The sequence below is a fragment of the Alexandromys fortis genome, unplaced genomic scaffold (genome assembly GCF_014885135.2).
Source record: "Alexandromys fortis isolate MF-2015 unplaced genomic scaffold, M_Fortis_MF-2015_v1.1 scaffold_250, whole genome shotgun sequence".
NCBI classification, from domain to species: domain Eukaryota; kingdom Metazoa; phylum Chordata; class Mammalia; order Rodentia; family Cricetidae; genus Alexandromys; species Alexandromys fortis.
In genome coordinates this window covers 916,679-1,205,036 of record NW_026068128.1, presented here as the reverse complement: position 1 = coordinate 1,205,036, position 288,358 = coordinate 916,679, and the positions used below count along the sequence as shown (strand labels likewise).

General features: G+C 43.3%; 3 protein-coding genes across 5 annotated transcripts; 2 read left to right on the top strand and 1 right to left on the bottom strand.

Annotated features, from left to right (window-relative positions):
- Nucleotides 1–76,629: 76,629 nt before the first annotated feature.
- On the top strand, nucleotides 76,630–77,721 carry LOC126490744 (nucleophosmin-like). The gene is made up of 2 exons (XM_050125892.1): nucleotides 76,630–76,720; nucleotides 77,216–77,721. Exons 1-2 carry the CDS (start codon nucleotides 76,630–76,632, stop codon nucleotides 77,719–77,721), a joined length of 597 nt encoding a protein of 198 aa, XP_049981849.1.
- A 48,290-nt stretch (nucleotides 77,722–126,011) lies between these two features.
- Usp47 (ubiquitin specific peptidase 47) lies at nucleotides 126,012–222,390 on the top strand. 3 transcript variants are annotated; one of them, XM_050125895.1, is made up of 29 exons: nucleotides 126,012–126,215; nucleotides 148,971–149,030; nucleotides 158,978–159,181; nucleotides 161,123–161,236; nucleotides 163,073–163,211; nucleotides 169,130–169,226; nucleotides 171,741–171,886; nucleotides 173,080–173,159; nucleotides 175,374–175,523; nucleotides 188,823–188,918; nucleotides 189,007–189,159; nucleotides 191,617–191,784; nucleotides 195,040–195,171; nucleotides 195,730–195,806; nucleotides 196,269–196,324; nucleotides 198,898–199,010; nucleotides 199,751–199,855; nucleotides 200,593–200,800; nucleotides 202,997–203,112; nucleotides 205,019–205,138; nucleotides 206,370–207,150; nucleotides 212,488–212,663; nucleotides 213,362–213,442; nucleotides 214,438–214,553; nucleotides 214,821–214,939; nucleotides 217,817–217,947; nucleotides 219,570–219,617; nucleotides 219,707–219,837; nucleotides 220,998–222,390. In XM_050125895.1, exons 1-29 carry the CDS (start codon nucleotides 126,177–126,179, stop codon nucleotides 221,170–221,172), a joined length of 4,131 nt encoding a protein of 1,376 aa, XP_049981852.1. In that variant the 5' UTR covers nucleotides 126,012–126,176; the 3' UTR covers nucleotides 221,173–222,390. The 3 variants fall into 3 exon arrangements, with proteins under 3 accessions (XP_049981852.1, XP_049981853.1, XP_049981854.1); XM_050125896.1 differs by lacking the exon at nucleotides 148,971–149,030 and having other exon boundaries at nucleotides 126,014–126,215; XM_050125897.1 differs by lacking the exons at nucleotides 148,971–149,030; nucleotides 158,978–159,181 and having other exon boundaries at nucleotides 126,014–126,215.
- A 5,442-nt stretch (nucleotides 222,391–227,832) lies between these two features.
- On the bottom strand, nucleotides 227,833–272,265 carry Dkk3 (dickkopf WNT signaling pathway inhibitor 3). Its single transcript, XM_050125893.1, has 7 exons — nucleotides 272,030–272,265; nucleotides 264,966–265,103; nucleotides 262,816–262,899; nucleotides 235,502–235,594; nucleotides 234,088–234,232; nucleotides 232,695–232,851; nucleotides 227,833–231,972 (listed from the first exon to the last, which is right to left on the bottom strand). The coding sequence occupies exons 1-7, from the start codon at nucleotides 272,240–272,242 to the stop codon at nucleotides 231,756–231,758; spliced, it is 1,047 nt and encodes a 348-aa protein (XP_049981850.1). The 5' UTR covers nucleotides 272,243–272,265; the 3' UTR covers nucleotides 227,833–231,755.
- Between the last annotated feature and the right edge of the window lie 16,093 nt (nucleotides 272,266–288,358).

Below are 288,358 nucleotides of genomic sequence, written 5' to 3'. Positions count from 1 at the left end.
CAAGTCAATAAAACAGAGTTGGTTCTTTGGAAAAAATCAACAAGATTGACAAACTCTTAACCAAGATTACTAAAAGATGGAGAGAAAACATCCAAATTAATTAAATTAGAGATGAAATGGGAACATTACAACAGATAGCAAGGAAGTTCAGAGAATATTAATGGTATACTTTAAAAATCTGTACTCTACAAAATTGAAAACCCTAAAGGAAATGAATGAAATTATTGATAACCTACTAAAGTCAAATAAAGATGAAATAAGCCATTTATCAGACTCATAAATACTAGTAAGATAGAAGTAGTAATTGAAATTTTCCCAATCAAAAAAAAGTCCAGGGTCAAATAGATTCAATAAAAAATTAACACCAATATTTCTCAAATGATCCTGCAAAATAGAAACTGAAGAAATATTCCCTAATTCTTTTTATGAAGCTTCTATTACCCTGATAACCAAAACCACACAAAGATCCAACAAAAATAAAAACTATAGACCAAAATCCCTTATGAAAATAGGTGCAAATTTTCTCAGTAAAATACTTTCAAACTAAATCCAAGAACATGTAAAAAAAAAAAAAGTTATCCATCATCAAGTTGTTTTCATCCCAAAGATGCAGGGATGGTTCAACATATGTAAATCAATAAACATAATCCATCACATAAACAGACTGAAAGACAAAAATCATATAATACTCTCATTAATACAGAAAAGGTCTTTCACAAAATTCAACATCCCTTCATGATGAAATTCCTGGAGAGACTAGGGACATAAGAGACCACCTTAGCATAACAAAGGTAAGTTACAGCAAGCTCACAGCCAGCATCAACCTTAAAGGAGAGAAACTAATTTTTCACTAAAATCAGGAACAAGACAACGATGTCCATTCTCTCCATATTTATTCAACATAGTACTTGAAGTCTTAATTAGAGCAGTAAGACACCTCATAAGATCAGGGGGATATAAATAGAAAAGGAAAAAGGCAATGTTTATTTACAGATGATATGGTTTTATATATAAAAGACCCTAAAACCTCTACCAGGAAACTTCTCCAGCTGATAAACACTTTCATCAAAGTCACAAAATATAAAATTAACACAAAGAAATGGCAAACAGACTGGGGAGGGGGAGAAATCAGTGGAATAAATAAATAAATAGAATTAAATATTTTGGGGTAACTCAAACCAGGCAATTAAAAACCTTGTAGAGTAAAACTTTGAGGCCCTAAAGAAAGAAACCGAAGAAGATTTCAGAAGAGGAAAGATCTCCCATGCTCATGCATCGTTAAGATTAATGTCGTGGAATGACCATCCTACCAAAAGCAATTTACAGATTCAATAAAATCTCTATCAAAATTCTAATATCATCCTTTACAAAACTTTTTAAAACTACCTTCACTTTCATATGAAAATACAAAAAACACAGGATACACAAAACAATTCTTGATCATAAAAGAACTGATTAAAAAAGCATCGCTATGTCAGATTTCAAATTGCACTGCAGAACTAATGTAATAAAAACAGCATGGTATTGGCATAAATGCAGGAGTTATAATCAATGGAATCAACATGAAGACCCAGACATAAGTCCACATGCCTACAAATACATAATTTCTTACCAAAAGGCAAAAATACACATTGGAGAAAAGACAGCCTTCAGCAAATGATGCTGGTCAAACTGGACAGCTGCGTGTAGAAGAATGAAAATAGATCCATATCTATCACCCTGCACAAAGCTCAACTCTATATGAATCGAGGACCTCAGCATTAGAGCAGATGCCATGAATCTGATAAAAGAGAAAGTTGGGAATAGGCTTGAACTCTTTGTCAGGAAAGGGCTTTCTGAACAAGATACTGATAGCACAGGCCCTGTGACCAACACCTAATAAATGGAATCTTATGAACTACAAAGCTTCTGTATGACAAAGGAAACCACCACTCTGGAAAAGCAGCTGCCTTCAGAACGGTAAAAGTCTTTACCAATTATACATCTGATAGAGCATCTATATAAATATATATATATAGAGAGAGAGAGAGAGAATATATAAAGAACTAAAAGACCTGAATATGAAGAAAACAAATAATTTAGAAATGAGGCACAAGACTAAGCAAAGAGTTCCCAAAAGATGGAACACGAATGGCTGAGAAACAGAGAAATGTCCAATATCCTTAGTCAGTAGAGAAATGCAAATCAAAGCTACTTTGAGACTTCATCTCACACCTGTCAGAAATGCCAAGATCGATAAAATAAATAACAGCACACGCTGGCAAGAATGAGGGAGAGGAGATCACTTATTCATTGCTGGTGGGGAGTGCGAACTGCTACAGCCACTATGGAGATCAGCGTGATGGCTCCTCAGAAAGCTGGGAATCAGTGTATCTTGAGATTCAGCTATACCACTCTGGGGCATATACCCAAAGGACTCTAAATCTTACTGTAGAGATACATCCTATCCATGTTCATTGCTGCTCTATTCGTCATAGCCAGAAGTTGGGAGAAGCCTATATTCCCATCAACCAAAGAATGGATAATATGTGGTACATTTATACAATGGAACATTATTCTGCTGGTTAAGAAAATGACATTTGTAGGAAAATGGATAGAGCTAGAAAATATCATCCTGAGTAAGGTGGCCCAAACCCAAAAGGACAAATATTGTATGATTTCGCTTATATGTGGATGCTAGCCTTTAGGTTTTCAATATGCGTGCTATAACCTGGCAGAGATTGGGTACTCTGCAAAGGACAAGGGACTGAGAGAAGGGGGAATCTCTCAGGGACGGGAAATGGAATATGATATTGTGGAGAGATAAAGGGGAAACTCTAATGGAAGGATTAAATAGGCAGGGGTGTGGGAGAAGGATTTGAAGGGGGAATGTAGGGCGGGACAGCTAATACCACGGGTTATCGAAAAACTATACGGAAGCTGCCCAAAATATGTGCACATAGGAATCTAAATGGATTCACCAAATAATGGGGGAGACAACCCCCCAAATATACATCCTTTTCCTTTTTTATTTTATTTAAAAAATCTATTTTTCCTCATTTTACTTACCAATCCCAGTTCCCACTCCCTCTCCTCCTCCCATTCCCTCTACTTTCCCTACCCTCACCCCCACCCCCCTTCTCTCCTCAGAGAGGTTAAGACTTTCCAAAGTCTAACCCATTGCTTTGAGGAAGGACCAAGGCCCTCCCTACTATATCTAACCCGAGCAAAGTACCCATACAAAGAGAATGAGTTCTAAAAAAGCAGTACAGATAGTACAGATAAATCCTGGTCCCACTGCCAGTGGCCCCACAGTCTACTCCAGTGTACAGCTGCCACCCACATTCAGAGGGACTAGATTGGTCCTATGCTGGTTCCCTCACTGTCAGGCCAGAGTTGGTGAGCTCCCAATTAGCTCAGGTAAGCTGTTTCAATGGTTGTCCCCATCATGGTCTTAACCTCTTTGCTTGTATTCTCACTCCTCCCACTCTTTGAATGGACTTTGGGGGCACAGCCCAGTGCTCCGCTGTGGGTCTCTGCCTCTGCTTCCATCAATTGCTGGATGAAGGTTCTATGGTGACATTTAAGATAGTCATCTGACTGGCAAGTCCAGTTCAGGCACCCTTTCCTCTATTGTTTAGGGTCTTAGCTGGGGTCATGCTTGTGGGTTCATGGGAATTTCTCTAGTGGGAAGTTTCTTGCTAGTCCCATAATGGCTCCCTCACCAAGATATTTCTTTTCCTTGCTCTCCATCTCTGTCTTTCCCCAATCTCGACCATCCCTTTCCCTCAAGTTTTCCTCCCCCTCCCCTTTTCCCTTCTCCCCTCTTCCTCCCCCTCCACCCTCCCTTCTCCCCCCACCCTCATGCTCCCAATTTTCTAAGGAAATCTTGTCTATTTCCACTTCCCAGGAGGCTCTATATTGGTTTCTCTTAGGGTTCTTCTTGTTACTTAGCTTCTCTAGGGTTGTGGACTATAGGCTCGTTATCCTTTGCTTTATAGCTAGTATCTACTTATGAGTGAGTACATAACCATACTCATCTTTCTGGGTCTGGGATTGTTGTTTCTAGTTCCATCCATTTGCATGCAAATTTCAAGATGTCATTGTTTTTTACTGCTGAACAGTACTCTAATGTGTAAATGTAACACATTTTCTTTATCCATTTTTCAATTGAGGGACATCTAGCCTCCCCTGCCCCCAAAAAAAGCCCAGGACTGAATGGTTTCAGTAAAGAATTCTTTTGTTGTTGTTGTTTGTTTGTTTAACTATATTATTTTGTTTTTTATTTATTTTTGTTGTTTTTATCGAACTATATATTTTTCTCTGCTCCCCTCTCTTCCTACCCCTCCCCTTCTGTCCTCTCCCATGTTCTCCATGAGTAAAAGGAACACTTTTCTGTTGTTGGTGGGAGTGTAAACTTGTACAGACACTCTGGAAATCAGTATAGTGGTTTCTCAGAAAACTGGGAATCAACCTACCTCAAGACCACTCTTGGGTATGTACCCAAAGGATATTCAATCATACCACAAGGACGTTTGTTCAACTATGTTCATACTAAATAGACATCTTAAGCCACCAAGTAAAACCTCCAGTGTCATGAATGGGTTATATCTTGTTGACCTGTTGGCCAAAGGGGTCCTGTGGAACTCCCCAAACATCACAGGGGCTACTGCCAAAATTTTTGGTTGCTCTCACAACTTAATGGTAAGGCCCTGTCGCTGAAAACAACACTTGCTTCTGTACAGTTAACATGGAGAGGTGAAGCCAGTACCTAACTAGAAGCGTCTTCCCTACTGACTAGCATGTACCATACTGGAAGGTACTCTGCCCGCTACTGTAGGAGAAAAGTAATCATCACAGCTACAAAGCCTGTGACCTACAATGGCAACCTGCCCGAAATAAACACTGGAACAATAGTGGCATAAAGGTAATGGAAGTAACCACAACATTTTATTGGATTTAAGGTCCACTCATAAGATGCAACCCATTCCTGACACTTGTAAAAAGTCCCAGAACCTGAGAACAGATAGGTCATGGGTCTAGGGAAAACCTACTACTATTATTCTGCTAAGGGACATAACAATAAAAGGACTCTTAATGACATATCGCTATACGCATAGATCAGCAAACTGCTCAACCCACATCAGAGAAGCATCTTCAGGCAATAGATGGGAACTAATGAAGAGACCTGTAGCTGAACAACGTACCAAGAGTAAAATTTTGGAGCCCTCAATCCTAAACAGTTTCATCAAACCCCTTCCTTCAAGGCTCAGGAAGAGGAGACATATGTAACATGAACAGGGGTCCTGTTTGTTGTTGTTGGAGTTTTTGTCCCACCTGGTACCCCACAACTGTTTAGCCCCAAAGAAAGTCACACATAGGTCTCCATAAATTATAAGCTGATTGGCCCATTAGCTCTAGCTTCTCACTGGCTAACTCTCACATCTTGATTAACCCATTTTTCTGATCTGTGTTAGCCATGTGGCTCAGTACCTTTTTCAGTGAGGCAGATCACATCCTGCTGCTTCAGTGATCTGGGCAGGAATGGAAGGAATCAACTTCCTCCTTCCCAGAATTCTCCTGTTCTCATTACATCATTTCTACTTCCTGTCTGGTTTTCCCGCCTGGCCAATCAGCATTTATTTATAACATGATTGACAGAATACAGACAACTCTCCCGCACCAGGCACACAAATTGTAAGAACCAGAGGTAAGGAAGGACTCCAAGGAAACAGTGTTTCCCAGACACAATAGGACCCATGCACATCTGTACTCAGAAAGACTGTGGCAGCATGCAAGACCTGCACAAGGTCCAGCCAGACAGGGCCCTTGTATCCTTGTGGACCTTTTTCTCTGCTTTGGCTCTTTTGGGAGGCATGGCTATTGGTGTCTTTGCCCGTTTGTTTTTATTTTTGTTTTTGTGTTTCTATGAAGGGTTTGTTTTTATTTGGGGTTTTATGTCTATTTTCTAGGGAACAGAGAGAGAAAGAGATAAATTTGGGTGGGTAGGGAGTTAGGGAGGATTTGGAGGAGATGACGGAGCAGAAATATATGATCAAAATATATGAACAATTAATAAAAATTGACATGCACAAAACCAGCTTCTGTGGTGCCTCACTTTCTCCCTCTTTGAGCAGCTGTCATGTGTCAAGCATTATCTTTGATGTCATAGCAAGTGCTCACCACAGGCGGTAAAAGAGCTGGGAGATAGATGTGTTCTTAGCAAAGATGACTCAGATGTGTGGCACTGAGGTAAGGCTGTAAGCATCAGTCAATCATAAGTCCACTTGGTGATGGGAGGTACTGTGAATCCATGCAGGAACACTATGCTCCTCCGGGCCTTTTGAGGATTGCCTTATGGCAAAGAACTTCCCACCGTGCAGACCCACCTGTTCTCACGTGAGTGCAGCATGAATGGAGTCCTTCATCACATTTTGCTTTTTACCTTCCAGAGCTATTTCTCCTGCAATTATCACACACTTTTGATTGAATAACAACTATTAATACCAATACAGCCTTATGTTTATTATTATAGCTATGTCTGTTTTCATCAGCTTCCAAGGAGTAACTCTATGAAGTACTAAAAATGTACTCTATTAGCATCATCTTGATAGATTCATTAAATTCCCCTGTCACTCCTAATTTTCATTTTACAAGATTCACTTAGATCTTCTCTCACAGTGGCAGGACTTCTGGTCTTGGATTTATGTTTGTCAGTCATCTTCAACCCGAATGCTTCTGTTAGTACATGGCGCAAGGAAGAGATTGTCAATGATGGGGTGGAGGGGCAAAGAGACCGTGAAAAGAGATTGAAGGGACTTGTACCAGGAGTTGGCGGGGGACGCTCCATTTGCAAAGTACTTGCCTTACAAGCATGGGGACCTGAAGCTGATTGACCAGAAACCATGAAGGAAAAGAAAGACAGGCACTGTAGAGCATACTTGAATTACTAGAGTGGAGAGATGAAGACAGGCAGCTCCCTAGGGCTTGCTAGTTACTGGTTGGCCAGCCTTACCTACTTGGCAACTTTCAGGACAGCGAGAGAGACCCTCTCTAAAAAAGGAAGGAAGGAAGGAAGGAAGGAAGGAAGGAAGGAAGGAAGGAGGGAGGGAGGGAGGGAGGGAGGGAGGGAGGGAGGGAGGAAGGAAGGAAGGAAGGAAGGAAGGAAGGAAGGAAGGAAGGAAGGAAGAAACTTGGTGCCTGAGAAACAACTCAGGAGGTTGGCCCATTCCTACACATGCACACATAGGTAGGCACAACACACACACACACACACACACACACTCACACACACACACTTTTCACTTTATCTTGTGGACAAGCAGCAGTATTTAATTTCTTCCTTAGATAAACGGTGGCAGTGCCCATATTCACTCTGCCAGAGGCATGCTAGATTCCATACACTTCCTTACTACCAGCTATAAATCCCCTCTCATTCCCCAACATGAAGCACATCGCCACGCAAGTGATTTAGGGTAATGTTATTACAGAAATAAAATGCATCCAGCATAAGAGTCAAATAAATTATGTGCAATTGTGAGAGCTTTCACCCTTGTTACTAACAAGTTCCTGACAACACGGAGACTTTTGCCTGCTATGCCTCAAACACTCACTAGTAGCTGTCACAGTAGATGGTCAGCAAATGCTCATTGAATGGATGGCTGAATCTGCCTCAGTGTCCATGCGACAAAGCAAGGGGTGTGGCATCGGAAGCTGAGAACCACTGTGATCAGAAGGCACATTGCTGCTGAGGGTTTATCACATAACACACTTCTGCAAGCTCACCCAGCCTGCTGTGCAGAGGAAGCGCCTGGCAGCAGAGGGACCTGATACGAGGCTGGGGCAGTGACGCACATAGACAATGACGAGTTTCTAGACTGTGACCATGGTGAAGGGTCTGAAAAACAGGAAGGAGCAGATTCAAGAAGTAGTTAACAGAACTGATCAGAACTTAATCAAGGATTCTCTTTTCCATGAAAGTTTATAATGGGATCAGTTTCTAGTCTCCGCCGGAGACAGGGCCAGGATGCTCAGCACACTGGAATCAGAGTGGTGAAGTACAGCTGCCATTACAGGTAGGCAGAGCAGAAAGCTGCCCCCACACTATAATGTCAGGAGCATGTGGAGACACGGGGACTGGAAATATCCACGCCACCACTTCCCGGAGTTGCATCATTAAAGCAGCATTTCTTGGTCTGAACCCTTCCCAGATGCCATCAGAATAAGTCAACATGCTTGAGAAGGGAAAGTGTTTATGGGGTGTAAAATTCACTTTGCATATCATTATTGAATCATCACAATAACCTTACATTTTTAATACTGCTAAGGGAAAACTGAAGCCCAGAGAGATACACTTGGAATGGATGGAAAAGCCAGGATTTGAGCCTAGGTCTTTGTGACTTCACTTATCCTGGGCCAATCTAGAATGATACTGCTGGTGTTACCACTCATTTTATATTGTTATTTTTGCAAATATAGGAGAAGTAGGCTTGAGGTAAGAAGAACTGGTAAAGATCCTGTGCATTGGTTGTACAGACAATTATCACAGATATGAGCACATCTAAGGCTACACTTGAGAGTGCTGGCTGTGGTCCTCAGCCCCACAGTCTTGTTCTCATGGGCCATGGGTTATCAGGGCTGAGCACAAACTCCTATAACAGTCTGTGTTCTCAAAAGAACCTGCACCAAGACTAAGAGCTTAACACAAAGTCCAAGAGTAGCTAGTTGCCTCAGTCTTTCTAGAATATGGGAAGGGAGCCAGATATTTCCGGCTCTGAGAGGGAAAGTCCCCACATTTAGAAATTCTCTCTTGCAGGATTCTTGAGGGATGCATTTATCTTGTTCCTCTAGCATTCTTCTGTGAGCAGTTCTGAGTCTCACTTCACAGCTCCCATAATTTTGTTTCCTTCCCTCTTGCTTGGTGGACATCCACCCCTGATGGAGCTGGGCTCTATTGTCATAGTCCACTAGCAAGGATACCATACAGGCCATATGATGCCAAAGCTTAATGTCAATCAATTGATATGAAGATGTTTCCTGGACTGCATGTTCTTAGGATTGAAATCCGTGTGGTGTGCTTATTTTATCAGGGCATTCATAGGAAGAAGGGATTGGTAGAAGTTAAGCTGAGGGAGGAAAGAGCCAAGGTCAAAACTGATGAAAGAATGGACCAGACCAGAAGTGAAGAACATTTGTGAATTAATCAGAGTTCTCTAAAGGAACAGAACTAACAGAATATATATACAAATAGGATTTATTAGAGGGGCTTTCCGGGATGCAGTCTGGATAGTCTAACAATGGCTGTCTCACTGGAGAGGTCAAGAATCTTGTTATTGTTCAATACAAAAGGCTAAATGTCTCAGTAGTCCCAGTCTGGAGCTGAAGGCCTGAAGGATTCTGGAGAGCTGCTGCCTTCAGTCTACACTGGAACCCTGAAGACTTTGTTTCTACTATCAGTGAAGGAATGTTGAAGCAACAGAATCAGTTAAACTTGCCACGAGAGTGAAGGCAAGCAGGCACAATGCAAAATCTTCCTCTTCTGTGTCCTTTTGTCTCAGCTGCCATCAAAAGGTGCTGTTCACATTTGGGGTTGATTTTTCCTGCTTTAAATCATCTGATCAAGAAAAATCCCTTGGCTGGCCCATGGTGACACACACCTTTAATCCCAGCACTCGTGAGGCAGAGGCAGGCAGATCTCTGAGTTGGAGGCCAGGTTGGTCTACAGAGCTAGTTCCAGGACAGCCAGGGCTACACAGAGAAACCCTGTCTCAAAGAAAGAAAGAAGGAAAGAAAGAAAGAAAGGAAGGAAGGAAGGAAGGAAGGAAGGAAGGAAGGAAGGAAGGAAGGAAGAAAGAAAGAGGAAGGGAGACAGGAGGGATAAAGACAGAAAAAAAAGAAAATCCTTCAGCAAAGTGACTATCAGCCTGTGTTTCAGTTGATTCCTAACATGGCCAAGATGATAAAGAAGATTAGCCATCCCCGAGAATGAAGGTACAGTGGATCAGAGACAGTGAGTCAGTCACCAGGCGGAGCGCAGTAAGAGGCCAAGACACAGCAGACCTTCAGTTGATTAGATCTGTCAGCATGCTCAGAATTGATCAGATTCAAGAGCTCGGATTCCTGCTAACCACACTCCCAAGACACGGTTGATGAATCAAAGTCTGAGCAATTTCCAGACAAAAAGTGTCAATTGGCCTGAAGCTCATGCCTTCCCTGAACCATGCTAGAGATAAAGGGACTGTACCTCTCTGTTTCTCCAGACCCTTTGAGCCCTCTCCCCTGTGAGCAATACCAAACACATGCTTCATTCAGGTTTAGCCGGTTATAGTAGAGATCTGTCTAGCAATCACATTCCAGGAAGACCTTCCTGCGGCTACTGTGAGTTCCCTACATCAGTCACATCGCCATTCATCCTTCATTCGATAAACACTTATTCATGCCTGCCACATGCGTTACAATGTGATATCCACTTGGGATGTAATAAACGAGGAAGGTGTGGCCTTAGTTCCTTCCACTAGAGTAGGAAGACAGACTACCAAGCACATTGGAGTGTGAAGGCATAGGATGCCCCAAGGATCAAAAGCAACCTCAGACAAGGTTAAAAGGTGTAGGGGGGGTCTTTTTCTTTTTTTGTGTATGTATGCACGTTTACATGTATGTACATATACATATGTGCAGTGTGTGAGTGTGTGTGTGTGTGTGTGTGTGTGTGTATGTGTAGCCCAAGGCTGATGTCTGGAATCCTCTTGGATTTCTTCCCGTCTTACTCATTGAGGCAGGGTTTCTTAAAAACAAAAAAACAAACAAATAAAAACAAGGCAAAGCTCACCTATAAAACTAGTCTTATTAACCAGCTTGCCTTGCTGTGAGGATCCCAGGTTTCCCTCTGGAAGGCCAAAACCCAACGGGCTTTCATGGGAAACCAAAATAGGATCTTTATATTTGTACTGCAAGTGTTTAAACACTGAGTCATCTCCCTAGCCCTGAATGAGCACCTTCTTCTAAGAATTATTACTTTGAGAATTTGTACGGTGTATTTTATTGTTAAGAAATCCTCCCAGGTCCACCCCCACTTCCCTACACAGCAACCTGTTCTCTCTCTTCTCCCTCCCTCCTCCCACCCCTCCCTCCCCCCTTCTTCCTCCTGCCTTTCTCTCAAAGTCTCTCAAGTTTGTGTTGGCCAACTACTCTTTTTTTTAATATTTATTTATTTATTTATTATGTATACAATGTTCTGTCTGTATGCCTGCAGGCCAGAAGAGGGCACCAGACCTCATTACAGATGGTTGTGAGCCACCATGTGGTTGCTGGGAATTGAACTCAGGACCTTTGGAAGAGCAGGCAATGCTCTTAACCACTGAGCCATCTCTCCAGCCCCCAACTACTCTTTAGTGTGGGGCCTACCCTGGGGTGTGATCCCCCACAAAAAGAAAAATAATGGCAGTTCCCAGCAGTTCTCCAAAGGCAATAGCTCCTCAACTAAGTACTGAACTCACACCCACCTCCCCGCACTTCCCCTTGCTGGGATTTTGTCGGGCTTGATCTCGTGCATGCTGTCAATCACTGTGACTTCATATGAGCATCTCTCTGTTGTGTCCAGAAAACACTGCTTCCCTGAAGTCATCCTCCATCTCTGGTCCTTAGAGTCCTTCTGGCCCTTCTCCTATGAACATCCCTGAGCCTTGAGGAGAGAGGTGATATAGACACTCCCTTGGGGCTGAACCTCTGCTGTGTCTTAGTCTCTGCACACTGAGCAGTTGTGGGTCTCTGTGCTGACCACCATTGCCTATAAAAGGAAGCTTCTCTAACAAGGGTTGAGAAATACCCTGATAAATCATTAGGAATTGTTTTAATGCTGCAACCACTTAGAAGAATCAAAGGTGACTTTTAACATGAGGACTGAAGAAGTCAGCCTCACCATGAGAGCAGGGCTAGGGTATGAGGTCATGGATTCAGGCAGGGGCAAGTCGGCCATGAATGTGTATGGAAGGTGAGCACTGCTGTGAGCAGAGGGGAGTGCCAAGCAGGATGAAACTGGAAGAGACTAGAGACATATGCAGAGCCTTGGGAACTAGAATGATCCCTTTGGAGTTTAGTTAACTGAACTGATGAGCATGGCAGAATCTAGAGAAGCAGGGGGTAGAAGTTTGTAAGGACCACCCTGTCTACTGTGGGGTCTCAGGTGATAGGTACTAGATGGACAGACATAAGATGAACAACCAGACATTTAGAAAGGAGGAACAGTCTCTGCTAGGGTGTGAGAGAGGATTTCAGTAGGTTTCTAACTAGTCACTGAAGGAGAGACAAAGCCCCCTTCTAGGACCTTCTACTTAGGCTAATGTTTCCTTTCTCTGAATCCTAGATGCAGACCTCTCTACATTATTAGGAATGTTTCCAGACAATCCCTAGACCTGTTAACAACTGGAGAGAGCCCTCCAGGACAGTGCGAGCTCAGGACTGCCTAAAGAGACCTCAGTGGGAACAAGGTTAAGGACCAGCTGTCTTCCATGCAGCCTTCTTGGCATGGCAAAACATGGCATATTCCAATTTACAGTTTCAATTAAATAATAATATTAAGGTCACTCTTTAGTTACTCTGACACACGTTATTAAATCCTAGCCACTTATGAATGTTATTGTTGCTGTCGCTATAACTTTATAGATGTCTCTGAAGAGCTTGTGAATGAACAGCGAATCCACAGGAAATTAAATCTTATAAAAGCAAATTTAGCCATCGAAGAAAAATTGGATAAACTAATTAGCCATCAGTAACCACTTACACTAATTTTAATTTTTCTATTATTTATTGATCATCTACTGCATACCAAACACTATTAAAGGCTTGCTGTCAATCAGCGAAGCCGATGTCATCGGTCTCATTTGCAACCTGAGGAAATTGAAACTCACAGAAGGCTCACATGACTGGGCCAAGGTCATCAACAGTTATTGCCATGAGGATCTGTCAGGAACACTGTTCTTCTGGATGTGTTTGTTTTTGTTATTTATTTGAGTTTATACATAGTCTTAGGTGCAAAGACATCAGGGAAAAGGCATCTATTGCCTAGACTGGCAAACTCATACACCTGCTTGCCCAGGAAGGTGCTGCTGAGTAATAAACCCTCCAGTACCACTGAGTAGGAAAAACAGGGCTCATGTAATTCTAGTTCACCTTCATGGGCTACCTCATTAGAAACACCATGGAAACACACATCTGGGTGGGACTATGGGGGTGTTTCCAGAAAGGCTTTTCTTTTTTCCTCCCATTTTTAAGATGCTATGTGCATGGCCTTTTTCCTTCCTACATTCATTTCTGTGTACCAAGTATGTGCCTGATGCCTTATGGACCAGAAAAGGGTGTCATATCCTCTGGGACTAAAGTTACAGGTGGTGGTAAGCCATCGTGTGGGTGCTGGGAATTGAACACGGTCCTCTGAAAGATCAGTCAGTGCTCTTAACCACTGAGTCATCTGTCCAGCCATTTCTAGAAATGTTTGACCGAACAGGGAAAACCTATTATGAATATGGGTGGCTGGGGCAATGGACTGAATAAAATAGAGATACGGAGCCAAGCACTGACATGCATTACTCCGTGGTTGCATATGACCAGCTCCTTCACTCTCGCTGCCATGATTTCCCACCATAATGAGCTGTGTCTCTTAAACTGTGAGCCAAAAGAAAAGGCTCCTCCCTTAAGTTGCTTTATAGGGTATTTTATCATAGTAAGAAGAAGGGTAACTAACACACATGGGGAACAAAGGAGAGAACAGGAACACACGGCCCTTTCAAGGAGGTGTCTCCTGCACAGCCCTACACGGCAGCAGCCGCAGCTGCTGCTGCAACTGCTAGAAATACAGCCCAGGAGACCAGATGTGCTTTCCAACAAAGAAAGAGAAATGGAGATTTGCAGGGCAGCTCAATGTGGTTTTAAACTTTACAACCAAACTCGAATATTCTTTTAGAAAATGAAAACAAAACAAAAACCCAGCATTATGTATGCCAACACCATGTCAGCTAAGCTAAATGAGTATGTGGGCCGAATCCAGCCTCCAGGCCACCAGTTTCCAGCATCCACTACACAGGCCATTGAAGCATTATTTGGGACTTGGAAGAGTTTGACAAACAACCTTAATGGCTGATGATGGGGGCTGGCCCAGATATATGTGATGCAGTTTTCTGATTAAGTTTTCAAAGGCTTTAGTAGTGAGCAGCCTGGAGAGCATGGAGTACCCTAGAAAACTCTTAGGAAACACAGAAGGATAGCAGGCTTCTGAGGTACCATTATATTTAAAAAGCAAGCTACAAAATGATACCCAGGCAAATGTTTGATGTGTTGAGCCGTGGGACAGTTACAGGGATGATTCAGGCACTTCCCAGCTTGAATGTCACACCTCAGTGAAAACAGCACTTGATTACCCTGCCGTGCTGTTCTGTGTGGATGTGGACAGGGACTTCGGGGATGCATGGGCAGTGGAAACAATGTGACTGTCTTGGTTGTAAGATAATGGGAAACTCCTTTTCCCTCTTCCTATATATTGATTTCTATTACTGTCACTGCTACACTGCAGCTCTTGGGGGAGGGGGTTCCTGAAAATATGTAATCTCAGAGGAGCCAGAATGGAATTCCATCTGACTTTTAGAAAAATCAGTATATAATTACCTTCCCATCTGAATGCAAAATAAATGGCCCCAAAGAGCTAGAGAAATGGCTCAGTTGGGAAAGTGCTTGCTGTTCAACGATAAGGGCCTGGGTTTCATTTCTGGCTATGGACACTGTGCACCCATAAAGCCAGGTATGATGGCACATACTTGTCATCTGAGCCCTGAGAAGGTGGACACAGAATTCATTGGCCTGACAGAATAGCTGAATTGGTGAGCTCCAGGTTCAGAGAGAAGCCCTATCTCAAAATGTAACATGGATAAATACGGAAGAAGGGACCTAGTGTTGACCTCTAGCCTACACACATGAACACATACACACACACACAAGTGTGTATGTGTGTGTGCACGTGTGCACGCCCACTCATGTGCACATCCACAGAGCTCCCAAGGAGGAATTTATTAACTTTAATATTTGTTCTGAATCATTTTCTGTTTCTTCTCATCTGAGCCATGCACATGCCTCAGTTCTATGCCCAGATGGTCTCAAGGGACGTTAGCAGTGTTAATGCCCTAAAAGATACCAAACAGACATGATGCTACTGCCTTTGGCCCCTGTTACCTGACAGTCCCCGGCAAGCTGCTGTGACTCTGTGCCCATGAGCTACCTCTGTGCCCTTTAAGTCAATCCCAGTGATTTCTGCTGTAGTTGAAAAACCAAACAACTTTTAAAAACTGAGAAAAGATCATTAAGTCACATGTCCAGTACTCAAGGCAGAAGGCCAACAAGAACCCTGATTATTTTGATATTGACCTATACTGGCTTTCTACATGGTCTTCATCCTCCATCCAGCAGTAAGACAGCCAAGTTCCTAGCTCCCACCCAACAAAGGAGTGATTTTGTTTCCCTCCAGTTCTCTTTGGAGAGGGTTCCCCCTTACCAGAACCCCACAATTAAGCTCCTATTCATGTCTCAGAATAGAACAGAATTTAAAATCTAGTCACTAAAAGATAAGATGACAAAATTACCGTGAACAGCAAGGACTAACCCACCTGGATGGAGGCTGGCATGAGCGCCAACTCTGATGACTTTGGAATCTCACAGCAAACTTCACTCCTACTAAACATCTTAGAGTGTCCACCCCATTGGTTCTAAACTCTTTCTCTCACCTGGGGCACAAGAAAATCCTCCTGACTAATCGATCTGTAAGTCCCTTACTTAGTGGAGCATCCCAGAAGTTAGGTATGCCTACACTGGGAGTAGGTGAGTCAGATAAGAGTCAGAAAGGAAGCCAGGAAGGGAACTGTGTTTCGTTATAGCAAGACTATACTGCATGACGGCTGACTTGACAGACAGTCACAAGGGGATTCTGAGAACTAAATGTAATTAGCAGTCAGCAAATATCCAGGAAATACAAAATTAAAATCTCAGAAAGAACATCCTGCCAAGAATGACACTCGCCCATCCGTTGCGCGTTTTGAGGACTTGATCCCAGGCTGCATGGAACATTGGTGGCAAAGGCTGCACTGCCTCTGCTCAGAGCCCAGCCTCCATCGGGAAATGCGGTCATTAAGTCAACCAATTACAGACTAATTAATTACCATTTTGATAAATGCTGTTGATAGAGAAATACAGAAGCCTAAAATCAGATAATGGTGCAAGGTGGGAGGTGTGAAATCAGAAAATGCTTCCCCAAGGAGGTGACATTTAAACTGAGTGGCATTCTGATTCAGAGAAACGGGAAGTGAAGTTTATATCAGAAAAAAGAAACTGTGTGTACCAAGTCGCCTAGTCAACAAGGAAGACTAAAAGAAAGTCCAATAAGGAGAGCACAGAGCCTAAGGAGCTGTCCTGTGAGGTGTGGGAGGAGGGCAGTTGGCAGCAGAGTCCTGCAGGACCTGTCCTGTTGCAGGGTGTTAAGCATGTGACATGCATGGAAAACCAAAAGACACCACAAGTGACCCTCAAGGCCATCCAAGTGAGCTGCTTCCAGGATTCTCAAAGGGGTGTCCCTGTCAAGGGACTGGGTTCTGATAAAACTGCTCATTGTATTCAACATATCTTTTCACCCAAGTCACACAGCGTCATCATAAAACCACAGACCTCAGGATGACCTACAGCCTAAAGAACTGACACGGTACCTCTGGGGGTTCATGGCGGTCTTGCTGCGGCCCAGCAGTCACCTGCCTTCAACCTCCAGAGTGCGCAAAACGAGCCAGAGGCCTGTCCTTCCTCTAGCCCCAGATAGGCAAGGGTTAATTTGCTTCCTAATTTTCCACATGAGGGAATATGTGTAATGAACACAAACAAGAGGCCGAGCCAGACACTGTCTCCAGCTGAGAAATCAATTCGGGCTTTAAATTACTCTGGGCAACCCAGTCACCACTGAGACGCAAGTACTGTCCATCCTGACTTATAGTACTCCTGGAGTTTGGAGCCCTCAAGCGTGCCCTGGGAGATTTGCCTGCTGAAGCCCAGGAGCCCACTAACGTCTGCAAGGGGAGGAATACCATGACTGAAGTCAGCATATTCCCAGGTCGGGCAAAATGCTCACAATGCACAGTAGCAGGCGTTGATACCTGCTGAGCCCCTGTCCCTGTAGAGCAACTGCATAGCACCCACGTGTGGTATATTCACACCTAGACTCAGAGACCACTCTCCTACTACCCCCAATGTTAGGTAGCTCAACTGAGGAATTGTCTTGAGTCATGTATCAATTTCACAAGGTAACATGCATGTTAGAGCCTCTCTTTGGCCCAGAGGCAACCTGGAGAAGATACCTATGTATCTTAATATAGGAACTTCCAAAGCCTGTGACGCTTCTGGTTCTAACCTTCAGTTCTTCCAAACAACAGACACGTAACCTTAGGCAGTGGTGACCTATCTGTGTCTTGGGTTCCCCGCCTTTGTAATGGATATAGTATTCCCCCAAACTGATCATATGAGTTACACAGAGATAAATAAAATTGCTTCCATGTATCATAACATCACAGAAAGCAGGTCAGCAGTTTCCAGGGCCTGGGGGGGAAAGAGAGGGACTAGGAGAAATTGGCCTAAATAAGTCCAGGGTGTCTAATAAAGGAGGAATAAATGTGTTCTAGAATCAGATCCTGATGGTGGCTGCACAGGTGTGTAAAATATTAAAGACTGGTGAACTGCACACTAGGAAGGGATGATGTGGACAACTGCATGTGTATGCATGGTTGTACGCACTATAAAGCATTATAAAAGTCACTTTGGGTGTCTCAGGAGGAGAGACATGCACTATTAATCAAGATGATGGAGATGATGCAAACATAAGCTCAGAAAAGAAGTTTCCAGAAGAATGAGGGGTGCTGTAGGAAGTCTTACAGCCAGTGGTTACCCATCCACTGGGGCGTAGCCTCTTATACTATGCCAATGTAGAGCATGCGTTCAGCCTCTTTTCTGGCTCTCAGTTGCGGGATTCATTTTCTGATCTTCTTTCAAACAGAAGATTCTGATTTATGAGTCTACCCCTAAATAACCATCTATCTCTCAATTCTGAGCTAGTGTGTGATTTCTCTTAAGCATCCATCCACAGAGGGGTTGCAGGTATTATACCTAATCTTGAATCTATCACATAGTACAGTAGCCACTTGCAGTCAACAGTTGTCTTATTGGACAGGGCAGATCTAGAAGGAAGCTGGTTAAAGACGGGGAGCAAGGGAGGAGAAACCCTCCCACTGACCACAGGCCTCTGCGAGTCAGGCACACTCCGACATGACCTTATTCCACTCACCAACACCTCAGCCAGGGAGAGGGTCTTTCCCGTGTTGGCATCTGGGCAAATTGAGGCACAGAGAGCTTTGCAAAGTTAAGGGAAGGGGCTTTGCTTATGAGCTGAGAGAAACGATATCCGAATAGAAAGATATAGAAACATAGGGATTCATGGGAAAGTTGCCCCGTCATCCAGCTGGGCTCAACTTGAAGTGGGCATCAGCGGAAATGTGTCCCAGGGATTCAGCAGGAGCTGAGCGTCTACCTGTGTAGTGTGGGAAGGTGGCCCAGCGCAGCCTTCACGTTCACGGTATCTCCCAGGCACCTCTTTGCCTGACTTCCTGATACTCCCGCTGCTCTTGGCAGCCACGGATGCCCTGCCTCCTTCTCCCTTCCACCCTCACCAGCCCCTCATTTCTCCTTTCTCTTAGGAGCAGTGGCTTCTACATCTCAGTCAGCCTTTGTCTGGAAGCATCTTTCCTCCTCTACCCGTGAATAAACCAGGAGAGGCACTTTTAGGGGCCTCTCTTTCCTGATGGTGATTAAAGTGGGTCTCCCTGAGGTGAGTCTCCTCCTACATCCTTCACCAGGTCAGAACACAGAGCCTGCATGCAGCCACTCTCCCTTCAGTTTGGACAAAGCAAACTAGTGACTCTGCTCAACGTCTATGTTCATATTTTACCCAGCACATTTGCTAGCTCCATCCGGTCACCCCCTCAGCCAGGCTCCCTGGCCTGCAGGAAGGTAGAGTTCCTCCAATTTCTTCAGATGTGTTGAGAAATCAGAATGATGCATATAGCCCAATGTCACTTTATCTTTCAGGTCACAACAGATGCCAACCAGAGTACAGCTGGTGGCTACAAACAGGACAGAGATGCCGGACGTTCAGATTGGGAGACTCATCGCATCTAGCTATGTCTCTGTACCTGATTTACCTTCTCTCTGACCCTGCACAACCTTATTTTTTTTACATTTAAATTTTCTTGATCTGTATGTGTGAGCATGTGTGTTCACTTGTGCATGGGTAGGGGGGATGGATGAATGTCATGCAGGGTCAGAAGACAATTTGATGGTCAGACCTGCCATGAGAGGTCTCGTTCTGCCTTTACATGGGTTCCAAACACTACACTCGGGCTTTCCCAGCAAGTGCTTCCACCTACAGAGCCAGCTCATCAGAAAGGTAATTTTTTTCCTAAAGAATTGGGAAAGTAAACCTACTAAAAGATGATGTTACTCCTTTTCAAAAGAAGCCTTTAATTTACTGTCATTTTTATAGTTACTCATAAATTGATTGAGTGGTTTTGAATGTATTTTTGAATACTGTTATTATGACTGGAATCAAAATACACTCCCGGGGCGGGGGGGGGGGGGGAGCTCACCCAGTTGCACTAAGAACTAAAACACAGGCACATGAGAGGAGGCCAAGCTGCCCTTCCCTTCACATCCTCCTTTGGTTGGAAGAGCGCAGGGCAAAGCCTGCACTGGTGTAGACAGGAGGGCTGCGTGCTGCCAGCACCCACACGTGCCCAGGAACCTGAGTCTCACTAGCTTGTTCAGAGCAATGACCAAGCTGAGCCAAACAGACTCACCCTTTTTCCTGAGATCACATCTTCTATGCACAAGGCCAAAAGAAGTCCCCCCCCCACACACACACACAAAGCTTCACTATTATCTAATCCTCAGCGTGAGACTGAGCAGCCCCATTGATATGAATAAAGTCTCATTTACTGTGTAGCCCCAGACTAAAATACTGACACATCCCACCTGAGAATCCTGCCTGAGGGCAGGGTCAGGAAGCAGATAGAGAGGAGGAAGTGGGGGCCTATCAATTGTATGTTTGTTCCGTTTGAGCCATTGGCTTCTCCGTGTGCCCTGTATCTAAAGCAAGGGCCAGAGCATGGCTGGATCTCAGAAGCCACAAAAAGAAACTAAATAGAGCATTGCTATTCCAGGAAAATTAGCCTGGAGATGTGAGAGCATTAAAAACAAACAAAAACTGCACCCAGCTCCATTTTGAAGAAATGTAAAGTGTAAAAGGGGGAGTGAGATGTGGGCTGGGCAGCAGGGCCTGTTTACGGGGACCTGCCGAGCCTTGCTGACTTGAAATTTCCTTCTGTAAGCACTAAGAGCTTGCATGCTGACTTTAGAGCAGGGGAATGAAGTGGCCTGATTGGCAATTTAGAAGTATCACTCTGGGAAAAGAAGTATGGAACCAAGGTGTAAAATGATCAGAGATTGGATTTAATCAGCAGTAACGATAGCAGGGATGGAAGAAACAAAAAGAAACACAACAGGCGGTGCCGGCTGTGTGTGAGCTGGAGGGAAGGCTGAGACAGTGTTTAGGCCAACGATGTTGGAAACTTAGAAGGTGAACCAAGAACCAGGTTGTGGAAGAAGGGCTTTGGGGAGCCCTGGGAGAGAACAAGACTATCAGCACTGCCACGGGAGGTGTGCACTCAGAGGCCCGCATCTGCCTTACCAGACAGCAAGGGCACCTAGAGACCATAGAGCCCTAATAGTCTCCCAGCAATTGCTCATCACCCTGTGATTCGTCTGACTTTGCATCAAAATGAATGTAAAAATTAAATTTTATGGGCAAATGATTTGAACTGGCATTCCACAAGAGAAGAGACATAAATGGCTAATAAACATGTGAAAATACGCTCAACACCATTAGTCATCAGGGAAATAAATATTAAAGCCATAATGAGATAGATTTTATGTGTCCAAAGTAGGGTGGGTATAATTCTAGAGGACATATAAGCTAATCAGAGGATGTAGGAAACTGGCATCCTCAGTCTCTGATATGAGACAGTGATGGCTAACGAGGTATTATTAGAACAAGTGTCGTTTAAAACACTGACAAGGTCAAAGACTGAAACAGAGTGTGAACAAAGATGTGGACCCGTTGGAACTCACGTTTGTGCTAATGAGGATGCAGAATGATCCAGCCACTTGTGACACGGTTTGATACCATCTTATGAAGTTAAAGATAATCTTGCTACTATATATAAAGCAGCAAGCTATTCTGAAAAGTGAGAAAGCATGTCATCGCAAGATGTGTACAGCTCTGTTAGTAACCGTCAAGAACGGGGGATACACTGCTGCCGGAGGACATGAGTCATTAAATAAAAATCTTCATACAAGTCACAGGATACCACCCTACGAGTTATTGGTCAGGGAGGCCCCACAAGTCTGCAAAGCAGTATAGCCTACTACCATTGCTCTTGGTTGCTCACTATAAGTAGATGGCAAAATTCTCTCGCTGAAGATATCACATGCTTTGGTTGCAGGTCTTAGAGAAATCAATCCCAAAACCCACCAGGAAATGTCTTCATTGTCCCAGGTTGTGCAAGTCACAAGGGGAAGGACATCTATGGTCTTACCCCCGTGTTAGACTGTGAATGTTATAACATTGGCCTGCCTGGCAAGAAATACACACTGAAGCAGTAGTTGTATGACTTACGGCATAACTGATGACTTTCTCAATGGATCTGAGGCCTGCTCCACAGCCAGGACTTTATGTCTGGTACCGTAAACTTGGTCAATAGCGAGAGTGGTCAGAGCTCCTACCGGGGAAGCTAGCACTGTTATTTTATTTGTACAGAGAAATGCTGTGTCATGTGATCTTTTGGACATCACATGACCACTGCATGCATGAATCACGGCAGCTTTGGTTACCGCATAAGATCTACTACAGCCTAAATCAAACATTTAAAGAAGATTGGGCACAATGCTATATAATTCCTCTGCAAACCAGAATAGGAGAGATGATATCTCATCTCTCTCTTTAAGAGATCACAATTATTCTGCTAACAAACTACATGAAAACACTACAGAAAAGACAATTACAACCGATATTCATTTTTAAAACAGACATGAAGTCTATCAAGAAAATATTAGAAAACAAAATTCACATATATACCTGAATCAAGTAGAGTTCATTCAAGAGATACAAGGCTAGTCAGTATTCAAAAGCTGAGAGCCAGACATGGTGCACACCTTGAATCCCAATACTTCAGAAGCAGAGGCAGGCGGGTCTCTGAGAGTTCAAGGTCAGCCTAATCTATATAGTTTCAAAAAAAGGGGTCAATTTAATCATCATAATAAAAGCCAGAGGAAATGTAATATTTGATTCAGAAAAAGCATTTGATAAAGTTAAATATCTATTTATGATTTTTAGAAATCCTTTAAAAACTAGGAATAGAGGGGACTGCCCACAACTTATGCAGAATAGCTACACAAAACTCATTATACTAAATAGGAAAGGCAAATGGTACTGTTCTAAAGCTATAAAGAAGACAGGATGTCCACTCTCACCATCTTAATAGGAAGACCCGGCCAACCCAATAAGGCAGGAAAAAGCCAAAAATGAAGAAAGTAGAGTGTGCAGGAAAGGAAGAACTGAGCACCCCTCTTCACATGGTATGATGTCTTGTGCAGAAGATCCCCGAAGAAAATCCTTGGATGAATAAATGTGTTTACAAGCTCACAGCATTCAAGATCAACCTACAAAGGTTGATTATACATCTACACATTAGCAATAAAAATGGGGCAAATAAGGGCCAGTCACATTGTTCAGTGGGTAAGTATGCTTGCCTTCAAGGCTGATGACTTGAACCCACATGGTGTGAGAAGAGGAATTATTCCCAAAAGATGTCCTCTGACCTCCACGTTAACGGTGGCACACACATGTATGCACACTCACACACACACACACACACACACACACACACATACACACAGGCATGTAAAAAAAGTTAACATGACAAATAAAATTTTATTTCTAATCACTAAAAAATTCAATAAAATATTTAGGTATAAAACATATATGTGGTGATATTTTGTTTGTGCTATAACAAATAAAACTTGCCTGAGGATCAGAGTGTGGAGCGAGTTACTGGTTAACCACAGAGGCCACAGGCAGTGGTGGCATACATCTTTAATCCCAGTACTCTGGAGGTAGAGACAGATGGGTCTCTGTGAGTTCCAAGCCACACTAGTCTATACAAGATTGATCTAGCCTCAAAGAGAAGCAGAGCCAGGTGTGATGGTTCACACCTTTAATCCAAGTACTTGGAAGTCACATGCCTTTAATCCCAGCACTAGGGAGGTGGAGACAGGAAGTGATATGGCTGGGCTGAGAGAGGAATATAAGGCGGGATGAGACAGGAACTCAAGGCATTCAGTCTGAGGACTTGGAGAGACAGGATGCTCCGTTGGGTCTGAGGGTTTTGTAGAGGTAAGAACTAGTGGCTGGCTGCTCTGCTTCTCTGATCTTTCAGCTTACACCCCATAATATCTGACTCTGGGTTTTTATTATTAAGACCAACTAGAAATTGCACAACACATATACAAGACTTGTATGCTAAAGGCTAGAAACTTGGGAAAGGATAACTGAACAGAAAGTATACTATACTCATGGACTGGAAAATTCTAGTAGTAAAGACAGATTTTCCCAAAGTGGGACATAGGATGAATGCAATTCCTACCAATATCTTTGATTATATTCTCAAACATTCTAAACTTTATATGGAAAGGCAAAGGAATCCCGTGACCTATAAAGAGAGGACCCACTCTAGTCAATAGTCATACTTGTTATGAAACAAATAGGTGCGTGGTTCAGTGGAATAGAACACTGGCTCCAGGAATAGGTCCACAGGAATGTGTCCTCCTGGTTTTGATAAAAGTTCCTCAGCAGAAGAAAGATGGTGTATGACTCAGCTTTCTGTCGCTGTAAGGAAGCACTCAGGATAATCAACTGGCAAAGAGAAAGGTTTGTTTTGCCTCAGTCTTGGAGGTTCCAGTTGCTTTGTCTTATAGTGGGCCACACATCATGATGGGAGCAGAGGGCAGAGCAGAACCATTCAACATGTGACTAGGAAGTAGAGGAGTGGAGGAGGAGGAGGAGACACCCACTTGGGTCTCATCATCTCCTTCAGGAGCACACACCCCAGTGACCTAAAGACCTCCCACTGAGGGTGTTTTTGTTGCTGGTGGGTTTTTTGTTTGTTGCAATCCCCACCCCAGGCTCAACCCCAGCTCTGTAGCAGAGCACCTGCTGTGGTCCCCCTCCTCCCTGACTCCATCCCCAACAGATCACAAAGACCCTCCCCAACCTTCCTTTGTCCTCCTCATGCCATCACCCCAGCCTCCAGCACCAACAGGCTTGCCTATGAACACGACAGCTGAGCAGCGCTGGGAAACAGATGGGTGTTCAGTTGTCATCAGAGAAGCTTCTTCTGGCAGCAGGAGGGAGCAGATGCAGAGACCCACAGCCAAGCATTACGTGGAGAAAGAGTCTAAAGAGGATGTCTCCACCAAACCCCTCCCCTCAGAGCTCAGGGAGGCCTAAGGAAGTGGAGGCAGAAAGAGAGGATGAAGGACACCAGGAGAACAAGCCCCTCTGAGTCAACTGAGCAAAGAGCATAGGAGCTCACGGAGATGGGAGCAGCAGGCATAGGACCACACAGGCCTGCACCAGGTCTTCTGCACATATACTGTGTGTGTGTGTATGTGTGTGTATTAAAACTTATAGCTTATGGGACTCCTGAGTGTGAGACCAAGTGGTTCTCTGACTCTTGTGCTTTTTCATAGGACCCTTTTCCTTCTGTTGGGCCACTTGTCCAACTTCGATATGATGTTTTTGCTTTATCTTATTATGTTTTATTTTTCTATGTTTGGTTGTTATCTCTTAGAAACCTGTTTTTTCCTAATGAGAAAAAGAAAGAGATTGGATCCAGAGGGGAGGGGAGATGGGGAGGAACTGGAAGAGCTAGAGAAAGGAGAAACTGTAATCAAGATATATTGTATGAGAAAAGAATCTATTTTCAATAAAAGGGAAACGATGAAGAAAAAAAAAAAGACTTCAAACTTGGCCCATCCTTAAAATTTTACCACCCGTAAAGCGCAGAGCTGGTGATCAGGCCTTCAGCAGATGGGTGTATGGGGAATACTCCACATCCAGACCACAGCAGAAATTCTCCTGCACACCATGCTGGAGCCACTGGTGTCCAAACACCGAAATGGGCTTTCTAAATCTCACAGCTTGTATAAAAATGGACTTAAACTAGATCACAAATTTAAACCTGAAACTATATAACTCTTTAAATGGATCTGAATGAACTGTTTGTTTAAATGTAAAGATTTCAACAGAAGTCTCCTAGGAAAGAACACAGAGAAAAATCCCCGAGGCATTACGACAGAGTGGCCACACTGGAACAGAAAGCAACACTGAATGTTGGCAGGGAGGGGCCAGGCACATGGCTCTCTTGACAGAGTGCTCGCCTGGTGTGCGTGAAGGCTGGGCTTGATCCCTAGCACCATGTGAACCGGGCATGATGGTTCGTGCCTATACTCCCAGTGCTTAACAAGAAGAAGCAAGAGGATTACAAACTCGAAGTCTTTCTCAGCTACATAGCAAATGTGAGGCCAGCCTGGGTTCCCCCAAACAGGAGGTGGATTAAATAGAACTTTCAGATCCTGCTGCAAGGAGCGCAAATTTGTCCAGTCACTATAGAAAACTGATCGGCAACACTGTTAAAGTTAATTGTGCCCATAACCTCATGACTAAGCAACTTCACTGAAAGAGAAAAAAATCTAAATGTCCACCAGTAATAAAGTATTATACTATATTTTATATAGTACGTTACATAATGTAAATAGAGATCAAATGAACAGCCTGGGGAAATATGCTCAGACAAGAACATGCTTACCACATGAGCCTGAGGACTTGAATCTGGATCCCAAGAACCCATGTGAAAAGCTGGTCTCCATGTGCACCTGTGACCCCTCCCGTGGAGCTTGCTGGACAGTCGGTCTAGCTGAACTGGTGAGTTCCAGGTTGAGTGAGAGATTGTCTTAAAACAGAAGGTGGAAAAGGACTGAGGAAGAGACTCAACACAGCTCCCTGACCTCCACATACACAGGTGTGAGCACATGAACACACAGACACACATGCACACACCAAAAGCAAACAGAATGAATAATTTCTAAACTCAATGTCATGCTTGAATCTCTTAACACTGAAATTACAGCAGCACAAAACTCTGTGGGTGAGTGTATTTCTACAGTGACGATGTTGAAAGCCGTTTAAGTGAATCTATGATATTAAATTCAGGGTTATGATGACCTTTGAGCAGGATAATAGGGATAATGGCAGAGAGGGGAGCGCCAGGTATCTTCAGAGATGCTGTTTTCATCCTGTTTCTTGACCTGGTTAGCATGGGTATGTTCCCTTGCTTAGAATACACTGAGCTCAATTTGTAGTCTATGGACTTTTTAACGCAGGTATTAACTTTCAACAAAATTATTTAAAAGTTGTATTTGAGTTGGTACCAGTCACCACATATAAAAGAAAGCTGAAATTTTGTATGCAGATTACCTTAGAGAGGAGAGACGAAATATCAACTACCCATGGGATCTAGAATTGGGAAACTTAGCAATGTGAGTGTCAGAAACCAAGAGCAGATGGGAGCCAGAAAAGAAAGCCAAACATTGGACTAAGAAAAGGCAGATGAAGTCAGCAGGTCCCTAAATGGTAGTGCAGAAGCTGAACTGCATTGTGAAGGAAGAGGTGCAGCTTGGATGCTCAAAGCACGGCATCCCAGAGCGATGTTCTGAAATCATGGCCCTATATAATCATTTATCCACATCACAGCAGCATGGCCACACAGAGCACTGAGATGCTCTGAAACCATGGATTCATCTTCCCATCTATCCCTGTCACTTCTCTTGCCATGCAGTGTTTCTCATTCCCAACTGCATGGGTCACCTTGCAGTCTTAGCTACAGAACCAAATCTCTATCTGACAATTCCCAGAGGATCTCAGCGGAAGAGGTGGAAGGGGAAATGTCATTATGATTTTACCAAATATTCAAGACCTCCTTTCTTTCCTCACCCTCTCTCCTTGGTCTCTGAAAAAAACCAAGGATGTTTATCATACAATAATGAAATAAAAATAAAGCCATTCATCAAGAACCCTGTATTTATTTTCTTTATGTCTGAAGGTTGTTAAATCCTGATTATCCCGAACTATTTTCACACTGCTGAGCAGCCTCCACTTATGAAGTCAGTAATTAATATTCAATTTGCCTACAGCTTTCAGATTTGCATGTTAATTATTGATTTCTTAATCACCAGTATGGGTGTTTGAGAGCTTTGGAGAACACTGACATTTCAGTAAATGTTACAGAGTGATCATCTCTGCAGATTGGGGTTTTTAAGAAAATATTTTGCAAGCTTTTGTTTTCAGCTTTCTACTCCACCCACAGCCCTGACTTTTCCTGGGGCATCTGCCTAGGCTATGCGTTGCTGTTATTGATAGAATTCTGAGCTCACACCTGGACAGGAGCAAGGTCACCCCTTATGGTGTCTGTCTCTGCCTGGACATCCTTTCTAAGTGTCCTCCCACGGGAGAAGATGAGGGAGAGTGCGGAATCTGAGCCACGGAAAAGCCTGTATTCTGTTGGGTATTGTGATAGAGGCCTGCTGCAGTGGCTGTTCTAATTGAGCTGTCTGGAATAACCAAAGCAAGAACTCTACAGCACTATAGTTAGAGAACTGAGAAAACTGATAGAAGAAATTTCAGATGGCAGGTAATACCTGAAGCCCAGATCGGCAATAATATCAAAGTTGTAGCCAATAAAATTTTTTCACAAGATTGCAGGCAACCATGAGAGGACTCAAAGAGAGGAATCTATTGAATTTCCAGAGAAAAGGAACTGGCATGCACTAAATCAATCTTTCTCTCTCTCTCTCTCTCTCTCTCTCTCTCTCTCTCTCTCTCTCTCTCTCTCTCTCTCTCCCCCTCCATCCCTGTCCCTTTCCTTCCTCTCACCTGTGTGTGTGTGTGTGTGTGTGTGTGTGTATGCACACACACAGGTGAACAAGTAGGGTTTGGAGATCAGAAGTCCACCTTAGGTAATGTTCCTCAAGGTGCTGTTGACTTTATTTTTTGTTTGTTTGTTTGTTTACTAGATTTCTTTGCTTTATTTTATTTGTGAGTGTTTTGACCACATGTATGTCTGTGCAACATGTGTGTGCTTGGTGCCCTTGTAGGTCAGAGGAAGGTATCAGGTCTCCTGGATCTGAAGTTACAAATGGTTGTGAGCCACCATGTGGATGCTGGAAGTGGAACTGGGCCAGTGCTCTTAATGGTTCAGTCACCTTTCCAGCCCTCGATTTATTTTTTTTTCCTGAGAAAGGGTTTTTCATTGGCCTAGAACTCACCAATTCAGCCAAATTGGCTGGTAAGTGAGTTCCAGGGATCTGCCTGTTTCTGCCTCCCAGCACTGGGATTACAGGCACACACCCGACATTTGTATGTGCATTCTGGGAATATAACTTGGGTCCTCAGGTTTGCACAGCAATAACTTTACTGGCTTATCTCTTATCTCTCTGGCATGTACTAAATAAACATTTTATGAATTTAACTACCTGCACAGATGCTCAGAGAGGAGCACAAACTGAGTCAGAATCCTTCCTGCATGACTGAGGGTCCTGGAAGAACAGCTTGAGATGCCAAGTTCACCCAAGCCATGCACAAGGCCGGAAACCAGCTGAGAGCCAGGAGGAGGTACACCTGACCAGACACTGGAATTGACAAAATGGAAGGATAGGATATCACTGTGGTATGAAAGGATGGAGAACAGGCTCAGAGAAATAGAGGCTGTGAAATAGAGGCTCAAGAACGGGTTTTGAAAATGGAACTGCTAAGTCCTGTCTTGTTGTTTGTCCGTCGCTGCTCAGATGGCCAAAAATCGCTCCAAAGGAACGCATTACAGATAAGAGCTGTCATCCTGAAATAGCACAGCAACATCCAGGGTGGGGTCAGTACAGACAAAGCATTCACTGCTTTTGTTGGCTGAGACGGAGGGAGCCTGAGCCCACTGACAGGAGTAGCTGGAAGGAGTTTGCAGGCACAATGTGAGCACAAAGGACTTTTCTTGGGACTACTATGAAATCCCAGGCTCTAGATTTATGCTGACCACTACACTGATTTTATTCAGTGAATTGATCCAGAGAAGCCATTTCCTAGCAAGAAACCTAGCCAACTGACTGCATCTGTCACTAGGTGTGTGTCTTTAAGTACCCCAACGAATTTTAATGTGGCTTTCAATAAGCCAGCTAACCATTTTCTGCCATAGAGAGAAATGGCAATGGGAGGCAGCTGCAGCAGGTACAGTTGGAGTTACCCACGTGGTAGGCAAGGACCCACTGTAGAGGAGACTTTAAGCAGTACTTGCAGACCGGTGTTATCTCAAGGTAATTAGCAATCTAAGAGGAAGCCAACTTCAGCCACGTGGACAGCTGCTATGTCCTTTGCGTTCTGTCCATTCTATTTCTGAAACACCTCTGCCCAGCCAGAACTCTAGACCCGGCATCCGAGTGGTCTGAAATAGCTTTACTGTGCTGTCCAGCCTAAGCTCTTCTGCTGGCCCGCTGTGGTGGATGGTGTCCTGTCCAATCCTTCTCCCTCTTGTTCCTTCCCCTGACTTTGTGAGCCCTGCTGTTCCTCTTACTAAAAAATAAGAAAATGCTCCTGCAGCAAAGCTCATTCTTCCCTAGAAGTTTTCCAGCAGTGTGGGTGCAAGCGTGGGTGAGTGAATCAAGGTGTTTTCATTCACTTGGCTGAGAGGCACCTTCTGGAGCTCACTCCCAGCTCCATCTCGGGAGCTTGAGGAAGCTCAAGCCCTCTCTGTTCCGCTTGAGACAGGAGGTAGTAAATAGTGCAGCTGTTTAAGGTCCTCTCTGCCCTGGCGCCCATGCTGCTCTTGCCTTTCCTGCTCTGCGATGGCTTGTGTGGATTCCCAGTCTGGTTGTGAGATGCTTTCCTCCACCAGGCTGCTTTGCTGGATATTTCATCACAGCCACGAGAAGGATAACTAACACAGACCTTCCCAGGAGTCTACCTCACAGACCCTTCATTCTATGGAAGTTGCAGGCCCCTGTGCATCATGAACTTGGAGCTGTCACTCAGGATCCTTTCTTTGACCCTCACCAGCTCGCAATCTTTTTTAACTCCCAACTCGTATGTTTCCCTAAATCCACAGATTTTTCTTTTTCCTTCATTAGTTCCAAGGAGAAGGATCTGGCTAGCCAAATATTCTTCCAAATTAATTTCTTTTATCAAATAACTTTACTTATTTGTTATTCTTTCCAGCTGCGCTATCCTATCTATTCCCTAAGACAAGGTCTGGTTTGAATGGTGGGAAAACACTAGAACACACAAGAGCTGAGTCAGCAAGAGCCATGGACTGCCCACCATACACCACATACCAAGTGCTTAAGTGCCGAGTCATAGACAAGCCCAGGCAGATAGGGATCTGGTGATCACATGAAATATCAAGCCAAGGACAAGCAGAGATCTATGGAGTAGCAGAGGAGTAGAATACAGGAGAGGTTACTTCAGAGTGGTTCTTCCTGTGCACGTGACCACACCTTGCAATTTCAACATGCCTATGCCTTGATTTGTGCTGTGATCAATAAGGCAGACACATCCATGACAATCCTGAGGAGGATGCACAGAGCCTGCTCCTCTCTCTCACAGTACGAGCCAGCACAAATATCTGCTGCTTTGATGGACTGTTGCATTCCTGTAGATGCTTTGGTCATTTAAGTGTAGGAAAACACACTGCTATCCCACCCACCACCATCATTTATACCGACCCTTCTAGTAGTGACCCGGTCCTTGAACATAGCCACCCTGGATACTTTGAGGGTTCAAATGATTGGCTTTTTCCGTTTCAGAGGACAACTTACTATTTACCAGTTTTAAATCAATGTGGTAAAATACAGAAGCAGAGCCACAGCCAGTCCAACACCTAAGAGGATAAAACATCCTCTCTGTGTCCAGGTCACACTCTTGTACATCGATGTCACTCTCCCTCTTCACCTGCTTCTAAATATGTCCCTGTATCCTTGTGCCAGATTTCCTTTCTTGGTCCTCCCAGTCACCAATTCCCACTCCTGGACTGGGCAAAGTGATCTTTCCTGTGCTGTATGATGTGCTGTGCATTTTTCTGTCACTGTTCTCCCAGCTATTTTTTAAACTCCATTTCTCTAAGCCTCCTTGGATTGGGAACTCCTGTAAGGAGTAGCTAGGTCTTTCAGTCAGTCCGTGCTCTGTCTTATTTGAATTTGGGCACAGAGTGCAACACGGACTAGACCTCAGTAAGTGCAGAGCAATGACCAAAACACACATGAAAAGTCATTGAAGCATCTCTGATCTGGCTCAAAAAAATAAAGATAATTTATTTAGGATCTCCCTGGTATGGTTACCTGAATTCTGGTATTTTTTGCTGTTGGTCTTCACATAAAACCTTAACCAATAACCAAAGCCCCTATGTGCCTGTGATGGTTCACGTTAATTGTCAACTTCATAAAATCTAGAAAAACCTGGAAGATGGGCCTCTGAGCACACATGTGAGGGACTGTTTTGATCCCATTAATTGGATGGAAAGAGCTGTCCACTGTGGGTGGCACCATTCCCTGGCTGGGACCTGGAGACGGAACTGAGCAGCAGCGTTCATCACTGTCTGCTCCTGACTGTGGATGGCATGTGAGCAGCCTCTGCTGCCTTGACTTCCCTGCCACAGTGGACTGTGCACTTGAACTGTGAGCTGAACATTTTCTCCTGTGTGTTCTTATGTCCGAGTATATCATCACAACAACAGAAAAATCTAAGACTAATGACTGGAGTTACAAAATAATACCATACTAGTTCAGAATTATGTATTATAATGGGTTATTTATTTAGGGGAAACTCACAGGTCACTGTTTTACATCACAGTCCTCTGCACGAATGGGAAACAGAAACAGAGTCTAGCAGCCAGAAGCAAGAGAGCAAGTGCAAGCTTAACAGCTGCATTTATGGTATAAGAGACCACACCCAAGTGGGCTGATATCTTAAAGGCTATTGGCTGAAGGAGCAGAATGTGCTCCCACAACACCTCCCCCTTTTGTTTAAATAAGAGAGTTCTAAACCCAATACAAAACTATGTACACTAGGAACAGATATCAAGTATAAAGTTAGAATTACAACCAGCATAAACAATATTAAGCAAAGAACATATCCTAATGTTTTAATAAATATTCTATCCTAAAGAGTGTAAGTCTTGTATTGGAAAAGGCTTGGCTAGATCATAAGAGGATGGTATCTGTGACTATCTAATCTTCAATCCCATCGAAAGCCTGAGAAGGGAGATAATATTACTTGAGGAGGCAGGAAGTACAATCAAGCAGCTTCCAAATTGTGCAGTAGATGACAGAGACAACTGGCTGCCTGAGCAATCACCTAAAATCTCATTTGCAATGTTGCAGCAACCAACTTTGGCTAAGGCCTAGAGTAACTGACAGAACATTTTCAGAGGCAGAAAATTTTTCAAAGAGAGGGTACTCTCTTGGCAAGATTTGTTAGTCTTTTTTCTTGTATCCTGTTTGTTCAGTCCAAACATCATGCACTTTGTCAGTGGTCGAGGCATGGGCAGTTCCTTGTCCAAAGGCCAGTTTTGCAAAGAAGAAAACAAACTCCAGGTGGAATATCTTTTTTGCTCAACACTCTCTCTGGAATAGAACAATGCTGCCAGGAGCAATCATGTCTTACATCAACAGAATCCTAAGTTATTTAAATGCCATGTTCTACAGATTTTTGAAGTGATTGAAGGTTTCCTATCTATGCAGAATACAATCTTTATGTATCTAAAGAACTTAATTAGTCTAACTAAAAGTATAACAAACATGAATGACTATTGACCTATAATACTTAATACCTATATAACTTAAGGACTAAGGCTTTGTATCAGAATATTAAACAGCCTTTAGACAACTGTGGAGCAAAGAAGGAAAATGACCTCAAAATGTAAACAATATATAAATATCTTGATCAGAGGTAAAAATATATAATGCAATATGATAAATATATCCTAAAATTGTATCAACATAAAAATTGTCTTAAACAGAGGTAGAAACATGCATGCATACAATCTAACAAAATAACTTTGCATAGGTGTACAAATATTGTAAACAGAAATAGGCACATATTCAATATAACAAATATCATTTGAACTTGTATCAATATGTAGAAATCTATAGCAATGTAAATTGTCCATAAATAATAGCTCACAAGTATTCACTCTATTACTCACTATTATTATTATTAGTGTAAGTTCACACTAATATACCTATTATTCCATTCAGTTTTTCCTCTTTTTTTTAATTCTCTGAGTTTAAATAATTTCCACTCCAACCTCCAATCCTATGCGAGTAATAATTGAACCCAAAATGGTGTTCCTAGACCTGAGGACAAACTATGTTGGGAGTGGGAACATCATCTTTTAGAATTGCTTCCTGCTGCCTTGGGGATGATATTTTTTTCTATGGGATCCTGTCAAAGTAAAATGGTTAAGTTTCAAGATTGCTATTTCGTATAATTGCAAATGGTCTCTGAGTAGTCAATAGGGTTTTCATTTGTTTGTCTGTTTGTTTTTTTTTTTTTTTTTTTTTTGAAGTTCTTATTTGGAGTTCTGACCAGAACATTGTAAGAAGGTGCAACATTTCCACAACTGGTACCCAAAAACCAGTCTCATAGTAGCGCTATCAGCATTATGATGTCATATCAACCAGGTGGAGTCATTGTTGTGGGGCCCTATCTTCTTCCTGGAAGCTTCAAAGAATACTGCAGGAAAACCTACTGTTCATTGTGGAAAACTTAAACATTATTTATATAGACATATATTCAACAAAGAGACAATAATAGACAGAGTGGGTGTGGAGAAAAGTAAAATATTTCCTTAAAATCTAGCTTCTTTCTATCCCATACCAGATGATTGCTGTCATGAGACAGAAATTCTGAATTTTTCTTTTAACAACATGCTTGGATTTAGAGAAGGATAGCTATTGTCCAACTCCAAAGCCAGCTCTTATTTTTAAGTAGAGATGTATACATGTCCAAGTAATCAAATTTTACCATTCAGATGATACAGCATCATAAGTCAGATATCTCTTTGCTTATTGATTCTTTCTGGACAGCTATGTTTTTATCTTTAGGCATCTAGTGTCCAAGGTCTCTTGACTCTTTGAAGATGAGTATTAGGAACTTGCCCCAACCCTTATGAGGTTTTCTTGCCACCTATTCAAATGTCACCTCTGTAGACGAGCTGTCATTTCTCTTTCTCAAGAGGCTTCTCTTTTTCAAACCAAACCTTTATTAATGTTGATGGTATCCATAGTTTTTCTTCTTCTGTGGAAAAAAGAGCAAAACTGCTTCCCCAACATAGCACATCTCCTGGTTTCCATTGTGAGATCAGCACAACCTTGAAATACACCAGCTGATTTAATTCAGAAGGGTTTTTTTTATAATCCAATGTATCTCTGCTGCTGTTGTTCCTTTCTCATTAGCGTTAAGAAAATTCAAGGTTAAGAAAGCATTACGCAATCTATTTCTGGGGATATTTTCCATCCTTTTTTTGTTTGTTTAGCATATCCTTTATAGTTTGATTTGATCTTTCTATAATTGCCTGACCTATAGGACTGTTTGGTATACCTGTAATATGCTTTATATTATAATAAGCAAAGAAGATGTTTTATTTTCTTAGACATATATGTTGAACCATTGTTTGTCTTTATTTGTGCAGGTATCCCCATGATGGCCATAACTACTAATAAATGCATGATCACTGAATCAGCCTTTTCTGAGGTCAAGGCAGTTAGTTGCCCATTGGAAATCTGAATAAGTATCAATAGTGTGGTGTACATATTTTAATTTTCCAAATTCTGTAAAGTGGAACACATCCATCTGCCAGATAGCATTCCTTTGAGTACTTTTTGGGTACTGCTGTTTGTTTATAGAAAGAGCAAGTAGGCCATCTCTTTATAATCTCCTTATTTTTTCTCTATCCTTTTCTTTTAAATGTATAGTGAAGAAATTATCCTTTAAATTAATAACTATAAGAGGCCATCCTTTTGGTAATAGAGAAGGCAGAGAAATTCCAGATTGTGAAGGGCCCATAGGTTGGATAACCTTGTTGAAAGTTCTTATGTCTGTCACCATTCTCCATTTTCCAGATTTCCTTTTAACAACAAATATGGAAGAATTCCAAGGCTGGTTGATTCTTCAATATGGTGAGCATCTAGTTGCTCCTGTACCAGCTCTTCTAAAGTCTGCAGTTTGTCATCTGTAAAGGCCACTGTTTAACTCATATGGGTTTCTCAGTTAACCATTTTAAAGGCATGGCTGTTAGTACCTCTGAAGGCTTGCTAGTTGCTTTGTGTTCTTGTACAACCTGAATGGTTGGTGACCTTTGTTTATAGCATATTATAATATCCTTCCCAGAAACTTGAGTTTGGGGGACTAAATGAATAATAACCTGTGTATTCCATTGCTGCAATAGGTCATAGCCCCATAAATTCACTGCAATATTAGCCACATATGGCCTCAGCTTTTATTTGTGTCCTTCTGGCCCTATGCATTCAGCCCACCTTGTGCTTTGTTTTACTTGAGATAGGGTTCTAATTCATAGGAATTGAATATCTGCCACTTGAAGAAGCAATCTGGATGCCAAGATTCTTGAGTAATGATAGTCAGGTCTGCACCTGTGTCTAGTAACCCCTCAATTACAGTGTCATTTATACACACTCTTAACTTTGGTCTCTGATCATTTATTAGAAAATATACATTTCCTAATTCATACTGGAGTTTTTGACTCATCCTCTAGGTCTATTCCATCATCCAAAACAGTATGGTATTTTAACTGTAGGCACTGGATTGTTTAATTTTCCTGTGAGACATGGTCTCCACAGTGACTGAGAATGACTGGGCCTAGTTTTACATGGGGGCCTGAGAGAGGCCCCCAGGGAGTTTCCCAGTGATATCAGGTTGCCTTGTCTGTCTCTTGTCAACCTACATTCATTAGTTCAATGTAGGCCTTTGCCACACCTCCTACATATACCAGAAGGCTGAGTCCTCCTATTCTTGCCATTCCTAAAGGAGACATTATTCCTAGGGATTCTTTGTCTACAGTCTCTTCTTAGGTGTTCTATTCTTTCACAATTAAAACATTTGACATTTTGGTGTCTTCTCACACCATTAGAAATTGTTTCTCCTGCCCAAGCTTCAGTACTAGAGTCAAATGTCTCAACATTCATTGTATGCAGGATCCACTCATCTGTGGGTGTTGATCTGACCTCTAAAGGCCCAAGGATCTTCTTACATTTTAAGTTGGCATTTTTGAAAGCCAAGGATTCAATTAGTACACGTCTAACTTCAGGGTCTGTCACTCCTACTTGTACAGCTTTCGTTAATCTTCATAAGAAGTCAGTAAAGGGTTCTCTCTGGCCCTATTTAACCCTAATACATGACACAATTCTCTTTTCTAGCTCCTGAGTCCTGTTTCAAGCATTTAAAGCAGCTGTGCTACATAGGGACATGATGTGTGTTCATTGTAAAGAGCTTAATCCTGAGGATCAGAGTAACATCCCTGGCACAGACTTTGATCTTGGGGAGTCTAAAATCCTTTTGCTTTCCCCTCTTGCTCTAAAATTTTTGCTTCTTCTCTCCAAAAACACTTCGAAAGAAGCTGAGGCCCATTTTCTAGGACTGCTGAGATTAATTGAAGCCAATCATGTGTGGTAGCCTTAATGCTTGAAGCCCACGTTTTCACCATTTCCCTGACAAATGGTGAATGTAGCCCATAAGAAACTATTGCTTGCTTTATTTCCTTTAGATTGCTCATATATATTGTTTCCTAGGCATATTCTTTGACTACCTTAGGGTACTTTGTGTCAGATGGCCTTTCAAAGGAATTACCGGATATGCAGTTGAAACTCTGGCACATACTGATGAGGCTAAATCCTGTCCTGGTACCTTTTGTCTTTGATCAGCAATTTCAGTAAATTCCTCAATCGTTTCAAATCTTTTTACTACCACTTTTTTTAAAGTCTGAATCTCCTGCCCAGTGTTCTATTCTAATGTCCTCACTGAGAATTCCAAGGTATAAAACTTTTCCAGTAAAGATAATGTCTCATCCTTGAACATATCATAACTTTTCAACAGATTTCAATAGTTTGATTCAACAGCACAAATTCTTTCTGATAATTTTGTCAAATTGATGCTATCCCTCTTCATAGTATTGAACCATTTTTAATGAGATAATATTGAAAACAAAGCTAAATCCTAGAAGGGATGTAGAAGGAAAATTGTGTAAGCCTTACAGAATACCTTCCATACTATAAGCAAAATAATTATTGAACTACTGGATGTTATCAGTCATCTTTTGTGATTTTTCAGATTTTACCTGTCGTAAGGAAATGACTGAATTGGAGTAGGTGTAATAATTGTTATTGGCCAGCAGGTGTCACAGTTGCAGCCATGTGGCCCAGAGATGCTAGCAGCAGTGAACTGCAGGTGTTGCTTACTTAGGTAATCAAACTATTATTATTAAGGTGAACAAACTATTCCGAGAGTTGGGGCCCAGGAAAAAGAGAAAATCCAAAGTTTTCCGTCAGTGCAAGTTGTGGACTGTGTGCACCGCGGGGATTGCAGGCAGCAGTGTGTGGGCTGGCACGTAACACACAGAGAGGCAGCGTGTGGATCTCAAGCTGGGGAGCGCTGAGCAGCACCCTGCTGCGTCTGAGGGCCGGCTAGAGCTGTGGATGGGAGACTCAGTGCCCAATGTGCCACGTGGCTGGCAAACTGATCCCAAAAATTGTGATCCCAAAAAGTGGGCTGGTCCCCACATTCGGGCACCAGACGATGAGGGAAGTTACAAAATAAACCCACACTAGTTTAGAATTAAGTATAATAAATGGTTATTTAGGGGGGACTCACAGATCACAGTCCTAGATACCAGTCCTCTGCAGTGAACAGGGAACAGGAACAGAGTCTAGCAGCCAGAAGCAAGAGCTGGAAGCAAGAGAGTGAGCACAAGCTTTACAGCTGCATTTATAATATGAGACCACGCCCAAGTGGGCTGGTATCTTAAAGGTTATTGGCTGAAGGAGCTGAAGGAGCTCCCACAGTGCTAAAACCAATCACTTGATTCTAACATTAGCCTGAGCTTGCTTCTACTCAGCCTGGAGTCTCAGAACCCCAAATAAATCTCTGGAGAAGAGGATCAAAGGCTTGTTTGAGTAATGCCAATCAGAGGAAGGCTTTGGGAGAATGAACTTCCTTCATCTAAAGCAGTGGTTTTCAACCTACCTACGACCCTTTAATACACTCCCTTATCTTGTGGCGACCCCAACCATAAAATTATTTCCTTGCTACTTCATAACTGTAATTTTGCTACTGTTATAATTGTAATATAAATATCTGTGTTTTCAGATGGTCTTGGGCAAATCCTGTGAAAAGGTCATTTGAGCACCGAGGGGGGTGTGACCCATAGGTGGAGAGCCACCTGATATGCAAGGATGGTGTAAAGGATGATGTGCAAACATTCTGTGCCACCTCAGCAGGTGGCCGGCACAAGGTCTGTCTGAGTCAAGGAAGAGCATTGCTTCCAGTGTCCAGACTGCTGCAGATAGGGCTCTTGACTCCAACACCTCTTCCTCTTCTATGAGATCTGTTAAGCCATGAATTTTTGATATCTCACTTTGGGGGAAGGGGGGGGTTACAGAACAGTACTTTCCATTGTCTCCTGAGCCTGTGATGAATGGTAGCTAACAAGCATGTCTGCAGTGGGAAGAAGCTAGGAGGCATTATGGGAGTGGTGAGCGATTCCTACACACAGCGCTTCTGAACGGTAGGCTGAATCCTTTCAAGACGGAAAGCAGTGGGTTTGCCTTCTTCCCACTTTGGCAATTATCCTTCGGCTGTTCTGCTTTGTACAGTGATGGAGTGGTTATTTGGGATTAAAGGAGCAATTGAATCTGTATCGAAAGTAAGTTTGAGATTCCTTGCCTCCCTGACAAACGTGTTATTACTGCCTTCGCAAAAGGGCATTTACCTGTCTGTCAGAAACGTACTCTGTTTTCATTCTGTGTGAAATCCTCTTTGCTTCCGAAAGCACGTCTGTGGAAAAGAATGAATGCCTCTGACAGACATTCCCAAGGGGAAGTGTGAGCCCTCACCATTCCATGACAGGTCCTGGCCTTCAGCAGCTCCGTTTTGTTGATGAAATGCAGTTAGGGCATGTGTGCCTTGCAGCGGAACCTGTGGGCTTCTTCCTTCCCCAGCTCTCTACTGTTGCTCCCGCCCGCAATCCCTTCAATGTCATTTAAGAGATTCTGATTTTCCTGGATGTTCTCTCCAGCTTGTTTATTTGTTTTGGTTTTTTCTGAATTTTGAATTTAAAAGAAGGAAAACTCATTTGGGATCTAACTGTGAAGTCCCTACCTAATGAAGTCTCTGGAACTTGGGCTTCCTTTGGTTTCTTAAATGTGCTAGGTATGGCCGTCCATCATCCTCTGAGGTGACTCAGATGGTTTTTCAGGCTGTCGGGGACAGTATTGGCTTGTATATGTGTGTATACATGTGCATGTTTGTGCACATATGTGTGTGAATGTATTCACCTCTGCAGTTCTGAACCCAGCACCGCACTGGAGAGAACTTGACATTCACGATGCCCATTTCAATGATCTGTCCACCTTGTGATTCACTGAATGTTTGTGCTTAGAGTCCCGGTTGCCTGGCCATGGTGGACTGGACAAAAGGTGGAAAACTAATTCAAATCCAGTCAGCTGGGTCGCTCTCTTTTTGGAAGAGTGACTGCTAGACTCGACAACAGCTGGAGCTGCTCTTCTGAAGAGCAGAGATGGGAGCTGGGAGCAGCCTCTTACACCCATCACTTGAACTGAAAGCAGAAAAAGTCAGCCTTCAAGGAAATGAGAATGCAACAGATGTCAGGCAGAGATGAGGGACTAGCTGAGCATCTTTGAGATACTGCCTGCCATTTTCCTTTCCCGAGGCCCGACTACGTTGGGATTCTGTGAAACCCCATGTCCTTGTGACAAACTCTTCTTCATGTAAGCCGCACACGTTGGGTTTTGATTCTTGTGTGTATAGCTGTGTATTTTTATATGTATATATTTTCCATGGCGTGTATGTGTGTGCATGAGCAAGGAGGCCAAGGGCCAGCCTCAGGGGCCATTCCTCACACTTACCCGGCAAATAATTTATTGACTGAGCTATTTCCCTAGCCCCTGGATTTTTATTCTTACAATCAGAGAAACCTTACCAGTACATGGGTCTGGTACTGAGTAGATATTTATTCATTTTAATTAATTGATTGGTTAATTAACTTACTGGTTGCCAAGAAGAAAAAAAGCATCAGGACTTTTCAAAAGCAGCAGCTGCCACAGCAAGCGCTCTGGCTGCCTGGGGCCAAGTGGAGGTGGAAGAGCCCCACCCAGACAGTACCCAGGCCTGCCTAGAGGTAGAGCCAGCTGCTGGAGGAGAAGAGGGTAGCAGAGCGGGATGCACGGTAATAAAATCCAGGGGCGGGATTCTAATTCATACCCCTGACTTCTGAGTCAGCTCCACCTGGCCTGGAGATTAGTCACCCAGCTGCAGCTACTGCTGCTCCACTGAGTGTCTCCAGGAAGCCCAGCTCACAGTCAGCCTCTGCACAGTGCCCTGGTTTGGGAGGTGGGAGCTCAGAACTTGTGAAGAAACTACCAGTGGTTTACTGATGCTGCAGGAGTGCTGCTGCAAGGGTGATGTTGCAGGGGTGATGCTGCAGGGGTGATACTGCAGGGATGATGCTGCAGGGCTGATTCTGCAGGGATGATGCTGCAGGGCTGATTCTGCAGGGGTGATGCTGTAGGGGTGATGCTGCAGGGGTGATGTTGCAGGGGTGATGCTGCAGGGATGATGCTGCAGGGATGATGCTGTAGGGGTGATGTTGCAGGGGTGATGTTGCAGGGGTGATGCTGCAAGGGTGATACTGCAGGGATGATGCTGTAGGGGTGATACTGCAGAGGTGATGCTGCCGGGGTGATTCTGCAGGGCTGATTCTGCAGGGGTGATGCTGCAGGGCTGATGCCACAGAGGTGATGCTGCAGGGGTGCTACTGCAAGGGTGATACTGCAGGGGTGATGTTGCAGGGGTGATACTGCAGGGATGATGCTGCAGGGGTGATGCTTCAGGGCTGATTCTGCAGGGGTGATGCTGCAGAAGCAGCTGAGTTATGAGCAGGGAGGCTGGTGGAACAAGTCCATATACTTCCTGGCAACAGTGTCCAGAATCCCAGAGCAACCCCAAGGAGAACTGAGGGTCCCTGCAGGACCTGTGTCTGCAGCAGAGAGGTTTCGTCAAAGCTCTTCTGGCTCTCTGGTCACACCAAGATGGAGTTGAGTTCGTAAAGGCACAGGGCAGGTGGTAAGAAGCCCCTGAGAGTGCCATGGGTGAGCAAGCACCACCTCCAGGCAGGCAGGCAGGCGAATAGGCAGGGAGGGCCACTGGCCTTGAGGAGATGAGAAGGCAAGTCTGAGTGAAGGACTGACTGCAGCAGTAAGCAGGAAAGCTCTGGAATGCTAACCAAGTGCTAGTGCGCTCTCAGGTAAGTAAAGTCAAAGCCACGGTGACCAATAATGGCAGCAACATTAAGGCTAAAGAAGATGGTGGCAGATGTTTGTTTATAGATAAGGCTCTGTGTGAGTGACTCAAAGCGTCAGATAACCCTGAGCACAGCTTCAGGCAGGGACTTTGGGGTCTGGCTAACTTCGCTTAGCTGCTACCCTAGGACACTTCCAAGAGATCCGCACAGCATATGCTCTTGTCACTGTGTCCCTCTGTTGAACCATCAGGGTCCTCTGGGAAAGCAGGATTCAGATGACTCAAAGGCCATGCGATCACTCTATGGCCCTTTAGGTGTGAGCTATCTCTGACACCTGAGGGCCACAGTGAAGGAAACAAGGGGATGACAAATACTGACACCGATGATGCTCAGAATCTCTAGGATATAGTGCCAAGGTGGATGCTAACTGACCATTGACGGCTTGAAAATGGCACCTATAGGAAAATGAGAGGCCAGAAAGAAAATGCCTTGACAGTGAGGTGGTCCTCACTGTCAGAGTCAGACCAGTACAAACCACCACCAGGAACCCGTTCAGACACTATGCAGGAGGATCCCCACCATGTTGGCTGGTTGCTCCTCTTGTCAGACTTCACAGGACACGACCACCAAAGCAATGCCTTCCTATGGACTCCAGCATTTTCTAGAGTGGACAGGACCACCAAAGCAACACCTTCCTACGGACTCCAGCATATGGGTCTAGAAACCCGCTTGGAAGTCCATCCTCAGACATGACTTCCTATAATAGAAACTGGGGGTAATGATTCCAATTGCAAGTTTTGAAAGACCCGGATAAATCCAGACCCCTCTAGCAGGAAAAATAGAGCCAAAAATCTAGCAGGAAGAGGAGAGCCAAAAATCTAGGTTAGCCCGGTCAGTGACTCTGTTTCAGGAACTAGCTGAAGATAAAGTTAGATTATAATCTTGAAAAAACAAGGAGTTGCTCCCTTGTGATTATCACTGGTATTTTCAGAATTTTTCAATGATCACTGGTATTTTTGAAATTTTCCAATGACGCCCTCCCTACCCCCTTTGGATTACTGGGTTGTGATTTCTTCCCTTAAATACCCCTTCTCCCAGCTACTTGGGGTCCAGCTCTCTACCCCTGAGTGGGAAATGAGTTTCGGCCCCAGTGCACTGGTTCCTGTTCTGTCAATAAACCTCGTGTGATTGCAGCAAGGACAGTCTCTCATGAGTTCCTAGGGGGGCTGTGTTATCCGGAGACTTGAGTGAGAGTCTCCCCGCTCTGGTGGTCTTTCAGTTTCTGAATCCCTTGAAACAAAATGTGATTTAAAGATCTCATACCACGGGTCTAGAGTGATGGATCAGTGACTAAGAGCACTTGCTGCTCTTCCATGGGACCATGCTCTGTTCCCAGCACCCACACAGCAGCTCACAAGCATTTGTAACTCCAGTTATAACACTTTTTTCTGGTCTCCACATGTCCCTGCATGTACACAGCATACATAAACTCATACAAACACTCACACATATAAAAATGAAATGAATAAATAGAGACATTATAGTAAACCTAGTGATTGAGGCTCAACTAATTGAATGTCATTCCTTCTCTTCTGACTGGCCTACATTAATCCGGTCCCCATATACTCTTCTAGCATACTCTAAATCAGACTAGACTCTATCAGGAGGCATACCTGACCCAAGTCTTAGATTCAGTACTTAGCCAATAGACAGGACCAGGGGTCTTCTGTAGATACAGGGTCTGTGAGTTTCCACTGTTTATCTGTGAAGCCCACTTACATGGGTCAATCACTCAGGAATCATTCAAAGGGTGTAGAACTCTGGTGGGAAAATATTTGAGACAAAGAGATAATGCAAGGAATCCCTAAACCTTTCATAACTTCTTTTTCCCAGAGCTATCTTTCCTCCAACAGCACTGGGACAGCTCTTCAATAAAGAGACAATTAAAAGTTCTTCCCCACACAGAACAAAATGCTAACTTCTCCCGAATGCCCCCTCCCTTTCCGAAGACAGCACTGACGGGTGGATGAACTGCCTGCTGTGTAGCAGTGCCTCCCAGTTTGTTGCAAATTAAGCATGTATGCATTCCAGACAAGCAATAGTTGTCTCTAGAGCAAAATATAGAGCTCTTGGACCCTCATAAAGTCACCAAGAGGAGCTCTGTGCAGTTTACAGCCTCAATACAGTCTTGAGTGAGTTACAGCCTTGTGTGGCATGCTGGGAAGACGTCTTCATTTCAGGGACTTTCCTATCTCCCATTTTGTGGCAAACAAATTTTGGTTGGAATGTGATTAGGTTCTGGTATCAAACTGGTTCCTTCTTGCCTTTCCTCCATGCTTTTTGATTATTATGATACTCTTTTGTATTGTTTTTAAATCCTTCACTCACATATAGCCAGTTGCAGTTTTCTCTCCCTCCACTCATCCAAGTCCCTCCCCAAATTTTCCCCTCTCCCCCAGATTCATTCCTCATTTCCCTTCAGAAAAGAGCAGGCTCACAGGACTATCAACTGAACCCGGCATAACAAGTTACAATAAGTCTAGGCACAAACCTTCATATCAAGGCTGGATGAGGCAACCCAGTAGAAGGGAAAGAATCCCAAGAGTAGGCCAAAGAGTCAGAGAAACCCCCCACCCCCACTGTTAAGGGTCCCACAAGAACATCAAGCTACACAACCATAACTTATATGCAGAAGACCTAGCTGAGACCCATGTAAGTTCTATGATTGTCACTTCAGTCTCTGTGAGCCCCTATGAGCCTTGCTTAGTTGATTCTGTGGGCTGTGCTCTCGTGGTGTTCTTGACCTCTCTCCCCCCTTCCCCCCCCCCGCCTCCTACAGTTCTTCTTCTTCCTCTTCTGCGGGTTTTCTGAGCTCTACCTAACGTTTGGCTGTGAGTCTCTGCAGCTGTGCCCAGCTGTTGCTGGATGAAGCCTCACTGTTCATCAGGCCTCACTGATGAGCTACTCTTTATTGTTAAACTCACCAAACAATTGAATTCTGGGACAGTGACAACTATACTCCCCTCTCACACTATATTTGACTGGGATTTTATGTGGAGAGGCCATGGTCCAGAGAGTTCGTGTATTCAACGTTCAGTAAAACATTTTTATAACCAGGTAAAAACATTTTTACATACACAGAGAAAGAGAGACAGACAGACAGAGAGATCTTCCAGGTGGTATGATTTGGGTTCTAATTCAACTTAATTCTTAATACTCTATATACCCAGCAATAGCACTGGGTCCCAAAGTTAGGGGCTGGATCTCACAAGACTGCCCATGCCAGATGCCAGCCACAAGTAATAAACTGTATTTCAAACCAGCTGGCTGTTAATGCGGAATTCTTTTTAGAATTCTCTCTCCTCCAGTTTGATTAATTCGCTATGACAGCTCCCGGAGCTCCGGGAAAAGTGATTATTGTTTATTATTTGTTTGCTATGTTAATACAGGGCATGATAAAAGTGATAGCTAACTGAATAACCACTTGAAGAGCGGCATGGATACCATGCCCTCGCTGGGAAAGACACTCCTCAGAAACCTCATTGCATTCAGTAAGCTGGAAGCTCTCCAAACCCTATCATACGGCAGAGTTTTAAGCTCAGTCTCCAGTCTCTCTTGCCTGCCCTGAGGAAGGGGTGGGAAATGGAAAGTTTCAGCTTCAAACTTATATAAATGGTGAACAGGATGGTTCAGGAACTGAGCTATCAAGACTCACCTCATTGGAACAAAAGACACTCCCATCTCAAAGGAACTTCTAAAGAGATTCAGAACTCGGTCAGTCAGTGGCATCAGAGATCAAATATTAGACAAAATTAGCACTCTTACCACTTAGGAAGGCTCTAAGGGTTTTAGGAGCTCCTCACCTAACCCCAGACCGGGGACTGAAAGGTCTTCATTACATCCCAGATTCACACTGAGAAACTCACGAGTGAGCAGCAGAGTCAAGATGAGGACCCAGATCTTCTGATTCTCACATCAGAGTTCTTCAAAACCTGCTATGGGCCTTGAGACCCTGACTTCACGTAAAGGGCTTATAAAGTGGTTAACTGTTCAAAACTCATGTGCTGGGTGGAAAATCAGAGAGAGATGTCAAGGGATAGCAATGGGAGACTGAGGCAGAATGTACCAGGACCCAAGTGGGAAAGATGAGGATGGAACTGTGTGCAACCAGTTGCTGGTCCAGAGGGAGAGAAGAGGAGACATGGGCTTGAAGGACAGACACATGCAGAGGAAAGGCAGAAACACCGGGGCTTCTGGAACTAGATCTGGGAGCAAGTTGGCATGGAGCTAGTTTGGCACCATTACTTTGGTAATGATCCCCCTCATAACAACACCCTAGAGCAAATCAATAGAGCTGGGTTCAGCAGGGTAATGCCCACCTCAGAAGACACTGGGGGAATGTCCTCCTGTATAGCTTTCCCTAGTTCTTCAAATAGAGCACCCACAACAAACGCAATAAATGGCTCTACCCAATTCTAGCTGGGCGAGCTAATGAGTTTATGAGGGATACTAACTGGAGCATGGGTGGCAGGCAGACATATGCATCATCAAAGAGCTCACCCCGGCATGAGTGACAAGTAACAAAAGCTGCGCCCCTGGAGCTTCCTGCGCAACTTCCAGGCCGCTCGCTGGGATGACCCTCTTCACCACCATAGTTTGCTGCTTCATTTATAACCTCAAGGCAGGGTCTCGTGGGTCTTGTAACTTTCAGCAGCTTCCTAAACCTAGTAAATTGTGTGAGCCTTCTGAGTTCAGGATGGAATGTTTCAATTGGGGTTGTCTCGGGGTCTCTTTGTATGTTCCATGTGACCCTGGCCAGAGAAATCTCCAACAATGCAGACACTTGGATTTCAGTTATTTCCCTTCCATGTTCAGATGAGGAAACTGAGGCTGGAAAGATAGCATCGCTGCTAAGCAGAAAACAAGCCCCTCCTTTCAGTAACCATGCCATTGCAGACTTTACCCTAAGCGCCTTTCTAAACAACTTTGCTAAACATGGTGGTTTTCTAAAATAATAAACTGTACTCTTTGAGACTGTTGCATGTCATGTTAAAATCTTGTCAGAATGCAAAAGTCTCACTTCTAGGCTTAAGGATTAGCGAGGTTGGGTGGTTTGGCCAATAAAACTTCACCAACTCATTTTCAGAAGAAAATAATTTAAAAAACCAATAATAGAAAACCACTTGCAGCATAATAAGACTAGAACCCTGGTTTTCACCAGTTAGAAAAACAGCTCAAAATAGACTGCAGACTTAAATGTAAGGCCTCAAACTTTCAACCCACCAGAAGAGAAAAATGGCAGAAATATTTATAGCATTGTTCTGGGCAAAGATTGCAGGTTCTGCTGTTGTTTTGGTTTGGTTTTTTTTTTTTATAAGCTCTCAGAAGCATGGAGAACAAAAGAAAAAAAGAGGTATGTGGGATTGTAGCACACTAAAAAAGCTTCTATACAGCAAGGGAATAATCAAGAGAATAAAGAGACAGCCTACAGATGGAAGAAAATATTTATAAATGATACCTCTGTCAAGAGGTCAATATCCAGGATATATGAGAAATTCAATAGCATGTAAACAAATTACAGGAGCTAAGGACTTAATTGGGAGCTTAGTGAATGAAGACACACAAAAGGCCAAGAGCTGTGTGAAAAAGAGCTCAGCATCACTAATCATCAAGGAAATACACACTAATTTCACAATGAGACATCATGACGGTCCTACGGCCTATTATTAAAAGGGGAAAAATAACTAGTACTGCAAGTATGTAGACAGAAGAGAATTCTTGTACAGCAATAAAAATTAGTGTAGCCATTAGAGACTACTGTGTGAAGACTCTTCAAAACACCAAAAATATAGAGACTATACTCTATCTCCGTGTGTGTGTGTGTGTGTGTAAATGTAATCAGTGCAAAGAAATACCTACATACCCATGTTGATTGCAACATCATTCATAACAACCAAGCTGTGGAATCCACCTTCACGCTCATCAACAACTCAACAGTTCAACAGATACTACAGAAATACATAATGGCTGCTTTGCCTCATAAAAAGAAGAAAATAGTAACTCGTAACATCACAGATCAACCTGAAGGGCACTGTACTAAATAAAGTAAGCTAGCACGGTAAACCAAACACAGCAAGATCTCACTTACATGCAGGACTTGGAAAGGTGGAACTTAGAGAAGCAGGCTGTAGAACGGTGGTCCTAGGGCCACCAGGATGGGAGGCTTGTGGCTATGTTGTTAACAGTACCAGTTTCGGTTAAGCAGGAAGAATTCTGGAAATCCATTATTCAAATGGTGACCATAGTTAATAATAATGCATTGCATGCCTTAAAAAAATGCTGAGGGAGTAGATTTCAAATGTCACCATAAAAAATAAGGATGTGAGATGATGGATATGTTAATTAGCCTGCTTTAGCCAGTTCATAACTCACAGATATATTAAAATATCATATGCATACTATAAATACATACAATTTTTATTTGCCAATGAAGTGTCGTAGCTTAGTATAGATGGTATTTAACTTTTAGATAGGAGAGCACAAAAGATCAGGAACAGCCTTGATACTCTCTCTAGGAAGAATGAACACGAAGATACCAGATGACAGTGGCAGGGCTGGAGGAAGCTTCGAGCGTTGTGGTTCCTGCACAGCTGTGGGCTGGCCTGCAGTGGAAGGAAGCGCCACACACAAGATGGGAATGACTTAGCCCAAGCACCATCTGCCTCACTGTAAGACGCTCTGACTCTAGACCCTTCTGAGATAGAGCTGTGCTTTCTGGGGGACTCACTGGGCACAAATATTCTGAGGATGGACTTCCAAGCGGTTTTCTAGACCCATATGCATCCTATTGATTGGAACCTGAGTCTTACATTACAAGGGGCTTTCCGATGCCAAAGGCACTAATTAAAAGCCAATGCTAGACTAGATAAGTTAACAACTAATTGCAAAGAGCAATTGAATTTCTCTGGAAATCATAAAAAATCTTATGAAGAAGTTCTGTTAGCTCCTCGATATTGAAGATTCGGAAAGAATCCATAATTTTTCCCAAGCGATACATTTCTTTATATCAAATGAATGGACTTCCTTTTCCAGTGTTCTTAAAACCCTCACTGAGCTGATCCTAGCCCTTCCCTACAGAGTATACAGTTCACTTACTGACCACCCGGCAAAACCAGAGGCATGTACGTTGCTGCCTGGAGAAACCCCTCCCTGCTGTTCACAGACTTTCAGTGGGGCACCAAGGTCCCCACGAAGATTCAATCAGAGGTCTCACCCACGAAGCTCCTCAGCAATGCCTGTGCACATCTATTAGATGAAAACCATGTTTTGCAAGAGTCACTGACGACATGTTCCTTTAAGCAGCTAGAAGTCTACTAACCCCAGTGTTTTCCACCATGTTTAGGCTCAATTATGAAAGAATCAATTCAAGCTGAAGTAGGAGAATGAAGGAGAGAGAAAGACTGCAGAGACATCGAGATTGACATATCAAGGAAGCCAAAGATAGAGGAGGAAGACTGGAGAATCGTGAGACGGCCTGCTGCGTGTAACGAAAGAGCTTATGCGGAGAAGTGGGGGGGGGGATGGCATTTCTTATCAGTCTCCACATGCTGGAGAGGTGGGCACTGTATGAATGTTAGCATCCTTCGTGGTTCAGGGCCTTCGTGCCTCAAACTGTCCCCGACCTTATGGCTCATTTGCATTCTCAGGAGTGCCTTTCTCTTTCCTAGTAAACTGTCTCTATTTCTATCACTATGTATCCCGGGTCACTTTTCCAGGACATAAGGACCTGTAAAAGTCAAAAGATGGGTTCTAAACTTTGAGCCATACCTATAAGTGTCAATATGCCTTCCTTCAAAGACTCCCGGGATGCTTTGTGGCCAGGAATGGCATCTCTAACCCATCCTGAGGCCGATGGGGACAGAAAAAAAAAAAAAAAACTGGAGGAGTCCCATACCAGAAAGCAAGGTCTGCATGTACCAATCTCTTTGTGTCTATATAGTAACCTCTGCAGATGTATAACTCCTGACCTACACACACACACACACACACACACACACACACACACACGCACGCACACGCACGCACACACGTGTGCGTGCACACACTTGCATCTCTGGTAAGATGAAAGTTTAAAGGACTGGGTGCACTCTGTGGAGTGGGGATTTTAACGACTAAATACAGCGCTGTGTTTATCCCCTGCCTTTTGGCAATAACATTTGACTGCATCTGAAGAAGGGCTTCCTAGTTTTATAAAGAAAGGCAGCTTATAGCATGAAAAGCTTGGAGCTTTTCAGAGTAGAAAGAAAAAATTGATGCCAGGGGTGGTTTAAAAAAACAAAACCTTCTCATGCACCTTAGAAGAACAAGTGCCCACAGCTGGAGATGTGTGGCAGGAAATCTTGGCATTTGATAATTCCATTTCTTCCCAAACTGGCACATCATTTTGGAGGCACAATAAATGCCTTTTTCCCCTGGATGTTTTTCTAGGGTTGTCATTATCCTTGCCATCATTTAGGCACTGATTTTGCCTAAAGCAATAGAACATCAAATATGAAGTCTTCGAGGCTGTCCTTAAGTGAGCAACATGTCCCAATGGGCCTTACATTCGCTTGGCTGCATTTATATTTCCATCAGATTATGAATCTTCCAAGATCTAAACACCCCCTCTGTTGCTGTGAACAGAAAAGCATCCCAAGACTCCATAAATCTCCCCCAGACAAATGGCAACATTATTACCTGGAGAACTGCAGCCCCAGTGCTGCTGTTTCCTGTGCTAACAAGATTTCACCCTGTACTGCTTTTGATCTCACCCCCGGCTATGAAGACTCCCACTTACTAACGGGGCTGTGATGAGCGGTGTGGTGAGATCTGAGCAATGGGGGCCAGCCGAGAGAGAGAGAAGTGCTCAGACCCTGGGAGCCTGGCTGATATTCTCTCTTCAGCGTATATAATGGAGAATCTTTGAACATTTGTGGAATTTCAGACAGGTTTAAGCAAGGGCAGTCAGATAGGTGGCCCACGGTTCAGGGTTTGGCAAGTACAGCTTACTGTACACGACTTAGACAAAGCATGGCCACTTGTCGGGTAGGGGAAGACACAGGTAGTTGATGGGCTACTGAAAATGGAGGAATTTGGTACAGGAGGAAGTGTACAAAGAGGATTACTAGGATCCGTACGTTCCTGGGAAGCAGTGTGAGCCTGAGATGCCACACATTAACACCACCTCCAACTAGGAAGGAAGAAACTGAATAGTTTGTCTCAACTGCACAGCTAGTTTAGGTTGGGGCCTAGTAATAGAGAGGCACTGTCTCACAGGGCACAGTAATTGGGTGGGCATTAGACAAACAACCTGGCAAAGGCTAACACAAGGGCAGGAAGTACCAGGACTTTTCAGTTTGGCTCAAATATGTAAAGTTCATTTTTATCACTCCAAATACCAAACACAACGATGATGTAACTCCAGGGCCCTGGGTGATGGGCAGCAGGCTACATTATAACCTATATCCTGTCCAGGAAAAGCTGAGGCTGGGGATCTACAGTGTGGCCAAGGCTTTCTATTGCAGGCTCAGAAATATGAACATCCAGGTGCAACTGAATCAATAGTTCAGTCTAGCAGGAGAGTTACAAAGTGATTGTCTTGATCTAATAACTCGCTTATTATTTGAAAACAAAAAGGTACAGGGTCTTTTTCTGGGCAGCAAATCAAAGCTTATGGGTCCTCGTGTGCGTGACACAATTTGGGAAGGTTGGTGAGTGACTAGATGCACCTACCTCTGGAGAACCTTCAGGGTCGGCTGTGCAGTGGTGGAACCAGGTGAACTGGCAAGTCTATCAAGACTGTAGAAGCAGGAAGGCTGGATGAAATCAGTAACTCTGTGATTTGGAAAACAGATACAGTCTAACAGCTGGTAAAAAGAGAAAAAAGGGAATTGACCACTTTCGATGGCCATGGTATGAAGAATAGAAGAGATGACAGAGGACATCATGGGAAGAGAAAAGAGACTCTTCCCACAAGATCTCTGGCATCCACAGAATAATAAGGTCCCTTGAGGCCAACTGATGCCTTTAAAAAGGAAACATAGAGCCTTTGCCTTTCCCTCCTATCTGAATTGTCCAATTCAGACGTTTTTTTAAATGTGCTTTGTACAATGTGTCAATCAAAGTGAAGTGAAGTCAGAAAAAGAGAGGCTTGGGACTTTGCAGATAGGAAAGGGATACAGAGATAGAAATTAGTGGCAATGTGAGAAAGGAAGCCTGGAAGGCAAAGAGGCCCTTCATTCTAGGGATCTGGTTTGCCTTCCCTGAATGGCAGAGTCAAGAAATTTCCACCACCATTGAAAAAGCTCAAATTACCTACAGAGACCATGAGCATTTTTCTAGAGACTCTCAAATAGAGACATCAATGAGAATAAACAAACTGTGCTCACGTAGGGAGAAAATGACGTAGATCTGAGATTTCAGCGTTCCACTTACTTTTCTAAATCTAACCAACCCTCCATAAACCCACATTACAACCTTGTTGACAAAAAATACGTTAACCTCTAAGTGTTGTAATTATAGTGATCAGTGTAAGGGGAAGATACACAGACAAAATATTTCAGAGACATCCAGGCACAACTCTTTGAGAAAGACACACACACACACACACACACAGACACAACTTGGGTTGCTTTATTCTTTTCCCTAAGCACCTTTCTGATTTTGATAAATTTCACCTCTGTTTCAAACTGGCTTGTCCTGAAATTCCTTTCTGCATGGAAGCCCCAAACCCTAGTTTTGCTTAGGAAATCTCTGTAAAGACCTTCCTAGGCCTGGGGCAATAGTAAGAACTCTACCTCAGTTCCCATCATTGCTTATCTAAGGAATTAGCCCCTTACATGGCCACTGGAAAGACAGGAGGAACAAAGGCCTAGGCAGCAGCTGGCCTCCGTGAAGGCAAGAAGTGAGCAGAGCAGGGAAGGGCTGACAACAGGCTCTGCCTTCCACTGCTCCAAGCAAGGGACTCCCTGGAGACTTCACAGCAGCCCTGCCCTCTGCAGGGTTAAGGCTGAGCTGTTCTCTCAGCTCCATGCAGCATTAAAGGAGGGTGTGCATGGTGCCTCTCCTGAAAACTCGACGACCCCTCCAGCCCTAGCTTCCCATCCGCTCACAGGCCACAGTACTTCTGTCCCGTCACATTCCAGATTTCGTGGAAGTTTGCAGAAGCTAACCCCACCTCATCCTGGGAGGGAATCTTAGGGAATTACTTGAAGAAATCTGTAATGACGATGTATGGAAGAGGAGGAGGATGTGGAAGAGGGTGGAAAATATTCGGGGTTAACAGCATATACCACTACAAGGCCAACAAGAGGAGACATTCATTTACTATTATGGTTTGTACATAAAGTGACCCAACCATCTGTCTATGATCGGATCATCAGGACTCTGACTTCATCAATGGATTGATCTGATATACATTCATAATTGATGAACTTATTGGGAAGTGATAAAGTTTTAGAGGCAAGTTGATGTGTGGCCCAAGACAATTCTTTGTCCAATATGGCCCAGAGAAACTAAAAGGTTGGACACTCCTGGTCTAAAGGAGGTGGGTCACTAGGGACATGCCTTTGTGAGCTATATCTTAGCCTGGGCTCCTCTCCAACCATCTCTGATTCCTGGCTACCCTGAAGTAAGTGAGCAGCTCCACTATGCCCTCAGTCATGCCCAGTGAACAAGTCACCATGGACTGAAACCTCTGAAAGTCTGAGCCAAAATAAACATTATTTTAGCTGATTATGTGGGGTATTTTGTCACAGTGGTTAAAACACATGAACTTGAAGTCTATTATTGATGCTGAACCGAATGGATCCCCGAAACAAGTGACTGCATCTCACACAGTGGTAGGAGACCCCCAACCCCAACCTGTCCCCTTAGTCTCTGTATACTGACTCAGCTCTTCTACACACTGGGTCCTACTCAGGGACTAGGGATGTACTCATGAACAAACAGACAGAATCTACTACCTTACAGGTCAACACTAACCGAAGAGCCCAGGGCCATAAGGAACAACAACAAAGACAGAGTGGGCTCTTGTTTAAGAGCCTTACTGAGACATTTCACAAGTCCTAAGATTCATCTCGCTTTAAAGATGTAACTCAGAGATGTTTAGAAACTTCACCGAGTGCTATGACAACCACTCCAGTCTTCTTTAGAACACTGTCGCTCTCCTGTAAGGCTCTGCCTGCCCATTCGCATCAACCCCAGATCGCCGTAGCTGACTTTCTGTCTCTAGTAATTTGCTTTTTCTGCAAATTTCAAGGAGCTGGAATCATCCCATGAATTTAAATTTGTGATCAACAGTGAATGAAGTCAATGGGAAATGTGGCGGAGCTACTGGGCCCAGAGGAATCACCACTGTTCCAAATCACCTTGAAAGAGTGGAAGGCTGTGCTGGAAAAGGCTGATGTCTAAAGACCTCATATGTCTAAAGACCTGAAATGCCGGTCTTTAGACACATGAGGCAGATGTTTCAGTGGTGTGAGGTACAGACTGTGGCTCCAGGGAGAGGCACTAAATTGGTTTGGGAATGATGCAACAAGGGTCACATTCCTTCTTACCAGTACACGTATAGCAATAGTCAGACCCAAGGAGTCCGTGCTCTGGAGAGCTGGGGCTCCCACAATACTCAGTCTTCACAGAATGAAGGAAGAGGCTGAGAAGAAAGAGGTATCAGCATCATTCCTGATCAGGAAACACTGTACCAAAGTAAAGCAGGGGACCCTACTGGAATGAAAAGCAACCAGTATCTCCCAAGATTAGATATATGCCTTGGCCTGAAGCACCATAGTCTACAGTGCAATCGAGGGAGATAAATAAGAACCAATAGTTTGAGGGCTTGGATGTAACTTGGGAGTGGAACACTTAGAACACTTAGTTCCCCAGTTCTACTTTGTCTAAATGTGCTTTTATCTTCAGAACCCTGGGCAGGATTTAGTTGTCCAACCTAACTGGTAGTCTCTTCTACTTGTACATCTTTGTACTGTTTGCTGCCTTCTGGTTTTCTGCTGTACATTTCAGAATGTAGATTTTTGCAATTAAAGACCCTGGGGGAAGGAAAGGAGAACACAGTCCTCGACTCCACTGACACAAGAAATCCAGTGCCCACCACAACTCCCAGACAGAAGACCGAGCCAAAGGCCAGCATTTGCTTCAGCCTGGTTCTGCCCAGAAGCTCCCAGGGCACAGCAGACTCCCGGCCCTCAGAGCAGTATGAAGGGGACAGGGGTGGGGGACACTACATGGTTTTCTGAACCTTTCTGTGTGCGTCCAGTTGCTGTTTCCACCTGAAGAATGGAAAATGAAGCTCCGGTCTTGTAGGTCTGTTTTTGAGGGTTAAATATGATGGCCTCCAGAAGCAGTGCTCTGGGCATAGCACCTTAGAAGTAAGTGGCACCATTTCCTTCTCTGAAGGAGCCATAGACTCAGGAAGCAGAGGGGTAACAGAACACAAAATCCCACACACATCTTGCTGGCCTCGTCTAGCCCAGCTGCCATATTTATGTAAAAACGAGGGCAGCAGGGATGATACTTGGCAGGTTAAAGTAAAATGTCTTGTCTCTCAGAAACAGGCAGGGACAGAAGAAAATGAAGCAACTGTGGAAAGCCAAGAGCTTAGAGTGTAAGGTGACCATGAGATGGACAACCTCCACTCTGGAAGTGTGCTGAAATCTTAGAGGATCTAGTGGTTAGCTGCTAAGACGGCTTGGTCCAAGCAGAAGAGCACAGTACTACCTTCCAAGAGCAAAGGATCTTGGGGGCAGGATATCTAACAGACACCAGGGACAGCAGCTCTCCTTACCATCCCCTCCCTGCCCAAGGGGATAGATGAAGAATCTATTCGATAAGAGCCGGGCGGGTATGGAAGCTGACATCTAAGAAGCAGGGCAGGGGAGGCTAATGAGATGGCTTCAGTTGGTAAAACACTTGTCACACAAGCACAAGGGCCTGAGTTCAAGCCCTAGAGCCCAAGTAAACATAAACAAGCCGAGCAATGTGGCAACTGCTCGTGATTCCAGCACTGAGCGGAGGGACAGTCAGCATAGCTGGACTGACAAGTATCCGATTAATGAATGAGACTTCCTGTCTCAAAGACACATGAAAAAAGACAATTGAAATCCACATCTGGCTTCTACACACACAATCACACACACACACACGTACATACATATATGCACACACCACACATACACAACATACAGTTACACACAAAACCACATCGAAAAAGAGAGGCTGAGGGTCCTGGAAAGCTACAGACATGAAGTGGGGATAACCTGTGTCTTGTGGAGTTCTGTGCGTTGGTGCACACTCACTACCATCTCTTGAAACGTCCAATAGGACTTTTTCTAAACACCCTGCAAAAAAATGGTCCACAGCCAGGACCACCCATGAAAAAGAGGAGGAAAAGAGCATCTGCAGTGTCTGAGTGGATCTGCATTGCTCTGAGTTTCCTCCCTCATGCCTGAGATGCTCAGTACACACTTCAAATGAAATAAGGAAATGCCCATCAATTCGCTCCAGAGGACTTCAAAGGGTGGCATCAATTGGTACTGACTAAAGAACGGTGCCCTAATCTGTCTCTGCCATCCCTAGGCTGCTATGTGCCCTTCTTAAAACCTAGAGGTTTTGAGGACAGAAAGTCGGCTATATAAAATGTGCCCACCTGAGCCCAGCTTTACACTAGCCCCGGCCTGCTCGGAAATGCGGATGTTAGAAGATACTATAGGCTGAGTTGATACTGAAGAGCACCCCTTCCAAGAAGCAAAGCCTCAGCCAGTCATCAGCAGAATGAAGAGTTTTTAAATTTCATGCAGGCGGGGGGGTGTGCATATGTACATATTTATGTGTGTGTTCATGTGTACAAATGCACAAATGTACAAATGTACCACCGCCAGGGTTGGCAGTGGGTATCTTTTTGGCTCACTCTCCACCTACTTTCTGAGCACAGTCTTGTCGATTTGCCTAAACTGGCTGGCCAGTGAGCCCCAGGGATCCTCTTCCTGTCTCTGTCCTCCCAGCGCTAGAGGTCCAGACAGGCTGCAGCACCTAGCTTTACGTAGATGCTAGGGATCCGAACTCAGTTCTTCATGATTGCAGGGCAGGCACCTTGCCTACTGAGCCATCTCCCCAGCTCCCAAAACTGGATTTAAATCCACGCTTTGCCACTTATATAAATGACCTCAATGCCTCTGTGGCTCTATTTGCTGCTCTAAAAAAAACGAGACAGGTAGCAGCTCTTCCATCATAGGGTTGTTATGAGAATTAAACAGCGTAACTCCTGCCCGGCGCATTGTTAAATACCTGCCACATTGTAAATGCAGCAGAAATTGGTTCTTCCCATCAGTATTAATGCATGCAGGCATAAATATTTGCCCTGCACTGTGCTGGGAGTTTGGGCTGGGCAACCTGGTGTGATGGGACCAAAGCAATCCGGGGGAGAAGAGACACCTGAATTAGAGTTCTGACTTTGTCCTTCATTTGCTCTTCAAAGTCAGTCAAGCGCCCCAGCCTCCCTGAGCTTCAGTAGCCTCTCCTTAAAAAGGAAAGTGGTACTTTAAAATTGTATTTATTGTTGTGTGTGTGTGTGTGTGTGAGTGAGCCAGGGAGCACACACATCACAGCATATGTGGAGGTCAGAGGATAACTTCTAGCAATCATTTCTCTCCTTCCACCTTTACAGGGGTTCTAAGGATGAAACTCAGGTTGCAGGCATGTCCAGCAAGCACCTTTACCCAGTGAGCCATCTCCTCTGTCAAAGAGCAACATTATGTATCCTGAATACTGCTATGTAAAACAATGCGAACAACATTTTTGAAAAGCACTTCTTTTTCCTTGTGAGAGGGTTTCACTCTACAGCTCTGACTGGCCTAGAATATGTCATTTGGGTCAGACTGGCTTTGAACTCACAGAGATCTTCCTGCCTCTGCCTCCATCTCCAGAGTCCTGGGACTTAAGGCATGTGCAGATGAACAGACAGGAGCTGGAAAAATAGCTCAGCACATAACAACATTTGCCAGGCAAGCCTGATGACCTGAGGTTGATCCCTGGAACCCACAGAAGGAAGAGAGAAGCAACTCCCAAAAGATACCTTTTAACCTCCATTCTCATTCTCTCTCTCTCTCTCTCTCTCTCTCTCTCTCTCTCTCTCTCTCTCTCTCTCACACACACACACACACACACACACACACACACACACCAATCAACCAATTAACTAACTAATTAAAAGAAATACAGCATTTAAAAGAATGCTTTGGAAATTGCGAGGCCGCATTGCTTCTCTCCCGTACTCACGGGCCACTCTTGGGATCTGTTTTCTTTCTTAGTGGCACCAACCAGAAGGAAGTGGTGTGCAGAAAGACCAGCAGACACACCTCAGTCTATTTACTCAGCTGCTATTAGCACCATGCTATTCTTTTGGTGAGAGAAAATCTTAAGATGTGAGTAAATCATAGCATAGACCCTGATGAGATCAACAACTTTCCAGGGTCAATTTATATTAGTATGAAAAAAGTCAGGTTTAGAGCTCAGATTTGTGTTTAAGCTTTTAAAAAATTCTAATCCTTTATGCACATGTAACCACCAATGGATTGATTCCTAACTTCTCTAAGCCTGGGTTTTCTATATTTATAAAATAATCATACATAACACGTAGAGTCAGTAGGGCTGAATGCATAATAGGTCAAATCTGCATGTACTGTGTGTTCAATAGCCTGGACTTATTCTAAACTGAGATATTTTACCCCTCAAGTCCTCTCTGTGCCAATGGTTGTTTTAGTACTGCCAAGGCCTGTTTGTGGCATACGGCAAAGCTGCAGCTGGGGGATATCAGCACAGCTTTTTCATTATTTTGCTCAGACCCATGAGTCTCGCCTTCTAATTCATCGGGTGGCTGTATTGCGCATAGCTCTCTGTGGTGGCTCCAGAGCTCTCGCTTTCAAACTGGCAGCGCAGCCCACTGCAGAAGCAGGGATCTATGGAATGGGGCACTCTCTAGGACCAATGCCCTATGTTGAGTACTAGGACCCAAAAATAAGCAAGTGCAGAACATACCAAATTAGTTCCTTTGTTGTTGCTAAGACAAAATAGCTGACAAAAGGCATCATGAGGAAGGAAAAGATACAGTCCATCACGGCAGGAAGGCCATGGCAGCAGGAGCATCAGACAGCAGGCAGGAAGCAGTGGTGAACACTGCTGCTCATCTTGCTTTCTCCTTTTTGTCCAGCTCACACTTCCACACATGGAATGGTGCTACCCACATTAGGGTAGGTCTTCTCAGCTCAATTAACCTAATCCGGAAACTCCCTTGCAGGCATGCACTGTGATTCTAGATCCTGTCAAGCTGACAATCAACATTAACCATACTTATAAACCCTAATTCTCAAGACAGCCATGCCAAGGGACCTGGGCTCTGATGGCACAGTGCCCAAAGCAGTGAGAGCCAGCATTGCTGCTGAACGGCTAGAGAAGGCCACCTTCAAGCTAGCCTGGGAGGCTAGGTAAGAGTTTGGCAGGCAGTCAAGGGAGGGGAAAGATTCTCAACAAAAGGAAGCCATGGTGGTCAGGAATGCCGAGGGGTGTGTACTGGCAGGAACACAGTGGGATGTAAAAGAAGGACAAAAAGAGTTCAGAGAGCCAGTTCAGGAAAAGATGACCAGAGATGGGAAGCCGAGAGTGAGGGCAGCAAGATCCAACAATGACAGTACAAGTCTTTGTGAAGATGGATGAGAAAAAAGATGGATCTCAGATATATGACTAGAACACCAGGTAGGTGGTGGCCCCATGGGCTGAGGTGGAATCTCAGGGCAGGAAGAACACATGAGTCTGGGAATTTTGAGCTCTCTCTGGGATATGTTGAATTTGACAGGCAAGGGATCCTTATCCAGGATTCATGGTATTATTCCTTTATCCTGGCCCCCCAGGACTGTATTGGCCTATGTGTACATTCCCTTCCTTGCTGAGTGGACATGATCACTTGGCAAATTCAACTTTTGAGCAGTCATAATTACTAGTGCAGTTGCTAAAGTCATGGCATAGGAAAGGCACTCTTTGAATTAAGGAGATGGGGCCATTGGTGAAATACTTACCTTGCAAGAGTAAGGACCTGACAACAAGACAAAATGGCAGCCTACAGAATGGGAAAAGATCTTTGATGTGGGATTCCCCTCTGTATGCTGTGAAAATGTTTTATTACCATTGGTTAATAAAGAAGCTGCTTTGGGCCTATTGCAGTGCAGAATAGAGCAAGGCAGGAATTCCAAGCAGAGATGCAGGAGAAAGTAGGCAGAGTCAGTGAGATGCCATGTAGCTGCCAAAGGAGAAGGACACACAGGAACCTTACCCGGTAGGCCACAGCCTCGTGGCAATACAGAATAATAGAAATGGGTTAATTTAAGATGTAAGAGTTGGCTATAAATATGCATATGCTATTGTCCAAACAGTATTGTAATTATATAATTTCTGTGTAATATTTCAGGTCTGGATGGCTGGGGACAAGCAGTCTCTGCCTACAGATCCTCGCCACATTGGACAGAGAGCTGATCTCTAAAATATACAAAGAACTCAAGAAATTGGTCATCAAAATAACAAATAATCCAATAAAAAATGGGATACAGACCTAAACAGAGAACTCTCAACAGAGGAATCTAAAATGACTGGAAGACACTTAGGGAAATGCTCAACATCCTTAGCCATCAGAGAAATGCAAATCAAAACAACTCTGTGATTCTATCTTACACCTATAAGAATGGCCAAGATCAAAAACACTGATGATAACTTATTCTGGAGAGGATGTAGGGTAAAGGGAAGACTCCTGCATTGCTGGTGAGGGTGCAAACTGGTACAGCCACTTTGAAAATTAGAAAACAACCTACTTCAAGACCCAGCAATACTACTTTTCGGTATATACCCAAAGGATGCTCAATCATACCACAAGGACATGTGCTAACCTATGTTCATAGCAGAATTGTCATAGCCAGAACCTGGAAACAATCTACATGCCTCTCAACTGAAGAATGAATAAAGAAAATGTGGTGCATTTGCACAATGGACTACTACACAGCAGAAAAAATCTTGAAATTTGCAGGCAAATGGGTGGATCTAGAAAACATCATATTGAGTGAGGTAACCCAGACCCAGAAAGACAATTATAATATGTACTCACTCATAAGTGGCCTTTAGACACAAAGCAAAGAAAAAAAACTTACAATTAGCAATCCCAGAGAACTTAGACAACAAAGAGGAGAAACATACATGGATCTGATTTACATGAGAAGTAGAAAAAGACAAGATCTCCTGAGTAAATTGGGAGTGGGGGGGGAAGGGAACAGAGAAATATATATAACTCAATAGAAACAATAGAAAGAAAGAAAGAAAGAAAGAAAGAAAGAAAGAAAGAAAGAAAGAAAGAAAGAAAGAAAGGAAGGAAGGAAGAAAGAAAGAGAACCTGAGTTTCATCCCATGTACCATGTAAGGTAGTGCACTCATAATCCTAGCACTAGATAAGGAGAGACAAGTGGATACCTGGAGCTTGCTCACTAGCAAGCCTAGCCCCAATCAGGAAGTTCCAGGTCAGTGAGAGACCTTGCCTCAAAAAATTATGGTAGACAGCTCCTGAGGAACAATACCCAAAGTTGACCTCTGACCTCCACACACAAGCACATCCATGTACACACACATACACAAGCACATCCATGTGCTTACACAAACAAGTGCATTCATGTAAACACACACACATATACATGTACATACACACAAGCATATCTATATACACAAACAAACACATCAATGCACACATACACACAAATACATCCATATATACACACATGCACATCTGTGTGTACACACACACACAAGTAAATGCTTGTGCATACACACAAGCACATCCATGTACATGCACACAACCTTATCCATGTACATGGATACACATCTTATCCATGTACACACACATACACGCACATCCAGGTACACATGCAAAGAAAAGGGAAAATGGGATTGAGATACATGCATTGCAGTGACACATTCCATAATCTCAGCTACAGAGAAGGTTGAACTATAAGGATTGCAAATTCAAGACCAGCTTGAGCGACATAATACGAGCTCATCTCAAAAAAGGCAGGCTTGTGTAATGGCTCAGCAAGTAGAGTAATCACTATACAATCACAAGCTCAGATCTCCTGCACCCACATTAAAAGCTGGATGTAGTAGACTATGCCTGTACTCCTAGTAGTGGTAGATGGAGACAGGTGGATCACTGGGGATTATTGGTCAGTCAATCTAGCTGAACTGGTGAACTCTAGGTTCGGTGGGGCTCTACTGAGAAAAAATTATCCACCATTGACCTCTGTTTTCCCATGTGTACATTCATGTGAATTACACACACACACACAGAAGCACACAATGAAATGTTTGTGTGCTGTATACTTTGTGTTTGTATGTTTGTGCATTTGTATATCTTTGTATATATTACACATTGTATATCTTTGTAAGTTAGATTTCTCAGCAGAGGGAAGAGCTTGTTCAGTTATAGCTCTTGGGCTAATTGTCCTGGCATGGCTCCCACCCCTCCCCTCCTCATTTTTTCCCAATGCTCACAAAATCTTTCTTCCTTTCATCTCCCGCTTCTCCTCTGCAGCTCCTGGTGAATGCTCAATGAGTCCCGGCTTAGTGAGCAGGCTCAACCCTGCTCTAAGAGGCAGCCTTAGCTTTTATCTTCCTCTGTGGGTTTGGGTTTGCAAGAATCAAAGCAACATTAGCACGATTTGTTTGGATTAGCATGAAGACTTCTAATCCGCTCCTTTGCAATATTCCATATTTTAATAACTTTAATAATTACTGTTTCTTTTTTTCTAATTAAGAGCTTAGAGAAGGAGACCTTGGAGAGGGACCAGAACAGTGGCATTTGGTATCATGGAGAATGGCAAGAAATGTTTGCACAACAGAATCAATATTCAAAGCACTCAGATTTCAATTCTGTAGCACTTATTCTGGCCATGTTACGAGCGAGACCCCGAATGCTGGAGATTACAGAGTGGCAGGAGATTTCTCCATCCTGTTTGGCATCCCAGTTGCATTCCAATAAGAACATAAATCCTGTAACAATATTATCCTGGGGTGTGGTAACCAATCCATGGAGTCTAGGGTCATGTCTCAACCCATCTGAACTTTGATCCAGCCTCAGAGAAAGGCACTGAGAGTTGGGCGGGAGTCCCCTGCAGGGAGCTGCCATCAAACCATAAAGGCTAGCTCAAATCCATGGCTCCCAGAGTAGCTATGCTTAGGCTAAAGCATGTCTTCTGCACTGGACACTGACCTAAAGGTCTAACTGAACCCCAGGGCTGTTGGTTTAACTCTTTTACTGTCCAGCACTGTGTGGGTCCAGCAGCCATGGTGAAGTGCTGTAGTACCCTTTGAGCATGGAGTGAGCCTGAGACATCTTGAGAATAGGTAGGCTATCCATGTTTGCAAACCTGCCAAGCCTGAGCTTGGAACGAAAAGGGACCCTCTGGTTCCAAGTTCAATCAAACCCAACCTGAGTCTTACACAGAGCACTCGGCCTCCACGTCAGCACATCCACAGCCACAGACTCAGCCAGGCATGGACTAAAAATATTCAGGGAACATTTTCATTTCTGTGCTACACATGTACAGGCTTTCCTTTCCTGTCATTATCCCTAACGATACAATAAGGCAGCTACTTACAACGTATTTTATGCTGTTTACATTGCGGTGGGTATTACGTGAAATCTAGAGGAGACTTAACCAATCCACAGGAGAAGCGTGAGGCTCCGTGCAGCTATTCCACTATTTCATATGAGCAGCCGGAGCTTCTGTGGGTTCTGGTATCCAAGGAGAGGTCCTAGAATTGGTCTTTCACACCAAGAGGCAACTGTGTGGAGTCCTGCACAGGAATGAGCTGGTCTGTGTGGGTTCTGAGATCCTTCACTCCTAGAGGCAGGACTTTGCCTTTCTGCATGTCAGTCTCGGGGCATCACTGTGGCTTTCTGAATCTTGTCACTAAAGCACAGAGGAAAATGCATGAACTCCATCTCAAGTGGGCTACCCTCTGGTAGGAACTCTGAATCCCAGAGATCTTTGATTCTATCTCTGCCTCAGAGGAATCCCGATAACACTGGCAGGAGGCAGAGCAAGCTCCCAAATCCCTCATTACTTCTGACAATCTGGGTAGAATTTCACGGAGGAGGTATTCAGTGGGGACTCTGAGGATAAGGAAGATTTAAAAGATGGATATGAGGGAAATGGCATTCTGGCAGAGAAGCCGATCAAACCAGCCAGGTGTTTCAAAATGCAAACTCTATTTAGGAAACAGATTCAGTACCGATAGGTGCAGGGCACACATAGGGCCACACAGCACACGGTCTGTCGGAGGATAGTGATGCCAACCACGGGGCCTTGAATGAGCTGCTGAGGAGCTGGGTCTTTATTCTTCAGGGGATAGAAAACTAGCTCGGTGGGTCTCTGAAGAGAGGAGTGGTCCAGGCCTCCCTCCTATACGTGAGCTGAGAGAAAATCAGTGCTCATCCACATGAAGGATGAAGAAAGTGACAACAGGCCACCAGCGTACAAGCTGATGCTACCACAAAGAAAATGGGGAACAAAATAGGGGTGAATGCCGGAGGGAGCACAAAGAGCAGGGTACAGAAAGAATCAGGAAGTCCCTGCTACTGCCTGGCGGAGGTATCATTATCTGGATGTGTTTGATCCCACTCGGCTATGTCCAATCTCTCAAAAGCAGAAACCATGTCATAGTTGCCTCTGGGCTTTTGATGCTTTACAGTACACCTGTACACACCTTTATAGCACACCTCCATAGAAACCATGTGTGTGTGTGTGTGTGTGTGTGTTCTATGTGTGTGCAAGAACCAAAGGCCATGTGAAAGCCGGGGGGGGGGGGGGACCTCTGCTCTCACTCCTTAGACGCTGTCCATCTTTGTTTTTTGAGACAAGGTCTCTCACTGGCCTGGAGCTCATGAAATGGGCTGGGCTAGGTGGCCAAGGGCCTGGAGTGGCACAGCACACCCGCGTCCACCTTCCCAACACAAGCGCTGTGTCCTGTTCGTTTGAAGTGGATTCTCGGGATTGAATTCAGGTCCCCATGCTTCCAAGGCACGTGTTTTAGCAACTGAGCCATCTCCTCAGAACCAAGAGTAGATGTTTTTATTTGAAAAGAGTGTGTGTGTGTGTGTGTGTGTGTGTGTGTGTGTGTTTGCCCAGAGAGGTCAGAAGAGGGAATCAGATCTACTGGAGCTGGAGTTACAGGCAGCTGAGAGCCATATGATGGTTTCTGGCTCCTCTGGAAGAGCAAGAAGGACTCTTAACTGCTGAGCCACCTCTCCACACCTCCCTCCAGAGTAGGAATCTTAACATGGCAGGCTCAGGCAGGCTTCAAGGGTCTGCAGACTTTCCCACCTGTACCTAGTATTGCTCCTGAGATTACTAACTGTGCAGCTTCCCATCACAGAGGGTCTTCACTTTTTGTCAAGTCCTGCAACGGCCTAAAAATATGGTTAAGGACAATGCCTCTAGAGATGTGCTGTCTTCTTGAATGTTTCTGATTCCTGGCTTCTGTTTTTAATCCTTCTCTAAGTACCAATTTCCCATGTTTAAAAAAAAAAAAAAGGACAGGGTCAACAACATTAAACAGATACTTTGAGTGTTATTGCATTTTATTTGTAGTAAAAACCCAACATATAAATTCAGCTCCAAGTCTGAATTACGCTGAAACACTGAGAGTATTTCCTCTCCCCATCCCTGACCTCGCTGCCTGGTAGCACAGCCCATTTCCAACCCTGTTCTCTAATAGCCCATCATTCTGTGAGGCTGTGAATCAATTTTAATTTGGACGTTAGCTTCTGCAGCGAGTGCCTTTGAAGAAGCACCTTTCTGAGAATGCCAACTTGCACCTTTCAATTACGAGCAGATAATTAGGATGGAGGCTCGCGGGCCACCCTTTCCATCTCCATGAGGATGGGGGAAAGCTAGAGATACAGCATTTCCAAGAAACTAACATGGAAAGGGAGCCTATATCCAAAATGGAAGGAGCATTATGATGCCCCTACTGTATGCCAGAACAATCTGGGGGTATAGCTTGGACGCCATGCTGCTATGCCAGGGCTCTGATATCAGAGCGGTACATATCAGAGTACTTAAAAAAGTGGGCTGTCTCCAAAAAACTGGAGATTTTAGAAGAGCAAAATAGCGTCTGACCTTATAAAGACATGCAGTCCAGCGAGGACAGGCAGAACACAGTTGAGAAAATCTGCCTGCTTAGCAGAGATGAGGCTGTGGGTCCTCAGTGCAAGAGAAATTGCTTAAGGGAAGGGATTAAGGAAAGGGATTGGAGGAGAGTAGCCCTGTGCAGTGCAGTGTTCCAGAAGACCCGCGATGAGAGGCAAAGGCCAGACTCAGCGTACGGTGCCCCTCATGCTCTCAAATTAACTCCTTTTCCCTCTGATGATGAGGAACTACCTAGGATGTGCCAGGCACGAGACCGTGCAGTTTTGCCTCTGTTAGCTCTCGGTCCTAACAGCTATGAGTTAGGGACTGATCCTCTCATTGCATAAAAGAGAACTAAAGATCAGAAGGGGGTAAATAACTGTCTCAGGACACACTGCTAGCGAAGAGTCAAGCCAGATTCAAGTCCAGATTGACTCCGTAGACGACATTTTCCTCATTCAGCACAGTGATACTGAGAAGCTCTGGGGTGGAGCTGGTGAACCTTGGAAACACACCAGGAGAAAGAATTGAGCACAAAAGGCTCTTTGTACGATTCTATTTATATGAACATCCAGAATAGGTAAATCCATAGAGACAAAAAGCAGAGTAGTGGTTGCTAGGGACCAGGGAAGGAAGAAATGAGGAATGACTGCTTAGCTGGTGCAGGTTCCTTTCAGGATGAGGAAAATGTCTTGGAACAAGATGAAGATAGTGGTTTCACCACTAGCAAATGTGTTAAATGTCACTGGATGCTACATTTATCTTAATCATTTGATTTGTGTTATATAAATTTTAACCTTTTTAAATAAAAGCTGTTAGGAGAGAGAATTCAAGGAGATAAAGCCAGGGAATGTAAATACCTACGGCATGTTTGGGGGAACAAAAAGGAGTTAGACGAGCAGAATCATGATGAGCGCATGCTCTCCACTTGCCGCAAGTGAGAAGTGAGGACGAAGGTGTTAATGTCAGTCTTTAGTTCAGGGAAACCTGCTGTCCCTAATCTAATCAGGAGGAACCTCCTTCCATGCTCTGGAATGCCTCTGGTTGTATTCTAGTGTTAAACAGGGTGAATGCGGGCTGGGGACATGGCTCAGGTGAGAAAATATTTGCCAGTTAAGCATGAGGGCCTGAGTTTGATCAGCAGAATCCATATTTAAAAAAAAAAAAAAAGGCACGACGTGGTGTAGACACTTGTTTGTTTCAAGACAGGGTTTCTTTGTTTCCCTGGCTGTCCTGGAACCTGCTCTGTAGACCAGGGTAGCCTTAAACTCAGAGATTTGCCTCCTGAGTGCTGAAATTAGAGTATGGCCCCACTACCTGGCTAAAAACTCAGTTTGTCTATTTTTGGTAATTGCCATTTTTTGCCACTATTTTTATTTTTTGTTTTTTGTAAGATAGGGTTGTCTGTGTAGTCCTGGATATCCTAGAACTTGCTCTGTAGACCAAGCTGGCCTCGAACTCAGAGATCTGTCAGTAGCAGGCACTTGTAATCCCGGTGCTGGGGATGCAGAAACAGGCAATCTATAGGACCTACTGGCCAGCCACCTTAGCCTATTCGACGAGTTCCAAGTAAAAGTGAGAGACACTGTCACAAAAAGCAAGGTGATGAGCGAGCAATAGGGAAGATGTGCAAGGTTGATTCTAACATCCACATTCAGGTGAACACACTTTGCATGTGCAAAAATCCAAAAGTACACACCACACACACACACACACACACACACACACACACACACCACCTTTACTGTGGGGCTCCTAAATTCAAAAGACACTATGTTCAGGTTGATCATTCGAAAGTACTCCCACAGGGCCATGCAATATAATCTCTTTTTTTTCTACATCTCTGAGAATCTTAACCCACGAGAAGATCCAGCAGCCACCTCGCATCTCATTCCCACTAAGCTCTGTGTGGATATCAAAGGAACAGTAATTTCCTGGAAGAGTCTCAGAGGTCGTGTGAGACATTTGCTTTTGCCTCACAGCCTCATATTCAACAAGAGGGCCGTGACAGCAAGCCAGAAAAATGCGGACTCCCCAAGGCTATAGTGCACCCCACAGAAAGCCTGCTAACCTACCATCAGTGAGCCCGGCCACAGACCTAGCTCAGAGATTCGTTTTCCTTTCAGGTTCAGTAGGAAATGCCTATTTTCACTTGGACCTACTCTCAGAAGTGTATGGATTATTCACAGTGGCAGAAGTCACACTAAAGACAGACTCAAGGCCTGCTCATCTTTCTTAGAGAGGATAAGGAAGAGGAAGAGGAGGAAGGGAAGACGAGGGACTTTACTGTTATCCTGACCTCTCAGCCTCTGGCCCCTAGATCCCCTGTGGACCTGTAGCTCGGCTTCTATGGTAACACAGGTCTGCTCCTGGAAAGTCTCTGCTGAGTAGATTTGGGGTGCCAGAATCAAATGCTGGAGCTGCTCACTCGTGCCCCTTTTTTGGTTGGTGTAGGGCTCAGAAAATGTGCTCACCTGAGAGTTAGAATGATTTAACCTTAGGAGCTAAATCACATTCTGAGTAGGACACAATAAGTGCTCTGAAGAGTTCCCAGTGCTGTGGTCTGTGGTGGATTTTACCCATGCCTAACAGCGCATTACATCGCACTATAACATACCGCAGCCTGGACAGAAGCTAGTGAGATGGCCTCAACCATCCCAGATGTAACATCTGACCGAGAATTCTCTACCCTATGGAGCATAATTTCCCCACAATGTGGCACCACCAATAAGAGGTCCAACTCAGTGCTAAGTGTAATACTTATTGCTGGACAAGTGTGCATTTGTTGGCCTACGTAGTGTTTGACAAGTGACCTTCAAATCCGCAAAAGTGGCGTGACTAGAAGGGTCTCCACTCTCCACAGCACAGGTAAGGAGTATTAGGACTGTTCCTAAGGAAGCCCCTCCCCCAGCCTCTGGATGGGCTCCTTCAGACTTTATGAAACATCTTAACATCACTTTATCAAAGCAGCTTGCTCCAGACTACACCAAACTGGGAATGGCCAAAGAAACAGAAAAACCCAAAGAGCAATCAATACAGCTGAACTTCACTCTGAAATTCTTTTTTATACTTTAAAAAATAAGGTACAAGAAATAGTTGTTCTAAAACAAAATAATAAAAGCAAACAAACAGAAATTCTGTTTTGTATAAATTAAAATCCCCTAGTTGCTTTCTTCCCCTCTTCCCATCAGCCCCTCCTTACAGAACTAGCTGTTGTTTATTTGGTCCCTGTCCTTTTAAGTATACACGTTAGTCAAACTTGACACTGCATGCATATGGGTCTGTTTTCTACACATACGAGATAAAAAAGATTGATCTGAAATGTGCAAAGTTTTCTTCATTTGATACATGCTCACACAAATGCACTTGCTTGGGCGTCTTTGGTTAACGCACATCATTCCGTAACGAAAGGCACTATCACTTTCATAAGCAGTCCTCTGCTACTGGCAGTTAGAGCATCTCCACTGTTTCACCGCCATGAACAACACTGCAATTAACATCCTTCCCATTTTTATAATATTGCAAAATTACTCCCTCAACAGATTGTAACAATTTCCATTTCTTCATGACAAACAGCAGAAATCTTCCCCTGGTTTCTGGAAAGCCATCAGTTGACTCCACCTGGAAAGATCCAGGAAGAGAAAGGTTGCCAAGGCAAGCAGAGTACCTGGGCCGAGAATTGGCAAAGCTGAGTGAGCGTGCACGAAGCCCCGGGTTCGACTCCTAGCCCTGCACAAACTGGATGCTGTGGTGTTCTCATGCCTCCCTCTTCTGTTCTAGAATCTCAGAAGCTCGTCATCCTTGAAAGCTGGTCTGCTCAGACTCATCGCAGCCTCCTGGGAAACTCTCGCTTTGCAGAAGAAGCAGCACTAACTGGAAGGCTGTGGTCCCCCAGAAAGAGGGGAAGGAGTTGATCCGAACCCCCTCTCTATCAAACACTGCCGCTCCTGAAAGAAATGCTGAGTGTTGCTAGTTAAGCAATTTACTTGGCAAATTGTTTGAGAGATTTAAGTCATTTGTAAAAAACTGATTTTTTTTTCATCCAAACCAGGCAAATATGTAGCCAACTGACAGGTCCTGAGCTTGGAGTACTGGGGTGACAGCTGGACCCCCACGCTGATCACAGAAACAGCTTCTTAGGTCACCTATTTCTAAGCTAACATTGTGAACAGTGGGAGCTGGGGAGCGCTAATCCGTTCTTGTCACAGAAACTGTCCTGTTAACAAGGAAAGGCACGTTCCATTTCCACGTGCACCCTCCAGATGGCCAATACAGTGCTCCTCTGTAACAGCATCCATCCTCTCTCAGTCAGCAGCTCCGGGGCACAGCCTTGTGAGCTCGGGGACAAATGTCCCCTGTCGTACGGCACAGGCTTGAAGAGCACCATCAAACAAAGTGCTAACAGAACTGAAGCAGTGGGACCAGACTGGAAGCAACAAGTGTGGCTCCGTGAAAAGGCCCAGAAACCTAGTAGACCTGGTCCTGCCTCTTAGGAACAGTACGTGATGGTTGTCTTCATTGCTGACTGGACTAGATTCAGAATGACCTGGAAGACGCAGTCTGCGTGTGTCTGTGAAGGTGCTTCCAGGAAGGTTTAACTGAGGAGGGAAGGCCCAGCGTAAACGTGGACAACGCCATCCCCTGAGTACATAGCTCACAATGAAGAACAGCGTGGTGTGAGCCGAGCATCAGTGCCCTGCCTCGATTCCTGACAGTGGGTGTAATGTGACCACCCTGCTCACAGCTCTGCCTTGCTACCCTGATAGCCTGTGCCCCTTCCTAAGCCAGGACCCAAGACAAACCCTTCATGGTGTAAGTCACTTCTGCCCGCTATTTGGTCACAGCAATGAGAAAACTATACGGTACAAGCGCCTGTGTAAATTTGTTTAGCCTTTTAGACACAATTTCTTCATCTTTAAAGTGGTCTTGTGGGTAAGGAGATGGCTGTTCAAGCATGAGACTCTAAGACTGAACTCCAGCAAACCACCTCCAAAGCCAAGGGTAGCGGTGCATGCTTGGGTCATGCTGGGGGGTGGGGCGGGGTGGAGACTGGAGCTTGGTGGCTGCCGGCTGAGCTCCAGGTTCAGTGAGAGACCCTGCCTCAAGGGAATAGTGTGGTGAGTGTTAGAGCATAATTAATTTAACGAAAGGTTTTCTGCATTACAAGTGAAAGGGTTAGAGAAAAGTGTGGTTGAGAGAGTACACAGTTTAATAGCTAATAAATAATAGGGGGTTATCTTTACTTTTAAACAAAAATGTATGGAAAATACTTTTCCTCCCTCCAAAGCTAAAATGTTGTAATCTGTTTTTCCTTGTTCTGGCAAATATGAGGAAATCTGTGGGTCTTGGTGTCCCAGTAGACCCATCTCTGGTCTCCTGCTGCCACCTGCTGGACGGCTACTGTAAGGGCGTCTGCACTGAAATAACCTGGGCACTTCACTTCCCTGTCCATCCTCCCAACATTCCTTCCTACCTGTACCTTTCAGAATGAATCCAAGGCACTCCCCGCCCAGTCCTACGTCTAACACTGGGTATATGAAAACAGACATGGTCTGTGCAGGAGCTAGAGCCTAAGAGATAAATGCATCCTACGTTGGTTTCTGCCGTGATGGATCAAATTCTTCTAATTGTTCACATCTCATTTCATATATATATATAAAAAAATACATTGAAAAACTCTGCAAACATGTCAACACATGGCCCACATTCCTTTGTGACAACTGTCCAGGCCGAGTGGCCGGTGCCCTTTAATACGAGAGCGGCCAGTTTTCCACTCAAAAGCACTACAGAGAAATCTGTTCAGGAAACCATGCGGGGGGGGGGGGGGGGGGGGGGAGTTTGCAGTCAGCCTCCTCCTCCAAATACCGTAGAGAATCCATATGAGTACAGAGTCTGTGTACACAGGAGGATAGCCAAACACAGTAAACCGCGTGAACCAAGGAGCAGTTGCACGCATTCAAGGGTCTTAAATGCCCGTAAAGCATCCACCTTTATTTTACAGCGTGTGTCTGTAGCTAATATTCACCATGAGTCGGATCTGTTAGTCATTATGTCTTGGGGACACAAAGGACAAAGCAAATTATTAAACTGAAAATGTCAGGACTGCACGCAAAGGGAACAAAAATATATTTGAGGTCAAAATTTATGGTCAAAACACTTTTCTTTGTGCCTGGTACAAGCTAAGTGCTAGGTAATTACTCATTATTGGTATTGTTACTTGAAGAGCTAATTGCCCAAAAATGACCTTTAAAATCCTGTCTTTTAGGCAATATTGAAAATAGCAAAATTGGAACTTTAAAATTTCAGTGCTAAGGACTAGAATCTTCTTCACAAAACCCTGGTCTAATGATCTGACCCTGGAGAATCCAGGGCTGAAAATAACAGTCAAAGTGAAACTCCCAGTAGCAAAGGTCAGGCTAAAAATGCAAAAGTTACTACCCATAGAATCTGTCGAAAATATTCACAGAAAAAATATCAGGCAAAAATACACTTTAGTAATATAAAATTTTTAACTGGAAAAATAAAATCATTTAAACACACTGTATAGAAATTTGTTCAAGAAGTTATATCGGGTTTACTAATCAGCCCTTTCCTCCCAGTATCACAGAACTCTACGTCCCCCGCCGACATGTGTCGTAGGAGATGTTTCTGCACACTTAGTATCCTATCTCACGCACTCATATGCACACTGAGGAAGGCTTTGCACTGTTTGTCTTGTAAATGTCTCACTGGGGGAGGGGGAGGCTGGTCCACAGAGGGCTTGTCTCACACTCATGAGGACCTGAGTTCAATCCCCAGGAACCTACATAAAGAGTCAGGCAGAGTGGCAGGCACCTGGAACCCCAGCAGTGGCAAGACAGGAGACAGATGAGACAGACAGACAGACAGACAGACAGACAGACAGAGCTCTAAAGCTCACTGGCCAGCTGGCTACTTAGCTAACGTTCCATGCCGATGAGGGGAGCTGTCTCACACCAAAGGTGGACGGCACCTGAAGGATGACACCTAAAGTTGTCCTCTGACCTCCAAACACACATGCATACACCACCAAATATACACAGACACACACAGGAAACCAACTGAATCATGTACCGTTCCAGCGGGGCACCTTGTCTTTCGCACGGAACATCTTTTAGAATCTCTGAACAAGAAAGGTTCATTTGCATACCAGAAAGTCCACGAGAGGGGATTGCTGGGTTAAAATAATCTTTCCATGTCATCACGCACCTGTAAAATCCGGGGACATGGGCTCCCAGATTATTTTGGAGTTTATATGTAGTTTTGTATCTATGTTTAATTTGTTTTTGAATGTGTCCTTTTCCCACTGAACTAAACTACTAGTTTTCTCATCTCCAATCTGATACTTAGCTAGAGAAATTCTGATATTTTGTAACATTTGTATTTCTATATATTTTTCCAGACTATCATTTGGGTGCCTAGTAAGTGCATTTTATCAAATCCCAAAGCCAGTGAGACTCTAGTAAGAGCTGTATGAAATTTATATATTAATTTCAAATAACTGTCATTTTTGATATTGAACTCCTACCCGTATAAACTACTTTTCTCGTTGCTGTAACCAAATCCCTAACAGAGTCAACCTAAGGAAAAAAAGGTGGAATTTGAGACATGGTGTTAGGGGGTGCAGTCCCTCGGTGACAAGGAAGCCATGGCAGAGTTTATGGTAGCAGTGCATGTAGCTGGGACTTGTTCCACAGTGTGGACCAGAAGACAGAAAGTTGGGTTGGAATGAGGCTAGCTATAGCCTATGATGCCCACTGTCCTGAAACCTGAGACCTACTTCCTCCAGCTAGGCCCCACTCCCTAAAGGTTCTATAACCTCCCAAAGCAGCACCAGTGGGGACCAAATTCTCAAACACATGGGTAAAGAAATATCTCACATCCAAGTCATAAAATGACCCCAAGATACGGCATTGCAATTCGTTCATGTATTGTTTTTATGTCCTTTTAAAAGACATGTAGGGCTGGAGAGACGGCTTGGTGCTTAAGTGCTTGGTGCCTAAGTGTGCTTGCAGAGAAGCCGGATCTGATTCCCAGAACCCACATGGCAGCTCACAACATCAATAGTTGCAGCTTTCCTGGGAGTCCAGGCATGCAGAGACATGCATGTAAGCAAAACACTCATGCACATAAAATAAAATACATGGTTTTCAGAAGAACGACTTTGTTTTGAAAAGTACATGAACTTTCAATGCATTATTTGTAATTATTGACTTTGTGTAAGTCTTTGCCTCTGTTGTCACAATCTTCTCACTTTGTTTGCCGCTACTAAATGAACACTCATTAATATCTCCATTTGCAGCCATTTGCTTTTCTAATAGATTTTTAAATTGCTAATTTTCAACCATTTATCCTCCATCTAGACACCTAACTAAATTCTCTTACAGTTTTCAAGTTTCAGACACTCTCTCTCCCTCACTCCTTTGTTTCCTCCCTCCCTCCAACCTTGAATTTGTGATTCTCCTGACAATCTTCCCATTGTGGGGACTGATTACCACCATACCCAGCTAGGGGGGGTTGTCTCTGTACCGTGTGTGTGTGTGTGTGTGTGTGTGTGTGTGTGTGTGTGTGTGACTAAATGGTTAGAAATGATTATTTTTCTTCTCTTTTTCAGAATTTTCAATCAGTTTATTTCTTTTAGCTGCAAGACAATATAAATAGCAATGGCAAGAGTCAGCATTCCTGTCTAGTCTTGGTTTAAGCTGAAACAGGTTTACTTCATTACCATTTGAGGTGACATGCGCTGTTCACTGTGTCTTGTTTCATTAGGAATAGTTCCTAAGTTTAATGAAAGTCTTTTTGATTGACATGCTTTCTCCTTTGTGTGTAGATTAATAACACATTCCCTACGATTAGCCTATATGAACATCCACAGGACTGCCATTGTTTGCCTCCTCCCACGATGCACTGCTAGAATCATGTTAGCACTGTGTTTGGAGAGTTTGCGCCATGTTCACGTCTACTGTTTACAACTAGGCTGGTATCTTATGAACACTGGAATTGCCATTCGTAAACACAAATCTGCCTGGCCCTGTTGTCTCTTTAATCACAGCTTTGTGACCACATTTTAATACCCCACGGTGCAACTGGTCCATTTACAGCCTCCACTTCTGCTCATCCTGCTGAGAGGGCTACAGTTTGCTAGGAAACCAACTGTTTCCCCATGTTTTCCCATAGAGGTGTTTGGGATGGTCCTTAACATTGCTTTAGCCTCTATCTATTCTCCTTTATCCTTTAATCGCAGCAGCAGAATCTGAACTTCAGTCTTTCCAGTTCCCAGCCCAGCTTTCACGCTGCTCCCACACCATGACCCTGAGTGATTAAAGCTAAATTTGTCAATTATCTAGCTTGTGTATTTGACTTGATTTCAAAGATGGATCAACTGGGGAGAATTAACTTTATGTAATTAAAACTATTCTAACTTTTATTTTAAAATAGCTGTCTTGGCATAAGTAGGATCGGCAATAATATATTCATGCTGAGCAAATCTTGAGGGAATTTGGGCTGTCTTCATTTCACAGACAGATTCATGGCTCCTCTCATTCTAAATCTGGTTTTTGACCAGCACCAATAACTTCTGAGAGAGAGGAAGAAAATCCTCTTTACTTGAGACTCTGGGTGTTATTTAATTCTTGAAAATGGTATTCAAACTAGCATGAGATTTCGCTGAGTTTAATAAAATACTAGCCAATTAGGAAGAAGCGTTCCTTCTATCTCTAGAGATGTATTAATACCATTAAAAAGAACATATGCTTGAAAGCTGCATGTGCACTTATAATTTTGGTCCCTTCTGAAAGTGAAAGACTGTTTAATTAAGATTATTACTATCTTTAAAGCGTTTTCTCAAAGGAAATGTTCTTCATTTTAAACTACGCATCTTCTCTGGAAAAAAATATTTGAAAAGAAATTTTGAGACTGTACAAGTACATAGGTTCTGATTACAACCTAAGGAAGACTTCCTCCACTTCTTATTATACCTCTATGCTATGATATAACCATGGCAGCTTGTATATATTCCCTCTTCTTTGTGACAATTCTTTAACGATGCTTTTTCACAAGTGACTTGGGCAAATATACCAATTTACAAAAAATTCAGGCAAAATGTTTTTCAAAAAAAAAAAGGAGGTTTTGGGGAGATGGCCCATCTGGTAAAGCACTGGCTATGCAGGCGTGAGGACCGCCAGCCCCCACATAAAAACATGTGGGCAACATGTGTCTGTGACCCCAGCGCTGGAGTAACAGGGGTGGGGGAGAGGACAGAGACAGGAGGATCACACTGGCAAGGAAGCCTAGCTCAGCTGAAGAGTGCCAGGATTAATGAGAAACTCTGTCGCAAAAGCAGAAGGTGGAAAGCAGTTGAGGAAGATACTCAGTGTTGACCTGTGTCCCTTGGCATGTGACCTCATTTAAAAATAGACCATTTCTGTTACAATTACTGAAGATGACGTCATAGTGTATAGGACTGGTGATCTTGTAAAATGGAGAATTAATGCCAACATGTGCATGGGGGAAACGCCAAGTGACTGGCGTCACATGCCAACATGATGCCGCTAGAAGCCAAAGGTTGCCAGAGACGAGCAGCAGACCCTCACGAGAAGAGAATGGCATGGGACAGGTGCTGTCCCCTACAAGGTGAGGGTCATCTTAAACCTAGACTTCTAGCTTCCAGAACTTCAGGATAGTCAATTTTCATTAAAGTCATCCAGCTTGTGGTACGCTGCTATCAGCCCAGCCAGATGATATACTCACATTACAAAGTTAAAGACATCTCACTTTGGGGTGTATACCCAAAGGATGCTCAATCATACCACAAGGACATGTACTCAGCTATGTTCATTGCAGAATTATTTGTCATAGCCTGAACCTGGAAACAACCTACATGCCCCTCGACCAAAGAATGAACGAAGAAAATGTGGTACATTTACACAATGGAGTACTACACAGCAGGAAAAAATGACATCTTGAAATTTGCAAGCAAATGAATGGATCTAGAAAACATCATACTGAGTAAGGTAACCCAGATCAAGAAAGACAAATATATATAATATGTACTCACTCATAAGAGACTTTTAGACATAAAGCAAAGAAAAACCAGCCTACAATTCACAATCCCAGAAAATCAAGACAACAAAGAGGACCCTAAAAGAGTGTCTGGAAGGCAATCTGCTCCTGGGGGTGGCAACAAGGTTCCACAGAGAAAGGTGGAACTTGATGAGGATGATGATGAGGATGATGAGGATGATGAGGATGATGAGGATGATGAGGATGATGAGGATGATGACGACGATGATTTTGATGATGAGGAAGCTGAAGAAAAGGTTCCAGTTAGAAAATCTGTGCGAGATACCCCAGCCAAAGGTGCATGGAAATCAAACCAGGGTGGAGAAGACTTAAAACCATCGATGCCAGGGTGGAAGGGTCAAGAGTCCTTCAAAAAACAGGAAAAAAACCCTGGAACACCAAGGGGACCTAGTTCTGTGGAGGACATTGGGGCAGGAATGCAGGCAAGTACAGAGGGAGGTGGCTCTCTTCCCAAAGTGGAAGCCAAGTTCATTAATTTTGTGAAGAGTTGCTTCCGGATGACGGACCAGGAGGCTGTTCAGGATCTCTGGCAGTGGAGGAGGTCTCTTTGAGAGGATGGTTTGAACAGTTTGAAATATTCCGTCTTACTTAATTTCTGTGGCAGTTGATATATCTGGCTGTCCTTTTTGTAGTGCAGGGTGAGAACTTTCCCTGCTGTGTTTGATGACTGTTGTCCAGGTTCCATTGCCAAGAAAAAGAGAGAGAGAGAGAGAGAGAGAGAGAGAGAGAGAGAGAGAGAGAGAGAGAGAGATACATGGATCTAATCTACGTGGGAAGTAGAAAAAAATAAAAAGATCTCCTGAGTAAATTGGGAGCATGGTGATCATGGGAGAGTGTAGAAGGGAGAAGGGAAGAAGAGAGAGAGGAGATAAATATGTAGATCATTAAAAACAATTTTTAAAAAAAGAAAAGAAAAAACCAAGTTAAAGGTATCTCCTCTGGCCTTGGCCACCTCAGCTTCTTAGGGCAGAAGACACTGGCGCCACCTGGTCCCCACTGCTTTGACACCGCGTTCCTGTAATCTCCACTGCTTCCTCTGGCAGTCCCTCACTCCTCTTCCTCCACTTCCTGAAAAGGTCAGTGCTTCAAAGTTTTTCATTACTAGTGGTAACATTTTGAATAGCAAGTTTTTACGAGGCCTTTATAGGCCTAGCATGCTTTAAATAGCATCTGATTCAGCATTCACAATCCCCTGGAACAAAATGTTATTTTCTACCCCATCTTACAGGTGAGAAAACTGAGGCTTGGTAGGGTTAAGCAACTTGTGAAAAAAAAAAGTCACACACAATAGGTAAATGGCAAAACCAGGAGTCAAACTGGTCTATCAGGTTCCAAGCACCAGCTCCCTTTTGCAGTGCCTCTTACTGTCTCTCCACAGACAGCACACTCCCATCCCCCTACAGAGTCTTACCAAATTCTCTTACTTTTTCTCCTCGGTTTCAAGTGATCCTGTGGACTCTGCCTCACTACCATTTCGTCCCATAGTCCAACTCTGAGCTTCTATCCATACACAATGTGAGCAGCTCTCGCATCTGTCCAAACGGAACCTCTGTGCTCCCAAGTGATTCCTCAGTCTCTCTACGCACCCATGCTTGGAAACTTCACACATCTTTATTCATTTCTGCCCCTTGACTCTTTCGACAATCAACTGTATTAATTCTACTCCAATACATTTCTTTATTTTCTTCTCACCAATCTTCCTGACTAAATGGTACTAATAGACACATAGCATCCTGTCCTCCCTCTCATCCATCCTCCAACTAGCCCTCCCTAAAACACCCATCTGCTCAGGTTGTTGAGTTCGGGTCTAAGGCCGAGGGAGAGAGCTGTCATGAACACCTAAGCTCCAGAGCCCATGTGAAAAAGCAAGGTGCATGCCACATGCTTGTAATCCTAATGCTGGAGAGAAAGAGACAGGCAAATCCCTGGGGCTCGCTGGTAAGCTCCAGACCAGTGAGAGATCCTGGCTCAGTCTCCAAAGTGGATGGCACTTGAGAAACGACACGTGAGGTTCTTCTCCAGTCCCCGCCACACACATGTGCATAGACACCTACCACAGACACAAAGAATCCAGTACAAACTCCTTACACAGGCAAAGATCTGCCCCCAGTCCATATACCAAACAAAACTTCCAGAAGTTCTGCACACACTAAGGCTTTTGCACTAACAGTTCCCAGGCCATACCTCCTGCATCTCTAATCTTTCCAAGTTTTGTTCACATTTCTCCCTGAAACTTGACCTCAGGTATCGAGTAAGGTGTGGGCGTCTCTCCCCCTCTGAACTTACTGCACATGGCGGTCATGTGAGCCAGTGTGGTTCCCTGCACTGACTCAGCTGTTTGTCTGTACAAATCCCCGTTAGTCGGAGAGCCCCTGCTGGACCATGATTCACCGTGGCCTCTACCAAAGCACTTAACCCAGGATCTAGTGAGGACCAGCTACTTCTTAGCTTAACTTTTAAAGACTCTGTTTAATGTATTAGCCAATCTCACTGCCAGACTACTCAAAATTCACAGAGGTCAGAGCAACTAAACCTTTAAAGTAGATTCAAATAGCCAAACCTCACAGGTGACCTGGCTCACCCAGGTCCCTTGATGGGCTAGCAAAGGCTGTCATTATCCGCTGTAACCCTGTGGGGCACACTCAAGGCTAAGCCGTCCCACTGGCACCAGAGCCCATTTCTCATCTTTCCCACCACACCCTGGAAGGTAAGAACATGCCATCACCCTTCATAGTCCAGGCTACACGACACTAGGTGAGGGCCTGAACTTCCCCAGCATGATAAAAAGATAACCGGTGCCAAATTATTCTAAACTTGTCAGATCACATTTTCCTCTGTTGGCCAGACTACTCCTGTGCCCAGAGGCCACCATCAGGAGGCTCCAGTGTGTCCCTGAAATCTTGATTCAGGGAAAGTACAGTGTCATGTAAGAGACTTGGTGGAAATGCCAATGTCTTATAAGAATGCTGGTCAGTCCCCACTGATCCTTCATCCAGAGCCCAGAGGGTGTCTGGGAACAAGTTACTATGTTATCCCTGTAGATTTGAGAGTCCCAGGGTGGGGACAGTACCGTTCTCAAGGCTTCCAGATAGCATAATGAATAAACAAAAACAGAGGGTCAAACCATCAAAAGCTGGACTTTTTAACCAGATCTGCTTACTTCCCATCAAAGAAAGCGAGGCTAGAAACTAGTCTAAAAGCTATCTCCACCATCTTCTACCCAACGATAGTGTCATAGGCATTGAGACTGCCGATAAAGTAGGTAGAATTTGTTAGGGACGGGTATTTACCTGTCTGTATGTATATCATGCTGCCCAGCGATGAATTATGATTATTAGGAAACAAGGGTTCAGAAGAAATAGTAATGTCCCAAGGTCACACCGCTTCTAAATGCTAGTCATTCTAAGACAACAGGGAAAGTAAGAGAATACCCAGTTTCAAAGGAAGTGAGGTATTCATAGAGGCCCATGGGCAGCTGTGCATCCTGGGTAATGAGACAAGACGCCGGTGGAGAAGCAAGCTGAGCTGGGAGTCATATGAGGTGACTGACTTTCTCATAAATGACTGGGAACTTTTATTAATGTTTTAATCAGGGGGTGTCACAGCACACTTGTGTTTTAGAGATGGGATTATGATCTAGAGGGCATAAGACCAAAGGAAAAGAGACAGTCAGAAACCATAGAAGTTATCATGGGAGTGATGATGACGAACCTGTGCCATCTCCATCTCTCTGATGAAAGAGAGAGCTCCTTGGAATACAGAGATACTCAGGAAATACTGAGCAGATGAAATAAATCTCCAGGTCCTATACTGCACAAGGCCTTTGCTGACCGCATCTCCAGTCTCTTCCCCCATTCCTCAGGCTCCAACACACAACCGTCATGTGGCTGATACATGGGTGTTATATCAAATTGTGCAGAAGACACAAGAATGAACAAAGGCCTTCTCGTTTGGAAAAATGGTATCAAATAAAAAAGAAAATGGAAAGATAAGTGTTGTTGACGATTAAGAGAAGGTGATGTAACCAGAGTCTGGGATCTTGTAGAACAGAGTGATCGAGGAAGCTCTCTATGGAGATGCCATTTGAACTGCTGGAGCCACGTGAAAAACAGAGACAGAAGTAGCTTGTTGAATTACGAGAATCCAAAGCTGTCAGGGGTAGCCAGAACAAACGAGCAAGGGAGAAAAGTAGGTTAGGGAGAAGCAGAGGGCAGATCGTTTGTAATTTGTAAAGGTTAGGAATCTAGATTTTTACGCGAAGCTGGTGGAAGAAGGAAGTGACTTCATCAATTGAAGTTGTTAAACAGCCACTAGGCTGCTTCATGGGAAATACAGGCAGAACACGCATGAAAGCTAGGGATTTTTCTGCACATATGCAGAACAAAGAGAAACAGGCCCAGTGCTCGGGACTGCTAGCTGACTTCTAATGGGCATATGTCACACTTGGGACTGCTAGCTGACTTCTCATGGGCATATGTCACTTGTTTGCCAGACCTTATCATCTTTGTCTCATTTCTTCAGAGAAGCAAGCCCATCCCACATCAGTATTTCCTCTTCCAGCCTGCAGATTCCTGCACAGACAAGATTGCTATGGCCATCCCAGGCACTGGAATATTTCCCCTTGCTCCAGTTTCTGGTACATATCCCTTGAGATGAGACACCAAATACATGCTGTGCCCACATATTACAGGGACTATATGACCCACAGCATAAATAAAGTAAGGCTAAGAGATTTCCAGAAGGGGCTGAGGAGATCACTCAGTCAGTAGAGTGCTTACCACTTTGAATGTGATATTCAGTATCCACATAAAACGCCAGGTATGGTGGCACACACTTGTAATTCCAGGGGTAGCAAACACAGAAGGATTCGTAGGAATCTCTAGCCAGCTAGCCTACCTGAACCCAGAGGCCCCTCAGTCCCATTGAGAGACCTATCTAAAAATAAAAATAAATTTAAAAAGACACACAAGGTGGAGCCAGAGGCACATACCTTTAATCCCAGCATATAGAGAGCTGAAGCAACCGGATTTCAATGAAGCTGAAGCCAATTTGGCCTATATAGTGAGTTCTAGGCCAGCCAGGGCCACATAGTGAGATCTTATCTTAAAAATAAATAAATAAAAGACCAGGCAGGCAATTTCTGAGGAAGAATGTCATTTCATCACATTGCCTGGATAAGTCACCATGGAAGCCCTTACAACCCCATTGTGAAATTCAGAGTCTGGCAATCACTAACACCATCGTAGTGGGACGTTAGTCAAATTGAAGAGCATCTGCCCACGGGGGAAAAGCAACACAGATATTAGCGGGTGCCAATATGGGGGGGGGGCTGTACTGTGTGGTAAGACACATACCAGGGTTCATCATTGTGGAAGAAATGCTTTCTGAGATGGGAACACCAGTCCCCTCATCAGGCAGGGACTCCAGAAAGAAAGAATCAAGATACTGCAGCAAGATACAATTACGATGGGTTTTTACAAACATCTCTTTGGAAATAATCCTTGCTAAGTAACAGTCTTACTTTAGTATTGTTATACATGTTTCTCAACATGGTAGAAGAATAACAGTTACATTTAGCATTGTCTTCCCTCCCCCACCCTCATATTGGATCACAATAGCTAGAGGGCTGGTGGGATGTCAGTTGATTCTGGTAGCCATAAATTATTGTCATATCCCCATGCTGGCTCGAGTACCCCATCCACTTAGGCAGTCCTAATGCTGGAGTCAGCTTCAATCACCATGGCCCCTGCCATAGATTGGTTGTTTTCTGGTTTTACACTGAAAGTCCTCACTTTAAGAAGATGTGTGGTCCACTTTCAGAGAGTGGGAGAGTCCAGCCTTAAGATCTACCCTATAGTGGGTGAGTTTGCTTCTGACTTGTCTCAACTCCAACAGAGTAAGTAGTCAACACCTTAATAACAGTTTCTCACCTAAAGTGACCCTAGGACCTTCTGAAAAGTCTTTGTGCTCTGATAAACCTCTCAGCCGATGCAATAATCCAAATCAAACCAAATTAGAAAAAGCACAGGTTTAATGGATACCAACATTCTTGGATGGCCTTCCATGACCCCAGAGAGGAGATGGAGAAGGAAGACCAAAAAACCATGTGTTTGGTCTCTGGGATACAATTTAAATACCCTGTGGGAGTGGCCTTAAGCATCTCTGGGGAGGGGTCATCATTTGATGGGCTTTCTCAGAGGTAGGGGTCTGGACTGAGGCAACTCCCAGGGGAAGGAACTTGATGGAACTTCTGGCCAAACATTCCAGACTCTTTGGGTATATGAATGCCAGGGTCTGGGATGACATTTCCACCCAAACATGCCAGACTTTTTGGGTATAGGGACATGGGCTGAAGTCTGGCTTCTTCCTGCAGGCATGGGGCGAGGTGGGGAAAGGGAGAGTTGGGAGTTGGTGGGCTCATGCTCAGCAGGAGGCATGGCTGAAGAGGCAACTGATGTACTGCCATCGTAGGCATCTGTTCCTTGAGGGAGTTGAAAAGACAAGTTGCCAGGAGAAAAGGTAGATTGCTATTATTGGCCCTATGAATGGGGTTAGCCATAGGAAGGGTGATTAACTGCCTGAAAGAATGGGACAGAGAAGTGCCCTGGTTGTACAGGAGAGGCAATGAATGAGATGAGAACAGATATGTTCTTTAAAACCAGATTTTAGTTGCTGGGTAGCTGACCGTTTGAGCCAGGAGAGGTGGTACCAACGGTGAAGTCCTAGGAGCTGGTGCAGGTACTGATTTAATCTGGAGGGCCCTCTAAGTTGGTCTTGGCCCAGACAGGAGTAACCTGTAAAATATACTTGAAAATGGGCGGGGTAAAATAAGTTATGGAGACTGTTGGTTTTCACCAGATCAGATTTCTTGATAAAGCAGCAGAACTTCTCCCAGGAACCTGCAGGTATCTGTAAGATGGCGGAAACAGATTTACAGCTTGGTGTCATAGCAGTAGGCTATGGCTTTAGGTTAAAAGGCATGAGCATTTTAGAAGACAATGAGGAAATTGGAAACTCTGAACCTCTGAAGATACATCTGAAACCTGTTAATTCTGGACTATGAAGCCTGTGAAAGAGGCACACCTGTCTGTATTTTTAGCAGGAAACTTAACAAATGAAGTAATGAGCTACCAGCACCTTAAGTCATCAAATGCCATCAGACAAATATAAGAGGAATAAGTACATGAGCAGAAGTGATACGGCTTTTTTCAGTTACTCAGGCAATCCCAAGGCTCTCCGTAGTCTTTGGCAAACACCAGTCTCAGAAGCAGTACTTGTCTTTAGCTGACAAGCCCAGGCGGCCTGATGGATTTTCCTGTGGTGGTGGGGTTTGGTCTACCTGTCTTGGTAGGATGAGACGATTGATCTCCCAGTGTAATGCCCAGGAAGTTGATGAGGTGCAAGGCAGCTTTTTGTTGTTTGGGTAGCTTTGTCATATCCAAAGGCAAGCCTCTAGATGGAAGGTCTTCTACAACCATGCATCTTCTTGGAGGAGCTATAGGATGCTGCAGGAGCTATATTTAACACAAGAAGCTCTTTTGTTAAATGCCATACCCTCAGATCTGTAAAGGCACTTGAGAATCAGGGTACCATTACCTGTCATAATATATATATATCAGACATAAGTTAAATTTGGACGTATAATTTACCCAATAAATTACAGTTTACCAATGTCAATAGAGGCAAGATTAGAAGGACTTTTTAGTAAACCAAAGTATAATGGAGACAGAATGTCTCCTTGGTAGGGCCAACACATGAGGGTACTCTTATCAAAGACGGCGTTGAGGTAAAATATGGTGGCTATTCACATGTTTATATTTTTCCAGAGCTGTTGTAATCTGTTACAAGTTTTACAGATCTTAAAACAAGCACACATACACCACAAACACAAGTATACTATGGTCACATTGTTTATACATATATATATTAACAGACAGACAAACAAAACTTTAGGAAACCTTGTCAGTTGACCAACTTAAAATCCTAGAATAGGCTGCTGGATCCAGGCAAGCACACAAGGGGTCCCACTGAGGGTCAGATTAGCAGATGCTGTAAGGAAGAATAGAAACATAAGGACAGAACACATATACAGTTTTAGAGGGAAGAACGGGGCTAATGGATCCATAGTAGGGAGAATCCCAATATGACCAGATCACATGCCAGGAATGCAGAAAACAGCAAACAGTGAAAGGAAGTGGGAGTGAATAGGAGGGGGTTGGGGGGTGGGATCCTAAAATCATGGACAATTGGGGGGAGTGTTTACTTGTTCTCATGCCGGCAAAAATTTTAGGTGTTAAGGACATATGGTGTCAGCCCCAATTTTAAAAAGATTTTTGTAAAAGGCAGCCCAAGGGCATTTGGAGACCAGGCCTCAAATTGCCAGGCCTCGGCAAGTCCATGCCTAGACTCAAAGCCTAGAGCTATGAGTCTACCACTATGGTAGACTTTGGGGGAAAAAAAAGGGATGTGAGAAATTCCTCGAACAAGACATCTCCTGACAATCTGAAAATAGCATCTAAGGCAATGACTTGGAACTTGGAATTAACTCAGATGAAGCCCATCTTAGCCTGGCAGAGAGCAGGTACGAGGGAGGGTGTTTACCCACCTTGTGGCCCTAGGCAGGCGAGAAAAACAGCCCTTTAGTGGGACCTCCAGATGAAAAGTTTTTGTGCCCCGATAAGCCTCTCCACCAACACAATAATCCAAATAAGGCCAAATCAAACCAAATTAAAAATCCCAGGTTTAATGGATACCAATGTTCTTGGGTGGCTTTCCAAGCCCCCAGAGAGGAGATGGGGAAGGAAGACCAGAAAACCACATGTTTGGTCTCTGGGGGTACCATTTAAATACCCTGTGGGAGTGGTCTTGAACATCTCTGGGGAGGGGCCATCACTTGGCAGGCTTTCTCAGAGGTAGGGTCTGGACTGAGGCAACTCCCAGGGGAGGGGGGCTTGGGATGGAACTTCCACCCAAACACCTTCCACGGTCAAGATTAGAAGCCTTTTGGGTTATGTGGGACCATGTGTCCTTTGCCAGAGCCTCCAGCTAAATCCTTCTTAATCAACACGCAGTTCATTCTACAGGATCAATCCTATCAAATGGCCACATGTCTGTATCAATTTCGTTGGATGCAAGCTTCTTCCCAGTCCCATGCTGCTTCCTTCCTACCCAAATTGTTGATGGAGATTCAGCATTTTACCAGTAGTCCAGTAAACCCACAAAATTCTGTATTTTCCTTTACTATGTAGAGAAATGGAGGATCTTGCACCTTGTTATTACCACCTATAGCAGTATTTTTATGTTATTTAAAGTTAGGGTTACTGTTGCTATGATGAAATACCATGATCAAAAGCAACTTGTGGAGGAAACAGTTTATTTTACTCAGAGTTTCATGCAACAGTTCATCATCAAAAGCAGGAATCTGGATGCAGGAGACAATGCAGAGACCATGGTGGAGTGCTGCTTACTGTCTTGCCTGCTTTTTTGGGGAGGGGGGGTTGCTGCAGGGTTTCTAACTAGCTCTTGTAGACCAGGCAGACCTTGAACTCACAGAGATCCACCTGCCTCTGCCTCCCGAGTGCTGGGATTAAAGGCGTACACCACCACCAATCAGCTATCACCCTGCTTTCTTACAGAACCTACTACCACAATGGGTTGGGCCCTACCACATCAATCACTAAGAAAATGTCCTAAAGGTTTACCTACAGCTAGATCTTATAGAGGTGTTTTCTCAATTGAGGTTCCCTCCTTTCTGATGACTCTAACTTGTGTCAAGTTGGCATGAAACTAGTCAACACCACCTAGCCAGAGAACCCAAGAATGTTATCCACAAGACAGAGCCTTGGAACTTGTTTGGATTTATGGCCAATCCCTTCTCCTTCAGGTAAACAGCAATCTTTCTGAGCTAGACTATATCTGGAAGAGAAAGCAAGAATATCATCAATGTAATTGAGTATCTGAACAATTGAGGATTTCGTCCATTGTAATAGATCAGATAACAATATAGTGGGGCTGTTAAATACTCCTGAGTTAAGACAGTAACAGTCCCCTGGGGCCTTCCCAGGTGGAGGGTTTGTTGTTGTTGTTTTTTATTTTGTTTTGTTTTTTAGCTGTTAAATCAATGCTGAATAAAGCATGAGCCAAATCCAGCACACAAAGGTAACAGCCCAGCCATGTTCCTCAGCCTCCCAACACCACAGCTATGTTATACACAGATTTTTCATAAAGGACTCACCTCATTTATTTCCCTATAATCTGCCATCATGCATCAGGTCCCATCGGGTTGGTGGGAAGGCCAAAAAGTGAGTTAAGGGGACTCTACACCAGCTGATGAAGTTTACTTTGCCTAGCTCATGGACTGCTTCAGTGATTTCTGGGTGCCTTTGCCTCAAGACGGGCTGTGGCCACATATCTCCGTTGGGGGTAATAGTGCCTCTTGAGGGTATTTGGCATGACCTCTCAAGATATGTTTCCTGGCTGTAATGTGCTTGGTTCCCTTGTGTCTTAACTGAAGGCTTCCACAGTCATTTCCAGGCGCTTCTCCCACAAAGGTGTCTAGCAGTAAAAGGAGACTGTATTTTTGCTTGCAGCCACCCAGACCCGAATAATCACACAAAAACTATAATAATTACAACACTCTTTTGCCGATGGCTTAGACATATTTCTAGATAGCTCTTACATCTTATTAATCCATTTCTATTATTCTATGCATCACCACAAGGTTGTGGCCTACCAGTAAGGTTCTGGCATCTTTCTCCTTCAGCAGCTACATGGCGTCTGCCTGGCTCCACCTTCTTTCTCCCTGCATTCAGTTTAGTTCCCCCTCCAGCTCTGTTCTGCCCTACATAAGGCCAAAGGATCTTTACTGACATATTGACAACATACAGAGGGGAATCCCACATCATCTAGCCTTATGATATATTGGAGGCATAGGCATACCCAAGGTAGACTTTTGGGGGAAGGTGTCACAGTCCAAAAACTGAGCACTAACCCTCTCATCTGGAAGATTTGTCCACCATGGCCACCTGTTACTATTTAAAGGCCCTAATATGTCTGGGCTCCCATTTATTTTGTATCCTCAGCCTCAGTGTCTACCAGCACAGCAAACAGGTGGATGCTATGGAGAACCATCATATAGCCATCTGAACTTGAGGCCTCTGGTCCAGCAATGTGGCCTTAACCCCAAAATTTTGATCACTTCCCTGTTCCTTGTTTCCCCAAAGCCATGTAACTATCAGACTGTCTATGACTGTCTGAATGGGTGGCTCATGGGAAACATCTTTTCTGTGGCATCCGTCTGGATGCTGGGCCTAGGTTTCTTTACTCAACCAGACCACGTGTCTGTTTCAGACTTCTAATAGCAGGCTTATTCCCTCTTTTCCTTTCCTTGGTGTGTGGTGTCCAAAGTTGCATCCATAAAGAATTTGACTGGCTGATTTTGGGGGTATCTACTCCTGTCTTTACCAACCAGTCCACATCTGCTTTTGGCGGCCTTTCAGCTGACCACTTTTTATTAAATTGAATTCATTTTTGTCTCATTCATTCTTTCTGTCTCCCCCAGTTCTGCTACCATTTGACCTGTTCTTTGTATTTTTGTCCCCCTGCAGGGGACACTGTAGAAGCCAGTGCTCCATGCTGGGGGAGCTCTAGAGGAGCTGTACACAAGACTGTGTCTCTCACACCCACCCCAAAGTCACTATCAGGGCTAGGAAAAGACTGAATGAACAAGCATGTTTCATACCAAGCTCCCTCAAATATGTCAGCAACTCCTCTGTGATGTTCACACTCCCCTAATTATGAGAATCTCTCCAGACCTGGACCAGGTAATCAACCACACTAACAATGACAACTCACTTTTGTCTGCAGTGGCCAAGTACAACTGCTACCATAGTGTATGACAAATTATGATATCTTTGCTTGCTCTACCCCACTATAACGGATTGCCATTGGCCCTGCATTCCACAGTCTACGTTGCTAGGTGGGCACGCTCTCTGCTTCTGCCAGAACTTGAGTCCTATATCCACACACTCTGCAAAGAGGAAGGTACCCTGAAGTATGTCTGGTGCTGCCATATTGTTCTTATCTACCCCCAGGAGCTTTAGCTTTCACACCACAATGGACTGAGTCCAGTGACTTCTTCCTCACCCCTTACCTCAATCTCAGAATCCCTCCAACTCCCACACAGGGTCCTACACCTGGAGAATCCCACTTCCCACTAGAAGACATAGTGCAGATCCTCACACTAGGTGCTCTGTGTCCCTGAAGCCTGGTGTAGTAGCCAGCCTTATCCTTCAGATGCTCATCTACTATATATAGTTCTACCTGAACATCCTTGTTGTCAGCCCATAACAACCTGGTACCCATTTCTGACTTCAGCTCTTGATGTGATCTGTTGGTTCACGAGTTAGAAGCTACTCTCTTGTCTGCACCCTCTCTGAGCCAGCACTATCGGGTCTTGCGACAGTGGCAGCTCAATTTACAGTCCCACCAGGGATTTGCTTGCTATCTTCAATACACATCATAGTCTAGCCTAGGATGCCCTGCAGAACCCACATCCATACGCACTCCACTCACTCCAGTCCCCTCTGGTACCCTGCCCATTGCACTAATCATTACATAAACCCAACACCTCAAAAACCTCAGAGTATCCTTTTGAGCTAAGACCTCAATGGCTAAGAATTGAAGGAAAACTCTGAGGACTGCCTGCAGCAGCGGTTTATACTGATACAGAACAGAGACACACGGGTCTCCGTGCTCAGGGCTGTGCTAACTGCATGCTATGGGTACATTCTGCTCATCTACCTATCTTCTGTCCCTGCGTCACCATCTCCAAAGGGAGGCAATGGACAGGAGCCTCCTCCCACATCAGCACTTACTCTTCCAATCTGCAGACCCCTGCAAGAACAAGATCACTCTGGAATGTTCCCCACACCTGTATGAGGGACTCTACCAACCAAACAGTAAGAATACTTCCAGTGGGAGTCAGAAGTGCACTAAGGATAGAGATGAGCATTTCACAATGTCCAGCCTGTAGGTGGGATTCACAGCCAAAGGACCAGATAAGACTCTCTGTGAATGTGACAGAGCTAAGGACAGAGCTAAGGACACATTGGATAGTCAGGAAGAAGAAGAAGAAGAAGAAGAAGAAGAAGAAGAAGAAGAAGAAGAAGAAGAAGAGGAAGAAGAGGAAGAAGAGGAAGAAGAGGAAGAAGAGGAAGAAGAGGAAGAAGAGGAAGAAGAGGAAGAAGAGGAAGAAGAGGAAGAAGAGGAAGAAGAAGAATTAGAAGAAGAAGAATTAGAAGAAGAAGAAGAAGAAGAAGAAGAAGAAGAAGAAGAAGAAGAAGAAGAAGAAGAAGAAGAAGAAGAAGAAGAAAACAAAAAACAAAACAAAAAAAACAGGAGAAGCTAGAGAAGGAAAAAGGACTTTGACTCAGAGCTGCCATTTAGCTGAAGATATAAGCCTGTGTGGTAAAGAAAATAGCAGGGAAGGTTCATAGAGCAATTGTGACAGATATATCTGACAACTAACATCGTCAGGGGATAGATAATTGGCCACTGGGTTTCACAACATGAAGGGCATTGACACATTTGATCTCAGGGCAACTGAGGGGACAAAGTTTGGTTACAGTAAGTTGAAGAGAGAAGTAAGATAAGGAAATGGCCAGCATTCGGCTTCTATTGCTGACAAAATACAACTTAAACAGCTGAAAGGGAGAAAATATTTTGCTCGATGTTTCAAAGCTTTCTGTTCATGGTCACTTGGTCCTGCTGCTCCTGAGCCTGTAGTAAAGCAGAATACCATGGGGAAAGGACACAGCAGGAGAAAGCTGCTCACTGCTCCTATCACCAGGGAAACAGAGCAAGGAAAGTCCCTTTATACTCTTCAAGGACATGCCCTCCAAATGGCCCACCTTCCCTCTACTAGGCCCCACCTACTTATGCTTCCGCCAGTCCCCAACAGCACCAAGGGACTGTGAGAAAACTTTTAACAGAGGGACTTCTGGGGACACTCCAGATTCAACTATAGTAAGGGTTCAATGTCCATAGGAAGCAAGTTCACGTGCCAAAGATAAGCAGTGGGGGAGTGCACAGCGCCTGAGGAGCGAGAGTGCACAGGGCCTGAGGAGCAGAACGATACTTGGAGTAGGTGACAAGCTCTTGAAGAAGAGCCAAGCAAGGGGAGAAGACACATGCACTTCCCCAGCCAAGCCAAGTCACCAGAGCAGTGGCTCGGGTTTTTGTGACTTGGTCCAGCTGCATTGACACCTCAGAATTGGGGCACAGAGGGCAGAAGCCACAGTTAGTGCTGGAGGGTGGTTCTGAGTCTAGAGAAAAGAAATGTGTAATCTAAGTTCTGAGAAGGATGTTACTCAGGCAATGAAACCAAACCATGCAGATCCTAAGGAAGAACTCCTGTGCCAGTGTGTGAGGACTGGGACAAAAAGACGGTGTGGAAGAACAGGCAGAGGAGCAACAAGGTCATGAGGAGGCAATAAGAAGCTGGTCAGAGCCAGGCAGTGGTGGCGCACACTTTTAATCCCAGTACTCAGAAGGCAGAGGCAGGTGGATCTCTGTGAGTTCAAGGTCAGCCTGGTCTACAAGAGATAGTTCCAAGACAGACTCCAAAGCTACAGAGAAACCCTGTCTCAAAAAAAAGAAGGAGGAGGAGAAGGAGGAGGAGGAGAAGGTCAGAAAGGAAAGCTAAAGATCCTAAGCTGACTGGAAACAGTCCTGTAACCACACTAGTCATGTTCCATCCTTGTCGAAGGCATGTGGATGATGAGACTAGTCACCAGAAGAAGTTGTCCCGGGTACTGCACGTGGAAACTGTCATCAGAAGCCTGGGAAGGTGCTTCTGTGTGTGATGGATACATTGTTTGCTATGTAGCATTGGATTCTTAGCACACACACACAAAATACGTATTGGTAGCAACATTGTGTCTATAAATGCAGAACTGGGAGTAATAAGACAGGCAAGTTCTGAGCTCACTAACCAGTGAATCTAGCTAAAACAATGAGATCCAGGTCCTGTGAAAGACCTTTTCTCAAAAAATAAGGTAAAGAGTGATAGAAGACACCTGACAGACCTCTGGCCTCTACTTTCTCATACTTGTGTACACATACATACGCACACACACACACACACGTACATGCACACATGCAGAGACAAGGGAGAGGGAGATGGAAAGGGATAAAGAGAGGAAGACAGAGACAGACAGACTAGTTTTGGAAAGTGAACTGAGCTTACTGGGTCTTATGCTAGCTTTGTAACAGCCTTACTGTGTGTTCAAGGTAAGAATCTGCCTCCCGAGGCAGAAATGATCAGTCCTCAGAAAACCATCTTGTGACACTCTTTCAAAGCAAAGTCACCTTGTGTTTCCAGTGTTCCCCAGACATTCAAACTTGGGTTGAAAAATAATACAAGAAAAATCTGAGCTCAGAAACCCTCTTTCCTTCTACGGATGTAGTTGGGATTTTTACCCAAATCCTCCCAGTTCAGAAAAGCAGCGTTTCCAATTCCTTAATATAAATGAACAAACCATACACAGGTCTGTATGGAGATATGTGCCCAGACACAACTGGTCCCTAAATGGAAGGAAGCACCATCTCCTTTTCCACACTAGTGAAGAAATATAGATGAGGTGGGCTGTGTCCTTGGACTCTCCTTGGTGCAGTGAGTTCGTGGTTTGCACGTGCCCTGAAGACCCTTATGTGAACTGCTCAGTCCTCAGGGTGGACTTGCAGGGAGGTGGTAGGACATAGGGGTCAAGCAGTTGGTAAGGTGTGTGTCTGACAAGCATTAGGCCCTGAGTTTGACCCTAAATCCTGTGTAAAAAGGCCGAGGTTGTGTTGCACTCTTGGAATCCTAATACCTGAGAGACAGAGATAGTGTAGTCTACTTTCCTGAGATCAGGCCAGGAAGAGAACCTGTCTCAAAAAAATGTATGTATAGCACAAGGAACACTCAATCAAAGTTGACCTCAGGCCTATACACACATGTGCATACCAACACATTCACATACATACATGTATACCTGCATGAGAGTATGCACATGAGCATGTGCGCACACACACATACACACACACACACACACACACACACACACACACACACACACACATGATCCGAGAGGTTTCCTGGTCGTTGGGGATTGTTTGGAGAACCAAACCCAGGGATTCACACATGCTAGATAGGCACTCTAGCCCAGAGCTGTATCTCCCAACCTCTAGGCACAGACCCTTTTGCCCTTCCTTTTTTTTCACAAACCAGTAGTTATATGCAAATTCCCCCAATGAAATACTGGGCTGTCCAGTCTCAAAAGTAATTAGCCAACTGACTATGAACTGAAATCCCCCAAACATAAGCCAAAATTACCCTTTTCTCTTTTTAAATTAAGCTTCTCAGATATCTTGTTACAGTAATGGAAAGACGGCCAGCATAGCAATAAGTACTCAGTATAGAGTTTGTATTAAGATGAATAAGTCAAAGAATACACCTAAGGGAAAAAAAGCACAAAAGAGAAGGAAGAAGAGACATCACGGTTTGTGAAAGGAGCTGCAGAGATTGTTCTAAGAGCACTTTTTGTTCTTCCAACAGGACCTGGGCTCAGGCCCCAACACCCAACTCAGTAGCTCCAATCCCCTATCTGAACTCTGCGGGTACTTGCATACATGGGATGCACATAGGCTCAGGTACATATACATAAAGTAAAATGATTTTTTAAAAAACATTGGGGGGTGGTGGCATGTGCCTTTAATTCTAGCACTTGGAAGGCAGAGATAGGCAGATTTCTGAGTTCAAGGCCACCTTGGTCTACAGAGTGAGTTCCAGGACAACCAGGTCTACACAAAGAAACCCTGTCTCAAAAAAAAAAAAAAAAAAAAAAAAAAAACCCTAAAAAAAAGAAAGAAGGAAAGAAAAAAGAAGAGAAAAGAAAAGGAAAAAAATTAAAATATGGTCACTGTTCTATCTGCCCCAAATATTTCTGTAACATCAATAAGCACCCAGCTGTCTCCTCCCAGAAATACACACATACTGAGGTTGTTTCATTCTTAAAAGACTTTTTTTTTTTCAGAAAAGGTGGGCAGCTAGCATATCTGTTTTATTTTATTCATTTGTTTTTTATTTATTAGAGAGAGTAGGAGAGAAACATCCTATTTCCCCACAGGTCTTGTTAATTTGAAATTAAAAGTAATTTTGTCACTGTTGTTTCAGTGTTGAAGGCTGAACCTAGAGCATCAAGGTCAAGGTGACTTCTTTACCACTGAGCCCCATTACCAGCCTTCCTTTTAGTTTTTATTTTCTGAGGTCAGGTTGGTTTTGACCTCACTGGGTAGCCCAAGATGGTCTCGAACTTGCAGTCCTCCCGCTACCTCAGCTCCCAGAGTGCCTAGACTGCAGGCTCGTGCCATTAGGCCTAGCTTCAAAATAGACTCAAAATAGAGTGCCGATAACTGCATCTTATCCATGTGCTCTGGTAATCCAATGCTAGCATCTCCAGAAATGGCTGTAACATACAAAAATCTAAATATTCATTTATATGAATGGAAGGGGGAAATGTGGTGTGTGTACACAGTGGGATACTATTCGGTCTTAAAATTGAGGAAAACTTGCCAATTGCAACAATGCAAAATAAGTCAGACGGGAAGATAAATACTGTGTGACTTCACTTACGTGTAGAAGCTGAAATAACGAAACTTGAACCAGATACAGTGGACATGGACCTGCAATCCTGAGCTATCTGGGAGACTGAGGCAGGAGAATTATTTGAGCCTGATGTCAAAGGATAGGCTGGGTTTGGTGAGCCCACAGGTGTTATACAGTAAACGTGCAGCTGACAGCTCTGTTGGACTAACCCATGTGAAGTGCGTGCATACACATCCACTCGGACTAACCCGTCTTGGCAGAGCTACGGACACACCTGTCCTTCAGAAAAGCCACTGTCAACTCTGTAGAAATCTTGTGAAATCATGGCATTCCTCCCTTCTGTAGTATCCCAGCAGCATATAAACCTGACTTTTCCTGTAGGGCAACCGGATACCTCCCCCCACACCATGAAGCCACAAAGTTTCAGCTCTGAGAATAGATAAGTTCTATTCCATTCAGAATGTGCTTGTTGCTAACAGTAGCACACTGCAACGTAGACCCCGAGTGCTTATGTTAAACATATTTACATCACCATAAGAATAAAATATGACCATAATACAAGGAGGAGAACAAGCTTAGAAAGTGATGGAGGTGTCTGTGACCTTAATGGTGTTGTTGACTCCAGGTGAGCACTTAGCTCCAACTCATTAAGTCGCATATATTAAACATGTGGAGTATTTCATGTCAATCATTCTTTAATAAAGTGACTTGAAACAAAGAAACTGGTATTTCCCCACCCAATTCCCTCCAATTTCTACCTCAAAAATATACTCTACAATTCAAAATTATTTGTTGTATACGTACACACACATCATGCTAAGGCTTCTTCCTTTCTTAATATACAATGGTATTTTAACAAAAAAAAATTGACAAATTCTGCTTTGAAATTTTGATTTACTGTTATTCCTGAGTCATGTCTATATTTAACACTTCAATTTATGACAATTTTTGTTTTTAAAGACCCTTTATTGTCTTTTTTCTTTAAGTGTAGGATTAACCTTGTATGATTAATACACATTTCCCCCTCTAACTGGTATGACGAAAGAATGGGAAGCATCATGTAAAGTCTCCATTATTGTCCTCTGCAAGACTCACAGTCTCCAAAATACTCCAGGAGTGGCATGAGTTCCATCCACAGCGTCCAGCGCATTTCCAAATACATGCTCAGTCCCTTTTAGCCATGACCTAGTTTTTCCAGGCAAACTTATACCCACAGGCTGATACTCATCCAGGCATTCACAGGCTCTGTGCATGCTCTCTGTCTCTTGTCTGACAGGTGTGTGTGTGTGTGTGTGTGTGTGTGTGTGTGTGTAGGAGGTAAGGAGGTAGCAGCGGCAGCTGGAGAACCAGAGAAATCTCGTCTAGCTTCTTGGGTGCCTGGATGCCTGCATGCTTTCAGACTTTGTTGGAGTATCTAAAGTAGCTCTGAAGGGGATAGCTTTATTCTTGAACCATTTGAGGATCTCTTTTCAGCTTCTGCAAACTTGCAGAAATAGGACTTCTCCACTTTCAACCCTGGTGTGTCTGGAAGTAGCTAGAGAAAGAAAATTGTAGTGACTTCTAAGACGAATGATGGCAAGCCCTGACTTTTTTTTTTTCCTTAAGTCACCTGAATTAGAAAATCTCTTGATTATACTCAACCCACTGCCTACTTTTACAGGCACTCACTGTGTCTGCTTAAGAAGACTTCCCTTTTTTGAGGCTCAACACCCAAAACTCATCTTGTGAGTTACATGCTTTCCATCGGAGCACAGATGGATAGGAAGACAAAGGCGGCTCTATCTATGTGGACAGCTGTTTGTTCCCGGGATGGAAACTCCTCATACAAGGCCAACAATGGTCTCCTTGTGTGTTCTTTCCTGATTCTGCAAGCCTCTGGGATCCCACCACCAGAGCTGTAAGCTGCAGTTTCCAGATCTCTGTTGCAATTATCTCTGGAGACTGGCTACCTGGAGTCTTCATCCATACAGATAAGCATCTAGAAACACAGATATCCTTTGGCTTTATTTGGTTTTTACTTTTCTTGAAGGAAATGGGAAACAGGATTCCTGTGAAACTTTGTGTGTGTGTCAGGGGTGGGGGTAGGTAGTCATTGAGGACCAAAGTCAGGATCTCCTGCAGGCCAGGCAAGTGCTCTAACCAATGAACTCCATCTCCAGTGCCAAGTCTTTTATAATTTTATCTGACAATGAATCTTGATGAAGACTCGATGTGCTTCTCTCTTCTTTCCGTCCTTCTCGTAATGGATAAGAACAAAAATTAAGAAAAGAATGGACCCAGATAAATAAAATCTTTGGTGGTTTTGATTTTTTCTACATTATTTCTGTGGTGTTTAGTATGCTTGATTTTAGAAATTTTATTGCTTCAATAAGACAAGAGGTAGAAAAAAACTTGAGATATGTATAAAAATGTGGGGTTTTCTAAGTATATCATGTCCTCGTGTTTTTTCTGTATAACTACAGCCTATTTATTGATCCACGTGGTTTTCTGGCTTTAGCCTTTTCTTTGATAATGGTTTGCTCATGGTTTTCTTTTGTGGTCATCAAGGTTCTCATAGTGCTCATCTGATTATTAGTCATAATTCTTAAAATAAGACAGACAAAATTTATCTCCACTCATTCATATGATAAATAAGGGATCGCTGCATTCATTACCATATTAGTTGTTACCTAGGGTCAGATCTTAAGAAATTCAGGGGAAAAAAATAGTTATATAGATCCTTGAAAAAAAATAAAGCTTTTACCCACTGAACCATATTGCTGGCCCAAATATTCTTTTCGGTAGGATTACACACACAGGACAATAATTTGGTTGCAGTGCAAGAAGAATGTTCCCCACAACCCTGCATGTGCAAGTTCAGCCGTAATGGCAGTGGCCTGGTGTGCTTTAGGAATGGTTACTCTCTTGAGCTGTGCTCTTCAAAGCACAGACTAAGGTTTTGTCTCTAAATAGAAACAAAATAGTCTTTCTCCAACCTGTCAACTTAGCAACATGTCAAAAAAAAAAAAAAAGATTATTTCTGCTACATAGAGTTGATTAAGGTGGCATGTCATGTTTTCACTAGGAAAACAAAATTCGAAGATGGATCTTCATCTGGGACCATGTACTAAGGAAGAACTGTATCAAAACTACAACTGCAACAAACCACCAAAAACTAGAGGTGCCACTTTACAATGGCAGCTATGGCTGTCTAATTCCCTACCATAACAACCTACAAGCCCAGATCTGCTGGTAACTTCCGGGCAAACAGCTACATAAACTTTCCCTAAGAACTGTGAATTACCCATAGTAACGATTTACATTTGGATAGTTTTGTTTCTGCTTTCAAAATGCTTTTACACCCCCCTCCCACTGCAATAAGCAAAATGGGATGTTATATAGTCTGCCAGATGTGGCTCTAATGTAAATTGAGGCGAGGGAGGGAACGTCTGGCCCATTAGGCTGGGGATGCAGTCAGGACCACTCTATCTTTGGCACATTGCATTCTGTGAAGAGAAAGCCCAGACTATGCAGCAGGACTCCAATCAAAACAAAATCAAATGAAGCCAACAAAAGCAATTAAAGGCAAGGCAGGGGAAACACATCAGGTGTTTGAATCAAACTTTTCTACCCCTGTCCTCAACAGGGAAGAAGTAAAAATAGAACTCCAGTCTGGATTCTACTGGCTAATTTCAACTGCTTTTCATTTTCTCTTCAAATCTGCACTCAAACTCATCACAGCCAGCACTAAATATCCGGACAGGCGGAAAGGACCTAGGAGAAAGAAGAGAGAGAAAAGCTTTTACCAGCACTGAGACAGCTAGGGCCTCTCCTTGCAAAGGTAAACAGAACGAGCCCAGAAAAACAAACAAACCGACTGTGGACCAAGAGATCTGGGAAGTGAAGGCGCTAAGCCAGCCTGCTTTCTGAGGTTCCTCCTTACTGCCTGCTACTTCCTGCTTTAGGTGATTCTTTCTGCTGCAAGATGAGGCCCAGCCTAAGGGAGGAAGGCTTTCTTTTGGCTCCTAGCTACAGAGCTGTCAATCCATCTTGCTGGGAAGGGCATGCTGGAGCAGACAGGAAGCAGAGAAAGAGACAGGGACCTGTGGGCAAAGGGAACAGGACATAAAATTCACAAGCCCTCCTTTAGGTAGGTCTACGCAAACAAATGTACCCATTACAGAGACACAATATCCTAATCACACTCTGGTCCCCCTCGTCCACTCACAATCCCCAGCCCTCATTCCTTGGCTTTAAATGCAGAACTTCAGTGTGACTCTGTTGAGGTCAGATGTTCTTTTCTTTTCTTTTTTTGACAGGATTTCTCTGTGTAACAGCCCTGGCTGTCCTGGAACTATCTCTGTAGACCAGGCTGGCCTCGAACTCAGAGATCTGCCTGTCTCTGCCTCTGCCTCTCAAGTGCTGGGATTAAAGGCGTGCGCCACCACCGCCCAGCAAGGGCAGATGTTCTTAACCAGAATTTAATGCACAGAATTAGATGTCTGGAAGTGACCTTAGAACCTCCCCCCCATTTTTCCACATTCTGCATCAATTATCCTATAATGCCTCCCCCCCCCGCCCCGCTCATATATATCTGCAGGAGATATGAACTCCGACTCAACTCCTCTGCCGATTATAAATCAAGGCCCCCGGGGCAGCTTCCTCCATGTCTGGATTGTTCTAATCACTAAAATGTTCTGTCGCGCTAGCCAAAATTAGCCCCCTGTAGCTTCTCCTCGTGTGCGAAATATCAAACAAGCCTTTCTCCTGGCAGCCTTTCACTTTGTTTGAAGCCAGCTGTCACCTCCCTACAGAGTCCTCTGTCCCTTCACTAAATATGCCCAACTGCTCAGATGACATGATTTATAGGCTCCTCGGCCAGCCCCTCTTGATCACACTGCAGTCCCTCTTCAGAAGTGTCATCTAGACAAATGGGCTGAAATGCGGCAGGAGAGGCCGAAACACGGAACAGAGCCCCTATCTACTGCAGAAAGAGCCAAGGCACCGAGAGCCCCAACCACAAGACAGACAGCCTTGTTATCAGAGTGACGCTTTCCCTGAAGAGGGAGAGAGGAGAGACGCTGCTCACGCTTTCATCCTGTTATTCTGGGTTAAATTTCAAACACACTTGCGAGCGTATGTGCACACACACACACACACACACACACACACCACAGACATACGGCATGGGGGGTTGGCTAAGTGTAGGGCTCTCTGATAAGGAAATTTTTAAAAGACAAACTAATAAGACGTGTCTCTGAAAAAGTCTACACGCAGGCCAGGGAGATAACTTAGTCATAAAGGACTTGCCTCAGCATGAGGACCTGAATTCTATGCTCAGAAACCATGCAAAAGTTGAGTATAGTGTCTCGTGCTTAGGATCCAGGGCTGGGGGAGACAGTAACTAAGCTCACGTGCTATTTTTTAACCCTTTCTTTTACCCCTCTTTCTGTAACTTGAAACTGCACAGGGTTTTTTTTTTTTTTTTTGCATAATAGTTTGATACCAGCCATTCATTTTAAAGGACCCCACTGGGCACAGCCTACTCTTGGGTAAGGGTATTGGCTACTTTTGTTGCTACGATAAAACACAAAACAAAATTGCCTTATGGAGAAAACAGTTTATTTTGACTTCTGGTTCTGGAAGGAGAGTTTATATGGTTGAAAAGGCATGGCTGCTGATGTCCAGAACAGGAAGCTGAGAGGGCACATCTCAACCATACATATGACAGGGAGTGAACTAGAAGTTGAGCAAGGCTCTAAACCCTCAAAATTCACTCTCACTGATATACTTACTCTGGTAAGATCATGCCTCCTAAAGGTTCCATAGCCTCCCCAAACAGCACTGCCAACAGGGGAACAGGAATTCAAATATCTGAACCTATGTGAGACATTTCTTATTTAAACTACCACATTCTACTCCCTGGATCCACCCATTCACTGCCCATGGCCATCTTATGATGCAAAATGCATTTAGTCAACCTTCTAGTCTCCATATTAACAGTCTCAATAGTGTTCACAAAGCCCCAAATCCAAGCTGGGTAGTGGTGGCACACACCTTTAATCCCAGCACTTGGAAAGCAGATGCAGGTGATCTCTGAATTTGAGGCCAGCCTGGTCTACAGAGTGAGTTCCAGGACAGCCAAGGCTACATAGAAAAATGCTATCTTGAGCCAGGCAGTGGTGGTGCAGGCCTTTAATCCCAGCACTTGGGAGGCAGAGGCAGGTGGATGACCTGTTCGAAGTCAATCTGGTCTACAAGAGCTAGTTCCAGGAGAGGCTCCAAAACTAGAGAAACCCTGCCTCTAAAAACCAAAAGAGAAAAAGAAAAGAAAGAAAGAAAAAATGCTATCTCAAAAAAAAAAGTCCTAAGGTCAAAGTCTCAGTCTCTCTCTCTCTCTCTCTCTCTCTCTCTCTCTTTTTCTCTTGTGTTGGTTTGAATAGGAATGGCCTCCATAGACTCATGGGTTTGAATGCTTGGCCCATAGGGAGTGTCACTTTTCAGAGATGCGGCCTGTTAGATGTTAGTACGTCACTGTGAAGGTAGGCTTTGAGGTCTTATATATTCAAGCTACACCCAGCATGGAACAGTCTCCTTCTGCTTGCAGATAAGATGTAAAACTCTCACCTCTTTCTCTAGCACCATATCTGCCTGCATGCTGCCATGTTTCTTGCCACGATTATAATGAACTAAACCTCTGAAACTGTAAGCCAGCCCCAATTAAATGTTTTCCATTATAAGAGTTGCCATGGTCATGGTGTCTCTTCACAGCAATAGAAACCCTAATTAAGACACTATTTTGGTTTTTCAAGACAGGGTTTTTCTGTGTAGCCCTGGCTGTCCTGGAACTTGCTCTGTAGACCAGAACTCAAAGATCTTCTTGCCTCTGCCTCAGGAGTGCTGGGATTAAAGGCTGAGTCACCATCTGCCGAAGACAATCTGTTAAATCTGTCTCCCTAAAAAGTCAAAAGACAGACTGCATACTTCCAACATACAATGACAGAGAATATGCATTCCCATTCCAGAATGGAGGAATGGGACACAGTGAGGAAATACTAGACTGGCCGCTCTCAACCTGTGGGTCAAATCCCCTTTGGGAGTCAAATGAGCCTTTCACAGGGGTCACATATTTACAGTTATGAAGAAGCAGTGAAAATAATTTTAAGGTTGGGGAACACAATAATATGAGGAACTGTTTAGGAAGGTTGAGAACCACTTTACTAGACCAAAGCAAGACTAAAACTCAGCAGGGAAATTCTAAGTCCTGTAGCTCCATGTCCAGGGGCTGGGGTTTTATTTTTAAATACCTTATATGTCTTTGCCCCTCCAGCTTTGTTGTCTGCAACACATATGTCTCTCTTCATCTGACACTACTCCCTGAAAGTAGCTCTCCTTGGCTGGTGCCTCACGACTCTCACCTCCAGTTTCTCCACGACACTCAGGCTTCACTTCCACAACTTTATACAATGGCCTCTCAGGCCTCCTTACAAGGACTCTACTGCCATACACTGCCTGGCTCCAGTGGCTCTCTGAAACCATGGAGGAAGAACCCACAATCCCGTCGCCTTTGTATCTTTCATGTTTCCAAAATGAGTACCACATGGCCAATACTGCCAAGTTAGGCTGCCAACTTGGGGTGACCTTTGCCCTCTGATCACACTACTAGCAGCAGCTGCCTTCTAGAAGCAGGTACCCCTTGGACTTTCTTCAGTCACAGATTAGCTTAGTAGGGTGAGGTCCTGCCCTAAGGGCACCCTTCCCATTGTTCTAGTGCAAAGTGGAAGGCCTCTCCTTAACAGTACTAATCCCCTTAATAATTACAGCCTCTTTCAGCCATAATTTAGCTTCCTGACGCTTCTACTCTTTACAATTCCATTTCTATCACCTTTTTTCACTGTAGAGCTACTCTACTGTCACCAGCAGCAAGCACGCCACAGACTTGACATTATGCTGCCATGAAATTTCATCCATCAAAAAAAAAATTAGTCTTTTACCTTTCAAGTTAGCCTCAGGCAAACTCTTAGGACAGGACCAGAAGGCAGTCTGATTCTTTGTCAAAATACCATACAAATGACCTCAAGCCCAGTCCCTAATATTGTTCTTTTCTGAAACCACTTGAAATGGGTCAACCACAACTGGCATTACTTTCAACACTACTGTTTTCTGAGTTTCTACTAGAATGGCACGTTTAACTCTGTTTATAGCATTCAAGTGCTTTTCTAGTCCAAACTTCAAAAGTTTTCCACACTCCTAAAAAATTATATATAATTTTATTTCTATACAGCAACAAAATTCACCTCACTGATACCAACTTCTGTATTAGTTACTCTTTATTGTAATAAAACACTATGCACAAAAGTGACTTAAAAATAGTTCATTTTGACTTACAGTTCCAGAGGGAGAATCTATGCTGGTGCAGCAGGCATGGCAGCAAGTAGCCAGAGCAGGCAGCTGAGAGATCACAGCTTAACCTCACACAGGAAGCAGAGAGCAAACTGGAAGTGGGGGTGAGCCTTAAAGCCCAGCCTACAAGTGGGCACTTCCTCCAACAAGGCTACATCTCTTAAAAGTTCTACAGGTGTCCCTAGATGATGCTGCCGCCTGGGGACCAAGTGTTCAAATACCTGAGCCTGTGGCGACATTGCTCATTCAAACTACTTTAGAAAGTGAACCTATCCTAGTCCCAAACAGTTCAGCAAGTCTATTCCCTGGGGCCACAGGAATATTTCATACTCCAGCACTTCCTTGTCCAGTGATCCCCAAACATCTCACCATGGTTTCCAAATCCTCACCCCATCTGCCTAGTCTTAAAGTTCTTCCAATTTCTCAGAACTACAGATAACTCCTTTTGTGCCCAGGCATCGACTTTTATGCACACAGAATTCCTTCTTTTGATTTCCTTTTTCCAGCTCCCTGACGGGTCCTAGGCATAGAGACAATCTGGTCTACCAGAGAATCTCCAGTACTGTGCATTCATTTGCATTGCCTCCATAACTCTTTTCTTCTAGATGACCAGCAGGTCTGGAGCCACCAACCTGTGATTGAGGATCTACACACCAAGGTTGAGGGTGTAGCTCAAAGTACCTGCTTAGCATACACAAGGCCCTGTGTTCAATCCCTATCACAAAGATAAGGGGATACTCAAACAGAGGCTGTTCATCTCCACCAGTAAGCCTTTTTTATTCAGTCTCAGAATCCAAGTTCCAGAAATCACTGCTTTTTAGTTGACTGAGTGAGGGACTTCAGGAAGCAGACTGACCCTGAGGTTGTAGAAAAATGTGGTACCAAATGGTGGACCATATGGAGTGCTGGTTCAGTGTCTTTAATCCCAAACTATCTGTGCATGGTTGTATTTGTTAATTTCCTCATCACTGTGACAAAACACATGACAGAAACCACTTAAGGAAGAAAGGAAGGAGTCATTTTATCTCAAAGTTTCAGAGGGTTTGGTCAATGGTATCCTTGCCCTGTTTTGATTAAACAGAACATCATGATGACCAGAGAAATTTTCCTCCATGTCCTGTAGAAGCTGAGAAAAGAGACACAAGAAGGGGTTGGGGCAGGATACAGCCCTCAAGGATATACCTCTAATTACCTACTGTTGTGGAATATTTGTTTACACTTTGTGAAGATGTGTCATTGTGATTGGTTTAAAAAGAGATGAATGCCAATAGCTAGGCAGGAAGAAATAGGTGAAACTTCCAAGGAAAGAGAGAAACTTAAGGAAGAAGCTACACACGCAGGAGACACCAGCAAGATGTGGAGCAATTGGAGGTACAGAATAGGAGAGGGAAAAGCCATATAGCAGAATGTAGAGTAATAGAAACAGGATAATTCAAATTATAAGAACTAGTTAAGAACAAGCCTAAGCTAAAGGCCAAGCTTTCATAATTAATAATAAGTTTCCAAATTACTATTTATGGACTGGTGCTCCAAAGAAAGTCTTAGGAAAAATCCTACTATATTTGGCACCCAATGTGGGCACATAAATCCACATAGGGTTTGAGAAATCTGAAAAAAAGTTCTGAACACAGAGTTGGACACGGCTTCCTGGAGACCGCAGTCTCCTGGGCAGGTATCCTGTTCATGGCATACAGAGAAACAGCTCCTTTAAAAGCTGATTGCACAGTAGAGCCCTTGAGCAGCCAGTACACTACCAGCCAGTACTATATATGTTTAAGTCTGGACTCACACAGTCAGAGAACACTGAAAACACTTAGTAAAGCTAGGTCCAAACCAAAAAGACCTTTATACAAATACATTATTCTTAAAAGTATTCTTAGGTGAGTATAAAGAGTCATAAAAATATATGAATTAATATATAAATAAATAGTTTTAAAATAATAAATGTAGTTATATTTCATTTTTATTTTAATAAATAAAGCTTGCCTAAAGATCAGAGAGTAAAACAACCCACTAGTTAGCCTTATAGTCCAGGCAGGAGTGACACACACCTTTAATCCCAGTAACTACACTAGTTTGGCATAGAAACTGGGCAGTAATGGTGCACACCTTTAATCCCAGCCCTAGAGAGGAATATAAGATGGGAGGAGACCACTCTCACACACAGAATCTCATTCTGAGATTCCTGGAGAGAGGATTACCATGTCAGACCGAGGTAGAGGTAAAAGCCAGTGGCTGGCTACTTTGCTTTTCTGACATTCAGGTTGAACCCCAATATCTGCCTTTGGGTTTTTATTAGTTGTGCTACACATTAAGTGCTACACACTGTGCTACACACTGCAGGAAGAAATTTTAAGAACATGACACTCATATTCTCATGAGGTGGGGTAGATTGGTTTTGGTTGGCCGGTGGATTATGAATATTTATAATCATTTGGTGGGATTGCTGCAAGTTGTTATTGGTCATGATCAGAGAGGAAACTAAGGAAAGGAAATTAGATTCAGGGATCTAAAGAAAAAAAGGGAGAAATGAAGTGATGATTAAAAAAATGTTAGATTATTAAATCTATTCTGAAACTAAAAAAGCAACTACTAGCCTCAAATTTGAAATTGGTATGGATTTTTGTATACTGATACAAATTTAAAGTTATTTTGTTAGAACATAATACATATGTATGTGTTGTGTTTCTACTCTTGTTTAAAGTACTGTACCTATTTAGTTCACTTAAAAATACAATGTAAAATTCTAGTCTTTAAAGGCTATTTAGGAAAATAAAGGAATGCAGGTTAGTAGTTAGTCATCTGTAATAATCAAACTTATAATTATGTTAGGTAGGTTTTCAAGGTTATACAGGATATATTTTAGATAGATAGATGTTCTTCAAATACTTCAGAGACCTACAGAATATGACACTTAAGATGTTTTAATAACATAGAGCTTTTCATGACAGTGAGACACATCTGCTTCTGGCAACGCCAGATGGGTATCGAAGAACCTCTATATGGAGTTTGCTTTCCTTGTGACAAATTTAGCCACTGGACAAGAAACTGCCTTTTGCCTCAACTGCTAACAGTATGCTGCCCAAATAGGACTCAAAATCAAGATGATTGCCATGCTTTGCCAAGACAAGACAAGATAGTCCTTCAAAAACTCCCACTTCACAGAAAAGTCTGTCTGATACTCTAGACTTGTAGGCTAAAGATGGGTGTTCCACCTCCTAAAGGTTCTATAACCTCAAACAATGACATTAGTTGAGAGTCAAGCATTCAAATACAGGAACCTATGGAAGACATATCACATTAAGACCACAACAGTAGCTATTAATAAGACGAATCCAAAAAAGGGATAGTTTGCTCATTTGTGATTTTATAATTTGTAGCTTTCAAATAATTTCCAAAACTCCCTCGATAGCATTTTTTAAATGAAAATACTTTAAAATACTCGTAACAGTAATAGCTCACAGAAGAGTTCATGATACTCTATTCCATACCTGGATCCTTTGAGACAATGGCTTGAGACTTTAGAAGGGGACAGTCATAGGACAGTCACCTTTGCAGGGTAAAGTTTCCAGAGTTAGTTTGCACTCAGATGATGAAGTATGCTGTGCTATTTGGGGAAGCTGATGCACCATGCACACATTCTAGATTTCATGCTCAGGCCTGGTAGACCTGAGTCACGGTGATTGGTGGGAGAGAATGCTGACCTCAAGTTAAGGGCTAGTAGGCTGATTCATAGTTGCTGTGTGAGCTTTGAGTATCTAACAGACACATCATTAGTTCCCAGCAAACATCCAACCTTTTGAGGTCATGGTTATGATTATAGACCAATAAATACACAAACATCATAAAACAGAGCAAAGGGTCTTTTTATGTGCTGGGGATATTTAAAAACTGAGCTGTGTGGTCCATGAATACAGATTCTGCTGGTAGGCTAAGATTTTGCTGAGCTTTCAGAAGCAGTTGCAGAACTGTTAGCTGTGGTGTCTTAGGGTTTCTATTGCTGTGACAGAATACCATGACCTTACAGCAAGTTTATTTGGCTTACACTTTCATATCGCTGTTCATATTCAAGTCAGGACAGGAATTCACACAGGGCAGGATCCTGGAGGCAGGAGTTGATGCAGAGGCCATGGAGGGTGCTGCTTATTGGCTTGCTTTCCCCTGGCTTGCTTGGCCAACCTTCTTATAGAACCTAGGACCACCAGTCTAGTGATGGCACCACCCACCAGATTGGGCCCTCCTCCACTGATTACTAATTGAGAAAATGCCTTATAGCTGGATCTCATGGTAGCATTTCCTTAACTGAAGCTCCTTCCTAGTTGATGACTTTAGCCAGTGTCAAGCTGACACACAAAACCAGACAGTACAAGCAGGACACCTCACCATCAATGTTGCATTAAAATTTAACCACTCAGTCATGTTTAGGAGAAATTTTCATTATAATCTAGTAGTTTCAGGACCTCATAATTTAACTTTGTTCAACATTATCTTTTGGCAACTTAATTATTTTTACTTCAATCTCTTATTCAATGAATATTTTTTAGAAGTCTTTAAAATTATTTAAATGTTAGGAAAGATAAATCTACACTCACAAGGTACTCTTTCTTATTTGGAGAAAACAATCAGTCTTTTATAGGAAGGTAACATTTTAGGACAGTTTCCTGGTTACTAAGTACCATGAGGTCCAGATGGTTAAGTGTGGGCAGGTAAAACAGGCCTCTATGGCTAACTCGTGTAGCTACTGGGATTAAAGGTGTGTGCCACCACTGCCTGGTCTGTACGGCTGATCTGTGTGGCTGCTTTTTATCTGATCTCCAGGCAAGCTTTATTTATTAAAATACAAATATCACTTCACTTCCCCTTTTTTGTCTAAAATAAAAATATAGCTACAATTAATACAAGAAAAAAATATATAAAATAAGTACAATGACTATATATAATATACACAGGCAATAAATATATCAACAATGTCTAATCCATTTGCATTTGACAAATTCAGAGAAAATACTCCATATCTATCCTATCATTGTGAGTCCAAAGTCTTGTACATAATTTACTTTCTATCATAACTTGCTTACTGCATCAAGTAAACAAGGAAAACTATAACTATCTAGTCTTCCACTCCCTCAGAGTCCCAAGAAGGAAATACTATTAACTAAGTAAGCAGGAAGTTCAAACAAGCGACTTCTGAAAATTGTAAGAATTGACAGAAACAGCGCCTGCCTGGACAGTAACCCTAAGTTCCCCTGTAACATTGGGGCATCCATCTTTGGCCTACAGGCCTAGAATATCTGGCAGACTTTTCTATGAAGCAGGGTTTTTGAAGAGCTGTCCCACCTTGTCTGAACAAGGTTTGGCAATGGCTCTGTTTTGCGTCCTGCTTGTTCCTCTAGGACAGCATATTGTCTGCAGTTGAGGCAAGGGCACTTTCTTGCCCAGTAACTTACTTTTACCACAAAGAAAGCAAACTCCATGTGGAGTTTCTTCAATGCCCATCATCTTCTCTGAAGTAGATTGGTGCTGCCAGTGGCAGACATGTTTCACTGTTATAAAAAGAGAAAATAGAATCTATATTATTAAAATGTCTTAAATACCATATTCTGCAGATTGCTGAAGTGTTTGAAGATGATCTAAATATATCTTTGTTTGTCTTTGAAAACATACCTAGTGTGACTATAAGTTCAATTATAATAGGTGATCAACTACTAACCTGCATTTCCTTATTATCATAAACAGTTATTAACAATAATTTTCAAGGACTAGAAATTTGTATTACATTGTTAAATGAGTTGTTTAGGTAAGAAAACTTCAACAAAAGTAGAAATGTATGTACAGTATGTTCTAACAAGATTAATCTCAAATTTGTATCAATATACAAAATTTGTACACAAGTCCACATATTAGCATAGAACACGATTATGTATGTGATAATTCAGCAGGGTATATGATTATTCTAACTTTGGGAAATGGCTCTCATTCTCTCCACTCAGTAATGTAGAGAGGCGGCAGCATGGGAGCATGGAATCCACTGGGGGGTGGGGGTGGCGGTTACTGGTTTGCCTCTCGGATCTACCACTTATTTGCTATGACTAGAGACTTAAGCTCTCCTAAGCCTTAGGTTATCATCTGCTGTAAGACAATGAACTTAAAAACATCCACCTGGGATTAGCTCAGTGAGAAATAGCATAACATGCAATGTTCAGTTCAATCAGTTGGAGCTATTATTTTTAAATACATTCCTAAACATTCTAGACAGAAACATCATCTTGATGAATGCATAGAGATCATGTAAGCTTTCCCATGGTTAGTGAGAAATAGAATTTAGCTAGTTTATCCCTATGGGGTTATTTCAGTTTAAAATGGAAAATAAAGAATAAAAACATGGCTGGAGAGATGATTCAGTGTTTAAGAGCATTGTCTGCCCTTTCAGAGGATCTATGTGCCAATTTCAGCACTCATGATGGGTGGCTCACAACTGTCTGGGCTCCACCTCCAAGGGCTCCAACGGTTCTACACTCAAAAAGACACATGTGATACGTGCAAACAAATAAAAAATAAATTATTCAATAGAAAAAAGAAAACAAAACTTACATAGCTCAGAAGGATATATTTCTTCATCCAGCCTTCTCCTTCTTTTTGTATACTAGCTGTCTCACCAAAATCTTTACAATTTTGCAACACACACCCCAAAAGGGCATCTCCTTTTGACTTCTTACCCTATCCACTTCCATCTCCTTCCACCTTCCTGTACTGAGCACCTAGGGATGCCTTACCAGTTCCCTGCTCCTAGCAGCTTTGCACCTTGCTGACTCCCTGCACAGAATCTATAAAATGGTCAGGAGAGGAGAATAAAGGACATTCAGTGTTAATCAACTGAGAGGGACATCTCTGGATGGCCTGTTAACTCATACAGTAAGTTTTCAAGCCACCTATGCTAACACTTTGAAGCCTTTTCTTTGGTCAAGCATCTTTTCTGTCGTCCATCTTTTCTTGTATGTAAGTGTTCAGACTGTGCAGTAGCAGCAGAATGAGTACTCACTGTCAGACCATTAGGTGGCTCCCAGGTCTGCTGCCCCCAATATGACAGAGAGCTGGTTTTTCTCAAATGTGGATTTGTAACGGTTGTCCATATGCTTTTGTACTGTGTGATCGCTAATATCCTCTAGGCAATCAATCTCAATATATAATAAAAGCTTACAGCATAGCACTAAGTTAACAGATTAACCTTCCATAGAATCATTTGTACTTCCCATAGAATCAGAATAAGCTTTACAAGTCCTACCCCGCCCCGGGTGTAGCACTGTCAATACCAGGAATCTAAGGGTATGAGAAGAGTTTGACCCTAGGCCTTTCCCATCCAACCAACTACTTGGTGAACTACACAGAATTCAAGAAGCATGGCTCATTCCCTGCCTTGATCTATCCCCAAACACCAAACACCACAGCATCCTATGCGTTGTTCTCCTCTGCAGTCCACGGACCCCTCCTCCATGGCACAGTGCTGCCAACCTTGCCTCCAGAAGCTCATCTTTCCTTCATCTATCCCTGTCCCGTGCATGCCCATAGTCTCTTACTCCTCTCTCCCTGACAGGCAACAAGCAAGAAGCCAGTGTTCCTGACTGGGTTGAGGCTGTGTCTTCTTCAGCTGATTGTCAGGCCCCTCAAGTGCTCCAGTTATCTTTTCTAAATCATCTCTGCTTCCTTTCTTTCTGTCGTTGCAGCTGCACATGTCTTCGCCTTTCTGTGAGAAGTCCTAGCTAAACTGTGTGCATGGGCTTCATTTGGGAGCAATGTCTACTCCTGTTTCACAGTATATATTATGTTCCTTTGTATGTTCAACTATTCCTTTTTATGAATTAGTACTTCTTTTCATAACATAATTTTTATTTTAAAATTATTCTTTTTAGATATTTTCCTTAGAAGTTACTGTATAGATGTTTGTATCTATCTGTGTGGTTATGTAGATGTGAGTGCAGTGCCCTTGGAGACCAGAAGAAGGCATCAGATCTCCTGGAGTAACAGACTGTTGTGAGCCATCCAAAATGGATCTTAGGGCCTGAACCATGAAGCCATCTCTTCAGCCCCTAAAAATTAATCTTTGGAACCTGATAAGATTGCTCACTGGGTAAGGAAGCTTGATGCAAGTCAGGTGACCTAAGTTAGATTTCCTGAAGCCTCCCAAACTGTCCCAGTCTGACCTCCACATGTGTACACATGAGTGCAGAAACACACACACACTAAATAAATAAACAAACAAACTTTGTTTTAAATTTTTAAAAAAGCATTCTTTTATTCAATGATTCAACAAGTATTTTTTTTCCTGTTAATGCAGGAACAGAGATGAATAAGGCCTTTCTCGTAGAAATTTCATTCTGTTGGGGCAAACACTGAGCAACAAATAACACAGATATTAGATTACAGTTGTGTTGTGTGCTTAGAAGGAGAAAAACAGGTTCATAAGAGAATATGCAACAAGGCACTCGACCTCGTCTAAAGTGGGAGAAAGGCCTCCTTGAGGACATGCAGACAGAGCTGAGAAGAAATTTGCTGGGAAGATAAGGCCAACAGGTGGGAAGATGATAACGGGCGAGGGGGTGTAGAAGTGGTGGTGAATACAATCAAACTACAGCCTAGGCACTTCTGAAAATGTCCTAATGGAACCATTATTTTATAATTATTGTAATGTAGTTCATGTATACTATTTCAAAATAAAGAAAACCCTGGAAAGGAGCTGGGTGGAGTAGGAACAAGTGCCACAGAAGAAACATGGCAGAAACAGAAACATGTGCAGAAGCCCTGGTGAAGGCAAAAGCTAGCTTGCCTGGAGAACTAAAGATTGTAGCCAAAATGTAAATATGAAGGAGGTGGGTGCCCTCGAGGAAGCTGAGAAGCAGGGAGGGAACCGGTCATGCAGAGACTTGCTGGCCATGCTAGAGGCTTTGGTCTTTACCGGAAGAGGCATAGAACGTTTTGAAAGATGGTCATATGATATGACTGGTTGAAATGTAAAAGGCCCCCTCTGGCTCAAGTGTTCCCACATTTAGTCCCCAAGTGTGGACACTGTTTTGGGAGGTTGTACAACCTTTATGAGAGAGACTGAGAGAAGCTGGTTGTTAGGGGCAAGCCCTGGGGTTGTATAGGTCAGCCCTGCTTCCTGTGCTCTAGCTACTTCCTGACTGTAGATGTGACCAGCTGCCTCACTGTCCGCGGCCATGGCTTCCCCACCATGACAGATTATATTCCTTTAAACTATAAGCCCAAAGAAGTCCTTCCCTTTAAGTATTTATCACAGAATTGAGAAAGGTAACTAATATATAATTTTTCTTTTTATTTGCTTCACTCTTTTATACTTAAAAAATTATGTGCATGTGTCTTTATTAGGATATTGCCTGTGAGTGTGCAAGTGCCTGAAGAGACCAGAGGTGCTGGGTACCCCAGGGGCTGGAGTTACAAGTGATAGTGAACCACCCAGTGTGGGTGCTGGACTCCAAAATCCGGGTTCTCTGCAAGAATAGTACATACTCTGCTCATGTATTGTAATTTTATAGCAATTAAAGCCATATTATCAAGTAGAAAAAAAATAGTGCATATTCTTAGTGCTTGAGCCATATGTCCAGTCCAAAACATTTTTCTTAAAAAAAAAAAAAGGCCTTCTAAACTGTTATGTGGATAGTTATTAGAGGACAGGAAACTACTTCCTAGCCTTTTGCTGGGAGGGGCAAGGCTTTTCTGCGTAGCTTTGGAACCTGTCCTGGAATTCACTCTCTGGACCAGGTTGGCTTCGAAATCACAGAGATCTGCCTCCCTCTATCTCCCGAGTGCTGGGTTTGAAGGTGTGCACCACCGCCGCCCCGCCTACTTTCTAGTCTTAAGGAGAGATGGTAGTTGGTTGGCCTAGTTGTGCTGATAAAATTGAAAACATGGGCTCTTCTAAGGCAAGTTTAGTAGGTCAGATTGCCAAACTAAGACTTCGAAATTCAGTGTTAAATATGGATTTAAGTCTAAAAAGTGGAAATAACTGGGTAAACTCAAGAAATTCTCTATTTTAAATTGGTGACAAGAGTAATTTTGTCTCAAGACAATATTTATGCAGAGACTAGATAGGATTAGGGAAATGCCTGGTTTATACTAAAATGTAACTACAGAATTCTAAGTTCTTGGAGCCTCACACAGCTTTACATAAAATTGAAAGAATATAAATTCACTTCATAAATATTTACATTGAATTTGAAAACATGCCCAACATGTATTTATTGTGATTACTCAAAGCTCGACCTTCAGAACTATGGCACCTGGAAGTGGTAGCAGCCGCTTCTATCTAATTCCAGCTACTTAGGAGGTTGAGGCAAGAGTTAGAGGCTCACAGGGAGCTACAAAGCAAATTTAAGGTCAGTTTGGGCAATCTTAGAGAGATCCTGCCTCAAAGTAAAAATAAATAACAGAGATGGAGCTGTAACTCGGCAGTAGAGTGTACAAGGCAGCAGCACACTGGGGAGAGGGGAAGAGGGAGAGGGAAAGAAAGAAAGACTACGGCAAACTCTGAGATGTTCAGGTCACATTTCTGTTCATTGCTGTGTCTGAGACTGGGCTACTCTCAGGCTGGCTGGTTTGCTTGTGAAGTGAAGGGTTAGAGCTTGTGTTTATATTAAGTAAGTTACGTGGCCCCTGAGGATATAATGCTGCTTTGTTCTTCCTCACTCCAAAGAAAAGGGGGACTCAGAGCAACTGGAACCACTGGTTTCCAGTGAAGCCAAACACAGCACAGACAGCAACCGAACTGAAGAATCGCTAGCTGTCTTCGCTTCCTGCAGCCTTCTGGAGTCGGATTCATTTCTGGCTCTCGGGAAGGTCTGAATATCGAGGATGGACTGTGGCCATCTGGTATTTTTGAGGAGATGCCATCGGATCATGACGCCAGCACTGGGCTCAGAGTCAGGAAACAGGAGTCCTGCTGCACTTCTAGCCTGGATTCCTGACTGCTTCCAGTTGGCTACTTGGTGTCTTGTTTGTTCAGCCCTGGAACTGGCACTAGGTTAAGCTCAGTGTCACCATAATGCTCACTCTGACTCAAAAGGAAAATAGAAAGACTCCCACCTACATTACACATGCAGTCGCTAATCACTCTGCGTTAAGAAATGAGAACTCACTATTTATCAACTATTATTGTAGTCATCAGGCCCATGCAGTAAATAAGAACCCACAAAATCCTCATGGAGCTTTCTGCAGTGCTTCCATTTACATTCATAACATCTTAACAAGACTTCAAGGAAGGCTTCTGCTTATTTAACCTTCCACTAAACAAACAATTTTTCTTTTTAATACTTTTCTCAAGTATTGCCTCCTTCGTCCAGGAAGGCTTTCCTCGGAAGATTTCTATATTTGGAGTAATGCTACTTATTTATGAATTGTATGTATATTTATATGTTTACACATATAAGAATAATTCTGATTGAATGAATTTGTTGGTATTAGTCATTTCTATCAGAACATAAACTCGAACAAATGACCATCCTAAAGCACAGTGCTGGGTAGAGTGGCGGTCAGGAAATACATCCTTGTCGAGTGGATCTCTACTTCTGGAACATACTGTATCTGAAACTCAGGCCCTCACTGACTTTTGTAGGAAGACCCTTCACAGCAAGATTCTGCCTGCAGCTATCTGACTCTTGGGCTCTAGCCAGGTTACCTTTGCTCTGCCTGTCCTTTCCTGTCCCTATGCTTCTCTCTTGCCCAAGGCTCATACAGACTGGAAATTTACCAGATTTCTGAGCACAAGGGGCCTTCAAGTGATCAAGCACGTCCGGCATCTAAGTGTTGTGGCACACATCTTTAACTTCCGCACTAGAAGTCGGAGATAGGTGGATCTCCGCAATAGGTTAGCCAAGAAAGACTACATGGTGAAACTGTGTCACAAAATGAAACCAAAAGTGATTGAGCACATCATAAGAAATACAGAAAATCTAATGAAGGGTAAGAAGATATTAGTGTACTCAGATTCTAATACACACATACACACACACACACATGCAAGTTTGTGCATATACAAAATACATAGATATTCAGGTATATACATGTGTACAAATAAATACATGTGTATATATGCACAGATATATGAAGCATGATCAATAAAAATTCAGATAGAAAAATTGGGGTTCAACCTGAAGATCCAAAAAGCAAAGCAGCCAGCCACTGGCTTTTACCTCGACCTCAGTCCAAAATAGCAATCCTACCTCCAGGTCTCAGAATGAGACTGAGCCTGAAAGCTGTCTCCTCCCATCTTATATTCATCTTTAGTGCTAGGATTAAAGGCATGCACCACTGGGATTAAAGGCACGTGGTTTCTATGGCAACTAGTGTGACTACTGAGATTAAAGGTGTGTGTTACTACTGCCTGGTCTGAAAGGCTGACCAGAAGGGCTGTTTTACTCTCTGATCTTCAGGCAAGCTTTATTTATTAAAATATAAATAAAATGCTGCTACATATATATATGCATATACACACCTAGATTTATTAAAATCTATGTTTGTACATACACTTAGACAAATGGGTGTATATGCAAGAATATATGCTTGTGTGCCTATAAATGCATGTACATGTTCATATGTATGTACCTACATATGCATGCATATTTATATGTACAAACACACATATAATATGCTCATATACTTATATGTGCATGTATACATGTGCATATATCTGCACACACATATGTTTACTTTTTATAAAAAAGAAGAAACATTAAGATTTGCTGACATGGATTCACATCAGCACACTCAGTTGGCACACTTGTGGCCTCATGGCATGCACTGTACTTAGGTTCCTTGAGGGAAGTAGAGAATGACTCTTCAGCAAAAGAGTCACTGAGAGTTCAATGAGGTAGATTTACAGATTACATTAGCTGGTTTTAACTAGTTTGCCCTCACAAATAAGAAAGCAACTTTTAAAGATTCTTACCTAGAGAACCAATATGGACACAATTTCATCAGTGTCAAGGACCTGTGTGGTGCTTAGTGGATACTAGGCACTGCCTAAGTGCCTGTCTCTGTCCCCCCAGCTTACCATCGAGAACACCACACTTTCACTCCCGCTGAGCCATGAGAAAAATGAACGGCAATTTAAGTCAGTGGCAGAGCAGAGGCCACACTGGGACGGTCTGTCCTCACTCAGTGCCTGTCACCACAACACTCTGCTGCCTGTGAACAAAAAGAAACCAAAAGATAATAAGCAAATGCTTCTCTTTCTTGGTTCACTGTGTCCCTCAGACATCTTAGGAAGCCAAAGCTTAGAACACACACTGCATTTACAAACAAACAAATGTATGTGGACACTTTCCCAAATACTCAATAGGTCAAATAGATTTGGAGACTGATGCCAAGACACGAACAGATAATTAGCTGACTTTCTGTGAGGGTTTGGCAATCTTAAGCTCTAAAGTCTTGGTTGCCATTTCTTCCTGGGAAATGAGAGTCTGTGTGGTCAACAGTTTTATGATAAAATTGCCACTTCTTACTTTATAGATAATGCTAGAATTAAACTACTACTATGAAACTTTTTATTTGTTTTGTTTTGTTCTTTGAAACAGAGTTTCTCTGTGTAACAGTCTTGGCTGTCCTGGAACTCACTTTGTAGATTTTTTTTTAATTACTCAAATAACATTAATGACCCCAAAGTGCCTAAGACCTCAAGACAGCAGTGAAGACTTTGGGTAACATTTATGATCTTGTTAGGCTCTCCCAAGCAGCTTCCACCTCCAGGAGCTCCTCCTCATTGTGTATCTATTGGAGCTGTCAGCATTCAGTTTAATCTTGGCCACTGCATCACACAGTGACCCAGGCTGATTCAATCACGGGTAAAGGGACTCCGTTTTCTCACTAAAAAGCTCTACCAATCATCTGGGGCCATGACCTGACAGATCCTGTTTCTTCTACTCAGGATTCCACAATTATACCTTTGCATGATGGTGATTTGTTGTAGTCACAGGTAGGGCTATTACGTGACCACGTCAGTTATGCTATGTATGTGGAGGTTTGGCTGTGAGCGAGTAGATGACCACACTGGGAGCAGACTCTGCTCAGCAGGCTCTCCATCCTGATGCTGTCTTCCAGATTTACACACTGTCTACTGCTAAGCTGGTGTGGGCAGCCTGAGAGTGGATGACACTCTTAGTCATCTCCCACAGACTCTGGTGGCATGCCTCATCAGAAAACTCTCAACAAACTGCTCTATTATTGAATTTCAGACACACAATTCTGACATCCTTCATTATTTTCTGTCTTCTGTATTCAATGATGCAGAAAATCTGTCAGTTCTCTCTTTACACTTAAGCCTATATCAGAATGACCAAAGTCTTAGAGATTCTTAAGTAGGGACTGACCATCATAAATAAATTTTGTTCCTTTCTCTTTCTCTCTCCTTCACCCTTTCCTCCCCCCCCCTCTCCCTCCTTCTCCTCTCTCTCTCTCTCTCTCTCTCTCTCTCTCTCTCTCTCTCTCTCTCACACACACACACACACACACATACACACACACACACACACACAGTGTCTCCTGTAAGCCACACTGACCTCAACTTCATTATGTAACTGTGCATGGCCCTGAACTTTGATTCTCTTATATCTCCTAAGTGGTGAGATTACAGGTGTGTGCTGCAGTGCTGGGGCTTCACCATGCATGCTTGGTAGGCATTCTGCCAAGACAGCACTCAAGACACTCCACATTTTCTAATCTACCTTAAAATCAACCCTCTTTCAGAGACTGCACAATGCTCAACCCTAAATAGGACATCGACATCTTACCCCTCCCAAGGCTCAGGGATCATCACAGGGTAGAGAGTGAAAGAGGGCAAGGGCCAGAGGCGGCGGGAAAGAGTACAAGGAAACAGGGCTTCTAGACACAGCACTGAAGCTGCACATATGAACTACTGCAGTTGGGACGGCATGCATAGCACATGCTTTATGATTTTACAGGGGCTTACAGTTAAGGAGATTGCCTTGAATCTCAGAAGAGGCTTTGGACTTTTACATTGTGTTTAGACTGTGAAAGACTATGCAAACTTTTGAAATTGGACTACATACATTTTGTATTACGAGATAGCTAAGAGCCTATAGGACCAGGAAGTAGAATGTGATAATTAGGAAGAGAATGTTTCCAAAGGCTCAATTTCCAGTTGATGGAAATGTTTGGGAAGATTTAGGAGATGTGGCCTTGTTGGAGGAGGTGAATGACTGGGGCTAAGATCTGAGGTTTCAAAAGGCTCATACAATTCCCAGGAATCTCTTTCTGTCTCATGGCTGTGAATCAGGGTATATACAGGATCTCAGGCATTCTCTCACTCTGCCATCCTAGACTGTAAACCTCCAAAACCATAGGCCATATTAAACTCTTCCTTTTATAAGCTGACTTGATTATGTTGTTTTATCACAGCAATAGAAAAGTAACTAAGAAAGCTACAACAGAGATATTTATACTCTGCGTTTATTATTGCTTTATTCACTATAGCAAGGAAATAGAACCAACCTGGTTGTCCATCAACAGATGACTGTTGATAATAAAAATCTGGCACACATATAAAATGCAACACAGTTCATCTCTAAATAAAAATGAAGTAACAAAGCTTTCAAGAAAATGGTTAGATTTAGAATGTATAATATTCGGTGAGGTCACACAATCTCAGAAATAAAGATACCAATGTCCTCCCTCACAGGAGGCTCCAAATCTATCATATATAATCTATATAAACAAATGTACATGTGAGTATAACATGTAGAAAGGATAACAAGGAAAGGTAAGTATTAGGTGATAAGGAAGGACACACACACGAGTCATGAAAGAGGGTATAAAGCTAATTATTTTTCTAGTTTTAAGTTTGTTGTGGAGTGTGTGTGTGTGTGTGTTGGATAAGTGCATAAAAATATAATTTATAGTGAAAGTGCAGAAGCCACTGTGAAGCCCCAGCTTCAGAACAGCTGTTCTAACTTTCCCAAAGTCCTTTGAGATGTTGAGACTTTGGTTCTGTGTAATCCTGTTGTGTGATTTTTTTTATTTGCAAGTTCTTTACAATAATGCTTTAATCACTAAAAAAAAAAAATAAGTAAACTTAAAAAACCGGCAGAAAACCCCTACCCTCCAAGATTTACTTACTGTATTTTTAATCTTCCAAGGAGCCTTATGTTTGTAGTGTTCAAATGCACAATAAACTTTAAAGTGTCTGTAATTGAATCAAATGAGACATCATGGGATTTATGATCCCTAGTAGACGGCAGTACAATAGAAACAGGAGGCCCTCCATAAATGTGCAGGGTTTCAAAATGGTGATGACCAGTGAGGTGCAGAGGCACTCTATCGGCAGTTTAGAAACTGAGGTGATAAAGTTTCTGGAATGATCTAATTTTCTATGCATATATAAAATTCTATCAATGGCTAGCATATAAATATTAATTTTATCAAGAAAATTTATATAAATTTATATTTATTTACTCACTTGGATTATTCTGTGAAATACATGTTTTGTGAAAGATGTTGACAACCTTAAATGATATTATGCAAAAAATTCCAAACCCCCACCCATTTCATAAAATGAAGAAAGGGGGAAAAGAGAAAGAGAATAGTAACTAATGATTATTTTGTTTTGCTTTGTTTTTAAGAAAAACTTTCACTTTTAGGGAGAGAAAATCTTCTAGGAAGACCACTAGTTATAAAAACTGAGGAGAAATGGATTATTTTATCTGGTGAAACTCAAACATCTGAAAACTGTTTGAAGTTTTAAAATGTAAAGCATCAAATCCCATTAGCTGATATCTTAAAAAGAAGGTTCAGAGACTAACAGTCTCCCAACCTGCTAAGCACTAAATGTGACTAAGTGTAGAGGTAGGATGGGAGTGGGAAGGAAGGGGGGAGGGAGCAAGCGAGCAAGAGAGCCTGTTTTTCCACAAGCATTTTAAATCTAAAATTAAAAATGCTGCTTTGTTTTCATTTGCATTTCATTGAATTATAAGTAAAGCTGAGCATCTTATCAGATATTTATTGATGATTTTTTAGTTAGTTCATCTTTAATAAAGCATTTTAAATATTTTCATTGAGGTATTCATAATTTCCTTGTTGATTTTTAAAACTTTTATATAAAAAATATTAAAAATTTACCATTTGTTATCCTTACAAATTTTAACTGGCACTTTGTTTTTAATTTATATTAACATATTTCTACACACAAGTTCAAATTTTTAAGTTAATGATTTAATTATAGTGTAATAAATATTACAATAATAGCACATATTATGGAATATTATATAATATATGTTATAATAAATAATTTAATTTAAAATTTTAAATAAACCATTCTTTTAATTCTTGATTCATTTTTTTGTCCCAGACTATTATCACAAAATATTCTTCTTATGTTGAGGATTACCTATCCTCGGGATGCTATAAAGTAATTATTATACCTTCTCCTTCAACTTCCTCAGTAATACTGAGATCTCTTCAAATGCCAAACTTATAACCATTATTCTATCATCAAGATCTTGAGAAATCACTTCAGAAAGATTAGCACTGTATCACCAACTTTGTTAGATGCTTCCTCCTTACTCTTGCACCTTGAAATCTGAGTGCTTGCAAAGCCCTAGCTTGTCCCACATAGAAAACTTTAATCGTTCTCATGGAGACAGCGTGTAAGTGCAGAATAGCCAACATGACACAAAGAAAGTACAGCTGTTGGGTAACTGCAAAGATTTGTTTTCTGGCTAATTGACTATTTCATTAATTAATTCAACAAACACTCAAGTCAGTAGTCTCAATCTATGGGTCTCAACCCCTTTGGGGTAACATAAAATGTATATCAGATGTCCTGCATATCAGATATTTACATTACAATTCATAACAGTAGTAAACTTATAGTTATGAAGTAGCAATGACAACATGAGGAACTGTATTAAAGAGTCAGCGCATTAGGAAGGTTGAGAAGCACTGCTCTAACAACATCTACTCACAACACCATGTCAAAGCTGGGCATTCCCTAATGGAGCATCAGTGCAGTAATAACTGTGGCTAGCACATGCTGATTGCTTTCTATGGATATCAAACTCTGCCTACACTTTATATCAATTTTCTCACTTTTAGGATGGGATAACAATATATTCATGAATATAATTATTGAAGGAATAAGTGAAAAATAACATATGTGAAACTCCTAGAATGAAGCCTACTGGATATTTTTCATATTATCTTAACTATAGTAGCTTTGGGATTATTATTCTACTGTTTACTGTTTGGTCAAAAGTGAGACCCTAGGCCCCTGACGCCCCTATATCCAAGGAGTCTGAGATGACTGAAGTGTCACCTCAGCCCCCGGCCTGGGAGTTGCCTTAGTCTGGACTCCACCTCTGGAAAAGTCCACCAAAGCTGACCACTCCCCAGGGAGGGTCAGGATCATTCCCACAGGCTATTTAGGCTGCCGCCCAGAAAAGGAACAAGTGGTCTTTGGGTTTTGCATTTATTAAACGTGGGCATTTTTTATTTGGTCTAATTTGATCTGATTGGAATTATTTGCATCTGTGGAGAGGCTCGTCCTAAGATTATTCCTAACATTTACTATAGCTTTGTAAATAGTGTTATTACTTTTCCCACATTACAGATAAAATGCTTAGTGGATTTAAATGATCATCCAAGGAGAAAAAAAATAAATGTATCCAAGCAATGTCTTTGTGATAGTTTGAACGTAACTAGTTTCCAGAAGCTCATAGGGAGTGGCATTATTAGGCGTGGCCTTGTTGGAGAAAGTTGTATCACCGTGAGGGTGGCCTTTGAGATTACCTATGCTTAAACTAAGCCTAGTTCAGTTCATTTGCTGTTGCATTCAGATCAAAATGTAGCTCCTTCTCCACTCTCAGTTCCTTCTCTAGCACCATGTCTGCCTGCATGCCACCATGTTCCACCATGATAATTGATTAAACCTCTGTAACTACAAGCTACCTAATTAAATGTTTTCTTTTATGAGAGTTGCCAAGGTCATAGCATTTCTTCACAGCAATAGAAACCCTAATAGGGAAAGTAGGACTCAAATTCACTAGGTTGTTTTTTTTTTTTTCATGAATGTTCCCTTTCTGTTGCAGGATCCAAGCTACAATACTGTAATACATCTAGTTGTCAAATGTATTGTTGTCTGGTGTAACAAGCATTTTTTCTTTTCACCCAAGGAGCCCTTCTCCACAAAATTCATCCAAGGGAAAAAAAATTATACAGAGGATTTCTCTGTCTAGTCCTGGCTGGTCTTCTGGGCCTTGCTATGGAAATCAGGCTGGCCTTAAACTCACAGCGATCCTCCAGCCTTTGCTTCAAACGTGCTGGGATTAAAGGCAGGTGCCCTTGCACCTGATTTTTTGTTTATTTGTTTTGCTTTGTGTTTCAGGCTGGGTTTCCCTAGCTGTGACTGACCCTGAACTCACAGCTGACCTCGAACAGGCTGGGTAGGTACAGGCTCGAACAGCAAAGGTCTCCAGTTCCTCACTTTTTCATTTTTTCATAACCTTGTCTTTAATAGACTTCAGGAATAACAAGTAGTAGAAATCAATAGAAAAATGTCTCCCTAATCTGAGTTTATGTGAATTTTAAATTTGTTTTGAGTGACATTACACTATAAATAATTTAAAGTGAAGAAAAATTGAAAAAATACCAAAGAAATTATAAGAACAGCCTCCTCCTTCAAGGTCATCTTCAGCCACAAATTAGTTCAGAGCCAGCCTGGGCAACATGAGACACCCATCTCAAAAAAACTATACTTACATAAAACCAGAAAAAAATTAAGCCTTATCAATATTTAGTCCATAAATCAACATTAGCATCTCACCATTCTTGAGTTAAAAAGTATGTAATCTATAATGTGGATAATAATTCAGGAGGTTCTTCACTTTATTGCTTTTTGGTATACTGGGATTTATTCCAGTGTATATGAGCTACACAGATTTACTCATTGTGCTAGCTAGTTTTACATCAACTTGACATAAGCTAGAGTCATCTGAAATGAGGAAACTTCAATTGAAAAAATGCCTCCATAAGATCAGACTATAAGATATTTCCTTAATTAGTGAATGATGGGAGAGGGCCCAGCCCATTGTGGGTGGTGCCATCCCTGGGCTGGTGGTCCTGGTTTTATCAGAAAGCAGGCTGAGGAAGCCAGGAAAGCAAGCCAGTAAGCGGCACCCCTCCAGGGGCTCTGCATCAGCCACCGCTTCAGGTTCCTACCCTGTTTGAGTTTTTGCACAGGCTTCCTTCACTGAAGGACTATGATGTACATGTGGAAGTCTAAGCCAAATAAAAACAGCCTTTTCCTTCCCAAGTTGCTTTTGGTGATGTTGTTTTGTATAAGGGTTTTTTTTTTCCTCTTCTGCCACCAGTCCCAAATAACGACACAGAGACTTATTAATTATGAAGTAACTACACCTTTGCTTAGGCTTGTCTCATTAGCTCTTATAACTTAAATTAACCCATTTATATTAATCTATGTCTTGTCTCATGGTTTTCTACCTTTCTTTCATCTTGCACCTACTGTTTCCTCTTGGTCTGCTGGTGGTTCTGCCCTTCTTCCCTGAGTTCTCTCTGTCCCTGAAGGAAGACAGAAAGAATTTCAAGAAAGAAGTCCTGAGTTGGAGATAACAATGTAATCATGAATGAAAAAGAGGGTGACCAAGCTGGCACCTCACTTCTAGCATGGCTTCTCCGGAAGTCAGCTCATTAAAGTTATAGGAGTGGCATGCTTGAAATAGATTTGGACACACTTCCAGTTTGTCATTTGATCCAAAATGATGTATATGCTAGCCAGGGAGACTATGGGGAGGCAAGTTGAGTTTTTCACCTTTAGTACAAATTTATAGAGGCATCAATATTTCAGTAGTCAAGAGAATCTTTTTGCCTGTTTCTTTGGTTTTTGTTTTTGAAGACAGAGTTTCTCTGGATAGCCCTCTCTGTCCTGGAACTCTCTCTCTCTGCAGGCCATGATGAGTGAAGTTTCGAAAGTTTAAGTCTCGGAGCAGAAGAGATAGCTCAGTGGTTAAGAGCACTTGCTGCTCTTGCAGAGGACCCGGGTGACTCTCAACTGTTCATAACACTCTTTCAAAACTCATCGTATGTACACTTAAGCGTGAAGACAAAATTTTTCAACATTTTTAGAAATCTGAGCAGTATATTTAAAGAATTTATAGCCTATCTGGATTTTTGTTTTTATTTTGTTGTATGTTTGGGAGGCAGCACTTGACTGTTTTGGAAGAAGGTACTACAGATTGAACCCAGAACCCCACAATGCTAGGAAATTTCTCTACCACTGAGCTATGACCACAGCCCAAATCTGTTAATATAAAAAAATTCTGGTTGACATTAGGAAAGATGGAAAATTAGTAGCTGGATTTCAACAAAATCCTTTGTATCGCTGGAGAATGGAGCAGATAAAAATGAGTATTGTATTAGCAAGAGTAGTTGAAAATGCATTTCTTCCATTAGAATCAAAATCTTTGTGGGTTACCTTTTTCAGCTTATGACAGCTATTAAAGCCAACTACAGAAATAACCTGAACACTGAATCAGATATTTTAATAAGTGTTTCATAAAGAATGAAAGCTTTTAAAACTAATGAAATCTAGTCAGTCACAGTGAGTTCACTAAATATTTTCACTGGGGTTAATGGATTTTTTATACCATTACTATTTAAAAACCTCATTTATTTTAAATGTTTGTTTTTGCTATATTTTTTACATTTTATAGATGTCTTACAATTCTATAAATAGCAGAATTCTAATAACGCTTATATAATATATGGAGAGCTTTCCGGAGGGGTACAATAGAAACAGTTTGGAGAGCCGCGAACACAGGTAAGAGAGCTGGCACTGTGGGTGTCGGGAACACGGCAGGATGGAATTAGCCCAGCAGGCTGTAAAATCACGAGTTTGCTGGAAGTCTCCATGAAGGACGCCTCGCTGGGTCTTCATAATGGAACGAGTGGGATTAAGAAAAAAAAAATGACTAATTGCGAGATTTGTTTAGTGTAACAGCCAGTATTTACCGTCAGAAGAGATTAAAATTCTCTAAAAAGAAAAAAACCAAAAAAAAACAACCAAACAAAAAAAAAAAAAAAAAACATGTTCAAAAGAACTGAAGGTTGAAGCCCATTTCGCCTCTGCTCCCAGAGGCTCCCACAGACTTGACCCTGTAGCATGTTAATAGCTAGTTACCCAAAAGTGTGCAGAGGGGGAGCACCTTTAGGTGTAATGATTTGTCTTTAAGGGACTTGGGGGGGGGGTGCTAGCGGATGGGCACCGAGGTCCCTAAGGAGAATAGGGCTGGAGGAGCTGAGTGACTGGGGGCCAAGAAAACAGTCCTGAGGACTGAGGCCAGAAAGGTGACTTCTCTCCGAGGCGCGTAGTCTATCAGGAAGAGGCCAAAGGTACCTGAAGAGGGGCTGCAACACCCGCGCTTGGAAAGAGGAAGAGTCGCACTGTAGGGTCGGAAAGGGGACTCTGAACTGGTACGTGTCCATGACTCTGGGGCCTGGTCTCTCCATCCGCCAACAGAGGGAGTCGGAGGATGGAAGAACCGGACTCCCGGTTGTGACAAAGCGTTTGCACCGGCCCTCAAGCAGCTTTGCGTACCCTAGGGTCGAGAAGGAGGTGAGAAGATTCCGAGCTTGCGACGGGCACCCGCGTACAGCAGGCGCCCGGCCTCGCGCCCACCGCGCCGAATTCTCGCGAGAACGGCAGCCGCCATTTTTCCATTGATTGCCGCGGACCGGGGGAGGGGCGGCGGCGGCGGCGGCGGCGCCCTGGGTCGGTGTCTGCGCGCTGGCGTCTAAGGCCTGAGCCGAGGCCTCCGCGGTTGCGGGAGCTCAGGCGGTTGGGAGGATGACTGCCGCTGCCCTTCTCTCCTGAGACACCGAGCCGCCGCCACCTCCACCCGTCCCCCGCAGGCAGGGCGGAGACGAGCGGTCGGAGTCTGAGCGATGGTGCCCGGCGAGGAGAACCAACTGGTCCCGAAGGAGGTGAGGGGCCGGCGGGCCGGGCTAGGCCCGAAGCCTGCGGACCGCTCGGAGGCGCACAGGCCCGGGGCGGGAGGCTGGCAGGGACGAGCGCCGTGCGGCCAGCTGGACGGTGGGCGCGGCGGGCAGTTGGAGACCGCGGGCTCCCGGGGGCCATGTAACTGGGGGAGACCCCAGGCTGCGAGGGACGAAGGCATCGAAGACTGGACCGAAGGAGTCCCGTCCCGCTCCGGGCGGGGGTTGGGGAGAGAGAGTGGCCTTCTTTGAAGTCCACACTTCACACGTCGAGCCGAGAGAGTTAGGGATCATTTCAAAGAAAACATTCTGGAACAGTTGCCCGTGGGCAGGACGGGGTGACCGTGCTGTTTCTGGGGTTTGACAGTGTATAGCTTACAGGGCTTGTGAAATCTACACCCAAGTTGAGATCTGGGGGACGGCCGACTTAACTGTTACAGAGTTTTGTTTTGTTTTGTTTTCCAACTCCTGTTACTTCGTTGTACTCTTGGCCTGCCTAAATGGGGCCTACCCAAAATTGTTGAAAAAGTAGGGAAGTGAGACTTGAATGAGAAGGTAGTAGATAGCCGAGTTAATTTTACCATCTGGAGAGGTGAAATTTTGTTTTATTTGAGTTTTTGGTTGTTCGCTGGTGTTGCCAGTTTGGGTGACTTAAATTCTTAAAAGCGAGTGACATGAGACTACCCGGACTTCTTGGCTTCCCCTGAACAGTAAGTAGTAGAAGATTAAAGATGGAATCCTGCACTGGCCAGTGGATTTCGACATATTAATAGTCTGGTTGACTTTATAAATATCCCCAGCACTTTGAAACATGTATTTTTAACTGCTGATCGTCAGGCTTAATGCTTTGGATTTTTATGTCTCATATACCTTAAATAGATGTCAAGTGTTAAGCTGAATTAGCTCTTTATGTTCATGCACGATCATTTCAGATTCCTAAATGTTTAGGGCTTTTTTTTATATTGTAGCAACTCATTGCTACACCGACAACCCCTGGCACAACGCAGAAGTTACTTTATTAGGGTTTTGTACCTATCCAGTTAAATCCCCCGCTTTCATCAGATGGACAATAAGTTGATTCCTAGGGTTTTGTTTTGCTCTTTGCCATGTAAGCGTTGGTGAATTGGAACTCACTATATAGGCAAGGCTAGTCTGGAACTCAGATATTCGCATGCCTCTACCTCCCTAGTGCAAGGATTAAAAATATGTACCCCTGCGATCCGTATGTTTGTTGTTCAAGGCTGAGTTAGGTGTCAGTATTTATCTGTGAGGCATCACTAATTCTCTTTAGAACAGATAAACAGGAATTAGAGGTCTTGCCTCTGGAACAGTTTCAACAACTAAGGGGTGGGAGGTGGGGAAACTGGAGTCCAGTCAGTGGTTTTGTACTTTGTACTATATCAAGGAAGGAAGTAGTAGGTTTTAAGAGAAAGGTAACCTTCATTTTGTTTGATGCTGGTTTCCATTCTAAGAGATAAAATTAATTCTTAGTTTCTAGCTTCTAGAAAACAGAGCATAGTTGGAACCCTGCATAAGATTACAGTAGTAATTGGATTTGTGTAAGTCTTGATAGAGATATACACATACCTTGATTTGCAGGAACTTATCTGTTGTCTTAAAAACTGCTTTTGCAATGCTTGCTTTCTCTCTTGGAAGTCTGACGTCTCCCTTATCTGATGAGCCTATGTTCTATTTCTTGTTCCTTGGTTTTCACTAGTTTACCCATGGTTCCTGCTTCCTGAGATCATGCACAGTACTGCTCTTGAGATGCAAACTTTTGCTTTTAGTCAGTGTAAACTTTTGTTTTTAGCTAGTCAGATAGTGTTTTCTTATTTGACGACCCTACTCATTTTCCTTCCAAGAGGTTATTTCTACTTCCATATTTGCTTCTGAATTACCAGGACTGTGTTCCAAAAGGGAGCCAGTGTTCTCTTAACCAAATACACGGACTTTCTCCCTTCCTCTTTCTTGAGTTTTTTTGTAATGCTAGATACTTTAAACAAAACAAACATCCTGTCTGCCCCACTATTACCCAAAGCCTGTTTCTCCTATTCATGCTTTTAACAGTCAGTTTTATTTTCTTTGTTATTCAAATAGTTGAATCATACAGTGGTAAATCTGAGAGAAAATCGTGGTAATCAGCTAGTAATTTAAACTTCATTTTTCACAGGGGTGAGAAGTACAGCTATCAGGTTGAAAGTGACTTCAAGCAAGGCCTCAGTGGCAGGTAGAAGACTAGAGCTTGGGTGTCCTGTCATTTCTTGCTTGTCCTCTTAAGTTTACTCCTGGTTACCTTGTGGCAGTAAGAATAGTTTCTAATTCTTCAGGTACTTGTATTTGGTGAGATGAATCGCAGAATTGAAGGCGTTTCTGCATCTATTCCAGTGGGCTATATTAACAATCCTAGAAAAATTTATTTTGCTTCAGAGAGGCTCTGACCCTTATGGATATGGCTTTTGATTTTGTGTATGAATTCATACAGTTGTTAAGTGAATTAAGATTATTTTGGTTCCTGAAACTCAGGGACAAATGTCCCTTATAGAACTACTGGAGACAGCATCTTAGTGTACAGAGATTAACAAACTGTAGCTCAGCTCCATCCTGCTTTTGTTAATCAGTGATTTTTGAATTGTTGAATTAAAAAAAATCAAAAAAATAGTTTTCTGTGATACATGGGGATTTCATTATTAGGACACAGCCTCCAGGGTCGGCAGCAGTGTTGAGTGGTTGCTGTATATATAGATTGTGTGCAGCTTGATGCTCAAGGCTCAGGACACTTGCTTCTGGCCACAGCCTGCCTTTTCCAAGCTTATTATCTTTCTTCCCATGGAACAAGTTTTTAATGTAGACAAACGGGCTTCTCTCCAGTTTGTTTTATACTTCTGTTTGTGCTGTCCTTCTCTCCTACTGACTTCACCTGTTCAAAACCTCTGTAGTCACTCCATAAGCCGCCTCCTTTAGTTTGAAAGGTGTCGAGCATTTTTATCATAGGAATTTCTCCTTAGTAGGCTTCTGCGTATGAGTGGAGATCACTTAACAGTTCATAAAGAGTGCTTTGGATGTCTATTTTGGCCCTGCATTTTATGTTGTTCAGTGGCATTCCTTGACAGCAGAAGTGGCATGTTTCTCCCTTTTGTTTTTATATATTACAAGTCTAGGGGAGGGTCTCTGCTGGAGTATTGACTAGTAAATATTCATTTGTATGCCTATAAGGATGTAAGGAGACTTCAAATTCTAACGGGCTATCCTCCACTTGGAGGTATTCCACGGCATAATTGGCAAGCTGATTCCAATCCATGACTTATCCCCATAATATCTTTTTTCTTTCTTATTAGGAGAGCTCTATTATTTTAAGTTTTTGTATTGAGAGAAATCTAGATCTTTAGTGTCATCTTTTGATAGTGAGCAATGGTCAGCATTTCCAGGGCTGAAGATGAAGGAGGGGGACAGCAGAGCTCACTGTTTCTATCTGGAGTCTATCTATGTTCCTCAGTTCTTCCCATGCTTCTTGCCTGTTCATTTGGACAAGATCCAAATGGGGTACTCCTAAATAGTACCCCAAAAAGAGCAAACGGAGAGGGTGATGTTCACTGAGGAGATCATCCCTCTTCTACTCTACTTATGTTTTTAATTGTGGACTATTGATTTTGGTATTGAGATTGCTTGCTTTAGTGTGTCCAGTTTTAGTTATTGCTTGGGGGTGGTTTCATGCTGTTTCCTTCAAAAGGTTTGGGACATAGCATGTATGAGTACTCTGCCATGTAGGAGAAAGTTAGAATAGACACCGCGTATCATAGATTAGAAACAGTAAGGTAAGGTACATATTTATTAATGTTTTAATGGTTTTGTTTTTTGAGACAGGGTCTCTCTATGTAGTCCTGGGTTGCCTGGAGCTTACTATGAAGACCAGGCGGGCCTTGAACTCACAGACCTCCTCCTGCCTCTGAATGCTGGGACTAAAGGTGTGCACAGTACACCTGGAACTACTAAAGTTTTAAAATGGGTACTTTTAGCACAGAGCATATAAATATAGGAAAGAAGTGAAAAATATGTGTAAATGTAAATTGCATGCTTTGTTTACGCGTAAATGTCAAATGTGTGTGTGTGTGTTTTGTGCTGTCGCTACTTCTTACATTTGGAACTGTTTTCGACATCTAATGATGATGGTAATAACCAGCATTTATTGAGATACCAGATACTGTCACAGGTGCTTTTTGTTTATTAACTCATTTGAGGACAGCAGCTTCACAGCTGTATAGTAGAGATCTCTAATGACTTGGTTTCTCTGTTGTCTTGTAGATTAAATCTTTTCATCACTATCTACTAAAGACCTTATCAAATGAGTAATCTTTTAATTTTAATCTCTCTTGTTTAAACTACTTGGAATTGGGCTGGAGAGATGGCTCAGTGGTTAAGAGGACTGGCTGTTCTTCCACAGGTCGTGAGTTCAATTCCCAGCAACCACATGGTGGGTCACAACCATCTGTAATGAGATCTGGTGCCTTCTTCTGGTGTGTCAGCATACATGGAGGCAGAATGTTGTATACATAATAAATTAATATTAAAAAAAAGATAAACTACTTGGAATGGTTGTGGTGCTGTATTCATTTTTTATTTTATTTATTTTAAGCAGGGTTTCTGGTATCCCTGACTGTCCTGGAACTCACTCTATAGACCAGGTTGGCGTCAAACTCACAGAGACCTTCCTGCCTCTGCCTTTTAAATGATTGCTGCGGTTAAAGAGGTGCACTACCACCACCGCCCAGTTATTTTGTTCATTCTTACAAAACATTGATTTTTTTTTTTTCCTGTGAGAGGCTTCTCAGATAATACTCACCAGTGTCTTAAATGGAAGTATTGATAGAGAGAGGTCTGGCACTTCCTGATATTATCATTTAATGAAGTGAAAGGAGATGGAATGCAGACTATGTGTGAGTCCAATTCTGTTGAGAAAACAGTGGACATCTAGGTTCTATGCAGTGCCATAACGGGAGGCTATACTTCGGCATTGGTGGTTGGCATTTTTCTATGTCTAAATGCTTGCGTTGTCTGACTGTAGCTTTGCATGCTTGTTATTTTTAGGTAGATATTGATGTCATACTCATCATTATTACTTATATATCACTGTGGGTTTTTTCTTCTGCCTTCCTGCTATATTTGAGTATTGTCTTAAGTGAGCACAGTCACTTTTGTATGACTTCAGCTTTTGATGGTGAAGGCAGCTCATCTAGAGTCTCTACTTAGAGTTCATCTATTTATTTGCTTTAGCTAGAACATGGTTTTATTTCCCCTTTTCCTTTTTCTCAGGTATAACTCTTCACTTAGACATTCTAAAGTGTCTCTTGTTCCTTTACCATTTTGCAGCTCTGCAACTGCAATTATTTTATCTCTCAAATGTCCTTCTGGGTAGTTGCTCTGCTTCCAGGATGGCTAGCTCATCTTCAGTATACCTTACTAGGGTTACTTTGTTAAACAGATGAGAGTTTGCCTTAGGTGCTTTAAATGCTTACTTAGTACCTCTGATGGCAAATACTTACCTCCATGTTTTATTTTATTTTTTTTAAAGATATTTATTTATTATGTATACAATATTCTGTGTGTGTGTGTGTATGCCTGCAGGCCAGAAGAGGGCACCAGACCTCATTACAGATGGTTGTGAGCCACCATGTGGTTGCTGGGAATTGAACTCAGGACCTTTGGAAGAGCAGGCAATGCTCTTAACCTCTGAGCCATCTCTCCAGCCCCTTACCTCCGTATTTTAAACTAGGATTTTAGTAGTGTTCGTAGAGACTTCTTAATTGTAGAGCCCTCCTTTGCTTCCCAAGTGTTGACTTTAAAAGGCAACCAGGTTGAGTTCATAATTTTCAAATTTTTCTTATTTTTCTCTATTACTAGTTTAGCCAAGTGGTCCTTAGTAGGTGGTAGGGGATGTGTTTAACAGTATTGGGATGTACAGATATGAGCAGGTGATGTGCTACTAGCATCTAGTAGATAGAAACCAGGTATGCTGCCAGAGGTCTCTGTAGGGCCAGGGCAGCCTCCTTAACAAAGAACTTTAAGTCTGACATGCTAGCACACTCCTTTAATCCCAGCACTCTGGGAGGCAGAGTCAGGTGGATTTTTGTGAATTTGAGGTCAGCTTGGTCTATGTAAAGGGTTCTAGGACAGCCAGGGCTACATGGAGAGATCCTGTCATAAGAAAGAAAGGAAGGAAAAAAAAAAAAAAGAAAGGAAGGGGGACTGGAGAGATGGCTCAGTGGTTAAGAGCACTGACTGCTCTTCCAGAGGACCCACCTGGCAGCTTGCAACTGTCTGTAACTCTATTTCCGGGGGATCTGACACCCTCACATAGACAAATATGTACATAAAATAAAAATAAATTTTAAAAAGGAAGGAAAGAAAGAAAGACAGACAGACCGACCTGTAGCTGTGTCAATAGGACCACTGTTGAGAAGCCCTATATTGTAAAACCTCTTCAGTGTAAATGTTTGCTCTTATGTTCAAACCTACCACATTTTTGTTTTGCCATTGTAAGAAACTGCTATGGCCTTCTTACCTGCTCCAGCTGAACCTGTTTGTGCTGCAGCTTCTCTGAGCTGGAGGCTGCCTTGATTTACAAACACAGCAAATTCAAGGTTGGTTTTGACCAAGGTGAGACCCTTTCTCAAAAACAAACAAAAACCCTAAACTTTAGTAGAAGAAAGTTTTTCTATGAAAAGAGAAAAGAAAAAATAGAAAACAAATGAGAACAGCCCACAGCCAAAGCAAATTAATAGACTTAAGCCTACATAGTTAGAACTCAAGAGAGAACAGAAAAAAATGAAGGAAATCACAGAAATTAAAGTTACTTAAGCAAAGTTTCTGGAACAGTGAGATAAATTACAAAGTAAGCAGGACTGGCCAGAACTTAGCACTGCAGATAAAATAGACGTACACTAGGGAGTGTAATGTAGACTGTTTGGAATTCCAAGGACCCTCCAGGTATTGGGGAGGGGGACAAGAGCGAGGTGGGGTGCTTCAAAGTAGAAGCTCTTGTGTTCAACAACATCACAAGAGTAGAGGAATGCCTTCAAAATTTCAAAAAAAAAAAGTTTTTTTCTGGTTATCTCTCTTTGGAAATGCTGGTTCTTTTCTACATATTTATTTTCCTCTGAATTTATTTCTGTTTGCTTGTGTTGCATTTTGTCTTTCATATAGGTGCTTTTCTTCAAAGATCTTTGGGGGTCTATGTTAACTTAAGAAGGTCCTTAAGGCAGGATAGAAATACTGCCAGCTAGTGTTTGTGTTTTCCCTGCATGGTGACATGTCTGGAAAATTTCCTAACAAAGTCCCAATAGCTTAGTCTGTTTGGACTGCTGTAGCAAAGTATAATAAGCTAAGTAGTTTTTAAATAACAGAAATTTGCTTCTCAGAGTTTTGGGGGCAAGGAAGTCCATAATAAAGGTTTTCCTTATTCAAAACCAGCACCTCTTCCTGTGTCTCATAGTGGAAGAGAGTGAGGCAGGTCTCTGGGACATCTTAAAGAGACTTTTTCTCTGTGCCCATGTGAGTTAAAAAACTCCCAAAGGCCTCACCTCCAAACATAATCATATTGAAGATTAGGGCTCAATGTATGTATTTGTGGTATGTGAGGGTGTTGGTGGAGAAACCTTTAGACCATAGCATCTAGGAACACATCAGTTTCTTATTCTTTTCTTTTTGATTTTTAGAGACAGGGTTTCTCAGTAGCACCACCTGGCCACATCAGTTATTATTTTTTTTTTTTTAGATTTGCACAGAAAACTCTTTTGCACCACACCCCTTCACCAAATTTCTTAAAGATACTCGCTGCCCTACCTGACTCTTGATTTTCTATTGGTATAATGTAGAAGGGGTGGAAAGTAATTCTTCTGTCTCAACCCGATTGTGTTTTCCAACTCTGAAGTCCCAGCATTATATCTTTTAGAAATTGAAATTGTGAAATAAAGTATTATAAGTTGTTACTGGTGTTTGTCCTTTGTCCTCAGACAGGACAGAATTCTAGTTCAAATTACCAAGGGCCAAATACCTTGGGCAAATTACTTAAACTCCTCTAAGGACAAGAGTAATAACCTGCTGATGTGGGAGAGGGTTGCTCAATAGAGTATCATGCAGTTATTACCTCCATTATCACCTCCGTCCTTACTCCCGCATACCAGCATCCTGTGCTGTGCATTGTGCAATAAATGTTTGGTGATTAGATTTAAAGGTAGAGTTCTGATTACGACTCATCAAGCTTAAATATCTTTATATCCATACTGCTAATTTTACATAATTTTTAGATTTGACAGATTTTCTTCTGTGATCACTTAAGATCTATTTTTGTTGCTTCATTTGAGAGCTGGAATGTGTAACGAGTACAGATACTAAAAATTAAAGAAAAGGTTTATTAAGCTATGAAATCCTGATATAATATGGTCCGACATATTTAAGTAGTTGTTAAAATAATTTACTTGATTAGCGGGTGCCTTAGTAACTTCTTTATTGCCATGACAAAACACTATGTCAAAACCAATTTATAAAAGAAGACATTTAATTTGGGGCTCAGGGTTCAAGAGGGTAAGAGTCCATTTCTATCATGGTAGGAAGCTTGGTAGCTGGAGCAGTAGCTGAGAGCTTATATCTGATCCACAAGCAAGAAGCAGAGAGAACTAACTAGGAATGGCATGGGTTTTTGAAACCTCAAAGCCCACCCCCAGTTGCATACCTCCAACAAAGCCACACCTCCTAATCTTTCTCAAACAGTTCTAACAACTGGAGACCAAGTATTCAGGTACATAAGTCTATGGGGGGCATTCTCATTTAGACCACACATAGGTTACTTGCTCTTGTAAGGATTTGGTGGACTGTCATTGCTAATCACAGTCCATGTTGAGAACTTCATGGTGATGCTCATCTTCTTTAACTCTGGGGTAGAATTATTGACATGGATAGAAGACACTGTCTCTTATCAGTTGTGTTATGTTTTAGATTTAGACCTATAGCCTTTCAGGGAACTGTGCCTTCACTATTACATGTAGTGTTTATTATTGAGAAAATTAAATAAGGGCCGTTAGGTGGTATAACTTAAAAAAAAAAAGGCTAAGTGATATAATTAAGAAAAGATTTTAAGAGAAATCTTTTAAAGACAATCTGATACCTTGGTAAGATGATAGGTTTTCCTTTAGGGAAACCATGAGTCCCCCAGCTTCCATTGCTGAAACAATATACCTAGTATAAACAAAAGGAGGACTTTTTGGCTTACAGTTTCAGTCCATGGTTGTCAATCCCCATTGCTGTAGGCTTGTGGAGAGGAAGTGAGGAGAAGAACCATTAACCTCTTGACCACTGATGAGTAGAGATTGAGCAAGTAACCAAGGGACTAGATGAAGATATATTCTTCTAGAGCAGCAGTTCTCAACCTGGGGGTTGCAACCCCTTTGGGTGTCAAATGACCCTTTCACAGGGGTTGCCTAAGGCCATCACAAAACACAGATGTTTACAATTCATAACAGTAGCAAAATTACAATTATGAAGTAGCAACAAGAATAATTTTATGGCTTGGGTCATCACATGAGGAAGAACTGTATTCAAGGGTTGTAGCATTGGGAAGGTTGAGAACCACTGTTCGGGAGTGTGCCTCCAAGATGGCATGCTGGAATACACCTATAATTACAGAACTTGGGAGGTAGTAGTGGGAGGATCACAAGTTCATGGTCATCCTTGGCTATGTAGAGTTTGCAGACACCCTGGGTTTTATGAGAACCTGTAGCATGAATTCTAATTGTTCTTAATAATAAAAGCTCGTAGTCAACTATGGGGTGAAAGCTGAAGGATCAGAGAAGCAGTGGCCAGCCACTAGAGTTCTTACCTTTACACCATTGCTTAGATCAAAGAGGCGATCCTGTCTTCTGACTGCCTAGACTGCTTGTTCAGACTGCAACCTCAGACTGACTGCCGCTCAGTCTGCCTTCACAGACTGAATGCAGTACCTTATATTCTTCCCTGTCCAACCATATCACTCCTGTTTCCACTTCCTTGGGATTAAAGGCGTGTGATCCCAAGTGCTGAGATCACCTTTGTACGAGCTCTGTTTCTTTTTTTAAAAAAAATATTTATTTATTTATTTATTTATTATGTATACAATATTCTGTCTGTGTGTATGCCTGAAGGCCAGAAGAGGGCGCCGGACCTCTTTACAGATGGGTGTGAGCCACCATGTGGTTGCTGGGAATTGAACTTAGGACCTTTGGAAGAGCAGGCAATGCTCTTAACCACTGAGCCATCTCTCCAGCCCCCTCTGTTTCTCTTTGAGACGGGATCAACCAAGTGTTTCCCAGGGTGGCCTTGAACTCACAGGGATCTGTCTGCTTTCAGGCCTCTTGTCTCCAGAGTCCTGGGATTAAAGGTGTGTGCCTCCACTACCTGGACTCTAGTGACTTAACTCTGTACTCTGATCTTCAGGCATGCTTTATTTATTAAAATACAAACAAAAATCACCACAAGAGACAATGTTTTAAAACAGACAAAAATGCCTCCCGTGTTCCAAGAAGTCTCACCTCCTGGTTTCTGCTAATTGGCAGTACTAAAAATCTATCCATAGATGAACCAGTTGATGGTGGAGAGTCCCCAGGCTCCAGTCATCTTACCAGGGCTGCCTTTAACCCAAGAACCTTCAGGGTTCAGATCCAGAATGTAACAATCATGTTTATGATTTAAGAGAAATTTTTAGTATAACCAAAAAAAATTGTAGTTTTACTTATAAATTCCTTTGTCTCTGAGTGATACTTATTTAATGATATATATATATACTCTATATTTTCTTAATGAATATCTTTGTTACTCTTGCTTTTGAGGATTTCATCTAGTTCAAACCTGGAGCTAACACCTGTCAAGAACCAGAGTTGCAAATATAAGAAATGGCCTCATTCTAGATGCCAATCTAGCCTAAAAGAGAGACTGACGTGATCAAGACAAATGCGCACTCCAGGGATACTGTGGGGCTGTAAAAGGGAACAGCTGGCTTTACTTGGGGGATTCTAAGAGAATATAACGTTTGAGCTGGACCTCAGAGGATGAGTATACAGAGACTGAGAAGAGCTGTCAGTTGCAGGGAACAACATTGAGAACATAAAAAGTTGTAATGCATTTTAGGAAATGACAGACAGTTGCACTGTGGTCAATGCTTGGGCCGAGAATAGGTGCATAGTTCCGGTGGGCTGTGTCTAAAAGTTCCAGAGGCTTTGTTTTATCTAGTAAGGTTTTAGATTTTTATTTTACAGACATCAGGGGGCAAGAATTTTTGTTTGTTTTCTAGAAGTTCACAGAATACCTTAATTTTTATACAGTTTAGTTACTGAAACTTGCTTATGAAAACAATTTTTAATGTCTCACCAGTTTCTTTTTCATTTGAAATAGGTAATTAGATACTTTTTGTTTATTAATGAAATGTTTTGCATTTTAGTGTATTTCTACAAGAGAGTTATTTGCTAGAATGACCTTGGACATTATTATTTGATGACTCTAGAACACACATGCATAGCATCTTGAGTAGGCTAGCTAGGTAGGTCTCTCTTGCCTTCAGAAAATGAAACCAGCTGCAGTCTGGTGGTGGGGTCATGTCCAGATCTGTTTGCGAAATCCTCAGCAGTTTCTCACCTACTGTTGTAAGGAAGTTTTACAAGTGAGAAGTTAGTGTGCTAAGAATAACTTCTGATTTTCACTGCAAGCCACACACAGACCAGGATGGTGTGCTTCTTTCTTAACCTTCTGCGTTGGAGTGTGCTGGCGAATGTTTCTGCAACTGCTGTTTCCTTAGTGTTTTCCTTGAATCTCTTTGTGAGCCTTGGGCTTGATAAGAGCCCTAATATGTAAGATCGGGAATTCAGTTCTGGAGAGTTGGCTCAGAATTGGGAGCAGATACTGTTCTTTCAGAGGACTTGAGTTTTCTTCCCAGCACCCATGCAGGCCCTCAACCTCCTGTACCTCCAGCTCCAAGAGATCAAACACCCTAACATAGAGTACTAGTCCCTATTAACTCTGTTTTCCACTTCTTTCTGGACTAGAGGGTGACCTTGGTATAGCAACATCAGAGTGATTCCTGTGGCACCCCTCAGGAATGTTTTTAATTGGGGATAATATTCTAAGGATATCTCAGAAAACCTTAGAACTTAGAGAAGTTCTCTCCTATACAGCCTTCTGTCTCAGCCAGATCCTAGCTAGCTGTCTCCAATCGGATTGCTTTCCTTAGGTTTTGCTGTGTTCCTCATATATCTTTAAGTGGAATCACATAGTGTGTGACACTTTTTTATTTTTTATTTTATTTTTGTTTTTTTTAAGACAGGGTTTCTCTGTCGTTTTGGAGTTTGCCCTGGAACTAGCTCTTGTAGACCAGGCTGGCCTCGAACTCACAGAAATCCGCCTGCCTCTGACTCCTAAGTGCTAGGATTAAAGGCGTGCAGGGCCACCACCACCTGGCACAGTGTGTGACACTTTAGAGATTGATACGTTGTTACTTGTCTCGTGGGGTTTTGTTTTTGTTTTTGAATGCTACAATTTGTTTATATATTTACCAGCTAATAGACATTGGGGTTATTTCTCTGTTGTTGCAGTTGTTTTGCATTTTCAGACAGGGTCTCACTTTATAGCCTTTGCTGACTTGGAACTTACTATGTAGACCGTGGTGGCCTTAACCTTACAGAGATCAGCCTACCTTGCCTCCCTGAATGCTGGGATTACAGGCATGCACCACCATGCCAGCCAGGTGTTACTACAATTTTAATGATTCTGAATAAAATTTCCACATTGTGATCTAGGGGATAGGAGAATGAGGTTGACGAGGATATACTTTTTGTATGGAAAGTTTCTATTTAACTTTGTAAGAAACTGCCAAACCCATCTGAAATGCATGTACCATGTTCCTAGTCAAGGAAGTGCAAGAACCCCAGGAACTCGGCATACCTTTGCTCCCTGGCAGCATCAGGGCCTTGTTGTTCGTTGTTTGTTTTGTTAAGTCCATATTTTAGCTCTTAGTATGAAGTAGTGTGATTTTGATTTTTATCTCTCTAATGAAGAATGACACAGTGTAATTTTGCCTGAGCTTGATTTGGTTACTTAGTAAACCTAATTCTGCATACTTTGTGCAGATAATGAGCTTGATAAAATCAAGAGAGAGGGGAACAAGAGACTATTCTAAAGAGTCAGTGTGACAGTTTGATGACACTAGTATAATTTCCTGGGCTCTTTGAGAAAGGAGTCTGCATAGTACCTGTTTGATGAAGAGGATGATGGCTAGAGAATCAGAAAAAAAGGTCAGTAGTTTAACTTCATCTGAGTGCTTTTCTGCTTGTTTTGTTTTGTAGAGATAGAGTCTCTCTACATAGCTTTGGTTGTGTTGGTACTCTCTCTATAGACCTGGCTGGCCTGGAACTCTCGGAAATCCTCTTATCTCTGCCTCCCAAGTGCTAGGATTAAAAGTATGCCCCACCACACCCCACTGGGTCTTTTTCAACTGTCTCATGAAGGAGTATTATCACATAAGCTAGAAAAGTTGTTTCTAATTTAATTACATGTCTGTACAAATTTTGCTTATCAGATTGATTTTTTTAGCCCTTGTGAGAGTTTGTGCAAATGAAAACAAAAGACCTTTTCACATTTTTTCAGTGTGATAAAATTCCTACTTTCTCTTTATGAATAATCCTTTGCATTTTGAGATAGTATAGGTGGTATTATAGTCAAGGATTAGGTGTTTCTTAAACCTGTTCTGAGGACGTAGTTCCATAATGAATGATATATCTGGCTCTCATGGCATTATGATGCACTATTCTGTCATCTCACAAAAAATGACACAGAGACATTATTATTTATGAAAGCTTGGCCTTACTTAGGCTTGTTCCTAAGTAATTCTTATAGATTAAATTTTAACCCATTTTTTTTTTAATCTACAGTGTTTTTGTTGTTGTTTGGGTGCTTTTGTTTTGCTTGTTTGTTTTTTTAAGCAGGTAGTAGTTTATTTTTTTATTGATATTTATTGAGCTCTACATTTTCTCTGCTCCCCTCCCTGCCTCTCCCCCCCCCAACCCTCCCCAAGGTGCTTGTTTGTTTTTAATGTGGCTAGGTTACTCTACTCTCTATTCTGTTTTCTGTCTGGCTGGTGACTCCGCCTTTCTTCCTCCCAGAGCTCTCTCTGTCCAAAGTCGTACCTATGCTTCCTGTCTAGCTATTAGTCATTTAGCTTTTTATTAAAGCAGTCACAGTGACACATAGAAAGGAATATTCTGCAACATTATTAGAATTTAGACGGCTATCAAGAAATTCATTTCTGATACCTTGTCCTTGAAGACCCTGAGCCAGAGCTGGGTAGAATTGTGTAGGGATTACCCAAACAAAAGCAATAATCACCCTGAGGACTCCAGCCAGGTGCTCTGACTTCAGCAAGGTGCTCTCGTGCCAAAGGCCAGTCATAGGGATAGACAGCTTTTAATTTCAAAAATCTTAACATTTCTGAAATGGAATACCTCCATAATCAGAGCATTCTAAGACTCTTGTAGTAAAGTTATCATCCATGCTTTTTTAAAGTAAAATGCATGGTGGCCTGGGGTGTACCTTACAATGCTTGCCTCTGAGTTCAATCCCCACCACCACAAAATAGTAAGTATGGTATAATAGACAGTAGGTAGGTAAGCAGCCTTTAGAACACAGAACATTGAGAACCTGTGGACAAGTCAGTTGTATCACAAGCTGAGTCACTCTTGTCAGCAACAGCCAACTTATAGAGATACCTAAGCTGAAGTCAGAAGCACAGATGACAGGAATGGTAAAGGACTTAGTATTTACCTCTTGAAAATAATGTTAGTTGCTAAGTTTGTTACTTGTGCATTATTAGTAGATAACGATGACCAACTATTTAGCAGGCAGCAATGGGAAGACCATGAGCAGAGGAGAAATGATGTTTGTTGTAGTTTTCATGCAGCAGACAGGTTGACCTTAGGAGTTATCTGAGGGCCTCTTGCTCCTTTATTATTGTAAAATAACATACTTGGTCTGGTGACCCAAACATCAACCACCTTTGAATATTATTTATGTTGTGTGTGTTGGTAGGTTGGAATTTAGTTGTCAAATATACCATCATAGTTCAATAGTTTACATACTAGTTGTGCTGGCTAGTTTTATGTCAACTTAACACAAGGTATAGTCACCAGCGAGAAGGGAGTCTCAGTTGAGAAAATTTCTCCTTAAGTGGGCTATAAGTAAAGCTGTGGAGCATTTTCTTAATTAGTGATTGATGGTCCATTTTAAGTGGTGCCGTCCCTGGGCTGGTGGTTCTGGGTTCTATCAGAAAATATACTCAGCAAGCCATGAGGAGCAAATCAGTAAGCAGCACTCCTCCATGGCCTCTGGTTCAGCTCCTGCCTCCAAGTTCCTACTCAACTTGAGTTTGTCTCAGTTTGGGTTTTTATTGCTGAAAGGAGACACCATGACCATGGCAACTCTTATTAAAGAAAACATTTAATTGAGGTGGCTTGCTTACAATTTCAGAGATTCAGTCCATCTTGGCAAGGAGATTGGTGCCATGCAGACAGACATGGTGCTGGAGCTGAGAGTCCTACATCTTGACTCTGAGGCAACAGGAAGTCAACTGACTGTCACACCGAGTGAAGCTTGAGAACAGAGACCGCAAAGCCCACCCCACAGTGACACACTTTCTCCAACAAGGCCATACCTAATAGTGCTACTTTCTTTGGGGACCATTTCTTTCAAACCACCATAGTCTGTCCTGACTTCCTTCAATGATGAGCAATGATACGGAATCAAATGCACCTTTTCCTACTTAAGTTGCTTTGGTCATGCTGTTTCATTGCAGCAATAGCAACACTAATCACTAGTCTTTAAAGTTCTGAAACTTTCCTACAAGTTGAATAATTCATTGCAGCAACTGAAAATACGCTACATGATTAACATGAGTTCTGGAAGTTTATGTCAAATACTTTCAAAGACAATGGAATGTAGTTGCTGGAGGGATAAAAACACTAGTACAAAGAACAGGTATAAAATTATTTATAAGCATACTTTATCTAAGTCAGCCTGTATTTTATTATTTGAGTGTTTTTATGGTATGTAATTTGGAAATATATGCCATATATTAACATAATTTATAACATGTTTATTAGTTTAAAATCAGAAAATCTACCATGGTGCATTGAACAAAAAAAAACTAAAGAAAATTTATTTATCACAGACTTTACCCACAATTTCTTTACACTTTATAAACTTTAGAATAGGCACAGAGTGGGTTTTATTTGTTTTTAAGAAAATTCTATATATGAGGATTTGTATTTAGAAAGCAAATTAAAGCAGGGGAATGGGTACCATTAAACTTTAACAAAATAGTAAAAGTCTTTACTGCACTATTTTTTTCAAAATTGGTTTTAAAAACTTCTACTCTTTTGAGACAGGGTTTTTCTGAGTGGCCCTGACTGTCCTGAAACTCTATGTAGATCAGGCTGTCTTTGAACTCAAGAGTTCTGCCTGTCTCTGCCTCCCAAGTACTGGGGTTAAGTACATGTGCCACCATATCTGGCTGTTGAAAATAAATTTTTCTAAAGGGTTCTTAAGGAATACTAGGCCAATAATAACTGCTCTATAATTCTTATTGCTTATCATCAGTATTTTAATATAATTTCGATATGGCACGTTTGCTTAAATTTTCAGAATATATTAACAGATATTTTCCTACTTGTTTGTTTGCCATTCTGTATCATATGTGATCTTTTTAATGTTAACTTTTAAATTAAGTGAATCATTTGCTAATGTTTGAATTATCCAGATTTGTCCATAAGAACAACAAGGGGTTCTTATGTTCTCTTGATATATCTTGAATACTTATTTGAGTACTTAGTTTTTTTGTACTTTCTCAGACTTTTCTACCAAGATTCTGGATCCTAGAAACTAAAATCAAAGACACTGATGTATCTGCTGCTAGAAATATGCCATTGCTTCTAAGTTCTCAGTGGGCACAGCTAAATAAGTATATGCATGTGAGCATTTGTAAGAGTGGAATGTGTCTTTTATATCACCAAGATTTTATAATAAACAGATGGCTATATTTTTTAACATCTTTTGAAAGATTTGTTTATTTGTATGTATGTGTGGGGGCCTACACATGCCATTGTACTCACATGGAAATCAGGATAACTTGTATTTTTCCTTATACCATGTGGATTTCAGGGATTAAGTCTTGGCAACAAGCACCTTTACCCACTAAGCCATCTCACTGAGGGGCACTTAGGCTTCTTCCACTTTTGGGTGGTTATTAATATACAGTTATGAACAAATATCTACTGGTTAGCTCTCTTCAGTTTTTGTTGTTGCTGTACCTAGAATTAGAATTTCCAGCTTTATAAACAGGTTTATTATTTCATTGTATATTTGTTATTATATAAGCTAACATATTTACTGTAGGAGAGGCATGTCTATGGCCTTTCATTTCCGCAGCTTGACTATGACAGCACAAGTGGTTCAGATACAGGCCCAGCCAGGCATTGTTTTCATGTGGGGACCATAGTACCAGATACCGGAGGTCCATATCTTCACCTTGGTCTTGTCATAGAAGAAGCAATTGTTCTTGAGTGTTGGTATATTGCAATTTTCTTACTGTTTTCCTAAGGGTGGCACCACAGTAAGCCCTGAATTTATTGATGATCCTAATGTTCTTAGTGCATTCAGCCACATCACCATGACCTAGGCTAAGTCTAGACAGAAGTTTCTGTCCTTATTCCCACAGCCATTCAGTTCTAAGTAAACACTCAGAAATAATAATTATAAACTGTTTGACCTGTTGCTCAGGCTTATTACTAACTAGCTCTTATGCCTTAAATTCACCCATAATTCTTATCTGTGTTTAGCTGTGTGACTTGGAACCTTTTCTCAGTAAGGCATTCTTGTCTTGCTTCCTCTACATCTGGCTGGTGACTGAGTCTCTGACTTTCCTTTTTCCAGAATTCTCTTAGTCTGGTTTCCCTGCCTATACTTCCTACCTGCTACTGGCCATTCAGCGTTTTATTAAACCAGTATGAGTGACAAATCTTTACAGTGTACCAGAGCATTATCCCATAGCAGCTAAGCCCACAGAGTCTATAGGCAGTTTCATCAACTATAAGATGTTACATTTTTGGAAAACTTACTGTAAATTTCAACTATTAATCAAGTACCTGTTACTGCTGGGTGATGATTAAGTTCAGCCCTTACCTGGCTGACACCTGCCTAGAAGGGAAAGACGGGCATACTTGCTTCCTTCCACTTGGCTTCAGAAGTAAAGAGGGTGCTCCAGTCTGCCCACACTGTCTTTTTGAACATCTCCCTGATTAGGGGCTGGGGACTTCTTATTATAGCCAAGTGAGTGTCCCTCTTGGCAGTTGGTGGGGGTGGGGCAGGGTCAGTTTTGTTCTTGGATGATTGGCTGTGATAGTGTGGTCGTTAAAAGTTTCCTATTTAGTGAAACTGCTTCTTTCCACATCTTTTCTGAGTTTTTAGTCTGTACTCACACCAGATGACTGAGTCACAATCCTGAGGATTGTACCTTATTGTACCACCCCCTCTGCTTCTCTGCCTTTCTCCCCCCTCCTTCCTTCTTTCCTTTTTTTGTTTTTGGTAAAATTTTTACTTGTTTGATTTGAAAGTATTAAATATTTTGAAGATTGGAGTATTGTATGTAGCTTGAATGCTGTTACAGTGCTCTTTAGTCACTAAATAAATGCTGGTGTTTTGTTTTAACTTTAAGAGGCTTCTCTTCTTTCTGAGCATTTTCTTTGATAGACTGAAGTATATCTAGAGGGTCTTAGAAGCTGGGGTTTATCATAAATCTTCTCCATTAGGGTATCCTTGTCCTTCCTGCATTTTTTTATATACCACTTTCAAATTGCTTGTGGTATGTGTGTTGATGTATGTAAATATTACATGATCTTGCTTGTGTTAGCTTTTTTCGGGTTTTTTTTTTTTGGCCTCTTGCATGTATTTGCTGTAGACAAATTGTTCTTTTTGTTTGTTATACTAAAAATACATAAATATACTAAATATAAAATAAATACATAAATATACTAAAAATAAAAATACATCTACACATTTTCATAGATGATTTTCATGGGTTCTGATGCTTAGCAAATTGCTTTTATTCCCTTGATTATCTTTTTATCTCATGACTGGGAGGAAGAATGAGAGGATAGTACTTTAATTTTTTTACTTTATATATGTTAGTTAAATTTGCCAAATTTTTCTCTTTTAAGATTTAAATTATATAAATAAGTACATATACAATGCTAAAAATATATAGGTTGGCTTGTATTTTGATGGTACCTACTCTTAATTCACATCAAATCACATTTGGGATGTTTGCAGTTTATTGCTATTTTAAGCAGTGGTAATTGCACATTCCTACGTATAGCTACTGTAACTCAAACAGGAACTTCTCTAGGAGATAATCAGTAGATAGGTGGGTGGATGGATGGATGGATGAATCCATAGGTAGGTAAGCAGGAAGGCAGGTGAGTATTTTTTAATGGTGAGAGTGGTAGGTTGTATGATAAGCATTTTTTTTGTTTGTTTTATAGGTAATGTAATGTCAGAATTTCCTGAAAGTGGTATCAATTTACATTCACACTAAGAATGAGAAGTCTTGAAATGTGATTATTTGCGTGTCTTTTTGTTAATATTTTTTACACATTTCAGCATTTCTTTGTCAGCTGTCCTTTTCCAAGGAGCTATTCCTGCCCTCTGCAGGGTACTTTCTGGTTATGGCTCAGGAACTAGGCTTTTTAGTTGTATGTTTTATGAACATGGTTTCCCAAATCTTAACTTTTTGCCCTTTCTGTTTTGTTAATTCTACACATCTTCAATTTTAACTAACTTAATGGTCATTTCTGAACTTTTTAACATATACAATTCTTCCAAGCTTAAAATTTTAAAACTATTTTGTAAAATTTCTAAAGTATTTATAACTTTTGTGTTGTCATTTAGGCCTTTAATGTACCTGAAATAGGTTTGTTTTCATGTAGGACATAAGATATTCTTTAAATTTTGATGTATTTTTCCCCCTCAATGAATGGGTATTTGCCATTTACTAAAAGGCCCTACTTGGCCTGAAACTCTATGTAGACCAGACTAATCTAGATCCACCTGCCTCCACTTCCTCTGGTGCTGGGATTAAAGGCACCACCACACCTGATTAAAAAGTTTTTTACCCAACCAAATTCCTATGTATATTTGGTTCTAGAGAGTCTATATTTTAGCTCTTATATTTAAGACTTTTATCTGTTGAATTAATTTAAAATTTAAAAGAAGTGTTTTTGTTTGTTTGTTTGAGACAGGGTGGTTTTACATAGTCTAAGCTGGCCTGGAACTCATTCTGTAGACTGGCTTTGGACTTGCTGCCATGTGCATCAGTTAATTTTTATAATTATATGATTTTTTATTTCATTCCTTATAAAGAGCTTTCTGGCCAAAGTTAATCAGTAACTAACAATTTTAATGAATGTAAGGTTTGGTTTCTTTTTTCTTTTTTGGTTAAGTGGGGGTTGGGGGAAATGTCCTGTCCTTTATGTCTTGACTCAAAGTAGATTATTTTTAGAAATGAAGGTAATAGGGGAGGTATTTACTGCTGAACAGGTGGCTACAGGAACTGGAGATGTTTGAGGGAGAAAAAGATGAGGGGTAGCAAGATTATAACGGTAAAATGGCAAGAGGTGAGCTGTTCTGATTATCTTCAGCTGTGTAACTATGATGTGGGATGTCCTTCTGTATATGTGCTGCTTTTATTGGTTAATGGGTAAAGCTGCTTTGGCCTATGGCAGGGCAGAATATAGTCAGGCCGGAAAAGATATAGAGAGCGAGTCAGCAGAGTCAGAGAGACACCATGTAGCAGCTCAAGAAGCAAGAGGTAACAAACCATGAGCATCGTGGTAAAATATAAATTAATAGAAATGGATTAATTTTAAATGTAAGAGTTAGTTAATAAGAAGCTTGAGCTATTGGCCAAACAGTGTTGTAATTTGGGTCTGGGCAGCTGGGAAACGAAGAAGCAGTCTCCTTTACATAAGTACTGTTCCTAAACTACTTCTTTCTCATAGAGTAGCAGCCTAGGCAAGGCAGGTGGCACTAACTTAGTTTTCTGCTGTATGGCATCAACCAGGCAAGAGTACGGCTGGAAGCATCTGAAGGAGTTTTTGGACTGTGTGCTGTTGATGCTAGTTGTCAGCTAGGATCTCACTGGGACTGGGAGTAGTATATCTATATATGGCCTTTCCTTTTGACTGCTTAGCTTCCTTCCAGCCTAAAAGATGTGTTGTAGGGCTGGAGAGATGGCTCAGTGGTTAAGAGCATTGCCTGCTCTTCCAAAGGTCCTGAGTTCAATTCCCAGCAACCACATGGTGGTTCACAACCATCTGTAAAGAGGTCTGGCGCCCTCTTCTGGCCTTCAGGCATNGTAAAGAGGTCTGGCGCCCTCTTCTGGCCTTCAGGCATATACACAGACAGAATATTGTATACATAATAAATAAATAAATATTTAAAAAAAAAAAAGATGTGTTGTAAGAGCATGGATCTGAGAGCAAGCCAGGAGTCTAAAGTCCTTTCTAACCCAACCTTGGAAGTCATGTTGTAGAGCATGGGAGTCACTGAGACCCGCCTCAAAAGACGTGACATTAGATTCCTGATTTTACTAAGAGTCATGTCAGATAATTAGGTGCACATGTTTTGAAACTGCCACAGTGAAAAAAAGGGGTACGCCTATCAAGGGAAAAACAGTCTGGGTATCATGGTCAGAAATGCTAAGAGTCTGAGAGTGACAGGTACCTGACTGCTCAGGATTGTTAATGGCCTGCTTCTCACCATATAATGAATCCTCCAGGGGAATAAGAGCTTTGCTCATTGTTACATTCTAGGCAACTAAAGCAGTGTTAATAACTGATTGCAGGTCAGGTATTATTTTGTGAAAGATATAGTCAACATTCTGTACAAACCTGCACTTTGAAAACTAATCGTTCTGTCACAGAAAAGTGAGTATTAAAGTGTATGAAACAGAATGATCCTTTTGGATAGAAACTGAGTCACTGTAAAATGGAAAAGGTTTTGGTGTGGCATATATTGAATTGCTAATGATTGCTATCTTAGAATTGTTTTTTAACTTTGTCTCCTGTAGCCCAGGCTGCCCTTGAACACATTATGTAGCTGAGGAGACCATGATCCTCCTGCTACATCCCCAACCCTAGAGTCACTGTTTGAAAACTGATTACTGCTACTAGAATTACATTTCTCTTGTAAAGACAAAATGGCCTTTAATTCAGTGTGTTCTCCTTATTAAGCAAAGGAGTATAGAAGAAGCATGGATATGTAGACTCAGGGTTTAAAGAAAATGCTTCTTGATTATTAGTAACTTTCATTTCCTTTTGCATACAAGTGTGCGTTTATTTTCTTAGTTGTAAAAAAAAATGACCTATAGTAAGAGGTTTATCTTAAAGGTGAATCTTGTTAAAATGTGCCAGTTTCCATGTGAGCCTTACTATCACTGTACCATAGGTTTTCATTATGCATAGAAAACTGATACACAACATTACAATTGCAATATAAATTATGAATGAATCCCAGATGGTGTATAATATTGTAATTATATATATTTTATCACAGAATGTCTTTTGCTTTTATTTCACTTATGCCTTATTTTTATTAAATAATTAATTTTGTTCTTATATGCCATAGGATGTATTTTGGAGATGCAGACAAAATATCTTTGATGAAATGAAGAAGAAATTTTTACAGGTAGCCTGCTGATGTCACTGCTTTAGTTTGGTAGTCATCAGAGCAATAACAGCATGCATGTGTTTTTGTTTAATAACGAAGCATGTTTTCTGCTTGTTTGGCTATTTTATTCCTATTCAATTTTAGTAGCACAGAAGTCATCTTAAATGAATTTTACTTCTGGTTTGTCCTTTGTAGCAAGTGAATAAGGAGGAAGGACTAAAAGAAGTCATCAGCAGAGCCCTTTGTTACACATTTGGATGTAGTTTTTGCTTATTGTTACAGATATATTTATCTTCTGCACTATTAATAAATAATAGAAAATAAATATGTACACTGCAAAAACCCAAGACTGCATTTCTTACCTCATAGCTGTTATGATAAAAATAAAATACTGTGGATCCCCGCGGGGTGCAGCAGCAGAAACAATACAGGTCCCTGAGTGGCGGCAGTGGGCAGCAGGCCATAAGACCATGGAGAGTACATAGGCAGCTAGTCCCAGGCAGGGAGCCCCTGAGTAGCTCACGGGCCATGCAGGGCAGCAAGTCCCACAAGAAGTTGCAGCTGCTGCGGGTGAGAGACAGAAGATAGACACGCTATGCAGAGTCAGGTTGGATATTTATTTAGTGGTTTATGGAGGGGAAAGGGAGAAGGAGAGAAGGGGGAAAGAGCAGAGAAAAAGAGAATCAGAACCCAGTGCGGGGGCGGAGAAGTGGGGAGAAGGGAGTGAGGCAGAAGCTGCCTCTTCAAGAGAGGGATGGAAAAAGGAGGAAGATCCGCCCAGGGGAGGGGGGAGTAGGTAGGGCTTGTCTCTTAAAGGGACAGAGCAGACCATTACATTCCCATCTCTTTTTTATAGTTAAAAAGGCGGAAGGTTAGGAACAACATGTTAAAGAAATTGGGGCGGCAGATTCTCAAGATTGCTTCCTGCTTGTTTGTGGGCATTGTCTTGGTAGGGGGAACCTGAGAAGGCTGGATGCTAGTCACCTTCTGGGGTAGCTAGTGTCTTTGATCCTGTCTGGTGTTTGTGGTATGGAAATGTCTGGTGTCTCTTACACCTGCTTAAAGTATTGGCAGAACAGAGGTCAAAGACCTGTTTAAGGTGGAGCCTTCAATTCGACTCCCTGAAACTTTTCTAAGAGTTCTTTGGGCTTGTGAAAACATAAGTTTTAGACAGTAGCATACTTATATCAGAATGACTGTGACAGACATTTTGCATAGTGAAAGGCGCATGAGAGAGATTTGAAAACTTATACTTGTTGAAATTTGTTTGGCAAGGCTGTCCTTTTAAGCAACAAAACCTCAGCTGTCAAACTGCATCAGAGATCTGAGAAGGACAAAATTTTACTTGAGTTGTTGATTAAAAAATGAGAGAGAATTTATTTGGTTAGTACCTAGAGCTACTCCTCAGGGTCCTCCATGGTCACTGAAGGATGTATTTGATTTTTGCTGTTTAGCACAGGGGCTGCCAGGCCCCAGAAGGTCCTGTGGGCTAAGAATTCTGTAGGAAGACAAGCCTACCTTGACCTGAGTAGCTAGGCTGTTGATTCCTGCAATTCTGTCCATATCTGGAGATCTTCAGTTTAGTTGAAAGGCAGTTTTGCCCAGTTGTCAGCACTTGTTAGTTGAAACAAATTGCCAATGGACGTTGTTCTATGCCCATTTGTCTTTTGTCTTTTTTGGAGGAAATAGAGTGCTGCTTCTAGGAGCCAACCTGTCTCTTTTTGTTATGAAAAGTTTATTAATAATTAAATATTTAAATGCTATATTCCCCAGATCTCTGAGCAGTTGAGGGCTGTTTATCAGGTATAACCACAGTAAAGAATCTACTTGGAGAGCTGGGTCCGAGCTTGACTGTACTGATTTTCAACTTAACAAGTAATATTTACACTCGCAAAAAGACAGAAAGAAGAATAAACTGCTTGCAATAGAAGGTTGATGGCAGAACTGACAACAGTAGAGAACAGCTTAATATATTTTAAATCAGGGTTGGATTAAATATACCATATTTTTATAAGAAACATAAAAGTACATACCAACTTAAAACATGAGACTGCTTTGTAGTCTGGAATGAGATATAACGAACAGACAATTATAGCATTTAACAGTAAACATAGGGGCATTTAAATTACATGTGTGCACAAACACACAGAATGAGCAGGAATTGGGTGAAGTGGATGCTCTTGGTGGGCCCTACCAAAGGCATGCCACTGTGCAAAACACACAGGTAACATATTCAACACCAGGGAACCAGGCAGGGAATACCTCAGTAAAGATGGTGGAACTTGGTCACCTGTCCTGGTTCTCAGTTAAGATGGTGATAACTGAGCTCAATCAAAATGGTAGTGGTCACATGTTTTTTTGGAGACCTAGAGGTGTGATCCACCTTGTTCCCAAGCCACCATGCCACAAGCTGCAAAGGGGAACAGAGGCTGGAATTGAAAACAGCTGCCTCGTGGATTCAACCAATCTTGTAGGTAGCAGTAGCAGAGACAGTTTGAGAAAAAGTGGAGCTGGCGGGACACCAGCAGAGCATTTTTTGAGGGTTTATACCATAGCTGAAAACTTAAACCCGGGAAAAACATCACAGGTCCTATAGAAGAGCATCCTCTCTCTATAGGCAGGATGTGAAACGGCAGGTAATACTGTGTCCTCCCTCTACAAATGGGGTGTTAAAGCCTGACTGGCTCCAGTCTAGGTGACTCAGAAGCCAGCGAGAGTTAGATGCTGCTCTGAGCGGTCTCTCATGGTAGGGACCACTTATGAGTGGTCCAAAAGAAAAGAAAAAGAAAGGAGAAGGAAAAATCTGAGGGACCCCAAATTGAATGCACTGCATTACATGTTCAGTACTAGCGTGGGAGGACCAACCCCAGGTTGTCCAGTCACATTCTTAGCCATGGAAAGCAGCAACGAGCTGTGAAGGCTGTGGTTGGGGGCCGGAAGGGGAAAACTCACTACCGAGCTGCTGGTGTGCGTAGAGGTCGGCATTCAGGCAGATAGGACAAGTGGTTGTTGTGGGGTAAAAACACCTAGTTCCAGATCCCGGCCCCAGGAAAGGGGCAGAAGAGCCTCCTTAGTCTCAGGCACCAATGTTATGGTTTAAGTAAAAACGGTGCTGTTCCCTGAGTGGCAGCAGGGGTTCCTGAGACCACAGTGGACTATGAAGGTAGCCAGTTGCAGGCAGGGAGCCTCCGAGTGGCCCATGGGCCATGAGGGCCAGCAGATCCAAGGCAGGGAGCTGCATGGCAGGTCAGAGACATTTTTGTGGCAGCCAGTCCCACTAGAAGAGATATGGATAGGCATGCCATGCAGAGTAAGTAGGTATTTATTTAATCAGAGGGGAAAGGGAGAAGAAGAGAGGGAGGGAGAGAAACAGGGGGAGGGGAAAAGTGGGGAGAAGGGAGAGAGGCAGAAGATGCCTCTTTTCGAGAGCAACAGAGACAGAAAGGGAAGGAACTCCAACTAGAAGCCTAAGGAAGATCCACCTGCCTCTGCAGTAGACAGGGAAGGGAGTGGGCGGGGCTTGTCTCTTAAACCCCTACTTAAGTAGGACAGACCATTTCAATAGCAGCTTCTGCACCCAGAAGTAGAGAAATGGACTGTGCATGCCAGCCTGAAGAGAAAATGAGTTGACTCTTGAAATGAAAGTAAAGAAGACATTTCACAGTGTTTTAATTCTTTAACTATTTTCTCTCAGAAAAATAAAATGTTGATAACTTTAAATTTTGCTATTTTCTACATATAATGGCTGAACACATGCCATCAACTAAGTACTTTACTTTGTGTTTTTAAATACGAAATGTCTAAGAACTGTTTTGTTGATTGGCTTTTGTGTTTTTTGAGGTACAGGGGATTGAATCTTGGACCTTAACCTCATACCAACTAGGCAAGTCTGCCTCTAAGCTATGTCCCCATCCCCTTTTTAAATTTTTTTATTCCAGGTCAGTCTCACTAAGTTGCCCAACAGGTCTTGAACTTGGAATCTTCCCACCTCAGCTTCTTGAGTTGCTAGTATTACAGTAGATCCTGGTCTAGCTTAGGAACTAGTTGTTGTTGTTGTTGCTTTTAAAGACAAAAAAGCACAATGTTGATGCCAGTAGCCTCAAAGTTTGATTGTTAAGAATGAAAAGAAAAAGAAACAAGGTGATTTGAGAGAATTATACATTCAGTGTGTACTTAGGATTGCGCATGTCAGCTACTTCTGTATTCTCCTAGGAACAGAAAATACTGTTTCCTCTTCAATTATCCTAACTACTTACTTTTTACGCCAAGGTTCTATCCTCATTTTTACATTTTGAGTGTTCCTTTCTAGCTGTGCTGGGAAATCAACTGTTTGTGCAATAAATTTAGAAATAAGCAACAGGCTTCTAATGCAGTTCTTAGGGTTACTGCCAAGTGTGTGTGTAAAATAAGTAAATTTGATTTTGACTGTACTTTCCTTGTTCTTGGCTCGGCTTTTCATTTAGGAAACTTTTCCCTTTCAAAACTTCATCCTAAGTGTATTTACTTCCTAAATGGAAGCTTCTATAGGCTTTTAGAACTTTGTAGCTTCTCACCTTGCATTTTTAGAACTCTTTGGACTGACTGTAATGGTCTGTCCTGTCTCTTTAAGAGACAAGCCACGCCCACTCCCTCTCCCATCCCCCCCTGAGGCAGGTAATTCTTCCTACTTGCATCCTGAGTCTCTTCCTTTTTCATCTCCCTCTTGAAGAGGCAGCTTCTTCTGTCTTGTCTTCCCCCCACCCTCTCTCTCTCTCCCTCCGTCCCTCCTTCCCTCCCTCCCTCCCTCTCCCTTGTCTCCCTTCTCTCTCTAAAAACAGAAAAGAGGGGGAGTGGGGGTGTGGCTTATCTCTTAAAGAGACAGAACATATCATTACACTGACCACATTTGCTCCCTCCCGCAAAACATAATCTGTCTCCAGTATGTCCTCACTCCCATGTCCGGGCCAGCCTCAACAAAATACCTCTTGCAAGGGTAAGGATATGGGGATTTAAAATATAGTAAAGAATATAAAGACTCAGATGAAAATAATAAAACAGAGAAACAGTAAGGAGGGAATTCCAGTGAGTGTTTAAAATACCCCCTGATCCAAAAAGGTAGGAGTGAGACAAAAGACTGCATTAACATGATACAAGGAAATGACTATACCACTTGAAAGTCGTGGGCTACATTTATAGTTAAACGCTCTGTTGCTAGAACAAAATAAGTCACACTTACACCCTAGACCAAAACATTCTGTAAGCAAACCACTCCCTGGAACTGGAACTTAGTTGGATCCTTACAGTTTTGTTTGAGGTAGGAACAGATCTATTTCTCCTGGGGTAAAAGTCTTGCTATTAGCCACACCTGTTGACAATGACCTAAAACTCTCTGACCAACATCTAGGTGGTTCCTTTGTTTTGAGGTAGAAGCATAATAACCTTGAAGGAACTGGAGGCGAGTTTTTAACTCTTTCACTTTAGGTCAACATGAAAACAGGTTCATATTTTCGGGCCTCCACACTCCCACCCCACTCCACCCCCCATCGACAGATCTTTCTATAATAGTTTGCATGTGCCTGACTGTATCTTGCCATGTTTTTGCTATCTACCGCTCAGGTTTCTGTGCGATGAAGTTTCAGCAAGGACTCAGCTATCGAGCTCTTTTCCTTGAGGCATCATGACTTGGCTCCATTCTTCTGGTAGTTGGCTTTGGATGGAATGTCCAAGAATGCTATTTTCATGTATCACAACCTACCTCAGTGCTTCCACTCAGTGGCCATTTTTGCCTGGTGGAGGCTGCTGATTTCTTATGGCCCAGCATTCAGTGGCACAGTGGCACACTTTCTGATGGTCCTAAACATGGTTACAAAGCCAACTCAAATTCATGAGAAGGTGGAAACGGAGAAATAATAGCCAAGAGTTAGCATTTTGTAATTCTCCTGAGGATAATACTGATTTTTTCTTTCGCTATAAGTACCACCATTCTAAGGTATAGCCTTAAAGAATAGGCAGCTGTTCCAGTTGTCTCAAATCTATTAAATAAATTTTTACATTTAAATGTTTTAGAAAACACTTAAATTTATGTTGCAGAGGGATTTTGCTCTTGAAAAGCTGTTTAGTATAAAATTACAATATCTTATTTATAATACCTTTCGGTGGATGAAAAATTTTAACAATTCCCAAATTTAAGGTGAGCAAAGGAAAAAAATTTTACGGGGATTTCGAAGTTAGGTGAAATGTATGGTGGGTAGCCATGTGTTAGATTTAATTATAGGTGAAATAAAGAACAAATCAGATAATTGGTTATAAATAAAGTAATGGTTTACAAAGGGCTAATCTAGACCTTTAAAGAACATTATATTTGCTTAAATTATACTGTAATTGACTTCAGGAATATGATGGGCCTGGAAAGTTGAGAAAACAGAATGGGTACAAAGCTTTATCACATAGTTGTTTTTAAATTTTTGTGGGCTGGGATTGTAGCTCAGTAGTCTATAACTTGCTTACCATGCCCAATGCTCTGACTCAATCCACAGTACTGACTGTTAGGATCTGTCCTGTCAGCTGGATACCCTGTCCCCTTAAGAGACAAGCCCTGCCTACTCCCCGCTTCCGTGGCCAAGAGGCAAATGGCTTTTCTTCCTCCTCCAGCCTGCACTCTTTCTCTCCATCCCTCTTTCGCCACTCTCTATTTTCTTCTCTCTCTTCTCCCTGTCTCTCCCTCTCCCCTTTCCCCTTCCCTTCCATTAGCTACTAAATAAACTCTATACCCAGACACTATCTGCATGGCATATCAGTCTGTCTCTCACCCCAAGGTGACCAGCCATGGCCTCAGGGGACTGGCTGAGGCCTGGGGGACCTGCTGGGGCTCCAGGTGGTCCTCCACCTGCTCCTCATGGGACCACCGCCCGTTGTGGAACCAGTCCCCCACCATATCTTTTTTTTTAAAAAGAATATCATTGGTTCCATGACTCAGATCCTCTTCCCTGCCCCCAAAAAAGGCATAATCAGATCTGGCCTAGGAATCAGTAAAATAGATAAATTTTACTTTTAAAGTAAACTTCATCCATGCATTAAATAATACTTTTCAATAGAAAAAGATAAATTATAGCCTGACAGAAAAAAAGAATTGTGTGATATAAATCAAGAAGTGTAAAATAGCATGTCTAACTCTGATTCAGTGACTGTGTCTAAGAAGCCTGAATGTGTGCATAGAAATAATATTGGAAAGATGCTCAGTAAAATGTTACTGGGTGTCTCTTGAAATACAAAATTATAGATCATTTCTGTGTCTTTCTTTAAACCCATACATTTATTTATTTATTTTTAGAGATAGAGTGCAGTTCTGTCTGATATGAAACTCACTATGTAGACCAGGCTGGCCCTAAACTCAAAAAGTGATCTGCCTGCCTCTTCCTGTCGATTTCTGGGATTCAAAGTAGACACCACTATGCCCAGCCTCTTACTGTTTTTTCTAATATTTATTTATTATGTATGCAGTGTTCTGCCTGTGTCTATGCCTGCAAGCCAGAAATGGGAGCAAATTTCATTACAGATGGTTGTGAGCCACCATGTAGTTGCTGGGAATTGAACTCAAGACCTCTGGAAGAGCAGGCAGTGCTCTTAACCACTGAGCCATCTCTTCAGCTCTCCTCTTACTGTTTTTTAGTGGGCAGCATAATTATGCATAAAAAACAATTATTGCCACTAAAGGAAGTAAAAGAACACGTAAGATTAAATTTTGTGTTTACTGTAGAACAATGCTCTTTATGTAGGTTCTAGTGTAACTTTCCTGTGTGTTCAGGTGGGAGAAGAAGAATCTAGTTGTTTACTCTCACGCATTTTGAGGAAGTTGGCAGCTGGGGTTATATAGAGATGTGATATTGCTATAGCACCATTGCTAGTATATTACTCTGCAGCATTTTCCATATCTAGTTCGTCTAAGGTGTATTGGAATTACAAAGCAGATATTTGCTGGTTGTGGTTGCGCGTGGAAGACTGAGAAAAGTTCAAGGTCAGCCTAGTCTAGGATTTGTTTCCAGACTCTGTCTTGTCTCAAAACAAACAAAAAAAAATCCAAACAAAAATGTATAGTTAGTAGTTGAAATTATTTTGAGTTCACCCATTTATTATAGACCAGATTTCTTAAATCCTTATTTTTATTTTATGTGCATTAATGTTCTGTCTTCATGTATGTCTGTGTGAGGGTGTCGGATCTCCTAGCTGTTAAAAACAGTTGTGAGCTGCCACGTGGGTGCTGGAAATTGAATCTGGGTCCTTTGGAAGAGCTGACAGTGCAGGCACCACTTTTTTTTTTAAAGATATGGTTTATGTTTCTTAATTTGGATTTCAAGCATTTAATATAATCCATTCTATGTGTTAATATCTCCCTTAAAAACACAGTTGAAGGCTTTTCCTCCTTTTCATGGGTGTATTAATAATGCCCTCTTTACAGTTTTATGGAGAAGGTATTTCTCATTTTCATTTTTAAGATGTTATTGTTAGTAATTAGATGTTTTATTTTTCTGAAATGTAGTGCTAACCCATCTGTTTTAAATGTTACACTTTCAGAGCAGTGTATTTCTATTTCAAACTAATAGGATTAACCTTAATTTACACGATCCCTTACAAGTCCAAATTGATATTGCAGAAACAGATTTTAGTGATTTTACTTTACCTCACCTGACAGGAACCTTGTGACTGTCCCGTTGTATTAGTTGATGATACTGATTCTTATTTAAAGTGGATAATATGGGCATAACAAAAGATTACAATTGATCCTGTTAAAGACAAAGAAGGTGTTCTTGGAAATGGGACTAAAACTTAATGGTAGAGTATTGGCTAGCATGCAAGAGACTCTAAATTCAGTTCCCAGTACCTCAAAGTGGGGAGAGGAGACAAGAAGGAGAGAGGAGGAGACAAGGTATTTGGGTAGAGCACTATGTGTGAAGATTGTGTTTCTGAATATCCTTTCTTGGGGATGATCAGAGGTCTACCAGGAAAAGCAAGTGAGTCATAACCAGAGCTAGTATTAGAAATACTGTTTTGGATTGAAGGAAATTGAAAGACACAACTTCTGAGGAAACTGTTGCCATAATTTTGATACAAGATACTCTGGTCATAGGAGAGGAACAGAGCAACAAGGGGTACCTAAAAGTAGACTAGATAAGGTTTGGTGCAAGTGGCAGATAAAGAGAGAGCTGAAACTGGAAGACTCTTAGCTTGGCTTTTGTTTCAGAAGCTTGGTAAGTGTAGGTGGCTCTTGTTGGGGTGGAATTAGATAAAGAAGAGAAAGGAATTTATTCCACTCAAGCATCCAGTGTGTTCAGATGCAGTTGATGAAATGGAAGGAAAATCAGTATTTTCAAGAGTTTGGGAGAGGGGTGTAGGACATATTTTTGGTTTGGTTTGGTTTTGAAAAAGATATTCAAAAAAATTTTAATTACTGATGGAAGGAGAATTTATAATAGAAGGAAGGCTAAGTTACAGTCCGATTTCCAGATTGATAGTTGAAAAGATTTGGTAATAACTCATGTTTTAAAGATCAAACTCGGTAATAAAAAATTATATGTATGTTTTGCCTGCGTATATGTCTATGCACCACCTATGTTCCCAGGAAGGGCAGAAGAGAGCACTGGTGTCTCCGGGAGCTGAGTTACAAGTGTCTGTGAACTGTTGAACAAACTCTTGTCTTGTAGAAGAGCAGTAAGCTCTACATTTGTAACTTTTAACTTAAAGTTTTCATGGCTTCTTGGTTCTGTTACTTTATAACCTTAAAGGGTAAAAACAAGAATAACTACTTTTACAAAGTAAACATGGTGCTTATATTTGACATGATCAATTAGGGCATGTTTTTTACAGAGTAAAACAGTTCAGAGGATATACTGTTGTATGGGTTCTTTACAGTGATCATAAAATATTATTAATTATAGATGTGTTTTCCTTTAAGAATAATAATTGAAAATAACATTTTTAAAAAATTTCAGATAGAAAATGCTGCTGAAGAACCAAGAGTCTTATGTATAATACAAGATACTACTAATTCAAAGACAGTGAATGAACGGATCACTTTAAATTTACCAGCATCTACCCCAGTCAGAAAACTCTTTGAAGATGTGGCCAACAAAGTAGGCTACATAAATGGAACCTTTGATTTGGCGTGGGGAAATGGAGTCAATACTACTGATACGGTAAACCCTCAGACCTAATGCATCTGCTGAAGCTGCACAGAATAATGTCATAGTTATGATTACTGTGGTCGTTAGTGTTAATAAATGAAAGCCTGGACATTACAATGCCATTTATAGAGTTATCAAAAATGTAGTCGCTGAGTACGACACAGCGACTGGTCTCTCTTGTGGAGTCAACAGTTGTCCTGAAGTTTGCATAATATCATCAGGTCATCAGTTTTGTATTCATAAAAAGTTGACTATCATGCATATCAACAAAAGAAATTTTTCTGTATTTACTGAGATACTCATTTTAATAGTAAATTTATTAATAAGAGTACTTTTTATTTTGTGTATCTATGTGTATCTCTGGGCATCTTTTTCTATGTACACATGTAGTATGTTACAATGTAAAACTCTTGATTTTAACTCTCAAGCTTAAAAGTGTTTCTAATGTGTGCAGTCTCAGATGTGAACTTTTTTTTATGTCTCAGACTCTGTCCTATTAACTGCTCACTTCCTTTGTGATGTTTCTACTTCTTTATTTGTTGCATTGCCTCATTTCTTTTATATTGTAGCATCTCTTCAAAGACTGAGCAATTCTTGTTTTGCTCATCTTTATATTCAAGAAGCTCTACAGAGTCTGATTAAATTTGCAGTTATTCAGTTTCCATTTTCTTATGGAAGGGATGGAGCCTCCTGATGTCAGCCCCGTCTGACTGTGGGGTTGAGAGGCGACAGCATAACCCTGCATGGCTCTGGTCTGCTCTGGTGACCATAGTGCCATACTTTGCTTGGACAGGGAGAGTTCCATTGCCCACTGCTTAGTCTGAAGAGGGAAAGGAGAGGCCAGTCTGAAAGAATGCCCTGTGCCATTTGTTCACCTCGTTCCCTGGCCTCAGCTCTTGATCTTTGCTTAGTGTTCTACCACCCTTACGTGTCTCCTTCTACAGTAGTCTCCTGTAGGCACTTTGAATTCTACACTTTAAGCTCTGAGTTTCTTCTAAGTTTGTTTTTCCATAAATCATAACTATTTTCTATTTTTTAATTCCGCTGAATTTCTGCTATGTTCATGATACTCTTTTTTTCTGTGTTGTTGCCAGGTTTTTCTTTAAAAATTTTTGTTGGCATTTCATGGAGTTTGGAGGATTATTTAGTAGACACATGATTAGGTCACCATCTGATCCAATCCTATATTTATTTTTATTGCAGTAATAAATGAGTTACGTGCAGATGATTGAAGAAGTGTTAATTTCTGCCTTTCAACCCCATAACTTCTTGAGTCCTGACAGTAAAGTGGAAATAGATAGCATTTCCTAGTTCAATATTCTTCTTAAAGGGTTGTTAGTATACACACACACACACACACACACTTATGTTGTACAATTATTTTGTCATTTAGGACAAGAGTTTGAGACAGGGTCTCACTCTGTAGCCCCAGTAGGATTTTGAACTTGACTGTGAGCCTCCTGTTTCAGCCTCCCAAGTGCTGGGATTGTGGGTGTGAGCTCCCATGCCTGTTTTGGTTTGGATATTCAGAACATTGCTTATCTTGGAATTCTTATATTCGTATATCAAACATTTTGTAGTTTTAGTTATATGAAATTTTAAAAAAGTTTTTAATGAAAATATTACATTACATACATTCTAGAAAAAGCCAGTGTATATTGACAAGCTGTATTGAATTTGATGAGCATTATACATAACATCAGTCTCTTAGTCTTTTCTTTGTTCGGGGTTTTCGGTATGGGGGAATGTGAGCCTCTGGGATGTCCACAACATATGTACTCTTAATTGGGTTTAGCAATTCAGTTTGTGATAGATGAGTTCATTAAAAACATGACTGAAAAGAAATTCAGACAAGTTATTACTGAAAAATACTATTTTCATGAAAATGTTTGTATATTTTGTGTTTTATTATCAAATAATTTTTCTTATAGTCTAACATTTTTGTGCCCATAGACACCACTGGATCACACCAGTGACAAGTCTCTTCTTGATGCTAATTTTGAACCGGGAAAGAAGAACTTTCTGCATTTGACAGATAAAGACGGTGAACAGCCCCAGATGTTGTTGGTAAGCTATTTAGAAAGACTTAAATGTCCATAATTTTGTACACTGGGAATGTAGTTTTCCAGAGGAAGAAGAGATGTACAATTGTGTGATACATGATTCCTTTTCCTTTGTGTTGATTTGCTCTAGTTATATGTGAGGGTGCATCAGGGATCCAGAGTACTATTATGTTTAGTCTGTTGCCACTCTGGGGCTACTCCTGTACAAGGCTAGGAGAGGCCCGGGTTAGAACACCATAAAGGCCTGTATTGCTTTGCTTCAGTATAAAACTCATCAGCTCTTTTGTTATTTAGTAGAAGACCACTTCCATTCCCTAACACACCTCCAGCCCCATCTTTTTTGGGTTGATTAATATGTCAGTTAGATACTTCCATTTATTTAGTATTCACCTCAGTTCAGACTTGTTTGAACGGGCATTCCTATCCAATCTAGTAGCCTTAAAGATTAGCTCACTGACTCCCAGTTGGGAGAACTTCTTCCCAGAGTTTTGACTTTTGAAGAGGTATACATATATGTTACAGACACTGTACATTTAACAAAAAAAAAAAAAATCATGCCGGGCGATGGTGGCGTACGGGAGGCAGAGGCAGGCGGATCTCTGTGAGTTCGAGACCAGCCTGGTCTACAGAGCTAGTTCCAGGACAGGCTCCAAAGCTACAGAGAAATCCTGTCTCGAAAAACCAAAACCAAAACAAACAAACAAAAAAAAAAACAAACATGGTGGGGGCTGAAGAGATGGCTCAGAGGTTAAGATCACTGCCTGCTCTTCTAAAGGACCCAGGTTCGATTCCTACCTAGCATCCACATGGCAGCTCATAACCATGACTCCAGTCCCAGGGGATCTATACCCTTTTCTGGTCTTTTCAGGCACTGCATGCATGTGGTGCCCAGACATATATGCAGGTCTACTCATACACATAAACATAAAAAATAAAATCATTAAAAAAAAAAACCCACTATGGTTAGTAAATCTTGTTTGATGTTTACAAATTTCAGAGGTTGTAGGTTTAAAAAATTAAAGAACCTGGTCTGATTTACCTAGCTGTTTTACAGACTGAATAGACTAATGCTCAGAGAATATGAACTTTTTCAGAGCCTTCTTTTCACTAAAATTTGCTCAGAACATCAAATATGCTGGCCTTCTGTTAGAAATCTGTTGTGAATAAAGAGGTCCCTTTGAGCAGGAGATGGTAATAAACGGTGTGTCTGTGCCGAGACAGCACATGAATGTGCCACTAGCACCCTGAAGTTCATTGTTAATTTTGTGGCATCACAGGGTTTTGATTGGCCTTGGATGACTCTGAAATAATAATTAGCTGTATTGTAGAGCTCTGGATTCATAGTTTTAGAGTTGTGGTTTCAGTTGCTTAAGTCACTGTTCTTCCTCAGTCTTAATTGCTTATGCTGGTTTTGTGCCCTTTAATCCTTTTCAACATTTTACACATTGACAGGAAATTTCTCAGTAGAGACTGTAAGGAGCTCTCCATCTAAGCGAGCAATTCTTGAATGTTCCTCACCTGCTGGACTTTACTTACGACATAAAAATGAATGAATATTTAGGTGCTCACTCAGGACTTTGTAGTGGTGACATCTCATTTCCTCATGTAAATAAAACATTTGAAAGGAGATTTCAAAAGAAACGTTTGAAAAATTTACAAAATTATTTGAAAAGAAGGGGTCAGGAACATTGCTCGGTACTCTGAGTGAGACATCTTTCAGAGCCGTCTGCAGGAAACCCCGGGCACACACTCCTTGGGTGTCTGGTAGGATCAATCACAGCATAATTTAACTTTTTCTCACTGTTGCTAGTCAGTAAATACTGGTTATGCTGTGTTTCAGGAGGACTCCAGTAATGTGGATGACAGCATGCATGACAGGTTTATAGGTCCACTTCCAAGAGAAGGTTCTGTGGCCTCTACCAGTGATTATGTCAGCCAGAGCTACTCCTATTCATCAATTCTGAACAAGTCAGAAACTGGTAAGACTTATTTATTCCATAAAGTCATAATCTCAGCAAGTTCAGGCCTAGTAGAATTTCTTCATTTCATCAATATGAAACTAGAGCAAGATGACGGGCCAGCAGCTGCATAGTCAGTACTGCCAGGCTGTGTGTTGTTTCTTCCCCTGTCCCCTTACTGTATTTACTGTATTGTTACTACTTTTATTTTTCCACAAACTAAAAGATACTGGATATTGTCAAACCGTTGCTAATCACAAATAATATGATAGTATAATTGAGTGATCCCAAAAATTTTACCAGGGAACTCCTAACAGTTGATAAAACCTTCAGCGAAGTGACTGGATACATGATTAACTCAAAAAAAAAAAAAAAATCAGTAGCCCTCCTATATGTAAATGACAAATGGTCTAAGGAAGAAACCAAGGAGGAAACAACACCTCACAGTAGCCACAAATAACATAAGCTATCATGGGGTAACACTAACCAAGCTAGTGAAAGACATGTATGACAATAACTTCGAGTCTTTAAAGACATTTGATTAAACTATCAGAAGTTGGGAAGATCTGTCATGCTCATAGATTGGTAGGATTAACATAGTATAAATATTAATCTTACCCAAAGCAATCAACAGATTCAGTGCAATCCACATCAAAATTTCAACACAGTTATTTACACACCTTAAAGGAATAATACTCAACTTCAAATGGAAAAAAAAACAAAAAACCCAAGAAGGCTAAGTACAATAAAAGAACTTCCAAGGATCTCTAAGTTTGAGGCCGGCCTGGTATACAGAGCTAGTTCCAGGACAGCTAGGGATGTTACACCCAGAAACCCCGATGGCATTGACAGAGGGAGGGAGAGAACTTTCAGGAATATCACCATCCCTGATTTCAAGCTCTAATACAAAGCTATAGTAGTAAAAACCATATTAATATAAAGCCATACAGGCTTATTAATGGAATTGAATCAAAGACCCAGATATAAATCCACACACCTATGTAAACTTGATTTTTGTGTTTTTAAAATTGTTTTTATTGAGCTATATATTTTTCTCCACTCCCATCCCTTCCTACCCTCTGCCCTTCTACCCTCTCTCATGATCCCCAAGTTCCCAGTTTACTCAGGAGACTTTGTCTTTTTCTACTTTCCATGTAGGTTAGATCCATGTATGTCTCTCTTAGAGTTTTCTTTGTTGTCTAGGTTCTCTGGCATTGTGTTCTGTGGCATTGTGTTTTTCTTTGCTTTATGTCTAAAAGCCACTTATGAGTGAATACATATTATCTTTGTCTCACTCAATATGATGTTTTCTAGATCCATCCAGTTGTCCACAAATTTCAAACTGTCATTATATTTTGCTGCTGTGTAGTAATCCATTGTGTAAATGTACCACATCTTCTGTATCCATTCTTTGGTCGAGGGGCATTTAGGTTGTTTCCAGGTTCTGGCTATGACAAACAATGCTGCTATGAACTTAGTTGAGCATATGTTCTTTTGGTATGATTGAGCATCCTTTGGATATATACCCAAAAGTAATATTGCTGGGTCTTGAGGTAGGTTGTTTCCTAATTTTCTGAGAAATTGCCATACTGATTTCCAAAGCGGCACAAGTTTGCACTCCAACCAGCAATGGAGGAGTGTTCCCTTTACCCCACATCCTCTCCAGCATAAGTTTCCTCCTGGTGGATTTTTTTTCTGTGACTAATTTGAAATGTTTTTCTTTGTCTCTTTTGATTGATTTTAGTTTGAAGTCTATTTTGTTAGATATTAGGATAGCTACACAAGCTTGTTTCTTAGGTCTATTTGATTGGAAAAATTCTTCCCAACCCTTTACTCTGAGGCAATGTCTGTTTTGAGGTTGAGAAGCTTTTCTTGTATGCAGCAGAAGGATGGATTCTATTTTCTTATCCAGTCTGTTATCTTATATCTTTTTATAGGTGAGTTGAGTCCATTTATACTAAGGGATATAAATAGTGATTGCTAGTTCCTGTTATTTCAGTTTTTGTTGGTGGTGGTGTTATTGTGTACGTTTTTCCCTTCTTTGGGATTTGCTGCTGTGAGATCATCTATTGTCTGTGTTTTTGTAGATGTAGCCAACTTTCTTGGTTTGAAGTTTTCCTTCTAGTACTTTGTGTAGGGCTGGGTTTGTGGCTAGGTATTGTTTAAATCTGGTTCTGTCATGGAATATCTTGTTTGTTTGTTTTTTTGTTTGTTTGTTTGTTTTTCCCATCTGTGATGATTGAAAGTTTTGCTGGGTGCAATAGTCTGGGCTGGCATCTGTGGTCTTTTAATGTCCACTTGACTAGGACCTTCTTGCCTTCATTATTTCCATTGAGAGGTCAGGTGTAACTCTGATAGGTCTGCCTTTATATGTTACTTGTCCTTTTTCCTTTACAGCTCTTAATATTCTTTATTCTGTATGTTTAGTGTTTTAATTATTATATGGTGAGAAGATTTTTTTTGTCCAGTCTATTTGGTATTCTGTAAGATTCTTGTATCTTTATCTGCATATCTTTCTTTTGGTTGGGAAAGTTTTCTTCTATGATTTTGTTGAATATATTTTCTGTGCTTTTGAATTGAACAACTTCTTCTATCCCTATTAATCTTGGGTTTGGTCTCTTCATGGTGTCCCGTATTTCTAAATATTTTGTGTTAAGCTTTTGTTAGATTTAATGGGGTTTTTTACCAATTAATTTATTTCCTATATTCTATCTTCAGCGCTTGAATTTCTCTCTTCCATCTCTTGTGTTCTACTATTTATGCTTGTATTTGTGGTTTGTGATCGTTTTTCTTTATTTTCTGTTTCCAGAAGTCTCTCAGTTTATGTTTTCTTTATTATGTCTATGTTAGTTTTCAAGTCCTGAATCATTTCTTTCATCTGTTTGATAGCATTTTCTCGATTTTCTTTAAGTGATTTGTTGAAATTTTTTTCCAGTTTTTTATTTATCTTTTCCTCCATTTCTTTAAGGGAGTTTTTCATTTCCTCTTTAGCGGCCTCAAACATTCTCCTAAAGTTATTTTTTAGGTCATTTTCTTCTGCTTCATCTGTATTGGGGCATTCAAGTCTTGGTGTTGTACAGCCACTAGTTTTTATTGGTATCTTTTGCTCTTTTTGGTGTTGAGTGTGTTCTTACCTTTTCTACCCACCTTTTCCTGTGATTGGTGTAGTTGGGGCTGTGTCTTTGGTGATTAATCTCACAGATGCCAGTGGAGCCAAGGCTCAGATGGTTGCTCCTTGTGGTGTAGTCAGGGCATGGTTCTAGTCACCCGGGAGTGATAGGTCACTTGACGGGCATTCTCGGAGGTTACTTGACTCTCTTGTAGGTTGCTCTGGAATCCCAGTTGTCCTTTGAGCCTGCTCACAAGGAGGTCGCTTTCTTGGACCTGATCCCACTGAGGTCACTGGCTCAGGCCTGGTCCCAAGGAGGCTGCTGGCTAGGGCCTACTCCACTGGAGGTTGCTGGCTTGTTCCTGTTTTTGCAGATGTCCCTGGCTTTGGCCTGCAGATGTCCTTGGCTTGGGCCTGCTCCTCAGGAGATTCCTCGCTTGGGTCTAATTCACAGAGGTCTCTGGCTCAAACCTGCTCCCCCCGGCAGTTGCTCCTTCATACTTCACACCTGATTTTTGATAGAGAAGCCAGAAATATACAGTGGAAAAAAGAAAACAACTTCAACAAACGGTGCTGGTCTAAGTGGATGTTGGCATGTAGAAGAACGCAAAGAGATCTATATATGTCACCCTGCATAAAAACTCAAGTTCAAGTAGATCAAAGATTTGAACATAAAACAGATACACTGAACCCTCTAGAAAAGAAAACAGGGACTAACCTTTGAACTCATTGGAACAGGAGACAACTTCCTGAATTAAACAGAACACCGATAGCACAGGCACTAAAATCAGCTAGAATTACGAGAACATCATGAAACTGAAAAGCTTCTGTAAGGCAAAGGACACCATCAATAGGACAAAATAACAGCCTACAGAATGGGAAAATGATTTTCACCAACTCCACATCTGACAGAGGGCTAATAACCAAAATATATGAAGAACTCAAGAAAGTAGACATAACAAACCAAGTAATCTAATTTTTAAAAATTGGGATATAGATCTAAACAGAGAACTATCAAATGGCCAAGAAACACTTCAAGAAATGTTCAACATCTTTAGCTTTCAGGGAAATGCAAATCAAAACGACCCCTGAGATTCCATCTTATACCTGTCAGAATTGCTTAGATCAAACACACAAGTGATAGCTCATACTAGAGAGGATATGGAGCACGGGGAACACTCCTCCATTGCTGGTGGGAGTGCAACTTGTACAACCACTTTGGAAATCAATATGACAGTTTCTCAGAAAATTAGGAATTGATTGATATACCTCAGGACGCAGCTATACCACTCCTTGGCGTATACCCAAGGACACTCCATTCTACCGTGAGAATACTTGCTCAATTATGTTCATGGCAGCTTTAGCCAGAAACTGAAACAACCTAGATGTCACTCAACTGAAGAATGAAAGCTGGTTCAAAGGTGTAGTCCTTTATCATCATGGCAAGAGCTAAGGTGGCATGCAGGCAGACATGGTGCTGGAGAAGGAGTAAGAGTTTTACATCTTGATCCACAAGCAGCAGAAGATGCTATCCCACACTGGGAGTAGTTGAGCATAGGAGACCTCAAAACCCACCCCTCACAGTGACACACTTCCTAATAGTGCCATTTCCTATGAGCCAAGCATTCAAACACATGAGTTTGTGGGGTTCCTACCTATTCAGAGTACCACATTCCATTCCCTGGCCCATAGGATTGTAGCCATAACATACAAAATGTATTTAGTCCAGCTTCTATCACAATCTTAACAAAGTTTAAAATCCAAAGTTCAAAGTCTCTTCTGAGGTTCACATACTCTCTTAACTGTAATCCCTTATAAAATCAAAATTTAAAAAAAATCATACATTTCCAACATATTAGTGACACCGTATGTACATTACTGTTCCAAAATGGAGGAACGGGAGGATAGTGAAGAAATAACTAGATCAAAGCAAGGCTGAAAAACAGATGGGCAAACTCCAAACTCTGTCAACCAACTGTGTTCAACTGATACCCACACCTGACACTGCCTGGGGGACCAGGACCCAGAGCTTGATAGGCCAGAGACCTAGAATAGAACCAAACACGACTAGGAGAAAAGTCAATGAAATGACTCCTAATGATATTCTGCTATACCCCTTTACCCAAGCCTAGCACAGTTGTTAGCAGAGAGGCTTCATTCAGCAACTAATAGTAATAGTTGCTGAGACCCATAGCCAAACATTAGGCACAGTTTTGGGAATTCTGCAGAAGAAGGGAAGAAGGATTGTAGGGGCCAGAGCAGTCAAGGACACCACAGGATTAACTAAGACTCATAGGGGCTTACAGAAACTGAAGCAACAATCAAGGAACCTGTATAGGTCTGATCTGTGTCCTGTACATATATGTAATGGTTGTGTAGCTTGTTATTCTTGTGGGAGTCCTAACAGACCAGGGGTACCTCTTGCTCTTTTGCCTGCTTGTGGGACCCTTTTCCTCCTACTGGGTTGCTTGCCCAGCACTGGTATGAGGGTGTTTAACTTTGTGTGATTTGTTATGCCATGTTTGCTTGATCCCTGGGAGGCCTTCTCTTTTCTGAAGAGGGAAACTGGGGAGGAGTAGATCTGGGGAAGAGAAGAAGGGAGGGACTAGGAGCAGAGGAGGGAGGGGAAACTGGTTGTGATATAATACATGAAAGAATAATAGATTTTTTAAAATGTTTTAATTCACTCAAAAAACAAAAAACAGTAATTTCCAACTAAGCACTGTTGCCCTCTGCTGTGCATTGTTTTCTTTTTCTTTCTCTTTTTTTTCTTTTGGTAGTGTTTTTGCTTAAGTGCTGATTTGTCTGTATTTGTGTTTTCTCTTTAAAGGTTATGTGGGATTAGTAAACCAGGCGATGACATGCTATCTAAATAGCCTTTTGCAAACACTTTTTATGACTCCTGAATTTAGGAATGCATTATATAAGTGAGTATTTGGGAAAATGTTCTAATAATAAAAGTATAGTTTTTAAATAATGAAATTGAATTTTCCTTCTTAGACTTACTTGTAACATTTGGGGTATTTCTTACTTTATAAGCTGACTTCTTGAATAGTATATATGAACAAAAAACTTTTGAAAGACTGACATGGGAGCCATGGAGAGGGAGAATCAGAAATGACTGGATAGGAAAGAATCAAATTAATGAATGTCCCCATTCATAGTTTTACTGCTTTTATAGGAAAAGCCATGTCTGATTTTGAGAGAATCCAGACATGTAACCTGTACATTCATTTTCTTCCCCCACCCCTTTCAATTTAAGAAGTCAGTGTTATTTTTTAAACTGCTTTCTAGCTAAAATACAGCATAGCTTGTTTGTTTAATAAATATGTATGCATGTTTCTGAGACTACATCAGATACTTTATGGAAGCATTTACCATGTCCAATAAACTCCAAACTCAGCCATTATTTTTATGTATATTTTATATTAATTTTTATAATATAGTTCATGTGCTTTTGCTTAGTCTACTTAAAGAATGTGTTAGTTTTTTAGTGGTTTTTATGAAACAGGATCTTACTATGTTGCTCTGGCTGTGCTGGAACTCACTATGTAGACCAGGATGGCTTCAAACTCACAGAATCCACCTGAGTCTGCCTCCCAAGTGCTGGAATTAAAGGTGTGTGCCAACCTGCCCAACAATTTAGATTCTTAAAGTATGAGTAAACTGATTGTTTTTTCTTTCTCCTGTTGCTTTTGAGTGGCACCTTTGAAACAATATAAGTAGGTATTTAAATTCCTTATAAAGTTGTAATATTATTGGTTGTATTGCTAACTCATGGTCTCTCCCCACACTCATTTGTAATCTTGTTCTCCAAATTTGCTTGTGGAATCAGAAATGTTTTCATTTTTATTATTTGTTGCCTGGTAATAATTATATTTTAGGCTCTTGGGCAGACAGAGAAGGAGTAAAACTAAGATTTTTTTTTAAGTAATTTGCAGATCTGTCTATAATAACCATCTGTTATATAATTTAAGTAATAGTCAAGCCTCCTTTTGAAACTCATTGAGAGCAATGAAGTAATCTTCACATTGATAGTTTCAGACAGGACACCATCAATAGTGTTCTGAACGTTTGGAGCTTGGCATTTTGTTCTATTACATACAGCATCCCTTAAGAGCTTGTGAGTGTGTTAACTAACTCTGGTTACCCAGTCTTTTCTCTGCCATGTGATCCTAAGTTTTTCATATGGGGAATTCACTTGCTGAGGCAGTCCTTATAGCTAAGATTAGATGATCACTTATAAATATGTGAGAATAAAAATCTACTGGGATTATTTATTTTTTATTTAAAAGCTATTTACTCAATAGCTTTTAAAATGTTTTATGGCTGAATATTTGAAACATTTAGAAATGAGGAAATAGTATCATGAGTCATCTGCTCTCATTACTCATCTGTGAATGGCACTAATTGGTAATCTAGGCTTTCTATATCAGCAGTTTCAACCTGTGGGTTGTGACCCCTTTGGGTGCCAAATGACCCTTTTCACAGGGGTTGAATATCCGAAATCCTGCATATCCGATATTTATGATTCATAACAGTAGCAAAATTACATTTATGTAATAGGAACAAAAGTAATTTTATGATTGGGGGTCACCACACATGAAGAACTAACTGTATTAAAGGGTTGCTGCATTAGGAAGGCTGAGAACTGATGGTCTGTGTGTAAACTTCCACCCCAGTGACTTGGTAGGCATAGCTCCATTTCATTTGTGATATAATGGCTCAGTGTTAGAGTTCCTGTGATGGTCACTTAACGTTTGTTTGTTTGTTTGTTTGTTTGTTTGTTTGTTTGTTTTTGTATTTGTTTCTCGAGACAGGGTTTCTCTATAGCTTTGAAGCCTGTCCTGGAACTCACTCTGTAGACCAGGCTGTCCTCAAACTCACAGAGATCCACCTGCCTCTGCCTCCTAAGTGCTGGGATTAAAGGCGTGCACCACCACTGCCAGGCAAACACATAACTTTTTAAACCATTTGTTTAATCAGATCCAGTCAAGACTCATAGTTGATCTTAATGATCAATATGTTTCTTAATTGATATAATCTGTTTTAGATCCATGTGTTCTCCTTTGTAATTCCCTGAACATGTATATATTGAAAGCTGGTGTTATTTGTCTTAAGTTTTTTTCCAGTTTGGGTTTTAATGTTTTGTTCTTGAATACTCTGCATTTTTTGTGAATTACTTCTTAGGACAAAGTTTGGTCAGATTCAGATTTGACCCTTACACGTAAGTAAGCTTTGCCTTTCATTCTCCAGACTAGAGCCACCTGCTTTTTGTTTTGTTTGTAAATTAGAGAAAAACTGATTTATTTAATAGTTTTAGTTAATATCCAAACTTTGTGTATTACCTAGAATTAAGATTTTATGTGATGATTTTGGTATTAATTTTGTTTTAAAGCATGGAATCATTTTATATAGTTAATATGATCTCATCCTCCTAGGTGGGAATTTGAAGAATCTGAAGAAGATCCCGTGACAAGCATCCCGTACCAATTACAAAGGCTTTTTGTTTTGTTACAAACCAGCAAAAAGAGAGCGATTGAGACCACAGATGTTACAAGGAGCTTTGGATGGGATAGCAGTGAGGGTAATAACTCTCTTAATGATAACAACTTCTAGTGTTCAGAGACTTCTGGACCAGAGCATCACATATCTACAACACATCAACAATTTAATGATCTTTACTTGAAACATACTGGTTTTTGCTTGAATGTTAAAGTAATTTATTTTTAGTTATTAAGCTCTGAAAGATAAATTTTAACCAGTTAAGATTTTTGTACAGTTAAGTTTAGTATGTTCTAATTTTTTGTTTGTTTGGTTGGTTGGTTTTGAGACAAGGTTACTCTGTGCAGCAACCCTGGCTGTCCTTGAATTCTCTTTGTAGACCAGGCTAGCCTTGAAGTCACCGAGATCTGCCTGCCTTTGCCTCCCAGATGCTGAGATTAATGGTGTGTGCCACTTCCTGGTTTGGTATTTTCTTTTTCTTTTTTTCTTTTCTTCTGAGATAGGATTTTGCTGTAGCTTTGGAGCCTATCCTAGAACTCACTCACTCTGTAGACCAGGCTAGCCTTGAGCTTACAGAGATCCGCCTGCCTCTACCTCCTGAGTGCTGGCATTAAAGGTGTGCGCCACCACCACTCTGTATTTTCTATTTTTAATGAGCTTAAAATAAAAAATGGTACAGAATTTTTTCCTTAGATTTTTTTTTCTGACTTTTTTTTCAACATGATAAAGATACTGCAAAAAATATTAAAAAGGGGCAGGTTTTTTACTTTGTTACTTTAAAAATATTTCTTTTATTTTTTGATATTATAATATAATTTCATCATTTCTCTCTTCTCTTTTCTCCCTCTCAGCCCTCTCTTGTACCTCTCCTTGCTCTCTTTAAGAATTTTTGACCTCTTTTCTCATTAATTGATGTTACAAACGTGTTGTAGTTATATCCATTAGGACTGGACTCCATAGTTCTGCATTTTGATTGGTTGTGGTTTTCTGTCTGATGCAGAGAGAAGTGTCCTTAATGTGGGGTGTCTAACATATTTCTTTACAATGAAAACTAACAAGTATTCCAGTACCAGAAAGCTACTTACACAACGCTGGTTTGATTATTTGTCTCATTTGTCTGTCTTGTCATGGCTGTAATATGTCTTCCTATATTCTTAAGAAGCTTTCAGTTGTTTAAAGTAGACCTGTATATGTTCCTTTTTATGTTGAAATAGTAGTGCAATGTTTCGTTACATTGTTTGATACTATTTTTAATTAAATTTTGTATTAAAATAGCTTGGCAGCAGCATGATGTACAAGAACTATGCCGCGTTATGTTTGATGCTTTGGAACAGAAATGGAAGCAAACAGAACAGGTAATTTCTCTCTCTCAAGCTGAGGGGACTATGTTAAGAAGTCAGTTGATATCTTAAAATGACTTTTATTCTGTTGGGATTTTTTAAGACCTGGGCATCAGTCTACTACAAATGGAATTGAAATTACTAGACTCCCATCTGCTGTTGATTGTGTCCTAAGCATCTTCTTTAAATTACCCCAAACCTCAGCTTCCTCATTTTCCTAATAGGGTTTCTATTGCTAAGGTGAAACACCATGACCGAAAGCATTGTTTTGCCTTAAATTTCCACATGATAGTCCATCACTGAAGGAAGTCAGGACAAGAACTGAAACAGGGTAGGTACCTGGAGGCAAGAGCTGATACAGAGGCCATGGAGGGGTGCTACTTACTGGCTTGCTCAGCCTGCTTTATTATAAAACCCAGGACCACCAGACCAAGGGTGGTACCACCCACAATGATTAGGTCCTCCCACGTCAATCATTAATTAAGAAAATTCCCTACTTCTTATGGAGGCATTTTCTCAATTGCATCACTCTCCTCTCTGGTTACTCACTTGTGTCAAGTTGACATAAAACTAGCCAGCACATTCATCAGAATTGGTCTGTATGTGCAAGAAGGTCTTTTTCCACTCAACACATCTGCTGTTTAGGGGGCTAATTTTGAGTATTGTTTTCCTTTTTTTTAAATAGATACCGCATATAAAGTGTTTTCATCAAGCTTTGTCTTCATTTGCCCAGTCAAGTGAAATCATGTACTTTGACATTTAGGGTCCTTATTTGTATGGCTTAACTCACCGAGTGATTTGGCTCTATAGGATCAGTGTTGATGAGAGTATATAGACTGGGTATAATAGAGTATCCCAGGGATGAAAGAGTAAGAGCTCCTAAGGACCTGACCTCTGATTGGAATGATGCGGTTGCTTGGAAGAGAATCTTTTAAACGGAGTGGGAATCCTTTTGTACATTATGAAATCAGGTTTAAGGGGTCTATACCTCAGCTTTCAAAAGGTGAATAGAAGAATATAAGAGAATTTATAAATAGGAATAACAACTGTTTTGTAACTATGTTTAGTTACATAAATTATTTCTTTGAGTGGGGAAATACCAATTTTTTAGGACACTGGTTTTGAACTATTTTGAAAAGTCTTACAGGTGCAGATATAAGAACATCTGCCTGAATGGGGCAGGAAAATGAAGATGAGTCCATCAAGTCAATTGTATTAGAGTAGGCATTAGTGGATCCAGTCTGAAGGTGTGTATATCCACCTTGCACATTTTAGCAGATGTGAATTTATGAGGAAGAAAACTGTTAGTATGTTTTTTCTTAAACTTGTTTTTATTTGAGAGATGATGAAAATCATTTAAACACCCGTGACTTCTGCATAATTCTATGGGAATTGAGTGATTTTTTTATAGGTGGTATTAGGGGCTGTTTCTTCTTCATAGGTCAGAAGTTACCCTTCCTCCTTGTTCAGATCTCTCTCTCTCTCTCTCTGTGAGTCAGGACTTCATTAAGATCAGCTGGGACATTCTTACTGACTTCCTAAAAGTTAGTACAAGAATTTTGAGGCAAGACATTCATATAAAGGGTCATTACTTAGGGAATTATCTGCGTTACTCTGAGTCAGAAGAGTCCCAGTTGGATATTTGGTGAGAGAGAAGCATTCTTTTAGATGATGATATTTTGAGGAATTAATTTTAAGATATTGTTCAAATTCATATCTTAAATTTTTGTATTGTTTTGTTTATTATTAATATTTAATTTTTTATTTGCCCAAATTAGTGGAATTTTATAAATAAGAATATACTGTGAGACTGGTGATGTTTGTATAAAATAGTCAAGGCGTAACAGCTCTTTAGCTTTGTAACCACGCACCTGAAATGTGGCTTAGGACACATTCTGTCTAAGGAAAAGAACATAGAGTGTGTTGATAATTGACGTCATCACCATCTGTTTTACTACTTGAGAGTTCTATTGGTTTGGGTTATTGAAATAGTTAATTGTATACATTCTGTTTTAAATTAATGTTAATCTAATTTTATTTCTTATCAGGTGAGTTTTTTTTTCAAGTGTCACTTTTGTCCCTTCAAATTTTAGATATATCTTAATTGGCTTTCTGAAACTTTAATACTAAAAATCAGTATCATCTTGTGTCTTTTCAAAAAAGCATTGATTACATTAGGTATTAACTTAAAGTGGCTTATATTTTTTAAAATATAAATGTTATTTTTAGGCTGATCTTATAAATGAGCTGTATCAAGGCAAGCTGAAAGACTACGTGAGGTGTCTGGAATGCGGTTATGAGGGCTGGAGAATTGACACATATCTTGATATTCCACTGGTCATCCGACCTTATGGGTCCAGCCAAGCATTTGCTAGTGTGGTATGTACCTTCCACTGATTGTGTGGTATTTTTAGAGTACACAATAGGAAAGCAGTGTGACCTCTTGTCTGGTGATAGCATCCTAAGATATACCTTCATGGGTTGTTGGTCATTCCTGTACTTTGCATAGCAAAATCTAGAAGAGTTTTGACCCTTCAGTGAATCCTGATGCTACATGTAGAAAAGGAAGTATGAACAGAAGAAATGTAGGTGTCTTCTATATGTGATTGAATTATTTTGCCTTTATTATTTTTTCACCCTTATTTTTTTTAACCTCTGTTTTATAAATGATATTTTAGCGTCTTTGGGGTGGGGCATAGAAAAGTCATTTGCTCTATACATTTTTCTAAATTTGGAAAATAATCTCTAGGACTTACGATAGAGGCTGGTTTACTTTTTGTTTTTAAGAATCAGGCCTATTCTGAGTACTTAATTGCAAAGTACATTGATATGAGACTATAATCTCAGCACTCACCAGACTGAGGCAAGATGATCATAAGTGTGTATGTATGGCTAGTCAGCCTGGACACATGGAAAACTGTCCATGACCCTCTGTGTCCCTTGAAATAGCACAAGCATTGTATAACTTGAAAGTCAGAAAGATAATGTCCTATTTTCATATGCTAAGTGTCTAATTGGGAGCTTGTCTAAAGTTTTCCCATCTGTCTCTTCTTGGCATCCATATTTTAATCACTGTATTGTCTTACTCATTTTTATTAAGATAGATATGTGTGTTTATTTGCTTAGACAAAAGAAACTCAGGGGAAAGAGTTGTTGCTGCTCAAAATTAGTGATCAAAAACATTTATTCAACATGTTTATATGCTAGGGGAGCCTGTAGAGATAACTAGAACATCTTTAGTTATTAGTAAGTTAGATTTTGTGACTAGCTCACATGTAGACCAGGCTGGCTTTGAACTCACTGTATAACCAGAGATGACCCAGATTTTAATTTTTGAAGTTGTCTTTTAGTAAACCTGAATCTTAGTGATTTGGCTAAGCAACAGTCTTAGCCCAGAGTCATCCTGTCTCTCCTTCAGAGATGGGATACAAGTATGTGCCACTACAGACAGCACTTACCTGGGTACTGGAGACCCAGATCAGGCTCTCCTGCTTACCCAGCAAGCACTGTGCTGACAAAGCTGTCACTCCATCCCAAAACAGCTTTAAAACACAGAATTTTGTAATTTTATTGCTCAAGGCTATTAGCAAAAGCTGGTGTTTTTAAAACTGTCTCATGTTTATCTTCTCAAAGAGCACCACTAATAATATGGTTTCATCTTGGATCCTTATAGGTTAATGGAGCCTTTTCAGTTATTTTTCTAAGATTTATCTTATTAGTATTTATGTGTCTCCAGCCATGTGTGCAGGTGCCCAAGGGAAGCTAGAATAATTGGATGCCCCAAAGCTGCAGTTGAAGACTGTGGCCTGCCCATCATGGGTGCTGGGAACTGAACTTGGGTCCTCTGCAACAGCAATAAGTGCTCTTTACCTCTGTGCCATCTCTTCGGCCCCAAGTCCTTTAGCTTTTCTGTTGCACTAGGAGATAATGAATAAGAAGTTTTGAAGTCAATCAGTGGGAATCAAAACAACTATCCAAGTTAAAGACCCTTTTCTGGATAGTGTAGGATCAGTCTCCTTTACTACACTGTGTTAATAGTCTGCTTCCTGGTGATGTTGAAAATACTTGTTCAGTTTTAGTTGTATCAGTGCTAACTGCCATTCTAGGTGTATTGAGTTGTCCTTGACCTGTGTTTCATCCTTATTTTTCCAGTGTTAGTCTATTTGACAATTCAAGGTAGAAGTGACATACTGAAAAAAACTGAAAAATTAGCAGATTTTTGTCTTTTAGTGACTAATTTTTACCTAATTTTTAAATACTGACATTGCTCTGGTAAATATACTGAAGAAATAGAAGTCTCGGGTAACAATTTTTTTCTTTTTTATCTGCTTGAAGTGTTTTTGTTTTTTGTGAAAGGTGTTTTTGATATAACTTGGATGTTGAGGGAGCTGATTTGTGTGTTCAACAGAAAGGACTGTTTAGCTAAATCTCCTCCCATTGTTTATTCACCTGCTGATTTACTGCCATTTGTATGAGTGTATTAGAGACAGAGTTACTTGGAGGATACTTTTGGAGAAGTGACTGGTATCGCATTTCTAAGTACAGTTCTCCAAGGTAGGACATAGTGCGCGCATTGAAATAGGGGGAGTGGTGTTTTGGTAGGAAGGGGAAGTTCAGCTATGACACAGAATGAGAGCAACTTTTAGCATACATGCACTAACGGGGCTTACAGAGGAACTCAAAATGTTGTAGACTTTGCTGGAATGTGCTGTGGAAAAATACAGCAGGTTAAATGACCCAAGATAGGACTTCTTTTGAGTATACTGTCTTCAGAAAACTTGAGCTGGAGGTTAGTGACTTTTTATTATTTTCCAATTACAGAACCTAGAAGCTACATTTCATAGGCCACAGGCATCGTGTAACATCTAAATATGTGTCGCTGTTCGCCATTATGTATTTGTTAGTTCATACGTTTTTAAAAGAATTTGATATAATATGGATTGTAAAAATAGAGTCAAAAGAATTATTAATCATTTATTATATTTAAAATTTGGACTTAATTTTAATTGAACTCTTAAAATTTGTTTTGTGGCATTTTTAGTGAGCTGGTATTTTTGTCTTAGTGGATATTTACAGATAACATACACCAATGTACATATTAAAAATATATGGGCACATGCACCATTGATAATTACATGTTCTGTTTATTGTGGTTCTGTTCTCCAAGCCACAAAATTAAAGATATGTTATTCAGGTAAACCTGGAGTTTTTTAGACAAGTCTCTGGAGTTCTAATAAAAATTTAAGTATTTTCCTTTAATCTAAAATACTTGTCATATGAGTAATTAAATATTTTCATATTTAAATAAACTGAGAATAATATTTAAGGTTAAAACATGAGTAAGCAGTTATCCAATTTTAACATCTACAGTCATCTTTTTAATCACCTCTTAGGATTTTTAGCATGCTTGCAGACTTAGTAATGAGTGCTAAGATCTCTTCCAATTAAAGAAAGGTCTTTTATCAGACATTATGAAATTATCTTTTAATTATTACAGCTGCTACTACATCTTCACTGTATTCATAGCAGCCAGTGTTGAAGTACTTTTCTGCTCTGCAACTTGCAGGCTGAGTTTAGCACTCATTCCTGACAAGACTCAGTAGATCCTTTTTGGAAGACAGATTGGATTTAAAAAATTTTTCGGGAGCCGTGCACCTGTAATAAATTTTTTTTTGAAAGCTAGAAGACATATTTTAAATGCTGTAGAAATTTCTGTAGCAGAGAAATTAGTTGTAGGTGTTTAATTATATTTCTTCCTCTGTGGCACAATTGTTAATATTTAAAGGTACATGCTGATTCTGAGGAGCAGAAGATCAGGTACCAAACTAAGGTCTGGGACAAATGTGGATAGTGAGTCTTCTAAATTATATTTGATGTTTCAGTCAGAATCACCCTTCTGTCTGATGTAGTTTTAGTGTAGGTAGAAGAGATAGTTAAGACAGTTTTACTGTAAATAGAAGAGGGCACATGTAGAAATAGGAGCGGCGGGCTGTGTTCTTTCCCAGCTCCCACACGGCTAGCTTTACCCGAAATTATTACACGGAAACTGTATTCTTTTAAATACTGCCTGGCCTCTTATTGGCTAATTCTCACATCTCGATTAACCCATTTCTAATAATCTGTGTAGCACACGAGGTTGTGTCTTACCGGGAAGGATCTTAACTTGCATCCATCTTGAAGAGAAGAGCTATGGCAACTCACTGACTCGGCTTTCTTTCTCCCAGCATTCTGTTATGTCTACTCCGCCTACCTAATTTTCTGTCCTATTAAAGGGCCAGGGCAGTTTCTTTATTAACCAATGAAATCAACACAACACAGAAGACCCTCCCACATCAGGCACAAAACAAAGGGAAGGTTGGGTTTTGTGCTATTTGTAGACAGAAGTCTCTGTCCTGGCTTTTCTCAGTGCAGTTTGCTTCCTCTGTGTCTGGGTGGCAACTACAGACAGCCTTTTCTCTTCCCAGAAGTCTCCTAGTCTGGCCTCCCCATCTGTACTTCCTGCCTGGCTTCTGGCCAGTCACCATTTTGCTAAACCAATACGAGTAACAAATCTTTACAGGGCACAAGACCATTGTCCCGTAGCACCTCCCCTTTTTTCTTTTCAAAACAAGAAATTTGAATGGTCACCTTTGTTTAGCTTTTTTTTTCCTGACCATTATCAATAACAACTTGTAAACTAAACAAAAACAAGCATCCATAATCCATTTTTTAGGAATATGGGTGTAGTTTTCTAGGCTACTTCCTGCTGGTTGGGGGTGCTGATAATCTTATGGGGACCTAAAGAAAATTTAGGATTATGGTCAAGCACTGACTGGAGTATTCTGTAAGCCTGGATCATCTCAGCCAGCCATCTTGAGACTGTTCTGGGTGTAAAACTCAGAGGAAACTGCAACAGAGATGCTCTAAAATGTTGGATGATCTAGGCCATTTGTTCCCATTGGAGATTTTTCAGGGGTCTTCCTTGATCAAACCTTATTTTTTTTTAACCCAGAATGAGTCCACAGACTCTCATTTCCTATGGAAACAAAAGCAAAACCTCTTCTCCAAAGACCTATCTTTTGCCAGTTGATAGGTAAAACAACTATACAGAAATGGCAAAAATAATAGAATAATCAAATAGTACCATCATTTGATAGAAATCTGACATTTATCAAATAAATTCCCTATCCACCTGCAGAATACACGTTTAAATACTCATAAAATATAGTCCTGATAGGTGAAAACTTGGGCTATAAAAATACTCTTAAAAATTTTAAGTCACATTATATAATTTCCAACCACAGTGAAGTTAGCATAAATACCACTAGCATAAAGAAAATAGCAAATAACCAAATACTTGAAATTCCATGTGAAAGAGATGAACAGAGAGTAAAAACTAAAAGAATATTTGCATATCATGTACCTGACCAAAGGAATATCTAGAACAAACGAATTTGTAATCATCAGTTTTTGTTTTTTTTTTAAGTTTCACAATCCACTTAGAAAATTAACAAAAGATATTACCAACATTTCGTCAGAGTAGACATTCAGTAAAGAACAAACAACAGCAAAATCAATAAGCATCTCAGTAATCATAGTTCAAGTAGAAAATCTCAATAGGAATTTTAAGAACTTTTGTAGTTGAATGAAAATGAAATTATAACATCAAATTTGAGACACAGGTGACACAATTTTGAAAGTCAAGCTTACAACATTGGATGGTTCATTTAAAGGTAAAAGTGTCTAAGGATTCACCTATCCTGGATAAAGGAAAGCAAAAGAAACTCAGTAAAAGCAAGTTATGTAATCATAATACTTTCTAAAAAGAGTAGAGATCAGTGAAGAAAGTGAGGGACTAGAGGTAATCAGTAAAGCATTTTGTTCTTTCAAAACAGTAGGTTTTCAAACCACTACAGCAAGACTAACAGAAAAAGAAATGACAAAAACTGTGAACATTGGGATGAAAAAAAATGTCACTCACATGTTACTTAAGCACAACTGCAACCAAGTACAAATTAGATGATTCAGTAGTCCTGTGACTACTGAGCTGCTTAACTTCATAATTGACAAATTTTGAAAAAAGAGATTTTCAAGTTTGAATTGTTTCAGTAGTACTTGTACTAAAAATTTTAAGAACAAAATATGAATTCAACATGTTCTCTTTAAAAAAAAAAAGGAAGAAGAAAGATTCCTTCCGTATCTAGATTGTCTAAGCAAGGATGCTAAAGATTCCTTCCGTATCTAGATTGTCTAAGCAAAGATGCTTGTTCTCAGCACTTTGTTCACTGTGACTAACTCAGATAAGTGGGAGGAGCAAGGACGAAGCTGACCTCGTGTTTTTAATATACACAGATATACACAGTTGTATAGAAAATCCTAAAGTGGAATTAAAACAGGCAGATAACAAAATAAACTGAAATGAGTTTACAAGGCTATAAGATAAACACCCAAAAGTCATTGTAATTTAGGGTACTAGCAATGGATATTTGAAAATGAGGTGAAAAATAATAGTATTGCTTTCAATCCTGAAAAAATAAAGTTCAAGTGTAAATGAAAAACTAACAAAAAAAACCCTACATATATTGAACTCCTTTACTCAAAACCAGAGAATCTCTGGAAAAGGTATTTAAATGGAGAAATCTTCATTGATTGAAGATTCAGCACAGTAAAGATATCAGTTCTTCTAAAATTACATGGTTGTAATACAGTTCTTATGAAAGCCACCAAGACTTTTAATAGCATATATTAATAGGAACTATAATAACCAGCATAATTTCTTTTAAAAAGAGTAAAGTGGAAAGAAAAGGTCTACCTAAATTGAAATGAATGCTACTCAGCAATAAAAAGCCTTTTCATATTCCTGTAATTATTGGGGTACTGTAATATTGGCAAAGGCATAATTGAACAGAAAACCCAGAAATAGATCCATACACATTTGCCCAAGGGAAATAATTCAGGAAAGGTAGGATGAAATATTCAAGTAATGGTGCCAACTGACTACCATTAACATCCATCTCACACAGATGACCCTTGCTAGGGCCTGATTTTTGATCCCCAGAGTTCACATATAAGTTGAGCATTTTGACACACATGATTGCTGGAGAGATGTAGAAAGGAAGATACCCGAGATTTGCTAGTGTTTGTAGGAGCCTGCTTGTTTGTTTCCCAGTTGCCCAGACTCCCGAAATAATCACATGAAGCTATATTAATTAAATCACTGCTTTGCCTATCACTTAAGTGTATTGCTAGCTAGCTCTTACAACTATAATTAACCCATTAGTTTATATTTTACCACAAGGCTTGTGGCCTACCGGCAAGGTTCCAGCAGACAGCTCCCATCTTTCCCCTATGGCAGCTCCTGACTCACTCCACCTTATTTCTCCCAGCATTCAGTTTAGTTTTCCTTGCCTAGCTCCACTCTGCCAAGCCATTGGCCGAAAGCAGCTTCTTTATTCGTTAACCAATAAAAGCAACACATATATAGATGGACTTCCCACATCATGCTAGGAAAATACCCAAGGTTTGCTGGAAAGATACTCAAGATTTTCTAGAAAGAACCCTGAGGTTTGCTAGGAAGATACCTGAGGTTTATTAAGAAGATATCCAACGTTTGCTAGGACGATACCTGAGGTTTGCTAGCTGACCAGTCTTAATCATGTTTGGTAAGAGACCCTGTCTAAAAATAAGGTGAAAACAATTGAGGAAGACATGTAACATTGACCTCTGACTTCAGTATGCAGACATATACTTATACACATGCACACGGTGACACATACACACAAATAATTACGGCATTTAAAGCTGCTGACAATGCAGAGAAACTGGGTTATGTTGCTGGTATAAATTTAACATTACAGGTTATCTTTATGAAAATGTGTAATTGACACAAGTCCCAGTAGTTGTATTCTGTACCATTTATCCAAAAGAAATGAATTCATGTTCATGTACATTGATATTGATTGCATTTTTAATATTCAAAAGCTGAAGTAAGCTGAGATTTGCTTTAACAAGTAAATGAACAAATTGCAGTGTGTATAAGCTATAGATACTGATAAAGCAGTGAAACGATCAGATGGTTAATACAATCACTAATTTGAATGAATATGCAGGAAATGATGCTCTATGGAAGAAAGCCAGTTGAAAAAGTTGACGTAGTGTCTGATTTCATTTACATAAACTTGGTCATGTAAATGTTATTATGACTACATTTTAGAACTGCACCACAAATGATATATATGCATAAAAGTTAATACACATACTGGGACAAACAGTGAAACTGGGACTGAGTGGGGAATGCAGATCATATTAGTGCCCTTTTCTCTGTTATGGTGTTGTGTAGTTTACAAAACATCACTTTTAGGAAACAGGGCAACTTATACAGAATGTCTTTGTGTAATATTCATTCTTGCAACTATGTGCAATTTTATAATTTTAGAAATGAAAATTTAAAAAGATGAATGAATGAATAGCTTAGGTTAAGGTATCTAAAGTTCTTTCCCTAACTCAGATGAAAGTCTCTCAGGGAGATGGTTGAATATAACCATCTATAAAGAAACATGTTGCTTTGCTGCTCGTGTGTCACCAGCAAAAATTGCTTCCTGCATCAATCATGCAAGAGTTAGTGCTCAGTGCTTTGTTCCAGTTTTCGTTATTTGTCCAGTCTAGAAAATAGTCATTTCAATACTGGTTCCCCTATGCTAAACAAAGCAAATGTTAAGTAGTAAAGGAAAAATTGGATCTGTGGAGAATACAGTTAGGCTGTCAGAGGATTAGGGTACTACTGTGTTTCTTCTGGTTGTAGTTGTGCCTAGATTACGTGCATTGCTCTAACCATGTTAGCCTGTCATTTACATGACTTATCAAATGGGTAGATGAATTGACATTAATCTTTCTAACTAGCTTATTTAATTCTATAATTACCTTGTTGACACACCATTACAAAGCTCATGATACATTAATTCATCTTTATCTGGTTTCTGGAATATCTCCACATACCCTACCCTAAAGCCCAAACACTGGATATAATGGAAATAAAATCCATGTAACACAGCTTCTGCATTGCCAGGAGATGGAGAGTAATATACTGTTTATAAGTAGCAAAGAGGACATGAAGTTTAAACAGACTTTTCCATTGCTGCTGCTAACCTATGTGTCTGAAGCATATATGTGAATTATGTAAATATATATATATATACATATATATATAAAGAGGAGAAGCACACTCAGAAGTACCCATGCCCAGTGAGTGAGCATAGACTGGAGCCTGATACTCTATGGTGCTAGCTGTAGGGAAGGAGTTTTATAGTGCTCAAGATTAGGAATAGCAGCCTTGGAAGTGAATAAAAAAGACTGGTGCTTCAGAATCAACAGGGAGAAGTAAACAGAAAAAAAAAGGGGGGGGGAGAAGCTGCCTACAAAAATGAAAGGAGACCATACTTTCCTTGTATGTATCCAAGAAACCAATCTTTACTAAACTGATAAGGAAGGTGTGCTCAAACTAAACAGTGCTATACCCAAAGGATCAGGAGGATCCGATTTTGGATTCTCTTGTCATAAAGACATCAGTATTTTATAGTGTCTGTTCCCTTCCCTCCCCTCTTATCTAATGCTGATCAGCTCAGGCTACCTGATGCTATCTGTTGAGAATTCTTCCACACACTACCCACAAGCTGAGGAAAGAAATGCCAGTAGGAGCAAACCATAACAGTTCTTAAACCAGCAACAGAGAGCCTGGGACCTCCACTGTCAGGAAAACTGAATTCATTAAATTTAAAAAGTAAAGTATCAGAAATGAAGACTAGATTGAAATGGTCAAGAAAAGATGAAATTCTTTGGGCAATCAAAAATGAGAGATAAAGATGTGAAAAAGATTTTTGGTGAAGCAATTAGAACTGTGGGAAGGTGTTCCAGTATCATAATGTGAAGAAAAACATGCTCCAAACTGACAACTAAATTACAAGCCAGGAAAACGTTCAGAGAATAAGAACAAGGACAAGACTCCCTTTCAAGTATTTCATGTAAATCAGAAAGGTATTTTAATGAATCCTGAAACTTCAGAAGGATAAGTTGTGCTGTTCTCATTCCTCCAAAAAAAAAATAGATGGTGGTAGCAGACTAACAATCTCAAGAAACTTAAACAGTGGTACAAGCCAATGTTTTATATCCAAGCCAAGATTCTCTTCAGTTATGACAGCAGTGAAAAGACAAGGTTGGACAATCAGGTTCATTGGATACCCTGTTCATGAACAGAGTCTAATCTAACCACAAGACAGCATAAAACAAAGTGGGAGTGAGGGGTGAACAGGGGCATGATGTGTTACTTGTGTTAAAGTACAGAGAATACCCACTTCACGACTAAGGAAAGAGAGGGCCAGAGTAAGATCACAGGCTGTTGTGATAGGGAATAACAGCTAAAGCAAGTAATAAACACATATATAGTAGTGATCAATTTAAAGCTGAGCATGTCAGTCATGCCAAACATGGATTCAGATAGGCATGTGTTACCTGTTGAAGACTTGTAACATAGTCAAGACACTGCTAATGAATGCTCAAACCAGAGTTCATAGGTTGATAAGGCCTGAGATTTTAGCATGTTCTGTATGAATTTTCCTACAGATTGCTTGCGAGCTTCAAGGGAAAGATACAAAGTCTGTAGTGGACAAATGGACAACATCTTAACTAAGCAGTTAAGAACTGCACAAAGCCTGTTGTGACCAGGATGCCCTTAGAAGGTCTCACCATTACTTAGTAATCTAGCAAGTGATGTGGAGAGTGATTCTGAGTATAGAGAACACCAAACAGGCCAGGCTGCAGAAAGTGCCATTAGATAGCTAGTGTCTGAGAGAAGGCTCTGTGGGTTAAAGAGATCTTAACACACAGCCTAGTATATCCTGTGAATATGAACTGCCCAAAGTACTTTATCAGTATTAAATTTCCCTACGTTTGTTAGCTGTATTTTTTATGTACAAAATCCCCACTCAAGTATTAAGATGTAAAATATACTATGTGAACTTAAACTTATGGTTTCGTAAAAGTGCATAATACTAGAGATAAGTTTAAAAAAACTGAGCTTAAATTTATTTTAGAAAAACATCTGTTGAAACAGATGTGTTAGAGCATGCCTTTAATCCCAGCATGTGGGCATCAGAAGCTAGCCCCGGCTATGTTAGTTCCCAAACAACCAGAGCTACATAATAAATAGATTCTGTCTTTTAAAAAAAGATAAAACTCTGCTATGAACTGTCAGAGATCAAGGTACAGTTTAATAAAATTAATTTTTCAAGTTTGTTGAGTGTTGCTCCCTCTTATTTTATTTGCTTTTTGTTTGTCTGTTTTTTTTATTTTTTGAGGCAGGGTTTATTTATGTAGCCTTGGCTGTCCTGAAACTAGCTCTGTAGACCAGGCTGACCTCAAACTCACAGAGATCCGCCTACCTCTGTCTCCTGAGTGCCGGGATTAAAGATGTGCACCACCACAACACCACCAGGCCCCTTATTTTATTTTTTAAACATAATTTTTTATTGATTCTTTGGGAATTTCACATCATGTTCCCAAATCCTACTCATTCCCCAGTCCCTCTATATCTATCTCTTATCCACATAGCACCCCAACCAAAAGAAAATTTAAAGATTAGTTCAAAACAAAGCAAACAAAATGACCACTTTGCACCTCCATCTTTCTCACCTCTCCAACACCTCATTCGTTTTCGTGGCAGTGGGAGCTGTGGTGTGTCAAGCAGTACACCCTTTTGTCCACTCGGCTTTACTTGGAAATGTTCATTGTGTAATGTATTGACGGTCAGGTTTGGGGCCCCTGACTTCTAGTCCACCATCAATGCTTGACCCTCACCGAGACTCCTTTCAGGTATCCTGCTGTTGCCCCAAGTTATAAAGATCCTGTAGCTATGGTTCCATAGGGCCAGTCCCTTCATGCACTCCTGCAGGTCATAGATGGGGTAGATGTTGGGGTATGCCAACTCAAAGCCCTGGATGTAGGCCTGGGTGGTAGCTCATGTGGTCATTCCGGGCCACTGGGACCACTTCCCTCAAGCGAGGGGCAGAGCCAGCTCTTCTTTGCCATGGTGAAGAGTGTGACCAGCTCTTCCGCTACAGTGGCTGAGTGGCCTGTGCTGCTTCCTGGGGTCATGGTAGTATCTAGGCCCAGGCTGCTGCCTAGGACTATGTCTGGGCCCGTGATCCTACCACAGCAGAGAGAGTCTGTGTTGACTCTTATTTTTTGAGACAGGGTCTCTGTAGCCCTGGCGGACCTCGAACTCAGAGAGTTCCTTCCCAATGCTGGGATTAAAGGCGTGTGCCACCACTCCCAGCACACTCTGTCTTATTGTTGATAGCATTTTATCAGTGCACACTCTATTTGGAAGCCTTCTAAACTTGCCTTCAGTCAGTGTTAAGCCATAGCTGTATTTTGCTTATTTTTTTTGTTTTTCCAGACTTGGTTTCTCTGAATTCCTGGCTCTCCTGGAACTTACTGTGTAGTCCAGGCTGTACTTGAACTCACAGAAATCCACCTACCTCTGCCTCCTAAGCACTGGGATTAAAGGCATACACCACCCGCAACAGCTGTAATTTTTTTAAGTTTATTTTTTAAAGGAATTTTTCATTCTTAGAATATGCTTCAGAGGAAAAAAGTAATATTTTCTAAGTGTATTCTTGCCTGTGATTGCCAGTGAAACACTTGGTTGCGCATTAAAAAAAAAAATCTTGCTACAGTTTCTCCCTTCTTGGTGCTTCCTTGTGAGATGAGAAAAAGTAGGAGATAGGATGAGTAGACAAACACTTGATTATCTTGTCAGTCTCTTATTTGGTCCCAGAGTAAGCTTTGTCAAACGGTAAATGGAGCTGTGAGCCTCGCCATTTTACAGTTAAGTTCATTTAGCAAGCTTGAGCATTATTATCTTTTGGGGAACAGTGTGTTCTGTTTCAACAGAAAAACAACTAAAGATGCTTTGCCTTAGTGATTCTGTATCCTTTCCTTGGCATGCTTAGAGCAGAACTACTTTTCTTGTGTAAAAAAGATACCATCAAATGAAATTTGAGACCATGCATCTATCTTAGTTTGTTGTATTGAGTATTGTTTTAATTTGAAGTTCTAGTGATTAAAGTTTTTCTATCCACTGGCTTTTGTCTCTGTTAAGTTTCTTGCTGCTGTCTTAAGACTGTATTAAGAAGAAAAGCATATGGCTCTCCTGTGTGAAAGTCCAGGAGCCTGCATGCCTTTGACAGCAAGAGCAATACCATATGGCAGTCAGGGTTTTCGTTGTAAGTAGTGTAGGCTGCTGTGACTGTAGTGATTAAGGTGACTATGTTTTAAAGATGGATCATGTGAGGACAGTTGTAAGTGCCTGTAAAGAAAGTTGAATTGATAAAACAGACGTCTCTAAGATGCATGCTAGTACTTCCTAAAGATCAGGACTTTACTTTCAGTATCATTTAGTTAAACATGACAATGTAAAAGTAAGAAATTAGGTATACAATACTGACCAAAGAAATTTTTATGAGGAATGAAGTAAAATAATTTAAAAATAACTTTTAATTTTAATATTTTGCTGTTAATTTTGGGATTAGTTTTTTAACCATTCCATTCATAAGAGTTTTGGTGATTTCGGTGTTTTTTATTTAAGACTTTGCTATTAAATAGTATTTTAAGTAATTATAAGACAATTCCTTTCTTTCTAACCAGGAAGAAGCTCTGCATGCATTTATTCAGCCGGAGATCTTGGATGGCCCAAATCAATATTTTTGTGAACGTTGTAAGAAGAAGTGTGATGCTCGCAAGGTAAGAAGCATATGCATATTCTTATGTAATTATCTGAGATACCGGTATTCAATCCATTTGTACCCTAACCACACATGCTTCTTTTTAGGGCCTTCGGTTTTTGCATTTTCCCTATCTGTTGACCTTACAATTGAAAAGATTTGATTTTGATTATACAACCATGCATAGAATTAAACTGAATGATCGAATGTCATTTCCGGAGGAGCTGGATATGAGCACATTTATTGATATTGAAGATGAGGTAAATACTACATTTTCTTGTTGTACTTTTCATTATACTCTTCGTTTTAACTTGCTTTATGTATATGAGTGTTTTGCCTGGAGGTATGTTTGTGTGTCACAATGAGCCAGAAGATTGTGTTGTAACCTTTGATACTAGAGTTAGAGACAGTTGGGAGCCACTGTGTGGAGGCTGGAAATCAAACTGGTGTCATCTGGGAAAGCAGCCAGTAATCTTACCACTGAGCTATCTATCTAGCCCTATAAGTTAAAACTGATGAATTTGAAGTGTCCTCTTAACAACTTTCTCTTTCCTCATGTTCTTCATGGTGTGTTACATGAGAAGACTATTGCTGAGGATAAAAAGCTTTTCCTGACAGTGTGCGTTACATTTCAAGTATTCTTATTTGGTTGGAATAGTGTAAGCTATTCAAGAGACAAAAGGGTTTCTTTCACCTTTGGAATTCAAGATTGTCTCTTGAATTTGAGTATTAATCTTGTTTCATAATTTCTTCATTACTGAAACTGCTGTAGCTGGATTTCTCATGTTTACTACACATGCAGCACATATATGTGAGTGAATGACAAAGTAGTCCATGACCTCAGTGTCTTGTATTTGCGCTAATCCCCTTTACAGGAATTAAGGAACTTGGTTACTCTAATGGAAGGTTTGCTAGCTCTTACATTAACTAAGTTAGAAAGACAAACATACAGGAGGTTTTGTCTAGATCCCTTTTTAAATTTGTATTTTGTTTAACTTGAAACTTTAAATAGTTTGAACATGGAATTTTGATGAAAACAGGACAGACTCATTAATTTCTTTCTACTCATTGACCTCCCAGGGTTTTCTAACTTTGTTTAATTAAAAAAAAATTGTGTGCTATCCTGCTTGATTCTTTTTGATGTTCTCCTGATCACATTGTATGAAGCATTATAGACAGGAAGGGTAGTTGTTATAGGATGATAAACCCTTACTACTTTTAAGAGTTTTGTGTGCTTGTTTGTTTTTCTGATTACCAGATATAAAATCTGTCTTCTTCTAGGACCTCAAAATTAATTATAAATAGTTGTCGAGTTTCATTTAATATTTGTCTTAGTTAGGATTACTGTTACTGTGATGAAACACCAAAAGCAAGTTTGGATGGAAAGGGCTTATTTGGCTTATGCTTCATCATCACGGTTCATCACTGAAGTCAGGACAGAAACCTGGAGGCAAGAGCTGATGCAGAGACCATGGAGGAGTGCTGCTTACTGGCTTACTTCCCATGGCTTTCAGCCTTCTTTGTTAAGAACCCAGAACTACCAGTCTACAAGTGGTCCTACCCATAATGGTTCTGCCCTTCTACATCACTAATTAAGAAGATGCCCAACTGGGGGCTGGAGAGATGGCTCAGTGGTGAGAGCATTCACTGCTCTTCCAGAGTACCCGGATTCAATTCCCAGCACCCACATGGCAGCTAACAACTTTCTGTAACTCCAAGTCTGATATACCCGCACACAGACATATATGCCTGCAATAAAAAAGAATTGCAAATAAAGTAAAAATAAATTACTAGAAAAGAAAAAGAATGCCCTACAAGTTTATATGTAGCTTTTCTTACAGAAGCATTTTTTCAATTGAGGTTCCCTCCTCTCAGATGACTGTAGTATGTGTCAAGTTGACATAAAACTACCCAGTATAATATTTGTGTGAGTGTGTTGAAAACAGTGAGTTCATTCAGCAAGAAAACAAACTTTTCTGCATTCATCTGTATTGGGAATAGAGTTGTACACCGTTGTGCTCAGCTTGCAGTTGTATAGGGTGATGTTCACCTTTATTTTATCTTGAATTAAATTTCCTTGAAGTAAGAAAACTACTGCACACTAGATACTTTTAAAAAGTTACTAACAACAACAAAAATTATTCTTGCTGCATATTACTTGGTTTCAAGAACTTAAATGCAGTGCCTTATGCACATCGAGGGCATTCATCCTGAAGAAATCTTAACCTATGTCAATAAAAGCATTGTAGGTATGTGTATGAAATGTTAAAAGGAAGGAGAGGAGGATGTTGCTTGAGTTTCTAACAAGTAGACTTCTTCAGTTTAAGTCTGGATGACTGAATTGAAAGTAGCCAAGCATGGAAGCATGATGTCCCTGCCCTGAGTACACCAGACTAGAAAGTTCTCATGGATAGTTAGATGGCTTCTCTTTCTATTTTGACACCTTACACAGTAATTAAAGACAGCATTTTGTTGGGATTGGAAGCCAAAGATGTAATTTGGAGCTTAGGATAGTTGCTGTCACAAATGCTATTGCAGAAAATGGTAAATTTTGTACCTAAGGTCTGAGTTTAAGAGAAAACAGATAGTCTTAAAATAAATACTTCTCTTAATCAGAACAATATCAAACTATTTGAACATAGTAGAAGATATAGGTAAAAGTTTGAATATCTTTTCCTTTATTTGGCATAGATTCTAAGATAATTGTGTCTTATTAGAAATCTCCTCAAACTGAAAGTTGTACTGATAGTGGAGCAGAAAATGAAGGCAGTTGCCACAGCGACCAAATGAGCAATGATTTCTCCACTGATGATGCTGTTGATGAAGGGATATGCCTGGAGAGCAGTAGTGGGACAGAGAAGATTTCAAAACCTGGCCTGGAAAAGGTACCTTTTATGAAGTTTATTGATATTAGATGCTGAGCATGCTAGGCAAGTAGTCCACCAGAGAACTATGCCCCAGTTCCCTGCATGTTTTTAATTAGAGAATTTAGTGATTTCTGAACTTTTGTATTATTTTGTTCTTCATTTTTTAAAATGAACACTTTTTAAAAATATTTTTGTGGTGGGTGTGATTATAATTGTATTTACACTTGGGATGCTAATTCCTAGGAAACTGTACTGTGTTGAAAGTTATGTTGTGTTAGAGTGGGTACTGCCTATGCCCTTGGCATTTATCAGATCTCCAAATCTTTCTAGTCACTGAGTTTGCTCATAGAAAAAGTGAGGATGTTGGACTTCATTTATTACATTTAAAGAACTCTGACAATAGTGCATTTCTGAAACAGTTAATAACCATAGTTACCTAGAACTTGCAGTCTCAGAATTTTCCAGAAATATAACGGGGAGGGGTTGCTAATTATAATCAAACTTTAAAATGTTACTACTAACCACGAGAGTACCTGGAATCTCAGCAGCACTTAAGCAGCAGGGTCTCTTTGAGTAACACATTCCAACCAGCAGGGGCTACAGAGTGAACCCTGTTTTAAAAAAAAAAAAAAAAAAAACAATTTTCTCAGCACAAATTCTAGATTGCAGGTAAATTTTGAAATCTACCTGTTACTTACCATGATTAATTTTAGTTTGGGCAATAAAAGTTGAACTACACAAGTTTTTAAAATTTGTTCTAGAAGTTTCACTATGTAATAATTCTAGTCAGTTTACTGTTGTTTAAGACACACTTCAATGTGCTGAAACTTGGTTTTGGAAGGTCTGGGTACTTTTTAAACAAAGAATAAAGAGGAGAGGACAATGGAAGTCTGCTCACTTAGCATTTCCGAGGCCCTGATTTGTTCCCTAGTGCTGCGAAATGGAAGAAAGAGGAGAGCTCTCCAGAAAAGTGAATGAGCTCTAACAGGCCTGTCCAATAGTACACACCTGTGATCCCCAGATAGGATAAAAGGCAGAGAATTGGCTGCAGGTTTGAGTCTAGCATGGCCTAATATAGCTTGTTCCAGTCCAGAAAGGGTTGCAAATTAAGACCCTCTCTCAAAACAAAACTTTAATAAAAAACTTGCTTTACCCATTTGAAGAATCTACTTAAGGATAAACAGTCTTTTTTTTTTATCATGACCTTTCCTGGAGACTCTATTTTTCTTTTTAAAATTATTTTTATTTTATGTGTATGGGTGTTTTGCCTGAATGTCTGTACACCATTTGTATACCTGGTGCCCTCAGAGGCTAGAAGAGGGTGTCTAGAGTTGCAGATGATTGTGAATGCTAGGAATTGACCTGGGTCCTCTGGAAGAGCAGCCAGTGCTCTTAACCACTGAGCCATCTCTCCAGCCTTCGGAACTCTATTGTCATTCACTCCAGGTAGAGATGGCGATGACAGACCAGAGAAAGGGTTTCTTCCAAGTCCAGCTTGGTGAACCAGTGAGTTTATTGGACTTCTTTATGGAGCATGATGACTCTTAGGCAGCTCTATCACCAAAAAGCCCACTCCAAGCATGGGTAACTACTTCTAAGAGTCTCCCTTTGAAGCACCTTGTTACTACTGCTTATATAACCTGAGCCTCTGAGTTGATAAAATCCTTGTGTTTTTAGGTGGTTGTGGATTTCTTAAGACTATGCATATATATATATATATATATATATATATATATACATACATATATATATATATATGTGCATGTATGTGTACCATGTGCATACTTGGTACCTGTGGAGGCCAGAAAAGAGTGGTTGTGAGCTACAATGCAGGTGCAGAAAACCAAACCTAGATCCTCTACAAGAGCAGGAAATGCTCTTTAACCTCTGAATTGTCTCTCTGACTCCCTTGTGAATTTCATATAAGTCTTCTGTGCTGTTACATCTTCTTCTCTATCATATTTGGGTTTTTTGGTTCTTTTATTTGTTTGTTTGGTTGATTTGGTTTTTTTTTTTTTTTTTTTTTTAGAGTTTTTTTGTGTAACAGTCCTGGCTGTCTTGTAACTTACTTTGTAAACCAGGTTGACCTTGAACACACAGAGACTTTTTGAAATAGTCTTACTTTATAGTCTAGACTTGCCCCAAACTCACTATGTAGCCCAGAGTGGCCTTATGTTCACAGCTTTTGTCCTTTAGCCTCTCAAGTGCTGTGTCTGGCTGCTCCTTGTTGTTTTTGGAGAAGAAAATACTGGTAGCCAGGATCTCTAGTAGTGCTCATTGTTTTAGGGGTGTGAAGTGCTACGGCTCCTAAAAGAAAAAGTAACTGGCACACTTGGAATGCTAGTCTAAGAGAGTCATAAGGTTGAGGCCTACCCTAGGCAATGTAATAGGTTCAGAACCACCTGGGCAATCTCAAAATGAAAAATAACAAAGAAAAGCAGGCATATAGCCAGATACTGGAGCACTTGCCTAGCACCTATGAGTTCACTCTCCACTACTAACAAAAAACCAAAGAAAAAGATAAGACAAAGGTTCTTAGTTTATTATAGACATCAGGCATGTTTAAGAGTTGAAAGGCCATAAACTGAGTTATTACAGAAATAGCACAGTTGTGTGTGTGTGTGTGTGTGTGTGTGTGTGTGTGTGTGTGTGTGTGTGTGTTTTGAGACAGTGTCTCTTCTATGGAACCGTGGTTGTCCTAAAACTTACTATGTGACCAGACTGGCCTTAAACTCGGAGTTCTGTCTGCCTCTGCCTCCCAGGTGCAGTAATTTAAAGTATAAGCCAACCATTCCTGGCTTGGAGTCATTATTATAAATACCAAATTAATATGTTATTTATTAAAAATACTGCATGAGTACATTAGAAGGTACTTCGAGTTACTGTCAGAAATAGAATTTTATTTAAAGACAAAAAAGCAATGTGTTGATAACTTCTTGATCTTGACTATGCAGATTAGTAACCCTTCTATTTAGTAGTTACTTCACAAAATTTCACTCTTATTTTTTCATAAATAATCAAGCATGTGTTACAGACATATATAGTTCCAAAGATTGCAAGACAGCATAATAACAATGTAAAGAAATATACTGAATGAAACCTGTTGCATACTAAGTTTCTTGGTGACTTGCTGTTTTAACGTTATCTAAGGGACAAGTTAGCTTACCGTAGGATAGTTGTCACGTTACTTAATTCTGCACCCCTAGGAAATAAGGGCTTTCAAATAAGGGTTTTGTAGTCTTCTCTTCCAAATTCTTTTTCTTCTCTCCTTAGAACTCCCTGATGTATGAGCTTTTCTCAGTGATGGTGCATTCGGGGAGTGCTGCTGGAGGTCACTATTATGCTTGCATAAAGTCATTCAGTGATGAGCAGTGGTACAGTTTCAATGACCAGCATGTGAGCAGGGTAAGACTCCTGGAGTGGAGAAGTTACTCAGTGGCAGGGTGTTTATTCAGAGCAGAGATGCCTATGATGGTATTTCTCAGTCAAACCATTTGACTGAGAACCAGTCTTTTTCATTGTTAACAGTGACCTTGTTCTGCTTTTTTAGATCTTGTTAGATGTTTCCAATTTATATTACACCTTTCCTCTAGCCCTCACCCTTCTTATGTATGTCTTGTGAATGATGTAGGAGTAGGATCCCTTGAGCCTGGCTCACCAGAGCAACCACCGGTAAACTGAATTATTGTGTGGTGCTTCTTAAAAATATCATGACATATCTAATTCAGAAATTAAAAGGTTGGATTAGAATTGGGCTTGATGGTTCATCAGTAGTTTCTAGCATTGAGGAGGCTGAGACAGGATTGCCCAGAGTTCAAGCCCAGGCCAGGCTACAGATTAAGGACCTGTCTCAAGAAGGAAAAAAAAAAAAGACCTAGCATATTGGGTTACATATTTACATGTTGACATTAATGTAATGGTGTCATTGGTTTTTACAAAAGAGTAATGTTACAACTTTTTTAGATAACACAAGAAGATATTAAGAAGACACATGGTGGGTCTTCCGGAAGCAGAGGCTACTACTCAAGTGCTTTTGCAAGGTAAGCAATAGCATTTTGATGCACTGGAGTGAGTTGTAGCTTCTCTGTGGATCTTCAGCCTTACCCAAGGGTCAGCAGACTACAAGCCATGGGCATCTGTTCATAAGTGCTGGCTGGTGCATTCCCACTATAACAGCTGAGTTGTGGTCTATAAAGACTAAGTTTTTTCCCTTGGCTCTTTCTAGCAAAGCAGTTTGCTAGACTTAGCTGTAGTAGGCACTGTGTTGCACAGCCTTCTTGATAACGTCACTGTGTTACTAAAAGGTGATGTTTTAACCTTTTCATAAGTGCACCATTAACAGCAGTGAGGAATTTTTCTTTCTTTCTAGAATGTTTTAATTTTAATGTGTCTGTGATTACTTGAAAGAATAAAACAGTAATATTTCAAATAAAGATTTGATACTTATAAATGGAATCTACCATCTATCTGAAGAACCTGTTAATCTTTTTTATTTCTCCTAGCTCAACAAATGCATATATGCTGATATACAGACTGAAGGATCCAACAAGAAATGCAAGTATGTTAGCCCCTCATAAAGTCATTTTCTTAGCATATCTTGCAAACCTATGTAACTACTTTTAGGTGATAAAGCAATTAAGAGCTAGTACATTTTATACCTGGGAGAGGGGAATTATTAACACTGTTACAAAATAATTTTAAGTGATAAAAACATTTGACAAGAATATGTAGAGCTGAGCACAGTGATGTGTGCTTGGACTCCAGTCACTTGGTAGGCTGAGTGAGGCAGGAGGATTACAAGTCTGGGTCTACTGACAATTTAACAGGAACTTGTTGGCTGAGGTTTCTATCCCACCTGGTCCTGCAGTCATTCGGTCCCAAAGAAACACACAGAGGTCTACATTAATTATAAACTGATTAGCCTATTAGCGCAGGCTTCTTATTAACTCTTATAACTTATATTAGCCCATAATTCTTATCTCTGTTAACCACGTGGCTTGTTACCTTTTTTGGCGAGGCAGTCACATCTTGCTTCCTCTGTGTCTGGGTGATAGCTGGAGACTGACTCTTTCCTCTTCCCAGAATTCTCCTGTTCTTGTCATCCCGCCTCTACTTCCTGCCTGGCTACTGGCCAACCAGCATTTTATCAAAATAGTACAAGTGACAGGATAAAAAACCATTGTCCCACAGCTCATAGTAGTAGTTTTAAAGGAGCTGAGACCGCAGTTCAGTGGTAGATTCCTGATGAGCATTTACAGGTCTGATAAGCAGCACTATACAAAGGCATGCACTCACACAAGCACACCCACACACAAGTTGGAATACTTTATAATACACTTTGTTTGTTAAGTGAATTAGATGTGTACTTTAAGTAAGATTGTGTTCTGTGTGATGCTCACAGGTCACCGACTGCAGGTCCTAGAGCAAATCACTTGACTTTTCTGAGTCTTCGCAGATGTGTAGACTGGAAATGATGACACCTTATAGAGTTGTTACACATGAATGAAACAGCACTTTAGAGTCTTGTAGCATAGCTAGTGAAAGCTCAGATTAGATACTGTTTCTTTCGATTTCAAGCTTTTTGGGTTCATTACTATTTGCATTGTATGACAGAAGACTCTGGATAGCCTGAAATACTTCAGAAATCTTTTAATATAGAGAATTAAGTACCTCTGTTTATTTGATTAAAGATCAAATAAATTTTTGTGAGTCTAGTACAAATCCTTTTTTTTTTTTTTTTNTTTTGGTTTTTCGAGACAGGGTTTCTCTGTGGCTTTGGAGCCTGTCCTGGCACTAGCTCTGTAGACCAGGCTGGTCTCGAACTCACAGAGATCCGCCTGCCTCTGCCTCCCGAGTGCTGGGATTAAAGGCGTGCGCCACCATCGCCCGGCTCCTTTAATTTTATTAAGAATCCCAGGAGACCAACAAGATGACTCAACTGGTAAAAGACACTTGCTGTCAAGCCTGATGGCCTGATTTCAGTGCCAAAACCTTCAAAGCTGCCCTCTGACCTTCCAAGAGTAATCTTGAGTATAAAGTGTATTTGTCCTTTTTACTTATATTTTTGATTTTTGTTACTTTAAAAGCTTTTGTTCTTAAGGTTTCTTTTTTTCTTGCTAATTCACAGGGTTGGAAGCATGTTAGGGTGTGTGTATGTTTGACTAGAGATGCACTCACAAATGATGAATTTACTCATATTTTCATAATTTAAAAAATAACCACTCGCTTTGATCTCAGTATTGAGTTTTAGGAGCTGATATGCTCTTAATGTATCTTTTCAACTATTATATTTTTTGTTCACATTTTTGTGAACAAAAGTTAGTTTGTGGACTCATTCAATGCAAAGTTTAGAGTGTAGTCATCATTTCAGCAAATGTTAATTTCAAGACCTATAGATTCACTGGAGGCAAAACCAGGATTGTAATCCATGTATCCTGTATGCCTTGCTGTAGACAGTGCAGTGTTCCAGCCTTTGGTTAACTCACCACTCTAGTTTTATGGTAAATGCTGGTGGCAGGGGCAGGGGCACTGTATCATCTAGTTGGGAATGCTTTTTAGTTAGTTGATTGCAGGAAGGTATCCTATACAGCCATCGAGGGAAGATTTGGTTTTTTTTGTTTTTGTTTTGTTTAGGCTAGAGCTAATTTCTGGAAACATTGCATTTTTACAGGTCCTATTGATATTGTTCTCCTTAAAGTCACACATTCTTTGGCTTTAGGGCTGTTTGAGGGGGAAGCGAAGGTAGTAATGCTATCATTATGTAGTTACAATCACACATGTAGCAGCAGTTCCTTTTGCTCATTTGCATTATATTCTAGGCAATAACTTTTGGGCCAGGTGCTGTTAGTAAGCTAAAGAATTCACAGTCTGGAGAAGTAAAGTTGCCCACTGCCAGAGGGTTCCATTGTGATAGCACAATTGGAAATTTAAAAAAAAAAATGATTTTAAGTTTCCAAGGCTTTTTTAAATTTTGAAATCTCATTGAATTCTCCTAGTATTTGAACCATTTACTAGGTCTGAATATGATTTCACAATCAATACCTCTTCACTGTTCCCTGGAAGAAGCTTCTATTTCACACTGAAAGGATACATGAAGAAGCTGCTCTGAGTGACATTATTTTATGTTCCTAGAATTTCTAGAAGTGGATGAATACCCAGAACACATTAAGAACCTGGTGCAGAAGGAGAGAGAATTGGAAGAACAGGAAAAGAGGCAACGAGAAATTGAACGCAACACATGCAAGGTTCGATTCCATGATTATGACTGACAAGTGCTGTTGTGGTTTGCTCTTCTGTCTGTTGTCATTGTTATGGTAACCCAGAGTCGGTTCTGTAGGCAGTTCTGCCCTTGTGGTCAGATGGGCACAAGGATGAGCATAATCTGGTTACTGAAGCGTGGTGATGTGCAGCATGGTGCTCAGTGCTCATGTGACTGTGTGAGGTGAGCATTCCCACGTTCTGAAGAAGGAAGGACTGGGAAATGCACAGAATGAAGGTCATCCTTCAGTTACTCTCCCACGGCCCTCTCTGTTCTCCCTTTAAAATACTTAAACAGACAGGAGGTGGTGGCCCACTCCTTTAATCCCCACACTTGGAAGGCAGAAGCCAGCCTCTTCTACAGAGTGAGTTCCAGTACAGCCAGGGCTACACAGAGAAACCTTGTCTTAAAAAAGAAAGAGAGAGAGAGTCCCAATTATGTTTTTTGTTTTTTAATTACATTGTTTTGACAATGAAGAAAAGTGCTATCTGCTGTCTGACATGATGGAACACACCTTTGATGAGAGCTCAGGAGGCAGAAGCAAAGGCAGGTGGATCTCTGAGTTCGAGGCCACCCTAATCTACAGCACAAGTTCCAGGACAGCCAGGGTTGTTGGAACCCTATCTCAAAAAACAAAAACAAACAAACAAAAAAAGGCTGTCTGCCAAAGAGTTCAGCTGTGATGATTGACCGAGTGAGTTGATGATGGTATTTTCTGTTTTGTAGATAAAATTGTTCTGTTTACATCCTGTGAAGCAAGTAATGATGGAAAATAAGTTGGAGGTTCATAAAGATAAGACATTAAAGGAAGCAGTAGAAATGGCTTATAAGGTATGTCTAATCCACAGTTGGATTTTAATTTTGATAACACCCAATAGTTGAGATAGATGATCGAAGTACTTTGTATTTGCCGGCTTCTCAGTCCTTGTTCTACCCCCCCCCCCCCCCCCCCCCCCCCCCCCCCCATATGCATCTGAATACCAGTTAACCTTTCTGAATTCCAGAATTAGAATTAGAAACACATTTTTTTGTTTTGCTTTCTGTTTATTTAGCAGATATCTATTGAGTGCCTTCTGTATGAACCACTAAGATATCAGGAGGAAGTCATGGTCTTGGCCTCATGGAATTTATAGTTCAGTGGGAAAAAATTTTTTTGATGATTGGCAATTATTTTGTTTAGATGTCACAAAGTAAATCAGTAGTATATTGAAACAATTTATCATGAAATAGTAACCATAAGGACACAGCTCTGTCATTATATAGTTTGTGTTATTTCACAAACTATATGAAAGGTGACCATTAAACATATTAAAGCTAGGCATGGATGCTCACACCTTTTAATCTCAGTATTTGTGAGGTGGTGGCAACAAGATTAAGTGTTCAAAGTCATCCTCTTTCACATAGTGGATTCAGGGTCAGCCTGGGTCAGCTCTTTCTCAAATAAACATATCTGTTACTCTGATAAAAATCATAAGTAGATATTATTGTCTGTAAGGATCTCTTGGTAGGATTACGGCACATGAGAATAAAGCACTCTGTTTTTACTTGTGGGGACTGTGTTTTGTTAGATGATGGATTTAGAAGAGGTGATTCCGCTGGACTGCTGTCGCCTGGTAAAATATGATGAGTTTCATGATTACCTAGAGCGATCATATGAGGGAGAAGAAGATACACCGATGGGCCTGCTCCTAGGAGGAGTCAAGTCCACATACATGTTTGATCTGCTGTTGGAGACTAGAAAGCCTGATCAAGTTTTCCAGTCTTACAAACCTGGAGGTAAGCAATTTTATACTCTAGAGTTAAAATGGGCTTTAAATTACTGTGATCAAATGTTTTGTTTATAGAAGTAAATGATTTAATTTTTTTTTATGTGTTCCTAAAGTATACATAATTTTGACAAGTTGAGAAGTAATAAGTGTTTGGTTGGAAGCAGCACCCCAGCCCCCCCCACCTCCACCCCTATATCCAAGAAGTCTGGAATGTTTGGGTCCAGGTGTCACTGCAGCCCCCTGACACTCCTATATCCAAGGAGTCTGGGATGTTTGGTTGGAGGCTTCACCCCACCCCTGGCATCCATTCTAAAATGTTTGCATGGAACTTTCCATTCCAGGCCTCCCCACCCTGGGAGTTGTCATAGCCCAGACTCCACCTCCCAAAAAAGCCCACCAAAGGGTGACCCCCTCCCTAGGAAGGGTCAAGACCACTCCCACAGGCTATTTAAACTGCCCTCCCAGAGAACAATCACATGATCTTTCCAGCCTGCCCCCCACCCCCATGTTTTCCCAGAGCACTAGCATCCATTAAACTCGTGTTTTTTCTAATTTGGTTTGATTTTGTCTGATCAGATCTGGATTATTGCATTGGCAAAAAGGTTTGTTGGGCTGTAAAAAACTTTACAATCAGCAATGAGTTTGAAGTTAAGTTTTAGCTTATGCTGGGCTTGCTGGGACATGCTGTGACTCCAACAGTGGGGAGGCCGAGATGGGCAAATCGCAAGTTCAGGTGGGCACATTTGCTAGACCTTGTCTATGCACAGAATTTAAATAATGAACAACAGCAACAAGAAAACACTCACTTCTTAGTCTTCAGTAGGGTTTCCTTCTTTAATGTGGAGTGCCAAATGGTGTAGTGTCTGCTGGATGATACGGAATGCCTGTAGTTATCAGCTCAACTCCTAAGGGTATCTCTATTGACATCTTTCCCTCTTCTGCTCTTTCTCCACTTTCTTCTCCTATTTGTTATGGAAGCCATGCACTGTAGCACGAATAACAAAAATCCAGAGACAGAAATTGGGATTCAATCTGAAGGTCAGAAAAGCAAAACAGCCAGCCATTGGCTCTTCCCTCTACCTCAGTACGAAATGGAGATCCTGCCTTCAGGAATCTCAGAATGAGACTGTGTGTGAGAGCTCTCTCTCCAGTCTTGTATTCCTCTCTAGGGCTGGATTAAAGGCACCACTACTGTCTTGTCTCTATGACAAACTAGTGTGGCTACTAGGATTAAAGGTGTGTCACCATTGCCTGGTCTGTAAGGCTGACCAGTGGGACTGTTTTACTCTGATCCTCAGGCAAGCTTTATTTATTAAAATATAAAGGAAATGAAATATCACTACAATATGCTTCCTTGCCTTTTTTTTTTTTTTTTTTTTTTTGGTTGGTTGGTTGATTTATTTATTTATTTGTGGTATTTCAAGACAGGGTTTCTCTGTTTACATCCCTAACTGTCCTGGAACCAGGCTGGCCTCAGACTTGCAGAGATCCATCTGCCTCTACCTCACAAGTACTGGGATTAAAGGCGTGTGCCACTACTGCCTTGCTTTTATGGCTCTGCTGTCCAACATGTATTTGTCATAAGGGAAGAATTGAAAATTGACAGTAAAAAAAAATAACTGCTAAGTGTAGTTCTTGATGGCTATTTCTTTTCAAGTGATTAAAACTTAGCTGTCAATATGATCTAAAAACAAAAAAAGAAGCAGATATGCCCGACCAGTTTGTGCATAGAATTTTCCATGGGATTTGATGGAACTTGTTTGTAGGTTGTCAGGGTTATATCTGCCCCATTAGTGTTTATTCTGCAGTCTCTGCATCCATATATGCTTTCAGTGCTGTGGTTTTCTTCCCATTTGGAATTTTTTGCATTTGTATTTTACATTTGATGATAGGTAGAAGACCACGAATCAACCAGATTGTATTTTAAATATGCTTAATAAATTTGAAGGTGTTGTTATATTGTAAAAGGAAATAAAACATTTTTAAAATTATATTTGGATTTTTTGTGTTTAACACAATGCATCAGTCAAAAATAATGCTTTTTAATAAACATTAGATGAATGTAATATAAATGCTATATTGAATATATGAGAGCATAGTCTCTTTGCCATCTGTTAGAAACATATTTAGAATGTGCTGCTCATGTAAAATACAGTTTAAAAAATAACCTTCAGCTATGTTTTTATGTTTTCCAATGTAATAGAAGTAATGGTGAAAGTGCATGTTGTTGATCTGAAGGCGGAGACTGTCGCTGCTCCTATAACAGTCCGCGCTTATTTAAATCAGACAGTTACAGAGTTCAAACAGCTGATCTCCAAGGTAAGTTATAAAATTAGACCTTGAGTATTTTTTAATTCTTGCTGTGTATGGCTCACTGGTTGTTTCAAGTTGTAGGTTCTACTGTAAAGGGGCAATGTTTATAGGCAGAACACAATTGAAAGTAGAAACACACTTCAAGTAGAAGAAACAAACTGGGCAACATTTGGCATGGCGCAGTTGCACTGATCCAGACTATAGTTTGAGCTGGGTGAAACACATGGTAGGGGTATGAATTCAGTTTATGTCTTGGTTATGGTTTTTATTGCTGTGAAGAGACACCATGACCATGGAAACTCTTATAAGGAAAGCAGTTAATTGGGGGGCTTACAAGTTCAGAGTTTTCATCCATTATCATCAAGGTGGCATGCAAGGCAGTCATGGGCCTGGAGAAGGAGCCGAGAGTTCTGCATCTTATACAAGCAATAGGAAGTGGTCTGTCTCATTGGGCATGACTTGAGCATATATGCGACCTCAAAGCCCACCTCCACAGTGACACACTTTCTCCAACAAGACCACACCTACTACAACAAGGCCACCCCTCCTAATAATGCCATTCCCTTTGAGGGCCATTTTCTTTCAAAACCACCAGTTTCACAGAAGGCTTTGAAAACTAACTGGGCTCTCATTGGTGCAGCAGTAAGTAGATCCTATTTGCTATTTAGATGTTGTACTGGTGCATTAGATCTGTGCCACAGAGTGGAAATCCAGTGACACTAAACTGAGGTTCAAGGAACATGAAGGCTGAGTTTGGGGTGGCACTGAGGAAGCTATTCAGATCATTCCAGTAAAGGCAGGGCTGAGGGACAGTAGAGTTTAAGAGTGGCTATGTAAGTGGACACTGCCAGAGTTGTAGTTGCTATGTTTCAAAGGAAGACAGAAGCACAGTGAGTTGTTTATTATTTTCCAGGCAGGGTGTCACTGTGTACTGGACAGGAACTCACTATGTAAACCAGGCTAGTCTTGAACTCATAAATTACATCTTCCTGCCTCCATCTCCTGGGTGCTGAAATCAAAGGTGTGCAACAACACACCCAATCCTTAATGTTTTTTTTTTTATTGCAGTTATTTATTTTGTGGGGTGTGTGTGTGTACTCAGGCTATGTGACAAGCAACTGTACCCACTGAGCAATCTCACTGCTGAATGAAAGGTGGTGACATTAATAGCAGCAGTAAAGTGAGGAAGCAGACTTGACAGCCATGGATTAAATAGTGGCTCAGAGAAATACAGTTTTTAGCCATCTGTCTTGCCTTATAGCTCAGTGTCTGGGGATTTGCTAATCATTGTGGTTATGAGGGATTTTGTCAGGTTTGGTGACTATCACTGTATTTAAGCAGTAACAGCTAAGAGACTTTAGTCACTGATGGCAGTTACGTCAGAAGACAAATACTGTATTGGTGTGCCTGATGGCTAACTTGTTCACACATGCATGCCAGGTGATCATATGGCTCTATACATTTAAAGTGAGTGCCACCTGCAAAGATTTTCAGTCCAATGCAGAATATAAGCCCTGAGGTTGGGCTTGAAAAAAAAAAGACAATACCGTTTGTTAGCCTACTCTCTGATGAAGCTAATAAGGTCATTGGGGGAAATGTTTAAAGAACAAGTGTAGTCACAAAGTTTTGTAATACAGCATTGGAAGTTAGAAAGTGTTATTTTGTTTCAGTTTACAACATAAGTGAAAGGGAGATGACTTAAGCAGTTTTCCTTTGAGTCACCAAAAATTAAGTCTCTACTTAAAAGTATCTTTCCTAGACACTTCTTTTGATGTCTGAGGGTTGGTGCTAGGATTGGCACCTAGGTCCCTGCTCTCATTATCTTTGAGGAACATTGCAGTTTTCTCTTTGTGTCTAAAGCCAGCTAGAATTCCTTTGGGTAGCACACTCTGTGGTGACACTCTCGTTGCAGGCCTCACACTTACCTGCAGAATCCATGCGGATAGTGCTAGAACGCTGCTACAACGACCTACGCCTTCTCAGTGTGCCCAGCAAGACCCTGAAGGCCGAGGGCTTCTTTAGAAGTAACAAGGTATGCCTTTGCCTTTTCATTGTGTAGTTTTTGCTGGTAACAAAAGGAGTAAAACCAGCACTGTGCCCATCTGTCTGTGCAAGAGTACCTTACATTGTACACAGCCTCCCCACATTCTCTTCCTTTGTCATCCAGTCAGCCTTACTGCTACTCTGTGCCCTTTGCCTGGGAGCACTTTTTCCTGTTTCCCTGCCCTCCTTTAGTTTTCAAGCTCTGGATTTGTCCTGTCCTTCTGAGCTTTTGTGATTGAATCTCCCTCCTCTATGACTTCCTGATTTCTATCCTTGAGGTCCCTGGTAAGACAGTCCTGTCCTTCATACCAAGTTAGGGGTGTGCCTCGTGAGACTCCCACATCTCTGTTGAGAAGACAAGCTGTCGAGCTTATTTTAGGACTTCCGCCTTCAGTGCGCCATTGTTAGAGTGGCTTGCCCTGGGTCCTGGGTATCCAGACTTTCCCTAGTTCTGCTCATCATATTTCCTAGTCTTTCATCTTAGTACTTTTAGACTTACCACACTTAACCTTTTTAAATATCATTTTATTACATATTTTCTTCAAATACGTATGTGTGGATATTAAAATGTAATCTGTGGGCCAGCAAGAGCATTCATCAGGGACAAGATGCCAAGCCTGACAGCTTAAATTTGATCCCATGGACACATGGTAGAGAGAAAGAGAATGACTACCTCGGGTTTTTCTCCAAACTCTGCACATATGCTGCACACTCATATATACATACTCATGTGTGCACAACAAAATTTTAAATATATTTTAATATTTTTAATGTTTAAACTAAAAAATGCTAATTTAGGGGAAAGAGTGTCGGGGCAAACCTTTCTTCCCCATTTTTTTCCCTTACACGGTTAACTAATAGTCTTAATATATAATATTTATTAAATAGTAATAGGTTTATCTTTTTATACAAGACCCAACATACTGTTAATTATTGCCAATCCATGGTTAATTTTTGTTTTGTTTGGAGACAGGGTCTTATATTTGCCTTAGCTGGTGTTGACCTCACTACATAGACCAGGCTAGCCTATGACAGTCATCCTGCCTCTGTCCTACAACTACTAAGATTGGGCCTATGCTATCATGCCTGGTCAAACTTGTATATAATGTCACAAATTCTACAACATACTGTGTACTGATTTGTACTGATATGATGTTCTTATGAAACGTAAAAATGCCACTAACATTGTATGGAGTGTAACTCTCTCACTCACTGTTTAGGTGTTTGTTGAAAGCTCTGACACTCTGGATCACCAGGCAGCCTTCACGGACTCCCATTTGTGGAAACTTCTGGATCGGCATGCAAATACAATCCGATTATTTGTTTTGCTGCCTGAACAATCACCAGGTTCATATTCTAAAAGGACAGCATACCAGAAAGCCGGAGGCGATTCTAGTAATGTGGATGATGATTGTGAAAGAGTCAAAGGACCTGCAGGGAACTTAAAGTCTGTGGATGCTATTCTAGAAGAAAGCACTGAAAAACTCAAAAGCTTGTCACTGCAGCAGCAGCAGCAGGATGGAGACAATGGAGACAGCAGCAAAAGCACTGAGACAAGTGACTTTGAGAATATTGAATCTCCTCTCAATGAGAGAGGCTCTTCCACCTCTGTGGATAATCGAGAGCTTGAACAGAACATTCAGACTTCAGACCCAGAAAACTTTCAGTCTGAAGAACGCTCAGACTCAGATGTTAATAATGACCGGAGTACAAGTTCAGTAGACAGTGACATTCTTAGCTCCAGTCACAGCAGTGACACTTTGTGCAATGCAGACAGCACTCAGATTCCTCTGGCCAATGGGCTGGATTCTCACAGTATCACAAGTAGTAGAAGAACTAAGGCAAATGAAGGGAAAAAGGAGACGTGGGACACAGCTGAAGAAGACTCTGGGACTGACAGTGAATACGACGAGAGCGGCAAGAGCAGGGGGGACATGCAGTACATGTACTTCAAAGCTGACCCCTACGCCGCAGACGAAGGCTCTGGGGAAGGACACAAATGTATGTACTTGAGAGGAAGGCTCTTTGACGTGGTACCAGTATGTTTCTCACTTAAATTTTAGTTAGGATTCCGTTGCTTAGTGTTAAGACCACCTTACAGTAACTTCATGGGCTGTGAGATTATTTTCTTCCATTTGCAGTGCAATATTTAGACAGTAATTGTGTCAAGTTAAGTAGAAGAGTAATCAATATTAGGAAAGTCTGTGGTAAGCATGCCGAAGAATACTTTAAAGGTAACATACACCCTCATCACTCAAAAAGCCAAATGTTGTAAAGATTTTGTTTTTGTTTGAGAAGTATATATATGCATATTAATGTGCTTTGGTCAAATCCACCCCCTATTCCCTCTCCTCCAATTAATTCCCTATTCTCCTCTACCACCACTTTTCCCTCCCAGCTTCATGTGCTGTGTGTAAGCCCATTGAATCCTGGCTTACAAATGCTGTCTGTATTTGCGTGGGTATAGGGCCATCCACTGGAGTGTAAGTAGCCTCCCAGGGGCCACATCCCTGAGGAAAACTCGATTCTTCTTTCTCTAGCAGATGTCAGTTGCCAGAGGCTTCTCAACTAAGTTGGTACTGTGAACCCTGCCCATCTGTGTTTGGGAGTTTGGCTGTTTTGATTTCGTGCAGCTCTTGTGCATGCAGTCATAACCACTTTGAGTTCTTGTGTGCAACAGCCTTGTCACATCTGGCAAATACTGTTTTGTCTATGTCTATTGCCTCTGGCTCTTAAAATTTTCCTCAATGTTCCCGAGCCATGGAGGGAGTGTCTGTAATATAGCTGTCCCATTGGAGGCTGAGTACTCCATAGTCCTTTATTCTCATACAGTGAGCAGTTGGGTCTCTATATTAATTTAATTGCCATATACTGCAAAACAAAACTCTGATGAGGGGGATGAAGGAGGGTTGAGAGAAGTACTACTCTGTAAGTATAATGTTATAAGTGCTTAAGGGGCAGTTTATGTCCATTTAGCAGAATGATAAATACTAAGTTTTCCCTTAGGCCTATGACCTAGCCACCCACTGGGTTTTGACCCAGATACTGGTACCAAACATAAATCCTGTCTTGTGGAGCAGGCCTTTAAGTCCAACCAGAAACTGATTAGTTATTCCGTTAACATATATGCTACTATTGCAGCAGTGGTCAAATCTTGCCAGGACTGTCCTAACTGTAGTTCTCCAGATTCACAGCTGGGTAAGACAACTGATTGCTTTTCAAACCCAGTAGCATGCATAGAACTTTCCAGCATTTTGAAAGTTAGCCAACGGAGATGAAACTTCCAGGTCAGTACCAGCTTGATTTCTCCGTGTCCTATGACTCAAATGTGTGGTGTCTTCAGCAGTAGGGTCTTACTATCAAGTTATAGAGGATAACCAAGAGCAATGACAATAGGCTGTATTGTTTGCATGGCTTCAAAAAAATTGTTAATTCAGTTTGCAGGGAAATTTTTACACCTCTTTTCTGTGTCCCAAAACAAACAGCTTCTACCCTACATCCTCTAAACATCTATATTTGGTGACAAAAGAAGTGGGGTGTGGGAGTGAGGACTCATTCATTACCTGGGTCTTTTTAGTTTATCTTATGTGTTTCTGAGGATAGAACTTGGTGCTTTACCACTGAGCCACATACCAACCCTTTTAATTTGTTAATTTAATTTTGTTAATTTGATAGTAGACAAGAGATAAACTAGAGTTCTGAATGTTACAAATCTCAAAGGAATAAAAAAAATACTGAACTCTGGTCCTCTGCGAGAACATCAGGGGCTCTTAACTGCTGAGCCAGCTTCCCAGTGCCTGTAAAACTTGTAAGTGAATATGCGTTCATCCTTTATCTTTGGAAGAGAACCTCAGGTATCAACCCCATATAGCTATTAGAAGTAGAAACAAAAGACAGCCCTGTTTGTAAACATGAAGACCCGGAACCCGTGTAAAAACAAACACTTGACCAGCTCCGGGAAGGCAGAAATAAGCAGATACAAGTTAATAAATGTGAAAGTGCTTTCCAGAAAGAAGGGAATGAAATGACTTATAGACTGGAAGGTCTATCTTTCAAATGAAAGAAAAGAAATCAGTACTGAGTGCATAGTAACTGATGAGATCTAACTAACACCAGAATCCTTTGGCATCTGTATAGTCCTGTAGAAACTCAAGTGTAAAAATGTAGATTGCTGGCTACCATGGTGGCGAAGAAGCAGAATCATACTGGTGCTTCTTAAGTTTCCATCCAGGGACTACCTCAAAAGACTCATTAATATGCATGATTTTATATAGGTAGCCCTCTCAGCAGCTTTGTGAAGCCTGTTTTCCCTGGTGAAATACCCAATTCAAACAGGTTCAATTGCCTGGGGTCATATTCCTATAAGTTATGCTGCTAGGATTCCACTCTGGTATTCGGATTGTAAGCTACCACCGGGTTTCCACTGTCATTTTTCCTGAGAAGGAAACCACCAAATAGCAACTGCTTCCTGGCTACAGTCAGCCAGTAAAGGTGCTGAGAAGGAGGAGAGCTACTCTCTGGAGGAAGAACTTGCAAGTTTCTGGTTGACAGAGAACAGTAATTAAAATCAGTTGGCTAGTAGTCTCTACCTCAGTCCAGATCCAGCAAGAACACTTGAAGTTAAAGTCCAAAGTCATTATCTGTTCAGAGATTTAATAAACTCTTACTGGCCAGTTTAATCTTTCTGGAAATGTGTAGTAGGCTAGTCATACTGCTCACTGAAATAATAGACAGGCTACTAGAGGCTATACAGAAGGCCTGTCTGCAAAGAAAAGTTCTACATTGCTTCACGTTTAAAAAAAGCGTGGAGATGGAGGGAGGGATGCTGGCCAGCAGCCAGGTTTCCCTGTCTCTGCTAGACTGAGTAACTGCAGTCCTCAGTGACTTGAAAGTGAGTGCTAAGAACACAGTGGGCTATGAGTGATGGCCCACTCAACAGGCTGGAGTGGTCAGGTCTAGCAGATAATTTCAAATCCCAAGAGTGACCTATCATGCATAGCATCATAGCATTGGCGACTGACTTTGGCAGTAACTGAACTGTGTCTAAGATGCTGATCCTTAAGCTACCTGGTGTACACAGGAATTCCTTAAGGGAATAATTACCTCTCTGAAAACATGTCCTGGTGTGACCTAGTTGCAGTCTATAGCACTAAGGGATGAACAAGGAAGCCAAGTAATGGATATAGTACATGTGCTTTGAAATGTCTTCATATAATTTTGGTATCCTAAAAAACACTTGGAAAAAAAAAAAACACTTGAAGTTGCATTATGAGGAGACTGAATCCTGTGGGGTTTAGAGGCAGAAAGGAAAAGAGGTATGATGATCATCTCTAACACAGTTACAGGTGCTGCGGGAAGTATGTATTTGCTGAGGCTGTAAGTGTGGAAAAGTCTAATCACAGGCTACATAAAGTTCCCAGGATTTTAGTGAAAGTAAGTCTGTTTGGTGCTTAGCTCCACATTAGACTGGATCAGTCATCCAGCATTTATGTCTCCCATGACACAGCATTACCAGAAGCTAGGAGAGGAATCAAATGGCCTTGTATTTTGTTATTGTGTTGGCTCGTAGATCCTATGGGAGAACCAGGCTCAGTTTGGATCCCTGTCTATAATACCTTCAGAATTTCCAGTGTCTGGTTGAATAGTGCAAATGTAAACTTGTTTGCCATATGATTAACATTTGGGGGCATTACTTAAAGCTTAGACGTTAGGATTCTAGCCCTGGTAGTGGCACACGCCTTTAATCCTAGCACTCGGATCTCTGTGAGTTCAAGGCCAACCTGGTCTACAAGAACTAGTTCCAGGACAGGTACCAAAGCTACAGAGAAACCCTGTCTCAAGAAAAAAAAAAAAAAAAAAAAAAAAAGCCTCAGATGTTGGTTAGTAAGCCAACCAAGCTCATCGCTATCTGTATTTTCTCCTACACTCCTTACATCCACTGGTGCCTGTTTCATCACCAGGCAAGTAGTCAGTGAGGATTAATTCATCCACCCAGGAGCTGAACTGGCCTGAGAATGTAAACCAGGAGTGTTTATGTCCTTTTGTAGAGTTGAAAAGAAAGGTGGGGACTACTGATAGCCTTGGGGCTGTTGAGGGACAGCCTAGAAGCATGGCTGCTCTTGGGTTTGGTGCCTGCCTTATTACAAAAGGAAAAGAATTAGGCCTGCAACCATATTTGCTAGAATGTGAAGACCAGGATAGCTAGATGCTTTACAAGTGTAAGTTTGAATTGTGTAGGTATTAGGAAGGAATATAGAAAAATAGCTTATTGACCAGGTATGGTGGCACACACCTTTAAGCATGGAAGAGGCAGACAGATCTCTAAGTTCCAGTCCAACCAGGGCTACATAGTGAGACCTATCTTAAAAAAGAGAGAGAGAGAGAGAGAGAGAGAGAGAGAGAGAGAGAGAGAGAGAGGAAAAGAGAAAAATAGTTTATGAGAGGTAGTCTTGTCATGATGCCAAGGGAGTTTCAGTTTAAGCCTGGGGGAAGTGAGAACAATGGATCCTTTACATGCAGTCCTGTTGTAGCTCAACCACATGTTAAACATACATCTCAATATGTTAATCCAATTTTTTTTCCTAGTAGAAATCCCAGAATTATTATCCCAGATGACATTGCTACCAGATTTTGAGACTGCCTGCTATAGATCTGGCACTGTGATAAAAGCTTCATAAATGTGTGAGCTCATTGAATTCACACATAGCACTGTGACACTGCTTTCATCTCTATTTCCCTATAAAAAAAAAAAAAAAAACAGAGGCATGGAGTGGTACCCTGTGTCTCATGGCTAAATAAGCAGAGGAGACGATGACCCAGCCAGATGACCAGAACTAGTACTATATGAAGCTAGAAATGTTTGTGTTTTAAGAGACTCCCTAGAGCAGCAGTTCTCAACCTATGGGTTGTGACCCTTTGAGTGGTGGTGGGGGATATTGGAAACCAAGATACTTAAAATTATGATTCATAATAATAGCAAACTTACAGTTATGAAGTAGCAATGATTTTTATGGTTGGGGGTCACCAGAGCACAAAGAACTTATTAAAGGGTTGCAGCATTAGGAAGGTTGAGACTCACTGGCCTAGAGGTTTTGTAGATTACATCTATCGGGTCCTCAGTGCCTGCCTGGGTTTATATTTTATCTGGCTTTTTTTTTTTTCATTAAGTGGTATTACCTAAAAATCTAGTCAAAAGAAGAGATACTTTTTCCTGTTGACATTATCATAAGAGATATACAAAAACAAAAGAAAGCAATTAACAAAAAAAATAGTCTGTTTTACAACACTCAAAGGCTGCTTTCACATTTTGTTCCTGTTTTGTTTGGTTTTTATACTTAGGGTTGATGGTGCATGTTGATAAGAGAATCACCCTGGCAGCTTTCAAACAGCATTTAGAGCCATTTGTTGGAGTCCTGTCCTCTCACTTCAAGGTTTTCCGAGTGTACACCAGCAACCAAGAGTTTGAGAGCGTCCGACTGAATGAGACCCTTTCGTCATTTTCAGATGACACTAAGGTTGATTATAATAATCCTTATAGAATTAGTCCATTTTAAGTAATAGGTTTGTGTAAAAAGAGACTGTTCTTTCGTTTTCCAGCCCCCACACCCAAATAATCCCAAAAAACTATATTAATTACAACACTGTTTGGCTAGTGGCTCAGACATATTCTTAGGTAGCTCTTATATCTTAACCCATTTCTATTAATCTGTGTATCACCACAAGGTTGTGGCTCACCAGTAAGATTTTGGCATCTTTTTCTTTCAGCAGCTACATGGCGTCTCCCTGACTGCCTTCTTTCCTACTCTATCTGCTTGGATTTCCCACCTTGAAATATTCTGTCCTGCCATAGGCCAGAGCAGCTTCTTCATTAACCAATAGCAATAAAATATATTCACAACATACAGAGGGGAATCCCATTATCAGGTTTGAGAGCTGTTTGTAGCCCTTCCAATGAAGGTGGAGTAGGTAGCCCCAAGATTAGGGTCACTGGCGGCTACTGAGTGTTTAGTTCTTTGCTTGTCCACCTAACAGGCATGGTTAAGTGTGAACTATGTCAGTTACAGTGCTAGTGATGGAGGGTCAGAGGTCAAGGTGTACCTGTTCCCCCAGGAGCCCATGAAGTAGGGGATGGGGAAACCACAAGATAACAACAGCGTGTGCCTGGGTTGCCATGCTGAGGCAGTTTATCTAAAAGAATGTTCTTGATTCTTAGATCACAATTCGACTGGGGAGAGCACTGAAGAAGGGAGAGTACAGAGTTAAAGTGTGCCAGCTCTTAGTCAATGAGCAAGAGGTGAGTGACACTTGAGACTACAGGAAAGTACTAACACCTTCAGGATGAGATGGCTTCTAGTCATCTCTTCTGCAGTCCTCAGTTCTGTGATAGTACACAAGAAACCTGTAAAACAGGAATGGTGTATTGTCACACTACGGGCATAAGCAGGCTTTTCCTGCATTGAAAAGGAGCTAGATGTGTTTATGGTTGCCTTCTGGGAAGGATGGTACTATGCTACGAGAGGATGGCAGCTGGCCTGTGTACCTTCTGTGTCCAAGGTCGTCATGGTTTTAGAGGCTTCCCTGTAGTATGTTGTATGACATCAGTTCCTTCAAAGACTCATGTAAGCCCCATCAGTTAGCTCTGTGGTATAAGTCCTGTTTAATATTCCCAATTTGTAAATGAAGAACCTGGCACAGAGAAGTTAGGTAATGTACTCAAGGTCACAGTTTGAAATCTGTATAAAGGCTCCCAGCAGGCTGGTTTAGGAAATAATCAGAATATTTCTAAAATGTTCATGTATAACGTATAGAGATCTAGACAAACATGAACGCTGCAAACTTATTATACAATGCCTTCATTAATTAAAACAATGTTTTATCAATCATCTATCATCCAGTTTTCATTCATATGCTTCTTCTGAGTCTTTGTTTTCTGTTAAGAGATTGAGTGTACATTCCTTCATTGAAATCCATGAAACTGTGCCATTTACTTTCAAAATTGTCGTAGTTTTATAACAGAGAAATATGAATGCATTATCCTAGTTAATCATCATGATAACTCTAAAGGAAGCTATTGTCCCAATTTACAAATGAGAAGGCTGAGGCATAGGCTGTTAAGCAAGGCTGCTCATAACTGCTGATCCTATAAGTTATGGAGCTAACACTGAGAACAAGAAGATAGATTCTTAAATTCCATTTGGCTCTTCCTTGTGCTGCACAGCACAAATAAATATCTTCTAACCCTTGCTTCACTGCAACACACAGGCTCTAATTGTGTGTTTATATTCCTAGCCATGCAAGTTTCTGCTAGACGCTGTATTTGCTAAAGGCATGACCGTGCGGCAGTCAAAAGAGGAGCTGATTCCTCAACTCAGGGAGCAGTGTGGCTTAGACCTCAGCATTGACAGGTAAGTAAGATCTCAGCACTGGCTGCTTTCACGCTGCTGTACCTTTCCTCCAGGATGAAGTGCTGAGTAGTAAGCAGAAGTGCTCGCCTCCTTGAGTTTCCCTGGAGAGGACAGAATGTGATGTACTAGAGGCATTGCTTCTGCATCAACCCTGAGTTTTCATGAGAAACCATTTATTTTGTCCTTTGAACACAGTTCATTTTTGGTGTCTGGTGAATGTAAATTTTTGAATTAAATATTTCAAATCATAGCATTTTTTATTTTTAGGTTTCGTCTAAGGAAGAAAACATGGAAGAACCCTGGCACTGTCTTTTTGGATTATCATATTTATGAAGAAGATATTAATATTTCCAGCAACTGGGAAGTTTTCCTGGAAGTTCTTGATGGTATTATTGGGTTTTTTTTTTTTTTGCTTTGTTTTGTTTTGTTTTGAGTAATAAATATCAATTAGAAAGACAGTAGAGCTAATGGAACCCTAACCCCTTAGCACCTGACCCCAGATTGATCTGTGAGAAGTGTGCTGTATGGTGCAGTATTGTCAGCCTTGTCAGCATCAGGCTGTGGTTTTGTGCACTGATATGTGTAGCACGAATTCTAGTTGGTCTTCAACCCAGAATCAGATACAGGAGTTAATGCTGAAGATGACAAGCAGAGAGGCCAGCCACTAGAGAGTTCTTTTATCTCTACCAGTGCTCAGACCGAAAGGGACGACCTCTCCTCAGACTATCCCCTCAGACCTCATCCACTGACTGCAGCTGTCTCCACCAAACCTCAGACTACACTGTGCTTCTGTCTCCTTCTGCCCTATATTCCTCTCTTTGCCCAACCACAGCCACTCCTATCTACACCTTCCTAGCGCTGGGATTAAAGGCATGGGATCCCAAGTGCTGGGATCACCTTTGTGAGCTCTGTTTCTCTTTGAGATTGGATCAATCTAGTGTAGCCCAGTGTGACCTTGAATTTACAGGGATCCATCTGCCTCTGTCTCCCAAGTCCTGGGATTAAAGGTGTGCATCACCACTGCCTGGCCTCTAGTGACTTAGCTCTGCACTCTGATCTTCAGGCAAGCTTTATTTATTAAAACACATACAAAATATCACTACAGATATGATTCTTGCTCCATCACTGAGATTCTTTTTTCTTTCCTTATCTCTAACATAACTGCTTGTATTATTTTTAGAGATATCCCTTGTCTTATGCCTTTTAATATTTATTCCTTTCATTTTCTCATATATAAAAATTATAATTTAAAAGTTTGATTTTTTTGGGGGGTTCATTATGCAGAAAATTCTGTTGGTATTTTCTTAGGCATGCTTATTATCTTCTTTATCATTGTCCCATATTTTATGTTGAGAATATGCTACTGAAAATGTGTCAAAGATGTTGCAAACAGCTGTGTTAGTGACCTAGGCTACTGCCACTTCAGAATGCTACCCACAGGACAGCTAAATGGCAGAAGCTTAGTCTTTACTGAGGTCAGAGGTCAAGGTATTAGTGAATCTTGCTTCTATCTTTCTTGATCTTACTGAGGAGCTGTATCTTCCATGTTACTCCCGTAGCTTCCAGAGCTTGGTGGCTTGCTTTTGGCTTGTAGCCAGGTGCTGTGCCCCATCTTTCCTTTTATCTTCACATGGCATTCTCTGTGTAGGCTTGTCTGTACCCAGACTTCCCCATTTTCAGAATACTCTAGCCATCTTGAATTGAGGTCCACCAGCTTATTTTCATTTGATTCTCTAACTATAATAAGGTTATTATTTTGGACTTGGATTCCATGTCTGTTAGAGGCAGCTAGGCCATTACAGGGACCTGGAGCAGCACTTGTGCCCACCAGAATGTCCACTCTCTCTTTTGTTCTGGGACTGACTCAGTACTCTGCCCAGAGGAGTAGTGGGGGGAGTTGGCTTCAGGGAGGTCACATTGAGTTTTGTCTTACATGTTTTGATGCCACTTCTGTCCACAGTCTAGACAAGAAGATCATAGTTCTTAGAGAGTTCAGTAGCCCTTCTTACTAGCTGTTTCCAACCTAAATCAGCTTAATTTAAGCAGGTAAACTTTCAATTACTTGACAACTTAACTGGGAGGCAAAGAACTACCAGAGAACCAGGTACATGCTGCATGCAGGTGTCTTTCTCTAATGTGTGCATCCTGAGAGAATAATAGCTTTTTCTGAGCAAACTGACCCAGTGTCATGAAGGTCACATAAATAGGCTAGTGCCACAGAAAGTGGTAGTGGTACTAGGTGGTATGTGTCTTCATTGTATCATGTCAGTAATACATTTTAACATCGAAGTAGATGGATAAGAAATGAGTCATGTGATTAAATCTCAGCAATATTTAGCCATAATTGGCCAGATGTGGCTAGTCTCTGGAGCTATAAACAGGAATAAGCTAGGGATTGCCCACCACATGCAGTCTGGGTGGAATGGAGCAGCAGGTGTATCTTAAGTTGCTAGTTGCTGAGTCTAGCTAGCCACAATTAGAAATTGCTTGTATGTCTACCAGCAAGGTGATAGGTGAGCTGAATTTTGATGAGCCACTGAGTTTTAGCTTCAAAGAAAGAGGGATTGATGATCATCTGGGTGAATAAAGAAGCAAATGAAGGTGGCTTGATGGTAGTTTAGATTGGAGTCAGAGCTACTGGCGCTGGAAGAGACTGAGGGAAAGTGATAGGAAGAGCAATGTCAGACAGGAGTTGGGAGGAAGCAGTGTAGCTTAGGACACTGATGGGCATATGGTAGCTGAGGGTTGTCTTGTGAGAGTAGAGAGTTATGTGTGCAACTCCTTTTAAAGAAAGAACAGGAGCTTGAGGCATGGCTCAGCAACTAAGTGCGCTGACTGCTCTTGCAGAGGACTCAAATTCTATTTCCAGCATCCACATGGTACCTTTCAACCATCCATGACTGCAGTTTCAAGGGCTCTGATGTTCTCTTCTGACCTCCAAGGGCAGCAGACATGCCTATAGGCAGATATACATGTAGACAAAGATACACATATAGGGAAAACACCTATACACTAAAGGGGCTCATTGGTTAAAAGATCTTGCAGCTATTTCAGAGGATTTGTGTTTGATTCCCAACACCCACATGTGGCAGCTCACTGCCTTCTGCAATTTCAGCGTCAAGGGATCTGACACCTTCTGGCCTTCATGAGCCCCTGCATTCACACGCTTTAAAAACAAAAAGAATAGATCTTTATGTTTAGTTAGGAACTACAGGAAAAGTAAGATTATAAGTAAGCCCTGGTGTAATCCTGCCTGTCCTTAGGTGTAGAGAAGATGAAGTCCATGTCACAGCTTGCCATTTTATCAAAACGGTGGAGGCCTTCAGAGATGAAGTTGGATCCCTTCCAGGAGCTTGTATTGGAGAGCAATAGTGTTGATGAACTGCGGGAGAAGGTAGGTTCTTTTGAACAAAATTAGCTAATACATGTATGTTTTCCTGCGTTGTGTAGGAAGTACCAGCAACTGTTGTCAGGAGTCTTTCTTGGTCTCTGTCCATTAGGGTCCCTTAGATCTCCTCATGTTTTGAAATTACTTTGTTTAAAGGAGGACTTTCACTTTTCATTACTTAGCCAACTGTGTACTGTTTTTGAAATTAATTAGAAGTTATTAAACTGTTGTATGGCTAAATGAACAAAGGATAGAGAATTGAATGGAGGTCCTAGGCCATACGATTCTGAACATACCTGTTGGCATCTGGTCATACTTGGGTGTGGTTGGTACTTGAAAAGGAAAATAGAGTGAAGATAGGCTTTGCATCTTACAGTAATTCAGGTGTCTCGGGGAAGGGAGAATTGCCCTCTCCATCAGTGGTTCTACTTCAGTGGGCAATTTGTAAAACCTTTAATGTCCACAGTGCATGCCAGCAGTTCCCACACTTGAGACGTAACTCAGTTGCAGTTGCCTGGCATGTGCAAGGTCCTGGGTTTAATCTCCAAATAATTGTAAGTATATTATATTTACATAAGTAAAGGAAAAGGACAGATATGCTTCTTGAATATTGGGATAAAAATACTTCTGATCTAGTGCTAAAAGCCAGAAAAAGAAAGGCATACTGCACAAAAACTTAACTGTTCTGTATAACTCCAAATGGTAATTTAGAAAAACAGCTTACAAACAAAGCTAGAAGACAAAGACAGGAGGAAATTATTTGAAACCAGCAAGGGATACCATCCCCCTGAGGTGGGGGATTGGTTGTTTTGTTTTTTATTTAAGTCAAAAGTCTCATTCTGTAGACCTTTCTGGCCTTGAACTCCTAGCACTGAGATCACAGGCAAGCACCACATTCACTGATGCCCCTAGTATAAATGTGACCACTGTCTTAACAAAGAGAACATAAGGGGCTGGAGAGATGGCTCAGAGGTTAAGAGCACTGACTGCTCTTCCAGAGGTCCTGAGTTCAATTCCCAGCAACCACATGGTGGCTCACAGCCATCTGTAATGAGATCTGGTGCCCTCTTCTGGCCTGCAAGCATACATGGAAGGAATGTTGTATACATAATAATAATAAATAAATAAATCTTTAAAAAAAAAAAGAGAGAGAACACAAGCAGCTTAATCTGGCAAAGAATAACATCCTTTTTGAGCTCTTCTCAGTGAAGATTTAGAAAATCAAAATAATATCTAGACCTGTCTAGCTTTGGGGCTGATGGGCAAGATCCTGGCCCTCTGATAGGTTTCCAGAGTGGCAGGCGTTGTCAAGGTTTCATCAGCACTTCAGCTGAGCAGAGCTCCACATCCGGCAGTGTGGTCAGGGGTCTGTGTCTCTACAGTGGTGTGGGATATGAGTGTAGAGATAGCTCCTAGTAGAAGTTTATGCTTTTAGAAATGTGTCGAGTGTGCTAACATGTTCCAGGGATGTGGGATTTGCATTCTGAGCAAAGAGGCAGATTTCACTGTCTGCTTCTAGTTTTTTAAAATCAAATATATTAGTTTTTAAATCCAGCTAATTTTGGTAGAAAAGGAAAATTCTCAAGAATAATTTTTAAATAAACTTGCATATGACTTTTCTTTTCTAGTTGAGTGAAATCAGTGGCATTCCTTTGGAAGACATTGAATTTGCCAAGGTAAAGCCTGAGAATATTTGCATCCTAATGCTGGGTGCCACAAATGTGACCCGTGCTTTGACTCATCCAGCCATTTTTTCTCTCCTCAGGGTAGGGGAACCTTCCCCTGTGATATTTCTGTCCTTGATATTCATCAAGATTTGGACTGGAATCCTAAAGTCTCTACCCTGAATGTTTGGCCTCTTTATATCTGTGATGATGGTGCCGTCATATTTTATAGGTAAAGTGCAGTGGTTTTGTTGCTGATGTATTTGTGGTGTTGTACCTTTACACTGAGCAGTGGAAATACAGTGAGGGCTGCACACCACAGCGTGATGTTTAGAGTACCTTAGTTAAAATCAGAACACTGTACTGCCCCACACCTGTGACCCCAGCAACAGAGAAGTAGATGCAGGAGGATCAGGAATCAGAGCCAGTTTCTGCTATATAATGGGTTTGAGACCAGCCCTATGTGAGGTTGTTTTTGTTTTTTGGTTTTTGTTTTTTTTTTTTAAGCTTTTTAAAACAGCATTTCTCTATGTAGTCCTGGCCTGGAACTCGATTTGTAGACCAGGTTGGTCTTAAAATCACTGAGATCCACCTGCCTCTGTCTCCCAAGTGCTGGGATTAAAGTCTTGTGCCACTACTGCCCAGCTGTGAGACCCCATCTTAAAACTCTCCCCTAAAAATAACAACAATAAGTAAAGGAGGAGCCAGGCAGTGGTGGCGCATTCCTTTAATCCTAGCACTCAGAAGCAGAGGCAGGTGGATCTCTGAGTTTGAGGTCAGCCTGGTCTACAAAAGCGAGTTCCCTATGTGCTGTGACACATATGCCCATTCCCAGTAGCGCAAAGCAAACCAATATGAAACAGAAACCAATGAGATTAATTATAATTGCAAAAAAATCTGTTAATCCAGTACATACAATGTTAATACAGCATGTCATTGACATTTGGGGGTAGCTTACATTCTTTGATTTATAGATGTCTTAAGAGATGCTGTGTATCACACTCCCAGCATGGCAAGATATACTACAGGTGCTCTCTGACTACTGTGTTGGACAGCACATACAAAGGAAAATGATCTTTGGAACCTGGAGGTCAAATCTAACTTGTTTCCCTAGCTCTTGCCTGTAAAATGGTGACAGTGCTGTTTTTCCTGAGAATCCAGGCTCTTTCATAGAGTTAAAATCTGTTATAAGTAAATGTTCAGTAATGCAGATTGTATTACTTTTAATACTCACGTGAGATGATTCTGTACCATTTTAAGAAGTGACATGATTCACATTAGTAACCTAGTACAGCCTGGTGTGTGAGAGCAAGAAGAGGAACACAGTAACATCAGATGTCGGTGAACAGGGTCAGTGGCCAGCTGGTCTAATGATTTGTATTTCACATAAAGGGATAAAACAGAAGAAGTAATGGAGTTGACAGAAGAACAAAGAAATGAACTGATGAAAAAGGAAAGCAGCCGACTACAGAAGACTGGACATCGTGTGACGTACTCCCCTCGCAAAGAGAAAGCGCTCAAGATCTATCTGGATGGGGCGCCAAATAAAGACGTGACTCAAGACTGACTGCCAGTGTAGCCTTCTCCCTGACGGTTGGTTTAAGTAATGGTTCACTACTGCTGGGTAGTGCCATTTTGGCCGGACGTGGTTGGGGTAATCCCATGACACCAGCACTGATTGGACCGCCCTTCACCAATCAGAAGCTCAGTGCCCAGTGGGCCACTGTCTTGACTTGGAATCATGTTGTGCACTATGGTCAGATATACTGTAAAGCCAAGGATGTGCAAAGAGAAACAAGCAAAGCCTGCTACTATGAAAGGGGAGGGGGACGAGTAGATTCATTGATTGCGGACAAATGTGCACATAGCCGCTAGTAAAACTAGCCTCAAACAGGATGCTCATAGCTTAATAATAAAGCTGTGCAAAGGCCATGAATGAATGAATCTTCTGTTTATTTCATTGATACACACATTACCTCATTGACAGTTTGAAGCAAATGCAACTGTGTTGACTCTTAGAAAGCAGCAAAGAGGAGCTGAAGGAGTTCTTAGAACCAGCATCACCCATAGAAGAATTAGGAAGGTGTGTCTTTATTTTATTTCACTTTTTACAAAGTATTAAGAACCTTAGTGAAACAGCCCAGTATCTTTTTCTCTTTGGCCACTGCCAGTAGGTGCACTATGGCTGCTGCAGGTTTGCGATTAGAAACAACTGTACTTGAGCTATGGATGTAGAGAATGTCTCACTCCTTCACTCAGCATGTAAATAAAGAGGTCCTGCTGAGTTCTCCCGACTGCAGCTCTGCTGTTTGCCATGGTTCTTTGCCTCATTCGTCGCGTCCGTTTGTGTGCACCGAAGCTCAGCAGCCGCATGGTTGCTCATTGAGGGATCTCTGTTCAGTAGCTTCAGTCTTTTCTCTGTACATTTATTTTCAACAAATTGCTTCAAGTTTGAGTCTTCTAGATTGCTTGTAAAGTCCCATTTTGATTTTTTAAGAGTCGATTTGTAGTTCTGTAGTGTAACTTTGGGGAACCATCTGCTCATCACATGGAATAAAGTTTCTCGGGGGCCTTGGTGTAGACTTGGTGCCACATGATTCATTGCAGCGTGTGCTAGCGTCAGCAGGCGTCTGCTCTGCTAAATACAACTTCTAAGAACCCAGTTCTACATAAACTTTGAAATACTATCTAATTTATAAAAGTCAATAAAAAGGTTTTGGTAAAACTTTTTCATGCAAGATGCTGTTTACAACAATGAATACGCCAATAAAAATTTGTTCATGTTGCTGTGTTATTTTTTTGTCATTAAACCTCTGGGGACATGAATCTGGGTACAGAATGAGTTTGTTGTCTTTAAGTATGGCACTTTGTTACCTGTATGGAATAAGTATCACACTCTCTGATGAAGTGTATTTAGAGTAAAGTTCTTCAAAGGGTCCTGACAGTACTTCAGAATCAGGTTTTTCCTTTTAAGAAATACTTAATGAGGGCTGGAGAGCTGGCTTCATGGTTAAGAGCACTGGCTGCTCTTCCAGAGGATCTGAGTTCAATTCCCAGCAACCACATGGTGGCTCACCAACCATCTATATTGGGATATGATGCCTGTTCTGGTCTATAGGCATACATGCAGATACCGCACCATATACATAAAGAAGAAATACTTAATGAGAACATAGCAGGTGTTGACTGTCATTTGAATGTAATTAAGGTATTCTATAATATCTTAAAAGTCTCTTGGGTCTGGTTCAGGCTTGGGATCTAGACATTAATCTGCTCCTCAGGACTGACTTTCTGGCAAGCAGCGGAAGTTGGTAGAGTGGGCTTACTTGCCTTTCTTCTGGTTTGGCATAGTGTCCTCAATGGCTGGCACAATTCTTCCCATGTGGCTGTCCCTTAGTATTTGCCTTCTGCTCTTGGTTTATTGCTGCTGTGCGAGTCTTTACGAGCATGTTGCACATACCAAGAATAGAGGAAATGATTCGTAGAAAAGAAAAAGGCCGGCTTCTCAGTGAATGGGGGTGAGCCAGGAACAGGAGCTTTCTCAGTGAAGTCACAGAAGTGAGAGGCAGCTTCTCGGGGCTTCAGGGAGTTGGCAGATCCTGAAGCAGAGCAAATACACTGAATTGTGACCATTCTCTAGGGGCCACAGAGGTTTTGAAGGGCTTTTATTAGGGCAGATGAATTGTGTCAGCCGGGTAGACTGTCAGAACCATGTAGCTGTACTTCTAAGGCCCAATCAGCAGGCCTACAGGGATAGTGATGGTGACAAAGTGGAGGAGCCTGCTCTAGAAGGTTAATGTCTTGTCATAGAAAGTATGCTACAGTTAGAAAGATGGATGATTCCAGGCCCTGGCTATACTGTGGGCATATGGTGGCACACCCATAGTCGGAAGCAGCCTGATGGTCTGAGCTGTTTGGGAGCCCATTATGTAAATCTGTACCTGACCTGTGACTCTGGAATGCAGGAAGATCCTCTGCTGGGTTCTAGGGTTTTCTTTGCCATTGAACTGTCAATCTCTCTGGACTCATCTCTGGTCAGCATCAAAGACCTTGCAGTTCTCGAACCTACGATTTGCAAGTTAGAGTAGTGTCAGTAGTGTGGGTTATTTCACCCAAATAGTTCTGTACAATTTTTGAAAAACAACTATACTTTGGTCTCACTAATGGTCTTACAAAAATTTTGTGAATCCTGGAATCAAATGCAAAATGGTATGCGTGAAGTTTTCTGGGGGCCAGAAGGTAGCCTGTGTCCAGTTTGCAAGAGTTCATGACTCAAAAGGCTATTAGACACCTCAGCTGAGTGAACGTGGAATTTGAAGATGCTCCTTCAGGGCAGCCAACATGGGGGAGCCATCATTCCTAGACCTGTGTTGTTTTTTGTAAGTTGACTTTTAGAAACCACAAAAACATTGGATTACCTCAAGAATTCGTCGACATCTGTGATCATTTAGAAAGTGCAGCTATCAGTAGGGTCAAGGTAGGAAGGCAACTGGGGCATTGAGAGAGGTATGTTACCCCTGCTACCTACTGCTGCCAATCATCCCAGAGAAGTTGCTCATGATTGGAAATGGAAATTATCTGGTACCCCCTCACAAATTACTGGAAGATAGCACCCTTTTCTGCCTTTGCATACCCCCAACTTCCCTATACAGTGAGCACACTTGATTTCAAGCTCATGCTGCTTGGGTAGCATGCGTAGAGCCAGTTTTTGAAAATACAAGAAAGGGTGGTTTTGGGTTTTTTTAGTAACTAGACTGTTCCCTGTTGGATATCCCCACTAGGAAACCTGTTCTCAGTGCAGTCTGCAACTTGCATTCCTTTGCATATTACAACAATCTGATCTTGAATTTATGTCACTCAAAATAGTGTGCTCCCTCAGTGCACACTGTGGTTCGTTAGTTACAAGGCTGGATGCAGAAAAGGTATGGTATAGACTTAATGGCAGATGGCCATAGGTCCTATCACCAGAAGACTCAGCTATTCAACAAACTTGACCCGTTTTTTTGTTGTTGTTGTTGTTGTTGTTTTGGTATTATAACCATGAACTAATTTTTTTCTTTTTATTGTTTTTATTGAGCTATTTATTTTTCTCTGCTCCCCACTCTTCCTCCTCCTTCCCCTTCTGCCCTCTCCCATGCTCCCATTTTACTCAGATCTTGTCTTTCTCTACTTCCCATGTAGATTGGATACATGTATGTCTCTCTTTGGGTCCTCTTTATTGTCTAGGTTCTCTGGGATTGTGAATTGTAGGCTGGTTTTTCTTTGCTTTGTGTCTAAAAGTCACTTATGAGTGAATTATTATATTTGTCTTTCTGGGTCTGGGTTACCTCACTTAATAAGATGTTTTCTAGATCCATCCATTTGCCCGCAAGTTTCAAGATGTCATTTTTTCCCCCGCTGTGAAGTATTCCATTGTGTAAATGTACTACATCTCCTTTATTCGTCCTTTGGTCGAGGGGCATTTAGGTTGTTTCCAGGTTCAGGCAATGGCAAACAATGCTGCTATGAACTTAGTTGAGCACATGTCCTTTTGGCACGATTGAGCATCCTTTGGATATATACCCAAAGTGGTATTGCTGGGTCTTGAGGTAGGTTGTTTCCTAATTTTCTGAGAAATCACCACTGATTTCCAAACTGGCTGTACCAGTTTGCAATCCCACCAGCAATGGAGGAGTGTTCCCGTTACCCCCCATCCTCTACAGCATAAGTTGTCATCAGTGTTTTTGATCATGGCCATTCTTACAGCTATAAGATAGAATCTCGGAGTTGTTTTGATTTGCATTTCTCTGAAAGCTAAGGAAGTTGAGCATTTCCTTTAAGTGTCTTTCAGCCATTTTAGATTCCTCTGTTGAGAGTTCTTTGTTTATGTCTGTACCCCATTTTTTATTGGATTGTTATTTTGTTTATTACATATTTTTTTTAAGGGATTCTATTGCTTTCATAAAGTCAATTTTTTCCACTTCTTCTGTGTTAGGGTGATCAAATCTTTCTGTTGTAAGATCTTTGGGATCTGGTGTTTTCATGTTGTTTTTCTGATTAATGGGTGATGTTCTGCCTTGGCGCCTGCCCATCTCCTCCTTTCAATGCTATCTAATTGGTCTTTTAAAATCAGATCAGGTTTCTCTGCTGGCCAGAGGCTTCTCTTACTAATTGCCCTCGCTCTGTTTCCTGGCTCCTGCTGGGGGCCAAGAACCCTCTCACCCCTAAGAAGGGTTTTCCGGAACCGGTCCCGGCTCCCCGTTTGCCAGGGCCCTCGCCAACCAAAGGCCTACCTCTTTGATTTAATTGTAGTGGGGCGATCTGCTCTCGGTGTTGCGCGCTGGTCCCTGCCGCCTGCGACCTCTGCTGCCGCGCTGGTCCCCTCCAGTCTTGGCGGCAGCCGTCGTTGCCTGCCTGCGCCTCCCAGCTCCGTCTGCCGGCGCGTGCGCCTCCCTGGATTGTTATTTTGATGACCAATTTTTTGAGTTCTTTGTATATTTTGGAGATCAGCCCTCTGTCCAATGTGGAGTCGGTGAAGATCTTTTCCCATTCTGTAGTCTGCCTTTTTTTTTTCTTGTTGACCATGTCCTTTGCTTTAAAGAAGCTTTTCAGTTCAAGGAGATCCCATTTATTAATTGTTTCAGTGTCTGTGATGCTGGGGTTATATTTAGGAAGTGGTCTCCTGTGCCAATGCATTCAAGTGTACTTTCCACTTTCTCTTCTATGAGGTTCAGTATGGTTGGTTTTATGTTTGATCCATTTGGACTTGAGTTGTGTGCATGGCAATAGATATGGATCTGTTTTCATTCTTTTACATGTTTATATCCAGGTATACCAGCACCATTTGTTAAATATGCTTTTTTTTTTTTTTTTTTTTTTTTTTTTTTTNGTTTGTAGGTGTGTCGATTGATATCCGGGTCTTCAATTCTATTCCATTGGTCTTCCTATCTGTTCTTATGCCAATACCAGACTGTTTTCAGTTTTCAGTACTGTAGCTCTATAGTAGAGTTTGAAGTCAGAAATTGTGATGCCTCCAGAAGTTCCTTAATTGTACAGGATTGTTTTGGCTATCCTGGGTTTTTTTTTTACTTTTCCATATGAAGTTGAGTATTGTTCTTTTGAGGTCTGTGAAGAATTTTGCTGGGATTTTGATGGGCATTGCATTGAATCTGTAGATTGCTTTTGGTAAGATTGCCATTTTTACTCTGTTAATTCTACCTACCCAAGAGCATAGGAGATCTTTCCACTTTCTGGTGTCTTTTTCAATTTCTTTCTTCAAAGACTTAAAGTTCTTGTTATACAGGTCCTTCACTTGTTTGGTTAGAGTTACTCCAAAATATTTTATGTTATTTGTGGCTATTGTGAAGGGTGATGGTTCTCTGATTTCTTTCTCAGCCCATTTATCATCTGCATAAAAAGAGGGCTACTGATTTTTTTTGTTAATTTTGTATCCTGCTACATTACTGAAGGTGATTATGAGTTGTAAAAGCTCCTTGATAGAATTTTGGGGGTCGCTTATGTAAACTATCATATCATCAGCAAACAGTTTGACTTCTTATTTTCTGGTTTGTATCCCGTTGATCTTCTTTTGTTGTCTTATTGCTCTAGCTAGAAACTTAAGAACTATATTGAATAGGTAAGGAGAGAGTGGACAACCTTTTTCTTGTTCCTGATTTCAGTGGGATTGCTGGAAGTTTCTCTCCATGTAGTTTGATGTTGGCTGTTGGCTTGCTGTATATTGCCTTTATTATGTTAAGGTATGTTCCTTATATTCCTGCTGTCTCCAAGACCGTTATCATGAAGGGATGTTGTATTTTGTTTGACCTCATCTTTTGACTTCACATGTGTACACATACATGGATACATCCATGAATATCTGCCTAAGTGCACACACACACACACACACACACAAAACCCAGAGATAGTTGTGCCCAGGATCACTTCTGTTCTTAATTTGGCCTCAAACTCCTGCTCTCCCAGAGATATCCAGGGCCCAAAACAGAATCCCAGGAACTTCATGCAGCACAGAGGTTGGGGATGTGATAATTAATGGTCAAGGACCTTCTCAGGGGTAAAGATTATGCTGTTCATGTGAGCTCCATGTAGTCACACAAGCCCTTGAGAGTGGAGAACTCTTCGCTGAATAAAACCAGAGGGGCCGGTTACTGCTGGTTTTGAAGAAGGGAGCTCTTATAGAAATGGCCCCCGTGTTTGTTGCTTTTCTGTTGCTGTAATAAGACACCAGAGCCAAAGGCAACTTGAGTTTATTTTGACTTCCAGTTGGCGTCCATGACTGTAGAGTGGCATGGTGCAGAACCAGGAAGCTGAGGCACTCGTTGAACCCACATGGGAAGCAGAGAATCAAGGCAGACAAAGCCTGCCCCCAGTGACACACCTCCTCCGCCACGGCTGCATTGCCTAACCCTCCCCAAAACAGCATCACCAACTGGGGACTAAGTGTTCAAGTGTCTAAGACTAAAGGGGACATTTCTCATCAAACAACCACCATCAGCACCCACTTGTCTTTGAACAGCTGGTGCTCAGTGTGCAGCAGTCTCTGAAGGTTGTGGACCATCAGGGAAGTGGAGCCTTGCTGGCAGAAGTGGGCCACTGGAGGTGGGCCTTGAGATCGCCCCACTTCCCATGCGCTCTGCTTCCTGGTAGGAAAGTCACACGAACAGTCATCTCCACTCCTGCCACCGTTGTGGACAATCCCTTTGAACTCTAAACTCCTCCCTTAAGTTGTTCTTGTCAGATATTTATAGCCACAGAAATAATAAAAGTCATACAGGGGCCATGGGTCAAGGATTGTCAAACTAACAGAAGTTAAGAAGTGAGTACTAGCTGAAGGCTGGGGAGGGGTGGGGGGAGGAAGGCAGCCTGACAGCTCCCAGCTTCCTCAGAGGGCCTTGAAGCCAATGCCACATCCTAAGCACCTGTCCTGGTCCTTTGCTGGGCTCACTGCTAAGGAGCTGAATGGTAGCTTCTGCTGCTGTTTCCCTGGCAGGAACCAAATCCAAGAAAAGATCAGGCAGCCAGGGAGAGCGGCACTCAGCTCAGCTCTTCCCATGGTCCAGGAACAATGGTGAGGTGCGGTCTTCTCGGCTGAGCATTCGGGCCTTTCATAGGGTGCTTAGCTCTGGGAAGGGGACTTGATACATGGTGGGTACCAAACAGGCTTTTTTGTTTGTTTTCAATGAAACCATTTTCAGACTCATCTCTACGCATTTCCTCACGCTTGCCTTAGCTTCCAGTCATCCTATCCATCAAGAATCTCATCCATTTCCCCTTTAAGTCACCTCACCCTGTAACCTTGTCCTTCCCTTTCATGGCGGCCCTCTAAGCTAAGCCCTCCGCTGGGGCTCCTCTAGCGCTCAGCTGTTTGTGTCCCGTCTTTTATCGACATGATTTCAGAGCAGAGAGTCTCATCTGGGAACATCCAAACCTTGCTCTGAGCAAGCCTTCACACGTAGCTGCCGGGTGACCCAGGAGTTAAGGGGCCCTGGTAAGTTGCCATCGAATAAAAAACACCTCCATGTTTGACAGTAAAAGAATCAGTGCCCCCTTGAAGCCATTTCGCCTACCTTCTCCCTCCTCCACCTCTCTGAAGCCCCATTCTGTCATCTGCTATACGGAATTCAGAGAGTCCGCGCCTGCTGCCCTGTTGACCTAAATATAATCTAGTCCTTAAAGAGCTTGGTGTGTCCCAGCTCTGTTATGGACTAGGTAAACTATCTCCCTGCCCGAAGACCCATTGGTTAAAGGCTTGTTCCCCACGGCACTACTGGGAGGCTACAGCAATCTTCTTTATCGGCCTGTGTAGGGTTTTTTTTTAATATGTTGTTCATTTATTCTGAATCTTCTCATTTGTAGCTAAAACCATAGGATTTCAGCATACCAGATTAAACACAGCAAAATTTAACCAGCACAGGTTTTAGTGACAAATGGACCCATACTGTGGACACAGGTAACTAGCAAGTACTTATATTTACTGTTTTTCTAAATGTTTATATTTCTTTACTGTGATATCTTCAGATTAGAGATTTAAAGTCTTTTAGATGGCAAAGGTGTTATGTGGAAAAGTTATTACATAGCCCTTCTGTGTCTTGGAACCAAATGGGTTTTTGAATCATTTAGGAGACACCCTCTGTACCTGTCTATGAGGCAAGGAGTTCCCAGAGAGTTCCAGCTGAGGAAGGAAACTCACCCTTTTGGATGGGGTGGCACCATTCCATGGGCTGGGGTCCCAGAATAAATGAAAGGGGAGAAAGGAAAAAGCTGAGTCCTAGCATTACCCTTTCTCTGCCCCCTGGTCCTCAGAACTGTGGGAAGCAGCCCCACACTCTACCCCTGTGCCTCACCTGCTACAAAATGAACCCTCACCCTTCAGGGAGCTCTTGTCAGCACCAGTAGAGTAGCTAAGACCAATGTGGCAGAGCCTGGCGCCCGTACCGGGTGGGGCCTCGTGAGAGGGCCCCGGTCCTGGGGGAGGACTGGGTGTTTCCCCCTCTCTCCCTGGGAGCAGCCTGACTCTACCACATGCCCCCCCATGCTGTGCTGCCCCACCACTCAACTGACACCCAAAACAGGGAACACAAATAAGCTTTTTTAAATACATAAATTGATTGCCTCAGGTATTTCATTAGCGTGCCCATCCTGCCCAAGCCCAGAATTGCCTCTGATGACAAGGCGCCTCCAAGAGACGACTTACTTCGGAAGATGGCAAGGAGTTTGCTCTCCTAAAACTCATTCCCATCCAGACAAGGATAAATGTTCCAACAGAGTCCAGAAGAGAACCACATATGCCTGGAAAATCTGCCTCTATGGAAAGACTTTTCGTCTCTTTATACCACAGATTGTTTTATTTTATTGTTCTGGATGAAGGGGGGGTATATTTATTGAAAGCCAAAGGGGGAGGGGGGGGAAGGAGCCCAAGAATTATCAAACAGTAGCTAAAGTAATTTATGCATGATCTTTGAGCGCAATGCATGTGCTTATACATAATTTAAAACTCAGACAAAAGCATGCTTCGACAACTGGGCGCAGCTCTAAAGCTGAATCACTCTGGATGAGGACAGGATGGAAACAGTTCCTGGCACCTAACACAGCGATCTGAGACCCAACGCCCAGCCCAGCTTCTGTCCGGACATCACAGCCGTACTTCACACAGCCTGGCTGGCTTCTGATTTCTCTGTGCCATTGAGAAAGGCCTTCCCTTGTGGCTAAACGACTGCAAATTTCATTTATAACCCTGGCCCTGCAATTACCCAAATGTCCTTCCTGTGAATTAATTTACACAAACGGCCCTCCAATTACTGACTTTTCGGAGTTATTGAAGCAAATGGCAGAGGGCAGTGTCCATACCACTGGCCTCCACGCTGTTACTTCTAACCTTAGAGGGATGTGCAAACTGGCCTGGCTTTAGTTCCAGGTGCGAAAGAAAGGAAGGAAGAAAGGAAGGAAGGAAGGAAGGAAGGAAGGAAGGAAGGAAGGAAGGAAGGAAGGAAGGAAGGAAGGAAGGAAGGAAAAAAAGAAAGAAAAGAAGAAAAGGATTTCACTCCCCTCCTTTTGGAAGTACTGTTGGGGGCACCAAGGCTGGTATGGGGGGGAGTGAGAGAACAAGGGGCTTGGTGAGAAACCCACTCTGGTTTGCTCCCAAGCTGCGCGGGGTGGACTGAGCGGATGTGAAGGGCATGCTGACAGTGAGGTAAGAGGAGCAAAAAGAGAGGGTGGAGGGATGAAGGTGTGGGAGGCCACAAGAACAGCCTTGGCCCACAGAAGGGACACAGTACAAACGCAATGGCTACATTTTGCCAGGTCCTTGTTTGCAGGGCAGGCACCCTCCTCCATATCTCCCCCGGGCCGACCATGGGCAGACTTTACCCCTTTCTGTCTTCTCCTTTCAATCAAATCTGAACAAAACAGAACATCTGGCCATGGTGTGGGGTGGCTCGCCTTTGCCCTCCCCCACCCCATCAGTCTCTCCCAGCCCCAGAGCAGCGGGGCAGCTGGAACAAATGTACTTGCGCTGCACCTCGTCAAGCCAGGGAAAAAGCTACCGGGAAGGAGCTCTGGAGAATGCCTGGCCAGCCCCACACCTAGGGGACACTCCGGGGAAATACATTAGTCATGTCTATTGCACATCTACCAGCAGCTCAGCTGGGTCTGAGTCTAAATCTCCTCCCCACCCAGGGACTCCGCAGGGGCAGGCTCCCCAAACGCCATCTCCTGGGCCAGGCTCTGCTCCAGGTTCTCCAGCTCCTGGCGCACCTCCCCTATGAAGCCGCCATCTTCATACTCATCAGGGGTCTCCCTGGGCAGCAGACTCTCCTCATTTTGGTCGTGGCTACCGATGAAGGCTGCCTTGCACACGTACACCAGACTGTGGCTGGGGAAGAAGGTTGAGATTTGGTCAAGGTTCTCTCTGTTATCCTGGAGAGCAAAGCCAGGCTTGGAGCATGTCAGGTCCATGTGAAGCCTTGGGCTGTATTCTGTGTGGGCCTTCAGACCTCACTACTTCCTGTCAGGGTGCATCCTGTCACCACCATCTTACTGAAGAGTCAGCAAGGAGAAAGTCCTCAAGGGCCGTCACAGGCCTCCTCTTCGGGCCTTGTCTGCCCTGATGTTGGAGATTTGGAAGTTCACTACCACATGGAGTCCCCTCAGCCCTCTGCCCATTTGGGTTTCAAGAAGGCGGCCCAATGTAACCCCACGTCTGCTGCACACATGGTGACCCTGGGCCTCTGAGAGAGAGGAGAGGGGAATTCTGGCTTTCTTCCCTGTGCCCCTAGAGTCTGGTCGAACAGAAGGCTGAGAAGAGGGTGTGGGTAGGACAGAGATGTAGAGAACAGCTCTGCCAACTCTGAAGCTTCAGTTTCATGAGCCTCTAACCTACAGGTGCCCTCCACATTGGTGGTCCACCCCTCTTCCATGCCAGCTTCCTCTCCCACCATGATGGTGTGGTCTGGGCTCCTTCCCTCCACACCCTCCCCCTAGTGACCTACCCCACACTCAATCAACATCTCTTCCTAGCCAAACCTGCTTCTAAGTCCCCCTGGATGACATTTTTCCTGCTCTCAGGCCCCGGTACAGTCACAGACGGGACCTCACCTCTGAGGCTGGCAGAGGAGTCCACTGGCACAGGGGCATCGGTCCAAAGCGCCTTCAGGCTCCAGTTCCCAGGTGATGAGGTCCAGCAGCTGGCTGGCAGGGTCATGGCAGAGCTCCCCCTCCACAGGCAGGAATGTGCACACGGGGAACAGCAGGCCTGGAGCAGCCAAGCGTCACCGTGAAGACAGACACAGAAACAGACACAGGCTTGCTCTCCTCCCTCAACCCCACGTGAGGAAAGAATCAAAGGAGTGGACAGACTGAGAAGGATAGTGTACAGTTGGGATGAACTAACCCCTGAGGATGGATCGGTGACGGGGGTCTTGCTTGAAGAGCGGAGCTGGGGGTTGGAGGCCAAACCACCAGAGGAAATGAAGAGTGAAACCAAGACCTTCTAGCAGGGGCAGAGTGATGTGGGATTCCCCTCTGTATGCTGTGAATATCATTGGCTAACAAGGAACTGCTTTGGGCCTATAGCAGAGCTACAGGGGAACAGAGCTAAGTGGGGAAACTCTAAACAGAACGCTTGGAGAAAGGAGGTATAGAGTCAGAGAGAAGCCATGTAGCCCCATTGGAGCCAGATGGAACTTTAGCAGGAAAGTCACAGCCACATGACGATACACAGATAGATAGAAATGGGTTAAATTAATATGTTAGAGTTAGCCAATAGGAAGCTAGAGCTAAGGGGCCAAGCAGTGATTTAATTGATACAGTTTCTGTGTGAATATTTCGGGGCTGAGCAGCCGGGAATCAACTAGCTGCTTCCTCCTGACAACAGCAGAGAGCTAATAAGGGCCTGGGTCAGGGCAGAGGGATGAGTCAAGGAACAGAAACAAAGAGGACAGAGGAGCTGGGTGGGCCAAGGCCTTGGAAGAGGGAGGTGACAGACATTAAGAGGGGGTGGGGCAAGCTCTGGAATGCTGTCCTCTATGCAAATCATGAGGTGGCAAGCACAGGAAGGGACAGTAAGGTTGGGGAAAGGGAGCTGGGGAGGAGCTAAGAGCTTTCAGACACACTCCTGGCAAAGGAGAGGGCCTCGGAACTGAAAAAGAGAATCTACACAAAGCACCCAGGCCAATGGTGCCTTTGTGGGATGTGGGTGGGGAGGGGCTTCTGGGACCCCACCCATCTGGGGGATGCTTCTCCTGCCCTGGACTCAGGCATCCTAAAGGAACTTAACTTGCATAGTCAACAACTGGGGAAAAACAAAGCAGGAAGTTCTCTCCCTACTCTAGGAAGAGACTGTGGGGCTGGGACACACAGTGGAAGCATCTGAGATGCTGTCGCAGGGAGGCAGGACCCTGAAAAGATGTGGGTAGCATTCTGAGGCCCAGCAGAGCCTCCTGAGCGGTGAGGACCGATTTCCCCAGCACCTCCTGGGGAACACACATACCTCTTTGGAAGGCACAGCACAGACCAGGTTGGCAATCCCTCTGGTTGTCACAGATGGTCCCGTTGCTACCCTTGGTGGCCTTTTTGGTACAGTGACCCCAGACACACAGCTGGTCTCCACAGCACTCGCTGTCTCGGGTGCACAGCTGCAGAGAATTGAAGAAAACACAAGGCCCAGGGCATCACTAGTCTGGAAACCTGGGCAGCTGGTGCTTCAGCCTGCTTGGCCCAATCAAAGATGGCTCACATTAGTGGAAACTGAAGGAGGTAGCTTGGAAGTGTGGCTGTTGGCACAAGAAGGGTCAAAACACAGGAAAAATGGTACCTGAGAAGATGAATGTCTAAGTCTTTCCTACCCAGGTCAAAGACTTTACAAAGAGAACCTGTGTATCTTTGGCGCCTCCAGCCCATGGCTCTATCCTTCACCCTTTTTATTTGTTGTTGTTGTTGTTGTTGTTTGAGACAGGGTTTCTCTGGGTAGACCTGGCTGTCTTGGAACTCACTACGTAGACCAGGCTGGCCTCAAACTCAGAGATCCACCTGTCTCTGCCTCCCGAGTGCTGGGGTAAAGATGGGCAGCAGCCCAGTTTGTCTTTCACCCGTTCTACGAGGCCTGCGGAAGGAAAGGTGGCTCAGGACCCAGGGGGAGGCAGCAGCAGTCTTACAAACCGCTAAGTCAAGTCAGAGTCTGGGGACAGCATGTGGGGAGCAGGGACCCAGAGACTCACAGGGAAGAACAAAGAGCAACAAGAGGTCCCAAGGACTGTGCCCTGTGATGGGGGTGGCCTGGAAGGACACCAGCAACTGCCTCACCAAGATGGAGCTGAACGAGGTCACAGGAACCCTTTATTTTCCAAATTTACTGCACTTTATTTTACTGTCAAAATAAGGGAAAATGTCAAGAGTTCAAGTTCGTGAACCCACAGCTTTGTCCCAAAGGTCTGCTGGGTGAAGCAGAGGGTTTCCTTTGCCTGGGCTCATGTTTCTCTCACAACCCACATTGCCGGGGAGTCCTCCAGCCTCCTCCTGGCTCCTCCCTCTACGTATTTATTAAGCAGACTGGAAGCTCGGGGACCTGGAGAGCAGCCCAAGAAAAAAAAAGTCCCTTGTCTGGGGACTGCATGTATGCACTACTATGCCTGCTGCTCTTCACTGTCCCAGAGGAAGGGACAGAGCCTCGCATCCTCTCCTCCCTCCCTCTCTTTGCTACCCATGAGTCACACAATATGAACAGAGATTATGGGGTGGAGCAGCTGCTGGTCTGCTAGAATGACACCCTGATTACTACTCCAGGTACCAAAATCTGGGACTCCTCCCCATCACTCAAAGGCTCTTGCAAGCAGGTGAGCTGAGAAACCCTGGGACTGCTAATCTTCTCGCCCTAGCACAGCAACAGAGACTACTGGTGTCTTTACCATCTGCTGGTCCCGGCACGGCTGGCAGGTGTACCGGAAGCTGGAGAACTGGCAGTACCTGGTGGGCCCACAGTCCTCATCAATGATGCATTCCTGGGAGGGTGGGAGGAACAGTTTTGTCAGGAAAATGCAGAGGTGTAGAAGATCCGAGTGCCCTGGAAGGGCAGAATCTGGGTTCATCCCCGTCTTGGGGGAAGCACGGCCCAGAAGTGTCTGCTGGCTCCAGCCACACCAGGGGCCTGCTCAAGCTGGTTGGTGCTTGTCCTCTACCCTTCAGTCCACACGAGGTCTATCTTCTCAAGACCCCAAGAGCCTTGAGCCGCCCACGTCCATCACACAATTGACCTCTATGTTCAGTGTCCCCCACATCCAGGGCTGCGTGCATGGGGACACAAACGTAGAACAGATGGTTTTAATAAAAGGTGCTAAAGAGTTCTAGGCCCTGTGCGACTGTGCAGAAAGGGCTGGAAGCCAGGCTCAACACAGTCCCTGCTGCCTAGGAAGATACCAGAGACCCCTCCCTTGGCCCTGGCCTTGGAGGCCACAGGCCTGCCCGCAGAGAGCCCTCCACAAGCTCCTGGCTTCTAAGAAGCAGTCAAGAGGCAAGGCAAACTTTAAAGTGGGAGTCGGATGGCTGGAACCCCACCCTCCCAGCCCAAGGGCCTTCTTATGGCTGCCAGCTCTGCTTAGCGAGGAACATCTGTCTGAGAGTCAGACCCACGGTTAATCTCAGCCACCGGAAACACGGGCCAGGAGTGGAAACAGTCAAGGACATCATCCATCACCCTTCCCTAGGACAGAACCTTCCTAGCAAGTGGGAGCTGGAGGTGACTTCTTCCATGTTGGGGAATGGTGGCACAGAGGGTCATGGCACCCTACAGGAGAGGCGGCTAATGCAGGCAGAGGGGTTATTTTCCACCACTGTCTTTGAGTAGAGGGGCCCAGGACCTAAATGCAGTAAGCAGAGATGAGGAGGGCTCCTGAGCTCTGGCAAGCAGTCTAGAAAGATCTCTATGAAGAATGGAGTCTGCCCCATTTCCATCTCGGGGCATCCTCCATCCTGAGACCCAGTGTGGAGCCCTACATGCCAAAGCATGGTAGGTCAGGCAGGACCTCAGTGCCTGGGATGGTTCTCAGCTTCATTCTGTGAGTTGAGGAAACTGTACCAGTGGGTATGGAGGTATCTTGGGGGCCTGTGGCCCTGAACATGTGCGAGCTGGGTCTCAGCAGACAGGCCCTGGTTCTCCTACTATTCTTTTTAATGTTGTTGTTGTTTGGTTTGGATTTTTTTTTTTATGGCGATAGGGTTTCCCAGTAGCCATGAAGCCTGTCCTGGAACTCACTCTGTAGACCAGGCTGGCCTCAGGCTCACAAGGATCTGCCTGCCTCTGCCTCCCAAGTGCTGGGATAAGAGGCGTTCACCACTATTGCTGGGCAACTATTCTTAAGTGTTATTACTGAGGATATTGAGCAGTAGCTGGTGTCCTTGACCCTGGTCTGACTGTCCCCTGGCCAATGCTGCAGGTCTGAAGAGATGGGTGTATGGTTCAGGACAGTTGCAGGCCTAGCACTAAGCTAAGGCCCCACCAGGGGGAGCCTGGACTGCGTTCTGCTCACCAAGCCAGGAAGACAGAGACATCTACAACATCATCCCCCAGCCATTTCCGAAAGGTGACAGAGGAGAGGCCTGAGTCAGGATGCCTATGTTTGACATAGACATGTGTCTCACACGCCAAGCAAGGTCTGGGCTCACCAGGGGCTCACACCAGAAGATTGTGTACTGCAATTTCTCAACAAAACGCCAATGGAGATCCCATCACCTGACACCCCAAAAGCGACCTAACCTCACTGTCCTGCACATGGTGCAGGAGTCCTGTTCATCTAGCTCAGAAGCTGCAGGTCCCTTCCTCTCACCCCCACTGTGCTGGGCTCTGCAGAGAGCTGACAGTGCAGACCAGTTGTCACCCAGCACGGCAGCAGGTGGGCATCTTCCACCCCGACTTACTCAGCCCAGCAGACCAGAAATGTCAGGAGGGCCACCATTCTGGCTTATACTAGGAAGAAAACAGACTATCTCAAGCCAAGGAGCTGAGCCTACATCTGCTGGATCCAGGATCCCAGAGTGGCAAGAGAGGTCCACGAGGATATGAGTCAACCCTGTATCCATCATGTTCCCAGTCCTCCCACACACTGCACAAGTGCAGACTCCACAGATGCACGAGGCCCTCATATAAAAAGACATAGAATTTGCATCCAACCCACATATATCCTACTAAAAGCTTTATCATCTCTGGATTTAATACCCAATACAATGTGTATGCTGTGGAAATCATGGTTATATTGTACTGTCTAGGGAACAATGACGTCCACCACAAATGCTATTCCAAACAGGTTGGCTGTGGGTGTTAATCCTGCGGCGCTAAGACTGACTGTAAGACACAAGGTGTCCTTCCTGACACCTACCACACCCTCCCATACACAGGCCACAGGCTCCTGGCATTTCTCCCAAAACCTAACAGCAAGAGAACAGAGTGGGAGGGGGTGACATTTGGAAAGGAGGAAGAACCAGCAGGCACCAGGGACAGAAATGACATGGGGAGGTCTCTGCCTTTAATACATTCAAAATTTAAGCATGGGAGGGAACAAGAAGAAGGAGGATGAGGATGAAGAGGAAGAAGAGAAGAAGAAGAAGAGGAAGAAGAGGAAGAGGAGGAAGAGGAGGAAGAGGAGGAAGAGGAGGAAGAGGAGGAAGAGGAGGAAGAAGAGGAAGAGGAAGAGGAAGAAGAAGAAGAAGAAGAAGAAGAAGAAGAAGAAGAAGAAGAAGAAGAAGAAGAAGAAGAAGAAGAAGAAGAAGAAGAAGAAGAAGAAGCAGAAGCAGCAGCAGAAGCAGAAGCAGCAGCAGCAGCAGCAGCAGCCACCGCCAACTCTCTCAGTAGCAGGCAAATGTCTCACGTGAGGACAAGACCTGGTCCTCTAACCTTAGTGGAAGAAAAGGGAAGGTTGGCACAGCTAAGAAATTCAGCTTCTCTTTCCTGTGTCACAGCTGAGCCCACTCTACAGGGTCCTAAGTAGTCAACTGTGCCCAAGTCACCAAAAGGGCTGAGCAAGGGAAGAGGCTGGGGAGCTAGGAGCTCTGCTGTTTTCTGGCCATGGACTCTTGGTGCTGTGCTTTGATTTCTGAGGGCTGGGGACCTCCCAGGCCCTCCAACTCTTAGACTCTAGACCTGAAGGCAGACTGACACTTAGAACAGAGACTGAAGTCCAACAGCAGAGCGAGGAGCCTGGGCCACATCATGTGGCCTGTCCTGCAGAGGAGGATAGGGTGGGTCTGTCTCCAGACTTCAGAGCCAGTCAACTCAACACTACACAGGTCTCTTAACAGAGCAAGGCCTTGAGTGGTCACAGAAAAGTGCTGGCTGCCTCTAATACCCTCAACATGGTTAAGATTCCTATGCGCCGAAGTTCTCAGAAAAACAAAACAGCCACACGGCGATGAAGGTTCTACGGGGTAGATTCCCTGACTAGTGATTGTGGGGAGTCAGAATGTTGCCGGGACAGAGCCAAATTGTCCTGGGCTATTTTTGGCCCCATCACTATCTGTTCATTCCCACTAATATATTTGGCCTATCTCTGTAGCTTTTAGGCAAACCTTTTTGTAATGTCCTAACTGACTGTTAGCCTCTGTTAACCAACAGACAGACTGCCAGCTAACAATAGCCGAGGCCTATAGCAGATAGTTCCCCTCACCTATCTGCTGTACCTCCCAATGGATTTTTAAAGCGTCTTGATTTATGGCAGGTTTTTGCTTCTGTTATGAGAAAAAAAAATAATAGCCTTCATGAAACCATTACTACATTAGAACATGGAATTTATGCTAATCTGAATCCATGTTCCTGGGGCGTGGTTGCTCATATTTGGCTCCCAAATAAACTTTTATTCCCTTTTAGGTGATAGCTGTTTGTTGTTGTTGTTTGCTTGATTTCCTTTTTTGATATCAACATTCCCATCTCGGTTTTAAGGTCTTGAAAAGTCTGCCCAGGGTCACCCAGCTTGCCACAAGTGTCTCTTCCTCTCTGTAAACATCTCAGCGTGGACCCCCTCTTCAGTACCACAGCCTGGCAGCATCTGCCTGCACCAGGGCTGAGAGAGAAAACCAACACCAGAGGCTCTGCCGGCCTGGGTTGACAGGGGCAGCATGGGATTCTGTACAGCTGTAGCCATACTCTGTCTGTGTGTCCTGCTCCTCCCTCGGCCTGACAGACATCCCAGAAGCTGGAGAGGAGCTGCAGCCATTCCAAGGAGGCCTTTTTTGTTGTCAGGAGCTATATTTAGGAAACCAGGCACAAGGCCTGGAAGTGAAACCGAAAACAACGTGGACTGGGCCAGGGCTGCCTAGAAACCACTCCAGGGCTGCCTGGAAACCGCCCCAGGGCCTTGATGAGACCCTGGAAGAATGGGAAAAGACACAGGAAGCTCTTGGCATCTCTGTTAAACTCACAGTTCATCAGCAAAGAGGTCCTAGGAAGCAAAGGTCAAAAGCCTGGGGGTAGGAGGACAGCAACGGGTTCGCACAACTTCCAAGGCACCCGCTGGAGCCGGTGGCAGACTCCAGTTTGGGCTTCATTTTGCTGAGAGGAAAAGAGCCTCAGAGCCTCAGGCCATGGTGGGAGGCGAAGATTTCAACGCAAGTCTCTTAGATCCCTTAGGGGATCACTCTGTCTGCTGTTCTTATAAATGCCCCATTTGGGTTCGGCCAGATGGTTCAGCCCATACAAATCCTCACCACACAAGGCTGATGAGCTGAAGTTCTACCCTTAGGATCTGTGCGAAGGTGAACAAGAGAACAAACTCCACGAAGTTGTCCTCTGACCGCCACACTCATGCCACGACCACGCACACTCTGCCCCACAATAATAACCTATAAATTAAATGCTAATGCTCCATTTCAGATTTGCTCCCCCAGATCAAAATTTCGTGTTGACGTCCTAGCCACTAAAATATACTGGAATGATATCTCATTTGTATTTTAATAAATAAAGCTTGCCTGAAAATCAGAGAGTAAAACAGTTGCCCTGGTCAGCCTTACAGACCAGGCAGTAATGACACACCCCTTTAATCCCAGTAGCCACAGTAGTTTGCCACAGAAACCAGGCGGTAGTGGTGCATGTCTTTAATCCCAGAGAGGAATATAAGACGGGAGGAGACAGCTCTCAGTCAGTCTCATTCTGAGGATTCCTGGAGGCAGGATCGCCATCTCGAACTGAGGTAGAAGTAAGAGCCAGTGACTGGCTGCTTTGCTTTTCTGACCTTCAGGTTGAAGCCCAATATCTGTCTCTGGGTTTTTATTAACTGTGCTACAAGATCCTTCGGAACATGTCCTAGAGATAAGGTCCTTGCAGCTCAACAGATTCAAATAAGGCTGTGAACTGGACTCCCTAGGAAAAACCTCACCTGGGTTAAAGAATCTCTGACTCCACCGCTCACCTCTGCTCTCATCTCCAGAGCCCACAAGGACAGGAACACCACTGAAGTGTTATGGAGACTCCACAACCTGCTTCACCTCAGTGTGGGCTGGTGGACCTCATTCTGGGAAATGGGTCCCTTTCCTATTGAATGACTGACAATGTGGGGCTCACCTACCAACACAACTCGACTTCTGGTTCAGCCCAGAGCCCTCTGTGAGGAAACAAGGACAGAGAAATGCAGAAAGGGTCCAAGACTAGCCAACTGACCAAAGACGACAAGGGCAACAGAGGGCAGCAAAGTCTGTGCCCACCTGGCACCTCCCACTCAACACCCTCATGCCAGCTATCAGTCCCCTCCTACCTGCCACCCTTACACCACTTCCTTTCCCGCTCTGAGCAGAGAAGCCCTACTTTACAGACAAGGAAACTGAGGCAGTCTCTTGTCCAGGTTGCAGGGCTGTACTAGGGCTTATGGAGACTAGGGCAGACACTGGGGCAGGGGGCAGGAGGGGGCAGGAGGAGCTCTTGAGGAGGGGTACCCTCCCTGCTGGATGCAAGAGGGCAGCCCTTCTAGGATGGCCTTGGTCCGAGGTGCCCAGGAGAATAGTGGTGGCCTCCATCCTCCAGTTGATTTCCCTATCAGCAAATTCTAAGGGGTGCGAGTGTGTGTGTGTGTGTGTGCAGGCGCACACACGCACGCATGCGTGCATGCTGGGTGGGAATGCAGAGGCCTCCAGGTCAGTCTTCCCCCCACTGCTAAGGAGTCCTTTTTTGGCCTCAGAATGAAGCCAGATGTAGGAGCCTGTAACAAAAACCTGTGTATCTGTCTCTAGCACAGTGGGGTGCCTGGAGCCTTTCCCAAAGGTGGGGCTGTAAGCTGTCTGCCAGCTCAGGGCTTTGGAGCCACCTCGCCCAGGGCTCTGGTCTGGCCTCTGCTATAGAGACAGCCCTGTGGAAAAATCTGGGCAGGAGTTGGAGGCCGATGCCAGCCCTTACTATCCTGAATTGCTAGCATCTACAAAAGTCTGGGTGGGTGACCTGCCAGTTCTCCCTCCCCCACATGTTACAACCCAGGAAGAGGAGGGTGACAGCCTATCCCCATCTCACTGGAACCACCCACCACCCTGAACTTGGGTCTCGGCACCCTGAGGTAAGGAGTGCACCCTGCCCCAACCCTCAGCCTATACCTGGACTCCTCCCACAGCCTCCTTTTCATCCACACAGATCTTCAGGTGGGGAAGGCAAGGCCTTCAGAATAGCTAGCAATCAGGACCCAGACCCACTGCCTGGCCCGTGAAGTCCCACACCCCACGCCCCCAGGGCTTCCTGGTACATTCTTTGAGCCTGAGTCCTCCTGTTCAGCATTTCCTCCAGAGAACTGGGCCAAGATCGCTCTAAATGAAGCTTCTTCTTGGTCTTCAATCTAGTCAAAAGACTGCTGGCCCCTCTCCCTTTCTCCCTCCTCCCTCTCTCCCCTCTAGCCATGATGTGAACAGCCCAGCGCTGCTATCATGTGTTCCTTGCTATGATGTTCTGCTCCTTCACAGTCCCCAAAACAACTCACCACAGACTGAAACCATGAGTCAAAACACACTTCTTCCTTTAGAATTGATTTTTTATGGTGATGACCAACTGACACCCTGGGACAAAGGGGCAAATGATGCTAAAGAGAACTCCTCACTGCCCTGGCCTCTCATGTCTGCACCTCCTCCCCCCCCTCCCCGCCATGCTCCCTGACCCACAGCAAGTCCCACTCATCCTCCCTCACATCAGCGGAGCAGAGGTGAGCTGACTCAGGCCTTCTCAGGCCTTCTCCCCTGCTGCTGCCTCTGCTCAGCACCCTATCTGTGGTTCTGTGCTTACAGATTCGAGCCTGCAACACCCGGCAAAGCCGTGTGATCAGGTAGGTCCAGAAATGGCAGAGGGTCAAGTTCTTGCTGGGCTCCCAGTAACTAAGTGCAGTCCCGGGTTCTTATAGAAAGTGTTGAGTACCAGAGAGAAACAGGGAAGGACAGGCTTCTGCTCACTTGACCCTCCCAAAGGCGCTCTTTTGGGGCCAGTTCCTTCCAGAAATGGGGCTAAGGGGAGGGCCTCTGATTGGAGTTCTCAGATTCAGGCATAAAAGGGGTTTCCATACATGTAGCAGAAGGACTGTTCTGAGGAGGACCTCAGGTGTCCTAAGCTGGCCTCAGACTCACTAGCTAGCCAAGAATGACCTTGACCATCTGACTCTCCTGACTGCTGGAGTTACAGAGCTTCCCTGCTGCAGGCCTCCAGACCTGGCACCTGGCACCAGGGTGGACGCGCCTTCCAGGCCTCAGACCCCAGCTCATAGGCAGCAATACTCACTGAAACGAGAACAAAGACCTAACCCACCCAAGCCCATAGTTTCGAGGAAGCCTCTACATGCACTAACCTTGCTTTCTGGCTGTCAAGTTGGGAGCTCAGGCCCCAGCCCCTTGCATCTATCCTAGCCCCCTGACCCTGAGAGTTAGCACTCCGGACTCCAAATCCCAGCAGACCAGGTCCTGACCCCACGGGAACACTCCCCAGGGTATTTAAATGAGCTCCCAAAAGAGGAACACGTGGGCCCTTTTCTTTCCTTCCCGGTTCCCCTTTGGGGCCATTCGAGAGTGCAGAACTCCCATTAAACCTGGATATTTCTTAATTTGGTTTGTTTTGATTTGGCTTGATTGGGAATTTTGCGTCGGTAGGGAGCTCGTGTTGGGAAATATTCCTAACACTGGCCTCTGTAGTTCTGCTTCTGGCTGACTGTTCTTGCTAATTGAGGCATGTCAGCCCAGGGTGTGCTTTCTGTGCATAAAAGTCTCCCCGAGAAACACTCAGGACCCAGCTCCGGTTTGGAATACCCAGTGTTGTCGCCAGACACCTGACCACCCACGGTCAGCTGGTAAAGACTTTCGACTGTCTTGAACCTGTGTCCAAGTGGTCTTCCCTGGTGGATACCTCACAATGTCACCATGCCCGGTTTATACAGTGCTGGGGATGGAACCCAGAGGGAACACTAGCAACTCTACTAAACTGACCTACAGCTTCAGCTCTGTGGTGAGGTTTACCACTCCCAGAGAGGGTCCTCTCTCGCCTCATCCCCTCAGGTCATCAGTCCCCCCCTTACCCACAGCTCCCTCCTGTAGCCCAAGTCATCCTCTAAGAACACAAACCCAATTATGCATATCCCTGATCATAGTTGTTCTGAAAGTCGAGGGCTGAGGGCTCTTGAGAAGGCTTAGCACTGGGCTAATTCAATCAGCGCATAATTGGAGGAGACAGCCGCCTTCCTGGCCCTGGAACAGCCTGCATCTGCAATGCTGTGTAAGAGATTGATGTGACAAGGGAGACTCGAATGGAAAAAACAGCACTTCCCCCCAGTGGTCAGGAAGTGGGGGAGGGGCTGTGGTTCACCTCCAGTGACCAGGAAGGGGGGTGGGGAGCTGTGGTTCTAGAGCTGAGGAGCTGTCTACCTTCACAGTTCCAAGTCCTGGAACCCACAAAGTGTGGGTCAACCATTTGACCTCCTGTGGCTTCGATCCTCGCTCACCCAGCAACCTGCAGAGGGACAGCCTTGCATCCTTATGACTAAGACCTGTAAGGGGGTGACATGGATGGAACCCTCACATTCCTGCCACTCAGAAGAGGTGCTCCTTGCCTCTGCACATTAAGGACCTGGTTTTCTGGTTGCACATAAGGTCTGAGTTCACTTAGCAAAAGGCCTGGGGATATCCAGGCTCTGGGGTCTACCCAGCTCAGGAGACCTGAGCCCTAAAGTTCATCAAAGCGGAGCCTCTGAAAACCTCCATTCTGAGGACACCACCTACGTTCCCCACTAACCATGGCCTGGAATGCAAACTCTGCTCTTGACGTAGGGCACAGGGTCAGTGCCTAACCTGCTGTCCTACCTCATGTTCTGACATCCGCAGGACCTAGATTTCAGCTCACACATCTAGAATCCTTCACCTACCTGGTCTGCAGTTACCCTCAAGGACTAACACAAAGAACCAGGTGTGGTGACAGGTGTCTCTAATCCCAGTAGTCACTGAGGCAGGAGGATCACTGAGAGTTCCATGCCAAATGAGGCAGAATGAAGCTCAAACAAAACAATACAAAAGGAGTCTCCACCCAGTATATTTTCTAATGCCTGTGATACCAGCTCTTTGGGGACCAAGACGGGAGGATGCCACAATTTTGAGTCCATCCTGGGCTACATAGCAAAACCCTGTCTCCAAAAACCCAAAACAAAAACAGAAGTCTGGACGTTTTTTGTGATGGCAGCTGGTTGGAGCCTGGGGACCCCTCTCAGAACAATGCGTGTGGGTTGATAAGGGAGCAGGTGAGATCACAAGCAAGAAATGACCCCACCTAACTGGGATTAACAGAGTTGCGGGGTCCGATGGCTTGTTTGTATCCTGGATAGCCATGTCCAGCGGCAGCTCTTCCTTTTGAAGCAGGCTTGAGCACGACTGCTGTCTGAAAGTGGCAGCAGCCCTGGAGAGGGGGGGGTCAGAGGACTGGGACTTTAAAAGATTATCCGTGGATTCATAATTAGTACTAGGCCAGTCTATAAACGAGGTCACATGACAGCACTTAAACAGCACAGAGTCTGTGTGACGGCATTGGTGCCTCGTTATACGGGACTGGTGGTCTCCATTCAAGACGGTCAAGACTGGAGGAAATAATTTAAGTTAGAGAGCTTGGGCGATGACTCAGTGGGTAAAGCATTTGCCATTTGCCTAAGTGAGAACCTGAGTTTGACCTCCAGCATCCACTTAGAGAACTGGGCACGGTGAGGAAATGCCCGTAATGTCAGCACCGGAGAAGCTGGGTCAGACGGATCTCAGGATCCCAGCCAGCCGAGCGGAACTGGTAAGCTTCACATTCTCAAACACAATGAACAACAGACAAAAGTGTGTGAAAACAGAGGCAGGCTCGTTTTCTGTGTAGGTTGGGAGGGCGATGCTGGCAGGTCTCCACGGTTAAGAACCTCTACTATGTCACCACCCTTTAGCAACTCAAAGGTTAAGGGTGCTTACTGCCGAGCCTGCTGACCTGAGTTCAATTTCCAGGACCCACAGGAGGGACAGAGAGAACAAATGTCTGTCAATTGTCCTCTGGCTACACACACACACACACACACACACACTGGCACACACCGCCACATATACACATGCACATAGAAAGAAAGAAATGTTTAAAAAAATACATCACAAAGAATTTCCTCAGCTCCCTTGAAAAGAAAAGCAGAAAAAGATGAATAAAATTCAAAGCTACTCAGAACAAAACCAGAGTTGCTTAGCTCTGTACAGAAGAGAGCATCACCTCGGGCCTCTTAAGCTTCAAGGCCCGGTCCGCTTTCCTTTCCACACTTATTTTTCCTCTCTCTTCCTCTTCCTGCAGAATTCTTCCACAGCAGGGCACAGAGGGGGCTTCAGGAATCTCTAGACTTTTCGACTCTAGTCATGCATGTTAATGAGCCTGGAAAAAGTTTTAATATGCTTCTGTGGGGGAAAAACATGCTTGACTTCATTTTGCTGAGTCTCTGCTTCCCCCTCAGGGGCTGGCAGAGAACATGGGCTTTACTACAAGGGGAAAAGCCTCGTGGAGGTGGCCCAGGGCATGCCAGGGGCCTGCCGGAGCCCCAAATGCCTGATTTACTTCACCACTTAGGCGGCTGGCTGGAGCGAGGGCGAACAGCCTGGCACATAGTAGAAGCCCAGGAAAATGAGTTCTCTTTGCTCTCACCTTTTAATAATCTCAGCAAGCTGCAGGAGGCAGAAAGACTGTTCTACACAAGGTGGCACCGGACTGACTGTGACCTTGAACTTGGCCCTTCTGCGACTAGATTCATGTCCTCCCTGGGGAAGAAGGTCACCATAGACAGGGACCCTGGAAACAATGGAAGAAGTAAAGGCTGCTGGGAGGGGACTGAGCCTACATCCTTTGGCTCCCAGGCTGGAGAAGGACAGAGTCTCTACCCATCTTAGCCCCAGGGATCCAGGGGGTGGGGTACTAAGGTGCCTCTGTCTTCGAACTTGAATGTCCCTCTATTCTGAGTAGTACTCTCTCTGCCTCCTAGGCCGGACTCCTCTTCTTAGAGATCCTAACCGAGGAAACTAGAGAACCCAGGCTGCCTCCTACAACAGTGCCTTCCGCATCCCATTGCTGCCGTGTGGCCAGTGGCCAGTGTCTCCTGACGCTGTATACCACTCTCTGAAAGCGTCCTGCCTCAGTGGCTGAGAATGTCCCTCTGCAGCAAGAGGAAAAGAAGGACAAACAACAGCTCAGTCAGGGAAGTACTTGCTCTACAGGTATGCAGACCTGAGTTTCGATCCTCGAGCTGTTGGGGCAGAGACAGAAAGACTCCTGGGGTTTACAGGCCAATCTGTGAGCTTCCGGTTCAGTGACAACCCTGTCTCAAAAAAATAAAATAAAATAAAAAAATAGGGAGTGACTGGGGAAAACACTGTATGACCTCTGGCCTTGGCATGCATGTACACATATGTGTGCATGTGTGCACACACATAGGAATACACACACACACATACACACACACATAAAGAACAACAGAGATAGGTAAGAGACCAGAGTTTGTTTTCTATGATCCTCAGGACTTTGCTGTCCCTGGGGAGGGCTCAGTCACTGTGCATGTTGTCTCTGGTTGTCCTTTGTAAATTTGTCTATTCCAGCAAAGGAGGGAGTTAGTGTCAACCAATGAAGCTTGGTCCAAATGACACACATTGCAAACAGGTGGCAGAAGGGTTGAGAAACTCTCCCAAAATTACAGCTGCAAGTGCCTGTGACTTTTTGTATCAGAAATATTTATTTTTAATTGAAATGGCCAAAATTTAGTTTTTTATTTATCCTAGTTCTACCATTTAATCCTCTATTGTAGCTTCCAGTATTTAAGTTTGCCAAACTCCAGTGTCCTCTCCCCAAAACAATACCAATGTCACAACATTACAAGGATCGGGAAATAAAATATGTACAGCCTGCCATGATACCACTCGGCAACCAGTGGATGCTCAGGAACACAGAGGAATGAGTACAGGCCAGAAAAATAATCGCTCAGTTTTCTAACAAATAAAACCCATGCTCAAAGCTGGCGAGATGCTTGGTGGGTAACGCGCTTGCAGTTCAAACATGGGGAACCGAGTTGGACTCCCCAGCCCCTTCATAAGACCCAGGAATGGTGGCGTGCACCTGTAATCCCAGAGCTGGGGAGACGTTCTCTGGCCAGCCAGTCCAGATGAACAGGTAAATTCCAGGCTTGGCGAGAGACCCTGTCTCAAAAAGTAAGGTGGGAAACAATAGAGAAAAGACACCTGATGCCAATCTCTGGCACACGACACAGGAACATATACCCCTTCCTTCTCTCTCTTTCTCTCTGTCTGTTTGTCTCTCCCCCCCCCCCCACACTTCTTCATACACTCTGCTCTGGCTCTTGTCTTCAGGAATTCTTCTGTGCAATCTGTTCCTAATTCATCTACTACATGCGTTGATTCATTGCTGGGTGCCCACTCCAGTCCAAGCACAGACAGAGGTGACACATGACAAATGGAGACCCCTGACTTCCAGGGACTCAAACCCTTCCAGAAAATGCTCTTATCTGTACTTCACAAACTTCTGTACCCACAAGCCAGAACTACCCCAAAGTCTCCCCACTCAGTCTTCAATATCTCCCTCATTCTCAGTCTCCCCACCAGCCTTGCCACTAATCCTTGGTGCTGTGGCACCCCTAGACCTGCCCTCTGTAACAGGAAGCTCCAGGCTTATCAAAACACGCATTAACCTGAATGAGGTTCCTGGTATGATCACTCTGGTTTCTAAGAAAACTCACCCACCCCACGCTCAGCTCTGTACCTCATCTTTAAATGGGATAAGAAGTGTGTTACAAACAGAGCTCAGCTCCCTGCCAGCAGCTTCTTGTAGTGTTAGCTTAGCTCAAGTACTGAGCTATCTGGGCTCATAAGGAAATTACTCTGCAATATATTAGTAATGTCTACCATAGGGTGGGGCTTTGACAGGGGTCTGTGCCCTGTGCTTTCATTACATCTTCTTTTGTTTGCTTTGTTTTGGGGCAGGATCACAAATAGCACACACAGGCTGGTTTCAGATTCAGTGTGCAGCCAAGGACAGCCTTGAATTTTTAACCTCCCCTGCCCCCCCCCCCCACATACCTCAGGAGTGCTGTGCTAGGATTACAGGCATGCACACCCTCACCCGGTCCTTACAGTGCTGAGGATTGAACCCAGGGCTTTGTGCTTGCTGGGAAACAGTCACATTCCCAGCTCTCCATTCCTTAAAGAACTCAAAAGTGAGCTGAGCCCAACAGGCCCTGCACATGCTACAATTTATACCTGCCAGACTCCATGAAATGCTCCATTTTCTTTGGCACAGGACCTGTCTGCACACATATAGGTTTTCATCTGTTTGGTCTGGCGCCTTGGCCACTGTCACCTCTTAGAAACTCATGGGCACCGCACCAGAGCAAGCATGACCTTACAGCAGGATAAACACCATTTTTGATTTATCACACCTCCTCCGTAATCTACCGCCTGCCTACTGCAAAAGGCTGAGGAATTAAGTCAAAAGGGAAAATTTACATTTTCTCCACATCCTATTTTCTTTTGGGGGTGGGGGTGTCTGCTATGTAGCCCAGGCTGTCCGCTGAGTCCTGATCCTTCTGCTGCAAGCTCCCCAACTTCTGATCCTCATGCCTTAGACTCCCCAGTACTAGGATTATAGGTGTGTGCATCTGGACCAGCTCCCTGTTTCCTGGTTCACCACCCCCTCAGGCAGTCAGCGCCTGCTCTTTCCCACAGAGCAGGGCCTGGCACTCAGAGGTGAGGGGCCATGGCCACACAATAGCCCTCTGGCCCACATAGTTCATGCTCCAAATTCCACAGTACTTGCTCTTCTGAAATGCGCCAAATGGCCTTGCCCCTTTTCCTCCATGGTGCAGAGGCTACAGTGACAGTGGCAGTAGGTCTAGTGAGAGGTGACTTGGTCTCCATCCATCGCTTTCTTTCCTTTGCTGAGGAGGTGACAGGAGAAGCAGCTTTCTGCCCGATGTGGGACACCAGCCAGGCTGGTCCAACTGTGGCCACCACTGTCATTACTCAAGAACAGTAAGTACAACCTCTGCCCTATCCACCCCATCCCAGCCATTCCCTTCCACTGACCCTGCATCCCACCCCGAAGGAAGAATGGACATACTGAGGCCTCTGTTGGCTCTGTTTGGGCCCGTCTTCCAGTATCTGCTGCTGGTGGGAGTCAAAACATCACTGATATTATAAAACCTCCCTGGGGACCCAAAGCCAGGGCCTAGAATCCGTGACAGAGAAATAAGGGGCAGTTCTTTCCGGACGCTGGAGAGTGGGTGTGGGGTCTCATATGGAGAGGCAGGGGGTGTGGGCTGGGGGGTGAAGGGGTGGGGGGGCGGGACATAGATTCCTGAGAAGCCCCCAAAGCTGACCTTGTGATTCCAGAGCTCATGCTACAGGCCTGTGTATGAGACCATGGGCAGTCTTGAAAACATCGACTAGAGGCCCCAGTGTGGGCTGAGAATGCAGGGCCAGCAGCACTGGCTCTACCTCTACTGCGTACTGCAGAGGCCACTTCTGGAGGCAGGACTCGGGAAAGTGCTGCCCCATCGAGGCAAAAGGGACCAGGAATTATTTGGAGTTTGGCTTATATGTGTTTTTGTTTTGTTTTGCTGTTATTGCTGTTTTTGAGACAGAATTCATTATGTACCCAAGATTAGCTCAAACTTGTACCCCTCCTGACAGCCTCTTGAGTGTGGAGGTAATACCATACGCATCCAGATAATCTTTCAAATAAGGTCCCAGTACACGTCTCTCCCTCCCCCCATTACAGTCATCCTCATCAACTTAGACCATGAAACCCAACATGAAAACGCTCAACAGAACCGTGCTTCAGCATGGCCAGGGCACACATTCCATTTCATTCCACGTCTCCCGGTGCCTAAATCATGAGATCTGAGAGGGGAAAGATTGGCTCATGATGGACAGAACGTGAAACCACAGTCACTGGGAGGGGCAATATGGAAGCTATACAAGCCCCAAACCAAAAGCCCTGTGGGGGGCCAAAGAGATGGTTCAGTGGTTAGATACTGGCTGCTCCTTTCAGTGGGCCTAGATGAGGTTCCCAGCATGGCGGCTGATAACCTTCTGTAACCCCAGCTCCAGGGGATCCAATGCCCTCTTCTCGGGCACCAGGCAGGAGAGTGGAACTGAAGGGTCCAAGAGTAAGAAAATAAAAATGTAGATTCCAGAAATAGGAATGTAGAAATAAAGAAATATAAAGTTGTAAGCCTAGGAGAATGAGAACAGACTGTCAGCAGCTTTCTCGGTAGCTTAAGGATTAACTGTTAACAGTGGGTTATTTCATTTTATAACCCATAGCTCTATTCACAAGGCCGAAGCATCTCTCTGCAAACTGAGAGCTAGCCTACAGATATGAGCTGAGTCAACTTTTAGGGATAGATATATGATCTCTGGGTTATGTATGATCCCTGCTAGGCGAAACTGGCAGCATCAAAGGGGAGAGCACAGGGCTTCAGCAAACACTGCCTGGAAATAAATACCAAGGAAGACAATAGATTAAGAACAAACACTAGTTTAACTTAAAAAAAAAAAAGAAAAAACTCTGTTAATGGAGATTGTAAAGTAAGGCAATCTGTATCTGAGTTTTACCTTGAGACTGTAAAAATTCCTTTGTTCAGACCTAATGCTTGGTGCCCCTACTATAAAAGGGTGGGTTCAGAAACCAGCCTTGGCCACAGCCTTACAAAATCCATCTCTGGCTGTGGTCTCAGCTAGCTGATAAGCTTTTTGTGCCCTATGGAGATTTTTTATTTTATTTTATTTTTAAAATTTTTTCCTGGATTCTGGTTTCTGGAATAAAATTTGCTTCTGGTTTATTAGACTTTGGTGGTCTGTCCCCAACTTTGCGTGACCCTCCTGGATCCAACAGTACATAAACATACATGTAGGCAAAACATTCATACACATTTTAAAAAATAAAAGCCCCATAAACTGGGAATTCCACTGATGAGTATATCCCCACAAGAATGGAAAGCTGTGTCTTTTTTTAAAGTGTGTATGTTAAATGTGTGCATATATGTTCACTGGTGTGAGTGCATGTGAGGCCAGAGACTGACATCAGATCTCTTTCTTCATCGTTCCTCACTTTATCTTTGAGCAGTGTCTCTCGGTGACCCAGCAGCTTGTGTTAGCTCGACTGGCTGGCCAGTGAGACCCTGAGATCTGCTGGTCTCTACCACTAACCCTGGAGGACCAAAAGCTTCATGTCATCCTCAGGTATACAGCAAGTTTGAGTCTAACTTGGGCTGCATGAGGTCATGTCATGAAGAAGAAGAAGAAGGAGGAGGAGAAAGAGAAAGAAGAAGAGGAAGAGGAGGGGGGGGAGGAGGGGAGGAGGGAGGGGAAGAGAAGGAGGAGGGGCAGGAGGAGGGGGAGGAGGAGGAGGAGGAGTAGGAGAAGAAGAAGAAGAAGAAGAAGAAGAAGAAGAAGAAGAAGAAGAAGAAGAAGAAGAAGAAGAAGAAGAAGAAAGCAAACAAAAACTCCACTAAAGAAAAATACATGTCTTAAGAGTTTCTGAGTCAACAAGACCTCAGTGTTTATCCCTCTTGTTAGTACTGACTCGGGCACCTATGAGCTTAGATTGTTTCTCTCGGTCACTCCATCTGTGGTCAGTGAGTGTCCTCCTTGGATGGGTGTCAGCAGGTAGTAGGAGGGAGGGGTGCTAGAGACCCCTCACAAGGCTCCTGGCACGCAGCAGGCAATGTTTGCTTTCATGATGTAGAACTCTCCTTGTCATTATAATCACCAGTTATTATGGAAGACTTAGTCATAGTTACCAGTATTTACCCTGGCTCAGAGATGGCTAGATCTGGGGAGGGGCTGCTTAATCTGATGGCTTTCTGAGAGACTAAACGAGGGACATGGGGAGCACACAGACCTTGCTATTATTACATTTGTTATATTATTTTAAAAAACAAAACAAGATGGTTTCACGAGTTTTGTGAGGTTTTCAGAACAACAAACACCAAGGACAAAGAAGGGCAAGGCTCCATTTATCCGACAAACAGGATGCAAAGAGCCTGGCAAGAATCCCCAAGTTCTTAAGGCAGAAGACAGCCATGCGCCTGCACAAGACACTATCCCCTACACGTCCCCAGAGCTCAGAACTCAGCTTCTTCTATGGTTGACAGCATCAGGCTAACCAGATTAACCAGGTGCAATCAGTGTGACTTATCTGGCCTGTGCTCCACTTTCAAGTAAAACGTTCCAGACTTCTAGGCCCAAGGCCAGGCTCTTGCAGGACACAGATTGTCTGCAGCTCAGAGACTTGGGACTTGAGCTTCAGTAAAACTTCATCCTCGGAGATGCCTTTGTCATGCAAACTGTCTCCTCCTGGCTCCCTGCTTTGGGGGTCCTGTGGTAGCTCAGGCAGGCAGTATGGGGGTGGGTGGGGGTGGGGGGTAGGGGTAGATTAGGGGGATGATAAAGGCTTGCAGAAACAGAACATGCCTAACTCAGCATGTCTCCTGACTCCTTGGCTGCATTCTCCAAGTCTCCTGACCTAATCCCCTCCCCTTCCCAGCTTCAGCTGCTGTCCCCACCAATCTCTGGCATTCTAAACTAGAGTTTCACATCTCTTAAATCTGCGTGTCTTCTTGACTTTGAACAAGCAATGCTTCAGCAAGAACTGCCTTTCCTCCCCACAACTAATTCCCAGACACCACTGCAAACACAGTGTAACCACCACCTCTTCCAGGAAGGCCATCAAGAATGCAAACGACCTGAGTCGCCCAGCTTTCCCTCCTGTTTTACACAAGGCCCTGGGCTGGGAGACAAGGGATTTGATGACAGCTGCACAGGAGCCATGCGACCTTGACGCCCAATGTCCGTGACGGTCCTCTGGCTCCCTCAGCTGCATGCACACATCAGGGTAACGTCACCTCTTTCTTGCATGAGCTTGTGTCACACCTGAGGAACTGGAAGCCTAGAGAATAAAACTTTGTATGTTGGAGTGTGCATCCCCTTCTGTCATGGAGGGAGAGCAGTCCTTGTCTCTCAAGGCTGCACAGTACCCTTAAAGAGACAGTCTAGAACAACTGGGCAGTTAGGGTCTCAGCTCACAGAGTAAGCAGAAACATGACAGACTATGCAGAATCCCAGCCTCCCATCCAAAAAAGTCCTCTCAGGTTACCTCACCTGGTTCAACTTCTGCTTTGGAAGTTACATATCTGTGTATACACCATAAACCACAGCACTGGAGAGGCTGAGATGTCAGGCACAGGCCTCGACAAAAACACTTCTTGCCAGGGTAGGGGCGTGGGGAGTTAGAAATATTAGTAAAGAATATGAAGATGCATGTGAAAATAATAAAACAGAAACCATAGAACAGTACCGGTCTGGCATTCCAGTGAATGCTGAAATCATCTGCATTTAATTTTCCATATACTTTTATACCCTAATACAAAAGGGGGAGGAAGGCAACAAAAATCTTAACATGATACAAAGGGCAGCTCGAACAGTAAATTGCTTCACTACTTTGAGACATCAAGTCATTAGAATTTTGTTTTTTTAGGCAGTGAAGCCACCTTAGACCAAATATCCTGAAGGCAGCCACTCCCCAGGTAACCTCATAATTATAAAAGCGGAAGTACATTTTCATATTCTGACCATCTGTCAGGATAGAATGTATCTACTTGCATGAAAAAAAAAAAAAAAACAAGTAGTCACTTCAGGAGTCCAGAAGTATAGCTATACTTGTCAACCATTTTGAGCAACCTCCAAACTTTCTGGCTATCAGACAAGGTGTCAAAAGGCTCACATTTTTGGGCCTTCACACTGAGACATCCCCAGCACCCATGCCAGACAGCACACAACTGCCTGAAACTCCAGCTCCAAGGGATCTGACACCCTCTTCTGGCCTCCTTGGGTACTGCACACACATGCATGTAAACATATACATATGCTCTCTTAAAAATAATTTTTAAAATATTTAAAAAGAAATAAATTATGCACTCACTGAAATTATTTATTTAGTTGATTGGTTGAGCCTGGGTTCCCTTTGATGTTAAAAGCTCCTTTGTGCTAACCTGCCAGGAACACAGTAGGTAGTCAAAAGAGCATGCTAGTGAATGAATAATGAATGGGTTGGGTGAATAACATGCAGCTCAGGCTAGACTTACACTTGCTGCATAGCCAAGAATAACCCTGAACTCATGATCGATCTCCTACCTTCAGCTCCTAAATGCTAGTATTACCGCTCCCGACTGCAAGGAAATTTGATGAACTCACTCTTACCTATGGGGAAATTAAGGCATGAAACGGTTAAGACACTAATCAAAGTCACACAGCTAGTAAGTATCAGGGGTATCATTTGAATGGACCTGGCTGTGACCAGTCCTTAATTAACTCGCTAAAGAACTTCTGCAAGCAGTATCTAAACACATACAGGAAGAGGAGGAACAGGGGCAGACAGTAGAAGGAAGGAAGGCTTGCTCTTTCCAGAGGTGGAGGGAGTCGCCCCTAAGTGGCCATCATCTCCTCCTCAGGTGACTCAGTCCATGAGCTCACACAGACTTAGCATGCAGCTGGGTCCTGCTGGGACTTCCCATCCCCTTATCTGTCTCACGTTGGGAGGGGGAGGGGAGTAGATGATGTTTGGTCTTGGGAACAGCCTGCAAGGCAAAGCTGACCTTTCTCTGACCCTGAGAGGAGGGGCGTGAGAGGGACTTCATTTTACAGTCCCAAAGGCCACCCCTTTGACCTTACTCCGAGCCCTAAACAGACACCGACAAGCTCTCCCTTCTCCCTGAGCCTCCCTGAGGACCACCCACGGAGGCAGCACAGTCAAGGCTGTCCAGAAACAAGTCTCAGAAATTGCTGAAATTTTGAGCACAACTCTCTCAGGTGGGAAGTTCTGCAGGATCTCTCACAACTTTCCCTAAGTGGGCTGCCCTCCAGCCTCATGCAATAAAAATGCTTGCCTATGCTGAAATTATGAGTAATCTACAAGGTCTTTAAAACTGGTTTTAAAGATTATGTTTATGTTACGTATATGACACATGTAAGTAGATACCCATAGAGGATAGAAGAGGCTGTTGGAGCCTGCACTGACGGCTTTGTGTCAACTTGTCATAAACTAGGGTCATCAAAGAGGAAGGAGCCTCAGTTGAGGAAATACCTCCAAGACATCCAGCTGTAAAGCATTTTTTCATTTAGTGATCAATGGTGGAGGGCCCAGTCCACAGAGGGTGGTGCCCACTCTGGGCTGCTGGTCCTAGGTTCTATAAGAAGGTGAGCTGAGTAAGCCAAGGGGAGCAAGCCAGTAAGCAGTTCCCCTCCATGACCTCTGCATCAGCTCCTGCCTCCAGGTTCCTGCCTTGTTTGAGTTCCTGTCCTGACTTCCTTCAGTGATGAACAGCGATGCCAAATAAACCCTTCCCTCCCCAATTTGTCTTTTGGTCATGGTGTTTTGTTGCAGCCCTGGAAACCCTGAGACAGAGCCCCTGGAGCTGGAGTTGCAGACAGTTGTGAACCCTGTTGTAGGAGCTAGGAATTGACCGGGGTCCTCTTGCAAAGGCAGCAAAACTCTTATACTGAACCATCTCTCTGGCCCATTAAAAATATCTTCAAAACAGCACTCCATAAAGAACATAAATAAACTGAGATTCCTCTAGAGTTTTCTACTGTTGACGATTTAGTGTTTATCAAGCTTTTTATATATACCTTTTTTCCTAAAAATGAGATGTCTTTATCTTATGTAACTTACATCTGTATTGCTTTGAAACTGATTTTCTTAACAATCTGTTGAAGATATCCTTTTATCTTTTTATATCAATTTATATCAAACCTAAATGAAACTTATTTACTTGCTTTTTTTCTTTAAGACAGAGTCTCATGTAGCTCAAACTGGCCTTGAGCTCCCTACGCAGTTGAGAACGACCTTGCATGTCTGATCTCCCACCTCCATCTTCTGAGTGCTGGGGTTTCAGGTGAGCTCCACCTCCACCATGCCACATTTACGCAGTGCTGGGCGTGGGACCCAGGCCTTCACGCACCCTCATCAAGTACTCCGCCAACTGAGCTACATTCCTGGCCTGAAACTCATTCATTAAGACCACAGTGTTGTGATTCACAATGCAGAATCATTTCCAGATGACAGGTTCCTTTTGGAAGGACATCTTGGTTGAGGACGTACCAACCCCGTGAGCACTTCTCCCCCACACCAGCTGTATCTGGGGGCAATTAGCCATGTCACCGAGTAGGAGAGCTCTTCAATTTTCCATGTAATCTTTTCCCTATGGTATTAAGGCATAAGGACCTCATGCTTAGCCTGGTGATCACACACGACATGGGTAGGGGCTGGCTATGGCAGGGGACATCCACAGCAGCCCAAGACACCGCCCATAGAACACCAGGTCTGCTTTCTCTCCCAGAAGCAGCATACACCTGCTGCCAGGACCTGCACCTAGCCCGGCCGCACCCGTCTGTCAGTTCCTCTCCTAGTCTGCTGCCCATGATGAACCCCTTCTGTGAGCATCAGCCATATGGAACACTCACAGAGCAGCGACAGAATGAGGCTAGGACCTCCAGCAGAGCCCTCAAAGACTGTAGAAGAAACTGTCCCCCAGCTAGCTTCTCAGACAGAGGCCATGGAGGCCTCCTAGACAGCCTCAGCTTGCTATTTGGTGCTGCTCTCTTGCCCAGCAGGACGCTGGGAACCAGGACAGTGGCGATTATAGCCCAGCTTCAGTTGCTTTGTCTTAATGAGCCGTGCCAGGGAGTTTCTGTCAGTTCTCTGCCCGGGTCCTCAGAAGGCACAGGCTGTCAGCATGCGGGCGGTGCTGGAATGCCTGCCTCCACCAGCCTTGTGTGGACCGCTCCATTCTGCCCCAGGGCCAACGGAAGGAAAGAGCTACATTTCTGGGGGCTCAGTCCTCCAAGCTGGCCTAGCCTAGCAGGACTTCCCAGGGGGCAGAGTCTTTAGAAACTGCCTCAGACTTCTCAGGAAGCTTGTGCCCTCCTCAGGGGTACACACTGGGGCATGAGGACTTGAGTTCATCCCCAGAACCTGTCTTTAAGTGGGGGGGGGGGGGAGCCAGGCATAATGGTATACATTTTATAATCCCAGCACTGGGAAGGCAGAAAGAGATGGATCCCCTAGGCTTGCTAGCCAGCCAGCCTAGCCTACTTGGTAAATTCCAGGTCAGTGAGAGACCCTGTCTCAAAAAACACAGTGGACAATATCTGAAGGACAACACACAAGGCTGACTTCTGGGCGCCACACATACCTGCACGCGCACACACATCCCAGAATCTTGGCATCTCTGGTATGTCCATTAACTCGACAGACAGGCAGCAGCAGAAATTAGGGTATAGAGGGAACAAAGCCACCCCCATGCAAGCCTTTCCTCTGTGACCTGTGGCCAGGCTGGGGGTAGGAGAGCACGATGCTGGTCACAGGACACTTTTCCCTACCACTCAGATCTGATTTCTCTCCCAGGGATAGTACCCTTGTTGTCCTGTGGGAAAAATGAAACATTTGCCAAAACTCTGTCAGGGTGTAACATTCCACCTTCCCCAGGATCCAGCAGGAGCAATAGGTAAGGTGACTTCATACTGGGGAAGCCACTGGTCCACAGCCACATCATCCATTGTCTCCAGTCAGAAGGACGACATCAACACTGGACACTGTCTTGAATAAAGAAATTACTGAGGCTTTCAAATGTCTACTGCCCGTTTGGCTTTGGTGAAATGATGAAATCCATCTTCCCAGGGCCTTAGAGCATTGGCTAGTATCTTTACGAGTTTACAAGACGGCTTCAGACTAGGTGTGTTTGTGTGGAAAAACAGACTCAGTGTTCCATCACCTAGGAAGGCAAAGCCTGGAATGGAGCCAATGGCAGGCATGCTAGATCATGCAGCTGCAGGATGTGTTTTAATCAGAGGACACAGTCTTTCAAAATGGTGGCTTGGTTAAGTAGGCCAGATTCCTCTCAGAAGAAAAGCTTGTCCTTTCTGGCTCCCCACTGCCACTAATCCCTTCTCCAACCCTAGCACAATGGTCAACCTGCCCACTGGCCCGAGAAGGGGCCAGGCTGAAGGCTTAACACAAAAGCCCCTTACAAAGATGTCAGGCCGGATCTGCATCAGCGGAGGCACTCAGGTGAAAACACATGCTTCAGGGTGCTCCCCTCTCACATCTGAGTGTAAAAACAGACCAGTCCGTTACATGGACTGTGAAATTTCTAGACAGGCATATAGTGTTACTGTCTGGAACTTTCCATGAACCTCCTCGAGTTACCATACATATTAATAGGAACACCACATTTAAAGAAAGGAAAACACGTTGTGCCTGGTGATTGCTTTTAATTGAATTCATCTGGGAATTTTAAATTCAAAAAATTGAGCCCCACTTACGGCATACGAAGGTTTGAACGGTTGTGATTTTTGCTCTTTGGGATGGGGAATCTCTTTGAAGGACAGTTTCTGTAGTGTGAGGTATTATGTTAGAGCCACCTGTAAAAAGCATTAAGTTGCAGAACTATGGAATGGGACAGGGGACACTGAGCAACTGCACCATTCCTTCAGAGGCAACCTGGCGCTCACAGCCCCTGCTCGGAAAAAGAAGCTGCACATTGCTGTCAAGACAGCCCTCGAGGGCTGGAGAGATGGCTCAGTGGTTAAGAACACACTTTGTTCTTGCAGAGGACTGGGGTTGGTTTCCAAGTATCTACATGGTGGCTCATAACTGTAATTCCAGTTCCAAGGGATTTGACACTCTCTCCCAGTGGGTGACACTCATACATGTGGTGTATTTGCACACATACAGGCAGAACTAAATTGAATTAAAAGATACTGGTTGATAGCCAGGTATGAGCACACCTTTTATCCAAGCACTTGGGAGGCAGAGGCAGAAGGATCACTTTGAGTTCAGTGTCAGCCAGGGCTACATAGAGAAACCTTATCTGAAAGAAAAGGAAGAAAGGAAGAAAGAAAGAAGAAAGAAGGAAGGAAGAGAAGGAAGGAAAGAAGGAGGGGGAGGGAGGAAAGGAGAGACACACAGAGAGAGAAAACCCACAGCAGGTCTCAGCAGGTAAAAGTGCTTGCCACCAATGCCTGATGACCTGAGTTCAATCGTACAACTTGCATAATGGAAAGAGAGAACTGATTCGCACACGCTGTTCTGTGACCTCCATGCACAGGATACACGCATTTACACATGTGCACACACACACTAAATGAATAAACAAGTGTAAGCAAGCCACCAGAACCTGGCTTAATGTTTACCATGGTGAGCCAAGGTTGGATGGGTAGTTGAATGAAAAGTCCTGTGGGAAGTGGAAACTAGATGTCACTTTCTTGACATTTGATGTGCCACCGTGACACTAGCCAGGTCCTGCAGTACAGTGAAGCAGACACACTGCCTCTGTCACACGCTGTCCCTTCAAGGGAGCTTGTGAAGCCTCCAGTCTGTGTTCTAACAGAGGGAGAAAGAGAAGCCAGGCTCTGGCTAGTGGAGCACCTCAACCTCAGATCTTCCTTCTGCCAATCAAAGCGACATTTATTCTCACAGAGAAACTCAGTCCCCTTGCCTCCCAGGTCCTAAGCAAAAACCAAGGGGGAAAATGTGATGAGCCGCCACCCTAGGCTTGTCTATGTGACTCCCCTCAAGTGCCCCGCCTCCTGGCACACAAAGGGGCTCAGATTATGAGCCACGCAAGTGCCTTGTTTATGTCCCCTGTCACCCAATGAACAAATGCCAGGTGGGGTTTTCAACTGAGGACCCAAACCGTGCCACACACAGATGCACACGACCAGGCACGCCAAAGATGGCTGGCGCAAGTCACAAGCACCCAGCTCAGGTATACGGCAGCTGTCCTCTGTCCCAGGGACACTCGGCATCTCCAAGGTCTTGTGTTCTTACCCACCCACGGCTCTTAGCATCACTATTCCCCTCATCAGTACTCAAATCTGCTATCGGGTCCTCATTCCGGACTGGAGGGGATCAGTGGTGTGCACGGCTGTATTTTGATTAAGGATGCCCCGTGTAACATGTGTACATGGGCCTCTATAGTCCGAGCACCATCCTGAGGGTGTCCTGGAGTCAAGATCAGTGAGAACTAAGGCCTAAGGCCTTTCTGATCGACAGCACTGTGAATTCTGCTGCCTGCCATGCCCTTTCTACTCGGATGGCTTCCACCCAGTCTCTGTCCCCTACAAACCTCAAGCACAGCCTTCACTCAGGAATTCTCTGTTTTCCTCCTAGAAAGGCTGCCCATGGTGTGCCATGGCTGCCTGGTTTGAGTATGCGCTCGCTCTCTCTCTCTCTCTCTCTCTCTCTCTCTCCTTCCCGCCCTCCTCCCTTCCTCCCTCCCTCTCTCCCTCCCTCCCTTTCTGCTTTAGAAGCTGGTCCTGGGCCCAGGATATGACGCAGGCAGCAAACCACTTGTCCCATAGGCATGAGGACCTGAGCTCTAGGTGACTGGTGTGATGGCCACACTTAGAATCCCAGCACCAGGAAGCCATGTAGGAATGGGAGGCTTGCCTACCAACCTCGCTAGCCTAACAAGTGAGCTCTAGACCAGTGGGAGACCCTGGCTCACAGTAGGTGTCCTCTGGCTTCCACACACACACATATACAAGTATGTATTAAAAAGAAAGGAGAGCTGGCCTCCCTCCCTTCCGGGCTTTGTTAGCCCCACCTTTGTCTCACAGGTCCATCTCCCCATCCTTCCAGAACCAAGAGAAGGTACGAAGCATGGGCTGATACGTAGGAAGCTGAGTTGCCCTGGTTCATAGAGTGGCGATAAGCCATGCTTTTGGCTCCTTAGCCAGGCCCCCTCCAGCTCACGGCAGAACCCATTCCATATTCCACCAGTCTCCCTGGGAAGGTGGTAGCCACTGTCACAAAGCCAACCAGCCTCCCACCCTGCCAGCCTATGGTAAATGTCTACCAACTCCCCACATTTGAGCACCGTGCCAAAACAAGCGGAAAAGAAACAAAAAGAAAGTTCTGACTGCCAACCAAAACACCACCACCTTCCTGCTAGTGCACCAGTTCAACGGTGAGGTCAAGAGTGGGCACAAATCCTGGATGCCTTTGCCAGGGGTGTGGGAGGCATCTGGACGAAGAGACGGACCTGCTGTCCCCACAAGGAAGTGCATTGTCCCCAGTGACCACATCCACATGCAAGGAATTCTCTGGCCCCGAGGTCTGATCAGTGGCTCCTGTTGGGGTTTCCCTGACTTGAGTGCACATCATGTCCCTGCCAACTTTAGGACTTCATAATCCTACAAAATTCAGCACACCTTTGGGCTAAACCACAGGCAAACTGCGGCAGCAGTTACAGGGACCAGAGCCTGACACTAGGGACGACAGGCAGCCTTCTTAGCCTTTAGTCTACTGGCTCCAGGTGTGGCTGGAGCTGGAGCTGGAGTCATTAAGGCATGGGCCATTCCATGGGCTCTGGGCATTTCACCAGCTGGGACACAAGGTCCGTTACCAAAGGATCTTATATATACCTCACGCTTGTTCCCCTTTTAAATTCGAGGCACAAATTATAGCTGGATTCAATGGCCCTTGTTTCTGACCCAGCTATCTGAAGGTGTAGCATTCTCTCAGACTGCATGGCCTTGGCAGAGATGGAGGAATGGGGGCCCGGCAGTGCCAAGGCTGAAGAGGAGTGGGGGAGTCTGCTCCCATCCCCCAGAGCCTGCAGTTGCAGATATGCATCACTCTGGGGCGTGAAAGAGAGAGACAGCAACTTACGTGGCTCCTCTTGCCTTCCTCATCCCCCACCGAAGTAATGACTGTCTCAGAAAAGTCCATCTGTCCGGTCTGATTGTCGGTTATCTACAGACAAACACAGGTGCAGGAAAAGTGAAACAAGGAATTCTGGGAACAATGTAAAGCCTTTGTTTGCTTTCATTTTTCTGGGGTGGGAGTCGACAGGAAGCCCACTCCCCATTCTGAGTTCTAATCACTGTACCGCCAGTGGGCAGAGCTCCTGGAGGTACCCACAATCCTGTGCAGAGGGAATAAAGTGATCACGGACAGCACAAGCGGGGGGGGGGGGTGCCTGCCACCTAGCAAGTACTCAACACCCGCTATTTTTATCACTCTTGGGGCTCATCACTTGGCACTCAGTGTCAAGAATTTCCCAGTCTGACCAGCGTGATGGCAGAGGCCTCTGATCAAAGCACTTGGGCTGTGGAGACAGAAGGGTCAGGAATTCAAGGTCAGCCTTAGCTAGGTGGTAAGTTGGGAACCAGACTGGGCGGCATGAGACTGTCTCAAGACAAAAACATAAAATCCAGTCCGTGCATCTAGCCAAATAAATGTCTCCGTAAGAGGCGAGAAGGTGAAAGTCCTGGCCACGCCCCCAGCTCCTTCTTTGGTCGGACTATGCAGCCATGAGATGGCCTCAAGCACTGAAGAAATCAGCTCCCTTTGCCAGTTTCTGGGCTGCCCTGATTCTGTCCTGAGGGCAGGTTCCTCAAACCACACCCAGCAAGGAAACAGAGCCTCTCCTGCCTCCTCCAAGGCTGGGACTACAGATGGGTCTGGCCTAGGACCAGAAGAACTGTGTCTGGGAGCCCTGGTTCAGCTGCCAGCAACCATCTGGTCATTTCTCTTCCTGATTCTGTCTTCTCATTTTGGCATCGTCTTTAAAGTTGGTGCCAGCTGTACTATCTCAAGTCTACAGCCAGAACCAAGCGATTGCGGCCCAGGATGCAAACACGGATCAGCTCTTACTTCCCAGGCAGCAAGGGCCGGGCTCCACCATCCTGCTCTGCTCTGCTCTATTTTCCTCCCCTCAGGCCCTCAAGGCATCCAGGCTGGCCTCAAAGTCACTATATAGCCAAGGCTGGCCTTACACCCCCATCCACCTCCACTTCTCAAGTGCTGGGAATACAGACATGAGTTACCATGCCTGGTTTATACCTGCTAATTTTTACCTAAGAAAAAGAATGTTGTCTTCTTCTTCTTCTTCTTCTTCTTCTTCTTCTTCTTCTTCTTCTTCTTCTTCTTCTTCTTCTTCTTCTTCTTCTTCTCCTCCTCCTCCTCCTCCTCCTCCTCCTCCTCCTCCTCCTCCTCCTCCTCCTCCTCGATAGTTTTTTGTACAAGTGTAATTTTTTAAAAAAAAATTCTGCAGCCCAGTTTCAGGCCCTCTTGGGACTCTATTATCCCACCATGCATTTCTTCATCTCTAGGATATACGCACTATTTTCTGAATGTACTTCACTGTCACTGTGCACCTCCCTCCTGAAGCGCTGCACAGCCTGGTGCCCCACAAATCTCCTTGAGAGCCTGGGCTGCTAGCAACTTTCCCCTTTGTCAGTACCTGCAGATCACAGTGGCACATGCCTATAATCCCAGCCCTCCGAGAAGGCAAGGCAGGTGGATGTCTGTGAGTTCAAGGTCTGCATAGTGAGGACCTAGCTTTGTTTTCTTTTTTCTAGGATGGAGTCTCTCTCTGTTGTTCTGGCTATCCTGTAACTGCCTCCACCTCTCAAGGGCTGGGATTAAAGGGGTACTCCACCACGCCCAGCAGAAGGGTCCCCTCCTTAGGTGTGTCACTAAATGAGTGACTCCCTCTAGAATAATAAAGACCCATCTACCATAAGGTCTCTTCTTCACCCCTGACAGAGGCACACATGAACGGAAACCTAAGAGGTGAGTTCTGCCTTCCCAGCCATGAAGAAGCCTCAGCTTCATACACTGCCTGGGAAGAGCAGAAGCAGCTCAGAGCCTGAAATGTACCTCTCCCTTGAGCAGCATCCTCCCTTCTGCTGGGTTCTAATCTCTTTCTACAGCTCTCACTACATGTGTGTTTATATCACAGCTGTCGACAAGCCCCTTTTCCTCCAATGGGACGGCCCCGTAGGAAGGAGACATGGCCGCATTGCCGCCCTTACCTTGTGAATTTCTCGGTGCGTATGGATGGTGTTATTGCCGACCCTGGTGTCCGTGTTGGTCTCGTTGTGATAGTTGGCAGGTAAACTTGACAGGTTCACCTCAGAGGATGTTCTCGCAGCTGCTTCTTCTGCCTCCATCTACAAATTGAATAAGTAAAATGGTTTCTTTCCGTTGTAACTGAGAGGGAAATAAAGGGGCACTTTCTCGTTCCCTCTTCTATAGGTGCAGAGATTGGTGACAGTGACAGGCCACTGAGTGGCCTTTAGACAAGAATTCCAAACGTTTTACATGGCCTTCAAGTCTCACGACCTCGGAAGGTAAAAGAGCTTGCTGAGCAAGCCTAAAGACTGAGTTTGATCCCTAGAACCCATGTTGGATGTGGTGACTCCAAACTGCAATCCCAGGACTCCTACAAGGGTATGGGAGGCAGAGGCAGGAGAATCAGCCGGGAGCCCACAAAGCAGCAGCAAGGTGGAAGGAGAGAACTGATTTCTTTAAATGTGTTCTCTGATCCACTGCACATTTTCCATGGCACACACACACACACACACACACACACACACACACACACATACACACATGCTCTCCCCTCAGGTGGTACCCTTTCCCCTTCTGGTTTTTAATCTGCATTCTATTGATCTTATTTACATGTGTGGCTTTGCATCATCCAAGTCAACCCTTTTTTTTTCTTTTAATATCACAACCTCCAGGAGACGCGTACTAATATCCCCATTTTTTAAATAGGGAAACTGAGTCTCACAGAGTCGAGAAGAATTCCCAAGATGCCAGGAGTTGAAATTTGAGCATATTACCTTGACCGGCCAGACCCTGTGCCCTAACCTAGGGGCCACTTGCATTAAATTCCTATACAGTGAGCCAGCACCTCGGTCTTTCTCTGGCTACAAAAATGTGCTCAGCCTTTGGAAGCCTTAAGTGTTAATGTCTCCAGTGAGGGAGGGATAGGCTGGGGAAGAAGTACCCCAACTCTCTGTCTTGTAAGACAAGTCTGTTTGTGGGCTGCAGCAGGATCAAATCCCAAGTGGTCAAGGCAGGGTCCTTTTTAAGGACCTTCACTGTTTTTCTCCTTCCTGCTTTGTTTTTAATTTGCTGTCAATCCTGTAGCAGGGTCTGGTGTATGTGGTGAGACTGGAACTCAGATAGACTGAATCCTTGAGATAGGAGTTCCTTCCCCATCCCATCTCTTGGTAGCCCTCGGTGGACCTTCTATGGGATCAGTAGATGGTTTCCTGGACCTACACCCGTCCTAATTCTCTGAAAACATTTATCGGTCCTTCTTTGGTGTCGGGCTTCTGAGGTCACGCCCTCAAATCTTCTGTCTTGTGAGCTTCAGTGACACCTGTGTCACAAATAGCACGTGTTCACATGTTTACACCCAGCTTTTCCTTCCGGGTCTGTCCATCTCCAGCCCTGGTGAGTGGGCAGGTGACCATCCACAGCTGCACAGCCACAAAGGCAGGCCAGGCTATGGACTACAGAGCCTGTCAGACACTGTGTCTAGAAACTTCAGATGCAAGACCCAGTGGGGGTCCTGGCTCAGGGGTTGAGAGATTCCCAATAGTCCTATTTGGGCTGCTTCGATTCTGGAAAACAAATCCTCAACAAGTGTTTTCCTGACAAAGACAACCACTTTGTCTATTCCCACTCCATCCATCCTTCCTTCCTTCCTTCCTTCCTTCCTTCCTTCCTTCCTTCCTTCCTCCCTCCCTCCCTCCCTCCCTCCCTCCCTCCCTCTCTTTCTTTCCCCTCTTTTTGACAAGGTCTCATGTAGACTGGCCACAAACCTACCATGCACCTAAGGCTAGCTTTTAACTCCCTTGTCTCTACCTGCTGAGTACTTCCATTAGCCAAGGCACCCTGCTCTCATTCCCTATAATACTGCAACACCCTTTGCCCACTTCCCCTGGCCAGAAGGCCAAGCTGCTGAGGACCAAGCACGCTGAACTGGAAGAGATCTGCTGTGCACACACGGTTCATCCAGCAGTCTCGGGTGCCAGCCGAGTCACACTGTCGTGCTGACACTTTGAAGGAGGAACACCTGCTGCATCATGGAACCGTCACTGCCTCCTTGCAATATTCTAGCCTTACTGGTGTGTATGGCCACACGTCTGGCACATTCACAGCAACCCCCATAGGGAAGGAGTTGCTCATGATCCTGTTAGAGGCAAAGAAAACAAGCCTGGCAGAGGACATCATATCAATCGGCAGATGGGAATGCTCCCATTAAAATTTAGGTCTTTCTGATTTCAAGTAGCATGCCTTTCCTAAGCAGTCCAAGAGTCCCTTTCCCCGGGGACTATATGTTTATGGGAAGAGTCTCACACAAACCAGTTTAAAGACGACTGTGGCCTTTCTCATGTGATGGTGCCTACCAGCAACTCAAGAATCTAAAGAAGAAAGGAAGGAGGTTTCTGGAAAAGAAGGCAGGGTTGAGTGGGTCCCAAAGGATGAGAGGATTTGGATAGAGAAGTTGAGAACGCAACAGAGTTCAGAAAGAAATCTGTAGCATCCTGAATAAGCCAGCAAGCCATGCTGTGAGCTGGAGCAGAGGGACCCTGCTGAGCACAGGAGAAAACACATCTAAAGAGCATCTCTAACGCAGATGCTGACCTGTTTTTCAACCAGAGACATTGAGGTCATTCAAAAGCTTAAATAAATAAATAAATACCTAGATCCCTTCCTAGATGTACCAAATTATCATTTCTAAAGGCAGGACCCTACACATCAGTGAGTTTTTTGGATAACTAGGAAGATTCCCTTCTCATTCGCCTGCCCTCAGTTAAGAACTCCTGCACCAGGCAACTGGGAGCTACATAGGTTCTATACTAGTTGGGAAATAATTTAGAGACTAGGGTAGGAAGAGACCGGAGGCAGAGAACTGGCCAGAATCAAGTTTGGAAGAAGGCAAAGGCTTCCTGTCAAGTCTAGAAGGACCAAGATGAGCACCGAGTCAGACAACCAGCTGCCCCCAGCATCATCACAGGGTAGCATGGGGGCGGGGCAGACAAGGTGAGCTCAAGCCCCAGCTTTATCCCTCCCTCCAAATAACCACATAATCTTGGGCAAGACTCCAGGCCCCTCTAAAACACAGCTTGAACACGTGTTTGTTCAGAAGGTATGAGAATTAAGGAACTCCCCATCTGAATGCGGATATGGCACCTGTTGCGGGGTTAATGGCGACCTAAGTTGCTCCCCTAGCAGCATCCTGTAAGGAAGCAGTTGGTGAAGAAGCCAGCTTGAGAGAAGTGGGAGGGGCAGGCAGCCAACAGTGAACATCTGAAAAGCTCCCTTTATAACAAAGTGGAGAAGAAAGAAAAGAAACCAGGACTAGAGACAGGATGGATGGGCAGGAAATAACATATTTTTAGAGAACGGGACCTGGCTTGTTTAGTAAAGAGTAAGGTTTAGCTGGAAACAAGAAAAGCAAGGTACTGGAGAGGGTGTGTCCTGAAAAAGACTGTCTTAATGTTTTCTAAATGCCACTGGAATTGGAATTGTACAGTTTGGCTTTCAGATAGCTGGCAAGTCACCAAATCTCCAGGCTACTGTTTTCTGAGCCGTCTCTCTCAAACCCTGTTCCCTCTCTGCCAGTGGCTGTATCAATGCAATGAGCTAAGGACTATTTAATGAAAACCATAAATGAAAAGTACAGTTTACCATGGAATCTTCAGCCACAGCACTTTCTGCCACCAGCAAGAGAAACTAAAGCCTGAAGCAATAGTTGCTTCACGCCTGAAGAATGTGAACGCGGTTAAAAATGGCATTCACAGCCCATCAAATGCACGTCTACTAAAAGAACACAGTAGGAAAATTGAACAGATAAATTCAGGCTTGGTATTGGGACTCTTCCTCGGACTCGGTGAGATGATAAGATCCCTCTAAAATACACCGGTTACAGGCTGGGGAGTTGGTACATGGGCAAAGGCACTTGGCACCGAACCTGACGATCAGAGTTCAAGCCCCAGGACCCACGTGGTGGGAAAAGAAAGCCAGTTCCCTAAATTGTTCTCTGACCTCCACATGTCTACACACACACACACACACACACACACACACACAAAAGAATACATATAATAAAGCATCTCAAATATAGCAGTCACAGATGTGGCAACTCCGGCAGGGGAATGAAGTGACTTTATTTTTAACATCCACTTCTTAACCACATTGAATCAAAAAAGAAGAGAAGAGGAACATCTTAGATTGAGGCCACTGGAGGACTTGCTTTTTCTAAAGATAATCCTAGAAAATCAGCTACTTTGTCCCTTAAGATACATCTGCAGCTTGAGGCAGCTGGAAAAAATAAAATGCCAGGAAGTTACTTGAAAGCAGATTCACGTTGCAACTATGTAAACTTCGACCGCCTGTGACTGGGTTCTCCCTCCCTACCCCCCGCCCCGGAATAGCAGTTGAACAGCCACTGCCCTGTGTTTATGACATCTAAGGGGCTTTCTGGAACTTCCTTTAAAAAAAAAAAAATGCCGGGCTAGTGAGATGGCTCAGAGAGGGTAAAGGTGCTTGCAACCTAAGTTCCTAAATTCAATCTCTGGAACCCACACAACCACACATACAATGTGGCACATAGGTATCTGTACATGCACACACACACACACAATCATGCATATATAAAATATTAATAAATAAAAATAAAAGTTATTTTTAAAAAGCCAGTAGTTACAATCTATTAAAAGAATACACTGTTTTAAGACTGATTTGAATACTTTACCCTTCTCTCTTTCTTCCCACCGAACTCTAGTGCTGGGGATCAAATTCAGAGCCTCAAGCACATGAGACTCTACTGCTGAGCTACAGTCCCAGGCCACGACATTTGAAGGATGGGATCCACTGAGAGTCTATCAGGTGTTGGTAAGCTTCGCTGTTAGCTGCTATTCACGCTACTACTGTTTGATCTCTTGTTCTTTTTTTTTTTCTTTCTTTCTTTTTTTTTTTTTTTTTTTGTAGCAGAGGGTCTCACTGAGTAGCCCAGGCTGGCTTTGGTCTCACTATATAACCTAAGCTGGCCTCAAACCCATGATCCTCCTGCATCAGCCTCCCAAGGACCGGACTACTAGTAAGTACCACAAAGCCTGGCCACATTACCAGTATTACCATGCCAAGAAAAAAAAGATAGCCATTATTTTCTGAGCCTTAACAATCCCCCCATAATCCTTACAATGACCCCATGAGGAAGATACTGGTTTATATCTATCTGCCTTCCTTACACCAATATTTGACTAGGTAATTTGCTTCCTAGAATCTTCTTTCTGACCTAGAGGTGGGCATTGTCTCCACCTCAGACCCTGAGTCCCATCGCTAATAAATGGCAGTGCTGGGAACTGAAGAAGAAAAAGCTGGTCTCCACTGGCTATGATTTTGCCACGAGAGTGCTCGCCCCCACCCCACCCCCATCCTGTCTCCACAGCTCACAGGTCTCTCCAGGAAGATCACTGACTTGGCTGAGGCAATGATCAGTGTCTTGGGTTTTCAGAGCCAATCTGCACAACTCAAGAAGAGATATATCAGGAGGGGGAGAGAGTGGAGCCATGATAAGAATCTACTGTGGATATTTCCCAAGTGTCTGATGGGGTCACAAACCGCACTGATGACTACAGAGGCTAACTTAGCAGGTCGCACCGAGAGCTAAGACCAAAAAAGCCTGTTCTGAACCCTCTGAACTATGGTGGGCATTTCCTAGTGAGTGAACATGGAGGTGACCGGTCTGTGTTCCTGGGAATCAGGGTGTGGGAGGGAAAGTCCTACAGCCCAGGTAAGAACAGCAGAGTGGTCAAAGACTCCACGCAATCTGCAGTTACAGAGTTAGGGGACACTGGACTCCAGCTGGCCGCCCTCTGCCTTCAGGCACTTTTTGTGCCAACTGTTCCATTAGCTCAGGAAACCCACAAGTCGTGGGACCCAGGCCTGTCTGGTAGATATTCATATATGGCTGCTTATGTTACTGCCTCCCAACCCAGTGTTCCCTACCAAGCCCATCAGGTTGGCCAGGGGAATGGGAGTAAAAATATATCCAAACTACACAAGATTGAAGCGACGACAGCAACCTATCCTAGCAGACAAGGGCCAGCATTTAAGACTGCCGGAGGGGGTTACTATGAAAAGGACAGTGGAGAGCCCAACCCACTTGTCTGGTTCACTGAAATCGCTGGTTCCACTCCATTCCAGCCTGCCCTCAGGTACCAACGACAGCTAGCCACACACTGACCAAGAATGCTTAGGAAGCTTTCAACACGGTTGGAGGCCATCTTAGGGGTCAGAGTGAGGTGCCATCCAAAGTGCTGGCACCTGGAAGAGGATGAGAAACTGAAATCTGCCTCTCATCCGCCAGGTGAGGGGAATTGTATCTAACTCTCACCAGGAACTGAGGTTCAGGATGCTAAATGATTGACCAAATCCACCTATTGTTGAAGAGCAGAGAATCTGAAACTTGAACTCCAAAACACACTGCGTGTAGGTGAAATGGGGTTGCCTCTCACATCCTCGTCCCCTACCTTCTGGCCTGCGGCGTGGACTTAGGCCTTACTCAAGTCTTCCTTTTCCACCCCTCAACAGACTTTCACCCTTTTTCCCCTCCCGACTGGCATCCTGACTGTATTTTGGGGACGATATTACAGGCTCGACGCCCAAGGGACATGTTAGAACTTGGAGCTCCCTGCAGCTGCCCCAGCGTCTGCAAAGCCACTGCGCTGGGACACCAGAGTGGGTTCAACTTCAACTCAGCTCCAACTGGGGAAGAAAGCCAGCTACATATCCAAAGCCATCTGCAACACGGTGGCCCCAGCTCCCCAGGAAGGATTCAGCTAAGACTCCCTTGGTGAACAGAGTTGGATCCAGACCTTTGGGCAGGCAGGTAGAACCAGCTGTGAGTAAAGATCACTCAGCGCTGCACGTCTGCTGGCAGGCCCTTTCCAGCTCTACACAAAGTCAGGTCTTTGGCCATTGCTGCGACCATCGCTGGACACACTGCCTCCCCAGGCCCACTCCCTACTTATCCTCCTACTTTACAAGCCGGGAGTCCTCGGGGTGCACCCACCTCCTCCACCGCGCTGCGCAGTTTGTGCTGCGTGTCTTCCATCAGCTCCTCCACCTCTCGGAACATCTCATTGAGCGTAGCTTCCTCCTGCGGGTAGCTGAGAGCCGGACCCGGCTCCACTGGAGTCCCCGTCGCCGTCGGGGCAGGAGCCGGGGCGGTGGGGACAGCGGCAGCCAGCAGCAGACACAGCAAAACGTCCCTGAGTCGCTGCATGTTTGTTCGGCGCTGGCCTCAGCCTGTGTGTCCCAGAACGCTATCAGAGACTGCAGGACCACCCCTCTGGCCCGCCCCGCCCCGCCGCTCTGCCCGCCCCCACATGAAGCGAGACCCAGCCCCCTCTCAGCCACAGCCCCTCCTAGGGGCTGTGGGGCCCTGCAACCCGCTCCAGCCTGGATGCCCTCTACACCCCCCAACTCTAGTACCTAGGGGAAGCTCTACTTGCCACGCTGATGGAAATCCAGCCCCCGAACCAAGGACCCCCTTTTCCCAGACAAGGGTGACCCTAGCTGGGCTACAGGTTCGAGTCTCGCCCCTTCCTTTACTAGTTCACAGTGCAACTCTACTGTTGAGACTCTTTGGTCCCCGACTCAGCCTCTCCCAGCCCCTCCCAGCCCCAAGCAGAGCTCGGCAGCGCCCAAGTCAGCCTTCTCTCCACGCGATCCAAGTACATGAAGTCCCCACCTCTGTCTACTTAGGTGAGACCTAGCTGGGCTATCCCCACGACGGTGACCACCGAGCGCCCACCTCGAATAGACAAAACTGAGCCGTAGGTTGGTCACACCTCTGGGCTGCCACAGAGCAGGTGGAGAAGAATCAGTACCCCGCAAGGCTCAGATGCAGCAGCGCTGGTACCCAGTGAGCCTGCAACCTGCCCACCCCCCGCCCCCCTCCCCCCCCCCCACCCCCCCGCCCCCCTCCCCGGACACACACAACCCTCCACGCCCCTGGGGCGGTCGCACAGCCAATTGCGCTCTCTGCCTTTCGAAGTCCTGGGAGACCAGCTCTGCGGGGATTCATCCTCTCCGCGGCGAAAGCCCAGGCTTCTGCCATCTCTGACTGCCTTGTGTTGCACCTTGCTGGCTTTAAGCCCACCTGTGCCTTGGATGCGGTCCTAAAGGATGGAATCCCAGCCCCTCAGCCATCACAGACTGGTCTAGACATCTCCAGCAGGGAAATTTCACTTTTGGCCCAGAGAATGGGTCAACAGAATGTCAGCAAGTCCCTAGAGGGCGACATAGCAGAGTGGCTAGGACCGACACCACGGGCCCAAGGCCCAGCAAACTAAAGTACAGTGTATAGGCTATAGTTGTATGTGCACGTCCTACTTAATATGCACGACGCATGAAGAGGGACCCGGGTGCAGAAGTAGGCTGTGCCGCTCTCTTAATGAGATTTCAGCCTTGACTATTGGCAGCTATATTCTCAGTGCCTAGGGGAAAAAAAGTGTTTTCAAAAACTTTTCTCCCACTTCTTTGGTTTTCTAGTCCTAATTCTATCGCCCCGTGGTGTCCCTGACACCTCCCCTCGAGGCATCTCCTGACCTTTCCCCTTTCGTCCCTGTGCTGGCTAGTTTTTTTCCCCCCAATTTGACACAAACTAGAGCCACCCAGAAAAAAGGGAAACTCTTTCTATTGGATTGGCCTGTGGATGTATCTATGGGGCATTTTTTAACTCCTAGTTGATGTAGGAGGTCCCAGCCATTGTGGGTGATGCCAACCCTAGGCAGGTGGGCCTGGGCTGTATAAGCAAAGCAGCTGAGCAAGCCAGAGGAGAAAAAGCCAGTAAACCACCTTCCTCCAGCCTCTCTGCTTCGGTTCCTGACTCCAGATTCAGGCCTTTCCTGCCCGGGCTTCCTGTGATGATGGAGCACAAACCCTTTCCTCCTAAAGTTGCTTTCAGTCATGATCTCTGTTACAGCAATAGAAAGCCAAAGGAGAACACTCCCCGTTTCTCTTCTGGGGTGGCTGGCCCCCTGTGCTCCCAGGCCACTGGCTGGCTGGAGTCTTTTTGCCAGTTGCTCCCCCTTCTACCCACCAGGAACCAGGAGCTCCTTTGTATCTGCAGAGCCTCAGGCCTATCCATTTGATCCCTGGAAAATGAAGGGGTTATATCAAGAGCTGCTGGGACACCGGTACAGCCGTGTGGTCACTGAGCAAGCATTCCGTTCCAAATGCAGGCATTAACTCACTGAATACTCCGCAGCCTTTGGTGGTTGGTGCTGCTACTTTTGGTCGTTAAAAGCTGAAGGGCTGTGCTTTCTCATAAAGGGAAATCTCACTTCTGTGACCACCATTCTTTATAGAACTGTTTGGTAGATAAATAGTTTTGTTACTAACAAAACTATCACAAAAAGAAAAGAAACTACGCATGGCTTAATTATAAGTTCTCAACCTGCCTAGCTCTGAGCCAGTCTAGGAACAGCTCCAGGGTGGCAGCAGAGGCACTAAGCAAGCCGGAGTGCTGGGCACCACCCCGTCCAGACATGGTCTTGGCTTCAAAAAGCTTGGATGAAGGCAAAGAAATCCAGTGACTCTGGAGACTGGTAGAAGAGTCCCTATCTAGATGACTTTTGCGAGATGAGGGGCCTAGGGGCTGGAGCGGAGAGGGGACAGATCTGCACACACCTGTTATGTCTGGAGGAAGGAACTGTCTACAACTCCACAAGATCTATATCCACCAGGGCATCAGGGGGCAGTAAGGGTTAGTTACTTGTCTGCTGCTGAATACTACGGCCAAAGGCAGCTTAAAAAAGGGGGTGGAAGCCAAGGGGATGGGGCCCATGATGGCAGAGTAGAAGCAGCAGGAATAGGAAGCTGAGAATTCATATCTTTAATTGCAAGCATGAAGTGGGGAGAGCGAACTGGAAGTAGGTGAGTATAAATACATCATCTCAAAGCCGGTCTCCAGTGACCTACTTCCTCCAACAAGTTGGCATCATCTAAATCACAGTATCACCAATTGGGGACCAAGTGTTCAAATACCCAAGCCTACCGGTGGGGGGCATCTCTCATTCAAACCACCACAGGGGTTGTTGTTTAGTTTGTCTGTCTTCTTTCAGAGTGTTGGGAGCACTTCCTGGGATAATTAAATAACACTCTTAAGTTCTCATACTTTCTCCCTGAGAACCAACCGTTCTCACTTCACGGATGAAGAAGTGGCCCCAGCGTGAGAAACTTCTAGAGAGTTAGATGCTGCAGCACGGCGGCTTTGTATCTCGCCATCCACCCACTGGAAACACGTGCCCGAGGGGGTGTCTGCAGGGTGCAGCTCACCACAGCTCTGTCTGTGCTGGTGAGCGTACAAAGACCGCTTGCTGGCCCTTTTCAGGAAGAGAGTGGATAAAATGGGGTTTTTATACACAGCACAATGCTGTGTGGTAGGAAAAATAAGAAGCAACATTTATAGGTAGCAGTATTACTAAGGCGCAAAAACATTACGCAGAGTGGAAGAGGCAGTTTGCAGGATGAAATTTGTAGACTACTGGGTGTGCAAATTTCTAAAGCACAGAATAATAGCAGATGTTATTTATGGACCCTCGAATAAAGTAACAAATATGGGTATAATACAGGCATGCATGGCCTGCTTCTGAGTGGGAGGCAGGGGAAAGCACACAGCAGGGTTTTTGCTTTTTTTTTTTTTTTTAAAAAATGTCTCTAATATAGTCTCACTATGTGACAAAGGTGCTTTAATTCCCAATTCTCCTGCCTTCGCCCTCCAAACAAAAGGATTGCAGATGTGCACCACCACACTTGGCTCTCTCTCCATCCCAAGTAAATTATGGTGAATATAAGTTGGAACAAAATGGGTAGAGGTGCAGGTAGAGAAAATGTATTTGGCAGCTGTTTTCATAGCGCAAATGAAAGCCAAGTGAGATTACACATAACACCCGTCCCTGCAGCCACCTTCAATCCATCCCAGAGTGGCCACCGGGACATGCCAAATACACAGAAGCCTGGGAAGCCACAGCGCAATGGAGAACAGGTAAATAGACAAGCAAGGATCGAGGACAAGGAGATGCTGGCCTCTGAGTGGTCAAAGCTAACACTCCATCAAGTACTTGAAGGACCACCATCCTGCTCCACCTCACAGCGTTAGGGGTGGGCATCAGGTTGTGATGACCCTGGTGACCTCATTTGACTAAACCAACGAAGGACAGCTCAGCCAACCTGGACCCATCTCTTCCTCTCTTGAACTTGAGGCTGAAGAAACCATCCAAGTGAGGAAGAGGGGAACTCAAGTGAAGCTCACAAGCCTGAGGGAGAAGAGAGAGAGAGAGAGAAGGAGACACTACCCTAACCATTGGCTCTGGTTTCTGATGACTCTTCCTGGGGTATGGGAAGATTCTGTTCTTATATATTCTTCAAGTCCTTGGGGAGCTTGTTCCAGGATCCCCACAGATAATCAGCCCATTTAAAAAAAAAGTGTTGTATTTGCATATAACCTCTCCAATTTGGCATATACTTTATTCTCCTTTCTTCCTCCCCTTTCATTTATTTACTTACTTGAGACTTGGTCTCATGTAACCAAGGCTTCCAATTCACTAAGTGTCAAAAGGGGACCTGAAGTCCTTCATCCTCCTAGCTCCACCTCCCGAGTGCCTGGTTGACAAGTGTGAGCCACTGTGCCGGGCTTGCTTTCTTCCATTTTAGTGAAAAGATTCTCTTCAAGGTAGTCTAACTTCACAGGCGTTGACGGGCCCCCCTCGAGATTTCTTGAGCCGAACAGGGACAAGCCACCAGGAGTGATTCGCTTCCCCTTTATAGCCGGCCTCTGCTTAGCAATGCCAGCCACACAGTTTCCCGGAGCCTTCCCAGAGCCTGCCTGTAACATACAATTGTTCAGATGAAACTGGTGCCAAGATTTTTTCTGAATGGAAACTCCATCTGCCCTTGGAAAGAGTGTCCACATGGACTCAGGGTTTCCATGAGCAACAGCCACCGAATATCCAAAATATATGTTTCTTTTGCCAAATTTCCGTGGGCGGGTACAAAGGAAACCCAGAGGACCGTATTCCTGGCCACCACCCTTGTAGCACAGCGCAGCAGGGAGGGCCTGGCGGCCGCTTGCCTTGTGCCTTTGGCTAGCAGGTGGATCAGTGTGCTGTGTGTATTCTTGCATGTGTCTGAAATGGAGGCTGACTAACAGGCAGGAGGAGTCTTTTGGTAGAACTAGTTCACAGAAAGAAATGTGGCGGAGTGGGGTGGCAAACACTTGGACTATTATAAGGTACAGTTTTCAAGCCAAGCAGCCTGCTTTGACCATAGGGAGCCGGCCTATTGAGTCCCATTAGAGAAGTAGGAGGTCGGGAGAGGCAATGGATGCTCCTTTGTGATTCCAGCTACCCCCTCCTGCCCTTCCCAGACAGTAGTATGCAAGTCTACCCTAATTGCTCAGGATCTCAGACTATGGAGGAAGGAGCTTTCCCACAGACTATGGGGAAGCCGTTGTCCATGCTGGGTGTGGCTACTTAGAGATCCCCCACATGGCTGCAAGTAACCCCCCCCCCCCCCCCCGCTCTGTGAAGACACCCCAGGGACCACACTGGTTCCCCCAGGGTGAATTTTGGTGGAACCCTGCTTTAGTTTGTCATTAGGGCCTTACAAGGAGAGGACAGACATTGTTCAGATCTCCCTAGGGAGGGATATTCGAAGCCCCTACCATCCCAGCACTTAGGAGGTGGAGGCAAGAGAATGGGGAGTTCAAGGTTATCCTCAAGCTGATGGGTAACTATGGAGGAAGATAGGTTAATAGGGTGTTTACCTAGTCCCCTCCACTCCACTGCTTGGGGTCTGAATGATGTCTTTATTTCTGCTCTAGGACAGTTTGTCTGTCTGTCTGTTTGTTTAAATGCTGGATAAGCTTAAACATTTAATTTGAACAATGAATAGGAATCATATCACTTATATAGATATTTGAGAAAAATCCAGGTGCCCAGTTGCTGTGTGTAAAGGTGCAGATTCAGTAGGTGTGATATGGGGTTCCCTTCATGCTATGGTCCAATCTGGCCCTGCAGATCCCATGGGATCCCTCCATGTTGTGGTCCAATCTAGCCCTGCAGACTACAGGGACACATCCCTGCAAGGCATCCTATTATCCTGGCCTCACCGCAAGCTCTCCCGTTCTCCATTCAGCTTCTTGTCCACATCAGCAGAGCTACCCTTCCTCCTGATGTGCTTGCAAACTGCTGGGGAAGTGGGAAGAGGGATGAACTGAGAGTCTAACGGTACTGGCTTCAGATTCTTCAAGGACTGGATGCTTCCGGGGGATCTCTGGCAGACGGGCAGATAGGTACCCAACAGCCAGGCTCCTAGCCCTTCCAGGTATCATTCCCATCACCAGGGAAGCCTCCGGTGAAAGCTTGTGCAGCTAAGAATCAATCTTGTCTTCCTATCAAGCACTGCCACCATCACCAGGATGGCAGGGCCTTCCAGAAGCTATTGAGGTAGGACCCACCAGCCACTGCTCACCTGGTAGATGTTTCCAGAAAAGTGGGCATGGCTCCTGTGGGGTTTGTGACCATAAGATCCTTGACAGGCAGCAGTTAGAAGGAACGAACCCTTACACTGTCCGCATGACAACATGGACACACCTCAGGTACATTATACTAAGAGAAAAAAAGCTATATTTGAAGAAGCAGGTTCCACTTGAATGTTCTAGAAAAGTCCAATTATTGGGCCTGCACACAGATCCCCGTTTTCAGAGGCTGAGTAAGAAGGACTTGAAGATGAAACTGGAACACGCTGGAATGTGCTGTGCCTCGGTCTTGGTGGTAGGCGTGTGACTTTGGAACCTACATACTGACAGTCATGGCACTGGACATTGGTTTTATGGATGTGGGTTTGTGGTGGCTAGCTTTAATTGTCGAACTGGCACAACCTAGAATTATCTGGGAGGCAGGTCTCAGACCTTGAAAGGCAGGGCGGTCTCGATCTCATTAATCAAGCCCAGGACACCTGCCTTCTGCAGTAGCACCTTTCCATAGGCAGGGGTCCTGGACCGAATGAAACGCTAGCACGCACAAGTGAATTCATTACTCTGCGCTCTAAACTATGGATGTAAAGTGACTAGCTATTCAGGTTCTAGCCGCTTTGAGCTCCTGTGATGGTGAACCGTAACCTGGAATTGTCAGTCAAATAAACCCTTTATCCTGTAATTTGCTTTTGTCGGGCTATTTTGTCACAGACAGGAAACAAAGCTAAGGCAAAGTGTGTGTGTGTGTGTGTGTGTGTGTGTGTGAGAGAGAGAGAGAGAGAGAGAGAGACAGAGAGACAGAGAGACAGAGAGACAGAGACAGAGAGACACATAGAGAGAGAGAGACAGAGAGAGCTCACACCAAATAGTTTTTTTAATTTTCCCCGAATGACTTTCAGACACATACAGTGCCACAGATAATAACAGGGCAAACAGCATTCAGCTCCCCAGGAGGCCTTATGAAAAAAGGGCTTGGTAGCTAGGCCTCAGGTGGTATTGTGCAAACCTTTGTAGAATCATAATCATGGATAAGCCAGTATAATCCTAAAATGTTCTTACTTTTAAAAAATATGGTTTCTCCTCTGATATGAAGATTAACAAAAGCTTCATGGTTAGACTCAAACTGACCAAGGATAGAGCCCTGGTTTACAGCTGTGCGCTACCATGCTTGCTTTTTTTTTTTTTTTTTTTAAAACATGGATGCCAGGAATCAAACTCAGGTCCTTATACTTACAAAGCTTCCTCCACTGGGCCATTTCCCCAGTCCCTAACATTGCAACTAAATTAGAGATGCATAGCCCAAGGTAAGGAGGCTTCCTTTTCTCCCCAGGTGACCTGGCAGTTCTTCCTGCTTCTCTGAGCTCTGTTGGCCTCCTCTATAAAAGGAGGGCAGGAACTCAATCTCCCTCCTGGGTCTGTTGCAAGAAGCAGTTCCTCAAAGCACCTAGCAAAGTGCTTGCCTCTCGGGAAGCCCCGGGGAGCACTGGCTATGATTATACAACCATCAGCAACATCATTAGCAGGCCTGGTTGGCAGGCCTTTAAGCCTTTTATCACAAATGGACGTGGGCAGGAACAGAGCCCCCTTTGTGTGGGCCCAGCCAAGCTCTAGGGAAGGCCAGCCTGGGAGTGTCCACAGCAAATGTGCCAGGATCACAAAGGGTCTCTCTGACAGCCCTTTCTGTTTACACAGGCAAACCTTTTATCTGCCTCCCAGCCCAGAGCTGCCAGGATAGCCGGGTCAAGAGTTCACGCAATAAACAACTTTTGCATCCAGAATACGCTCCCATCCAGTCCTGGGTGCTGTTGCTGGGGCTCTCAAGGTTTAAGGCTGCTATTCTTGAGCGAGGCGTGGTGATACAGGACAGGAGTCCCAGTACGTAGGAGGTGGAGAGGGATCAAAAGCTCAAGGCCATCACCAGTAGTTGTGAGTTCAAGGTCATCTTGAGCTCTGTGAGTTTCCAAAACCCAACACATCTGGCCAGGGATGTGGCTTTGTAAGTAGAGTGCTCGCCTAATGTTCCTGAGCCCTAAACTCCAACATAAAATATGACCAGAGGACTCTAGCCTGTGACATCAGCACTCAGCAAATGAAGGCAGGAGGACCAGGAGTTCAAAGTCGTCCTTCATGTTCAAGGATGGCGTGGACTTCATGAGACTGTCTCAATTTTTTTTTTTTGTAATTAAGCTTCTATTTTTTCTTAACATATTAAGACCTCAGCATCCTTTCTTGCAGCAGGATGCCCAGCCAGCTCTCTGACAAAAAAATGAGTAGAATTTAAATGAAGAGATTTGCCCAAAGCCCCACCGAGAATGAGGAAAAGACTTGCTATGGCTGGGATGATTTGGCTAGATATGGCTCAGCTCCTGCCGTCTCATTCTGAGTCCTCTGTCGTGACCCTGCTCTGCTGGTTCCAGTGGGCCTGTGTGCTTCCATCTCTGAAACACTGCAGCCCCCTGCCTGTTTGGTGGGGTAGCTTTGGAGTTTCGCCATTGGCCTTGAACTTGCCAGTGCTGCCAGGAAAATATGCCAGCCTCCGGCATCCTCCAGGCTGGTGGTTCCCAGACCTCAGTATGCATCAGGGCCACCTGGAGAGGTAGCACAGGCTTTCAATACAACCCTGGACCAGGCAGCGCCAACCTCCCAAGTGATGAACTGTTGTTTTAACTCTTGGGATCATTACAAGCTTCACCGGCTTGAGAGGAGGGAAGGGATTGGGGTCAAATGACAGGACCAAGAGAGGAAGGGGTGCAGAATGGACCAGGAAGTACCAGGGTGGAGAAACCCTGGAAACTGGTGGACAGAGACTAGTGTCTCCAGAGCACAACTGGTACCAGAAAGCAGAGCTGGACAAACAACGCAAGTGTCACATCCGAGGCATGGTGAGGGCAGCAGTAGGGAACAGATTTGAAGGGGGTTAGAAGGTGGCTCTGTTCAGCTTGGAATAAGCAGTTGAGGCCCAAGTATGCAAAAGGCCTGTGAGGTGGGGGGGAGCAGGCTGCCATCATGAAATCCTGGCTTGGTGAACCCTAAGGTTAATGGGATCCTGTAGGACTGACTAGCTTTTAAAACTCACCTGTTACACTGGGCCTTGTGGTACACGATGTGATCTCTACAACTGGGAGATGAACACAGAAAGAGAAGTAGGCACAAGGACCCGAGTTTCATTCCCAGAACCAGTGTTAAAATGCTGGGCAAGGTGGCATGTGTTTTAATTTCATCCTTGAGAAGACAGAGACAGGAGGGTCCCTGGGGTGCACTGGTCAGACAGTCTAGCCAAATGGGTGAGCTTCAGGTCAAAGAGAGATCCTGTGTCAAAAATAAGGTTTATGAGACTGGGCATGGTAGCATGTGCCTTATTCTCAGCACTCAGGAGGCAGAGGCAGGGGGATCTCTGTGAGTTTGAGGTTAGCCTGGTCTAGCCTCATGTTCCAGGCCAATATAACTACACAGTGACACTCTGGACCAAAATAATGGCAACGTTCGTGAAGAAAGACATCCAGGGCTGCTTTTTGCCTAGCCCTACCCCCACCACTCACACAAATAACAAAAATCTGTGCTGAATGCAGAGTCACAGTTGGGCTAAAACCCCAGTTCTCCCCTTAGCAACCTGCCTAGCTAAGTGACCTGGGTCTCTTCACTTCTCTTGGCGTCTGGTAGCGTATCTGTGATTTGTGGTTAGTAACTGGGCCTGCCCTCCAGGCTGCCAAGCCCGCTGATAAGATGATGTCTGTGAAGGTACCCGAGACTCAGGGAAAGGTGAGCAACCAGTTCCTAATCACAACCTATGCGAGGTTTCCGTGACGACAGCCCTGTCTCTAACTCTTCAGACCCTAGGTGGTCTACACTTCAGTTTAATTCTAATAGGGGTTACCGGGCGGGTCAACACACCCCACATCCCACCCCCAATCAGGTCGGTCCCTGAGACCAGCTCTACCCAGGGTGACAGATGAAAAGTCTCGGGTTGTCACCTGGGCTTCTGACTACCTGTAATTAGAGGCTCTGGCAACCCATTCTGAGAATTTGCCAGAACATTTCGCAGAGAGACACTTCCCTTGTCACCTGTTTGCTGCATTTAGTACGGAAGAGTGACTTACTTCCTGCTACCATCAGTTCACTATGTAGGGTAAAATTCAGCCCCCAAAGCAAGGTGGAGGTCATGGCAAGGCAAGGCATGGGGGAGCTGCTGGGTTTTGTTGCTGGGACAAAATACCCCACACATACAACTTTCAGGAAAAGAGGGTTTATTTTGGTGCACAGTTTCCGAGGTTTGGGTTCATAGTCATTGAATATCTTGTATCTCCCTCTCTCCAGTGGTGGCAGCACATGGCAGAGGCCACTCACCTCATGGTGAACAAGAAGTAGAGAGGCCAGGTACGACGTTCAAAGCCAACTCCCCCCCCCCATCTTCTATTTCTTCTAGTCAGCCTTCTTCCCCAAAGTTTCTAGAACCTCCCAAAGCAGTGCCAGCAGCTGGGAGCCAGCTGTTCAGTGCACAAGTCCTTGAAGGGATGTATCGCATCAAAGCCGTGATGAGTACGTGGAACTTCTGCACTCTCTCTGGGTGTACCACCTTCCCGGGGCCTCGGTGGGACCACCTACTGCCATGGTTTGGATCATAAATGAGGCTTTAAAATGCACATGCTGCTCTGGGGGGCATGTATGGATCCGCGGATAAGATTGCTGTCTGTACAAGCATAGGTCCTGAGTTCGAATCCTAACACCCGTGTAAAAAAGTCGGTTTGGTCTCAGGCCTGTGACCCTAGCACTATTGGGGATGGAGACAGGAGGCTGCTCACTGGGGCTTTCTGGCTGCCAGTCTAGTCCCAGGTCCTGTCTCGGGGAATAAGGGAATAGTAATGAGTGGAACATGATAGTAGAGATCACCTGACACCACCTATTTACATACATGTGCATATACCACACATAGACACACATGCACAAAACAGCCATGGATGTGCTGAAGGCTTCCCAGCCTGTGGCGCTACCGGGAGCTTCGAGTGCCCTTGGATACCTGGACTAATGCTGCTGCAAGCTCAGTCAGGAAACCCACAGCCTGAGATTGGTGGGCTGGTACCTCCCTGGGAAGTGGGGCCACACTGTCTGGGATGGCATCCCTCAGCCCAGCACTGACCCAGAAACCAGAGCCATGATCTCCTAGGAGTCACTCTGGTAGGAAGCAGTCCTTCCCCTGCATCCAGGCCCAGAGAAGTGAGGAGAAAAAAATCTTCAACCAGCCATCTCAAGAAGGCTCTTAGTCAAAAAATTAAAAATGATCCTGGCAGAGTGGCCACATGCTTTTAATCCTGGGCACAGTGGCCACATGCCTTTAATCCCAGTATGTAGGAGGCAGAGGAAGAGGCAGGCAGATAGCTGCAAGTTTGAGGCCAGTCTGGTCTACTCAGCAAGTTCAAAGCCAGCTAAAGCTACATAATGAGACCCCGTCTTAAAGAAAAAACGACATGAATGAGGGGAGCTTTGTGTGCTTTGCCTATGCCACTCCTGAGTATCTACTCAAAGGACTAAGAGCAGTTAACTAGAAATAACCACATACCACGTTTATTGTAGCAGCACTCACGATACCCAGCTTCTGCCCATTAGTCTATTTAAAAGCAAAGAAAATGTAGCATATAAAACACGGAGAGCAATTAGGCGTAAATCATAAAGAAATCACCTATTTTCAGGAAAAAGCACCATGCTAGAGATTATTAGTGAGTGAAATAAGCCAGATGTCCAAGCCAAGTATCCATGTTCGTGCTCATGGGCGGGGTGCCCTGGACCAGTGCTTCTCAACCTTCCTAGTTCTGTAGCTCCTCAGGTTGTGGTGACCCCCAACCATAAAATTACTACATTGCTACCTCATGACTGTAATTTTGTTTCTGTTATGGACCATAGTGTAAATATCTAATATGCAACCCCTGTGGGGGTCATGACCCACAGGTTGAGAACAGCTACCTGTGAAATGGAAGTCACAAGCCTGGTTTATACAGACTGGAGCATCCAACAATGGCCATGGGCATGTTGGAGATGATGAGGACCCAGCCAGATAATTGCTCAGTCCACCAGCTGGAAGCTCCAGTAGTCCAAGTTGGTGCCTGGAATGGTCTGTCCTGTCCCTTTAAGAGACAAGCCCTGCCCACTCCCTCTCCCATCCATCTGCTGAGGCAGGCAGATCTTTCTCCCTGTTTGCAGCCCGAGTCCCTCCCCTTCAGTTTCTCTCTCCAAGAGGCAGCTTCTGTGCTCTTCCTTCTCCCTGCTTCTCCCCTTCCCCCCTCTCTGTTTCTCCGTCTCTCTCTCTCCTTCTTTCTCTGCTCTTCCCCTTCTCCTCTTCCCCTCCTTAACCCACTAAATAAATATCCAACTTATCTCTGCATGATGTGCCTATCCTACTCCATCTCTCACCTGCCACATGGCTCCCTGTCTGGGACCTGGCTGCCTTCATGGCCTGCCATGGTCTCGGGACCCGCTGCCTGCTGCCTGCCGCCACTTGAGGGGACCTATGGCCGTGGTCTTATGGCCTGCTGCCCATTGCTGTCACCTGGGGACCTGCAGCATTTCTGCTGCCACACCCCTCGGGGGAACCGCAGCATTTTATTTAAACCATTACATTGGCTCAGGCAGATGGAACGGAGAGAGCTGTTGTAAAGGAGCCTGGTTCCCGAGCCCAGGGTTCCACACATCCTCAACCGGCCGACCCACGGGCAGGAGGCAATGTGGAGAGCCTGGCCAATCACAGCACCAATATAGTGGTAAAAGTAAAATGCTGCAGGTCCCCGAGTGGCTGCAGCGGGCAGCAGGCCATGAGACCCTGCCACAGGTCCCCTGAAGTGGCAGTAGGCAGTGGGCTGCGGGTCCCCAGAACAGCCAGTCCCAGGCAGGGAGCCGCGTGGTGCGTGGCGCATGAGAGACCTTGATGGGGCAGCCAGTCCCAGGAGGAGAGACAGACAGATGGGCACACCACAAGACCACATGGCAGGGAGAGGGAGTGGGTGTGGCTTGTCTCTTGAAGGGACAGAGCATACCATTCCAGTGCTGAAGGCCTGGAGGATTCTTCAGGAACCATAGGTCTTCAGTCCATGTTGGGAGGCCAGAGAAGCTGTAGTCTAATGGCCAGGTGGCAGTAGCAGCAACCAAAACAGGATAGACACTCTCACCAGCAAGAAACACAGGCGGGCAAGAGTTTGTCTCCCCCGCCTCAGGCCTCATTTATTTATTTATTTGTTTGTTTATTTATTTATTTATTTTTGAGGCAAGGTCTCACTGTGTAGTCCACCTGGAACTAGCTATGTAGACCAGGCTGATCTTAAACCCACAGAGATCCATCTGTCTCTGCTTTACAAGTGCTAGGACTCAAAACATGCACCACTACACCCAAAACAGCCTCTTACATATGCTTTCTTCCTTCCTTCCTTCCTTCCTTCCTTCCTTCCTTCCTTCCTTCCTTCCTTCCTTCCTTCCTTTCTTTCTTTTCTTTTTTCTCTCTCTCTTCCCCCTCCCTCCCTTCTTTCCTCCCTCCCTCCCTCCTTCCCTCCCTTCCTCCCTCCCTCCCTCCGTCTCTCCTTCCCTTCCTTCATTGAGTTAGTTTTTTTCCAGACAGGGTTTCTCTGGTGTAGCCTTGGCTGGAACTCTCCTGGAGTTCTGCAGATTAGAGGCGTGGGCCATCACTAGGCAGTCAGTCAAGGCTGCATATTCTTAAACAATGATAAGCAAGCGCTCTGGGAGTTGGGATCGGCAAAGGGATGCCTTCTGGTGGTGGAGGTGGGATTCCATTGATTTCTAATTGGAGGGCAGCCTGGGCTTGCTACACAAAGAGACATTGTTTCAAATCAAGCAAACAAAAACCCCAACCAAGCTGAAATGAAATGAAACAAAAGACAACAGAAGCAAACAATTTAAAAATGAGGAGTGGGCAGGACACAGAGGCTTGCTTCTTTCCATGGCAGGATTACAGAGCTCTCCAGAAGCTTAATTTCTCTTTTCCTGGTTCCTTCTTTGGCTCTCGCTGGCCTCCCTCTCATTCCGGTTTGGGAGCCCTGGGTGCGCTCACTCAGCACCTAAATCCCCCAGCTATTTCCTAGCCCTATCTTGGTCTGGGTGTTTGCAGACATCCCGAGAGCATCGTCTGGTTAGTCTTCTGGGTGCTGACATTTAGCAGGAACTGGCACTCAGCACTGCCCAGGAACGATGGAATAAATGAATAAATGTGGTTCTGGGCTCCATCATTGCATGTCAGAGCTCAGGAAAACAACCGGGTCTCAGTCACGAATCCTTCCTGCCCACACTGTTCTCGCCTCTGCAGTCGCAGAGCAAGGGAGCCTTAGACACTCTGCCCAGGAGGGACTTGGGTGGAGGCAGTGAAAGTGGGATATTCTCCACCCTTCCCCAAACCAGGTGCTGTCTGAGCCCAACATCTAAGTGGAGCAGCAACTCTGGCAGATGACTTTGGCCAGAATCCTTCCTTGTCCTTGGACGTTTCCTGTTAACTTGTCTGGTCTATTGGCTGGTTGGTTGGGACAAGGGCTCACTATGCAGTCCAGGGTTATGGTTTGAATGTGAAGCACGGCTACCCCCTGCATCCCCCCCCCCTTCTGAACCCCCTAGGCTCGAGCACTATGTCCCCAGCTGGTGGCATTGTTTTGAAAGGTCGTGGAATGTTTAGGAGGTGGCACCTTTCTGGAGGAAGTGAGTCACTGTGGGTAAAAGTGTAAGACAGAGGTCAGAGGCCAACTTCAGGTGTCTTTCTTGACAGCCCTCCACCTTATTTCCTTGAAAGAGCTGCTCCCAATGAATCTGAAACTCCCTGATTGACTAGATTGGCTGGCTGGTCAGTGAGCTCTGGATAGAACCTCCTCCAGTCCCCCCACAACCACACACACACACACACACACACACACACACACACACACACTCCCACATCCCCAGACTGAGTTAAAGACTTACCCTGCCCCTGCCTTGTTCCCCCGCCCCTTTTTAAAATTTACTTTTTAATTTTATGTGTATGAACGTTTTGCCTACTTGTATGTATGTATGTTTACCACTTGTGTGGCTGGTTCCTGAGGAGGCCAGGGAACTAGAGTTACAGACAGCTGTAAGCCGCTGTGTAGACCTTGGCAGTGGAATAAAGTCCTCTACAAGAGCAGCCAGTGTTCTTAACCACCAGCCCTTCTTGCTCAGCATTTTAATGGGTGTCGGGGATTCACATGCAAGTCCCATGTTTTCACATACACAGGGTCACACACATGTGTGCCACAGCACTTTACCAACTGAGCTGTCTCCATGATTCCCCAATGTCTCTTTGAACTTGCTGGGGTTCTAGATTCCTTCTTATCCTCTTGTCCAAAGCCCCGCTCAAAGACCACAGAACAGGGTGTGGTTGGAGTCTCCCGGTAGCTCGTGCCTTGTCTGTCTCCTGATGGACACACTAAGGCCTGGGCACAGGAAGCCCGCCTCCCCCCCCCCCCCCCCCCCCCCCCCCCCCCCCCCCCCCCCCCCCCCCCGTTCCCACTGAAGGAAGGTCGAGATACATGCAGTCCAGCAAAGTGTAGCACAGTGGATTCCAGAGTCTACAGGACTGGGAATCACATGCTGGAGCAGCTGATCAACAAACCGTTGGAATGATGGAGTGTAAGAGGAGACAATGACATTAACCTCTCCCTGGCTCATGTCTTAAAGTAGGCAAACTAGGCACTGTGGATTTTTAATCATCTTCTAGGTCAGAAACAAACATTAGACATGCTAATTCCCAGAAAAGAATATGGGGGCCAGGCTTTGTTTGTTTTGTTTTCAAGAAAGAGAAATACAAGGCCATTTAGGCTCTCCAGGCTTCACTCTAGAAGTGTGGATGCAGCAGAAACTCAC

Excerpts from the sequence above, each read along its gene's own strand:
- LOC126490744 (XM_050125892.1), top strand. The coding sequence starts at position 76,630 with ATGATGCCGCTAGAAGCCAAAGGTTGCCAGAGACGAGCAGCAGACCCT. Across the intron at positions 76,721-77,215 it reads CAGGTGCTGTCCCCTACAAG|ACAAAGAGGACCCTAAAAGA; the intron begins GTGAGGGTCATC and ends AAAATCAAGACA.
- Usp47 (XM_050125895.1), top strand. The coding sequence starts at position 126,177 with ATGGTGCCCGGCGAGGAGAACCAACTGGTCCCGAAGGAG. Across the intron at positions 189,160-191,616 it reads TTATTGATATTGAAGATGAG|AAATCTCCTCAAACTGAAAG; the intron begins GTAAATACTACA and ends GTGTCTTATTAG. Across the intron at positions 191,785-195,039 it reads CAAAACCTGGCCTGGAAAAG|AACTCCCTGATGTATGAGCT; the intron begins GTACCTTTTATG and ends TTCTCTCCTTAG.
- Dkk3 (XM_050125893.1), bottom strand. The coding sequence starts at position 272,242 with ATGCAGCGACTCAGGGACGTTTTGCTGTGTCTGCTGCTGGCTGCCGCT. Across the intron at positions 265,104-272,029 it reads TGCGCAGCGCGGTGGAGGAG|ATGGAGGCAGAAGAAGCAGC; the intron begins GTGGGTGCACCC and ends TTCAATTTGTAG. Across the intron at positions 231,973-232,694 it reads CTCCTCTGCCAGCCTCAGAG|CCACAGTCTGGTGTACGTGT; the intron begins GTGAGGTCCCGT and ends CTTCTTCCCCAG.